The sequence below is a fragment of the Anser brachyrhynchus genome, assembly GCF_964034855.1.
Source record: "Anser brachyrhynchus genome assembly, chromosome: 9".
Lineage (NCBI taxonomy): Eukaryota > Metazoa > Chordata > Aves > Anseriformes > Anatidae > Anser > Anser brachyrhynchus.
Window position 1 is genome coordinate 9233741 of NC_137703.1, and position 280628 is coordinate 9514368.

A 280628-nucleotide genomic window follows, 5' to 3' on the forward strand; every position below is an offset into this window, starting at 1 on the left:
TGCTGAAGTCTCTGTCTCCTTCTGTAGCAGAGCATTTTAACCTCCAAAACGGAGTATTTTGCAGTCTGTAGAGCTTGTTACAACATGTAAGCGTTAACAACAAAGATAAATAGTCTGTCGTTAATAAAATGAGCTATGTAGTTAGAGGTAGGGCCTCAAGGCAAACCTTAATTTCTTCAAACTGATAGTTTTCTACAGAGCTTTAATGTTTTTTTAAGGAAATGGAACCTGTGCATTTCTGCAGGTAACTGTAGCTCAGATTCCCTGAGCTTTATTTCTGTCAGCAGTACTGGCTTAATATGAAATTGTAGATGAGTAGTTTCAGCTTTGTGCCCGTATTTCATCTGCCTGTAAAATGGGAATTATAATCTCCTGTTTTAGAAGTATCCCTTAGATTGTAAACTGTTTAAGGCTGAGGCTGATTGCTCTGTGTGCTGTGCTTCAGCCCTGCAGAGCAGTCATTCTGGGTGGGGAGCTGAGGTTCCACCTGGCTGAAAGTTTTAAAAATAAGTTAAACATTGATATTTGTTTATTCAGTTTTGTTTTGTTAGTCCTTCTGAGATTTTTTTGGATGACAAATGTAAATATTCCAAGGTCTTTAACAATATTACAGATGCATGCTGTTACCATAACTGCATCTGAAACGTGCGCCTAGGTTGCCAAGGGGGCTGCTACGGAACTAGCCAGTAACTTTTCCACTCTGTTCTTTGCGGTTTCTTTTTAGGGCTGTGAAACATCCGTAGGCCAGTCCTTAGTTCCAATTGTTTGTGCTGTAACCCATCCCGGAATGCTATAACATTTTATGTTGTGTGCTGATTGACTACCACCAGATACAGCAAAAATCAACATGTAAGGTGCAATTCATTCTTTTATTTTCAGGTTGTGCCCAAGAACAGCTGCCCAGATTCTCCCAGGATCCACTGATGCAAGCACAGACAGGATGCAGGTGATCACGTTATTTTAGCTCGGAATTACTGTGGTGTTTCTTGTACTAATCCAGGGCATGCAGTTCAGCATTTCTGTCACAGCCCTTGGCAGTGACCAGAAACCTTTGTTCTTTACACAGCAGGAGACAGAAAGGAGAGCTCATGTCGAATTACAGAAGTATATTGATTTCTTTATTTCATGCGTGTCTGACAAGTGATTAAGTTATGATTTACTGGCATTTCGCAATAAGAAAAGAAAATATAAGTGCTGCTATTCAAAGTCATTTTATCTTGTGCTAGATACTTTAAGAGCTTTTGGCAATAATTGTTTCTGAGTCTTATGCAGTTTTTTTTTCTAACATTCAGCCTTTATTTGTAGCACATTTTGCTGATTAATTTAAAAGTGGGAAGGTTAGGAAAATCCTAATTTCTAAGCAAGTGGATGTTATAGCTATTCAATAACCACTCAGTTACTGGTGCTTTTTCTTTGCTTGCTCGTTTATCTTCTGTAGCTTGTGTTAACCATTTCCAAATATATTCTCACATATACTTTTCCATGGATTGCAAGACTACAGGATCTTGCATAACATTATTCCTTTTGCTTTAGCAGGAATTTAACAAGCAAACCACTGATTTTCATTTATGTGTTAATAATAAATAAAGACTCAGTCAAACAATTACAAAATAGTTACAGCTTTCCGGACTTCATTTGGATGTAGTATTTTGTGCATTTTAAACTTAGATTTTTTTCTTTTTTTTTCCACATTTCTGTCCAAAAAAAGCTGAGTATCACAGAGATGAATTTACATAGCTTATCTTTATTACATAGAAGGAGTTGTCTGGTTTCCTTTACTATTATTCATTTGCATTGCATTCAGCTCTTTGGGGAATACAACTTTGTACCCTTGGGAGCATATTTTTTCTAAAATCAATCAGTTGTGTTTGTTAATTTATCTCACATTGGAATTGTCTTTGTTAATTTAGAGGGCAAAACAAGCTGCATATCTTTATGCAGAAGGAGGGAGAGAAAAGTGAGAAGCATCAAGGACTGCTGCCTTAGAGCTGCTGTTGCCATAGAGCTACTAACGAGAAAAAAACTGCAGCATGGATTTCTTCTGCTGCTGAAGGTAAGATGAGGGCACAGCAAAGGCTGTAGGAGGGAGGGGGAAGGGAGGCAGAGGGAGGGAGAAGAGGAAGAAAGTCTGCGTCCTTGCTGTCTAAAAAAGGAAATTCAGTTTCAGTGTACATGAGCAGAACTGCTGGTGCAGAAGAACAAAGCTATCTCAGTTGTTTAGGGTAGCAAGAGTGATGAGCAAGCAAGCGCATTCCCTTGCTTTCGGGAGGAAATGCTGCAAAGAAAAGAGAGACAAGAGTGATTAACAGTTAGAAAATACTGCTGCTTCAAGATACCTGCTTTTTGACACTGCTTTGGCATTAATATTGTTCCCCTGGGTAAAGACAGCTGTAAAAAAAAAAATAAAAATCAGGTAGATAAGGAAGAAGAAAAACTAGTGCTGAAAAATTTCAGCATACACTTAGGAATTCTGTCTGTATTAAAACGTGTCAGTTGTTACATTCAGATGTGCAGCACTGTGAAGCCTTTCAAAGTGCAAGTGCAATTATATTCTCTAAGAAGAGATTCTTATGATAAATTGATATTTTATCAATCTTTAGTTCTGAATGCAGAACTGATACCAGACCTGCTTTCTGTGGAATCTTTTGAACAGGGTGAGATTTGTAGGCCAAGACTCTCCATGCTTTCTGCAGAATTCTCTACTAAACACTCATCCCAAAAGCTGCTGCCGCTGTTTCTACATCTGTTTAGCCTGTCACATCGTGCAGCTTTTTGCTCTCATTCCCATGTTGATTCTCTCAGTCTCTTTTTGAGATAAATTAACCTGTGTGCCCTGCCCAGCAAACCCAGCACACCTGCCATGTTTGCATAGCAGGACCTCAGAGGGATACTGAAGGCAGTGATAACACTGAGTGTCTTAGTTACGTTGATAATAGTGTGTTGATATTGCTCAGCCAACTGATTGCTGTATTATTGAGTATGCTTGGATAGAACAGCCTTTCCTTTGCATTTTTTTATTTTGTATTTATTGCCATTTATCAAATGTTTGACCATTTCTTCTGGAATTTTGTTTGAAGGTTGAGTCAGAGTTAATTTCTCCAATAGCAGCCTTCTGGCTTGACCAAGATTCATCAGTTCAGGTTGTAAATAAATAAAAGTACAACTGGGATTCTGAATTTTGTTAGCAGTACAGTCTCTCACTGTGAAATTGTTATTCCTTGAGATTATAGCATTTATACATGCCATTTCTCAGCTGTGAATGACGCTGGGATAGCTATATTGATCGTGAATACATCAGTTGCCATTTCAAAGGTATGTCATGAGGAATTGGACGTGTAAGTGTGTTTTTTAGGAGTCAGACTCATTTTGTGAGTCACACTCATTTTGTCAGTGTCGTAAGCTGCAGACAGCTTATCTGCGGTCTTTGGAACCATTCTTTTTACCTCCTGTAGTCCCCACTGCAGTCAGTGGTTGATGACATCATGTTCAGTTTTGCATGGGTCCCTTGAGCCAGCACATAAAAGTCAAGGCTTAATCCATGATCGTGATAATCCAGGTGACAAGGGTGTAGTCATCTTCTGCTCCAAACAGTTGCTAATATCTTGCTGGAGTGAATAATTTTGTATGTGTCTGAGTTCCACAGAGCATTAGGCTCTGCATTTCACGAAAGTTCACTCACCCTGTGTATCAAATCAGTTTGGGTTCTTCAGAGATCTGAGATGATGCTTCAGTCAAGTATGACCCCGTATAATAAAACCCTGTGTGTTGGGTAACTATTCAAGAAGGAATGGATGATCCTTATGCAGATAAAATTTAGTTGTTGTAGATAAATATTTAGTGGAAAGTTATTGTTGCAGTCTTAGATGAACTTAATGTAGGTCTGCGTTGGCAAAAACAGGTAGCCAGAATCAGTCATGTTGCTAATTGATAGGTTATTCTCATATGTTGCAGGTAATTATCTCTTGCTTATAGTTCGTGTATTTATTGCCACCATCAAGTGGAACCAAAGTGCATATTTACACTGAAAAAGAGAAGAGCTACAGTAGCGCTACTACACACATGTTGTGGCTGATCAGCTGTGTCCAGTGTGCAAAACGAAGTGCAGATGCACTACAACTGTCTTGTTAAAGCTACTCTTGTGCTAGACTGTGTAAACTACAACTAACCGATCTATCAGCTTTAGAGGAAGTTCCAAAGTCGTCTTGGTTGTCTTTTGGTAGAAAAGGGCCTTTATCTAAAGGTAACCTAAACAAAGGGTTGTTTGTAAGTCTATTAATCTGTCTGCACATTTGTACGGAACTCTGAGGAAAAAGGAGATCTTGTACTTTGTGCTTGTTTTTCTGCTTCTTCAATTTGGTTTATTTTGTGGGAATGGTCAAGAGAAGAAGGAAGTATGACAAAACGTTGCCCAGAACACTCTAATCTCTGTATTTGAGCCAGGAAAAAAAAAGCAATTAAGCCACTAGTGCTGATGTGATTAGTGCCAGGACCTGCACCAGTTCCCAAAACACTTCTAAATGCATGAGCTATTTTTGAGGGTTAATGCTGCCCGTAATCACCTTTTTCTGTCTTGCAACTGTACTACTCAGTGTCCAGCTCTCTTTCAAGTAATAGTTTTTCTACACCAAAGGCACTAGCTGAGTGCTCCAAGGCTTGATTTTGAGACATGCTGAGCACTCACAAAGCTATTTAAAGTTAATGGGAGCACTGGTTTCTCAGCACAATTTAAAATTAGGCCTATGTGCTTAAATAAGATTTTTCAGTTTAGGTGAATTCAGACTGATTATTTAAACAGTCTTATGACAGCTAGACACCTTCTGGAACTGATTTTTCTTTTTCTTTATGAGGCATTTTGTCAATACTGGATTGATTCCTGGGAAGTTTTGTTATGTTGCATTATATCCCTTGATTATCGTTATTATTATTTTTGGTAATCATTACTACCATTTTAGTTAACACACAGCTAGTAGAACAGCTGGCACATAGGTAATGAAGTGAATTCAGCTATAGTAGATTTACTTTTCTGTGATGCTTTATGGGATTAATCTTTCTTCCTATTAAATTGAATGGAAAGGAATTCACTTCGGCTGAAATGCTTAAGGGTTAGAGAGAAATAATGTTCCTTTATCATTTAAATTTATTTACATGTGTCTGGTGGATTTTTCAAGGTACTGAACAGTAATGTTTTGGGCATGTAGGTAAAAATATTTCTTTAAATGTGCTATGGATCCCATGTTTTGTTGATGACCATGACATTTCAGTAGTACTCTGTTCTTATCTACCCCAACTGTTTTTTTCCTATAGTAATCTAAGTTTAATTAAAAAAATGCCCTCCCTGGGTAAAAGGTATACCCTCACTCATTCCCTGCCTGAATCAGTTTTGTTTGTTCACTCCCTTGTTTTGTTGTTCACACAACTATTTCATTTCAAGTAAAGTGGTGTACTAGGTCTCCTGTAATGAGTGCTTGCAGTGGAAGATGGAGGGGTCATGCACTGTATTTGTACAGTGACTTCTCACAAAAGATGTTTTGGGTTCAGGTGTATCAGTTTCACAGCAAATGTACTTTTGCATGAATCTGGATTCTGTCGAGAATTCTTTGTGACTCACTTTGAACTGAAACAGCAAGGTTGGTAGTTCACGGTGTGAAACCAGCAGTTTAATGCCTGGTCTTCAAATCACAGCTCAGCAATGTGCGATCTGGTATTCGTGGCAGAAGGGATCACAAGATCAGATTTCTGTGATCTGTTATTACGTACTGAGAGGAGTTACTCCTTTAGAGCTTACATTTGAGTTTTCACTGAGCAGCAGATTGAAACCAGTTCAGTAGCAGCAGTAATTTTAGTATTCATTGTAGCAAGATGCCTTACCCAATTAGGAAAACTTCCACTCTTTCCTCCTTAAAGCAGCCTTCCTCTTACTTTGGAATGCAGTAGAAACATTGCTATTAATTACATTTTACCAAAACAACTTTGCTTAAAGCATAATTAAAGCTGTGGAAGCTGAATTATACAAACCTGTTTTTTGTAAACACAGCAGAATCGAGAATCGTGTGTGAGTAGCTGGTTGTGGAACTGAAAATATCTATCTCCATATATATATATATATATATGTATATTTTAAGAATACTTGAGGAATCTGAGCTTCAGATTTGGTATGGCTCTGTCTATACATCAGTGACCATGCCGTGTTGCCATTTCTAATTTTCTAGCCATTTAGACCCATTTTATCCTCAGAGCTGTAATTTCTGAACTGGGAGCAATTATCTTGCTGGCTGGGAGACTTAAGAAAAAGAGGAAAGAAGTGGGTTCTTACATCTCATCAAATCCCAGTATTCACTGTTAGTTCCCCCCATTTTCTATTGTTAGGTGCCTGCACATCTCTCTCCCCCGGCTCGTTACACGATGGGAACATAGCATTAGAGGATGACTGGAATTGCAGAGTGTGATTAAAAGGTCACATCTGAATTGCAGCGGAAACCCAGCAGGCCATTCAAAGTAAAGCTGGGATTTTTTCATGTCGGTTAAAATACGTATTTTTGTCTCATTGCCACAGATGGAATGAACGAGAGAAGAGAGACAGTAGCAAAATGGCCATCAGGTGGCTCTGGTTCTCAGCAGTATCACGACCAGGCTTAATTCAGACATGTTTTCACACCCTAGACTCCCATGTCCAATTGTTTATATCAGGCACACTGCGTTTTTTCTGATGCAGGACTAGCTATTATTTTCTTTATGTTCACGAAATTACACTTACAGCATTATTTATACACCTTGCACGTAATAAGTGACTGGCAAGCTTTTTATGCGCATTTGATGGAGCTTAACGTTTAATCCTGGTCGCACAGACGTGGTGTGTGATTTGCAGTGTTACTAACACAGACGAGACGCTGAATGTTGAGCCTTTCCTGGCAAGCACAAAACCCTAATTTGGAGATCGCATTTGGGGATCAGGGATTTTACTGCAGCAGAAAATCTGCCATCTGCTGGCCGAGGAGAAAAATACTTGTTAAGCGTTGGGGTGCACTGGACGAAGAGAGCTCCAGTGACAGCAACAGTGGGAGAAACTGGTGGTTTTGCAGAGCTTTTCAGCAGCAGGTCTGAAACAAGCTGGGTCAGTAACTTTCTGACAGCGTATTTTTCCACCAGAAAGTACTGTTCTGTTACAATTAAAACCTTCTGTGGGAGCACGTCAGTGAGAAATTGGAGTGTTCCATCCTCAAACTGTCAGCACATACTGTTTCAAAATGTTTAGACTTGTGCACTGATTTCTAGTCCAGAGTGATTTTTTTTTTTCAAGTAATGATTTTTGAACATTATAAAAACAAGAAGTCAGAATTGAAATTGACTTATTTGCATTAAACATTAATGAAACCTTTCATTATCACTATGCTAAATTCAAGGCAGTGAAGAGTCCAGGTTTATATTATCCTGCTCTGGCCACTCAATCTCTGCTTCACGACTTCTGGCCATGTATCCATGCCTCTGTAGGGAGAATATGCCAAGGCTCTGACTGTCTTCTCATTCTTAAAGATAAACTGTTCAGAACTTATATTCTTTTTAATAGTATAGCATATGCAAAGAATTCTCAGTTATAGCCAGAATTATCCTAGTCAATATTCAGGAAAAAAAAAAAAAAGAATAAAATGACATAACTCTCAAGACTTTCCTTTGTATAACTCTATAAATTTAGTACTTGTCATGTGCCAAAAAGACAAGATAGACTTTGCATTTTATCCTGCAAGGAAAGGAATGAATGAAAAAATTACAGGAGCTGATTAGCAATAGATCTTGGAGTTCATAAGTGTTTCTGATCATATATCACCTGTCATGACAGATAATTATCTAATAGATACCTATATGGTGGCCAATTAAACTGAATTAAACAAAAGTTTAGATCTAACCAGACTGAATTTATATTCAGAATGACATTTTTTAATTATGGGTATCATGACTTCTTAAATACCATTTTTATGGGACTTTTAATACAATTAATTAGAAAGAAGAAAAAAAACGTGTATGCAAAATCGTACAGATTCTTCCTCAATGACTCTTCCTATCAGATAGGCAGAGTTCTTCTGATCACAGTGTGCATACCTACCATGTGAGCTAGGGAAATAACACCAGTTTGTTTACACCTGGAGGAACCAGGCCCAGGAGAGGGGAAGTGTGTTTACAATGTCAGGGAACGTTTGGTTTCAGAAAGTATGAGTTCAGTTCTGTGATTTGTAGGGGTCTGACCTGTCATGATTAGAAATACCCTCCTGCAGAAGACTTTTTGCCTTTTTTTTTTTTTCCCTTTTGCTCTTATCTCCTGTTTCCAGTTACCATTTGTAGCACCTGACCTTTTCGATAACTTTTTATGTGACTGCATAGTGGTTCTAACTGGTAAACTGATCTAGCATTAAATCATTTATTTGTCTATTTATTGTGGGGTGTTTTTTCAGCCGAGTGAGTTATTGGATTCATACACTGTGAAAATGCATTTTAATTTGCTGGAAATATTTGGTTTTTAGTTTATGTATTCCACCAAAATCTCAGACTTTGATAGGTATTCAGAGACTGGGCTGAATTTTCTATTCTAAATTAAGCACGCTCTTATAGTGGAAGAAGGTAGACAAATTTTAGATAACTTAAGTGTTTGCGGTTCTGTCATCTGATCTGTAATGTTTGTGCACCTCTGCCACCTGAAAATCTCACTCAGCAGGCCTCTGCTGTGCAGTTAACATACTATGCACAGAGAATAACAGAACGGCTTTATTGAGGATTCTCTCAGCTTTCCCCATTACCTTATTCAGCAGAACAGCCTGCTAGTGATGGACTGCTGGCAATATTGCTTCGAGTCAAGAAACTGACAGGTGAAACAGGTTCCTTTATTTTATTTTCTTTTTTAAAAGATACACTTCAGGAAATTAGAGAAATACTATTTCAGATATCTAAGAAAGGCATCCTGGCGTTACGTTGGCTTGCTTTTGTCTTACACATACTTTGTTGAGATTTTTCATGTAGTTTCCAAATTTTTTGTGTAATTGTTTTAAACCTAATACAGTGAGAAGTGATCCAGTGGTTGACTGTGTGCTTCCAGCAACGTGAGGCAGGCGAGATAGTCGTGATTGTAACTTCTACAGCAGAAGGCTGTTGACTTGCCAGGTCCCTTTGCTAGACTGGTTCTGAATCATTGGTGCCACACCTGATTTATGTTTTTGTCAAATATGCAAAAGATATGCAAACTCGAAGTATTTATATATGGTCTTAGGTCCCTAGAAGCGCTGGTGACCTACACGAGTATCTTAGCTAAAAGAACAGGAGCTTTTGCCTCTTAGATCTTATAAATCTCAAAAGGCAATAATTTTCTGTTTTTCTCTGTATCACTTCCAGAGAGGATCCAACAATACTTGAACTATGGTAAAGCGTCTGAAAGATCAAAGCTCCTCTCTTCATTTTGGGGAGGCGCTGAGGTTTCTGTTGTAGGATTGACGTTTTCTACAGCAGAAGGCAAGAGATCCTCAATTGTGAATTCTCTGGGAAAGCTAGAAGGAACTGGAGGGTCCACAATTGATTTCCAGGGTTTTCCAGGACATCTGGGGAGAGGAGATTCTGGGCGATCTGGCAACCCCTCAAATAAAAACATATAAGGAAGATCTACTGGTTCGGCAGGAGTACCAGTTTCCGTTCCTGCAACCCCTGAGTTAACTAACTCTGATGCTGTTTCAGCATTGGGTGGTGGGAAGGTTTCCTTTTGATTAAAAACCCTTTCACTGGATTCCTCAGAAGATTCAGATTTGGGATGTTTATGTTTACCATTTTTACTGTTTTTTCGATGCCTACACCCGTGGCTGGTTCTGTGCCCACAGTCAGTTTCCTGCCTGTGCCTTTTGGCAGACTCATCATCCTTTTTAAATCCATGCCCATGCTTATGACCGTGCTTATGCCCATGTTTATGCCCGTGTTTATGCTCAGGTTCACCTTCGCCTTCTTGCTGCTCTCCATCATCTTTTGTTTCTTTGCCAGGTGCTTGACTTTCTTCTTCATTTCTATCAGATGATGGAGTTTGATCCATGTGTTCTAGCGCAGCAAAGCTTCGGAAAGGAGTGAATCCTGGAGGCCTTCGTAGAAGTGTAGTCTAAAAAACATTGCAGTATTAGCTGTATTCGTTACACAAACAAGAGCAATAGCTTCAGATTTGGGGAATTCAGAGCCTAATTGCAATACACAAGTCAATTATCAAAAACATGTTATTAGATTTTTCCAGCAAACTTAATAATCTTTTCTATCTGTAATAAGCATGAAAATATGAATATCCTCCCCAGTAACTCCAGAGTATTTTAACAGCTCTATAATAAAAGTACAATTTATTTACCACTTAGCCCAGAGAAGCTGTGGATGCCCCATCCCTGGAGGTGTTCAAGACCAGGCTGGACGTGGCCCTGAGCAACCTAATCTAGCGGGTGGCGTCCCTGCCCATGGCAAGGGGGTTGGGACTGGGTGCTTTTTAAGGTCCTTTCCAACCCAAGCCATTCTATGATTCTATGAAATTCTGCCAACTTAACATGGGAATGATGCTACGGAGAGGAGCACACATAAGTATGTGTATTTGTTTTAATTTATGAATAATACAGTTGATTTCTAGGACTAAGTTTCCCTGCTGGTGTTAAAGTATAACATTTTAACATATAAAAACAATTTATTCTGAAGTTTGACACATCTCTGTATAGTTTAAGTGCAAGAATATACAAATGATCTGTGTCATTTTGTCATATGAAACGTAGCTATGCAGTTTTTCTTGATTTGACTTACGAATTTCATAGGATCGCTTAGAAATAATACATGCAGATTAACACTAAAAAACTTATTTGTTACTGAGTAATCTCTTTTCCTCCATCAGTGTTCCACTGAAAGGTGAAGACTGAATGCCTGGTGGAAACATGGGTTTTGTTTCTGACCGCCAAAGTGTCTGATCCTTACCTAACTGCAAATCAGGGTTGTTTAGGGTGGAGCTAAATTTCAAAGTTGTTATGGCTACAATATTTTAATGGAAACAAAAGAGATCCATTTATTAGTTGATATATAATGAATGAATAGATAGTTATGAAGGTTCTGAGCAGAGTGAAGTTGCTGAATACAAATGCAGGTTAATTAGTTTCACTTTATTCAGTATGTCTTCTCTTCTTGATCAGGGAGCATGAGGATCCCTGGATTTATTTAAAAACAAACAAAAACCTGCAATCAAATATGTTTTTGGCAATGCATTACAAATAATAATTCAAAGAAGTTGATGGGGCTCACTACTTCAGAACTTAAGTGATAACGCATAGGAGCAGTCAACAATGTTCTCACTGCCCTGTTGCCTTTTGTTTGTATTTCTGTAATCACTGTTGTCCAGTGTCTCATGTTGTGGCAAAACTGACTTTGATGTCACAAGTTGCTGAGGTTAGAGGGCGAGAGGGAAGAGAGTGGCATTGCTGAGGTCTTTAAAAGAACAATGTATTCCTTTATTTTTGGTACAAAATAGGGGATCATTTGGAATGGGGAAAGAATTTAATGTCTGTCTTTGTTCTATTCTCTTCATTACCAATTATCATAAGTAATCATACCATTGGCTGGCCTTCAGAGCAGTTAACCTTGGCAGAGGTTGTATTCTGCCATGGGACCACATAAATCTGTGCTTCACAGTACAATGGTGGCTGTTGACAAAACACAAAACAAAAAAGCATCTTAAGGCAACAACAGAAAAGAGGAGTGCACACAAAAATATTAATTTTTAATAATACTTTTAAATACTAGAAATTGTACTTGGATATCAGTGAAATCTGTCTTAGTGATGGAGAGGTCTGTATTGAGACAGATAACTGCTTAGCTTTTTGAGGTTATAGGATGCATTCAGCTTTGGATTGGAGATTGGATCTTAAAAGACTGGGTTGTTCATGCCCAGCACTTTTGGAGCATTATTTAATCTTCAAGATATTCCTAACAAATACTGTTTGATGATCGTATTACCTCTACTGAAATTTCAGGAAACTGGGGAGGAGGAGGGAGAAGCAATTTTTTTTCTAGGTAATGCCAGCTGTACTAACAGTTTTAACTCTCGGAGGTAAGCACTGTTCATATGGTGGGAAAAAGAAGTGGAAATAAGGCTTTTCTTTCCCAAATAGCTCCTTCAATAATGTTTTCTGGGCTTATCAACATTGCTTTCCAGTGTCTGGAACAGATTTTCAAATTATCAGCAGCACGTACTCCAGAAGCATAATTCCTTTGTGCACCAGTAACACTAAAATCTCCTGCTTTCCTCAGCTGAAAGTGCCACAGGTTCAGGAGCATTGCAGTCATTTTTTTATCGCAATAACCTCCTTTCTTTGATTCTTTAATATCATAATAAAGTCCCTTTTGCTTTACAGTGAGCACTACAATACTGCAGTTGGAGTGACTCAGTTTAAGCTTCATGTTTTACTGCCATTGTCACTGGTTTGGAGTTACAAACACTGGAAGGTATCCTTGTTGAAGCAAAAATTTATGGGGAGAGGTAACAGGAATCGGGATCAGATGTGAGTTTACTTCATGTGCTTACCAGTTCACGTGCAAATGAATTTGTCCATTAGGAACACTACAATTGGCAACATCCTCATTACTTACACTGTCTGTTGTGGCTTCACAGTTTTCATGAAGCTTTTCAAACTCTTTCTTTGAACAGTTTGTCTTCTGGGCTCCAAACGTTAGACGGTAGTTTTGTCCTGCAACCACCTGAAAAATCAGCAAGAAGGCTTTCTGTGGTAAAGGCATTTTTACTGAAAAGGGTTCAGAGAAAAGATGGCTTTCTACAAGCTTATACTACTTGTAGTCTATAAGACCTGACCCCTGGGACAACATATGTTAAGAACAATATTAAAATATTTGACAGCAAACCTGTCTGCTTCTAATCAACTCACGTATTTATTCCAGTTCCCATTCTCAGAAATTCCAGCATAGCAACTGTAGGAGGGAGAGAGAGGTCAGAATAACGGGCCCACAGTTTTGGCTTTGTTTTATTGGATGCCTGTCGTAATTTATTAATAACAAATGAAATCATTAGAGACACTATTGCAGGGAGCCAAATATGATGTAAGAAGAGTTGAATGTTAGTAAAATGAAGTGCATGGTGAACAGGCTCAGTTGAAAATAAATGCATTTGCCAAATGTATTAAGGAGAGAAACCTCATTGTTCGAAGAGTGTGCCTGGTACGAGCTGTCTTAGTATTTTTACACAGCCCGAGATAACGTATCTTGCTATAGAGACAGCAGGAAAAACATGAAATTGTCTTTTTAAGTCCCTTATTAAAAATTATGTGTGTTAATACTGATCATGATATGAAACATGAGAAGGAAAAAATGTTTAAATGATGAAAAAGCAGAATTGTTATTAGTAAGATAAGTTATTCAGGAAAACTTATGTATGCTTCTAGTGCATTCTCCGGTGGTACTGCTCATGCTCATGAGAAGTTCTCAAGAAAGTATTTTCTGAACTTCTCCACTGTTTTATCTTCAGTTCTTTCCTAAACCTCTGTTTTGATATGTTGGGACAGTAAAGTAGGCAAACAGAAATGCTGACCAGTATTATCCTCGTGGTTTCTTGTTCTTTAGCTGGATTTATCTGTGTATCTTGTTATTGCAGAGGTGTTTTCTTGTGAGCCTAGTTGGAGTATTATTAGCAGCAGAATTAGTGTATGAAATAGCAGATTTATGAGGGGAATTGGGAAGCCCCATTTCTTGGAGCTTACAGCTACTGTAGACGATGCCTAAAATAACATACAGAGTATTGGTGTTGTGGAGTAGTTTTTGCCTAATAAATCTTTTCTACTTTTAAAAAGTCTATGGAATGTCACAAAGGCTGATTAAAAGGGGTACTGATACAGAAATCCGATAGGCAACAATTATGTTTAAAGAAAAAAAAAATCAAGGACTGGAGATGTTTCAATCCAAGCCAAGGTCGATTAAATTTCACCAGAAAAAGTGTGTAGATCCCTCAGTTACCATGCATATCAAAATATAGAGATAAACATTATTTGAAGTTGAAATATTAATGTTAGCTAACACTTAGTTCAGACCAGTAACACTGCCATGTCTGTTCTTCATTTCTGTGGTATATGGAGAATCAGTTCTAACAGGAAGAGTGAGTCCCAACCTGCACTGTTGCTGATGCTATTGCTCCAGCTTTATAGTAGAAGTCATCATTGGTCTCTGAGTTATACTTCTTCATAGAAACCTCCAGCAGTTCCTTCAGTTCTGGACTGTCGTCGGGGATAGCCCTTGGACAACCAGGACAAATGAGAGTGGGAGGATTTACCACGTCTTCAGCTGCAAGAAACCAACAGATTTCAGATCTAAGGAACAGAAGTTTCAACATAAATAGATATAGGCTGGGAAAAACAGTTATTCTTAAACCCCTGCCTTCTGGCAAACTTCAGATTTGAGTCTATCAAATTAAGCCAAAACAGAGTTGTGTTTTATATGATCAACGTCATTATATATTGGTTATCTCAAAGAGCACTTAGTGTCACATTGGATACATAACAGAAAAACAAGAATTGTGTGTACTGACTGCAGATAGCTAGCAAATAAAGGCAGGGAACAGCTACATGTATGGAAGAACCTGAAGCAGGGAAAACAAGTGGTGCATGATATTGGCAATGAATGGGTGTGTTGAGGAATATCATTATAATTTATGGGAGAAAAGCAAACCAATGGGTAACAGGTGAGAATGCAGCACTTACTGCATAGAGTAATGCTGTACTCCCTGTTCTAAAGCTCTGAAGCTGTCACAATCTGTGTTCAAATAGATGGCTGCAGGAAAAAGTGACAGTAAGAAAACCATCTGGGGGTGTGATTGTAATGAACTTAAAATTCTAAGTAGCTTACTTACCGGAGGAAAAGAAGACAACCTCTAATGTATGAAATTTAAGTATAAGTATTCAGTAGGAAATAAATAATGGTATTATTGATAGCTGAATTACCAATTTTGGACAACATCTTAAAGTCCGCAGCTCCGTTGCCTTTCAAAAGAATACATTAGAGCTCTTCGGAAGGTTAGGTGGAGTTACTTATTTAATGTGATTTTAACTTGGTTGTATTTGTGATAGAGAAGGAAGTAATTTTTGTAGGAAGCAATACTCTGAGTTTATATCTGAAAGTCAGCAGGCAGCGCCATGTCATAGCAATAGGGCAGTACACAAATGATAAAATAAAACTTTCATTTGCATATGAAATACTTGTAGGAAGTCAAAAACATTCCATGGTAATACTTCATTAAGAGGCGATGCCGTTTTTATCTCAGAATAATTGCTTTTCTTGTTATTATCTGTTCTTATCACTTGCGTTTTTATCTCTTTTATGACTATGAAAAACAATAAAATTGTAGAATTTTCAGAACTGGTCACACCAGTTACATACCTGGGAACTTGCACTGGCTTGCAACATCTACAATCTCTGCCTGAATATTTTCATAAGCTTTGGCATCACATTTACCTATACGCTGGAATTGAAAAAAAAAAAAAGTCATTATTAGTTGGAAATAATGAATAAGCTCACATCCTAATAGCTTCTTGCTAACAGAGTAAGTCAAGCATACTGCTGATAAATCCTTCCTTCGATATACTGGGAGCAAGCAGCCTGACAGACAATTTGCACAGCCAATAAATGATCAGGGTTTAAAAGGACCACTCAGAGAAATTAAAACCATAAAGGAGAAGATGAAGGAACTATCCGTATGTATTCCAAAGAAGGGAAGAGGTTTACAAACGGAATCCTGTTTTATGGAGAACTCACTGGAATTTGTCTCGAACTGTAAAAACCAAAAGGAAGATTACACAACTAACAAATCAAACACTATTGAGTTTCTGGGCCTGCTTGTATTCATCCCAGTGCTCTAAGGGAATTGTGGTAGATGATGTGCTTAAGATTGCCGTGGTATTTTAGGGCTGGAAGGAAAAAAAAAAGTGATCCTGTTCTTTTTTACATGTCATAAACCCATAAAACTTATGTCTGTACCCTTCAAAATCTTAGAAATTAGAATAAGGAAAGAATTAAGGGGCATGAATACATCAAAGGGAGTCGGTTTTATTGTTGTAGACAAAGGTTGTATTTTGTAGATTTGTCCAAGTTCTTCAAAAGGATCGACAAAAGTGGGTAGAGACCTACCTTGTTGATAATGTGTGCTTATGGTTTCAGAGAAGTTTTAATGAAGTCACTTATCAAAGACTCTAAAGGAAACAAATTAACTGTAGAATAAGAAGAAAGGCCCTTGCATGGATAAATAACCAGTTAAAACACACAAAACAGCATAGGGCTAACGATCAGTCTCACAAAGGCAGGAATTCAAGAGCTGGGTGTCACAGAGTTTTGACCTGGCAGAAGGAAATTAATGTAGAGAAATGTAAAGTGGCGCACATGGAGAAACCCATCCTAACGCCATGCTAGGCACTGAGCTGGCTGTTGCGATTCAGGATCTTAGGGCTAAGATACTTGAAAATGTCATCCATGAAAATGTCTGCCTTGTAGTTTATAGACAGTTATCTATAAACCTGGATTTAAACTTCATTAGCTAAGTAAGACTTAAAAATACATATAAATAAAATATAAAAACGTATTTGAGTCAGGCCTCAACCATTATTTTTTAATATGATATTTTTGTGATAAACAGGTTTTGAAGATTACTTACGCCTCTAGAAATGGTTTTGCACTCTTTAGTTAACTCTTGAAATTGTGCTTTGGAGCAATTCGTCTCCTTGATTTCATACTTGATTATGTAATTCCATCCAGCTACCACCTGGAACAGATATTTAGGAGATATCTGTGTTATGTAAACTAATACAAACGTGGAAGTTAAACTATTAAATTCAATCAGCAAAGAAAGCAACACCACCCTTCCACCCATCATGGCAAAAACAAACCCAAAAAGTGTTGTCCTTGTGACACAGGAAGTAAACAAAGTCATGTAGTAATTAGAAATGCAGTTTGTATTCAGATCCTGCTTCTGGCAGGCCTGCAGCCTTGTAATGCATGGTTCCATGCACTTTCCTCCCAAGAATCTGTTCCTTATTACTCCCAGTGACGGGAAGTTGCTCTAGATGGATGACTGCACTAACGCAGCTTGGCAGTTCCCGTGTTCCTGAGTAGGTGACATAGTAAAATAGTATGTGAATAATGTAACTTTACACTGCTGGCATCGTTTGTTATTGAGTGTCCTGCATTTGTCATCTACTTGTAATTCTGTCTGCTTTGGGCTTTTTCCCCTTTTCCTTTTTTGTCCTGATTTTTGACCTCTTTTCATTTTCTCTTCAGGAAGCAGTTCTGTTTCCCTCACTGTGGCTATTGATCCTCACCCATGGAATGTCTCCATGTCAGAGTGTTGTGTCAGGTAGTATTGGATTAAAAAAAGGGAAATAAGAATCAAATGTAGATGCTTTCCATCACAGATCAGTTAAAGTAGAGGGCTCTGACTAGTCTCTCTTGGCCAGAAATGACATGATAGCTTAATTTCCAGCTGCTGAATTGCAGTCTCTGTGACATTTGGTCATATGGCTTAAGTCTTGTGTAAGCTTGTCTTTCAGCTAAGAGGATCATTGCCATCAGTAAATAAAGGAAGAACTGTGAATTAAATCATGGGTCAAATTGACATGAGACTAGAAGATGCTTTTTGACTAAGCAAATATGTACACCTTCAAAGAAAATGGTTTGTAGCTGGTGTCAGGTTATTATAAGCTAGTTAAAAAACAAATTAGAGGCTTTGCTTTCTAGCAACATCACACCAGGAGAGCCTTTCATGGGGAAATAACTGTTGCATGGAATACTAGATAACAAGGAATTTCTGCGACCTGAGCATTCATTTCTTGCAAAGCAGATATTCCTCTGTGCAGAAATCCTTCAGCCAGTGACATGCTGACTTCTTGTTTTTCATATACATTTTTTCCTTTATTTGGTTTAGCTATCCTATAGTGGATATCAGCTACTGACATACGGGTCCTATTGCATTGCCAAAATGTAGGTGCCTGCTACTGTTTGAGAGGCTGTGGAGCATACGAGACATCTGCACAGGCTGGCACAGACCCTAGGAGAGGCCTGTTCCTGCTGGAGCTTCAGGGAGAAGCCAAGAGGAATACTCGAGAACATCTGAGATGACACAAGATGCCTGTGTCAGCACTGAATAAAAACAAACTGGTGCTGAACATTGGTTAATTGCAGCTGCAGAGAAAGTGTTTAAAATCAGTTTGTAAAGTTGACAGCTCTGGAAATTCTGTAGGTAACAGTTTTTGATTTCTTACAAATGGAGTTATTTACACGGTCTACACTCTATATGCATTCCATTCACTTCTGTTATGAAATGTAAAACACCTTAAAATCAGAAATGAATACATAAAACAAACAAAATACCTTTTTTTTTTTTTTTGAACATGTAGAGAAAAGTCCCATACAGACCTGTCTTTTAGCTTCCTTTATTTCCACAAGTTTAAAGAGGTTGACTTCACCACTGTGCTTGTTGAACTTCTGAATGGCTCGCTTCAGAACTTCTGATACTTGTAAGCTGTCGCTTGATATATCATGAAAGCATCCAAGACATACAGCCTTAGAAAGCGTTATCTTGGGTGGAACTGGAAAAGAAAGAAACAAAAAACATGCAGGGCTTCGTGTAAAGAAGCTTGAAGTTTTGATTTTTCATGTCTGGGAATGAAAGAGAAGGTTCAATGAGCAAGAATCTTTCCTGCTTTTAATACGAGCGATCAGCAAAACCCAGATTTCAGTTTCACAGAATCATCTAGGATGTTTCAGGGCCTGCAAAGACATTCACTGTATTTAGATGCTTGCTTCTGTGTGTGGCGGTACGGGAAAATTTCATCCATGATATTTGGATCCATCAGTGAACTTAATTCAGAGGAGTAAATGAGTTCAGGAGCCATCAGATCTCTGAAAGACCTTCCAGGTAGTTTTGGCACCAACAAGGAGGGGTGTTAACCTCATCCACCTCATCTAGTTAGGGAAGAAATCAGTGGAGGTCAAAATTAAAAGAGATGTTCTTCAGATCTTTCAGAGCTCACCTACGGTGTGCAGCTGCTTCCTGTGCTCACCGTGTTTCAGGAGGGGGACTTGGACAGGAGAGTTTTGGCTCAGCCACGTGAACTGCCCTGACTTTGAGCTTCTTAGGGACTGTAGATGAGCTTTTCTACTGCTTTGCTGGCTGAACTCTCCCTGCTAGTCACTTTGGCTGCCAGTTACCACTTCGTGTTACCCTCAGGCTTAACCAACTTGGTTGTCGATAGGCAAGTGTGATGGGGATTCTGTTTCCTTCTACTAATCCTATTAACTCTCTTTCCTTTCTGGTAATCATGGATTGGATTTTCATAAATTAATTTTATAGTTCAGTACATAAATTAATTACATGATTCAGTGAGCTTGGGAATCAAAGTGGGACATTGCATGGTCTCTGTGGAATTGAAATAAAGTTTGTGTGCCTGATCCTCAGCTGGCAAAAACTGGCTTTAATGGAGTTATGCCAGCTTGTACCAGCCAGGGAACAAGTCCAGGGTCAATATATATATGTTACAGAAAAATGACACTGTTTTCAGGGAGTAATCACCAAGAAGATAATAAAACAGTACACCCAGTTCTAAAAGGACTGTGTTCTCAACATTTTTATACATTTTTGTAAAAGCTGAGCAAATGTATATGCTTTTTTCAGTTGCTATAATGTGGTAACGAGATGAGCTTCTTATGCTGGATATGACTTTTTTTTTTTAATTCATGTATGTTTTTTTAGCTTACTAAAATACCCAAATGCTAATTTCCCATGCACTCTCTGTGAGATTCATGCACCTTTTGTTGGCAACTAGATGTCACCATTGCCTTACAAATCTATTTGAAACCAAGTGGCCTTTATGCAGTAGTAGAGCATGGAGTTTGTGTGTACTGCAGTTCCTAGAAAGACACTGATTGTAGGTACAGACACGGTAGCTTTAAACAAGATAAAAAGGAACAAAAACCAGAGATAACCTGCCAAACATTTCAGAAGTCATGTTACCAGTTAGATGGATATTTTAAAACTAGCTTGGATTTGTCTTACATGAATGCTAGTTATAGATATGTAAAGATCTCAGTTGCAAAGCTTTCATACAATGCGACTTGATAAAGAAAAGTACTTCTTTTGATTAAGAAAATTATTATGTGAACATAATAGTCATATATGAATGTCTTATAGGCAAGAAATGTAGTACTCAATGTGAAGGTCTAAAAGGTAGTATACCTTCTCTCTTATTTGATTCTATCCCTACTGGATTGTATTATTTATTAGATGAAAATTTCAGTTGTGACTAGATTTTTCTTTAGGTAAAATTTAACAGAAATTATATTGTCACTTTTAGTTTGGAGAAAATTAAGATACAGTTTTGTCATAATTTTTTTCCCTATTCATTTCTGGTACAATTTCATACTTGAATAAGTAAGGACAGAAATTTGAAGTGTGATAAGGGGTATCTAATCTCTAGGTTACTGATGTGCTTTTTGGTCTAAAGCAAATTAATTTCAACCTGGTATAATTTTAATGTTTGAAGAAACTTGCTACACACCCAAGTGCCACTTTAGATCACCAGGTAACAAGGCTGTCTCCATAGACAGAAGTTACCACTGCTTCACTGGCTTAGTTTATATATGCATACAAGTGGAGTGAAAATTTTACCTTTAACATGTAGTTGCTTATGCAAGATGATTTATGAGTGTCTGAACAGAATGATGAGGAGCTCCTACCTTTAAAATTTCCTGAAAGCCTCAGTACGATGTTTTCCCCGTTCTTATTTGTCAATGTACTTTTTGAATGCTGTCCCCAAACAATTACATACCTGGAACAATTTTGCAATCTTGCGAAACATTACTTGTTCCTTCAACATTATTAATGTGAACTTGAGCTGTGCATTCTCCTGTTTTCTGCAAATACATATGACAACATTTGTCTTAAGATTGCTTGATGAAGAAAAATACTGTGCTATATATTCCTCTAGTTATTGAACAAAGCTGACAGTTGCAAGTTCAGTTTGGGAAACAAGTTGATATGTACATTTGTAGTTATGTCAAATTTGCTGTTTTGTTCCTGGAAAAGGATCTGTTTTGTTGTTTGTGAGGAGAGCAGGGGATGAACTGAGCATGTAATTTGGAAGTTAGCTTTGTATCATGGTTGATGCGTGTTAATTAATGAAGAATTTACAGTCAGAATAAAGGAAGTGAACACATCCTCATGAATAAATCTAGGTAAATACATAATTTAAGTAATTTCCTCTCTGCTGATACAATATATACAACAGTGATCATGACATTCCACATTGATTCACATGCTGTGGTCACTCTCAGCCCTTTCTTTGCATTGTGTACAGTGTGACATACGAGTGACCTGCTGGCTACGTGTAGCATTCCTGCATGCTACGTGGGCCTGATTGCACCTCCTCTCTAGGTGCTCTGTAGTGGCATGAGCCAGACAGGCTTTGTACTGCTAGCCACCCTCTGGTGAACGTTCTGCCACAGTGGCTTCCACATCAGTGGTTTTCTTGGTGCCAACCTGAAGACAGTTTGGTTACGCAAGTTTACATAAACACAAGTACCAGAGAGTCTGACAGCCCCCACACTCTCGTTGTGCAAGTATCTTCTCTTGGATTTATTGTGAACCTTCATACTGAACCTCTGAAGTGATCCTTTCTGCTGATATTTAGGATTTTAATGGTAAACTCACAAATATTAGTGGTTAACTTCAGGGTTGTAAACAGTTCTGTACTGTACTTTAGTCCTATAAGCTCCCAAAAGCCACAGAGCTAACAAAGTTAAATTCTGTATTGTTTCCCAGGATGCTGCGGTCCTGGCCATTATACTGATGCTTCTCTACAGAGAACCTTTAAAGAGGTTAGACACTTACTGCTTCTGCAGATGCTTTGTAATCACAGTCCTGCCAGAATTTGTTCTCCTCAGCGGCACAAGTGGTCTCTTGTATTCGATATTTCACGTGGAGTTGTTTGTCAGGACCTACCTGGATGAAAACAATATATGTCATCATTTGCACAGTGATAAATCTGGACATCAGTGAAAAGATAAGAGCTTTGAGGGGTAAATACTATCCTATCCTGGAAATGCCCAGCCTGCCTTCACATCACGGTAACAGGGTACTTATGCTGCCCTGCCTGCTTGGGGGAAAGGGGCAAGGGTGGGCTCTGGAGCCAGCCTTTGGCTGTACTTGCAGTTTTTCTATAGGCATTAAAGGCTGAGCCGCTCTTAGGGGTGGCCTCAGGATTTCCCTAAGATGAAATACAGACAAACTATTCAGCAAAGTTTAGCCTGACCACTGGAAGCATTTCTGATGTTGGTAAATAAGTAGGGGGCATTTTCTCCTCGCCATAAACAGAGCAGTAAGCCTCTGCCTACAGGGAACATTAACACACTGCAGTATTTGTGGTTCTTCCTTCAGAGGACATACAAAGCCAGAAGTTCCTAGTAATTTACTGCCACTAAAAATGCTCTGCTAGCGTACTATTTCAAACACAGGCAATTGCTGTACTTTAATATTAATTCTTCTAGCGATATCATTTAAGGATAATGAAGTAATCATTCTTGGTTTAGTGGTACCAAGAAAGAGAAGCTGAGTTGATATGGGTGGAGTATTTACACTGGTGTAGGTGAAGACAGAATTATATTCTGTGTTCTTTCAATTCCTGTTGTGCATTGCTACACCTCTGTAGTATACCTAAGTAGAGGTATGCGATGTAATGGCTGCAGGCTGTAAAACAGGATGAAAGGGTCTCTAGAAATATAATGGAGTTAATCCTCAGCAGGTGTAAACTGACATTTATGGAGCTGCATCAGATTATACTGTCTGGGATGTGGATTTAAAGAGCCAAATTGTGTTGTCTGTTACAGTTTTCTAAATCTGGAATAAATCAGTTCAGTGAGTAAATGAAACACGTGAGAAAAGATATTGTTTCTGCATGTTATTTGTTGTTGGTTTATTTCATTATTATTATGAACAGTTATGTCTTTAACTGGGGCAGGTTCAGTCTTCCACCAGTCAGCTTTTATGTTTTATTACCTTATCAATAATGAATGTACATGAATATGTAATAACCAGCTATTTAATTAATGCATTCAAGATTGCGAGACTAGCAATGAGTAAAATCTATGCCCTTTTTGGAAAAAAGAATGCACAATATGAAGAAAGCTCTTTTGTGGATTCCTTTTCTCTGTTTTTTCTTAACATCACAGTCTGACCAGTGATTCAAAGTAATAATTCATTTCCACCTCAGATCTTTTAAGAAAAGGCAGTATATCGAGAGAAGGGAAGAAGAATTGCAATAAATATGTATTCTTAAACATAGAATGTTATTTAAGGTAAAATACTGAAAATAACATCTGTCCTTTGGAGAAGGAAGCAGTGTTATAGCTCTAATAGAAGGAAGCAAAAAGGAAGTCGGTGTTATAGCTGCGGTATAAAGATGTTTGCATTTGGCTGTTGTTGAGGATGCATGTAGTTCTGTGAAAACAGTGGGATTATTCATTTGTTTAATATTAATTTTATAAAGGCCTTGACAGACTTTAGTCTTTGTCACTACAGGCTAAGATCGCCCCACTTTGAAAACAGTAAAACCAGAGGATAGATGCCAGGAGGTGTGGGTGGTTTCCTGTAAGGCATTTAGCAATTCATGTCCCCTTTTGAGCTCAATTTCTATCTGGGTAAAAAAAAAAAAAAAGTGTCTTGTGACTCTGGAGTGCAAAATATTCTTTCTGACACTGGGTTTCTTGTGTTTTGCATCTGAAAACCCAATTCAGTAGAAAAAAATGCTAATGTTGTTTTCAAGTAAAGTAATGCTTGTCATTATTATGGTAATACCATTTTTGTATGCCTCTCAGAGGTAAATACTCTTTGTTAGATTAACTTTGTACAGAAGGACTCCAGGCAAAAGATCATGTTTCATTCTTTTTTTCTTCTGTAATTTTAGCTGTCACCCTGTTTGACTAAAATATCACCTAGTGCCTTTAGATACATCTGTTACTCAGGACTAGCATCAATCAAATAATATTCACAAACAATTTATTCACAGTATTGCTGAGCTTTATTGGGTCATTCTTTCTTTTTTTTTATGCATGACACCAGCTCTTCCCAATTCAAGATAACATCCAGGTTTTTTTAATAACCATTGATCTCAAGAACCTTACTGATGATAGAGAGGGGTAGGATTCCCAAAGAAAGGAGAAAACTGAATGGACAAGTAAGACACATTTTATTAGTGATATAAGTTTCCTGTTCTCTACTCCTTGCATTAATAAGCAATTCACCAGCACCACAGCTCCATTGATAAGAACATCCCTGCTTGTCATGGTGACAAATATCTCACCGTGCAAGCCATTGCTTTTATTTTTTTAAACTTTTTTTGCAAGACACTTTGCTGTCACGCTTGCTATATTTTGTGAATGAGACGGAGCAAATCTGATTCAGAGCGCATAAACAATTCCAACATGCTTTTTTTGTGAAGTCTACTTACTGTTCTCTTGGCTTCCATCACCATGTACAGAGCAAACTGATTACCAGAAGTGCTGTCTCCATTATATTTCTTCAGTGCTGTGTCAACAGCTTCGAAGACATCAGGGTTATCACAGTCCAAAAACTCAAATGGAAGAGGGGTGGCTCTGCTAGAAAGAAAACTACAGCAGAGTGCTAGCACAATGAAAGGTTTCATAACTGGACAAAAAAAGGTGCCCTGAATGAGAAGGGTTGTTAAAAAGCAAATGGAAAAGGAATGCCTGACAAGGATTTAGTTACCTCTTCTGTTTTTCAGGACCAATAGCAAAGTAAACAGAATGAGCAGTTGCTGGGGTTGGTTAGTTCTCATCGTGCCCTGTTTATACTGCAAATAAACTTCTGAGTTTCTCTAAACAAACTTTGTGTGGTCACCAGAATGACACTAAGGTTATCCACCTGCCATCAAGATAACAGCTAACTGGCTGCAGCTGGACGTGGGTTTAGATGAAGCACAATGACCCCTGAGCAAAGGAGAAAGCAGTGTTTGTGGCTTTCTGGCCTTTATTTTAACACCAAAACTGCTACTCGCAAAGAATTTTAGGGGGTTTACATAAAACACCCAAGAAGGTCGCAAAGGTAATGAAGTTCTAGTTCTAGACAACAGCACTGTAAATTTTATAGGTGTTTAGTGCTCACACTGCAATAGTTCCAAGAAGTCAGAACATAAGTAAAATAAGTCTTTGGACAGATGCACATCATTAAAGGTCACATAACTCTTCAACAGCAGCTGATAACCCTCATCCTTCACCCTGCTTTTGGAAGTGACTGTCTTTGCCATCATGTGGAGGCTACCATTGGATCATGCTTTAGCCAGTCTTCATAATGTTTTGTTGTCATTACAGATGGGAAAATGATGCCTTAGAACAAGGGCTTCAGGAATGTTGCCTGTATTGGGCAGAGCCAGAATTAGAGCTGGCTGGGAACATCTGGCACTTGTTGGCAGTGAAGAGCCCAAATAGCTCTGCTTTGAATCTGTGCACACTTCAGGAATGCCTCGGATCCTGCATTCTACCTGGGTCTTGCTAGAATTTTGGGTTAAAGAAATTGTACTTCAGAGACCTTGTGGATGAGCTATGCCATAAATACGGTTGTTTGTACATTATAATGCGTTTATAAAAAAATAGATGGCCTTTACTCAGTTACACAAAATGCCGTCCCCATTTTGTTTCTTTTTCTTCAATGTACCTCTCACTCTTTATTTTACTTCATGCTATTAACAAGCTATTTTGAAGAGCAAAATTGTTTTTTTGTTTGTTTTAATTAGCCCCATGTTCTTGCTTGTGATATAGCAGATCTGAACTAACTCTTTGGGGTCCCAGGAACGTCTGAATTGTCTTTATCTTGTTGGGGGCTTCAGTGTAAAGAGACATCAGTACCCTTTCTTCCTGCTTCTCCCAACTCAGTTTCCAGTGGAAATGTTCAATGATAAAGAAGACATTCACCTGAAAGAGTTATTACCTGCTTCTGCTTTTCCCCTCCCCTGAGAGCAATTATGAACTGTTTGAAAAGGGCTGTCCTTGAATGCAGCATTTCTGATATCTCTACCAGTAACTGCAGTAACGAAAGCACCTGTGCAGGCCACTCTGCAGTGTTACAACACAAGTCATTAACTAGTCTCAACCCTTTTCTAGATAACCTGGTAACCCAGCTACCATTAGTCAATTTATGCTAGACTATGCCTCACGGGTGCTGACTGTGCAGCTAAACAGCCACAGTGACAAAAGAGACAATTGTCAAGAAAAAATGCTTATGTGATTTTATTTTCTTTAGATCTTTAGAAAGTGGGAATGAATGTAGTACCATGGATCTTTTTTATTTTTAATGGTAGGTGGTCAGATGTCCTCAGAGAAGTACATTATAATTAGGAACTATGAGGAAATGAAGATTGGTAGTTGTCAGCGTTAGGGAATTTTCTTTGTTAGAGCTAAAGGAGCATTGTTCACAGGTGAGATTGGAACCCAAGCATATTCTATTGAACCTTGCAGTTACAGGGGAGTCTGAGATATCTGGGATCAAGAAGCCGGTTGGAATGCTTATATTAATCATTATTTTCAGTGCGTCTCCTCCTTGCAAGTTGTATTCTTTTCCCCCTTCACCACATGCTATTTTCATTCATTGTACACCTGTCATTGGCCCTACAGCCCTCAGGTCAGGAACTTTCTCTGGGGTCACGGAGAAGAAGTTTGTGCTATGGAGCTATATGGAAACAAAGGCAAAAGTTGGGGAAGATCAAGTTTGGGTTTTCCTGGGCATGACTCTGATTGTGAATGGTGATCTGGAAAATCTACAGTTTTTGGCATCTCCTTTAGATTTGAGTCAGTGAAGGAAGTACCTTCTTCGGTGCTGGGGGATTGAGGGCTCAGGTGGGATAGCTCAGGAAATTTTGCACTGGGAGCTGTGAGAGAATCCTGCGTGTTTAGAACTGGAATGCGATAGATAGCTCCTGTTACCTGGAATGGAAAGTACTTTCCTGATGGGCCTGTCTTGTTGCAGTGATGTCTGTGGTAGTGATGATGGGGATGAGGATGGTGTCCTGGAGGAGGAGGACAGTGTGGTCCGTGATGGTGAGGAGGATGTGGGTGATGTGGCCCATGAGGAGGGGGAGGAGGACAATGTGGTCCATGGTGGTGAGGAGGATGTGGGTGATGTGGTCCGTGAGGAGGGGGAGGAGGACAGTGGGGTCCGTGATGGTGAGGAGGATGTGGGTGATCTGGCCCATGAGGAGGGGGAGGAGGAGGAGGAGGACAGTGTGGTCCATCATGGTGAGGAGGATGTGGGTGATGTGGTCCGTGAGGAGGGGGAGGAGGACAGTGGGGTCCGTGATGGTGAGGAGGATGTGGGTGATCTGGCCCATGAGGAGGGGGAGGAGGAGGAGGAGGACAGTGTGGTCCATCATGGTGAGGAGGATGTGGGTGATCTGGCCCATGAGGAGGGGGAGGAGGACAGTGTGGTCCATGGTGGTGAGGAGGATGTGGGTGATGTGGTCCATGAGGAGGGGGAGGAGGACAGTGGGGTCCGTGATGGGGAGGAAGAGGAGGACTATGTTGTTCATCATTGGGAGGAAGGGGAGAAGGGGACTGGTCTGTTTCATCCTGGGGAGGAGGAGGACTATGTTGTTCATCATAGGGAGGAGGGGGATGACCTAAGTCCTCTTGAGGCGGAGGTGGAGGACCATGGTGTGGTGGGCGAGGGCGGTTATGTCGTCTACCATGGTAGGGAGGAGATTCTTCATGGCTGTCTTCCTGTTCTTCGTTGAAACCATGGCTCTGCTCAGTGTCTTCAGGTTTGGATTGAAAATGTGGTGGGCGTCTGTCTCTGTGGTGATGTCGGTGACCAGAATGATGGTGGGAATGTCTGTGTGGCCAACCCGGACGTGAATGTCTGCATCTATGTCCATGGTGATGCTGCTGTTTATAAAAACACCAGGGCGAGAAGCATTAAGTGAGATGTTAAAAAAACAGAAGAAAGTGGTGACAGAGAGGTGGGAGTTAATAGGTTTACATTTACAGTTCCAGTGATTTGTAAGGAAAAGAAAAGCTGTATTTTTTTCAGGATATATGAGAAGGAGTAGATGATAAAATGCAGAATTACTGAAAAGCATCTGGAAATACTATGCCATAACAAAATGGAATGATCTAACCAACTGAGCAAAATCTGTAATGGATCAAAGCAAAATAAAAACCACACTGGATTAGCTGTTGTAATATACACTGGAATACCAAATATAGAATCACAGAATCATTTAGGTTGGAAAAGACCTGTAAGATCGAGTCCAACCGTTAACCTAGCACTGCCAAGCCCACCACTAAAGCATGTCCCCGAGTACCACAGCTACACGTCCTTTGAATACCTGCAGGGATGGTGACTCAACCACTTCCCTGGGCAGCCTGTTCCAATGCCTCACAACCCTTTCAGTGAACGAATTTTTCCTAATATCCAACCTAAACCTCCCCTGGCACACCTTGAGGCCATTTCCTCTTGTCTTATCACCTGGTGCTTGGGAGAAGGGACCAAACACAGAACACATATAATAAAGACCATTTCCCCTCCTCTTGCTTTCTAAAATTCCCTTTGAACTTGTAAATCTCTACTCACTTTAACTAAGAAGTATGATTAGTGCAAAGACACTTTCAGAGGAAGCAGTGGAGACAGCTCGATGCTAATTAATCCTCTGATTGACCTAGTAGTCAAAAGCCAGTCCGTCCTCGCATGCTGCATCACACCCGGGGAGTAATAACGGGGCATAAACAACCTTTGCAACCTTTCTTCTGTCAGGCTGGACTGAGGTTGCAACAGCCTGCATTAGGAAATAGCCAGAGACGTTTCAGTAATTCAGTACATACCCAGGGATGGTAGAGTTCACAGCTTATATCTGTTCCATCGGGAGCATCTGAATCACTGACGATTCGTGCCTTGCAGAATCCCTTGTGCTAAGCAAAACAAAAGAAAAAGCAATGCACATCTGGGTTCTGGTGATGGAGATAATAGAAGCCACTGAAAGGTCAACCTTTTAAAAGTTACGCTACTTCCTTTGATACCTAAGTATGTTTATATAACTTAGATCCTGAGCTTTCTGGCCAATGATACTTGCCCTATAAAAAATGAATAAAATATATTTAATTTTTGAGTGGTCTTGACTGTGAAGACCACTTCCTCATATGCATCTAGAGGGCTGTCACTCTCCAGCTTACTTCTCTTCTGATGTCTGTAAAAATTAGTCATCTACTAATATCTACACAGGCTGATTTTTATTCTTTTCTGTCAAACATCTGCTCAGATTGGGCTATTCAGAAATTTTGCTCAAAGTCCTCAAAACCAGACACTGCGTAGCTATGCTGTTTGAGATGAAGCTCAATGTTGAGCTTTTTTTGTGTATTTATTTTTGAGAAGTAATTTGCTGTAATCTTTTAGCATTACTTCCCTTAGCATCCCATTTGCAGTGACTTTCCCCTGCTGGCCAGTCATCGTGCATAGAACTGCTCAGGTGGAAAGAGCTCAGAACTCAGGAAATGATAACAAACATTGTCATTATAGAAATATCACAATCATTATTATCAATGTTAGAAAATAATCTGTGTATGCTTTCTCTAGCAGCTGCTTTATCTTAGTACATGCTAGGGCCATTAGTAGCCTATTATGACCAGTGATTACAAATGTTAATAACTTTTTACACACACAACAGTGGTGTCAGCACTGAGAACAGAATTTAAAACCTCTGGCTATATGGCTTATGCCTCATTCTTGTGAGCTTTTAGTTCTGCCACCAGTTTATTCACAATCTTTTCCAGTCTTCTGGAATATAAGGAGCCCGAGAAGGAAATGAATTTACGGGAAAAAAAACCATCAATTCTGCAGGTTTTATTTTTCCATATTTTTATTCCATTCCTTCCATTTCATTTCTGTGGAATAATTTATTTTGGTTTGTTGCTGCTGCCTAGTACTTTATTTGCTGTTGACTGTTATTGTAAAGGGAAGGTTGGGTGTTGAGAGTACTTTGATAATAATCTATAGATAGGCCTGAATTATTCCACCCTCTGTTCCCCTGCAGCAGAGGGGAAAAAAGTAAACCTGGGCTCACTGGGATGGCACAGTGCATATATTTCATTCAAAATCTATGAGTCATGTTAGTGTAAATGTTTTTATGAAGATAGCATGAATAATTTACTAGGGGAATGGCCACAATTTGAAGGTGAAAGCCAGATCCAAAGAGAAGATCTGGGCTCTAGATCTGAAATATGCAACTCCAGTTACTTTTAGATTTGAGATTAGCTCCTTATAGAAGAAGAAGGAGTAGCTGTGAAATTAAGATCTGGACTTTGATACGCTGGTTCTGAATTTTGAGTTTGGGTGCATGCTTATAGGAAACATTTGGAATCATCATGGGAAGATCTTCCTGGTGCCGCCCCTTCTATCATTTTTTATTCAAAGACTTTACTCACAGCATGCCAGTTATCCAGAAAGTCACATTCCAGTGGCTCCTCTGTCTGCTGCACACCTTTGGAACAGTTGGTCTCTTTTATAGAGAATCCTAAAATGTGAACTTCATTGGAGTCAGTCTGAAATAGAAGTCAAAGTGTGACAGGTGGTTTTTCTTTTTTTTTAAAAAAAAAAAGTCCTGTAATTTTAAAAGCAACTATACTCTATACTTGTATCAAAATCCTGTCTACATCATGCATTTATTACCTGTGCTGTTCAAAAGTTCGTACACATGCGTATTCAGTAAGGAAAATGGATTAGATTATTTATACCTCACTTTCCTCACTCCCTTATAGGAGTTCCAGGAGATGGTTGCTCTGTTTCTTTGTCTGGCATGTGTGTATTATAAAATCTCTCTGAAAACACAGCCTGTGTTTTTAGGAAGTAGAGCCCTTAGAGTCTTCTCCCTAAATTGAACAGCTGCTCCAACGAAAATGGCAACCACCCCCTTCCAGTGATGGAAGTGCATAGTACTACAGTGCTGATGTTAATTTGGGATGAAATTCTGCCAGTTTCTGTGAGGTTGTTGCTTTCTCTAATGTCAGCAGCATTATTCATAGAGAAGGCATCGCTCCATAAGAACAGAAGGCCTTTGTGATCCTGCTAGAATCCATAAAGAGATGCTTCACTTGAAGTTTCAACTGCAGTAGTAGTTTATTTCAAGTCTGTATTGAAGATGTCCATAGCATGCGTGCACACAAGTTTCACTGGTTTAACTGAGTGTTCAGAAGTAGTTGCCCATACTCTGTGGTATACTTTTTAATCAAACTTCATAGTGTCTAGGTGGTACACAGTCTGCTGGAATCTAGTGGTGCTGTCGGGATTCTCACTATAGCTATGGATGGAGAAGTGTGAAGACAAAGCAAAAAAAATGGTTTGGGAGAAATCCTTGAATCCAGGCAAATGGAAAACAGCCATGGGCTGAATGTGAGTAGAGATAAGTCCTGCATGGGAAGACAGTGCAGAACACTGTTAAGTTACTATGCAACATTGCGAGCTGCAGGGAGGTGGGGTTGGCATTCTCCAATTTGGGCAGGTTCTAGGAACAGCTTGTATTGTGGAAGGGGCCACGGGACCTCATTACAGAGGTGTCCTGGACTGATACGCTTTTACAGAACGATCCTGTGCTGTTTAAGTGAAGGTCTCCAGTACCTACCAGCAAAAAAATTGTGGTGGTGCAAGAGTTACACTTCTAAACACCCAAAGGGTAAGTCTCTGTGTCAACATCACTCAGAGATGGAGGAGTTATTTACCAGAGCCAGCAGTTCCTCAGGAGGTGCAGCACAGATACACATTTACCTCCAGTCCTTCAGAGCTCTGAGTGCTGCTTTGTTCTGCTGCAGCCAAAATTATTCTGAATGTGTTGCACTTAGTGTTGCACCCATGAGCTAAATATTCTAATAGTAAAAGGTTATCTGGCTTCGTCTGACAGGATTTATGACTGTGATAACGCACATGACTGTACATCTTGACGAACTATGGTTCGTAGTAAATAAACTCTTGTATGTTATAATATGTTAGTTAAATAGGCATGCAAAATAAAAAAAATGCACCCAAAGAAGGCAGGCATTTAGAATGCCATCCCACTGCCATGGTTTTCAGCAGATGAGAAATCCTTTTGCTTTCACATGCCTAAATTAAGTTGATAAGACTTTGCAGAAGTAGGACCTTCAATTTTAAGCAGATTACTTATGCTGAGAGGTTACATGCAATATTTCTGATCCTAAAAGGATTTGAGTTCTGGGCCCATGGTTTTGGATCTGCTCCCAAAATGTCATTTATAAGTAGTTCTGGGACAAAATGCCACTTACCGTCTTTAAAACCTTTTCAACTTTGATAACATTGAAGTAGTTTGTGTGGTTGCTCTCGCTGTTGAATTTTTTCAGGGCCTTTGCAGCAATATCTTTATGTTGCTCAGTGACTTCTAAGACTTCACCTTTTACAGGACAATCTTTGCACTCTATTAAATTGGGAGGAACTGTAAAAACAGAAAAGTTAGTAATATTGCAATAGATACTGTTGGGGGTAAAATATCTATACGTATCTTTAATGTGACCTCATAATAAGAAGCTGAAATACCAAGTGTTTCCTTGGAGGTGAAATACCTATCTCTCATGCTACAAATACAGGTTTCTCCTGTCGTGTGAAAAAAAGACAACTGTGAAAAAGAATATTCTTATACACCTTCTAGCTCGGCTTTAGAATTTAACCACCTCAAATGGGCATTCTTTCCAAGTTCAATTTTTTCTGATACTCATTACCAAGTTTTGGTGGACTGGAGTGATGTTATCATCTGACATCAATAAAGTCGGCTTTAGAAGAGTAGGGTACTCTTAATTCTGTTACACATTTTTAACATACCATTGAAATTATCTAAAATCTGAATTGTAAGCAGATGAGATTGGTTTGAGGTATGTGTTAGCTTCCAACAGTGGTTATTTTACCTGGACTTAGTGTACAATTAAATCCATGTAGTTGAGGTTTCTTCAACAGCTGGCTCGTATACATGATAATCTTACATTGCCCGAAGTCCTGAGGGGGAAAAAGGAATATATGACCGTGATGTTATTTTCATTGGATTTAATTGGATATAGTTGATTGTAGAAATGATGCCTCCTTCTAATGTTCAGCATTTCTAAGAATAACAGATGTGGTCGTTAATGGAATGTTTGATCTAGTACCATTCAAAGATTGTGTTTAGGTACAAGTCTCCAGCAAAAGACTTTATTTTAATTTTCAGTTTGCCTGACTGAGGAGACCAGGGAAAACTAATAGAGCCTTCTCAGTCATTCTAAGACTTATTTACAGTAAGATAATAGTAGCTAGCAGGGGAACTTAGGATACTCAAAGGTTATATAAATCTTTATCAAAGAGTGGATGAACCTTTTCTCCCATTCATTTTCCCTTAATAAAAAGAGTAAATGACTTCTTTTCTCTTCTCTCCTCATGGCCTTCCTGCTTTGTCCTGTGTGGTAGTATCACCACTCTCCTATTTAAATGAAGGTTGCACAGGTAGTTCCCATTCCAGGGTGCATCACTGTACTGCAACAAATAAGGACAAAGACTGCTACGTACCCGACGTATAGTGACGCTGCATGTGTTTTACATTGTCATACCACAAACTCTACAACATACAACGGACAAAGTATAACATAGGCATTTCTGGCTTCTATACTAGGAATATGAGTTTTAAAAAAATCATTTCTAGTGCCCTTTAATTGTTAACGATTTCTTCTCAAAACATCAGTTCTGCTACCAGCAGTGGAAGAATGGAGTATAGCTCTTCTAAGACAACTAATGAAACACAGTTGTGCTTATATGATGAGTCACCCCTTTTCTGAGCCTTTAGCTGATGTTTTACAACTAGAATCCAATAGATGTTATTTTACAGTGAGCCATATTAAAGCCTAGCCTTCATTTAGAGATTTAGTAGCACATGAATTTCTGGGCAGTTCAGGTGAAGATCAAATTAATGCAATATTGACGTATGAGTCTGCCTGGGTGCTGTTACTTGCCATGGAATAGACGTCACCGTATTCACAGGACTCCCAATGTCTTCCAGATAATACAGGGCATTCAGTTTCCAGCACATCCAAAGTTAAGAAAAGAACTGATGAATTTCCCTGGAAGAGAAGTGCAGATAAAAAAATACATATATATCTTATAATAGTTATATGTGTACACACAAGAAGCTTGGTCTGAAAGAAACTTTTTTATAAGTAGGTGAGTTTCATCTTTAATGTAGCTTCCCCAGTTCTGTATTGAAGTTTTTCTGAGCTGACAAGGATAGAATCATAGAACAGTTTAGGCTGGAAGGGATCTTTGGAGGTCATCTTGTGCAGCCATTCGTTCAAGGCAAAGCTAAGTTCAAAATTAGATGAAAGTTAGATCAGCCTTGTCCAGCTGAGTTCGATATATCATCAAGACAGATGTTCTACAGCCTCTCTGTTCAGTTCCAGTACTTAACTGCTTGCTCTCTGATTTTTTGTGTGGCCTTATATCAAGTCAGAATTTCCCCTTATGCAGCTCATGGCTGTTATCTCTTCACCTTCTGTAGAGAACCTATGAGAAGAGTCTGTTTTTAACCTGGCATCCATCACGTATGGAAAATGGTAACGTTGAAAAGTTGTCATTCCCTCCTGATTTTTACATTGAGCACATTGGTCTATTAGCAAACCTGCTGTCTAGGCAGCCTGTTTTACAACTACATCCACTTCAGATGACCTTAGTGACCAGATGCCATTTCAGAATTTTGTTTCCTGCCCTGTTTATTCAGGGAGTGATACAACAAAACTGAAGTATCTCTGTAAAGTCCTGAAGTATCTCAGGAACCTTAGCTCCGAAATTCTTCTAGTATGTTTTGTTTCTGGAGCAAGTAGGATGGGGAATAATGATTTGACTGCCAGTGTAATGGAATGTGATATTAAGAATTAACTGTGGTCCACAGAAACAGTATGGTATTTGTCTGCGGGGAAAGGAATCTCAATTCACATTTGGAATGAATTACGTAAACTTCAAGCAACCCCTGTATGGACATTCAGAATGAAAACAGACATATTTCATTTTATCATTTAGACAAAATGATGCAAAGCCCTTCACTGTGAATAAGCGTCCTCAGGTTTTATGAAATTTCATCCATTCAGGTTACTCTTTCAGAGTGTTTCTATATAGACAAGACCTTGGGAAAGAATTCCAGCAGTCTAGTGTAATATTTTTATTAGTAGGAATCCACCACTGTCATGTTAAACATTAGTTTTGCAGTATTCATATGGCTTAGCAACATCTCTATTTTAAAATTAAAGGCTAAGTGATTTGCACAAAGACACATGTGGCAGAACCAGGAAACCAGAACCATAGCTGTCCTGGCACCTGTCCTGCCTGCTAGCCACATGATTACTCTCTGATAAGGGAGAATATTTTATTTTATAAATTCCAATAATTTGGGATTTCTCTATGCTGAAGAAGGCTGTTTGCATCCTAGATGAGCTCTTCAATCATCTGGCTATTGCATAAAAATCAAAAAGTATCACTCCCCATATCCTTGTCTTTGAAAACCAGAATGTTCTATCTGTTTGGTTTTTTGTTTGTTTTTTTGAAAGTGTACCTGAAAACTTGTAGCAATCTGGGTCTTCAATCTCTTTTTGAGCTTCTCGTCTTAACAGGCAGTTAGTTTTAAACAGCTCCATCAAAACTAGCTTTTTTTTTTTTTTTGGTTGCCGTAGTGAGGTGTATAATATAGCTCATGAACGTTGCAGATGTGTAGATTGTTGTTGACAACCCAAGCAGTTAAAAGGTAGCCAAGTGTACCAGTAAATTTGCGTTTCCTCGATCTCTTTTATCTAATAGTTAAAGGAATTTTGTGTTCTGTTGCTTTTTTGGCTATTGATTTGCTTTGGCATTTAGGCAGGCAATGATTGAGAAAAGCTCATGTATACTCTCTAGGAAATAGAAATAGGAAAGAACCTATGAAGCGGGAAATGACTGATATAGGCTCTCTATCCAGCCCTTCCCCTTTTTGCAGAGTGGTATTTTCATCTCCTCTGTCTTCCTCAACTTTTCTCCATTCTCTCCAGTTACTCAGAAATCTCCAAAATTAAGATAAAAACAAAATACCTATCGTGAAGTATATATTGATCTAATTCATGGTAAACATTCGCAGATTAAAGAAACCCTCTGAGTATAAATTATGAACATAACATTTGAGACCTGACAACAGAGCAGACAGATTAATTTCAAGTATCATATAAAGCTGTTCAGAGCATCTCCTATGCTAACATCTGGTCAGCCAAGGAAATAGAGGGCAGTCAGCGTCCTTTGAAATCAAGCTTACATACAATAAATCATGCACAAATTCATACTGTGATAGCGTAAATCACAGCTGATTCATTGAATTACATCAGCATTGCTCTGTTAAAAACAATAATTATCAGCTTTTAATGATCTGTCTCATTATTTTAAAATCACCATCCTGTATAAATCAGCTTTTTAATTGATACTTACTATATGTAGTTCGTGTGCATCAGCAACACGGAACAAACCGAAAACGTAGCCTTCTCTGCGATGTCTGTTGACCAAATCCAGGGCCACTCCTGCATCTGTTTCGACGGTCTTACAGTCTGTAGGTGTAATGCTTGTTTTGGTTTGGGCATTATAGCAATGCAGTAGTGTTAGGAAAAAAAATGAAGCTAGATGCAGCATTTTGTTTGTGGTGTTAGGTCACCACTGCCCATGCCCTGGTAAAGCCAGTAGTCTGCTTTTGAATCAGAGTGGTCTGCAGAAGTTATAAATGAATGCTAAAAGGGCATGGTTTTATATAAATTTAAGTGTTGTGTCACAAGGCCATTACCTTGGCCCTGGATTAATGTTTACAAACAGTAAGTAAATGATTACTTAGTGATTGAGCAGATTTTGAGGAAAGTAGGCCTTACAGTGCTTTCTGGACCATCCATCAAAGGGAGTATGTTTGTGATTCTTTAAGCAGGCATTGTGCAATCGTGTTTTACTATGAAGAATATTTAGCTTCTAACATGCTGATGAGCCTGTAATTAAGGAGGTCCAGTTCATGTATGCAGGTATTTTGCAATCTTGGTTTTCTGTTTACTATGAAAATAGTTGAAATGAAAATACGCTGAGGTATTTGTGGTCATATTATGGCTATATCCATATCCTTGTTTTTGCAGATCCTTAATGAGAAGAGAACCAGTGAAAGGGAAACGAGAAGGTCACTCAGGTTTGGAGAAGGGTTGTAGCCCAATGTGCCCTTGCAAACAGGTAGTCTATAGCTTCTATGTAAGTACCTGCTACTCCTCCAGATTGGGAAAATTTTGAGCAGACTTCCATCAGCTTTACATCTTTTCAGAACAGTACACAGAATAGGATTGACTGGCTTAATACCAACACAATCGAGGCATGGCATGAAGTGATATAAATCTAACTTTGCACTCAATCTAAGTAGTTTTATGTGCTCTTTGGCTGTAGTAGCTTTCAAAAGACTTATTTAGGGAATTTCTGATATTTCTTAGTATTTATTAAAATAATTCAGTGCATAGTAGTATTCATACCTTTCGCAGGATATCTCAATATTCTCTATGAAGCAGAAAGGAGAAGATGTTGTCTTATTTTATTCAGAATGTTTTATTTAGGATAGCTCAAGACATTCTTAAACGGCAGTAATGACTTTGTCAGGGAGTGGCTGAGTTTTCAATGCAAAATTCAACCTCTGAATAAGAAAATACAAGAAGTCAACGTAAGCCCAAAATGACAAGGTCAGATTCAGATAAATTTTCCAAATACAAGTTGGTGTGAGAGATTGGATCAGCTTCTTCCAGAAAAAGGTGCTACCTGGATAATTGACTTGGGTTTACATGTTTAACTTTGAAGTTTTTCTTTAACATATTTTTGTGAAAAACACTAATCACACTTAACCCTCATTAAATTAATTCTTATTCAATGAAAGCCAACTTTTAGCATGTCTGTCATCTGAGAAATCACATTCAAAGATGCACAGAGCCAAAGTAGTGGCTTTCTTTTATAGTTAGTTCAGAATTCACTTAACAGTTCTCTGGTGGTATGTAAGCCAAACGTGGTATCTTATAATATCACGGTGATGGGCACTTAACACTGGCGTGAATCAGTTTAAACAGATAAAAATAGTATGTCTCTATGTAGTAGTAGTAAACTTCTGGAACTCTTTGCCACAGAAAGACGTGGAGACAAACAGTATCAGCAGGGTCAGAAATGGTTTAGAAAAGTTCATGGACACACTTCCCACGCATGGACAGCAGGTCCATGCTCCAACAGCATGGACCAAAAAAGTTCCAGAAGCTCTTGGAAAGCAGATACAAGTGGATACTAGGCCTAAGCAGAGAAATACTCTTTAAAATCCCTTGTACAATGATTCTGGATACTGGAAAAGTACAAGGGGAATGGATTGAAGAAAGGGGCAGGCTTATATGCTTCTCCTAACCACAATCATTTTGCCACAGTGAGAGAGGAATACTGGGTTGGATGAACCACTCTTCTGATGCAGTAGGGTATTTCTTTTGTTTACGTTTTTATAATGTTTCATTATAATAATTCAGAATTTCTTCTGGAAGGTTGAAATAAGAGGTGAACTAAATGCCATGTAAATGATCAAAGACATTTGAAATACATCTCATCAGTTAACAATAATATTCACATCATTGCTGTGTTCCAAATCCCACCCCCATTCATTACTTACAATGCTGTTTAATTTTTCAAATGGGCAGTCATATTGAAGAAAGGCATCAAATTAGGTAATTTATAACATAATTTCCTGAGTCATCTATTGTTTACAGATTGTTTGTTTGTTTTTTCCTCTTCTTGTTCTGTGGTGTTCATTGTGACACTGATCATTTTCTTGACAGGGGCTCATGTATTTTTTATGGATGAAATAGAAACACTATGAACAAACAGTAGAAAATGTACAATTCTTGCAAAATTAACTGCAGAAGTAAAAGTAAGGTTCTGTTCAAACAGAAGCTTCAAGAAGTTCAAACAGGAGCTTTGTCCTTGATTTCTTTAGGAAATAAATAGGATTAATTATAAGGTTATATAATAAAACACAATGTAATATGTATCATATAATAATATGCATTGTATAATAAGATGATGTGACATGTTATAATGTTATATATATTTATATAGGTATAATAAGAGTAATTATAAGAGATTGATCCATACGGTAATAAAAAAAAACACTAGCTTTTAATGCTAAACAGTGTGGAAGTCCTATTCCCTGTTTATACACTGTTATGCAGACTGTGACTGTGTAAGGGTCCTGAGAGCTTCCCTATCCCACAGGTTTGGCTGCTGGGGCTCAGGGTCAGTGCAGCGAGAGCACAGCCGGGGCTGTTCCAAAGGAAACTGAGAACTCCAAAGATGAAGATTGTGGTAAGCAATTTATTTATTTAAAGATGTTACATAAATGGGAAGACCACGAAGCCACTGTGCCTGTTATTTTGTGGCAGGTGGTTAAGGGGACTGGCTGCTGACTAGACCTTGGCAGGCTTTCTAGTCAGCAAAGGACGTAGGATGGAATTTATCTCCTTTGCTTCTCCTGGGCATGATTCTGAGAGAGAAAGTTCTTCAGGGAAGGGGAGAATAATCGGTGCAGTGACTGGTTTCGTCAAGTCTGGTTTGTCTCCTTGAGTCTTTTCTCCGTCAGGGGCTGGCGGACTGGATGTAGATCCTACAGCCATAGGTGGAACTGGCTTTCTATTTTCATGTTCATTTTGACTTTCAGGTAGGTTATGGGGAGAGATGTCCTCAGTTGAAGGAGGGAGAATTTTAACCCAGCCCACTGTTTTCTCTAGATGTAAAGAGAAAGGATTGGTTTCTGAAGGGGAAGCTAGTTGTTGATTCTGGCTGGATTCTCCAGGTTGCTGGTTAGTTTGTTGGTTTTCTTCTTCAGTGACAGGATCCTAAAAAACAGGCAATAAACATCACTTATATTGAAGCCGTTATAATTTTTTTTTCAGATATGAAGGTCACCCTTCATACTAAGGATCTGCCGCATTTCCAGTCTTCAGAGACCAGCTGCAGAACAGAAGCTCCAAGGATAGACAGATGGAAGTGTCTCTTATGAATCCTGGGTAACTACACAGTTATTACACTTTGGATTCCCTTTGCTATTTATTACTATTTCTTTGTTGAGCGTTCTGAACACAGTCTGTGTGATTGACTCTACACTTATTCTCTTACCTTTTTATCCACCTAGCAACAGTCTGCTTTATCACAAGAGAGATTTCTTCCTGATTTGGCCTTTTCACTTTCTTGAAGCCCATATCTTTGTGAATAAGAAAACTTACAAATGGCTGGGCTTTCAAGAGTTCGATTCTTGTTTTCCAAAGGAGTGTTAGTCTTAAAATATTAAGATTAGATTAAGAAATACCTGAGGACTGTAGATTTCACAAGATATTGTGACAGATTTTTTGTCTTCCAAGTCACTGTTTACTACAGAGCCTTTGCAGAAACCCATTTTCTGGAAGAAGAAAATGCAAGTATTATTTTCACATTGTAGCACTGATATTGAGCTCTTATCTTGTAAAATAGATGATTAAGAAAGGCTGAGTAGGTATAGCTTCTACATGTATTTGAAGGGATAAGCAGCTTGGGCAGTTTTATTTTGGGATTGGCAAGCTTACAAAGAAAGGCAGCATTTGAAAAAGGCTTTATGTTTGCAAAGGAGGGTTAGGTAGCACAATGGTAAAAATGAACTGGCTACTTAAGATCCAACTACAACAGCACGCTTAAGTTCTGCTCTAGCAGAATATCCCCATGCAGGCAAGGTGTAATAGGACATAATGATATTTCTGAGGCAAAAACAATTTCAAATCATACAAGTGGAAGAATCCATGACAAGATGTTTCTTCTAACAACTATATATTTGCTGGGCTGTAGTTAACATGGCTGGGATCTCAGTTGAGACGGGACTTGAAATAGAATCTCTTGTCGGCATGCCCATTTAGTTTTTCAGTTTCTCTTATGTGTTTTTTTTTTTCTGTAGTTCCTAAATGTTTTCCCTAGCTGACTCAATTGTAGTGTGAAGATACTCTTTATACATTGCTTGCAATATTTTGTCTGTATCTGTTTATTTGGAAGAAAGCCTTAAGAATGTTTCTTTTGTAAAGCAGTGGCTACCCACCTTTTTCTGGATAGTATTTTTTGTTTGTCTTTTTTTCTTTGTTCATGGACTTCTAGGTAAGAATTTGGAACTTTTACTGAAATGTTTTTTTCTATTCTAAAGTAATTTGTATACATGCAAGCTGAAGCTACAGCCCATAGAAAGACTTGTGGGTTTTGATTCTTGTCTGCAGAGAACCTAAGGAACAGGACAAGTGTTTGCAGAGGAACCATGTTATCTGAAAAATAGTTGTTTATACTTACAGCTAATTCAGATGAAAGAGGCTTGCACTTGGAGATGTCAGCAATCGAGTCACTTTTGGAGCAGGATGTCTCCTGAATTACAAACTCTACAAAATATGCTGGACCGATGACCCACTGTTAATAAGAAACCAGTGGGAATTAGCCCTTGTGCATGTGTCAAGAAGGAGAAAAAGTCCTACAGCCCTTGAAATGGATGTAAAACTCCTGCTAAGTGTGGAAGGAGCAGGTTATATTTGGGGTATTGCTGTTAGTTGTATTACAGGAGAATGATTTTTGCCAGTGCTGCTTTATTGCCTGATTATTTTTTACTTCTTACATATGCACAATCCTAATGACTCATGGACTTGCTATAGTTCAAACAAGTTTGGTTTTCATAATAAGTTAGCACCCACATAGAACTATATATCCAGAGACTGTTCAGTGTCTTGTTGATCATTTCAGGCTGCTTTAATGAAGAAGATCACTTTTTCCACATCTGAAATATAGGTACCCCTGGATTTGAAAATGGGAGCAATGAAATACTGCCCTGTAGTACTACCTAACTGTTTGAGACAGAGTGAAATCCACCTTGCTATCTATACGTAATGAGTTTTAGAAAGACTGAATATTACTGTCATAAACAGTATTTAGCCAGGTGATCACTAACTCTCTGTTAGCCTAAAATTAATTTTCAACCATGCTTAAACTCATTTAGTGTATCACAGGTATGTGTTAGAAGGAGTGACTCTGCTTTATTGAGTACTTTCTAATTGGGAGTCATTAATTCATGGTGGTGGTGGAAAAAAGAGCTCACAGTGAAGCTTTGCTAAACTTTGGAACGCAAATCTGTATCTTCAGCTTTGCAAAAAAGCTCTTCTTTTTGCAACAGATGGAGTCAGAGTCTTAGATTAATGCTGATTTCCCAGAATTCTCCATGGGAGTAATCTCTGTACTAAACATGTATAACTTCTACACAGTCTGTAAAACAGAACAAATCATAGGAAGTCTGACAGGTGGATCCACGCTTCCTGAAGGTTAAAGCAAGTCATATGAGCTTTGGCTTACCTGCATTGAAGCTCTTGTGACATTGAGGACAGAGAAATAATGAGTTTGTTCACTCTCTCCGTTGAACTTGCCAAGGCTTTGAACAGCAGCCTCCAAATATTTGGGCTCAGTTGGACAGTCATCAACTGGGCAGTCAGGACATACTGCCCAAATATATCTGGGTGGAACTTTTATTCAAACAAAACAATGTCATTAGGGAGAAGTTTTCAGAACCGTAGAGGATGTTGACAGTGTAGGTCACTCCAAACACATCTGTGCCCCCAACCAAGCCCACTTGCCCTCCTGGAGTAACAATATGGGGTTGGATTCATTCAATAGTTTTGAATCTTTATGAATGTGCAGACCCATAAAAATGTTGTAATGCAGGCAGAGACGCTGCATAAAAAACCTCAGCCTACTGACAGTAAGAACTGGCTTGCTGTTCTTGCCTGCCCTTCACGAACCCATAAAAATGCTTTTTGGACCAGAGGGTAAAAGCCCAAATAGAAGCTCTGCAGGGTTTCCCAGAGCTGAAAACAGTTATTCTCTGCACTGCTTTGTGCTGCGGGACTGCACTGGTCTTATGATCACTGACCTGAGAAAATTAGGTCGGTTGAAAGCTAATGGAAATGCTGTGCTGCCATAATCACAATTAAAATTTAAACTATTGCTATATGGCAAACTATTTTTCGAGTCCTTTTTTAAAGTGAGCATATTAAATAAAGACATACCTGGCTGAAGCACACACTCATAAGTATTCAGATGAGCAATTTTTCTTGACTGATTAATGTAGATAATTGCTTTACATTGACCATAAACCTAAAGCAATATAAACACGTAGAAACAATAAATATTGCAGCCCTTGCAATGATCATCTAGTACCCAGAGAGCAAGCAGTTAGTTTTCTTCTTACAGTCATGAAATTATTTTCAAAAAGAAAGCTGTGTTATTACTCAAATGGGAATGGAGCACATTTCTCTTCTGAATAACCCCGTTAGAAATAAAAGCCCAGGTCTTCCCCTGGTGTCAGCATAATTCTGAGTAATCCTGGTGCAGTGCTTGTCTGCAGGAGGGCAATGCAGAGCCACTCTTCTGGCAGCTGAGGGCTGCCCGAGTGTCACAGAGTGCTTTCCCCACCAGCCCCCACATCAGAAGCTGGGTCAATGTACAGAACTCAGACAGCCTAAAGGTGATCAACCCAGAGCGTCTGGAACCAGTCACCTGTCTTCCAGCTTTCCCCTTTTTCCTGTGAAGCAAGGAAGGAGAGTGAAGCTAAACCAGCTCGTGGCACAGTAATGCCACTCTTGCACACCAAACAACTCTGACTTTATGGCAGAAAAAAATGGTGGCCTATTAATATCCATTGTGTCTTTGTGTTTGAAAATGTACGTCCTCCAAGTGCTTCTTAAATATTGCCATATGTATAACCAAGGCCTCTCGGACATACGTTTCTAGGCTTCATAGAAGCCATTTTGACCATGTGTTCTTTGCACCCCTTTCCTGCTGAAAGTGCTGTAAGGAAGTGAACAGAATTATTTTGTTCTTCCATTTTATTTGTTTATAATTTAAAAATGGTAACTGACTTTAGAAACAGTCTAGGACAATTTCATTGGAGCAACTTTTTTTTTTTTAACTTCATATGCAAGGCTTCTTCTAGTCAACCTCCATTCTTTAAGTTTGTTTGTCACTTGTTCAGTATCATTTTGGTCACTGGTAGCAACAGTCTTATATCAGTTTCTGTCTTTGCAGCTTATTTTGCTGGGCTTTCTTCTTTCTCCCTTTTTCAGTACAATTTTTGCAAAGTTGTTGGAATAAAAGTAGAATTAAAGTAAACAAAAATCACGTTATATTAAATGAGTTTTTTTTATTCCCTTCTTGACAGTCTGTTATTAAAATAAGCTATTAACAGGTTTGCTATAAAAAGTAAACCATTTATTCTAAATAGTATCCTATCATAGGTATTTAGATATATCTGCTTATTAGCTCTGGTCAAAAAGTTACTTTCAATTCTTATTTTATAAAGTATATCTTACCATTCTAAAAATAGGTTAGATAGTACAAAGGAAAACTCTGAACCTTAAAAATGGGTTTTCTAACTAAGCTCTGCTGCCTACTGAAAATGCTTGTGCAGGGATTTTCTTGTCGTCAGTACTACCTGAGTAATTCTCATACCTGAGATTAAATATGAAATAAAATTCTTACAGTTGTATGAGCAGGTCTGGCTGTGCAGTTCTTCCACAACTTTTTGCTGAGTACGTGGCATTCGGTATCTACTACATCCAAGACGAGGTAGAAGACAGAACCAGTGATCTCCTGAGCACAAAAAAGAAAGGGTCATCTCCCAGTTTTGTACAGAATGAAGTAAGAACAAATCAAAGGGAGAGTTGGAGAAACACAAAACACACAGGTTAGGCACACAAATATCTTGAGAACTGAACATAGTGTGGGACAAATTCTCTATGGAGGCAAATCAGGAGAGTGTCAGGTCCTGTGAGAATGGGCTCGGTCATACCTGAAAGAACAAACAGCCTTTTAGAGTCAGTTTCTCTCTCTGATTCTCATACCAACCAGAACCCAAGAACAGGAATTAAACATGGTGATGTTTTCATTGTCAACTGCATTTTTATGATTAGATTTGAAAGGCAGGTTATTTTGCCTTCATTAGGAATAAGACAATAATTACTACAAATAATAATAAACTGCTGACATGGAACATTCCCAGTAGGCATTAGAAATAGAAAGCTCGTATTTCTTAGAGTAGTGTCTTCTTCAAGTATGAATGCTTTGCACTGCAAAGAGACAATGACTGTGATGATGCAGGTGATCTAAGTGTTCTCTCAGATACCAGAAAGTGCTATGAGGCACCTTGTATATATGCATGGACGTCCCAGACTCACTCAAATCTTCAGTCCAGTGATTGTGTTCTGAACCAGTGCTTAAGTCCACTGAAACCTTTATTTAGTTCACTGCAGCACAGGTGCAAAAAGCAATTAGGGCTTAAGATCTGGGCAAACATGTTTCCATGGGAAGGGGACAAGGAAAGATTAAAAGTACACCACAATATATATAGCAATTACATGATCTAGTACTGAGGGATAAAATGCTACATGGTGCAACTCCTGGTTCAGCTTATTAGGAGCATGTTTTATTTTCTGCAGTGGAAAGCTGGAAAGAGACCAGCGGTCATTTATACATCTAAAGAACTCACATGTGAGTGTTAGTTGCATGTTCGGACTGAGATTATCTCTTTGTTGAAAAGGGAGATAAAACAAAACTAAATGAGAGGAGTATTCATTCATTTGTAGTTGATTTCAGTAGTTTATGGAGAAAAGAAAACATTTGATGGGGCCTTGTAGAAGTCTGGGGCTAGCATCCATGCCATTTTGACTTCAGTTTTGATTTCTTTTTGACAGTCGAAAAGTCTTCAAAAGATCAAAAGCTATTTTGACAAAGAGTGAAGCTGAGGTGCAGCAGCACAGTGTACAGTTGCATGGCAGTATCCCCACACCTGGCTGCATAGGTCCTTCTCTGGAAGGAAGAAATTATAATTTTCTGTTTACATACAATGCACTTAAGTGCCATGATCTTGGTCTCCTTACCATGACCATGGTCTCCTTAATGTGATAGCTAATATAGGTTATATTGGTAAACAGAAAATAAGACTGTTCAAAAAGTCATTGCCATTTACTGAAAATGTAAATATTGTTGAGTACTGCAGCATTCATTTCAAGCTTGTAATTTTAAATATATCCTCTATGAGAGAAAACGTTATTAAGGCTAGCCTACGTGAGCAAGTAACAGCCAAGTAAAGTGGGTGTCTTTAAGGAGTCCCAAAGCTGGGATTGGTGACTTGAGCTTTCAGATTGGTCATTCGGGTATTCTGGAGGCAAAAGCACACAGGTCACATAAAAGAATGTTCTTACAATCAAATATGTTTGATGTTAGATGGATTTACTCAAGTGAATCATGAAGACTGATTGTAAAGCTTGGTGATCGTGGAAATATTAAATGCAGCCAGGGTGGACCAAACTGTATTTCCTGTTTCCTGTAGCTCTCTTGTTTAATACCAGTTCTAATATGCTGGTTATTATGAGGTTATTATAAAATCTACACATCTTTTTGTCTACCTGCTTCAGTACGTATCATTCTCTACCGGGGAAAGGATAATTTGGGGTTTATTCAGAGCTCAGCAGTTCTCTGAAGGTTTCATTATCCTTATTTTAATTTTCATAAAAAGACCGTTATGCAAGGGCCTTTTGATTTCTGCTTAGTATTGAATAAAAACTTAAGTCTTCTCTGCATTGACAAAAAGATCCCTTCCTCAGTGCTGCTGATGCTAGTATTGCCGCCGCCACGTGTGCTGGGAAGCCTTGGAGCCAGAAAAGATTTGGCAGCAGCGCCGCATTGCCTTTGTGGCGGGGAGTTCTGGGGCAAGGGAAAGAAATGGAGCATTTTGGCGTGATTTGTAATTTTGGTTAAGTGTCTGTCATTGAAGTTAATCATGGGTATCTTGTATGAAAGAAAAGCTCTGTCCTACTTACGTATAAGTTAATAGCAGATGGCTTATTAGTTTCAATTAGAGCAAAACTGAACCACAAGTTGCTTAAGGGCAGATTAGAATTTGAAGTCATTTTGAAAATGCTTTTATCCTAAGTAAAAAAAAAAAAAAAAGGAGGTAAAAAAAAATACTGCTAAAAAAAAGAAAAAAGATTTCTTGTTTTTTTTTGAGGGGCATAGAAGGTTGCATAAAGTTGTTACTCTCCGTAATTATCCCTGACATAGCTGACTGCTTATTATGTATTGTGTTTGGCTGCAGCAAAAATGTGACAAAGGGCTTAGACTGTCTAGTGTATTATTACACAGTGTCTCGAAACACCTTATTTGTAGGATAAGCATATTAGATGCAAAAAATAAGAATAAGAGCAAATTAAACTCAAATTAAAACCCATAGAAACAAAGAGCAACCTAGGCCCTAAAGAGGTAAGTTAAGACTCTAGGGAATTAAGTGACAGACCAAATGACAAATAAGGCCCAGAATTGTCTTGTGCTGAGATAGATTTGGCACAGGTGAAGGGAGAAGCAAGGAGACAAGTCAAGTGGTTTGCAGCGTGGCTGCACCCAGCATGCTGCAGCCTCGGTGGCCATAGGGTTGTTCTAATTGTCAGTACAAAATAGCCCCAATAGGCCATCTTTAGCTAGGGGCCGACATGGCAGACTGAGTTCTGGCCATGTGCTGGGCTCCCCCGTTGGTACACCCTCGGTGCTAGGGCCGGTGAGGTGCCCAGCTCCGTGGCTGGTGGTGTGGCTGCTGGGCCGACTCACGGGCAGTTGTCCTACGTGGCAAAAACTCTCCAGAGAACTGATCCAGTTGCTTTGTCCTGTCACCTGAGCAAAGCAAGGGAGAGAACATAGAGCAAGGTGTGTATCTTTAGCTGTGAGATCGCACATTGCTGGAGGCCACAGCATGTCTGCAGAAACCATGTCTTTGTGAGAGTAGCAGGATGTAGCGTCATGTCCTTACCAGTACAGATCTTTAAGCATCTGGCAATAAGCCTCAGTTTCTTTTAGGGTTCAGAACTCTTTGCCCTTCGGGTAAGTACCAGAAGAGAGCAAGCATGGCAGGGAATGTTATCGGTGTGCTTGCACAGTGCCTTACAAGTTTGTGCCCTCATCTCAGGTTGTCCCTTGCTAGTGCCGTTCAGCTTTTGTCACACCAAGTAGTAATAAACTAAGTGTGCATAGGGAAAGAAAATATTTGAGGCTATGAGAGTGATATTCCACATGTATTCCCTTTGTAATTTTTTCACTTGAGCTAGTTCTGAATTTCTTGTGTGGAGGGAGTCGTCATTTAGAAACCTGTGAAGGAATTCCCTGGTCCCAAGCTGGATGCGTTGTGGTGGAGTTCAGCTGCCTAGCGAGGTAAAATCACCACAACCTGTTAGTGCTCACATCCTTTGTGCAAAATGTACGGCGACTGGTTAACCTTTGCGCGCCAACTGCACAAGGCAGTGGGAGGAAGGTGTGGGAGGAAGGTGAATATGAAACTAAATCAGAGTAGTGGTGTTTCATACTGAATTTGAACCAATGCCTGGAGCTGTACCAGGGGCAGGCAGCAGAGAATCGTGCCTGAGCTTTGCTGTCTAATTGCCCACAGCAGTGATGAAATTGTTTCTAGTCATCTGTGCATAAAGTTGGCATCACCCCTGGAGTCCTGTGAAGGTAAATTTACATTTGCCTTTTGAAATATTTCCTAGTTCAGATAGCTATTGCTAGGGAATGGTGATAGACACAGGGCTCTTCATGGGAGAAACAGATAGAGAGCAAGGAGGTAACTCACCTGGGGATGTTCTCGGACACTGAAGACCCGATAGAGGCGGAGGATGTAGCCCTCTCTTCGGTCAGCATTGATCTGGCGAAGAGCCAGATCTGCAGCCTCCTCTACTGCGGTGTCATCACAGGTGGGGGACAGCAATGCACTTGGCACTTTTCTGGCAGGAGGAGAGGCAGCCCAGGAGCAAAGCCCCTGTATGCCAATGAGCACTGAAATAAGTAAAAGCATTCTGCTTGGGAAACCAGTGCAGCAGATCAGAATGGTAGGCTGGTATGGAGGAGCTGAGACCTGTGTGAAATAGCAGACTTTTGTAACGGAGCCCTGTCTCTTTATAAACTCGTGTCCCCTCTTTATTACATACTGACCATCACCTTTAAACCTGCAGATACAACTGCAAACACTAAGTCAATGATTACAAGGTTTTATGAAAATGCTGTAGCTCCCTCTGAGACCAGAGAGCACTTTCTCCTTTGGGCTTTACGTCTCTAATTTAGACTACGTTGGGCAGACCGTATAACTTTGACCTCATCACAAAGCACAAGAATATACACAAAAAGCTGCTTTCTTAAACAACCAGTATTGCTTAAATAAGCCTACATTGAGGACAGCTCTGGCTCAAGCTCTGTTATGTCAAAAATCTGGATTTTCTCCCAAGTAAGACGATGACAAAGGTCTTGCTGATTTGAATGGAAACAGGATAAGGGCATGGAACTGACTGATTTTACACCTTTAGTAGTTTAATTGCATATGGACTCCCCCACTAATTTTAGCATGCTGCTGCATTTTTGTGGCCTGAGAACCAAACTTAATGATGAAGAATTGTCTGAAGCTAAATGCGGAGAGAGGAGAGGAAGGTGGCTTGTAAAAAAGACCTGGGGCTGATTATACTAGTCTCAAAGCCAAAGGTCTAGGGGAAAATCTAACAGGAAAAAAAAATCTTAAAGAAGAGAGAGTGTGTGATGTAAACTAGAGGGAGAACTTCCTTCATTTGATTTCATGTAACCAGTGCCTTCCTTTTTATGTCATTTCTCCCTCTCTTTTTTTTTTTTTGCCTGTAAATTATTCTTTTTGTACCTTGAATCAAGAAAATGTACATCCAGTTGTTTGCAGTTCACATCACCCTGCAGAGCTCTGCCAGATTTCGTCCAGAGATTTCTCTGAGAACTGTAGCTACTTTTTCCTAACTGTGTCTTGGCCGGATGATTTAGGACCTTAGCTTTCTAGCTCAAGGAGAAGAGTCCTACCTACTTAATATTTAGCTCCCCGGCTTCTCTCCTCTGACCACCGCCACAGCCTACTCCAGTTTAAATCGTAGGAAGCCACAGGAGAACCATAAGCCTGTGGCTAGAGGCCTGAGGAGCAAAGAAAATTGGTCAGCAATGTCACCGTTTTAATTATTTGAATGCTCTTTAGAGCACTGCTCAGTGCTCTGCTTCCGTTCCTTTTCCGCAGCATTAAATAAAACCGTCCTGACGTGACTGAGGGCTGCGACTCGGGGGGACGCCGCTCCCTGGCTTAGCAGCTGCCCCCGTTGTGTCACACAGCGCCCGCTCAGCTCTGCAGCTCTATTGCTTCCTCGGACTTCTCCCCTCACTGCTGAATTTGGAGGTTGATTTGCTAGCTAAGAGACTGCACTGTGGCCACTCTCGGTTCTCAAGTGATTTGATGAGTACAGGTGAAAAAGGGTCACTTAAAATTCTGTCCGGAGAGAATTCGGTTTGAAATGCCGGTGGTGGGCCTCGTGGCCAACCTGCCAGGAGCTCCGTGTGTGAGAGGGGTGGGAATAGCTGTGCAACTCTCACCTCTTATCCTGAAGATCTGGAGAAATGACAGCTACCATTATTTGGGGATTATCCCAGTAAAAGTCGGTGGTGTTCTACTGAGGGACAGTCCTGCAGTATTTCACCTTGAAAAATCGTCAGAGGCTGGGAAGCCGTTTCCCTGGTCCTCGTTTTCAGTCACGTGAGGCTTTGTGATCACAGGGATTTCTTGGATAACACCACGAAGCTTTAGGTTTGAGGGTTGTACCCGCACTGAGTGAGGAAGGAGGCGTGCTAGCGAAGGACAATATTATCTCTGTTTAACACTATTGTGAAGATTTCTTATTAAATTTATATATTGTTGGTACTACAAAGAATTTCATGTCTTTAACCCAGCGATGCTCAAAGGACGTTCCTCTGTGAGACAGCAAAAGCTGTCACAGGGAGTGTCTATAGAAAGCTGAGTGGGGTTTTATATGCAGCCAGGAAGACCTGCAACAGCGCTGGGGCCGAAACTCTTCTAGGAAGGCCTTGGTTGGTGACAGACAGAGAAAACTCAGATAGGGACACAGGGCCGCTAGACTGAGCCACCGCAAGTGTCACCAGCTGCTTTTCAGACTGAGAGTGAGGGCTGATGTACGGACTGTATCCTGGAGGGAAGGGACACAGGAGATGAATGTTGAGAAACGCTGCTGTAGCCATAGTAGAGGAACAGCAGAAGCAGCAATGCAGACGCACTCACATTGTTCCTTGTGCCTGGGAATGCTTCCCCTGCGGCTACAGCATAATAACTCATTTTCTTTATCCTTACAGTACATGGCATTTCTATGGAGATGGGTGCCAGTTAGTACTGGCTGTGTCGGTGCCTCTTATAATGAGGAATTGTTATCCCTGACTCTGTTCTTTGTGCTCTTCCTCCCACTGGAAAGGAAAAAAATTCTCTGTTCAAGTAGCTGACCTCGAAACATGGACACAGCTGGGAAATCCGAGCATGTCCGGGCAAAGCAGCATATGAAGTACATATGCTTTAGCAAAACAGGGTTTGAAAAAGCTGAAAAGCATTGTCAGTCAGTGAAGCAGACCTGACAAAACTATTCATGCTGCATTTCAAGAAAGGAGTCATTCGAATTTTATGTATTGCCATTTAATAGCGCTCCCTGCCCAGTAAATCTATTACTAAATACCGAATCTGTTACTGAGGTCCAGGTGCATGAATACAGGGCTGTGCTCGGGGTACACAAACTGACTGCTTCCAAAGCAGTTATGGAAAATGTGTCTGTAAGAGGCAAGTGTTAAGGGGAAAAATGATGCACAGTTACTAACTGGAATCACAAGGAAGTACAGAGCAATTCTACTATTTTTTATTTTAGGAAAAAAACGAGTAGCTAGGCCAGGTGTAAGTGAGCATCTGTGAAGTGTGGGGTCTGCAGGTGCTCTGCTACATATCCTCGCTTTGTGTGGCTGGAAATTGCAAAAAGAAAATGCAGCGTTTCTTGAGTTCAGAGATCCCCGCAGGCCGGGATCCCTTTTGTAAACTTGCTGCTTCTGGTAACAGATAAAGAATTTACTAAGTCTGGAAAATGCTGTCTGGTATAACGTAGCGCTGACTCCATTATATATAAGACAATTTGTACGGTTTAGTTAAGGTGAATCCTAGCTTTAAAAATCCGAAAGCTAGGAAAACTCTTTGTTCCAGGGAAGTTAGAAACCCAGTCCTGTGTATCTGAAGCCACAGTAATTCAGATCTGAAGTTACAGTAACGCAGATAGTAGTAGCCATTTCGTTACATCCTGTACCGCCTCTCCTGCAGCGGGTATGCGGAGGCCACCCGCCTTCCCGCTGCAGAAATTTCATGCAGCTCAGTACTGGCACTTTCAAAATAAATGGCTGGGCGCTGAACAAACGGGAGTCACGGCTTTACAACGAAGCAAAAAGTCCCTGGGCACCTGCCTGGCATGTAACTTCTGTAATTGCCTGCAACACACGGCCTGCGAGAACTCAGCGTGTTCCTCAAACGGGAGAGCTGCTGCCCTACAGGGGGGAGCTTGTTGGCAGGATGCCGCCATCACGTTATGCTGGGGCTCAGAGTCGGGGCTGGTTTTCCCTTTTTTCCCCTCCACACACCCAGGCGAGCACTGATAAAAGTACATAAGGCTTTTTCTTTTCGCCATTGACACAGCAGAGCAGAAGCTTTCCGTATACCAACCTGTTGCACTGTCGCGAAGAACAAATGTTAGTTGTGTTGCTTACTGAACGCCGCAAGGTTGTAACTAAGAGAATAGACTAGGTTATTTGAAGCAGTTCAGAAATGACATGTGTTCTTCAGGTTTTGCTGCCTGCATGGTAATTATCTTGTAGCAAGTGCTGTTCCTGGTTAAAGATTCATGACCGTCTCTGAGACTGCTCCCCTGGGCCTGCACAATTCCAGTCTGGTAAAGATCTTTCTGGCCCCTGTGTCTTTTTACTTCTCTACCTAGAATAGATTTGGGCTGTAACACGTGAGAAATACAGGGAAGATCTGACTGCTAGGACAATGGTAAATTGCCATCACTGTCTGGGTCCTATTACATGAGTCGTGTGTCTGTAGTGTATTTTTATTCCTTTGAGCTGGTTTTCCCTCAGAGGCACACAAGGCGTACAGTACCCCAGGATCGTATTGTGCCTGTGTATCTGCTGGAGGACAGAGAAGACACATGTGCGTGGTTGGGAGTATCGATGCTTTCAGCCTGTGCAGCAATGTGTTCTGATTCTTTGTTCTTTTTGTAGGCATCGACGCTCTCATTATTCTTTATGTCATATCCAAAATTATTGAGGTTTTTCTGGTGGGTACTAAAAGGAGGTACATGCTAGGAAACACTACAGGTGGAAGGGAAAAATACATTTTTTTCCTGCCACTTCTTTAGTGCTGTTGGTGTGTGATCAAAAGAAAGGACTGACCTGATTTTCTGCAGCGCTCAGCACCCACACATCCCAGGGAAGCTGATGAGGAACGCAGGAGCTTACTGTTTTTGAAATCAGGCCCAGAATATGACTCATAATGCCATGAAGGAGATACTTGACAACTAAATGAAAAAATATACAGGGAGAAGGTACCAAAGCATTTTTGTTGAACATTTTATTGTGAAGTAATCTTTCGGCTGGTGTTTCTATCACAAAGCTACAACTGTTGTATAGCTCTTTCAACAGTTTCATTGAAACAATTTTTGCTGTATTTTAACTAGAGCATCCCTGTATGTAGAGAAAACAACTGCTGTAGGTTTCAGTCCCCTATATTTTGTAGCAGGCCTTTGCAAGATCCTGGCCTCAGCTCTGTTCTCTGGAGGGTGAAACTCAGTTGGGCCCAGAGTCAAGTTCTCAGCTATTTGCACCTGGTGTTGTGCTCCGTGTGTTGATGCTGCTGCTGCACGCCGATCCTTCAGTTAGCTGTCTTGCCATGGCTGTAACACAGCCTATATCTTGAAATAGCGAACCTTGCCAGGGCATGGAGGAGGAGGAAGCGCAAAGCCAACTGGGCGAGGGACTTTATCGTGCTGAGCAACCTCTGGAGCTGCTCTCTTTGCTACAGATTTTGCCAAAAGCACAGAAGAAGGAAACTCTGAAGAGCTGGATTCAGATGCAACAGGGCTGTTGTGGGAAAGTCTGAGGTTATGGTTAGTGAAGCCTTGTCCAGGGCTGGGTACCAGTCCTGCTGATGTGTCTTGGCCTGGGTGAGAGAAGGTAACTCCGGGCTGGAAAAGAAAAAGTTTGTGTGTGTGTTACAGTTATTGCATGTACAGTAACTGTGTAGGTTGCTTGGGATTTATCATATACAGGTCATCGATACCTTACTAGGTACCCTTCTCCTAACTAGGCACTGACTCCCAGCCCAGATACAAAATGTTTCTGACCAGCAGGAAAGTTTTGATTTGGATTTGAACACACATACACAGGAACCCAGAAACACATTTGTAGTATCCAGTGGATCATTATCATCAAATTCTGTGCTATGTGAACTTTCACTGCGATGTATGCGGCTAGTGAAACATCCAAACCGAGCTGCTCCTATAACCTGTATTCCTTCTTTCATATATCTTCTAGACAGTTAATTACTGTTGTGCTTCCAAGAGCTTTGGTCTGTAGGAAGTACTCGGTGACCAGTTAACTCTTCTCAAACCAATTGGAGGGTATAATACCTGGAGACCACTCAAGTCCTGTGCACACAGGTTTCTCACTTGCTATAGCAGTGCAGCTCAGGGTCCCTGAATTCAGTCAGGTCTAAGGACTGCCAGTAGCAAAAGCTCCCAGTTATTTGATCTACCACAGTTGCTCTTTTATTTTTTATACCTGGCTGCCCCTTCCCCTTAGCTGCGCAGAATTTGGTTCCCTTTGCCTTACTGGACACGTGAAGCTCCCAAATAGTTAGGAAAACAAACCACGTTAAGCATGAATGACAGAGGTGACACAATTCCTGGCACAGAAATCCATAGGACAACCAGGAGCCACCTTATCTTATTTTTTGGGATACAAAGTTAAACTGTTAAGTTATTGCAGATAGCTAATGCAGTCTACAGTGAAAGAGGTAAACTCAGGGCAATTGCTTCAAACAGTACTGGTAGGCTAGAATGCTTTGGAAAGGAAAGGAGTATCCACAGGTTTGGTACCTGGTGTCCGTACAGCTCGCAGTCTACTTGGAGATCCTCTTTGGGCCGTGTTACCATTGTTGCTCTGCAGAAACCGAAATTCTGGCAAAGCATAATAGAGTCAAGAGAAAATAGTGAGAAAATAGAGGAGACCTGCATTAGAGTTTTTAATTTCAGTACATTTAGGAATAGCTACATCTCATGCTTTATCTGAGCAGTAAAGTGCTTGCTTTTTAGCATGTTGGACACAAAAGCCAAACTGTTTAAATGTGTAACCACCAAATAAGGGGAACTCCAGTATTCTTTTAGAATAAGACTGTTTGTGTGTCTGGATATAAGGGAGGGAAGGAATATGTAGGAATCTAGGTAAACTGTTCCCATCCACTGAATCTGCCTAGGACACTTTTGTTTCATCAGAACAAAACAAACAAACAAAAAAAAACAAACACACGAATTTTAGCATGATGAAGTATATAGTATAGTTCTCAAGAACCTATGCATGAAAACAAAGCATACCGACAGCACTTTAATTGTAGGAAGATAAAACAGTCTACTTTTTTGTTTTGTGTTTGTGTACTGCCCGCTACAAAGGAGCTTGATTTCCTCAGGTGCACTTATTAAGAAAAGTAAATTATAATATATATTCTGTTTATTAAAAATATTTTGTGTTAAGGATGCTCTCGTCCTCAGCCCTTTTTGAAATATATTCAAATGCATTAGGATTCAACCCAGATACATCAGAGAGAAGAGAAAGGTGTGATATAGCTTTAGAAAGCATGCATTGAAAAGCGTATCATGGTGGTATACAACTCTTGCACTTTCTTTCATTCTCACAAAGATCTATTCCTGTACAAGTGCAAGTGCATCACAGCATGTCTCTTTTCTACCTCTGAGCTGGCGAGATCAGGATGGATGCGCTGGCGTACTTACAGACTGATCCTCAGGAAGCAGTTGACAAGCCTCCAGATTAGCTTTAGCCTCTTCTGCTGTGCAGTTTGTGGCAGCCACAGCAAACTCAACAGAGACCATGTGCACCGGGTGATACTGATAAAACAGGAAGAATGTTTAAATGACTTTGCAGTGTTTGCAACTGCAGAGCTGCTGGGGAAAGATAAAAGGCAAATGTTGTGACTTGTAGCTCTGCATCTCCCACAGAAGTCAAAGGGAATCCTGTGGCTAAGATGACACAAAATGCTTGGGAAATCAAGAGCAATTCAGTAGGGCAATTTAAAGCAAATTCAGATCTGTTTGCACGCATAACTAGTTACCACTGCTCAAGCGCCATGGAAGAAATGCTCTATTTACATGGAAGGGCAGACTTAGTTCTAGTAATTACCTGTATTTTGGCTCTTCCAATCTCAAGGAGTCTGAGGTAGGCATCAGGGGTTTTGCTGTTGTGGTCATTGAGGGCAGCAGTTACAGCTGCTAACACCTCAGTGTTGTTTAGACTCGCAAGGAGCAGGCAGTCAGGGCAGAGCTGGAGAACATCTTCACGTGAGTCTGCAGTAGGAACAGATTATGTTTCAATCTCATCAGAGGTTGCTTTGAAAGACGGTGCAGACCTATTCAGTGACGCAAAACGCTGTGTTTCACCATCTGTCCCAAATTATAGCGCAAGGATTTTTTTCAGCACGAACTATAGATGGCAGTATTTCACACGACTTTTGCTTTTCATGTCCTGAAGTCTTCATGCAAGCAAAAGTCTTGTGGGCTTCAATAGTGCATTTCAAATGCTCTTACTCAGGTGTTAATCATTTTTCTTTCTGGCAAACTATCCATGGCACCAATGAAAAGATGCCACAGGTCACACAAGAAATGGTGGAAAAATTAAAGTCTTTTAATTTATCGGAATTGTGTTTGCAAGAGTGTGTTTCATTCACTCACCAGTTTTAAAAACAGTCCTGAAAACAGTGCATACCCAGCAAAGAGCTCTCACGCAGAGCATGCAGAACAGATTCCACTTTCCCATGGCAATATCAAAAATGCCGGGTTTAGTAAATAAAGGGCACCTGGCAAAGGGGTTCTGAAGATCAACAAACTCTAGTAAATTCAGACCAGCAAGGAATCAAATTCTTCAGGAAAAGCCTCAGTGCTTCAGTGCCAGCCATCTCTAGGTCAAATCTGGGAAGTGCTCCTGAGGTAGGCTTAGCATATCTTAGCTGTTAGAGTAAAGAGGAGCTAAGAGAGGGGGCCAGGTTTGTAGGTGAGTGAAATCATAAAAGGGAAGAAGTGACTTCCAGAACAGCTGGTTTTAGAAAACCCATTTTTGTTTTTCTTTTATGCCATATTTATACACAGTACTTGCCAGTGTTTTAGAATTAGAGGGGCTAGTGAACTGTGGCAACTGCTATAGCAATGCTCCAGCCTTTAGATTCAAACACAAAGACCCAAATCTTTACCTGCATGTGAGTGGCATTTACTAGCAAGTACAGACAGCTTTCCATTCAAGTTCTGCAGTTTAACATCACAGTCACCCTCAACTGCCTAGAGAGAGACAAAAATCAAAGGGTTACATTGTACAGATAGATAGGAATTTCTGAAAAAGGCAATGATTGCTATATTCAAAAGAACAGATCCTGGCCGAGTGTTCCTGCAGAATCAGCCTGATTGCAAAGACCTTGGCAGGCCTGTCCTGATGTCTGTGATTTTGTAAAAGGCAGACCCGGACAGCAAAATTCAGATCCTAATCTGGATCTCAGAAGTATCAGAAATGCCGCGGTATCTAGGTTATAGACGTTTAGTTCAGGTTCCTCTCTCATAAAGAGCAGAGAATACGAATCCTTATGAATTAAGACCTTCTGCAGAGCTGTTTGATAACACTCGCGCTGTAATCTCGGCTGGTCAGTGGCCATGGTAACAGCACTGTGCTGCCTTGTGTGAGCTGGCTCGCATGCAGCATCCAACAGGGGAGGAGATGTCAAAGGCAAAGCTGAGAAGAGGGAACAGTTAGTTACCTCCCCCAGCATGGAAAATGGGATCCAAGCCCTGGTGAATACAGGGGTGCATTTAGTCATGAGCTCTGTGAATTGGGCCCCGATCTAGAAACAGGAGGCTTAAATTGTCAATTGCTCACTCTGCTTTCTGCTTAGGAAGCAAAGCTGCCTGTACTCAGACAACATTTCCAGTGCTTTGCTTAGGGGAAGCTTTTCACAGCTGGATCACACTTGCATAAGAACAAAATATCTGAGGCCAGTAAATTCCAGCGGAGCATTGCTGTGAGGGCAGAGCCCTGGCTGAAGGGAATAGCTCTGCTGCAGTCACTGGTGGCTAGACTTGACGTAATTTCCCTAGTTAACACCCCACATGCAGCCAAGGGAAGGTTGTGTTTGTACCTTATGATCTAACTGATCATAACTGGCCCCGAGCATCAACACACTGAGCTTGTACTTTTGCACCAAGGTAGTAATGCTTTGGATACTCACATGTTCTGTGAAGCTCCTTACTGTGCAATTTGCAAGAGGTGTAGGGCTAAGAATGGGACATGTGGTCTCCAACAAGTCAAGTTCAAGAAACAGTATCTCATTATTTGGCCCCTGGAAGAAAAAAGCAAGAAAAGTGGTATTTACTTCTCAAAACATCACCAGATTTCTTCCCTGGGGCTGAGCTGTGGTCTCTTGCTGACTGTTGTTGGGTAGCTCCAGGTATATGCTAGAGTGTCTGAATAGTTCCTTACTGTATAACTTCATAAGAAACAAGACCTGCTTTTTTAGCTGGAGTAAGTCTAGATTGTCCCACTGATGTCCCACTATTTTTTTTTTATCAGCTAAAGAGCTGGCCCATAATTTTTCAAAAGTCCAGTTTGCATATAGTGGGTCGGGTCTCTTAAGTTAACTTGATTTTATTTTGTTGGGTAGTTTTAAAAAATCAACAGCTGGTTTTGTTGATGAAAAAAATCTGTATCTATAACCAGATACCAGATAAACTCCGCATACTGGTGTACGTTGGGCTGTCCCATTTACTCCATTGGAATTACACTGAATTCCACCACATAAATTCCAGCCTCAATATTCATGTTCTTTATGGACTGACAGATCTTTTATGGTTGTTCCCAAACATTTTCAACTCTAATGTAAGACATGTGAATGGCAGGGCAGCAATGAGGCTCCCTAGCACTGAAATTAACTCTGAGGTTTGAGTCGTGAGTGATTCCTTTTAAACCAATGAAGTTATTTTAGAGTAAAAGTATTAAATGAGAGCAAAGCACTGTCACCAGTGTTTTTGTGTAAGTAACCTTGGGGACACTTCTAATCTCATTAATGATTGCTCCATTCTCTTGTAAATGACATCTTCTCTCTCTTGTCAAGTAGCAAACAGCCCTGGAGTTTCATTCTCGTTAATAATTGCAGCCCTTTCCAATGGTTTGAGAAAATCAAGGATTCTAAATGTGTGCATGCGTTGTATTCATGACCATTTCTACTGCCTTTCTAGATGGCTAGAATGATGTGAGTAGATCTTAGTGGAAATGAGACTGCAAAGCACAGTTACTTCCATTCAGCTTCCTTGTCAGCTCAATGGGATATTAGGTAAAATTCATACCTACTCCAAAATCACTAATAGCATGGAGTTACGGTAGGTATGCATTTAGCCAATAAATATTACCTGCGTCATGAGAATTATCCTCACAGTTTCTCTCCAGATTAGCTACCGGGCTCATGAATCAGCACTGTGAGTGATCTGCCCTAGCAGGCGTGCTGCGTTTCTGAACTGAGCTCTTTCTAGCATTGTACCAAAATAACTTAACGTTTCTCTCCCCCCCTCTGTTCTGCTCTTTGAGAGATGCATTCCAGTGACCTGGATTCTCAACCGCTAAAAGGTGGCATTGCACCATTTAAATCAATAGAGCCCTGCTGATTCCCCCCAGGTGAGGATCCAGCCCTTGGCAGGGCTCGTTGGTCATTTCCAAGCGTTCCCAGTTTAACGCAGGGCTCAGCGTGCAGTCTCCTCACTTACCTGCGGCAGCACGCGGACTTGCTCGATTCTGTTCAAGGCAAACTTGTATCCGTGGTGGCTGTGGTCATTAATGTAATTCACAGCTACCTCAGCTGCTGCTTCAGATTCTGGGTCATCGCAGCCCAAGGGAGGCGGGGGAGCTGTGGGTACAGCTCTGTGAATTGGAAGCTGAACAAGCAGTATTAAAGCTAGTAGTGCCTTCATGGCACCCAGAGAAAATCGATCCCTCTCAGAAGTAAAGGTCTAAGAATACTGTTCAGATGGTGGCTAGGTAGCTGGAACCGGGGACTCATTTATATAGTACATACCACAGACTTTGCATGAGTGCATGTCTGATATTTGTCCCGGTTCCAAGAATGCATTGCAAACAACAAAAGAGAAAAGTAAATGTTAGGACATCAGGCTGACTGATTAATATTGGCCAAAGTAAATTTTATCAGGTAGGACATTGCGAAGTCTGCTAAAAAGAAGAAAGCATCAGCAAAAAATTAAGATAATTTTTACATGCTCCTCTACCAACTAAGTACAGTACATGCAAGAGAAAGATGATCCCTACTGTTAAATGTGGAGAGATGCTAGGGCTGGTTAAGCTTTCTGGTAGACAGGACACATTCTGTTAGGGACCAAATCTCACCAGACACCCTTGTAAACTGGGAGAGCAGAACCATGATAAATTAGAAAACAGAATTTGAATCGGTTCTAAGGATCACATTCAGCAGCGAATTTAATTATATAGCAGCTTTTGTCACTGAATTCATTTGGAATAGGAAATGAGACGTAGTTTCTAAATCTTTTGCATCAGCTCTTTATTTCTCTGATTAATCTGAATATTTCCAGTAATTCCTGTTCCGATATTCAGATTTTATTCTGCAATGCAGGTGTTTTGGAGAAATTTTCATGGAATATGTTGTACAGATTTGAGGGTTTGATATAAGACCTGAAAAGGCACAAAATTGTTTTTAAGAACTTAGATCAAAATTAGCTGCTTAAATCTAGACTAGTGTGCCAAAAAAAATCCCCATCCAGTTAGGCACGTATTATTATGGTTTTGCATTGCTCAGCTGACCTAAACAAAACAAAGTTTGTTTTCCATCTAAGGTCATTTGAGTGCCATGAGCTGGGCACTGCAGTGCCTAAATCCCCAAGTTTTAGTGTGCCAGATGAACTCTGAGCATACCTAAGGCACCCCGATAGACGGTTCAAGCCAGAGAAGGCAATGGTGGCTCTCCATAACCGTTTAAGAGTTAAACCAGTTTCCTAGCAAGTAGGAAATGAGGTACAAATCTCCCACGTCTGAAGTTGTGCCTGGACTTCCAGAATGTGGATTAGCTTTACTCTGGAGCAGCCACCTCACCTGACTTTCAAATACCTGAATGAAAATGCCCGAATTATGTATAGAAAGAGAGCGAAAGGGAGAAGTGTCAGGCTGCTGGTAGCGATTGTGTGATTCAGCCAGAGAGCAGCTTAGCAGTGCTGGACCCCGCCTTTATATTTAGTTTCACAGTGTCTGTGTGTACAAAACAATGACTGGAAAACAACAATGTTCTGTGGAGCAGAATATAGCTTCTAGGATGTGTTCAGCATTTATGGTCTTTAATTAAGGCTTTGTATTTTTCTCCGGATAGACTCTAGCTAGAAAGACTGTAGCTCAATCAGGAGAAAAGTTTTTTTCCTGTGGGGATTTTGGCATGGGTTTCTACGATCCATTTTATGGTGGTGATCAGACTGAGAATTGTGAAGGTCCCCTCTGGCTTTAAAATGTCTGAACTTCTGTTGTCATTTTCAAGGAGTTCAGGAATTAGTTGCAAATTCGAGATGAATAGGAGGACTTCAGCATATTTAGAAGTTTTCACTTTCGATAAATATTTCTCAGCTTGTATGATAGTGTGACGGGGACTAAAAGACAAAAGGTGAAAAAAAAGTCGAGTCATGTCTCTACTAGAATTTGGAAACGTGGAAAACAGCATAAGTAGGAATGGTTCTGTTGGACAAATGAAGTGATGAAGGAGATCTGGAAGAGATTAAAAAGGTGAAATTATTTCCTTCGGCTACAAAGATGGAATGATTTCCTTCTTTTATGTGTAGGATGAGGTGAGCTCTAGATACTAGGATTTGCATATTGAAGAGATTCCTGGGGAAAAGAAAGGCTCTTTCTATCTCATGCAGGAAAAAAAATACTCTGAGCATGATTGATTTCTTCCCTTTGCTTGAAATCAGGTGTTGTTTGGCATTTGTTCTATTGTGTGGATGATCATTTGTCTTCTTGACTTTGACCTGGAACACTTAAACGATGAAGGTTTTGTGTCCCAAAATCACCCACCCTTTGAGTGTTTGTTGTGGGTATCTTTTAAATCATGATAAATGTATTTAGAAGTTAGCATTTGACTTTGTATTTTTAATCCATGCTTCAATTTCTAATCTGTGAATCCTTAAATTCTGTCTTTCCTTTTTTTTTTTCTGTGAAGCATTGAGGTAAATTTCCAACAGGTGCAGACTGAAATTGGTTTTCACCTAAGTGACATATAATTACAACTGTGAAGGACTTGGACCATGATTTATAAATTAAATGTTATCATTGCTCAGTTTCTTAGGTTACATCTGCTCCATTTCAGAGTTGCAAATACTGTAGGTTGTATTACATTTCTGTAATCAAGCTCTAGGTATTCCTAAACATATCATATAAATCAGCTCAGACAACTTCAGGGTCCGTTTTCAAAGAACAACTTTAAAACCTCAAATAGCAAACAGAATTTATTATCTTGTTTCTTCCCTCTCCCTTGTCACTCGCATTCCATATTCCATTTACCAAGCAGGATAAAAGGGAAATACTTCGGAGTCCACTGAACCTCATCGCAGTTTCTCTGGAGGCTTCCCCAAGACCTTCCCCTCTCGGTGACTGCCTGAACTTTCTTCTTTGGCATGCTGAGGACCAGAAATGTGCCTGCATGACTATCAATATTCAGTGCAATGCAGGGGGTTTGCAGCTAGCACTTTTTTGGGGTGACTTGTGATATGCGTGAGGAAGTGGGTATTTGTTTTTTATGCTTGGAAATGGCATTTGAAAATGCAGTCAGGTAGTTTGGCTACAGGTGTTACAACAAAAGAGCCTTTTGCTGTTTGGATACAGACGAGCACAGATCTGCCTGATTATTCCCTTGTGGAAGGGAGATTGCTGATGTCAGTTCCCTTGCAGGCCTGTGTCCCGTCACAGCTGGCCCTTTTTAGGCACCCTCCCTCAAGAGGCAATAATTGCAGAAGCAACTTCTCTTTGAATTCAGCACAGATCTATTCTTTCATGTCTGGGGCATAGTAAAAAGTTGGCCTTTTGTAGTGGCTACGAATAGTTCTTCCAGCCCAAGAAAGTGAGCCGACTTCCACAGGCTCCTGGACAGAAGGTCACATCTTGACCCTGCTGAGGTGAACAAGTCTTTCACGTCAGTAGTGTTAGACTTTGGCCCTAGTGAAATTAGGTTGCATGGAAGACTTGACAAGGCTTCACTGTGATGGAAATAGAACAAGCTGGCTTTACTGCCCTTGTTATATAAAATACAGTATTGATTCCACGCTCAAGAGTTGAGGCTCCACTGAATCTCAGTTCTTAATAATTCATATAAACTGCAATGGAAAGGTGAGTTGATGGTATTGTTTTTTTTTTTTCTCTCTCCCCTTTTTTTTGGTTGGATGCTTAGAACAACTAGTGATGATTGGAAGCTCGCTGCCCCTGCTCGGTGTCATCTGAAAAAAAGCAAAGAATTGCTTCCACGAGATGTCAAGTTGGAACCTTTCTGAGCACCAAATTCAAACAAATTAAACAAGCAAACAGATAAATATAATCTTTTTAAAGCTTCAGATTTAAGTTGAACACTTGTGGGGATTTCTGAGGCTCTTTTTTTTTTTTTTTCAAATTACTGAAACATCGTTTTTTTGGTACAGCAGACAGAACTGGTCCAGTTCTCTGCACCACATCAAAAGATGCATTTCTGAGCAGTCAGGCATTGTACAGTACTGCAAAACTTAATCACCTCTTGCTTTACACTTGATTAAGTACATTACTTTTGGATCATCGAGTTCACAAGATATTGGAACATTAGGGTTGTCTCCTGTATGGCCATCACCTACACAGAAACCTGCACATAAGGCAAGAAAACATCTGCAGGGAAGATGTTATAAAGTCACCGCTCTTGTCAAGGCAGCTTTTATTGTCTTTTTTAATGACAGTGTATTCAACATTTGAAAATAAAATGCATGAAAACCTACAGAAATTTCTTACTGTAAGAAATAAAATGTGCAGAAGTGGTATCTAATTTGGGAGCTCCTAGTTTTTGGTGCCTACCCAGAGATTCGTTTTCACTGAACTTTGCTGATCTTGATTTTTCTCTCTCTCCCTTAGCTATTATTTCCATTTTATAGTTATTTCCCACATTACTCCTGTGTTCTGAAATAACTCACTGGTTTTGGTAAAATGTTTCAATATTGTTGGGTAAAAAGATCTATTCTAAACATTAGAGGAATTTAAAAGTTGGGCTAACTAGATGCCATTCAGTAAAAGTTTAGGGATTCATGGAATACTGGAGATGTAGCAGGACTGAGAGGGTTGAAATTTGGGCTTCCAGAAATAGTACTGATTGTTTGAGATAAACGTTATTTGCTGGAGTTTCCTTTCAAAAACTGTATTGCTTTTTTGAAAGAGCATGAAAAGTTGTTGAGAATTCTGAAATTTTTACTGGAATTAAAGTTCTAATTTTTGACCATCTCTCCCAGACAAAGCCAACCAAATCTATTTCTGTTCTGTTCTGTCTTGTTCTATTTTGCTCTTCTATTGTCTGTGCCACTGAAATACTTGAGTGCCTTCCAGAAGTACATCAAGTGACATAACTAGCATTTGTTACATGAGAGTCTATTCTCCTTTTCTTCCCAGTGGGAAGCTTATATAAGATGTTTTGTCTTAGCGAAGTTTTTGATTGATTTAAATTTTCCTCTCCATTTCCGCATTTTCTCTGCTGTGTGTTTTGATGTTGCAGCCAGTAACAACAAGAGTTTTCTGAGATGAGGGTTTTCAAGCCTCTTGTATGACTCTTAGCCTATGTTATGCTACACTGATATGTAAGTCCGCCCTTAATTTTTATACTTTTTATCCTTTTATCAAGGTCAGAGTTACTTATGTTGCCATGCAACTCTTAACAACAGGGAATTTTTGCTTCAGTAGGGATGTCATGGTTCTCTCAGTTTCAGGCCTGTGCAATGTGACGGCTGTGGGAAAGTTTGCTGGAGATGGATAGGAGGCAACTGTGAAATCAGAGATTAGCAGTTACTGACGTTTTTCATTTGGCTTCATGTTCCTATGCTGGTTTGGGTTTCCAGCTTCTGTGGGTGCTCACCTTGATCAGTGCCTCATAGCAGAACCCAGAACAAATAAAGCAAGATACCTGGGAAGAGACTGTGGAGCTGAACAGCGGGAGCCAAGGGCGGATCTGGTGGCAGAAACAGAATATTTCTCTCTGAGTAAACAGACGCCCTATGGTCAGGCCGACCTCTTCTTGTCTCAGCGATAAGCACGTCAACCTAAGTGAATTTAAACTCCACTTACCATGAGAACCAGTGGCGGTCCTGGCGTTAGCAGGGTGTCCACAGACACACAGCCCAAGTTTAAAGAGGCAAATTGAAACATGCGACATTAATTCCTTCTACTTACAGGAACATTAGAAGAAGTAAATTCACAATTGGTCTGGAGACTGTCATGTCCTATGATGCTGCTAGTCTCTTTGATGGAAAACTCCATGTGATAACTCCACAGGTTACCTTCCCTTGCTGAGTTAAATCCTGAAATTTAGTAGCAAGTGTTAGGGAAACCTGCTGTGCTCTTGGATTCCCACATGCTCAGCTGCAATGACATATTTTTGATGTGAGAAACCAAGTTCACTCTTGGCATTGTAAGTGAGTGCTTTTTGCACTGAATATGGGAGGAAAAGCTGTACATTCATTCTTATGCTGTGGCAGTCTTTAGCTTGCTATTTGTTAGACAAAGGAGTGCTGCCTCTAAGAACGTGAAATTGGTACTTCCCTATACTGAGCTACTGGTTTGGAAACACTGCATGTGTCTCCTTGTGGGGGCTCGCTGGCATAAGTGAGAGGAGGGTCCATGCAGTTACAGGACTGGGGAGAGGCGGGTGGGAGGGTGGCAAATTGCTGTGTTTTCTCACCTTGGAACACTCCTTCGGGGGCATGACAAACACAATCAATATCTCAGTGAGATTTACATAATTCTGACAAGCAAAAGAGTTTTGTTTTTTTTTAAATTAAAGTTATTTATTTTTGGTGAGGCATATGATCAGGAAGGGTTTTTTTACTGCTATTTGTCCATGTCATCCATTTATTCACTCTTTCTGCAGCCTTTGAGCCACATAGCTAAAAAGCTAGAACTAGGAGAGGAAACATGATGTGGACATTCTAATTTAATAGCATGGAGGCAATACGTTACAACTTTTTTTGCAATAGGGGAAGTGGGTCTTTCCAAGTCAGTGCAATTTGAAATAAATTATATAGACATTTCTTCTTAAGGATGTGAAATTTTCCATGTTAGACATAAAGTACGGATAACTTTTGTGACAGCAAAGTAGTTAAACTTACAGCTTTCCTAGCTGAGTTTATACATCAGTTTTCACAGCAGACCTGGACTCCAAGCTGTCAAGAGCAATAAGCATGTGGTGCTCTGAACAGACACAGGTGCCCAGGTGACCTTCTCCTTAGTGTCTAGAAGAAAGGGAGATGTGAATGTAAGCATCACGGGCTGATTAAAAACAACATCCAGTGTCACGTTTGTATAAAGAGGTGAACATCAACACCTTTTCCTGATACACTTGTGAATTTGTTAAGTCGTGTAATGGCAAAGGAGAGCGAGCTGTAGCTTTGTTTACATTCAGCCGAGAGATTCTGAACCTAACGGTGGTGTTAAATTCTACCGGTTACAACGTGTGCTGTAACTGGCAGGTGCTGAACACTGCTTTTGTTCTTGCCCGCATGTAAAAATAACTCTCGGAGCCACACTGGTGAGGCTACACCATTTTTTGGTGGGCATCTCAGCCTTTTTCTCTGGCATATCCCCTCTGCTTGAAATTCCCAGCCATTGTCGGTGTTCATCTCTTGAACTGCCATATAGCCCTGCAAGGTCTTGAGAATCAGGTACTCAGGACAGGCTCAGGGAAATGCCAGCACAGACGGACAGATGCGTTACATGTGCTGTGGAGAGCTAAAGCACTGTTGCAAGGAACTACTAGAGACTTTGTACACAGAGAAGCAAATAAGTGGTATTCCCTGTTCTGTAATCAAAAGCCATTCTTGGCTGGGGGAGATCCCTACAACAACATTCTTGCCTCCCCCTGAGAGAAGGAAGCCAATGATTATTCCGTTACCCTTCATTATCATTCAGTGTGGTATAAACTGGCCAGGACTTGAACTCTCAAGTGCCCAGGAGGGCCAGTACATGAATATACCTTGTGTCAGCAGAGGCCATTTCAAATAATACAGATGATGACAGATTGATGTTGGTAGCTCATTAGGCAAAGCACTGACCGAGACATCAAATTCCTTTCAGCAAGAGTATGGCTAGACTGTTTGCTGTTGTGTATTAATGGAGAGACACATTTTTCTTCTTTGATTTCTCTTGCTTCCTTCTTCCCACGTTTGCGTCAGACAGTGCTGGCTATCAGATCTGTCATCATGCTTGACTTTCCTAATGCGAACAGCTGTGCCAGAAGAACCTAGGTGTAAAGCTAAACCAAATCTGTAGATACAGTATAGAGAGAACATTTCAACAAAAGACCTATGTTCACAAGCCTCCTGTGGCCTACAGATTTTAATGTAACACTTGGCTTCTAGCTAGTCCAGATCCGATAGTACAATCTTCCTACTGACGCCTGGAAAGATAGAGAACAGATTTGTGAAGCAGTGTAAGGTGTATTTAGGTTGCCACCTCCTTGATATGCTGCTGACTTCTGCACTTGTGGATTATGCTTTCACACTTTTGGAACATGCTTTATCCCTTGCGGTTAAGCTGGCATCCTGTGGGCCAGAGCTGGCTTTCTGCCTCTTCCTGAGGAAGATGAGGAGCAATTCTCTAAGCAGAAAACACTGTCACAGTCCTCTGCTTACCTGTCACAGTCCAGCAGAGCAAGCCAGCTGACTTCTGCCAGTACCTTCCTCCCCAGTGATCTGTCTGTCCGTGCACCCCAGCGGAGTGCAGTGGGCAACTTGTTGCAGAGAAGAGAGAGAGGTCCAAAACTTAGTGGAAGAAGGAAACCCTAGGCTATACTTGGCATTTGTGCCCTGCAAGGCTGAAATACTGTGTCGGCTGGGGGCCAAGTAAGGGCAAATGCGTCTGAGGCTTATTGGCCAAGTGACTACCCCCAAAGGGCTGGTGCTGATGCCAGAAGAGAGGAGTCCACAGCTGCACAAAACGGATCAGAAAGCTGAGATGGACACCCAAAGGAAGAAATCAAAGCAAGGAGAGAAAGAGGGGAATACTCGGCAACTGAAAAGATTCCAGGGTGAGAATGGATGCTAAAATATCTGGGACTCAGATAGCTGTCTGCTGCAAAGAGCTTATTAGCCCATGTGTATGCCAGACGGTTGATCCAGCCTCATTGTACAGCATCATCTCTGGAGGTTCTTTGCAGTCCTGCAGTTCTATGGCTTTGTGATTTGATAAGTAATCTTACAATACACTGGGTACTTTATCCTCACAGCTGGTATTATACTCAGTGCTTTTCATATCCAAAATGGTTTTACAAAGTGTATCTGAGTAACTGTCCCTTGGAGGCAGGAAGAGACAAACATTGCATTTATACAAAATATAATCTTGGAATAAACAGCATTACCATTTTAGTATGGTAAATGCTATAAATGGACCTGATTGCTGCAGTATAAAAATGATCTCTTAAAGTGAATATGCATTTTTCCCTCTTTGCTGTAGTTTGCAGTGATATCCTTGTCTTTCAGCTGTGGTCTATGGTATACCTGTACAGTAAACTGCAAGACCAGTGAGGAACCGCTTTTGATAGAACTAACTTTAAGTAACGTCAGTGAGGAATGACGCTATGGCACAGTAGTCAGACATTTCCCACGTTTGAGTGTTGTGCTAGGCATCTTAACTGAAAAGATTATTGTTAACATTATGTCTAATGTTGCTAATCTGATAGTTCACATACCTTTTATTGATTTTGTTTGAATTGAGTTTGTAACTGTTGATTTGGTCTTAATTTATTTAACCAGTGGCCAAATGCACTGTTTTCTCAGTAATTCTTGCGTTACAGAGAGCTAGATGCAATGACAGTAACTGAGTCTGGCAGTCTACCATCTGGGTACACACTAATAAAATAATCATCTGCATAATTTTGGAATTCATTGCAGATACTGGGAGAAAAATGTATTGGGTTTGATCTCAAATTGCAGACAGCCCATTAGAATAATAATGATACAAATAATTTCCCCTAAAATCCTGGAATGGTCTCTGGTGGGATTTGTTTTACATGCATCATGAAGCTGCCTATGTTAACTTTTCTTTGATATCAAAGGTAAATAGAGGGTGAATGATTAAATAATTTCTATTCAGTTTTGCTGAAAGTAAAGTTTCACTCAGTGTAAAATGAACAATTTTGGCTCTTTATTATAACAGTAATGTGGGAGGCAGGGTCCTTTTTCTTGCATCACTAAATGATAAACTAAATTAGGGCCTACAGACCTCAGCCACAATTGGGTCCCATTGTTAGGATCGATATACATTTGTAAGGAGAAGACAGCTCACTCTCCAAGGAGTATATGCTCTTTGGCCTTTTCTGCATTCTGAAATCAACTGTAACTCACCCCAAAGCTGCCCCAAATGAATCCAGGAAAAGTAATAATTGCTTAAGAAGCACGTCTCTGCCAGAAGGTATGTGTGGCTCCAACACACCGGCACCATACTTTATTTGGGAGTGACTTCCCCTATTCAAGTCCAAGGGCCCTTTCTGCAGCTGGAGCTGAACACAAAACAGCTCACCTGGGGGCAGGAGGGCCCCCCCATTAGGTTATTTCCTACGTAGTTACTTCCATTCTCAATTGCTGCTTTGTCTCCATCCGGTTTACCAAAAACACCGGAGGTGATGCAGCAGTGTTTGTAGAAGTGTTGGAGCAATGAGCCAGACTGCTTGGTATCTTCGGTAGAGTGAGACAGGGACTGGAGAACTGCATATATTTTTGATCTCGAACACCACACATTGAAACTTCCCATTAGCTGAAGTCTGTGAAAAGAGTTGTGGCAGGGGAAAGCAAGAAAGCCCATGAAATTCCACTAAAATTAAGTAAGTTGGAAGAGCTTTTAAGGAAGGCCAGCCCAGAAGTGATGTAGTTGTGTTTGTGGGTTTTTTTGGTTGGTTATTTTTTTTAATAAGATCAAAACAATTATTTCTTACTTACTGGCAGGGTTATTGAGCCTGTCCCCTCAGATTAAGGACAATGTGGGATAGTTATCCCTAAAGATTGTACTCAGGTTTTTGGTGCTTGGATATATGGAGAGGACTTGAGGTGGGAAACCAGTCTGACCATGTTGGAAGGGACAACTGAATGGAAAATTATCAAAGGCAAAACATACCAAGGCAGTGTTAAATAGACTTGCAGAATACAGGAAGCTTGTGGTAGGAGAGATGGAAGGGCATGCAGGTTTTCCCAGAGTAGATGTTCGAGTTTGCTGTGTAACAAAGGACAAAGAAATCTGACCTGAAATGGAAGGAGAATGGTGTCCATGGTGTTGAAGAGAAGCTACTAGGGCAGAAGAACCTGAGCCTACAAACAAAAATGCTTCTGGGTAGTTAGGAACTAGAGGAGGTGCTGTGTATGGGGTTAAGTACGTCGTACCTGCAGACAAACTCTATGCTTATAATTTTTAGCATTTAAAAAGCTGTGTGAAACCCATACCAGTCACGTGTCCCAGACAGGCATATTGTGAATTCAGGGGTTTGTACCATCCGTGAGGTGGTGAACGTGCTGAGAGAGAACTGAGGAGACGGGGCTGGTAGCAGGTATTTAGCAATGGGCTCCACAGCTGCCACTGGTAGGTGTTCTGCAGCCGCCGCTCCGTGCCTGCGGACCGATGCCAGGAACCATGCCTAACGCTTCCCACTAGCAGCAAGCTCAGGGCAGCCTGGCAGGTGTCCATCAGAGGTGCTCAACCACATCTGTGACGCTGTGACAGGTTGGGGAAAACAGGGCAGGCACGGAGGATGGAGCAGGCACAATTCCCACGTCTGCCCCTAAGGCATGGCTTGACGTTGCCGGTCGGCTGATGTAGGGGAGGTCCCATCCCCTGTTCCTAGCCACGGCCTCTCACCCTTCTCTGGCATTCCTCCGTCATTCGTCTTGCCATGTGGTGAAGTGATGCAGGGAGCGGTGCCAGCAGCACGTGAATCATTCATTATGGTAAGGTTAGTGCTTTGGCAGACCGACTCCATGAGTTGGGCTCACAGAGGTCCGGTGAGCAGCTCTGCTGGCATGAGGGAAACGACAGCGGCCAGCAGGAACCTGGATAATCTACCCACTGAGTCACCGAATCATAAAACTTCGTTTGGAAGGGATCTCCGGAGATCGTCAGGGCAAAGCGCAGACTCAAAGCGAGGATATCACCAGCGCTACAATGGTGGTTGGAAGCACCAGCTCTGTCAACTTGAGTGTCTTTGCGTGTGAAGCAGGGGAAGCTGAGGGACTGTTCGGTGATGTATCCGGAGACTTGAGGGTGAAAAGTACTGCCTTAGCGTGAAGGACTTCTACGACCATGCAATAATGTCGGGTGCTAAGCGTTGGAATTGTGTTTTTCCTGGCCTTCATATAAGTTTTGTGATATATGGACAAATGTTTTAAGTACAAGGCTGAATTTGTTTGCATATTGGGATTTCTAAGCAAGGCATGTGAAAAAAATACAGTGATGTGTCATTGAAGAAGGGGTGATACACAGCCCCATATATTCATCTGTTCCTCAGTAGGTTTAAAATTAGTGGTTGCCTGGAAGCTGTTCCTGTTGTGATAATGGCTGTCATATTTATCTACCTAAACATGGTGATGTCAGAAAAGAGGGACCTTCTTTGCTCCTTTATAGTAGCTGTTTCAGACTGGAGCAGTTATAACCAGTGCCTTTAAAAAAATATTTACTTTTCATCAGACGTTTACATAACATGTTCTCCAAGGGAACAAATACTGTGTTTCAACATAGTCTGAAACATGAGAGATGGAAAAGAAGTTAATGAACAACATTTAAGTCAACATCAAAGCGCTTTCTTTCTCTAGTAAATACCCAGACCATCATGTTATGATGCAATAAGAAGAAGTTCATGGTCAGCCTCTTTCAGCTCACTCTTTAGTACATTTTTGAGACCACGTGCAAAAATCCTGAACTGCCTGGGAAAGAGTTAACTGGAGTCAGGGAGCATTAATACATAGATACACCTTCAGCTGACCCCGATCTTCTTTGAGAGGTTCAGGGAAGAATTATATTAAGATATATATTAATTTTTATTTTATATTTTTATTTTTATTTATATTTTGTTGTCTTATTATTTTTGTTATCGTAAATAAATAAGAAGGGAGAGCCCTAGAAGCCCCTCCAGAGGAAGGAAGAACCTGGCGACAAATACTGTGGGGTTCTTGAAAAAACAGACTGCCAGGCTGGCAAGAAAACAGAAAGGGGTGGAAAGGAAGAAATACTGCAAGGCTGAGGACACTTCTGGTATCCTCAGCCCATGGCAGGGGTCTTGCCTTGGAGTGCTGGGGAAGCAACAAAGCTTGTTTTCCTGTCTGGGAATGAGGATCTGTCCCAAACAAATCTGCACTCTTTGGTCCCAACTGGCTGGTGTGAGGGCACTTCACTAGCTGAGCAGACCTGCGGGTGCGTTAACTAGATGAGTGAGTCCTGAGAAGAGCTAGATCTTTGTAGACGTGCACGTGGAGTTTGTGCTCCATGCATGGACAGTCCCAAGCCATGTAAGCCTGCCTTGAGTAGTACACAAACCTTTTGCTGCGGCTTTTCGTTTTATCAGAAGCTGTAGCCTTGCTCCGACTGCAGCAGGAATTAGCAGCAAACTGCCTGCATTCCCCTTCCCTGAAGAATATAAAAGCTATTGGCAGAGGCAGAAAAGAAATTACCACAGCAAAATCTGGAGAGCTCTGTGCACTTTCATGGGGGGAAGTGGGATTTGGGGGCAAGGTGCTTTTTGACCCAGAACTCCAAGAGACTGAACACGTGAAATTGTTTATCCCAGGCATATCTAACAAATGAACAAATGGGACATCAGGCTTGTGATTGAAGAACAGCAATTAAAAATTACCTATATTTAAAAGTACTAACTACAGGGCTGCTAAACTTGTACCAGTAGCATGTAAGGCTTATGATCAAATTTTGCAGGGAAGAGTAGCGTGAGAGAGGGAGGAAAGGGGAACGAGAGGAGAGTGAAATAAAATGCAAGTTTTTACCAGCGTTGGGTCATGTCACACTATTATTTTTAAGATACTCCATTTTGATAGCCAGAGAAAATGTGGTAGGTGTCCTAGGTTTTAATGAAGTGTTTGATAGCTGCCACATGGGGAATTACTGAAAATGTTACTTACACTTTACAATTCTGGCTAAATGGAGACAAAAATGTGCTTAACAGGAAGAATACCAGCTTGGAGGAAGGCTAATCATGAAGTTTCCAAAATATCTCAGGTTAGTCTTAAAACAGATTCTGCTTTAATATATTCATTAATGTCTTCAGCATGCAGGTAGGGATGCACTTATTCAAGTTGCTGGTAATATTTAGAGGGCACATGAATAAAGGAGGATCAGGATATTCTATGTGATGGGCCAGGTGACCTTGAGAACAGGAGAAACAGAAGTGGAATGAAATTTGACAAAGAAAAGAGGAAAGCTGAGCCGTGTGGTTGGAGAGTTAGTGCTGTAAGCTCATCAGAAGCATAAATAAAGGTACAGGAAAATGTGGGCATTTGGCCTGATTTCGGGATGATTGGACTGTCAGCAGGAGGCGTCAGAAATTCCCTGTCTGATGGTGTCTTGAGGAGCAGCAGACAGGGAAGTGTGAAGGCCACTGTTGAAGGAACTGGCATGACACCTGCAGCACCATATACTGTCTGCTCCTCCCGAGCTTCAGCTTAGGTGGGTGTAGGAAAAGGCTTCTAAGATGAACAGAGTCCCTTAGGTTCCCTTATGCACAAGCAGACTAGGGAAATACAGTTCTTTTATTCTTGTGAAGTGAAGAATAAGGGTGAACAAGAGCAAAGAAAACTTTTTTTTTTTTTGTGGCATGGTATAGCCTTTCAGACATTCTTAGTCACTAAAAGCTGGACAGATTGTACAGTGTGTCTGTCTGAAGCAGAGCAGTTCACCCATGCTTCCTCAGCCTGTGTTTGCACTGTGCAGTGATCTGGAAGCTCCAGGCACAGGCCCGTCCCTGCAGGCCCAGCAATAGCCCTCGTTAGAGCAAAGAGAGTCCTAATCAGACCCATCTTAAAAAAAAAAAAAAAAAAGAAAAGAAACTGTGGAGACAGGGAACGGCAATGTGGTGATAATTCCATTTCTCCTGTGTGGGAGGCCGGCATGCAGTGACTGCAGAGCTATTAGGTATTTGTCTGCGTATCCCTTAAAAAGGAGGGGTGGAGGATGCAGATAAAAAAATCTCGTCGAAGATCTGCCATCACAGATGGAAGAAACAAATGGATGTAAAGTCATGTGAATGTGTACCCCATGCAGATCCCGTGGCAAGGCAGATTTAAGTAACTGTGTCAGTAAGGATATGTACCTAAGTGGAATGGTTCCGAGTCGCAGCGGGAAGGCAGGCCTGCGGCCTCCATTTTACAGACGTGGGCCTGAAGCGACTGCCGGAGTCGGTGCCGTTGTACCAGTTGGCTTTCGGCCCAGTATTTTGGTTTGCTCGACCAGCTGTCTTTTCACCTTTGCTCACAAACAGCAGCAGATAAAAGTTGGCCGTCTCTGTGCTCTTGTTGGGGACTTAATCCCCAGCACAGGCTCACTTGTTGGACCTCTGTACCCAAGGCAGCATTAATTGGCTCGGATCCACCCAAGCGGAGGTCCCTGGAGCTATGCTGATTTCTACCAGAGAGTGTTCTGACCTAGCCACTCGATTTCTGTATGTAAAAGAGCTAATCAGATGTTTCAGCGAGCTTAAATTAGTGATAAAAGGTAACTCTTCGCTCTATTCATGAGCTGGAACCATATTTGTTGTGTGAGTATATGCTGGGGAAGTGAGAAAGTTGTTCCCAAGACACCGCGATGGATTTATTCCATCTCCCCGGGTCTCTCAGGCCAGGCCATGTTTTGTCTGCACGCTGTGTTCACGTGTGAGATCCTGAGTGTCAGTGTCACAACCCCTGCTTAAGTGGCCTCTATTTTTATTAACCTTACCTTACAAGATAAATAAATAATCTAGAAAGATAAATAAGCGATGGCACAAAAAGCACAAAAAACACAAATGGCTCAAGGTGCAGTACTGACTTACCAACAGTAGATGGTACTAACACATCTCCAGTAACAACATATTTCTGATGGATTTGAAAGGCCAAAAGAGGCTTAGATCTGAATCCGCTAAAAATCATACAAGCCAAAGGCTGTAGAATATCATCTCCTCAACATCAGAGGGTGTTTAGCAGCCCAGTCACGGCCATATGTCAGTCTGTTGAGCTTTGCTGAGTTCTCAGCTGAAAAACGACCATACAGGAGAGTGGCAGGAAGCAGAGCGGTTGTTATGAGACTTTGTGAATTTTAAATCTATTTTCAGGAGTTCATAAAAAATTCTCTCTAGCCTGCACTGGAGAAGCACTCTGAAAAATTATTGCAGAGATATGAAAGGCCAGGGTGGAAGACTTCTGAAATGCAGCAGCATAGGTTTTTACTCCTTGCTTTAACCTTTTTTTACCCTAATGATGTCTTCATTCTCTATCTTAATTATCTCTGAAGGAAGTCCTGGTCTTTCCTTCCTATGCATATAGGATCCTGCAAATGTCATTAAGTCACGTTGTTTCGCTGCGCTGGGGAGCCCAGGGAGCGTTTCTGCCATCCTTCTGCATGTGATTGACACAGATTTTTGTAACGGGTAGCAGTTCACCTGGACCGGTTTCCATGGTGCCGTTAAGCTGGAAGTGTGGGATCCGGCACTCGTTTGCTAAGAGGTGATGAGGAGTTGAAAGGGATTTTTCCCCTTGACCTCTTTGCTCAAGGTCATTAGTGCTAATCAATTTCCTTATTGGATTTCAAACATTCAGGTCCTCTTCTTAGCTGTACCCTCTGAAATTTGCAATAAGGATTGATTCAAGAGGGATGATCAGTTCTGCAATATGACAATTCCTTTCAGCAGCCACTGAAAGGTAAACCAGATACTTGCTGACCAGTAGACACCTCTGCTTCTCCAGAGATAAGGTGAACTATGTTCCATTGCAACCAGCTAGCGACATTCATGCACAGTATAAATAGAAAGGGATGAAAATACTAAAGAATAGCTTTGGTTTTGGCCAGGAATGGTTTCGGTATAGCTGGCCCAGCCTTTGGGCAGGGAGCTTATATCAGATTCTCTCTCATAGCCTGTTTTATAAGTTTAAAGTAACCTTCAACTATTCATTAAAATATGAGACGCATATTTTCTGTGGCAGTGATAGGAACAAAAAGCATATTTTGTTTGCCTGTCTATCACTGTAGGCTAATAAAGCTTTGCACTGTGAAGAGATGCACCGTTTATGTGCACAGTAATTGACAGAGATGTGGTAAAAGCCAGTTTGCCAGTGTCTGTTGACTGATGTTTTGAGCATGTTTTTGCATTGCCCTTGAAGTTAAGATTACTGAGCACTTACAGTATTGTTTGCTAGCCATTACATATATCCAGGTACGTGTGGCAAAAAAATTTAGTGCTTAAAATCAAAGCTAGCCATCAGTCCAGATCCCAATGAAACCAGTGAAAGGTTCCTGTAGATTGTGGGAGAGAACAGGTTGGGCTTGCAGAGTCTGACCAAATATACCATTGCAAATATACCATTGCAAATATATCATGCGAGGATGCTTATCCACTTCAGTGGGTGAACACAGTCAGGCTCTGTGCTTTCTCTGTATGTACGCACCCTCACTTCTGTACCCACACATGTGTGTGTGTGCACATATACAGCTACAGAAGACAGATCCCTGAAATCTATTCAAAAACATTTTTGAGGTTAGGACTCGTCTTCAAGGAGTTTTGCTTCCTCCTAGAACAGTCAAAATTAATAAACTTTTAGTCTAAGAACATACACCAGGTTTCAGTTTAGCAGTATCTGTCAGAAACAAATGCACTTCGTTGGATTTTTTTTTCCAGATAGCTGTGAAATAAATAATGTAAATATCCTTACTTCCAGACAGGCAAAACATATTAAAGAAATGGTTAAATATACCCGTGAGAGAGCTACCAATCAACACTTTTTTTACTAGTTTTGTTTTGCATTCTTTTCTGACTAGTATATTCATGACCAGCTGTTTTTAGAGCTAGTAAAAATTCTCAAGCTCACATTAGGAAGGGTTTCAGTTACATGATCTGTAGCTACAGTTGTTAGAACACTTGGCATGGCATTTAAAAATGAGAAAATTGTTTTTATTGAGTAAAGCACCAAAGCTCTGAAACAATATTTCACTGGACTTACAGAAAATGTTTTTGAACTTTGCCATTAATGACCAACTGACAGGCAATTTGGTAGGCAGGGAGTTTCCAAACGTGACTTAAAATAATGCCCATTTAATCTGTGCGAACGTTAGAAATTTCAGTGCACTTATATGGGAAGGACTTGTACCAAATTGCCCTTGACCAGTATTTCCTTATCCACACTTACGTGCTAGCTCTTCTGTCCCAAGAGTTGCCTTCATATGGTGGTGAAGTATACATGCAACAAAAGCCTCCCTTGTCTTTGTAGGTCACCTTAAATAGCGAGGCTAGCAAAGTTTAGTCAAATTCTAGCAATTTTTGGTCTTCAATGTGCACTGGCTAATAACATTTCTTGTTTTCTGGGCAGAAAGTACCTATCTTGTGTACCATCAGTCTGTCTCTGCCAGGCAGCTTGTGCAAGCCTCTGTCTCCATTACGGAGGAGAGCACAATAAGAAGCGTGTTTGGGCTGTGCTGATAGAGGAACTGGGGCCTATAACGGTGCAGAGGCTTGTTGCTCTCTCAGATTACTTCAGACTCCAGAGAGAAAATAAATACTGAGAGTTAAAAGAATGTATGAAATTCAGAAAGGCTACAGGAAAAACTAGCCTGCCATTCTCGGAGCAGCAAAACTAATGAAATAAGGATGGATGATTTTATCTACCACTGAGATTCATTAGGCAGGATCATTTCAGGATTCCTGAAACTGTGAGGAGGGCACAAATGTCGGTGTTGTGTACCACTGCTTCCCCTGGGAGGGGCTGGGGGCTGGAAAAAGGGGGAAGGAGAAGGCAGTAAGGATCCTGCCCAGCTGAGGATGTGTGGGAAGGGTCCCTTGCTCCACACGCACCCAGCCAAATCACTCTCCTTGTCTCCTCAGCCCTGGATTTCCATGCTGCCTGCAGCCCTCTAGCACTGAGCATCCCTTCAGTCCTGAGCATCTGCCCCTCAGCCTGCTGCCTGAAACGCTGGATGCTCCCAGCCGAGGCCACACCAGCCTCCAAGCACTTCTTGCTGGAGTCCCAAGCCCCATCTCCCATCCACAGTCCCAGCAGTCTGCAGGCAGTAGCAGGCTCTCGGGTGGTTCTTGCCCCTGGGTGGGCTGGCAGAGCTCCGACACCGTGCACCAAGGGGCTGGGGTGGAGAGGGGCAGCCCTGCAGAGCTCACAGCTCACTGGCAGAGAAAGGGACCTTACTGGCACATCTCAAATGCCCTGTGATCAAATCCCAGCCACAGTATTTCCTCCTTGAAAATCATTCCTGGTTTTATGTCATAGTCACCGCCTCCAAATGAAAATTAGGAAAATAACGCTACAGTCAAAACAGATCAGAGGAAGTAGTGTCAAAGAATCTGGGTGATAGTTTTATTTTTAGGGTGGAAGTGGCCGTGGCTTTGCGTGTGAGTGAGCAGAGGATGCAAGATCCATAAGGAAACCAAACACTTGGCCTCACATTCAGACATCACACTGTGTCTGCTCTTAACCAATATTGCAACTAAAGGGATTGAGGAAGTCAAATATTGGTGGGGCAGGGTGAGGTTTTTTGGTGGTTGTGTAATGAGAATTGTGGCATATTCCTGCCCCCCTTTTTTTTTTATACTCAGCTGGAATGTAACTAACGTCTGTCATGGTACCACTAGTCGAGTTAAATATGCTGGAGTGGAACTGGGGGTGGGGGTGGGGGTGGGTGGGGAATCGGGAGGAATAATTCGGTCCTACAACCATCACTTCCAGGCTGGAAGCAGGACAGTATGGAGATGTGACAGTTCCCTGACAGTTGCTTTTGTCCTGCCAGAGACAGTTGTAACAATTACACTTGCACTTAATTACTGCGCTTCGACTGTGGTAGGCTAAAGCATTCAGCAGGATAGGAGGTGTTAAGAAGCAGAATGCATTTTAAATTTAGAAAATCCCCTTGAGAAATATCCTTATTTCACACTTATTATTAGTAAAGCCAGCTTTGGAGAGAAAATCTTTGCTTCCGTGACTGGAACCAGTGTCTTCAGCAAGAAGCAGGTGTATAGAAATCTCTCGTGTGGGGACATCAATATTCCATCTGTTCTGCAAATCTAGGAGCTGCTGAGTCATCTCATGCCGTGTGTATTTGACATAATTTTTAAAGGTTATCAATACTGAGACACTGAGTGCTTAACCGATATACAAATACGGTTTTTTATCCTACTTCATTTTCCTGTGAGCCTGAATGTAAATACTTGTCTGATCCTGCCACTGTTAAATTCAATGACTAAACTCCTTGTTTGTTCCAATGGCGGGGGATTGAATGTTGCAGGCTTAAATAATTGAAATAAGTGACCCGTAGCGTTACAAGGCACAGATCCAACAGACAGAAGGTCATTTTCTTCTTAAGCTGTTTAAAGGTGTGAATTAAGATGCCTATGAAAAATGCTTAACCATTTCTTCCAGATTCACCCAGGTAGCAAAATACATGCAGAGCAAGCAGAGTTTGTAGCGGGAGGGTTGGAGCAAAAAATCACCAGTAACATATTGTGCAGCTCACAGGCTTGGCTGAAGCTGTCAGCACCCAGCAGTTTCTGTTGTGCTGCTCACGGGCTGGGTTTTTCTGTTTCCTGTGCTCGTTGTGCACCTTGTGTGTTAGGCTCCTTTGAAAATTTGGGTACTTGTTTTGCTGCCTAATTGGAAGCAGAAGTCGTTTGAAAAAGTATTTGCTTTCCCTCCAGGGATGGTACTACCCCAAAATACAGAGTATGCTTTGGCTTAATTTAATAAGTCATAATCTCTTCTCATATTTTATTGCATTTTAGTGCGAGGTGATTTTTTCCAGAGATGACTCAAAATAATACAAAAGAAACAACCTTGTCCTGTGAACAACACATGAATTATAGCTGATAAAATCAAGATAGTTTGAAGGCTTGCCAGCACAAGGAATGAACTCCCTCAGATTCCTAACTTACAGAGTAATGTTAGCAGCCCCAGATTTCCCTAGTAATTTTGAAGTTTAAAGGAACCTTAAGGACACTCCAAGGAAATCAGTCGAAAGAGAAGGTTTCCTATTAACACAGAAAAGAATCACTGTGAAATGAGGGAAGGAACAAAGTGATTTCTGCCGTTCTGATGAAGACTCGCAGCTTACGATGCTCTTGGACACACTTAACCTGTGCCTTTTGGATGTGGATGTTGTTATGCTCATTGGGAACTGCCATCTCAAGGAAGCGTGTAATGCTGTGTGTAGAACTGTCAGCATAGCAAAACGAGGTGCTCGCTTGGTTTTCTGAGTTTCTTGCACAGGGGATATTGTACTGAAGCACCATAGACTGCATTATCTCCCAGCTCCTTGCCAGGTGCTGTTCAAGATGTGAGCTCTGGCTTTTAAAGCCGTTTATGGGTGGAATACAGCATATTGTGCTGGCTCCAGTCTGTGAGCCTTCAGACGGGAGGTATAAATTCAGCATGTAGCTATAACTGAGCATTCAGAGATTTGCGTCGTGAATCTCATCTATTTGGTAGCCTGGTGGAGCTGCTGTTTATTTTTATGTTGGAGAGCATCCTTCAGTCAGGCTTTTCTACAAAGGGAAGTGGAACTGATTCAAAGAATGAATATATGGGGTTTTATAATATACTGAACTCATGTTTAAGGATCCCAATAAATTCATAAAAATTCCTCCTATAAAGATCTGTAGAAGAGTCCCTCTTTAACCTCATGAGTTTCTCTGTACCAGAATGCAAAAAAATGAACTGATTTCAGTGGAGAGTATCTTGTGTGCTGAAACCAGCCCCAGTTCAGTAAAAAAAAAAAAAAAAAAAGTCTGCAAACACTTTTACATTAAGGATGTGCTTCAAGGTTTTGGATGTAGATGGACTTGTGCATAAAGTAAAACTTGCATTTTGCTAAATAAGTTTAGGTATGAAAGAAAATGGCACAAAGCACGTTGGACTGCCTCAGCAAAACACTTCGGTATGGCTCCAGGAACTTTGTTTCACACTGGCATTTTTTTCACAGCACACGTGATGCACGGTCCTGGTATTTCTGGAATGACAAATAATGCTCAAAGCTGCTCTTAGGCCGTGGCAGATTATTCATTTCTCTTGATGCCTTGCACAAGAGTTTTCAGAAGCTGTCCACCAGCTCTGAACCTCAGAGCTGCGTTCACTGTTAGGATTTATAATCACAGTGCTCCTCTGCCTCGGACTTCAGAGTTATGTTCTTGAATGTTCCCTGCCCGTTTACTCTCTGCTGGTGATTTTTGGTGCTTTCTAGAGAAGGGCCTCTCCAAAACTGTAATTCTCAGAAATGAGACACCTTATGCCACTGGCAATATTTAAAAATGCCTGAAGATCCTATTCCAGATTTCCTTCATAGCCCTGGCACGTTACTTGACCTCTCAGCAGCTTCACTTTCTTCACTTGTAAAGGAGGCAGAATTACGTATAGTGCCATAGAAGCACAGTATCACAGAATGGTGTGGGTTGGAAGGGACTTTAAAACCACCTAGTCCAACCCCGTGCCATGGGCAGGGACACCTCCCACCAGCCCAGGCTGCCCAAAGCCCCATCCAGCCTGGCCTTGAGCACCTCCAGGGATGGGGCATCCACAGCTTCTCTGGGCAGCCTGTGCCAGGGCCTCACCACCCTCTGAGCGAAGAATTTCTTCCTTCGATCTAATGTAAATCTACACTCCTTCAGTTTAAAACCATTACCCCTTGCCCTATCACTACAAGCCCTTGTAAAATGTCTCTCTCCATCTTTCTTATAATCCCCTTTTAAGTATCAAAAGGCTGCAATAAGGCCTCCCTGGAGCTTTCCATGTTGTGCGCACGCTGTGCAGCTTAATTCAGAGACACGAGCAAGAGGTGCTCTGAACTCCTGGGGTGCGGAATGCAATTAAACCACACAATATTAGTAGTGCTGGAGTTTAAATAACAATAACGTTTATTGTAAATATCCTGATCCTTTACTTTATGCAGAACTATCTGAATGGCCATTCCTATTACAAAGAAATGTGCCCAGTGTGGTGTGAGTGAGAACTTAGCTTCACAAAAAACTTACATTTGGCTTGTGTGGGAACAGAATTCCACTTCATCGTTAATCTTCAACCTGTGTAAATCTGTGCAAGATCAAGGCTTCTGTATTATGAAAATATGAGTTGTCCTTGATTTTTATAAGCCCTACAGATCCATTTATTAGGCATAAGATATATTTAAAAGGAGAAAAAGCATAAATGTACATTTCAAAACAGTTAAATGTTGCTGGCATTAAATATACGTTAGTCTTATAAATAATTTGGAAAGATTATTTCAGAGGAAAGATTAATCAAAGTTCAGAAGTATCCCGGAGTTAATGATACTCATTACAACCACTGTCTGAAATCAGTATGTTCTTTCCAAACTCTTCAAAGGACTGCTCCCTACTCCGAAATACTCAAAGTCTAAGTCAAGGAGAGAGAAACCCCTGAAAAAAAAAAAAAGAAAAGAAAAAAAAGAAAAGCTTCTCGGTGTTTTTCAGCTGCTGAGATTGAAATTGGTTGAGGTTGATGGCAGTCTGCTAATGACTCTCTTATCCTTGAGGATTTTTTAAAAAATGAAGACTGCAACACAAATGAGATGGAGAGATTGCGAAATCTGCGTGGAGGAATCAGTTTCCCGCTGCCACATTTTTAGCCTGAGAAGTACATCGCTACAATTTGAGGCAGACTTTTCGGTTCTCCCCGTGTAAGCGTAATAGTGGTTATTTTAAATGCATGCATCATACTGAAAGGTTGGTGGAATGGATGCTTTCTAGTTCAAGGTCTGCTGCTGAAAACATTTTCTGCTTTATTAGCTTTATGTGTGCCGTGATGTCTCAGAGCGCTCAGGAGGACTACTCTTGGGTGCCAGGATTTGCAGGATTCAGGCCAGAACAGGAATGTGAGATTAGTCTCTGAACCAGCACTTGAGGACACGCTGCGGACGTGCAGAAGGCAGCAAAACTACACTAGGTGCTGTCTGTTTGCCCCCTCCCGATGTCACTCAGAGGTTTCCCCTTCGGTCTGTTGCTGCACCACCTAGCCCTAACAAATCACTTCTTTACATCATCTGCACCAACCAGAGCCGTGCTCTCTTAGCTCGCTACCAGTTAATATTTGTGAGTAATTTTCTCTAACAAAGAGAGCCGCTTTTTCGCGGAGAAACTCTTTATCAGCCTGGCAGCTTGTGAACTCCTTAGCATTTGATCTGCTGCAGCCAGTGCTCCTGCTGGAATCGATAGTCGTATTGATTGAGGAGCAACCCGAGGGCCGGGGCCTCAGGCTGGGCTAACGCAGCTGAGAGATGAAGTCGGTGATTGAATTGCTTTCAGCACAGTTAGGAGCCGTCCCCTAAGACAGGAGATTTTCTGCAGACTAGAGATTTTAGATGTCCTCGTATGAACTGCCATGTGTAGACGAGTGACCCCCAAATCAATCTTTTCATCCTAGGAGCGTGGCTCTCCAAGTTCTCGCTGCGACTCCGTTCCCAAGAGCAGCTCGGAGGTGCTGCCTCTCGTGCTTCCGCAGGCGTGTTCCCCATTAAGGCCGACTCCCCTCGGCGCAGAGCAGTGCGTTTCAGCTTGCTGTCTGCTCTGGCAGAGGGAGGCTGTGGAGTGACCGGGCACAGCAGGACCCCAGAGCTACCCCGGGTCGTGCTACCAGGGACGTTACAGCCCTTTGCTTCCTTGGCCATGAAGGAGCGCAGCTCTACTTGCTGCACGTCTCCACATCTTTTCAGTGCCTGTCTAGTGCTTTGGCCTTTTCGTCTTTCAGAAGTAGCCCAAAAAATGAGCACTGCCAAGCCAGGAGAAACAAAGCGTTAATCACCACGGTCATCTCAGGGTCAAACCAAGCCTGGAGCACTTCAGTAGCTGGGCTTCATAACCTCTCTGCTTGGTGCCAACGTGGCCAGCCTCTGGAGAGCTCACAGACTCATTCATCACCTTGGTTAACCAGCTTTATCTAGCAGCATGGCTGGGGCCAGTTACAATTACTAAAGCTCCTGGCTTTGGATGAAGCTTCCCTGACCTCCTCAGCAGGACAATATCCTTCTTCAGTACTGATAAAGGCCTTATTCTGCACGCAATTACGCAGTTTTCCTCTGGGTTGTTCTTGACTAACACCAGTGTTAGGAAGACACAGCAGATTTCTAATATGTTTACACGGGCTATTATTTTGTTTTGCTTTTTAAATTGATCCCGATTGATCGATACTTTTCCCATGGCACAGTGAGAATCAAAGCCAGAACTGTGTCTGTCTGCTTATCAGTGCTACTTTTGTAGAGGAAGACAGTATTGTTTGTTGCGAAGTACGTGGTATCTACAGGGTAACTGAGGTTTGTCTATGTGAGAATTAAACTGATGCAGAAATTTAAAGTCGGGTCAAAATTTACGTGAACATACTTATTCTGGTGTATGAGAGGTTTGTCAGAGTGTAGTTTAAAGGGAAACTCAGACTTAATCTCTGGGTATTTGTCTGCCCTGACTAGAAATACTAACTTAGTTAACTGCATTTTCTAACTTAGTTAACTGTGTTTTCTCTGCTCAGTGCTCCAAATTCTGACCTCGTGTGAGGTCCACAGGAAGTGTTCAGTTACCTAAGAACAAGTAAGTGCTCTTTTCCTCCATGAGACTTTTCTTGCCCAAGTCGTTCAGGTCAGCTACTGTGATAAGCTGTGATCAGATACCTGTTTCTGGGTGCAATTGTGCTTAAAAAAAAAGGGAGGTTATTGTCTCCCAGGCTTTCCTCCCATCCCCGACTCCTCCCAGCGGTTTGTCGCTGTCTCCCTGCAAGATGTTATCACATCCCCAGATTGTTTGCAGAGATGTTCAGAAGAGTGCCTTTAAGATGCTTCTGCCCAAATCCTCTGGGTTAGCAAAGAGCTCTTACTTAAGCCGTTTTAGGTAAACCTGTCTTGTTTTGATTAATGGGGATTGGGAATGCTCAAATGATCAGCTCTTGGGGGCTGTGTGTCCTGCCTGCCTGCTGTCTGGTGGCAGGGCAGTGGCAAGTAACTGGAGACAGTAAGCACTCAGAGGTCTGCAGAGACCACATCTGCCCAGCGTCCCGGAGTGACTCCTCAGCCTCGGTGACACCAGCGGTGGTGGGCTGGGACTCCCGGGCTCTGCTCCTGATGTAGCTGCTGGCCCACTCCGCAGTCTCCAGTGCACTGTCTATGCCTCAGTTTCTGCATCAAGGCACCATCATCTTCACAGCAGGAGGACAATGAGAGCTAAGTGTAAAGTGATTTGGTCTCCTTGGTGCTGAGTTACAGGTGATCGGTGCCACTTCAGCACTTCGTAAGAATTAATTTTTTCTTTTTTTTTTCCTGATGTCTTGAGTAAATGAAAAGCGAAATTTGTGTTCACAATGGGAAACTATACTTCGCTTTGAAGAATGGTGTTTATTCTGATGACTCTCTATCAGGATTGTTGCTCTGTGAAGTGGCCCAGCAAGGAATACTCCTTTTCAGCCCCCAACAGAACAAGCACACAATTCCCAGGAACGATGTGTCAAACTATTTAGCTGTCCATGCGGAGGGCTAAAATCTTTTGTCTAGGTGCCCCTGAAATTCCCTTCAACTTTGTATAGATGGGTACGGTTAACGAGTGCATTCTTGTGTGTATTCAGTTAAAACTCACATCAGCTTCTCAGAGACACCAACAAAAGTAACACTAGAGTAAGCAATAGCAGCCCGAGCTCTTTAGCTGAAATCATTCTGACTTCATTTTTAGCCTACAGGGTGATGTTAGTTGTTACTAAGAAAAAAAAAAAGGAAAAAAAAAAAAGGTTGTAATGTGCTAGCTAAGTTACTAAGGCTCTAATGTGTATGCAAGACAAATTGTTGATAAAAAACCCTACATGTTGGTGAGAACAGCAGAAAAGGAGTCCCTTTCCAACATTACTACAAGTTAGGAACACTTGTTTTTTGTGTTTTTTTTTTTTTTCCTGAAGACAGGCACATAAAGGCATGCTGCAGTATGAAATACCTGTCAGCAATGCCAGCAGGAGGAGTTCCCATCCCCGGGTGACTTGAGTGACAGAGCATCATCCCTCAAGTGGCCACCTCTGTCGGCAGCAGGCTGCGGGGCTGAGGTAGGAATGGGCAGTCAGGGGTCACTTCACTGCTGAAGGAGGCAGAGGAGGTAACTACCCAAAGGTGGCTGCTAAAGTGGCGCACGGCCATGCTGCTCCTCACTTTGACTGATGTGCCTCCTTACAGCGCTCTGGCTTTGTAGAGCAGTCCTGCATACACGTGGATGTCTGTAGTCTGTATGTGGTCCAAGTGTGTTCCAGTGGAACAGCTGGGAGTGCAACACTGCTTGTCTGGCTGGCAGAATCTAGAATTGAGCCCTTAAAACAAAAATTAACGACTATCCCTTGGCGATGGCAGAGGGTCAGTGTGCAAAGTGAGTGATTTGGTAAAACTGTTGTAGCCCAGGAATTAAAAATCTATTTTAAAGCAAGTATCCTTGCAGAAAATTCCCACTTCTCAAATTATTATAAGATGCTTTCAGCTCTCCCAGGATGATATGATGGATGGCAAGAAAAGCAAATTAAACATACTGAATTTAAGCTGGTTTACTGCTTAACTGTGTCCTTTACTGGGTTTACTGTTTTTTATTTTAAGCTGCAAAAAGGGTTATTACCGTCTTAAAGCTGTGAGCTCTAGGCTCCAAATCCGTATAACATCATGCACAAGTAAATGGGACAGTTAACTGACAGACACTAACTTACTGCTGGAAGCTCACACGAGCTTCTGGCATTAAAATCCTGCCTGGGAAGGCACGGGCCAAATCCTGCCATCACCCGAGGCAAGCACGGTTTGAGCACAGCCCCCTGGGTTACAGGACGTGGTTATAGGGCCACTGCTCTGCACCCAAAGGGCACCTTGGCCTCTGGTGCTCGTCCGAGCAGTCGCAGTGTGACAGCCCCTCATGGCTGAAAAGAGGAAAGATGGAGTAGGGGGGTTTTGGTGGGAGATGGGGTCTCCCAGAGCAGTCTGACCCAAGTCATTCCCCCAAGGGCAGGCTGGGGTTGTAGGACTCCCTCCCGGCAGCCTCCTGACAGTGGGGACCGTCCACTCTGGCCTCAGAGGCCGTCTCTCCCTCCCTCATCTCCCCCATGCCAGGGCTCCTTTGTAGAGCGCTGCCAGACGTCTGCTGGCAGCTGCTCCCTCTCTGATCACTGCTCCGCTTGCCGTGCAGCAGGAGCCAGCAGTAACCTCGCACCACCTCAAGTGACATTAGTTAACCGTCCTTTTTTCCTCTCCGTGGCCGTCTCCGTGGCCCCCTGTCACCGTTGCGTGGGTTTGCTGTGGCACCAGGCTTCCTCCTTCCCCAGCAGGATGGAGCCACGGGGCAGGACCTGGGGCGGGGAGGACAGCGCAAGAAGCCTTTCCCCTGCTCTGCTTTGCTGACACATTTCTCCTTGCTCCCTACAAAGGCTCATTTTCTCAGGCTGATTTCAGAAGCAGTGGGAGATGCCGATGTGAAGCCAGCACTGTGAAAGCACGCTGAAACCTAGCTTAGACTTGGAGCCTGGCCTAGCCAGATCAGCAATAAAATTTTCAAAAAGAAAGAGGAAAAAAGCTATTTCCCATCACAGGAGCAGTGGGGTGTTTTCCATGGGAACAATGATGTTCTGGTTAAGTTCTAAGAACTTTTCTAATTATTAGGCAAAACCAATGTGAAAGCTGATGTCAGCAGGAAGAGCTGATGGGAGGAATTATAATTGTGTCTGGGGCCATATGAAAGCATTATACCATGTCTTGCTCCAGACTTTGCATGACTCATTTTCCTCCTGGTCAGGATCTTGTATTGAAGTGCAGACTGGCAGTTGTCTGGATCTTTCCTAATGCCAAAACTGCTGTTAAGTTGGTTTTGTTAGTGTTTTTTATTTTTATTTTATTTTATTTTTTTCCAGTGCCACTGCGAGAAGTACCATCAATAGAATGTCTTTGCTGCGGAGGGAGCATCAAGCAAAGCACCACGCTGCATGGGGCAGTAATTGCAACACTTGCTGCTGATTTATTGTCAGCAAGTTCTTTTGTGGAAGGAATCCTTACTCAGTTCCAGCCATAAAACTCCGCTGGTTTCAGGAGGAATTGTGGCGGCTTGCCACTTCTGACTGTCTGCCTCTGAGCATTTAGATCTTCATTGTATGTAGATTTTCTCTAGAAACCCATTTGCTGCTGAGACCTACATTAGACACCACAGCTTACAACTGTTCAAAATTGAAGTGTAATTTCCATCTGCAAAGCTGAGGTAACAGTTGTACCCCTCCCTGGATTAGAAAGCATTTTTTAAAAAGCAGATCCACCGAGTGATCTACCTCTTTCCTCCCCTTTCAGCTCATCGTAGCTCCCCGTGGTGTCACTGGCAAAGCACCGACTCCTTTCAGGTGGAGCTGGACTGGACTCCAGGGTACCCTGAAGAGCCAGTCACCAATTTAAATTTATTGATGTCGTCAACAGGTGAAACAGGTTATAAGACTGTGCAAATCTAAATTTTGTAGGAAGCAACCAAGCAAGCAGTTATGTTACAGAAAATGGGCAAAACCTGAGAATAATCCGACAGTTGTGTCAAGCACTTCTCGCTACAGTCTTCAAATCAGAGAGAAAAACCTTCAGCTACCTTGTGATCCGTGTCGTTCATGTCCATCAGTTCAGTCACCGCATCAGCAGCAGCCACGTTCATTCACAGCTGCGTGGTGCTTGCTGAATCCTTGTGCTGTCTTTCTGGTGCATAATCTAGAAGGCTTTGTTATATGTCAAGCCTGCTTAAATGTTCGTGCGCTTCAAATATTCAAATGCTTCTGTCACACCCACAGAGCACTGGCAGAGCTTCTCTGCCTCAAACCTCTCCTAGGCTGCTGTGGGAGAGGCTTGACTTTTTGGCCGTTGTGGGTGTTAAGTGCCTGCTCTTGAAGCCTGGGCTCAGCCCTGCTATGAGGTCTCCGTTCACACTTGAGCACAAATTTTCCCAGCCTCAGACATGTGGGTACTCAGAACTTCTCAGTTTGTGCATTCAGGAATATGTAATTACACAAAATCCACCAGCTTTGCGCAGGGTTTTAAAACACGATTGCTTTTTAGTTAGTAGAACAAAAATACACAAATTTACAAACAAGAAAAAATAAACACCAACAGAATACCTATATTTCCTGCCTCTGTTTCTTTACCATCATGGATGTTACTCAGAGTCCCGTAAGGTGATCAGGTTTTCTTTGCAGTTCTTTGAACCTGCAGTCTCTTTCAGCTCTGCATTTTGGCTTGAACCTCAGCTAAACCAGAATATGTGCACTGCAAAACATTCCCTTCTTCCTTTCTTCTGCTCCAAATTGTGTGTGTGTTGCTGCAAGTCTGTTTCCATTTCCCAAAGACTGATATATCTTGATTTACGTGTTTGGTTTTGGTAAGTTTCTCTGCTGCAAACAGCACTCCTCTGCACAAGGGCTGGAAGAAGTGACTCTTCTTGCTCTGTCACATCTTCTGATGATACCTCCTCAAGCAGATAAGCCTCTTTCCACCAGTCCTTCCTTTTTTATTTCCGATGCAAATTCATAAAACTGGAATTAAAATTCATCCTGCTGCAGCATGTGGTGGTTTCCCTCTCGACAGTTTTCTGAGTGAGAGCAGCAAGTGTGAAGGTGTTGAAAAGCAGCCTGCGGCGCGCCATGTCAGCTGTACTTCTCTCGCAGGAAACACTGCCGTAGTGAGATCAAAAACTGATATTAGCATGGTGTCCGGGGCAATGCTGCCTGTTCTTTTTGTTCCATTGGAGAACATGCTATTTTCTTGCTTCGTCGCTTCATCTGTAGCACGCTGGCTGTGGCAACTGTCATCGTTAAGGGATAGTCTATCATGCTTTTCAGTGGAAAATTGGATTCTTGACAAAATCATTTTGGTGGGAAATCTTCACTTTTTATCAAAAGTCATTCAACGAAAGAGATTTTTTTGCCTGAAACTTTTAGTAATTGTTTCTTTAGTGCATCGTTGTTGATTTTTATGGGACATAAGGACGAATGTGTTAATATTTTCTGTCTGTTTTTACAGCACTGACTCTTGTGGTTCTTCAGAATGCCATTCAAGTGCCAAAGAATGAGCAGAGGGCCAGTATCTATTTCACACTTGTATCAGGATAAATCCGTACTAGCGCCACGGAAGTCAGGGGAGTTTCTTTGTATGTATGTCAGTCTGTCCACGGGGCTTCTTGACTGCGGGAGCAGCGGGGGCAGAGCTCCCTCGTGGAGACACGGCTTGTATTGGCAGAAGAGCAGTAAGCTTTTGCCAATATACTTCAAACTAGTTTCTCGTACTGCATAAACTATGTCTGGATGAAAACTGGTTTCTGCTGACACTGCTTTTCTCAGGAGAAGAAGAATATCCATCCTCTGCCTGGGACAGTTAAATGAACAGGCACGTTATGTGCGGGCAGGAGCTCAGATGCAGAACCTGCTCCTGAAGGCCACATGGCAGCCCTGTAAAGCCTTTTTTTCTCTTGTTGCTCACTTGTGGTAAAACCAGGTAGCACCACGGCCTCCCCGCTGTTCCCCCCAGTGGGTACTTGGGTCAGAGCTGTAAAGGTGCGAGCAGATTTGGGAGGTAAGGCAATCCCCCCTGTGCTTTCCCTGTGGCTAGCTGGGTTCATCGCCGCGGCCTGCCAGCAGAACAGCAGTCTGTCTGCTGGGGGATAAGCCACAAAGCCCTGGAGGTGCTCCTGGCACCTTCTGAAGTGCAATCTAAGGTGCATGTCAGCACTGATTAAATGGAAGCTTTATAGGAGGCCGTTTGGGCCTTGATTATTTCAGAAGCACCAGTAGGCAGGGAAGTGGATCGCTTGAGCTGTCAGCTGGGTGATTTACTGTGACTCCTATAGGGAATAATGAAGGTTGTGATAAACTGCAGTGTAAGAAGCCGGTAAATAACTTTTATGGTGAGACTGTATTTGGAAACACTGAATAACGGCAACTGGTGTCACAGATCTTATTGAAAGGCGCTTTTCAGAGTTAGGTATTTAAATGGACCTGGTGGGACTAAGCTATCCCCGAGAACTCTGCTGCCATCAACAGAATGACCTTAGGCTTGATTGAAAAAAAGGAAATGCCATCTGTAACATTACATTTTTATTGAGAATATGAAACAATTAACTCATTTGGAGAAGAGGAGAAGATGTGTTTATGTTAATGCTGATTTATTATTTTATTGCTTCTATAACAAAACAAGACCTCCAAACCATAGCATCCACTTGTTTTTTTTTTTAATCTTGGCCTATTTATCATCAGTTCTTTTTATCACGAAGCCCACACAAATGAAGAGAGACATTTATTATGTTCTTTTATTTCACAGTGTATAATTCAAATCTGGAAATGCTGTTTTCCAGAAGAAATACACATTTATTTTTAATACTTTTCTATAATTTTATTTTCAATGCTTTATTTTAAGAAGTCATCACATTTGGATGTTTATTTTTATTGTTTTTAAATTCAGCCAACTCTCTAATGTCTAGTGGAAAAATAAATCTTACGTTCTAGTATTAGGTAGAATTAGATTAATGGATTCTTACTAAAAATTATACATGAGATTCCTTTTACGATTTCACGTGGCTTTCAGCCAACTTTCTTTGCTACTCTAGCAAAGTTTTCAGAGTAACTAACTGAAGTCACGCTGAAATGCCATTTGCTTTTGGCATGTTAGACCATGGATGCTATACACTGGACAGGTGCTTTTATTGACTGCAATTAGAATTTGGTTTGATGACAAAGTGTCCATACAATGTTCTCAGAAATTTCTATGCACAGATCATAGGGATCTCTTCTCTGCTTCCCTGTGCTTTGGTCACTTAGGGAGTGTAGGAAGCTGACATTTTAGTTACTTGGTAGCTGTACTGACTGGGATGCATCACTGTGACATGCTGACAGATTAAAAATCAGGAAAAATACTAATTTGTCAAAATTGAAATGATTCATAAAGCAGGATCCTTTTCCACTGCTCTCCTAACTCAGCCAAAGCATGGAGCTGCTTTGTCAGAATGTGCATGACAGGGTGTTTTGGCATTTTTGAAACAGAAATCTTTGTATTTTTACATTAGTTGAAGCTACTTCCTACTGTGAGGTTTCAGAAAATGGAGAGCAGAAAATTAAAGGAAAAAATAAATAAATAAATAGGAACAAAATGTTTTAAAATAATGACAATAAAGTGCCCCGAGTGACCTAACCTGAATGTTTTGTTCGGCTTCCAGTTTGACAAATTTCCTTGTTTTCCTTACTTGACTGCAGCACAGAGTGCAAAGCAATGACAAGGCAGGATCCTTCGATTAGTGCAGAGGTTCCTCTTGCTGTGCAACAAGCATGTGGAATTGGGATGTAGCAACTCATCCCAGAGGACTAGGACTTAGATTGGGGCCTTAGATTGTATTCTGACATTTCCAACAATTTTGTGAAGGAGCAAGTTTTGCCTCTCTATTCCTGCCTCCCTCGAACTACTGCAAATAATATTTTTCAATCAAATTAGCAAAAGGTTTTTCATATGTGCGTGAAGGGATTCAGATAGTGGTAGTACCTATATAATGTATATAAAAATAGAATAATAGAAGGTTAGAAAATGGGCAATTGCGGGCCTATTGTTCCTCATCTGTTCGCTTTGCAGGAACTGCCTGGTTTTGGTCTCCTCTGCTGCGTCTCTCCGTGGTGCTGGTGCTGTCTGTGGAGCCAGCCCCGTGCCTGACCAGCCGTGAGTTTCTGAGCTCCCTTCTCACCGCTGAGCCGGGTGAGGCGGCAGGTTTTGCCTCTGCCTGGGCTCAGAGCTGCTAGGTGGATGTACAACGTCCTGCAGAAAGATATGCTGCTCCTGCAGGGTGAGTGTACTCGCCAGCCCCAGAAAACCTGTACACAGGTAAAGTGATGTAGTTATCCACTACTCTGGGTTACGCTGTCATTCTGTATTAAGACAAATTAGTGTACTCGGAAGCAATCAGAAGTAATTACTCTTTAAGAAACAATAGGCGTCACTCTGTGGCTTCTATGTGACAGCTAAAGAACTTGGCTTCCTGTGAAAAACCCATACAGCTTAATCTTCTCGTGTCAGATCATATTTCCCTGTCTTCTCTCAGTAAATGTTTACATTGCTGCGGTAAAAGGGGCACTGTGTGATCTTGGCTAACAGGGGACTTGTGTGTTTAGAGATAGTAATGGGATCCAGTATCTTTCAGCTATCACTCTCAAGATGAACGCGAAGAGGGTTTGTAGGTTCAGAATAGCTCCACTGCAGGGGCTCGAGTGGTCCCACTCTTAGGAGGAAATCCCAATTCCACAAACCCAGCTCCTGCTGTTACGTGAGCTGACACCGCGACAAAACAGTGACAGGAAACGAAATGATAGGAAATGAGCACAGAGCCCCGGCTGTTCTTTTGCTCTCCAGGTAAGACTATGAATGATGCCTCAGCTGGTTCACCTTAGGAGTGTAAATATTTGCACTGAATCCTACTTTTGCCACCCCTACTGCTGCATTTCCATCCCCATCACCTGCCTGTCATTTTCAGATGTTCCCTTAAAGATCAAACCCTTTCTGAGAGCTCCTGTGGGATCTTTGAACTGTCAGAGAAATTTGAAGTCAGTGTGTGAGTAAACCCCATTTTTCACATTCTCTGGGAGGAAACGTGGGATTCGTCTCAGTGAAGACAGTGCCAAATAGTGGTGGATTGAGATCCAGGTGAGCTCCACAATTGTAGTGGTTGTCAAGTGTGCTTCTTTCTTAGGTAGGTAAACTTCAGATCCTGGCAAATGCCATTATCTCTGTACTTCCTTTTTATTAAACTGTTTGCTCTCACCACTGATGCTGCCCACAGAGGGTTGTTTCAGCCTTTTGTAACTTATATTTGTGGTAGCTTGTGGAAAAGGAAGACTGAGTAACAACAGAGTGGTCCTGTGGTTAAAGCAGTTAGGTAGTGTGTAGGAAGTCTGGGTTCAGCTCCTGGCTTTGTTGTGGATGTGCTCTGTAATTGAATACACGGTTGCTGTTCACCTCAGTTCTCCTTCCATCAGATATAACCATCAGAAGGTGATTGTGAGGATGTATTAGCTGGTGAGAGATTGAAATATTGCGTGTTATTGGGAATGTGGAGGTAAAATAGCGATAAGCCAGTCGAATGCTGTTCCGTAATTGGGTTTTGCTGTATCTGTGAGAACTAGCAGTGAGACAAGACTTTTAGGGAGAGTATCTGTCATCAGACTAAACTTAGTTGACCTTTATTGGTCTCCAGTAGATAGTACAACTCTCAAGAAACTTTGTTTTCCTTGATTTCTTCATGATGAGGGTGGTGTAGCACTGGAACAGCCAAAGAGGCTGCGAAATCTCCATCTTTGGGCATTTTTAAGATGCAGCCAGCCCAAGCCATGGTTGACCCCGTCTGATGTTGGCAGTAGTCCTGCTTTGAACGGGTTGGTAGGCTGGGGATCTCCAGAGGTCTCCCTCCAACCACTGTTTCTGCGATTCTGTGATTCTAATGATCTTTGTCTTACATGGAAGTACCAGTTATTTTAGGAAATATCAGTATCTTTGAGCAGTCAAAGCAAACAAGATAACAGTTTATTATCATTTATTACTAGTACTAAGTGAGTATTCTAAAAAAGGCAAACACTTGTATAGCCTTGCTTTCTGTCTCTCTCAAAGCAAAATTAAGGGTAGACATTATATTTGATATAGTATTCACTATTCAAATTACTTTTTATATTTTATCTATTGGTTATATGTATTACCTAATGCTTAATTTGATAACTGCATACTTTTATCACTTCAGTATAGTAATACCGAGACAAAATATGTTCAAACATTAACTTTACAATCTTGTTGCAAAATACAGCTTACATGAGTGACTTACGAGGATACTTGAGGCTGAAATATCTTCTTTACCTACAGACATTTCAAAATAACACATATATGCTCTACAGAGTTAACAGCTGTTACTATTCCACTAATGGGAAGTATTTACTCTTTCTTATGTTGAAGATAAAGCGTTACGCACTTCTGTCTTAAGCTCAAGGTCCGTGTAGTCCAATCTCTATAACAGAAACCAGCAGAACTTAATTAGTCCTCGCAAAGCTCAGAGTGACTTGTGCGTATCCTCCTCTAGCTATTAGCACTAAAAGCTCTCCCATAAAGCACAAAAACTGTAGTGTAGTAATAACATGAGGTTCTCATTTTATATTTTTATGTTTACTACTTGTTACTATTTCATGTACATGAAATGATATAAAAAGATAGTGTGCATGCATATTTACAAGAGCGCACGATGTAATGAATTCTGCATGTTCTATTAATGAGCTCTTAAATCCGGGTTTTGTCTGTGGAGGAAAATCGATGCATTTGCATCCGTCATTTTGTCCTGATGCTTATATGAAAAGGGCATGAATGACAAGTGCCAGGAATTAGGGAAATGAACGACACTGAAAGTCAAGATGCTGAGTGGGTGTTTGGTTGTCTCAGCTTATTCTTCCTGTCATCTTACATCGTACATCCACATGAAATACCTGCATTCTCCACTACTACCGTTTTTGTCCTGAAAAGAAATGTAATAACTGTAATACAATGTGGTTTTTTTTTCCTTTGATGTTAATCTGATAATTTCTTTTGAAGCACAAAGACTGGCTTGTTACTCTGCAATGCGTGTGCTGGGAGAAAGTGGAAGGAACCTCACCTCGCCCAGCCGTCCCTGCTGGGTACTGACAGGGTGCCTCCAGTGGGTGCGAGAGAAGAGGAGCAATGACAGTGACATTTTGCCTGATATTTTGGGAGCTCCAGAGCTGACTGTGTGAGCTGCCATAGCACAAGCTCCAGCACCATGACTCCCAGGTGGATTTGTTTCATCTGCTTCAGGCTGGTAATGCACCACCCGTGGGACCCTGTCATCAGCTTTTCCCTCAGCTCCTAGAACTCATGCAGTGCACGCTGCTGGCCTGTGAAGTACCCAGCGGAGGGCATTTTCCTTGGGTATGTAGATCCCCAAGGAGGGATAGAGGGCTGTGACCAAGACCTATTACGGGGTTGAATTGAGATTCAGCCAAGGCCAGTCACCTGTGGGTTGCCTTACGTACTGTGGCTGGGTGCTGTGGCTGGGCTGCAGGAGGCAGCAGTGTCCTCCCTCATACAGCCTGCTGTCAGCATGGGGCAGGGGAGGACAATCTTTGGCAAAGAGGTGGAAGACCAAGCAGAGGTACCATGTCATAATAGTAATAGACTCCATTCTTTTACCATGGGTTCTCCCCCAACCACCTTTTTTTTTTTAACGGTGAATTCGGTAGACTGATCCCAGTTTCAAGAGGCAGGCAGCAGTGCAGGGTACTATGCCTGCTAGAGCAACTTGGGCTGGCTCTGGAAGGACTTCTGAACACAGAAACCCGAGTTACTCTGTTCTGTAGAGGTCCTTGCACCGTGCTTTCTGCCACGATATCCAAAGGCTGTGGTTTCAGCAGCAGAGCTAACAGCTGCCTCGTGTCATTTGCTGTCTTGTTCTCTGCCCAGGCAGGGAGTAGAGCAGCTTGTTTCAGCAGGGACTGTCTGTCTAAATGTGTACTCTGCTCTGTGTTTATGTTGGAAAAAGAAAGATCAAAGCGTGTGCTTTGAGCTAAAAATGGAGGCTGTGTGATTAGGGACCTCATCTCACTCCCGGTCACATACATATGTACATGTATGTCCACGTATGCGCCCATGCCCTTCATCGCCACTGGAACCCAGGGTGGGAGACATTGCTCTGAAATCAGGCTGTTCCTTTAGATGGAGACGTCTCTCCGAAAATGAGGCTGTTCCTTTAGGTGGCCATCAGAGGTCAGGGCTGCCTTTGCAGGGAAGTAGACTTAACCTTATCTGTGACTAATTAGTTTTCTGTTTGCAATGAGGAGAGACTCAAGATCAGCTGATGATAGTGAGCCTGTTGAGTCAGAACAAAGCCCTGTCCAGCCTGGTGTCCTGTCTCGGAGAGTGCTGGTACTGGAAGGGCAAGAAAAGAGCATAAAAGGGGACACAAAGACCGGAATACTTTTTCTGATGTGTCTTTCCAGCTTCTGGTGTACTGCATGGAGGCAATTCCTGAGCTCCAGGCTGCATCTGGACTGCCGTATTTAATGGCTGTCAGTGGATTCCTTGAATTTATCTAATTTTTTTAACCCATTTATTCCTTTGGACTCTGTAACACTGACCTCCACATTCCAGTACCCATTGTGTAAAAAGTGTTGCCTTTTTTTTAGGCACGCTTTCAGATAATTTTATTGGGTGTTATAAAGATCAAAGAGTAATTATTCCCTGTTTGCTTTCTCCATTCTGCTCCTTGTTAAATATCTCAATCACATCCAAGCTTAGCTGTCTGATAAGGGATCGAGTCCTTGCCTATGACACCCCTTCAGTTTTAGGAGCCATTTGGTACCTCTGATGCTCTTGCTGCCTCTCTTAACTCTACCTTTTTGAGATGGCATGACCAGAATCACATGCACTGCTCGAGACATGGGCACACCAGGGACTGACAAAATTGCAGAGTGATGTTTTCCATTTTGTTGTCTCTTCCTTTCCCATTTGTCCTTAGCATTGTGCGGGAGTTAACAAGCAGCTCTATTGTTAGAAGAGTCTACAGGGAGAGCCTCACAGGCTCCTCCTGGAGGAAGGATGCGGGTAACAGGACATGATTTATCTGTTTAATTTATGTTGGACTGTTTGATTTTGCAAAATTAACTTCCTCCCTGAAGAAGGATGTCAGATGAAATTTTCAGTTGAAAGGTGCAAGGGGAGAGCGAGAGATTAGCGTTCATAGCAGTGCAAAGCTGCGTGCTTTGATCCTTCTTCATACTTGCTGCTCAGCTCCACTGCGTATCTTGCCTACGGGACAAAGTTTGGGGGCAGGACTGGGGAGACTGCCTTATCCAGAAACTGCCAGCCAGATTGTTTCCCTTGGATCAGGCCCTATCTCGGCAGTTATGTCCTTGGCTTTTCACATGCAAAAGAAGCACTTTATTAAAAGAAACTGAATACTTCCCAGAGTCTGACGGCTTGCATTTTGAACTATCACCCCTAACAAGGGACCTTAAAACTGACCCCGAGACGTTAATTTAACCATTACAATTCCATTAGTCTAATTTGTCATGAAACATCTTTAACTAATTACCTGCATTTGTAAGTTAGTCCACATGTCATGAGATAAGAAGTCAAGTGTAGTCATAGGTCACTGCTCTCGGCTGCCATCACATAACACAGACCCTAGATGAAAGGGAATTTAGACTTGATAGGAGGAATCTAAATGACAGCTACTCAGTCAGTAAAGGCAGTCGTGGCTGTAACGTAAAAATTGGACCGCTGTTTTAGAAGGGGTGTTTTGGAACGGAGGGGGCATGCCCTCATTAGCAGAATTAGGGCTCGGCAGACAGAGAGCATAATGCGTTCCCTATGAGCGTTTGTCTTGAAGGTGGCAATTTGATAAATACAGGTCCCCACTAAAACCATTTGCTAAATGTGGTAGACAATAGTATCAAACATTTACGACTGAATTTAGAACCGTCCCTTTTCAAAGAGACCTGATTATGTCCTAACTGTTGCTTTAAAAAGCTCATTTGGGAGTTGCTGTTGGTTTCCTTACATGACAAATGCCGAAACAGAGGGAAAGACCAATTAGGAGTCTGATTAAAGGTTGCTCATGCCTTTCATTGAGTATTATGTTTGGATTCAGCTCCCTATTACTCGTTGGAAATCTGCCCGTGAGTTTATAGCGGGAGCTCCAGCGTGCTGCGTGCCACAAACACTTCTCTCACTCAGATTTAGGCAACCGTAAACTTCCCCTCATTTCTCTTGTTCCTGTGCCCGTAACGTTCCCCTAGAGACCCGATGAAGAGAAGGATATGGTATATGATTAAAGCAAGACAAAGCATTCGGAAAATTTCCTCGCTCTTGTTTCTGCTCCCTTTTACACCAAGAGAGGGGGTGCAGAGGGAGGTGGTTGAGAGAGGGTCCCCCCACTGGAGTGTTATCGTCACATCGCTGGCTGCCTGCGCTGGGCGTGAGGAGTAATTAAATCCCAGCCTTCCCCACCCCTCCATCCCTTAGCTGATCCTTACAGACAGCAAATGCAATTGAATTCCTCACTTCCATCACTCATTTGATCAATACAAAGGGCCAGGACGACACAGCTCTGCCGGTCCGGCCAGCCCTACCTTTGTAGTCCCTAAGTACAGGCTCTGTCCGAGCCATAAATCACAGCTCCTCTAAATTAGAGAGGCTGCCAACACATCAGAGGGCTGGAGCAGGAGCTCCCTGTGATCACAGCAGGGAGGGGAGGATAAGGAAGGCCCTGACCAAGCTGTCTTTGCTCTAGTCAGGAGCTTTATTCAAACAGCAAGGAACAGAGTGGGCCTGGGAGCCTCTGTGCTCCTCTCACGGGCATCAGCCTGCTGCCGTGGCTCAGCAGCGTTCTGGTGTTACCTGCCGGCCCCAGGAAAAGCTGAAATCCTCTTTGTGCAAGCTGTAAGGCAGTCTCTGAGATTAGAAGGAAACTTCTGGTGCTTTATTGCTGCAGACTTTATACCTTCCTCCAAATGCCTTTCTTGGCATCCCTGTGCAGAGGAGGGGGTGACTGGTTTGTGCCCCCCCCTTAGCACCAGCCAGCACTGGGTGTGCTCAGTCTGCAGAGAGGAAAAGCGACTGCCTCGCCGGGCTGCCCCCAGCCCCTGCCACATGGCAGCAACAGCCCTATGCTTTCATGCGATGTGGTATGAACACGGTGGCGTTCCTTCCTTTCCTATGTTCCTCTGTTACTCTTCCACCAATATTCCTCCAGGTCTTTAAACGTAAATGAATCTTCAGGTCTGCAGATCTTTAGCCTGTCGGTGATGGGCATAAGGTATCTCCCAGTCTGAAATGAAAAATCACAGACAATCCATCCTTTCGATCTCCTGCTTTTATCCTAAGCTGATAAGAGAGGCCCTCCTGTGCTTGTCAGCTTTGCATTCTTGGTGTGCGCTGCATAGCTGGGTATTGCAGATTAAAGGTGAAGAGTTGAACATGGAAAAAAAGCAGGAGTGAAGCAACTGTTTAATGGGATAGAGAGGCTTTCCTCTTGAAAACTGCTTATCCATATCCTGTCTGCTGGTAATTGCACAGAGTATTTTCTTTATGGAGCATGTTAGCACTGTTTTCACAATTTAATATATTTTACCCTCTTACAGGATCATCTTTTCACCTTGGTAACATTAAATCATTCTTTACACAGATTGTAAAAAAAAAAAAAAAAAAAAAGTCACCCACCACATTTTTTCAAGCTGTTTAGTTCTGCCCTGTGCATCTTTTGTCTTTTAATTACAAGTGTTCATGTATGCTGAGGAGTCAAAGCTGAGATGGTCTCAATCTGTCCCTAAGGTTAAGCCCATGCAGTTCCAGGTTTGGAAGCTCTTTTCCACCCAAGCCTGTCTCAAGCTGTAACACAACCTCTGAGGTTACAAATCCAGATATTGTGGAACTCACAATGCTAGGATGTGCTGTGCTGACACAATCAAACCTTGGAAATACGAGGTTTTGGCAGTTGTTTTGGCTTAGTCATGTCACTGTAGGTCTGTCTGTCTTTCTGCTAGAGTTATTTTCATTTTTTTTTGCAACCTCCTCCATGTGCCTTGCTCTGTTTTTCAGGTAGATCTTTGCCTCCTAGCGCCTTTAAGAGTCTCAGGTGCGACGGTGGCACCACCGGATCCCATGGCTCGCTGATGTTTTCATGTGCTGGGATTCACCTCCAGGAAGAGATCTAAGAAAGCATCGTTAAAAATCTGCATAAGCTTATGGGAGCCAGAACATATGGGAGCAGAAAGTTGACTGGAAAATGGCTCACGTATGTATGCTGCCACTGCCTATACCGCTGTCTTTGTTGGTCCCTGGAGAGGTGCTGGGAGAGTACAACAGTTGCTGACAGTGAAAAGCAAGAGAAGAGAAGGGATGCATTTATCAGGGAAAGATGCAGTCATGACTCTGGCTTGGCATGATAAACAGCATGCGCTGCTCAGAGATCTGATTGCAGACAGGTCAAATTCCCCTGCTCTCTCCCCTGCTTGCTCCTGGATTCCGCAGCGACTGATGCGAACCAGCCTGGTTCTGTGTCCCCTCCTCACAGCTGGGGTCTGCGGGGCTGCAGTGAGCTTGGGAGCAGGGACAGTTTGGGGTTGGGAAGAGACTGAACTGGGATTTTTCTGATGCCAAAAGTTCCTGATCTCATTGGTATAGATAATGTCAGTGTTTATAGATGTATAAATGATTATGGGGGTGGAGAAATGGGGGGATCCTTTATAGGGACTAGGAGGGGTCTGCGGTGAGGTGGGGGCTTCTGAAATGGTAGAGGCTTGGGAGTGTGCTCAGGAGAAGATGGCAGCACTGGCTTGAAACATGTCACAGTCTGGAGCAAGTAAGGTTGCTGGGTTTAAGGTCTAGGACAGAAGAGAGAGAATGTGTCTCACAAGGGATTGAAGGAGCGTATTTTGGGGATATTCGAGCAACTGTCCCTCCCCCGTCCTGTGCACTTGGTTGCACATGACAGTCAGTTTTCCTGATGGAAATGCGGTGGCTTTGTTTTCTGCCCCACCTTCACCTCCTTGCCTTTTTACTTGTCCGCACAGTATTATATATCCTGTGGCATCATACAATTAAAATAGATGATTATGCAGATGCAAATGAATCCCTGCGGAAACCTAGCACATGGACAAAACACCACGAGCAAGTTCTAACTGATTATGCAGCTACAGAGAAGATTCTTTTTAAAATTAAAAATACTTTTACATTTTTTTCATCTTTTTTAATGCTAACAACTGAACATTTTCCTCTCCAGGTAAAATCTGAAATAGATGAAAGAGAGAAAGGAGCACAGAGTTACTTAGGGAAGTACAGGCTGTAGCTTTCTGGGCTCCAAAGAGCACAAAATCTTTCCACCCATTTGCAACACCCCTCGCCACTGCATGCAGACTCCAAACCCGCTACGCACTTGGCTTCGCTATCTGTGACTCCCACTCCCTTTTTTAATATTGTGAATTTTCTCTCCAGACCCCCAAAATATTTTGGCCCTGCAAGTGCGCTGGATTTTTCATTAATGTGCAAATTCCTTCTTTTATTCCATTTCTGCACTGCTGCCTTCGGTTCGTGATTTCTGTTCCTCTGTGGCCTCAGCGAATGCATGCTGTGGCCTGAACGGGGGCGGTTTTCTCTGCAGTTTCAGTGAAACGCAGCTGTGTGTTGCAGGCACAGATAACGATGGTGGAGGGACTGCAGCCCTCTCACTAGCACCATTTCTTGTTATGTAGAGGAGAAGAGGTACTGCTTTTCCTTCTCCATCATCAATCTGTTTTTATTCAGCATTTGCAGTTGCCAGGATGTGATGCTAACACTACTGATGTTTCCTCATCCCAAGGCTTGATGGATACATTTGGTGCCCCCGTTAACCTCTCTCCATTCTCAGTAACACCTTTGTGATGATTTTTCCTTTCCAAGCCACAGTTACCTTACAAGCCTTTGCAGCAGTAAATCCAGCCTCTTTTGACTCCTTTCCCAAAGGTGTTGAGTTCTAAAAGGGGAAAACTTGTTGAGGATATTTTCCATTGATATCAGTGGATCCAGAATTTCTTGTTTCTTATCTACAGTGCTCTTCATTCCTTCTCCATTGCTTTCAGCAGGGAGGGCCAGATTCTGCTCACAGAATATAACCATCATTTCTAAGGGAAGTAAGAAAGAAAAGAAAGAATCTGAAGCAAAGCTATCAGTCTCAGGATACAAATCAGGTGGAGCTGCCTTGACACTTGTGCTGCCAATTAAAGGACAGCATGTTATGTAAAGAGCAATACAGAGGCTTCTCTAAGAGGGAGCTTGCAGCATAGCAGGAGATGCCGTGTGTATGGAAGAACCAAGGATCAGCTGCTGCCTGAAGCAGAGACTGTGCAGACAGCATCTTTGACAGCATTCCTCAGAGCAACATCCAGAACTCTGGCAGACCATAGCACAACTTTTCTACCTCATTATGTGCTGAGAAACAACTGGTTTCTACTCATTAGACACTAATCAAGGTCACCCCTTTGTTGCTGAATGCTCTCCATTCACTACACTGTTGGCAGGAGGGCTCGCTCTGCTCCTGTGTGCTCAGGAAAGAAAAAACCACACACACAAAAATAAAAGGACAAGAAATCCTTTGGTCAACCATCTGTTGGAGCACAGGCTGCGGACACAGTGCAGATACAAACGCCTGGATGCATTTTGCAGGTGTGCCCTGTGACCCATCTTTCCATGGAGGAATTCAGTGGGAAAACAGATTGCACTAGACTGTTCCTGCAACCGCAGTTAATCGCGCCTTTTCTATATTACTGCTACAGGATTAACACAAACATTGCTCCTATTTTCAGGCTTATCAAAGGCAGCAGCACATCTCTCTAATCTCCTATTTCCCTGCTCTCTTTAAAGTGTTGAAATGAATGGAGCGCTGATGAGCAGGGATGTGGTGCCAGCAGGGATGGTGTCATTTAATGCCTCGCTATTTATGCTATTTAATGCCTGTGTGGCTTTATGTGTCCTGAGTGACTTGCTAGCCATCTGGCACCCTCCACCCTTTCACAGGGCAGACGGAGGTGTAGACAGCATCTTCATTTGTCTCCGATCCAGAGTGACCAGCAGCAATGAAACAGCATAGTTCCGATGTGCCTGTTTCAGCATAGCCTGCACCTGCTGTCACTGAAGGATGAAGCTTGGAGGCCGTGATCTGGCGACCCTTGCTACCAGGCAGTTTGGATGCGGATGAGCTATAGGCACACACCTATATTTCTCCTGAATTGGTTGGCACGTGCAACCTGAATTTTATTTCTGGCTGTGAAAGGCCTAACAGTATCTGATCCACAGGAGCACCTGTTTGTACAGAGTTAACTTGTCAAAAGCTTTTAGGGAAGCTGGAATCAGCAGAATTGTATGTATCACATCAGCTTCTTGTCCTAAGAGCCCTACAGCTGGATTTACAGTGCCATTGAATCACAGCCTGAATCTTTAGCTTTAGTACTTTCACTAATCACAAATAGTTGGGTTGTGTCCTCCAATCTACTAGGAAGTGGGCTGAGATCCACCCTACTGTTTTCACACCACTGTCAGCTGGCGTTAACTTTCAGTCATTTCTCTTTTGATGCCAGACTGAAATCAGTGACCTAGAAGTAAAATACTCTGTATTTTGTTAGCAAGCAGTCCCTGGAGTTGTGCAGTCTATGGGCATGTTTTCTCAGCTAGCTCTTTTGTATATCTTGCAATTGTGGCAATTCTACTGTAATTACCACCAGGCCTCTTTGGTAGCAGAATTTATTATTTCCTTTCCGCTTTCTCCTATGTATTTCTGCTTGGATCACAGTGAATTAAGGACTTCCTTTAATTTTTGAGGGATCATGATATCCTACTCTAAAGCATTCATTTTCAACAATGACATCCTGAGAGGTTGTTTTACAGATTCACTGATATTTTTGCAAGGAGGGCAAACTGGATTCTGTCTGTTTGGCACTTACTGCGCTGTCTGTTAGCGGTACAGCTGTGGGATCTGACCCTGAAAGTGCTGAAGCCTGTGAGAGTATTTGCAGAAGTAAGGACTAGTCATGTGTGGGGCATTTTCACAATCAGCCTTCATGTTTATTCGGAGCACTTGCGGACAGTGCTGATAGTCTGTGGGGAGGTGCTGGCTGCCCTTTCCAGCGATATTGCTGAAGGTTCGCTTTACTCATTGTTTTATGGAAGTTTCCAGTTCACGTTGTGACTTTAATGCAGGCTGTTAATATGAGTAAGTTATATCACCATGTTTTTTTTTTTTTGGCATTCAGATTCAAGGTCAGATCCAGTGGGCCAATTTATGGGAGTATCTAATGAATTGCCAGCATCCCAGGAAGTACACAATTTGAAATTAGAAGCAGCACCACCTTATTACCGTGATAGTCAATTGCAAGGGAAAGTGCAGTGGAAGTAAGGACAGGGTAATGTAACATGTGAGTGGAATAGCACTCAATCCGTGTATTATGGAATTGTCATTCTCTGCCACGGTTCAGCATAAATGGACTAATCTTCAGTTTGAAAATGAGGAGAGCTTGACTGTTAAAGAATAGGTCATTTGGCTTCTGGCAACAGTCGAAGTTGCTGTAATATTAGCTGTAAGAACTTGTGCATTCTTAGTAGGGAGATAAAAATGATTAAATTGCACTACTTGCTTCTCTGTCTTCTGAAGTAATTCGTATTTGGATTTGTCTAAGCATTTGCATAATTCCTAAGGCCATTCCTATTCAGAAATGCATTTCAACTTGTGCTTAAACTTAAGCAAGCGCTGAAGTTCTGTTCAGTTCCTGGGGCTTAAACTTTGCTGAACAAGGTATTGGCCAGTAGCTTCCAACGTGTCAGGCACTTCTGAGATTGCTGTGATATAGCAAAGGAAAGTTTGCTGTGCTCGTTGTATTATGGGCTGAATATTCTTTCGTGACTCAGTAAGGTTACGGGTGAACATCTTGGAGCCCTAGAGAGGATCATTTTCAATAGAGTCCTCTGTTAGAAATCCAAGAGCCAGAGAGCTGGGGTCACGGCTCCCAAGAGTTTTATGGACTCTGCAAAACTGGCAGTCACACTGGCTGCCTTCCTTCCGCTGGGTCCTTCCTCAAAAGGAATGAGCGGAGCCAAGGGGAAGGTTTTGTTGGGCTCCTTGGGATGTGGAGTTCTGCAGGCCAAATTCTGTTCTGAATTATGTTTTATTATTGCAGAGTAACTTAACTTTGGTAGGGCCAAGCCAGGTGGTAGCCATTGTCGATGCAAATTGTAGTACAGTTAAAAAAATTTTGAAAAATTCCAGTATTTCCATATGTATTTCTGTCCAAGCTTGGGAGGAGGGTGGAGAAGAACCTCAATATGCTGAATTTCTTTCTTTTGTGGGTATGGGGAGCTCAAAACATATTGCTTGGCATTATCAAGCTATTATGTGTCAGTTGAGTTTAGCATCAGAACGTGTCAGCCACTGCAGTTCCACTGCTTCAGGAGGATGTGTGTGGGAACTGGAAATTTTAAACTAGGGTTGACCCCAATCAAAAATGAAATGTTCGGTTACAGCTTTTTAAAGAAAATACAATGAAACAATTGACTTTTTTTTTTTTTTCCGTTGGAGAAAATCATTTTCAAACATTTGGTAGAAAATCCTCCACAGAATAGACTTATGGCCTGAAGTCTTGTTCACAGTAAAACTGGTGGGAATTTTGCTGTTAACTTTCATGTAGCCTGAATTTCACTGAGGTTTCTGTTGCAGCAGGAGGGATAGCGTGGCCCTTTATCTGGAGGCATTAGTGTAGCTTCAAAGCCTCTTGGCCCACTTAAGAAATGAAAAGCATTCTTATATATCTCATTGATTTGTCAGAGGTCTTGGTCCACTGAAAGTAACGCAGTTTTTGTCTCTATCCCAGGGAGCCACAAGGAGCTTAATCTATATTTGTTAAAATGAAGACCTGTAGCATGTTCTTCTAACGCACCAGTAGCAGGAGAAAGGGCAAATGTCCAGGTTAGTGCTCTATTTCGCTGGGCTCTGTTCAGAACATTGCTGTAAAATGTTTGCTCTGCGAAGAGGAATCACCGCAGGTTCCAGATGTAGGTGTTTACAGTGGGACCGTATTTCTGTTTTAATGTAGTGCTGTGCATCATGCTGTCGCTGTTTGCCTGATCCCTGTGTATGAGATGATTCACCTGCTGCAGAATTTTTCTGTCTGTATAGCAGATTTTATTAACCCCCAGAGAGGCTTGTTTGGAAGCTGATTTTCCATCCCAGACTGGGGTCCCGCTATTAACAATCTTTCGTGAGTAAGGAGTGGTTCGTTTCATTGCTTTGTTACCTCTTAACCTGGGACAAGGGCATCAACAGTCATGAGAGTGGGAAGAGAAAGGGCTGGAAGAATCAGAGGAGAGGAGGAAATAAATGCTTCTAAGGGAAAAGGAGTTTTCAGTGAGCAATTATCATCTGGAAATTTGCTAAGAGGCTTTTGCAATGCTTTTTATAAGCAACATTAAATGTAATTTTAGTTAATTCTGGACTTAACCTGCCCACTCATCCTTGGATTTAGGGCTCACTCAAAGCAATTTACCAGTTTTGCACTTCAAGCCAATCTGTACCTGTTTTACCAGCAGGTTTCGCTGCACTGAGGACAGTGACACAAAAAAGCAGTACTTTTCAGGGAAGAAATGGTTCCTAGGAGGGGCCTAACAGCAGAGTTTGAAAAGCACCGTGTTCCCAAAGAAGGGCCAAGTTTTTCAGAAGGGCTGAACACCAAGCACTCCTGCTGTGACAGATGGCTGAGTATTTCAAAAGATCATGCCATTAAAGCTGGCTGGAAATTGTCTATTCTCTTGTTTTTGACAGGAACTTGGGTTTTGTATTAAAAATAATAATGGTGCAGAACGGGCAGATTTCCTTTCAGCATTCTATTTTTATGTGAGCGTTTTAATTGTTTTGGTCAGGGAAACTCTCCCTCCCGTGGTACATTCCTTTGCAGCTTGCTGTGCTTGGAGAGACATGTGGTAGCAGCCCTGCAGAGAGGGGCTTGGGGGTGCTGATGGATGAAAAGCTCAACATGAGCTGGCAACGTGCGCTTGCAGCCCAGAAAGCCAACCGTGTTCTGGGCTGCCTCAGAAGAAGTGTAGCTAGCAGATCGAGGGAAGTGATTCTCCTTCTCTGCTCCCGCGAGGCCCTACCTGGAGTGCTGCGTTCAGCTCTGGGGCCCCCAGCACGAGAAAGGCACAAACATGCTGGAAAGCTGGGGAGGGACTCTCTATCAGGGGGTGTTTGGTGAGAGAACAAGGGAGAATGGCTTTAAACTAAAGGAGGGTAGGTTTAGATTGGACATAAGGAAGAAATTCTTCACTCAGAGGGTGGTGAGGCACTGGAACAGGTTCCCCAAAGAAGCTGTGGATGCCCCATCCCTGAAATGTTTAAGGCCAGGCTGGACGGGGCTTTGAGCAAGCTGATCTGGTGGGAGGTGTCCCTGCCCATGGCAGGGGGTTGGAGCAAGTTGACCTTTAAGGTCCCTTCCAACCCAAACCATTCAGTGATAAATGCTTCTGAAAGTCTGATCACCTGTCCTGGCACCTCAATGGCAAGAAGCTTCTCTGAAGCTCTAGCCAAACACAAGTACACCGTGATGTGGTGGACAGAACACCGCAGTGTGCTACTTCCCATTCACGTTTTCTTGGGTAAGTTCCCATTTCAGTTTTCCAGAGTGGGGTAAGGTTTGAAATACTTGATTTGGAATCCCGAGCACGTGAACTTCAGTGGGTGAATGCCCGTACTTCTGGCTATTCTCATTCAGGATTGGGTGTGCTTGGCCCTCTGGAAGTGCGCCTGTGTTCGTATGTGTCTGCGTACTCAGAAAATGTGTCTGGGAACTTGAGACTGTTTCTCAAAATCTGTGCTTTAAGATTTCCTTGGTTTAACTTTCTGATCTGTAGACTGGAAGTAATTTTCTATCCTCAGCAAAGGACTTACAAATATCAGTGTTTATGCATGCAACTTTGGAGAAGCAGAAATACAAGAAATTCCTTCTTTTCCATTGAATGTCTTGGAGCTCTTTTAAACTGCTAATTAATTGAGCAATCATAATGATGCACCCGTGGGGATGAAGGGGGAGGAATAATTTACAGGTGGGAGAAATGAGGCATGAATGACTTCCTAGCCTTACCTGTGCCATGCCGTTAGTCTGTGTCAGATCCAGACAAATACCTTCTGTCCTGTCTCCTTTTTCATCTGTGATAAGTGGCTGGGAACATCAGCTTCCTCCCCTCTTCCTCTTCTTCTGCAGAGGACTCATTTCCTTATCACCAGTCTGCTGTTTCATTGTAAGCACGAGGAGTCCATGTGGCCCATCTCCTGGGGGGAGCAGGCTTAGAAGCTGGGACACTTGTTTAAATCCCAGGTGCCAACCACTGGGTGGGACACAGCTGAAGCTCCACAGCATGGGAGAAAGGGAGTCAAGAAATGAAACTCCTGGTGTTCTTAGCACAACCACACATCCTGCCTTGTCTCCCTCCTCCCGACTTTACGTGCAGCTGGATTACGATGTGCCATCCTCTGCACATCTCCTGTGGTAATTCAGGTTCTATCCGTGCTGCACTGAGCAGAGTGCCTGAGGAATATCTGACCTGACTCTGAAATACCAGCTTATCTCCAAGGAGAACCCAGCCCCTCCTTTGTTGCCCTCTCTTTCCTGTCTCTATCCTTGTGCCTGGGGGTTGGTAGACTTCTGTACAGAAAACAGTGTGAATCTTCCAGAATACGTAGAATAAATGAGCACAGGTATAAACATTTGTGGGAACCGAAGAGTAAAATACTGCTTAGGCAAAGACCCGTCACACAATTTCACTTACAGTTTGGCTGGGGATCCTGCTTAAATTTAGTTCTTAAACACAGCTGTGAAGCTCATGAAGGTGCCACATTGGTTGCTCACCCAGCAACCTTTATATCCTCCTGGGAAGGTAATAAAAACAGCAATAGTGAGCAGTAATTCTAACACAGGCTGGTTTGCCTCATTCTTCTGGCTGCTCCTTGTCATGCTCCTGCAACTCAAGTCATTAAGTTCTTCTTCTAGCCAACCTGGCTGCGGACTCCATCTACCCTGTCAGTTATTCTTATGTGTAGAGGAAGAGAAAAATACTGATATAATTTGCTGGTCTCTGGAACATGAGGGGTTTTTTTATTTAACTGACAGGGCTTATGGTTACCTTTAGCCATAGCTTTTTGAGTAGATTTTTGCTGGACAGCAGTGATAAGCCCTCCAGGAAAAAGCAGTGGTAAGTGGTGGCTCGTGATATACATTTTGTACTCTTTTCTGTAGCAGTGTTTGCTATTCTATTTCAGTTGATGTATTGTGTAAAAAAAAAAAATCTGGTAAAGCTGCTAACCCATATGTGGTGAATTTAAGTCTATTGATTTCTAGCTTTCCTATTTGCATTTTACAGACCCCTACCGCATCTGGGACCAGAGCTTGAAAAGCCCTCTTTAGTGAAAAGGATTGTCTTCCGCAGGTCATTGACACTCTATATTCTGCCTTATCTAAATTAGGCAGTCTCCAGTATTCTCTGATCTAATCCCAAAAGTAAAGGGTGTGTGTTTGGTGCAGATGTAATGCTTACACATAAATTTCCCATTGAGCAGTTATTGGAAAAGGAGATGAAAGCAGGTAGAGCTTGACCCTGCAGTTCGGTGCACATGCTGTCAGGGACGCAGTGTCTGCTAACAGCTGGCTTTTCTGCACCTCGGCAGGTGATGGAGTTCCCACTAGTTCAGAAGTCCACTGCCAATGGTTATCGCATGCTGTTCTGAGAATTCCCATCAGTCAAAAGAGTCTCATAAATAATTTAGAGGAAAGCAATTAGCACACACAGCTGTAGCTGTTTGCAAAGTCACAGTCATACCTGGCAGGGCAATCTGGAAATGGAAATTGCAAAACCATGTTTTAAAGTAGCCAGAATAGTCTAGCTAGGAGAGAGAGTTGGTGGGTAGTTGTTGATGAGTAAGGAGTAATTGCACTTCCATGTCTTTTCGTGAGTAACGAAATCCAGGATAGAGAACTTTAAATATTTTTTTTCATCCTGGGGAAGGGATCAAAGGGATGCATAGTTTGAAAAACTCCATCAGTCTCCTTATCTTTCCGGAGGCTCTGCAACTCAGTCAGCTTCAGAATGAAGGGGATAAGTTTTATTAGAGACTTGAACTTGCATTTTGAAGGCTTCAGCTAGTTAATGCTAGTTTATATGTACAGACTGTCCAGGAAGGATAGGCAGGAGGAAAAGGAAGGAGGAATAGCTTGAAATTTCTCATCTGAGTATGCTTGCCTTGACAGATTGATGGGAATAAATTGTTTGAGAACTTCTGAGGAATGATAAAAGGCAGAGGAACCTGCCCTTTAAGAATCCCAAGCAACTACAGGGAAGGTGTTAAGACAAAGGTTTGTTTGTGCAGGTGAGCCATGGGAAGAGGATATCCATATTTAATCTAAAGATGGCAACAGGCTGGGGAGGGCGTATGGAAATGCATTTTAGGATAGGGTTAGAAATCAAAATCATCATGATTCCTGAACACTTCGACATCCTTCCATGTGGTTAGGATGCTGTCTGCCTGGCTTTAAATAAATCAAAGACGTAGAATGAACTGATGTCTGGTCTTCTGCTGCATCTCCTGAAATATGCAGATCAAATGTTGCCCACCTCTATGAGATGATAGTTTCCAAGGTGGAGTGGCCTCTAGATTGGGTTGAAGCATTTCCCTTTTACTTGTGAGTTCAACTCAGAAAATGGAGAGATGTCTGAATAACAAATTTGTCATAACAAACATTTTCTGTAAGTGCCAAGTCTCCTACTAAATTGCCTGCATTTTCTTTCCATGGAGTAATTTTTGAATAGAGATAAGTCAGCTATTTTGTTTGTCAGTACTAATTTGAAAAAGCTACGTTCATTATGTTTCAAAAGCCTTAGATATAACAGACCAGCTCCAGATGATATTGCATCAGTGTCTTGATGGGACACTGGGAAAGATGGATATCCTTGTGGATTTCCATTTGAACTCCCCATTTCATCTTACTCTCTCCCAGTTGTTTAAAATTCTTTCAGGCTAAGAAAAATGCATAAACACAATTCCACTCCACTGATCTTAAAATATGTAGGAAGGTCCCTATAGCACTTTTCTTCCTCATTGGAGATGGTCTCAGCTTCTTCAGCCTCTCCTGATGATGAAGATTTTCACTGACCGTAACATCCTCATTTCTGTCCTACACTGCATGTTCTTCATCCTTCTTCATGGACAATTCCAGTGCTGCAATGACTGTAGCTATATACTGCTTTAGAAAGTGTTTAGCAATTACAGTAATGGTATCATTTGGGGAAGCTGGTAATCAAATTCCTGCTGCAGGAGGTTTTTGCCTCTTGTTCCTTCAAGTTCTAAGAAATTCAGTAACAGCTTTGTCCTGTTTCTAATTTATTCCTTATTCCATTTCACTCTTGTTTCTGATGAAACAACCCCTCACAATCTGATATGAGTGAAAGGCAACACAGCATCAAAAGAAATGTTCAGCTGCCAAGCAAAAGACAAAATGTACCAGTAGGGTGTTGTGCATCGGCACTGCTTCCAGGAGGCAGCCGTCTTCCAGATCTTGCCCTCAGAGAGAACACAACCAAAATGTTTTAACGAAGAATACTGGCAGTTGGCTACAAGAAACCACGCTTTCTCTTTGGAACACCATTTGGACTCGCATCACTTGTGCATGTTAAAGGGTGTTTGGATTCCTGCCCTGCCCTTCTAGCCTTGACTACTTCTGCCTGCCCTGGCCTCCCGTGGTCCCTGTGCAATTCCAGAGGAGAACCGTTGGGTATTGCTTCCCCCTGCCATGGATCAATTGAAGCATTCATTTTCCAGTGAGCTTCCCAGTTAGTTGTATTGGCACAACTTTGGGGCTGGTGAGAGGGGGCGGAGATACAGGAGTGAAAAAGAGTGACTGGAGGCAACAAACTTCCCAGCTGGTTTCGCTGCCTAACTAAACATGTAGAAGTGAACCTGGAACTAGCTTTGAATTAGCTAGCTGAGCAGCAGTCCTGGTGAGCTACAGCGCAGTGCAGTCACCTGCACAGCTTCTGTCTCACAAATGGGCTCTGCAGCCTGCGCTGGTTTGGTGCCATGACAACACTGCCTGTGGTACCTGAAAGAGTGAGTTTAAATATAGTTTATCCGCGGTCTCAGTGAGCTCTGGTCTGTGCAGCGCAGGCAAACAGCAAGATGTAATTACGGAGTATTCAAGTCGGAAGCTAAACACTGTGTTAAGGGCGCCTTTCTTTCACTTGCACAGTCCCTTTTACAGTTATCTCTAGGGCCTGTTGACTTCAATCCACTTGTTTTCAAAACATGCCTGCAGGGCAGGGAAGCAGCCCTGTCCGTGTGCTGTAGGGACAGATCTGAAAAGCACCAGGTGTGGAAACTCGTTCACTTTGCAAGCAGCAAGGAAGGTTTGGAACTTTACTGCTCCCATTTACAGCTCCCACCTGTTTGAGGGCACTCAGTGCCGCAGCTGAGCTGATGGGCTGTGGCTCTTCATTCTTCAGCACAAGGCTGGGCAGCTGATGGAGGTGGCCCAAGCTATTCTGACTTGCATGTAAGGTGGACTGGGAACAGAAGTTATTTTCTGCCCTACAGCCTGAACAACAGAAGCAACAGCCTCCGACTGACAAGTGCTGGTGGCCGTTGTGGGGTGAAGCACTGTCCTGAAAGGCCAGGTACGGCAGGTTCAGGCTAAGAGTTTGTTGTGGAGCAGTGTTAATGTGTGTCGTCCTCGATCACTAAGCTTCCTTTCTGCTTCAAGAAGATTATCCTTCCCTCTGGAATCCTTGTCAGTGTTGTAACTATGAAAGTACAGATATTTAAAATTTGAGTAAATGTACAAGTGAGAGTGGTTTTGTACTCTAACTGTATTTACATAATTGGGTTATGGTCACAGAAGAGGAACTGAAAAATTTACTCTGCAATGACAGAAATGTCAGAGATCCCCTCACCCACGCATCGGCCAGAAGTTCCCTTGAATTAATTGTGCAGGCACAGAGCACGCACTGAGATCAAAGCCAGCTATGAGGAATCTGCTCTGAAAAAGCGGTGGTGTTTTTTTGTTGCTGATGGTGGTTGGTTGGTTTTTGTTTGTTTGTTTTAAACCCAGTCACTCTGGAGATCCAAGTCAGAGTTTACTGCATACGTTAGGTTGCCAGCCTTTGCTTTGGGGTAACCGGGATGTAGGTGAGATGAGCTGCTGGAAGTTTCACAGCCTCTTAAGTAAAGTTTGCACCTATCAAACAGTGATGTGGGATCACAGCCAAAGCCCTCTTGGTGTTTCAAAAATGCCAGTCAGTGTAATACATGGATAGTGAAAGAGAACTTCAGCTTTATCAAGCCACTAATTTGAAGGAAAAGGAAATACTGCTTTTTGTTAACTGTGAGACAGAAGCCATTGTTTGAATTTTAGGAGATTTGCCTCTGAGATATGCTGAAGTGATCTTTTTTTTATCAGGAGCTGCTGTGCACTCGTCCTTGACAGGAAGGGCAAGCTGAGCAAACAGGGCAGAGGACGAGCATGTGAGGTGGCCGCGGGGGAGCCAGCAGCAGGGACAGGGCTGCTCCGACTGCTCGAGAATCTCTTCAGCAACCGGGAAGGGGCTGAAAGCACAAAGACAAGATTGTGTTGTGAAGGTGTTTCCTCACAGAGTCTGGGTTATTTCTGTTGCAGTATTGCTTCCTTCACACCCCTTGTATTACTATGCTATAGGATTAACATCAGGCAGTTAGGAGAAACTTCAGACTTCCCAGAGCATGGCCCAAGGAGTAGCCAATGCTCTGTTGTCCATAGCTGCATTCAGTTTAGAGTTTACTTGCTGTGAATGTACCTTTTGAAAAAGCTTTTTTGCTTTGTTGTAATTTAAGAACAGTCCTTCCAATGTCTCTATTGTCAAGTATGTGCTGAGATGTATGGGTACTTCTGCCGGTATAGTCTTTCCATTGCAACTTGAAGCTATGGAATGTGCAAGAGTGGTCCTTAATTTTATTCTTATTCAGAAGTGGAAAAGAAGGCAGTGATAACAGAGAAAATTTTCATTTTCCTTCTTAAACCCCACCAGTTTGAATAATCTTTTGCTGAGTTTCCTGATGTGGCTATTTGCATTCTTTTGTGAATTCAGACTGACTGTTAGCAGCCTCCAAATAAAACATGGTTATATGAAGATTTACCTTGGCTATATTCTTGCTTGGCTATACGACACACATGGCAGCTAACTGGTTCAGCTCATGCTACATGGCTTTTTCCAGCAGCTGCTTCCTATCCAAGCTCACTGCTGCCCAAATTAGCAGGATTGGTGCTTTAGCTCAAGAAGTAGGAGATTTAGTTCTGGTGTTTGTGTCAGTGATCAATGAAGCCAGGAAGCTGCATTTACAAAGTGTTCAAAGGCCCTTTTATTCTGAAAGAATCAAATCCAGGCTTCTGTTAAATGCAGTAAAGTCTCCCATCATTAAAACATTGAGGCTGCAAGTTTGGCCACAAAAATGTTGCAGTAATGCAGTTGGTATTCAGTCCTTTCTGTCAGCATTGCCAAGTCTGCCTTTTATTTATTTATTAATTTTCACAAGTCTCATGTCTTTCATGCATTCCTTAAAGCCTCAGCGTTTACAGCATGCAGTTTACAGTGTTTACTCATCTGAGAATCTCAGCTTCCAGTTTTTAAAGATCTGCTACTAGCCCTCGTGGACAGGGAGGAAGCAGAAACATGTGATAAGACTGATCCTCACAAGCAAAACCAGAAGGCTTGTAAAAGAAGAAAAAAATTAGAAAGTCAAATCATGATTTTTAAGAGGATCTCATGAACTTGGGCTCTCATTTATGTGCCTCAAGTGCCTGAAGTAGACGGTACTAATGATTGCCTGGGTCAGGCCATGACTCAAGTGCAGAGGTGCTGTTAGAGAGCCAGGGAACACAGCAGCACTGTGATGGGTTGGGGGAGGAATCCTCTTTCCATTTATTATATTCTGTTTTACCTTCACAGCCTGAGTCTTGCATTGTGCACCCTGTTTACTGTGTGTTTCATAAAGGCCAGAGGACTCATCCTGTTGCTCTGAAACTGCTTAGCCCATCTTTGGCTGGATTTACTGTACAGGAAGAGCAAATGGTTGCTTAGGAAAGCACTGTATTTAATGAGAGAGCTGGCCTGGACATTTTTTCAAACAAACAAATAAAAGCCAGCAACTCTCAGTCTGGCACTGACTGTTCTGTTCTGATGGTGCGTTACCGCATTGTCTTCCATATCCCTTTTTTTATTTCTTTGTTACAGAATTTCACAACCCATGGCCTGGATACTGCAATTCCTAGAGGAATGCACAGCATAATGGATACTGCATGATCACAAAATAGTTCACGTTCTAAAGACTTTTAGCAAAAATGATGCATTGTGCCTGTTTCCCAATCTTCCCTGCTTCAATGCCTTTATGCCTTTTTTTTATTTATTTATTTATTTTGAGAAATTCCTTCAGCTTCTCCTCACAGGGGCTACCCAGTGGTGAGAGGAAGTGCAACCTTTCTCCGCCCAGCAACAAAAATGGCTTTGGCGCACTTCCCACTTTCATGACATCTCCGTAACACAGCACACCAGCCAGAACAGACAGTATTTTCTTCCTCATTCTTCAGGAAGGGGAACCGGGATGCAGAGATGTGAAGTGCCCCACAGCAGGCACCACAGGGAGGGGACAAATCCCACTGCCCCCACCACAGCCAGGGGAAGGCGTGCCCGGATCTGTGGTTGCAGGCCGGGTGGTTTTGTCAGGCTGCTAGGGCTGGAGTAACTCCAAGAGAACTCCTGATGTTATGCTGTGGTGGGAGTAACTACGAGAGAGAGAACTCCTGAAGTTACGGTGTGGTGGGAGTAACTACAACGGAACTCAAGTTAACGGTGTGATGGGAGTAACTACAGAAGTCCTCAAGTTATGGTGTGATGGGAGTTAACTACAAGAGAACTCTAAGTTATGGTATTTTATTTTATTTATTTTTCACAAACACATCCACAGATTAAGACCTCAGTGATTTATTATTAAGAAAAAAAAAAAAGGCTACTAAGGGGTCCTGCTGAGGAGGGGGCACCCTGCAGGCCCCGTCCCCCGCCCTCCAGCAGCGTCTCCCTCAGCTGCGGGAGGGAGGCGGCCGCGGCCCCGCCGCCTGGGCCCGGGCCCTTCCCGAGGGGCCCTGCCCGGTCCTTCCCGGCCCCGGCCCCGGCCCCGGCCCCGCCGGCCGGGCGCAGGCGCGCTGCCTCCGCGGCCGCCCGTGCCCCCCGCCCCGTCGCAGGGCTGACGCGGCGGCGCCGGCGCAGGGCGCTCGGGCCCGGCGGGGCGGAGCGGAGCCGGAGCCGGAGCCGGAGCCGGAGCGGGGCCTTGGCGGAGGCCGGGATGCGGCGGGCGGCGCCGGCGGGCAGAGGTGAGGCGTAGGCCGGGCGGCTGCAGGGCACCTGAGAGCGGCTCTGCCCCGGTGCTGCCCGCCGTGGGGGCCGCCCCCCGCTCCCTGGGCAGCGCCGTCCCCGCGGTGCGGCGGGAGGGAGGCGGAGGCCCGGGAGAGCCCCGGGGCGCTGGAGGAGGTGGGCGGCTGCAGGACGGGGCTTGGGGGTCGGGGCAAGGTTATTTCAGCCGTTACCGGCCTGTCGGCCCCGAGCTAGCTGTTGCTCGCAGCCTCGCCTGGCTGTGCGGGCAGGGGGCCTGGCTGCCCCAGGGCGCTCTGCTCGCCCCTCGCCGAGCCCCTACGAGCCAGGGCACAGCCCCCTGCCCCGCGGCGCGGTGGTGGCACGGCCATGCTTCAGCGAGCCAGGGGTCAGCAACCCTGCCCTCCCTGCGGCCGTCGCCTGCGCAAACCCGCTCCAGCCCAGACTTTGAGCTCTGAGGAGGAGCTGGTTGCCTCTGGCAGAAGCCTCGCCTTCCCTTACCTGTACGTGCATCACTAACATCAGTAAAAAAAAGTCGTTTTTTCTCCAAGCCAAGCGAAGATGTTTTTAATACCGGCAAAAATATGCATGTGTTTTAAGGAAAGACTAAGAGAAAAAGTCAGGGAGACCCTCGATCCCAGACACGTGCCAGGACCTTGGCAGAAATTCCAGTTCCCATCCCCTTCACGAGGCTTGGATGAAAAAGTCTGTTAGCTTTATTTCAGCCACTTCTGTGCTTCTGCTTTGCAGGGGCGTTCAGGAAGGAGAGGACAAGGTTTGAATGATGTTTCATTAAAATCCACCTAAAAACTGAAGATTAAAAATGACTTATGTCCTTATGCCTTATTAGTACAAAAGTAACCTTGGACTCTTTAATCTAGAAGTTTTGCTCTTTCATCATCCTGGTTTTTGACGGTATTTCTCTTAAATGCTACTTTATCTGACATGCGTATCTCCGCTAATCTAGTTTTGCCTAAAGGAGGATGTTGCCATAAATAAATCTAAAAAATCTTGCCAGGAATAAATTTAGCAGGTGTGTAGCCAATTGGGTGAGATTGTGGGTTAGTTCCTGAAAGCTGAAATTCAGAGAAGGGAAGAGACCAAACTAACCGTGAGCACTGAAGCCTTGCGGTGGCTGCCTGTGATAACAGGTCACCAGCTCCGTCCACGCCCTGCCCTGTCCCGCCGTGAGCTGGTCAGCTTGGACTTTGGCAATTTCTGCGCGGCCTTGCGTTAATACGTTAGGTTTTGTCGAAGTGCGTTTCCCTAGAGCTCGTTTCACCTCTGGGACAAAACTTACTGTTTGGATAACAGTCACCGAAATGTGCTGAGCGGGTCAGAACAGAAAGCGGAGAGGGGATAGTTCCCGGTGCCGTGAACCTGCATTACTTCTGCGTGTGGTAACTGAACCAGTTCAGACTTCCTGACCGTTCCAGTTCACTTCTGGCCTCGCGGTGGTTTCGAGAGCCCAGCTTCCTCTCTCTCTTTCCAGTGCTGGATGCTGGTGGGGGGGGGAGGGCACCTTGCACAGCTCTCCAGCTCCGGCTGCTCTCCTTCCCGCTTATCGCCTGTCCTTGAGAGCCTGCCCCACATGTCTGCGGGGAAAAGCTGGGCTCGCTGAGTGCCTGCGAGAGCTGCAGCCTCCTGTGGCAGCAGGCGGTGCCTGAGTTACTCCTGCCCACGCAAAGCAGCGCGCCCAAGGCTGTTCGCTTTGTTTACCTTACTGATGCTCTTCAAAACAAGCGCTGTCTGTGCTTTGAATAGCAGTGCCAGGAGTTAGCGAGCCGGCTGCGACCAAGTTACCTGCTACATGTGCCTCGGTCTGGTGCTCGCTGCCACCTGCACCCCTTGTAGCTGTGCTGCTGCAGCCTCCAGCTGTGCCGGAGCTGTGCGTGCACAGACGGCAGGTTCCCCTGCTCTGCTGCTTCAGGTGGCAGCGAGAAGCCTTTGCGTAGAGGGCCGGTAGCAGCAGTGGCTGGGGCTGCCTTTCCTGTTTCTGTTTGTGCCTTTTAGGTAAAACCTGGACTTTCTAAAACTGCCAAGGATTAATTAGCAGTTAAACTGTAACAGGTTTAAAACTGCTGAAGGATGTGAACATGTAGAATCTTTCCCAGTATCTGATTTCACTTGGGGCTGCAACCATGTAAGCTCGCATGTAAGTTGCAAATGGAGCGTGCTGTTAATTGCTCTCATGAAAATATAACACGTATCTGTGTTACTGAGTGTAGGATCAAGGGCCTTTCATCCTTCTTTGTGCAGATGTTCAGGGAGCTTTAGGCCAGTTTTATGTCACGTTGACATAAAGTCATGCTCGCTTGTAGCTTACCAAGAGCTTTTGGGATAATTCTCTGTTCTGAAAGCTGAAGTACTGAGGGGCTCCCAAATCTGTTTTTAAAAGATGTGAGTGCAAGGCACGTGTGTAACCAGAGTCCACCATTGGTACAGAGCTGGAACTGTTCAGGATTGTGTTCATGTAGTGCAAAGGAGATTGTGCCTTTTAACAGTTAATCATTTGCAGATGGTATGCCAAACACAGCTGAAAGGGTGAGGACGAGTGACAGTAAATTTCTTACACTTACTGTCATTGGAAGATAGACATCTGGGGATTTTCTGGGCTTGAGACTGCTGGTATGGACTTGGCAGCATCCCTGTGTAGCGAAGGTGTGGCTTTTCCTAGCCAAATGACTCACCTGATGGTGAAAGGGTCCCGACTTCTGAGGTTTTTCACCTGTTCCAACGTATGAGGCGAAGAAGTGACTTCTTCAGGCCCTTAAACTTTGCTTTGCTTTATTTTGGGTCTTGCATTGCTCATTTCAGTTCCTTTCCTAGCAGTGCACTTTGAAGTGCACTTCGCTTTTGCCTTGCTGATTTACATTGCTAAGTAAAACCAGTAATACTCTCGTAGCACTGACGGAAAATAAGTTCTTCAAGCAGCACCTGTTAATGAAATATTTGCGGATGGATTATCTTTTGTCACTCTAAGTAATACAGCTATTAGCAAAGTGAACTGTTTCAGCTCCTAGGACTGGGATTAACTGCTCCTCGGAGGCCTTTGCTTTAAAGGAATCCAAACTCCACATTGATTATGTTTGAAAAAGGAGATGGGAAGGCAGGAAAGGTTTGCTTGGATGAAATGGCATAATCAGACTTTTTTCCCTGTTTTTAGGCAGAAACTTTTTCACACAGCAAATACCTTTAAATGCAGAGAAGTTGGTGTCTGCATCACAGACAAGCATGAAGCATTTTTAATCATCTGAGCTGTAATGTCAAGCATTTCTTTAATGATCTCAGTTATAATGCAAAGCAGAGGAACAGGTGGGTAGAGTAGCTTCCCTGACATCTTCCTTTGTTGCAGTTTAAAGCTCGATTTCATGACACTAATGCATAAATGAGCCATTTCGATTGCTTTTGCAATTGATTGCACAGAAACTGTGGCACCGCTCTTGCCTCACAATTCAAGTTTGCCTCAGGTTCTTTTTGTTGCCAGGGCTTATCTTTGCTAGGATCTAGCCGAGTATTTTTCCCACTGTGATCATCAGTTCTGTCTGCTGTGGGTAAAACAATGGCAGCTGCAGGCATTTCGGCCCCGTGTAATCCCCAAGCTGCCCAGAAAGCCAGCGGCTGCTCAGCCTGCCTCCGCACCTGAGGCGGTGTCCGTGGAGGGGGTGCTTCTCGTTGGACTCTGCTGTGAGAGACAAAAGGAGAGAAGCAGAGACCCCAAACTCTTCAAGAGTGTTCTTAAAAACCAGCAGGTAGGTTCCTGGGTGAATGCACGTGTTACTGAGACAGAGAAGCAGTGGCACTGGCACCTCGATGTGCTGGGCTCTTCCTGGAGTGCTCGAGACTCACAGAGCCAGCAGGAGCCCCTCGTATACGTGGCACTGTTGGGATCGTAGCGATCTCGCCGGGTTGGTTTGTTTCACCTGGGAAGTGTGGCTGGAATAAGCTGTCCTCGCAAGAACGTGGTTTGGCTGGTGCTCGCTGGGGCAACTCGAATGTTTTGTAGGTCACGTGCACAATACACAGACGTGTGGAGTTCGTGGTGTAAAAGCAGGCGTAAACTGGATCTGGTGTGGAGTAATAAGCAAGTGCTCGAAGACAAGTGTGAGAAAATGGGCTTGATGGAATGTTACGTCCTGATTCTTTTATGGTAACTAAGTTGTGTGGTGATGAGCGGTGTTACAAAAGAGCCAGGCACCATTGCAGCATTCGCACTGTGAAGCTGTACGGTCTTGCACATCGCTGTCAGCAGAGGTAGCCCAGTTCTTCCTGAAGTCGTAGGTAGCGACTCCTGACTGCTTTGTGTGGTGCGAATACCTTACCCAAGTCCTAAATGATGCTCTTTATCCCCACGGCATTTCTGTTACCCTCCCACCCCTCCACAAAAATAAACAAAGTAAAAAATTGTCACCTCCTGTTTACATATGAGATTAGTAGAGTAAAAATATGAAGAGCTTCTCAAGCTTGACTTTAAATACCTGTTTTTGCAGGTGCCTAGCATTCCTGTTCGCCTTTAAAGTCCAAGTGTTAATGCTTTATTTCCATGTCTAAGCTGCTTTATTCTCAGCTAGACAGTACATGCATGTCATGCTTGAGTTAGACGTGGCTATGGAAAAAACGTGTAATAATAGTCTGTAAATCAGCATCGGGGGTTAGAGGAGGGGGGAACAAAGTCCATTTCTGAACTTGAGACAAACACAAACTGTACTAAAATACAGTACAGGATGTACTTGGTTGGGCTGGAACAGCTCACGTGCACCATCCTATAGCGTGGCTGGCTGATGCCTTCCCCTTCGGGATACTTCCACCTTTGAGTTAATACTTTTAGCCTATTAACTGGGTGCAGTTAATGAACATATATTGCCTTGCAGGCTTTACACTCCCTTGTAGTGGGAGATATACCCCTACTGCACACGTTGAGATGCAGGTTTTTGTTGGGAAAGGTATTTTAACACGATTAACTGGAGTTCTGCTTTGGCACTGCTTTGTTAGTGCAGAGGTACACCCGGTTGTAGCAGCCGATGGCTCTGCTGTCTGCTGGAGCGTGCTGTTCCTGTAAACACAGAGGAACCACTTCAGAGAGGGAGCCGGGCCTTTCTTCGTGGAGTCAGAGCATGAGAATTTCTGGGGTGGCAGTACGGACACTGCTGGTCCCTTACGGGAAAGATTTGTGTGAGCGTGTGAAGTGTCCTCAGAGTGCCTGCAGGCTTTTGTTGCACAAGAGTCAGCGTTTGTGCAACGGGATGGAGTCGGGTACCTGCACACACTTGTTGGCTAACGTGGACTTCAAAGTTGTGTTTTGGAAAAGCCTTTTGGGGCAAGTTAGTTAACCGTGCATGCTCCACAACGTGGGTACTGAACAAGGTTTAACCTCAGGCCAGAGAGTCAGAAATTACATTTGGGAGCGTGGGCCGGGTGGGGATTACCTCTTTATTGCTTTACCTCAAGGGAAGGTAAATGAGGAGAGCCTGTTTACACACCGAGACATTGAAATTATTGCTTTTTTTTCCCTTTTGGTGTGAGTGAGAATGTCCCCGGGAACGTGGGATTGTGTTTGGAGGACGGGTGGAATTTCAGATAGGCTTGTTGACTGAGGAATGTGCCTGGGTGTTTTGCTATTATGTTACAGTCCAGATAACTCTGAATTCATTTCCCTTATTCTTTCAGCTGATTTTCAAGATCATAATGCAGCAGAAAAATGAAAAAACACAGAAGAAATTTGCTTCTGAAAAGAAGTCAGTTGCTGGCCCAGTCTAGAAGGTGGACCACTGGATTTGGGAAGCTTGGGAAATACTGCTTCCAAAGGCAATTTTTCCTAGCTAAGAAGAAAAGACAGAGTGCTCGGCTAATTGTGAGCTTAAATCACAACAAACTGTACAGAATTCTGCAGTGCAAAAGGAAGGCTCTTGAGCTCCCAAGCAGGTTGGCTCCTGATGTGCATCTAAATGCAGAAACTTATCAAAAACCTGCTGTAGACCTGTAGAGCTTTCCTTACAAAAAATACTGAGGGCAGAAAGATCCTGTCCCTATCAGAGAGCTGAAAGCCCGTCTGGAGAAGCAGTAAGAAAACTCAACAATGAATCCTTTCAGAGTGAAGATCCCTTGAACAAAGAATTAGAAACTGGCGCTACTCTTAATAGCATCTCTGGCAATATCCATTATGTCTCATGTGGTACACAGCATGGTGCTGAATTACCTGTAAAGAAAGGTGGCTCTGTATATAGTGTGGAAGAAAGCAATAATGGTGTGGGCAACACAGTCCTGGTAGTTTTCAACAACTATAAAAGGAAATGCTGTTGCAAAAGGAGTGGAATGGAACTTGTGGCCCCTTGACAACTAGAAAGAGGTCCAAATTTAGCCATAATACTGTAAAAAAGAGATCTTTATTTATGATGCATAAGAAACTTTCTATGGTTAAATTTCGGTATAGAATTAGAAAATCCCCAGAACTTCGAGCAAGAGGCAAAACCTGCAAACTGAGAAAAATCAAGCCAAGGTGGGTGGAGAAAGTTACAAGGGACCATCGAGAGACGTTCCAGCGGGATTTCGAAGGTGGATTGTGTAATTGGTTTTCCTACTGGAAATCGAAAAGTGACCGTCTTTGGAACCGGTACAGCTTATCAGATATGAACAATAATACACCCAAATCTGCAGGCGAGGAGAGGGAAGTACATGCATCTGAGACCTGCCGCGCGCAGGACGCGTTGCCGTGTGCCGAGCTGGGTTCTGAGGAGCCGGGATCCGGAGGGCAGGATGGCGCTGCTGGCGCTGTGCTGCCCGAACTGCGTGCCGGAGCCTCCCCGGAGGCAGGGACCTTGCCCGGTGTGGAGGCTGCCGAGGCTCTGGCAGAGGATCGTTCTTCTGACACTTCGATCTCTGTGACAGGAAAGGAAATGGCTGTTTCGGGTCAAGACGATGCGGAACCGAGTGAGCTTATGGGTGTAGACGGAATGATGCCGCTACAATCCTCCTTGCAGGATTCCGATGTCAGTGACAGTTTTGCAAATGGACCTTCATCCATGGAGCTGGCACAAAATGAGGACAACTCTAGCCAAATGGAAGTGGAGGGCACCTTAAACCTGGACGTTTTTAGTGCAAAGTTACTAGATCATCCGTATTGTAAAAGTCCTCTTGAGGAGCCTTCCCCGGAAAGCACGGGACTGAAATCAGGAACTCAGAAGGGAGGCAAAAGGAACAGTCAGAAAACTTCTGGGGTGGCCGATGAGCAGTTGGCAACGTGGCTTTGTGGTATACCTTTTACACATCTTTGGGCTCCCGGGAGTTCCTGAAAACTGCTGGATGCATCGTGGAGTTCACATGTTGCTTTAATTCCTTTATTGAAATAGATTCTCGTTTCGAATTGTAAAAGGCACTTAGCATAACACTCAATGAAATGAGGCTTTAGAGCGGAGAACTGCATGAAGGCCAAATTAATGCTTATCTGATAAGCTGTTTTTGAGGGATGGGTGGATAATGCCTCTGCTTTTTATTTAGAGAATGCAGTGTAATTTAATTGGAATCTTTGTGGAAGATTGTTGGTAGACGCTTTAAATGTCTTTTATCGCGTGATTTCAGAAGATGATATAGGGTTGAAACTTCCAATTTTTTTAAATGGTTGTTAATTATTATTCCTAACTTGGTGTATGAAAACCCTTAGTGTTCTAACACTTCCTTCTGGTGTTTTTCACTTACCTTTTGCTCTGTCTGAAACTAACCCATGTAATTTCATTAACCCAGGTTTTAAGAGCCAAGTATTGGTCATTGTCAACTGCTGTTCTCCATGATTGTTTGTGAAGTAGGTTTAATGCATCTTCTTAGACAATATTTTTCTAAAAAGGCAGAACTAGTCTCTCTGGAGCAGAGGCTTAGTAAAAAGGCTTTGGGATTTTTTTAGTCAGTGCTGAGCATGCAGTATTTGATAGTTTCTAACGTGGACCATGGTAAAAATAGTAATTGGTGTCTTAGTTATGTATACCAGCATAGTATGCACATAGTAAGGAGCAGCAAAGTAAGGTGTTGTGCCCCCTGCTACCTTTAATACAGTGTTCAAGTTCAGCAGTGTTCTGATGCCTGAAGTCTTCCTTTGGAGAAGCAGGCTTTGTAAATCCCCACAAACCTGCAGCTAGTGGCAGCTAGTGTTAAAGGGACTGCTTCAAGTTTGACGTGCTCTCATTTTTCTGCCCTCCTTTTTATCCTTGCCTAGCGCTCTGCCTTTCCCTCCCCTGCAAATGTGCGAGTGAATCCCTAAAGCACAATGTGAAGAAGGACAGTTTGGACCTCAGAATATGATTTAGCTTTCCGTATCTGCAAGTTAGTGTGGGATGTGTTTCTCTGTGACTGACTTCACGTGATCCAGCAAGGACCAGGCATTGTGTAAAAAAATGAGGAAAAACTATGGTACCACAGCGAGCAGACCACTTCTGCAAAGGAGTTTTGAAGTTTGTCCAGCAGAAAAAGGGATGCAGTCCTTCTGTAACAGTCAAGAGCCCAGCTTGTATCAGGGTAGTTCAAGGTTAAAGCTTTGGGGTCTGATAGGCCATCGTGTTCCTGTTTGTGGGAGGCCTGAATAGCTTCAGAAAAACAAAAAGAAGGAAACGAAAAGGCCAGCAAATGCACTAAACTTTCTCACGCTTTGGCAATTTTAAGAGAATTCTTACCTAGCTTCTCAATGAAAGTAGGTTCCCCTTTTCCTCACAGCTGGGGGCTCTTGTCTGAGGGCTGACACCAGGTCTACGTTATCTACACGTTCATACTTCTCTCAGCTGAAAACCTGCAAAACATTTTAGTTTTGGTATAACTGTACATAACTTCTTGTGTGTTTGGGAGTGTTTTTAAGAATTAACGGCACACCTGAAAGATACTGCCAGGCTGGCAACGGTTCTAGTGTAGATGCTCTTGAGTTTTGAATTCCTGTGTCGCAGCTGACCGTGGATGTTAATGGGCAGCAGCATTTAGTGTGTTCTGAGGTACTGTTAGGTATCAAACAGGACTCTGGTAAATCGTCTTTGTAACAATTGTATGGTCTTGTATCAGAGCTGAACTCCGTATTTTCCTCCAAAGTTACTCAGTTACACCAGCTCAAACGAGGTCGGAGTTAGAGGTCTCCTAGAGCTCTGCTACTGTGAGTTGTAACTCTGAGAACAATCCTTCTTTTTGTGAGCATGAACAAACAGCTTTTTAACATTTTATAGATTAAGAGAACGAGGTACACTTAAAAGTCCCATGCATCTTTTTATGTAGACTTCTAATCAGTGAGAAATACCCTTCCTGTCACAGTCTACTAAGATGTAGGGGATAACAGCTGTAGGCAAGTGTGTGACAGAGTTGCAGGGAAGGGTATCTCCTCGTGAAGGATGCTTGCTTGTCTGATCTCAGCCTTCGAGCCTCCCTTCCTTCTGTGACACCTCCAGGTGTAGTTCTTGCTGTATCTCCACTGCTTTCCCTGCCTCTCTGTGTTTTGTTCTTGGTCCCTCTCCTTTCTTTTTTGTTCTTCCCTTACTGCTGCTCTCCTGGCACTTCCTTCTGTCAGGATTTTCTTGTCTTGCTTCTTCCCATCCTGATCTTTGAAAGTTTCCAGGAAATATCCTTAGAGTCTTAGTAAGCAGAGAACTAGGCACATACTGCATCATCCAGGGATACCCTCTCCCCTCACACCCAGGCCTGAGAAGGGTACTGGAATTTGGGTTAGTGCGATTTCCCTGGGCTCTGTTCTCACATCCAGCTTTCCTTCTGTATATACAACACATGTTCTCTGCTGCATTTGGAAGCTCATTTTCAGAGAGCTGGAGAACTTAGTCTTTTATTCTCTTCTTCACTAGTAAGTGTTGAAATCCTGCTTTCTGTTCTCTTTCATTCTAAAATTAGTTTTGGATGTTTGGGTGGGATTTGTGTCTCCGCTGTTCTAGTATTGTGTCTGAGAAAAAAAGAAATCTATTTCCTCGTTGTTGGGTTTGGGGGCTTTTGAAAAAAAAAAATGTCCAGTATTCATCTCTTTGTTAATTTCCAGCTAATATCTTTTAGTTTTGGTGTTAGGGTTGTCCAGTGCTTTCCCAGACAAGGGCACTAGGACACTGGGGTGAATGAGTTAGCCTTGCTGGGATCTGTCTGGTGTCCCTTCTGTTTGTAATGCTGGCGATGGGGGGAGCTGAACACTGCAAACACTCCGCAGACCAGAGCTGTTAACGTCTGAGGAAAGTAATTCTGCATACCATAAGGAGAAGAGACTGGGTTTTCAATGAGAACTGTTGCAGAAACTGATAGCTCTTCATGTTGTGGTAACATTATTTAAGATGCTAATTGAAACAGGCAGTGGGCTGGATTCTCTTCGTAGTACTGGTATAATTAGTTTGATGTAGATATGTGTGTATGTGGCATGAATGGGGTCTGATCTTTTCCTCTAAAGCTGAATGATCAGATTTCTGCCTCTTTATTTTTGTCCTCCTCCCCCCAATCCCGCTGTTATTTGTGTTGCCAATTTAAGCTTGTTTTTTCTTTTTTTTTTTTTTTTTTAATATATACTTACCATGTGTGATGCTGGTTGGGTGCAGAATGATTGCTGCTCATACTAGGAAGAAGTGACTATCAGAGCTTGCAGGTTTTTTGTTTGGTTTGGTTTGTTTGTTTTTTCACATGTTTGTGCTTTCATTTTTCTGGTATATTTAAAGGATTCCTAGATGAAGTTATGAAGAAGTATGGCAGTTTAGTTCCACTCTGTGAAAAAGATGTCATGGGAAGATTAAAAGAAGTCTTTAATGAAGATTTCTCCCATAGGTGTGTAGCAGTATCATGTTCTTGACTTTATGAAGGACAAATTGCTTGCATTGCTACCGCGTGCTCCGTGTCTAACACCTTAAGGATTAGAAGTTTATTTGATATGACCTTGACATTGACTTACTTTTTTCTGCCTCTTCAATCCCGTTTTAGAAAACCTTTTATCACCAGGGAAATCATGAAGTACCGGGAAAAACATCCAAAAACCTCCACTTGCAATTTCCGGGTCTTCTATAATAAGCACATGCTAGATATGGATGATTTAGCTACACTGGAAGGCCAGAACTGGCTGAATGACCAGGTCAGAGATGCTCGGTGTTTGTGCGGTTCTTTACCCCTTTTTAGCCCTTTTTTGTTAGGGTGTCAGTTGCTCACCTTCTACACTATAGGTGGGCTCTCCTTACTTGAGAAGTAAGAGAATGTGGGGAGCAGCTTTTACAAGGGCAAGTGCAGTAATAGTGGTTACAAGCCTGGAAGACAGGAGGTGTCACAACTAAGCTGCTTCCTTTTGCAGAAATGATACTGCACTATTTTGAGAAAATAATGGCTGCCCACGTGTGTTTTAGGGTCTCCCCCTGGCCCCAAGCTCAATAGTAGAAAAGCAGAACAGCAGAGTGAAGCAGCAGACTGGCCCCCAGCCAAAAACCCAAGAAGGCTGTAGTTCCCAGGGCATGCACTGGTACACTTAAATTGAATTAAACTGCATTTCAGATTGAAGCAGACTTCAAGCAGCCAGTTACAGAGTCTCTCTCTGGGCAGACCACTATTAGTTCCAGAGCGCTTGTCCTTCAGACTGCAGCAGAATGTTACTGTAATTGCTCAGCTCCTTATTGCTGCTTTAAGTGGGAAAGGCCCTACTTGTTATGGGAACTTGTGAATTTGGGTTTTACAAAGTTGTTCTGTACATACTCAAATATTTACTAACTCTTGCAGATAATTAACATGTATGGTGAACTCATAATGGATGCAGTCCCTGAAAAGGTGAGGGTTTTTGTTTTTATGTGAATGTACCTAATGAGGGATTGAGAGGGAAGGGATGAATATTTCAGATACAGGATCGAGATTTAGCTCAGTGATGTTTTGAGTGGTTCCATTACAATTTGTTGCTGTCTGTTGCTCAAATTTTCTTCCTTTCCTGCACTAAAACAGTTTTCAGTGCTGCCACTCGTTTCAGGAATCTGTTGCATTAGTTCTGCAGGTGGTCTCCGTGCTAGCCTGATGTTACTGACCTACCTGTGGAGGATAGGTGCCCTGTTTGCTCCCATCCCACAGTCCCTTCTCCCCTGAAGGTTTCTGTCTCCATCCTGTCTGCTTCTAAAGCTCTTTATCCATGCCTTTGTTCACCAGTCTGGTGTTTTAGCTGAAATTTCCACTAAATACAGATTTCTGCTGAGATGACAGACCATGAATGGCGGAGTATGAGCCACGCACATGTGCTGCTTGTGCTCACCCACCCCGCAGCTGTGGGGACCACAGCAGCTCAAACTGCTTCTGCTGTCTGCCTGCTGAAGGGGAATGGACACAGAGTGGCTCTGTGCAGCACTTGCTGGTTTGTGCATCCTCAGCAGAGTATTTACTGCCATCCAACAGCAGTGTCTAACTGTTGGTGGCACTTAAAAAAAAATGGAAAAGAAAACAACAACCCCCTCTTCTGTCACTAAATTTGCAGCAGCGGCAATTATAAAAAGCCATCTGTTTACTGGTAGAGCTGAACAATTTTCAGGTGAGACCACAAAGGAAGAGCCAAACAAAGCCATTTTTAGATGAGCTCTGCAGAACCCAACGCTTAAAATCTTCAGGCTCAGAAGAAAGAGCGTTGTTGCTTTGATTGGTGGTGGTGGTGGTGATTCTTCATTAGTATTCTCTGTACTTCCTGAGCGTGTGCTAGGGTTGTGGTATTGGAGATTGTATCTGTTTGCTTGTGTCTGCTTTTTCTTCATAGTGCGTAATTGAAATCCTCATAGGAGATTTTGTGCTGGTACCTCAGAATGTGGTTTTGAAGTCTGCTGGCATAGCTAATGGCTGTTAGCCTGCATTTTCAGATGCTGAATTTTCTAACTTTTTTAAAGTAATAATTCAAGTCTTCTACCACCTCTACACTAGCAGAATTATCAAAAACAGATGTTGCAGTTTTGCATTTGTATTAATCCATTCCTGTAATTGCAAGAAGCTAAGCACAGGGGATAACAGTGTTAACCTGGAGCTAAATAATTGTTTTTAACATAAGTCTGCATTTTTTTTCCATAAACGTAGGTTTTTAGTTACTCAAAAAACAGATGTGGTTTAACTTAAAAATGCTTTTAAATAACACAATACAGTTTTTGTCTGAAGTCTGGAGCTGGTCATAGTAGTTGAATACAAATGACCATGTTGTTGGATTAAATCTCATAACTGTTTCGATGAAATTTTATTTGATTTCTTTTTTTTTTTGAGTCTCAGAGCTTCCAGCAACTAGAAGCCAAAGTTACTCCCTTTTTCACCACCCCCATTTTGTCAGCCCAATGATCTCTTCCTTAATCCCTGTAAAGAACAGCAAAAACTAACTCCTTGTCCCAGTGTTTTTCTCCCAGTCCCATCCCAAACAAAAAATTAAACATGATATGCCTGGAGATACCAAAGTGTAAATACAAATGCTGCAATGACTCACATCATATATTATGGGGAAATAAAGCTTGCTTTCTTTGTCCGCTGAAAACAGCGATAGTTTAGGCTTGGCAAAGCCTCTGTTTGTCCCTGCTGGGGTTCTGTTTCAAAAACCTGCATTAAATAATGCCTCAATGCAAGTTTTTTTATATAAATTCTCCTGGGGGAGGGGGAATGACTGTGCATGAAGATTTCTGTGCTCATTCCTCCTCTCTCTCTTTTTTAGGTTCATTTCTTTAACAGCTTTTTTCATAGACAGCTCGTTACCAAAGGATATAATGGGGTAAAACGATGGACTAAAAAGGTATCGTTTAACTCCACGTTGTCAGTGCTGTGGTTTTTGGGGGCTGGGTTGAATCACTAACTTGAAACTGGGTGCAATATGTTATCTGGAAAGGATGGATTTGGAAAGGAGCTGTACAGAGTGAGCTGTGGTCACTAGAATCAGTAGGGTGATACTATTGAAGTTGGCCTGCTTACGTTGTGAAACTGTACTTTGAATAGCTTCATCTTCAGTGGTAGGTTATCTCTTTGTGTATGTTCATGCAAGCTGTTAATTTAGCTGCAAGAAATATCTCTTACTGCTCCTGACAGTGCCAGGTACACTAATCTACTGGAGAGCAAACTTAATTTTGCTTCTTCCATTTATCTCAAACTCGGATTGTTTGATTAAAATAAAATTTTTGCTCCTGAGTAACATATGCAGGTATTAGCAGAAAATAGAGACCAGTAATTAATAATCCATACTGTTGTTTTCATGGCGAGGACAGCATTTGCCTTGCTTTCCAGAACCCACACCGTATCATGGGTTGTAATATTTTCTGGGGTAGCTAATAAAAGAGCAGCACTCTTTTCTGTGAACATTTGTCCTTTTTAATGTGGGAGATGAGGCAAGACTAATCAAGGACCACGCTTGAATGTATGATCTTTCTGCAGGAGCTCTTAAATAGCACACATCTGTGAAATGCTAGAGATGAACTCATTATCCAAATATAAAATCTATTCATATAATTTATTAAAACCTCTTTAAAGGGACACTGAATATTGGTACTTATTTCTGCTGGATTAAAAAAAAAAAAGTTCTCTTTAGCAGTCTAAAACCCAGGAAGTGAAGGTAGATAGCAGAACCAGAGCCTGTGTTCATGTTGCAGCTGAAGAGGGACCAGATGAGAGCAGGACAGTTACTTAAAGATGTTTATACTTGAATTTCTGAAGAATCTCTAAAGCAAGGACGAGAGCTAAAGAGTTTCCCTTGGAAGGATTCAAGTAGACTGCCTCATCCTGCAATATGCAATTAAGGGGAACTTGTTTCTGCTTTTCAAACACGCAAGAGTACTGTTCCGGGCTCTATAAACGTGCTCTTCTGGGACACAGGCAGCCAAAGCCCAGAAGGACGTGCTCTTCTGCCTGTGGCTGCTGTGGTTCCATAGCTCCTGCTCGTGTCTGTCCTTCTGGCTGCTGAGCACACTGGTGCTCCTGCTCTGATCCACTGTCATGTCAGCTACCTGGCTCTGCGCTGTCTCGCTGGCACAACGCCAGGTTGCCACCATCATTTCTGTATATCGGGTCTTCATTAAAGACTCTTCCAGCTCTTGGCTGCCTGTTTCCACTCTCCTGCTACAGGTTTGCATGCGTGCAGCCATCCTACAGCTAGGGCCACTTGAGGACTCTTGAGTTTAGCCGGGCTCTGCTGCTGCAGTACATCACAGAAGGTGTAGTTCATCTGTCTTCTTCCAGCTTTCCTTTGAGGGCCGGGCTTGCTGCTGGCTCACATCTCCTTCTCCTCTCTGAGGATGATGGATCGTTGTGTACCGAGTGTGCTGTAGTGTGGTCAGGAAGCAGTTGCTGCAGGTGGGAGCAGGGATGCTTGTGACAATCAGCACACTGTCGGGAGCAAGGCTCTGCTGGTAACTGCTGCGAGTGCTCAGACCTTTTTCTGCCTTCTGCTTCCTGCTGCTACTCAAAAAATACACTTTTCTTTCCTACAAATGACCTGCCTTGTACCAGTGTGCAGCAATTATGTACTGTTCAAATTGCACAGTGCTTAAAAAAAAAAGGCAGCACAGAAATCTTTCCACAGGATGAGTTAATTTAATTCACTATTCTATTTCTGCTTATTTTCTGTACTATACCACCAAAAACCCAGCAATTAGACAACCATTTAGAGAGGAGCTGGGAGAAGAAAGATCATGAAAGGCCCTGGCTTGACTGGCTTCCAAAAGCGTAAGGGCTCATCTGCCTCACAGACACTGGGGGTGTTGTATCTGATCTCCTTGTTCTGTACTTTAAGACCTTCTCCCTCATTTGCCCGCCTTTGGCCACGGTACATCTGCTACAGCATTAAGTTCAAGGAAGCATGAATCTACTTTGTCTTCTCCCCCTCCCTTCCTCTGCTCACCAGAGCACTCCTCTTCTGAGTTCCTCAGACCAGGCGCAGAGCCTGCCTTATGGCAGAGGGAGGCGAACTCCACCAGCCTGCTGGGTTTGTGGGGTGCTTGTCAGCACAGCTGCGTGATGTGTCACCTACCCGCGATGCAGATCTCGTAGAAGCCAGTGGTATTCATGCTGCAGGAATGCCATTACCGAAGATATGTGACCAACCCCTATCGAGTCTCAGTTGTATTCCCATTGTTACTCAAACTTCAGTGCAGTTGTTGAAGTGTAATGTGAGCAGACTTTTGCCACAAATACAGTGGTGACTAGCTCTGGTACTACACAATGCTCCTTAGCTACTTTCAGTGCTGTAACTGTGTTTTTGTGTCTGCTCCTAAGTTTGTGTATGAGAGAAACGTGAGGAGAGTATTGGAAGAGAACTGAAAAACTTCAGTTAGGGGGTGGTGGGTGGGTAGGAGACTTGGGTATGATTCATCGCATGCTTTGCTGTGTTGTGCCTGTGGAATCGTCTCTAATGTGTATTGTTCTTCTTGCCAGGTGGACTTGTTCAAAAAGACTCTCCTGTTAATTCCTATTCACCTGGAAGTCCACTGGTCCCTCATTACTGTGAACATCCCCAGTCGAATCATTTCATTTTATGATTCCCAAGGCATTCATTTTAAGTTTTGTGTAGAGGTAAGAGTGGCAGCTGTTTGCAAAGTTTGAACTGTTTTCTTAAACCAACAACCCCCCTTTTCCTTTTCTCTCTTAAACTCTAAATGCAATGTGTCTGTTGTCCTGCTGTCTGTGAAATGAGAATCAGCTTGCTCTGCTGAGGAGGAATCTGAAGCACAGACCTGTGGGGTCCTAGAGAGAATCCACGCCAGGGAGTTGAAGTCAGATTGCGTATTGCCTAAATAGCCTGACTGTGTAATCCACACACCTCTTACTGCTCTGTCTTGTCACTCCCACCAAAAGCAGGGGCTCGAAGCCGAGGGCCTTGGTTAAGCAGGTAGTCGGAAGGAGAGTAAGAGCAGTTCTTTAAACTGCAAAAGGGCTTGCCTTTAGGAAATGACAAACTGGGGTCCTTTTTTGGAGGAGGTTGCCTAGGTGAGAGAACAGGACTGAAGATGCTATAGTGCTGCCCAGTGGGGTTTATGTGTTACTGTGCTATTAACAGTGTGTTGCCTTTTTCCTCTGTCCGCACAAGTACGGGGTGAGTACCTCTGATTATAAACCAGCAACCTTTTGAAGCTACTACCTGAACGCTGGAGTTAAAATATCAGTCTTTCTTGTGAAGAACAGTCAGGAAGTTTTTGCTGGGACTAGCGAATTGTAATGACCCTCTTACAAAAGCTAATTTTGTCAACTTAATTGCTTGTTTGATGTAGCAGCCCTCTATTTTTAACTGTGTGTAGTTGTTGGCTTACAGCAGAGTAGTAATTATTGTACCCAGGAGAGTTCCCAGCTAGGACTTCTGAATGAAGATAGGAGCTTCCTTCTGGCATTTGCTGAAGGTGAAGCTAATGTTTGTTCGGGGAGCGAGAGACCTCCTGCTCTCTAGCTTCTGAACCTGCTGCGTAAACCAGAGGCCCTCTCAGCAGCCCTGCAGTCTCTCCCGTGGCCTTGCAATGTGGCCTCTCCCATCCCTCTCTGGGCAAGGCATTTGCACTGAATTGACTTAATTGTCTTACGAACATGAAACACTTTTCTTCTTGCCCTTTCTGGGGAGTAGGGGGTCAATACCCAAAATTCCTCTGTGGTCCACCCATTAAGGTGAACCTCAGTGTGCTGGAGTGTGTTTAAATTGTGCTATAAACCACCAGCCTGTTTACAGAGAAGGAGAAGGATTTGCTTAACCCAAGACCAGAGGCTCATTTATCTTGCTTCCTTCTCTTGTGTCAGACTATTTTTTCCTGTATGTCACTAAAACACTCCCTGGAGCTTTGCTGATTAGCTGCAGAACTCAAAGCTTTTTGTACCGAAATTTGGGCAGGAACAGGCTATCATCCTGAAAGTATAGGCGTTGGTGTCAGCTGAGTAAGTATGGAGAGAGCACGTGTGAGACTGCATGGTGTAGTTCTGCATGTCTGAGAGCGCTCTGACTTTGTGTACGAGTGCCACAGCTACCCCAGCATTAAGTATGCCAGCGTGCAGTGGGGCTGAGGGATGTTAAAGTCTCCCGTGATGGACCAGAATAAGCCTTGGTGTTAGAAGGTGCTGATCTCTTTACCTTCAGATCTGAGCTGAGCTCCTAATGCTTAATGATAACTGAAATTTGTCCTCATTGTCAAAAGGTTGCCAACAAAGATGTCAGTGTCTCCCTCCTGTTTTTTAGCTGGTGAATAATAGTGGGTTGTTGGTTTTTTTTTCCCCTTTCCTTTATAAAGAACATTCGAAAGTATTTGCTGACTGAAGCAAAAGAGAAGAATCGCCCCGAGTTTCTTCAGGGTTGGCAGACTGCTGTGACAAAGGTAAATGGCAGCCCCTCGAGTCCCGGAGTCTGACTTTCTGGCAGATTTTAGGAGATTGCTTCTAAACCCATATATTTTTTATAAGTAGTGAATTGTTTCATGCTGACTACAAGGAAGGTGGTAGGAGCTACACGGGTGGTTACACATGGGAATTAAAGCTCTGTCACTCATTCAACTCCCTCCAGGTCTTTAATACTTTCTGTAAGTGACTTGGTGATCTGAGCCTGATCTCTGGTCAGTTAAATATCTGTGCAGCAAAACCTGTAGCTGGTGCCGATGTTGGTGCAAGGTCAAGGACAGAGTGAGCTGGAGACTCAGCTTCCTAACTTCTCCCAAAAGGACTGTTCTGAACTATGCTAAATGGATGGGATTTGGTGAGGGAGGGAACAGGCAAATGCTGCTGCTGCCTATATTTTATATTTGTTATGGATAGAGAGCTTTGGTCTCCAGGGCTGTTTGTAGCACATTACATTTGATCACAAGTAAACAAAGTCTGGCAGCAATAAAAGAGAATAACGTGTGTAGTGTAAATGAGGGAATATGTGATTTGCGTAGCCATCCCATAATGGCTCTGAAGATATACAACAGGTCATTGCACACTAGACACTCCCAACAACTCCCTCTTTGCACAGGATTATTTTTAGATGCTGCTACGATGACAGAACGATTCCCTTCCACACTCAAGCGCACCCTGGGCAGCCAGGGTTTGTCCTCCTGCAGTCTGTAAGCCAGAAGATTTGGGAGTTGAGAAAAAATTATTTTTCCCCTTCAGGTTCCAGAGACATAGCAGCACTAACAAGTGGGACTTTTTAGCTCTGCATGTCAAAATTCAGCATGTCTGGCGAAGTAACAAAGGTTGAAAGTTGTCGTTTGAGACTGCCTCGCTGAGTCCTGTTGTCTGACAGCGTGCTGCCCTTTGTCTTCTTTGAGAACCTTTGGTGTGGCAGGGGGAGGAAAGCCGCTGTCGGTAGCATGGATGCTGAGAATAATCTTCCTCTAGACCTGTGTGACTTTGCTGCTATAGTTCGGTCCTGTGTGAAGCAGATAGCGCTGTACAAACATTTATTTAAACTAATTGAGAAGCTGTTCTGCATAGGTCACTAAAAGAAAATAAACTTGAAAGAAAGATTTGTGATTTGTTTTCAGGCCTATACAATATGTTTTTCTGAATGTTAGGTGTTGTTCTAACATGGTGTTGAGTGTCACCTTGCAAAAGTTGGGACTGGAATAAGTAATGACAACTCCAGTTCCTGCTGCTGCAAAACAGTTGGTTCTGGGAACAATGTACTTAATTGTTTCGCAGAATCTGCTTTTGGACTTGAAACAGGACTTTAATTCTTTAAGGACAGGTAAGGATCTAACACGTCTATTCTTGTTTGTTCTCCTTTAGTGCATTCCACAACAGAAAAATGACAGTGACTGTGGGGTTTTTGTGCTCCAGGTAAGAGGACTGCTTTTTAAAAAATAATCAGTGGCCTGTATTGTTCACATTGTAAATGTCCTTTTTTCAATCAAGCCTTTTCCTTTTCCTCAGTACTGCAAGTGCCTCGCCTTAGACCAGCCTTTTCAGTTCTCCCAGGAAGATATGCCCCGAGTGAGAAAAAGGATTTACAAGGAGCTGTGTGAACGCCAGCTAATAGACTAATAAAATGCAGCCAACCTAATTTCTCTGGCATTTCTGACAAGTTGCAGCTGGTGTTTGTGTACTTGAATTTCTGAAAACTTCCGTGAATTTTGAGCGATTCTCAGCTGAGTGGTGTGGCCACTGTTGTTACCTCAATTTTTTGACAAGCTCTTTAACTGGCAGAACATAACAGAGTTGCCGTATAATATTCCTTATGTCAGTTTGGTTCTCTTATGTTCTTTCCTGTATTTAATATTTATTATCTCAGCATGCGTATAGGCAAAGCATGCAACTAAACCATAAAACTGTAGATTTGGTGCACCTTTGAGATGTAGCTAGAAATGACAAATACAGGTGAATTTGTCTGGAAACATAAAGATGCATGATATGTTTTCTGATGCAATAATGCTTTGAATGTATCAAAAAAACTCAATGCCATAAAAAGAACAGCTGGAACCTATTTGAGTATTCTGTTGTCCCTGATGTGGCCGTATAGTACTGAATTACCACTTTTTAGGGTGGCTAAATAACTCATCTACAGATTTAATTTCTGGAGACCTGTTTTTTAAATAGCTAAAGTTGCTAATAAAGTTTGTTCTGTTAACACTTATCCAGCTGTCATTATCAGCCTGTCGCTATAGATAAAAAGCAGCCCTTGCACAAAAAGAAAGCTTCGGCCCTTGTCTGTATAATAAAAAGTGCAAAGGCGTTCAGTCAGATTGATAGTATGTTCCTATATGCTGCAGAAGTCTCCATGGTGTGTGTATTAAGGAGAATTATAAACCTGGCCCTGAAGAGTCACAGCTCAGATACTAAGATAAAATCTTTGGCTGTAACTGTTTAAATCTCAGATGGCTTTGAGTCATTTTTCAGTTCCGCAATATGAAATGAAATGTACCATTTTGCATCTCCCTTCAGCTCTGTCTTCAAATGAACTCCTTTCTAGCTTGTTGTCTTTAACCTCCCATTGGCTTTTTCCTTTATTCAAATATAAATTAATTCATTTCTCTTGCATCTGCTATTTGATTGTCTCAAGCATCCCTAGTTTCGTTTGCGTTCAGTAGCACTCATGGTTGGGAATAATAGCACTTGTGGTGGGTAGGAACACACAAAAACTGTTCTGCTCCAGAGGGATTGGAGGCTGTAAATCCAACACTGAACTTTGCCGTATTGTTACACTGAGCAGGGATAAGTGAGAACAGTGGATCTTGAGACTTTTGTTTTTTCGCCTTGATCTCTAAGCTGTGGTGTGCTTCTTGCTGAAGAAAGCCGGTTTTGTCTGAAGAGGCTGTTGTATGGGACTGCTACACCAGCAAATGCCTTCGCTGTGTTTTTGGGCCAGTTAAGGAAGTGAGCCCAGGGGAAAGCTGTTCTCAGTGCTCAACGTCATCTGTTGCACAGATTCACTTTGACTCGGTGTCTGTCCATAGCCCTGACTTCTGACAGAAGAAGACCACGTTGACTTCCCTGCCTTGCAGATTAATTCAGGCTTGAGCAAAGCCAGGTGCAAATCCCTCCTAGGTCATCAGAGGGAGCAGGGAGAAATGAGAGAGTGTCGAGAGCAGTCAGGCCAGGGGGTGGAAGCTTGTGCATGCTGAGTTGTGCTGGAGAAGGAGGTTTGGCAGTATCCTAGTGTGTTCCCACTTCCACATGTTGGCAGCTGGCAAGGACTGGCTTGGTTTAGCAAGATAAGGAAGGCCTTTAGTTCTTGGTTAGATAACTTAATCAGGGAATTTACTGAATCAAAAAAAATATATATAAGACCCAGACTGGCCAAGGATAGATTTGCCCATTGTATTGTGCAGAGGTCCCCACAGCACATGGTTTCTGTGTTTCTCCAAAGCGTTGCCTATACAAACAGCAGCTCCTTCTTGGGGTGAGTGACTGGGAGCAGTGGAGGGTGACTTCAATGAAAACTGAAGCTTGGGATGTAGTTTCTCGTGTGCTAGGCTACAGCATTTAGGCTAGTGCTGCCGTTCTCATCTTCTCTCCATGCTATCACGTGAATGGCACAAATGCTCATGCTGCAGTGTGGTGAGACCAGCTCAACTGATCTGGGTTAAAACTAACTCAGCCAAAAGGCCCAGAGGACAGGGGACGTCTTGCCCCAGTGAAACTTTTCACTGAATGTTTATACCAGATGAGCAAAGAGAGGATGGGTTGGCCAGGAAGAGGCACGAAAGCAGTGCCAACTTTGGATGCATGCAAGTGGAGCTATGTCCTCAAGCAAGACTCCCTGCAAAAGGGAACTGCAGAAGCGAGTTGTCTTTATATTCAGAACTTAAAATGTTGGTAAGGAAGTTTGAAAAATGTGCAGTGCCAGTGTACTGGCCTGGGAGTGGCAGTGCTTCCCATGAAGTCCCTTAGTTTTCGTGAAAGATGCTGTGTTCATGGACGTTTTTCATGGCATGGGAATACGTTGGAGCACTGGACCATATAGAGTCCTCTCCTGACACTTGGTGCCCACAACTAGTTGGTAGGAATCTGTCTTCTCAATGTGAGAGTCTTTAATCCTGATCCCTTTATCAGTGGCAGCAATAAAAGGATGGTATTTCTGTGAACTTTGTGTTTAGCAGGAATACGGATGCTTTGAAGCAAGTGCATATGTGCACCAGATCGTGTGAGGGGAGGGGGGCTTGCATTTGAATCTGCTGCCTTGTGAATCGGGGAACAGGGTGGGGAAAGACGCATGTTGGAAAGTACTTCTCATGTGCTTCCTTGTCATCTAGAGGTTTGCCGACAAGTGTTCCAGTTGGTTATGGGGCAGTACAGAGAAGTTGAACTCGAGTCTCCAACTGTGAATACACCAGTGAGAGGCCTCTGAAAAAAAGGAGGGGAAATTGAAAACAGAGCTAATGTAAGCAAAGTATGTTGGTGTAGGGTGGAAATTAATCACAGGCCGTCAGAATCTCAGACTCTGTAATGGTGTATCTTGTGAAACTGGACTAATTAACTCCTCCTTGAGAATGTCTTTGATGCCTTAGAGGAGATGGACTCCATAATCTGCAGTCATTTTACCATTTCTTAAAACATTCAGAACTATGTAGAGTGTTTTTATTATGAGAGGCATATTTGTGTGGATGTAGTTATGGCTGTTAGCTATTCCATTAATGTGATATTCAGAATTTCATAAATCACTCTGAACTGGTTTGGCTAATGCTTAAATTTCATGACTTGTTCGGAAGAGATTGTCTCGCTGTGCTGAATTATACAAATAGTCCCAGAACTGGTGAAGGCTCCATCTCATGCATGACAAATGCAAGCTACCTGAGTTGTAATAAACCTTAAACACAATTGGAAATAAATTATTAGTTTCCATTTTGTTTGCTTTAATCTATAGCTTAGAATGACTCTGCAGCTGATATAAATCAAACAAAAATTGAAAATGTGGCCTTGATTCTGCAGGGCAGAGAAATATCTATTGCTAAGCCTTTAGATATTGCAGAATGGAGGATGGACCTTTGTGCTGTTTAATGTGCTGTTGCTCCATTCTTACCTGGCCCTTTTGAGTGTGAAGGTGATAACTCGAACGTTTCACTTGCACTGATAGCTGAGCCAGACAGACTTGTGAAGAGTCGATGCCTTGGGTTGCATCTCTGGCATAATGTTCAACCTATCTTTATTTCCTCGGAGGTTTGATTGGCATTATCTCCTGTAGCGTTTATTCAAGTTAATGTGAAAATTTAAACCTTGGGAAGTGACGTAGACTGAACTCCATCGAGCAACATCTGTGTTTTGTGGGGGTGTTCTCGCGTCAAATGAAGCCCATGTTCCTGTGAAGTAATAAAATTGAGTTTTACCATAAACCCTATTTTCTTTCAGCAGTTTGGTTTCATTTTAATTTTAAAAGCAACTGATGTGATGGTTGAGGGAATGTTTGTAGCAGCTTGTTTTGGGATCTCTGTTGTATTAGGAGAAGCCTCTCCAGTTTATTAGTTCAATAACTCTGAACTGTACGCTAATGATGCTCTCTGCTCCGTAGCATCGCAGTGATATAGCTTACTGTGGTTTGAGCCGTGACAGCGTACAAGATTGGAGATGTCACATACTGCATAAATAAGGGTGGAAATCTTGCATTAGACACTTTCTACTAAGGTGGCATTTAAAAAAACACAGATCTGTCAACAGAACAGGTAGGACTTAAATTGCTTTTCTAGATCAAACTAAATTAATGCCCTTCTGGTATTGCTTGTTGATTTAGCTATGTAACTACGGAGTTAAATCTTGTCTTCGCTGAATTTTACAAAGCCATACAGCTTGTGAATTTGTGATAATGGGGGGAATGAAGGCTTAGTGAATGACTCTTTAAGCTATTAATCATGAGACTGGCAACATCATTGTCTTTATTACGTTCATAATTTTAAAATCCTATCATGGAGGAGGAAACATGGATGCTTGTTAAATATATCCTTTCATTGGAAAGTGCTAAGAAATCAGATCATTAAAGTACAAAATCATAAGAGACACTAGAGCCTTGCCAGGAACAATAATTACTATTTATATGTAATAGGCATTGGGAGGGAAAGAGATGAGTCTGGTTTGCTTGTGCCTGAACTTAATGGATTTTATGAGTAACCAACTAGAAGAATTTGGGGATTGAATTTACTTTTCAGAGCGTGTAATATTACAAACTGCAGAGCTAAAAGCTGTTGTAAACTGAATGAAATATCTTGAGAAATAAACTGACTTGTTTGCTCTGAACACATGTAAGCAGGACATGTGCAAAGCAGCTCCTACCCCTGCCTGAAACTCTGGCAAGTTTTTTTTTTTTTTTCTTAATTTCTGTGTTTGCCTTCAGCTTTGCTGGTATCTCATCTCCCCTGGCATGGGACTTTCTTGCAGTTGCAGACCTTACCTAATGCTTGGGTTACCTGAGCCTCCTTACAGGCAACTTGGAGAAGTGGCTGGGAGGAGAAGGGATCGAGAATCTGTTTGCACTGCGTTGCGTTAAATGTGTCAGGGGGTGAAAGGCAGGGGAGAAACTGAGCTTTAAATAAGATGTATTTAACTGGATAATGTAGGTCAGGTCATGTTTATGGTACATGAGCTTGATACAGACAAGGAGCTGCCTTGTTTATGGAAACCTTTGGGATTAGTGAGAGAGAAATGTGGGGAAGAGATGCCTTCTGCAGGGACAGTTACTCTGCTGTGCACATAGGAGGGTGTCTTGCTTCTAGCCCATGCATTTTAGATCAACTTAATGCAGGCAGCAACTGCAGCTAAAGAAGAAACTCCGTCTGCAGCATTCAGCTGAGCATCACGTTTGTTTAGGACTGTTATGGCTTGACAATTTATCTTCAGCTTCTCTGACAGCTCCAGCCTATTGGAAGGCAAAGAGGCGTGCTCCTGCTCCGCTGCAAGCAGCAGGGCTGCCCGAAGGCTCTTACAGATGAAGCTGATTCCAGCTCACCTTTCAGTTGCTGGCTTCTTTGGGTTTTCTGTTTTGTTTGTTTTAAAACAAAGGAGTCTGAGGTACAGAGAAGTTTTCGAGTGTGTACCTTCAATAAGTATGTTCTTTTCTCTTTCAGGAGCCCTGTCTTTGTAGATCTGCTTTCAGTGCTGTGTACTGAAATGCTTCTGTTTCTCACACAATCAGGATAAGGAGGCAACCTTTAAGTGCTGCTATTAAAGGGCAGAGAACAGACTTCAGGGCTTGATTTTTGGCAGAGTTTGTGGTTTTGTCCTCTGCTGGATCACAGTTCAGATGAACTTTTTTTTTTCCTTTAGAACCTAAATATAGCTTTAAAATGCCTAAAAGCTTTAGGCTAATGAAAAGCAATGCCTTAAATTTATGGCCACCTAGCATTCTTTTAGACACTTGCTTGTCTTTCTAAGGGACTGGGGGTGTAATTCGAGAGGATCGGTGCTCTTTAGAAACCAGGGAGCATACATGTTCAGTTCCCCCAAATCACTGCTTGAGTATTTTACCAGAGTATACATTAAGAAACTGAGCACTTGGGTGCCAGCAAAGTTCCTGGCAGGGCTGTTGGCCTTTCCTGTGGCTCTGCAGGGTACCTGGGCGTAGCGTGAGGCCCGTGGCTCCTCCTGGGGTACTTTTTGACCACCAGATGTCACGCAAGCACCGTCACAGCAGCGTGCGCTCTGCACGCCGGCTCCCTGCGAACGCCTTGACCGAGGCACGGTGTCTTCTGGTTGCGTGTCGCCTGCCACGTTGGTCGTTGTGTTCTTGCACGTTTCTCAGCAAAATCTGCACCACACTTGCAAAAAGAATGTGTACGTTAAAGCAAACACCGCCCTTCCTTCCACCCTCCATCAAATCCACTGAAAATCCCTCTGTATCAAACATGTAAGTGTTTGGCTCCGGCACGATTACTCCGGAGTCCCATCAATTTTACAAATTGACCGAAACATTTTTTGGTAGAGAAGTCTTGCATACCAGAAGTCTTTAGTCTGATCAAACTGCTGCCTTACTATAGATCATGACTGTTATTTTTATAGCTCTGTATTACCATGGCAAATGCTGGTGGTAGTGGGGGAGAAACCACATCAGTAGCTACTTCAGTCTGATTTGTGGTCATAGGCTCATAACTTGACATGGTTTTGCAAATAACTAAACAGAACCAGGAATTCGTTTAGGGGGGAAAAAAAAAAAAAGTCCCCAAAAACTGCTGCATCAAATATCTTGTGTGGAGAGTCTGACTTGCTCTCTGTTTGGATCTTTTAATGGAAAATGGTTCGGAGCAATGGGAACCAGTTGCCCTCTGCTAGGCAGTTGGGCTGTGCTGTGGCTGTCAGCCACTGCCGAGCGCTGTGACAGCCTCTGGGCCATGAATTTTTTGGAATTTTGATTTAATTGCTGGTGTCTGCTCAGGCTTTAGCCTAAATTTAGTAGCATTCAGGGCTGCTTTTTCTCTGCAATACCTTTATAAATTCCTGTATAATCTGATCTCTAATTTTAAAGCCATCTGTCATTTTTGAGCTGTATATTTTCTGGCTTTAAAAGGCCTCATTGAAGGAAAATTTAAATTCAAGGCCTACTGAAAACGCATTTTTCTTTAAATTATTCATCGGTTAAAATGTCTTTGAACTTCTGTTTGTGTAGCTGCCGGGCGTAGGGGTGCAGATGGTGGGGTGGGGTAGGATGCCTGGGTTAATACTGGCACCAGTGCCAGATGCCCATGCTGCTGGGCCTTGGTGCTGAGCCCAGGGGCACCAGTGAGAGCTTGCTGCCTCAGCACCCACCCCGTCACCAGCCCTTTGGGGTTGTCCCCTGTCTGTCACATGCCGTCCTGCTCCTCTTCACTAGGTGGCATTGCCTCCTAGTCTAAAAGTTTCTAAATACTTCATTAATTATGCTAATCCACGCAGTGGACAGAAAGTGAACTGCACTGCGATGGCTTTGCCCTTGTATCCTTTTTCCATCTACTTCACTGATGGGATTTCTCAGCGTCCTTGTCCCATCTGTGGCAGATCTGGGTCTGGGGAAGGCTTTGGCTTGGAGAATTTCAAGGAGCGCGTTGGGAAAATGCTGCACCTCCTGACCTTGCTGCTGATAGCCAGCTCTGCTCCGCGGTCCCTAATGCGTAAGTCAATGCCCTTCTCGAGTTACTGATCTGCTCCAGGTTTATCATCTTCACTAAAAAATGTTAATGTACTTGCTGTGTGGGGTAGCTGGAGGAGGCTTGCTTGTCCTCAAGCAGGAGCTAAGCGCGTTGACGCGAGGATCCTTTCCGGCATCTGACGCACCGCCGAGGCAGTAGGAGATGCAAGGCGGATGCAAGGCGGTTTTGATGGAAATTTGTTCGTTTGTTCCCAAGGTAGCCCTGTCATCTTGCATTCTTCAGCCCTTCCCTGCCTCTTTCCCTCCCTCCTCCTCCTCTTAGCCTTAATGATCAGACCTGTCAATTAAGGGCTGAAGCACGGTGAATTTAAGATGCCTGTCTGCTGCCAGTGAGAATTAATTGGAGCCTTCGGTAGGCATTAAAGAGGAATTTTGGCTTCAGGGGCCTGTTGAAGTATCAGGACTGTGTGGTTTGCCCATAGGACAGCAAGGTCTCTGCGAGGTGTAGGTGCCAGGTCCCGTCATGTGCGAAGCTGCAGGAACCTGCCAGGCTGCCAGGTGCCAAACCTGCTGGAGGCAACGGATAGCAGGGTGTGCTCCCCTCGAGGAGGGTGGTAGTGCCGCTTCCCAACGGCTGTGTGTAAGTACCTCCAGGCCCTAAATTCCAGAGGGTTTCGCAGCTTGCGATATTGGTGCTGTCTTCCCTTGGCAAACTGTGGAAGTGTAACATCTGAGTTTGGAGCTCCCGATGCAGCTCAGTCCTGAGCTGGGCCGAAAGTTGTGTGTCGCCTGGTGCTGGGGTGTCAGTAGAACCATGCCGAGCTCACACATAGCCCTGCTTTGCTCTGATGAAAAGACAAGGCAAAGTAGTTTTTGAACATGACTTTTCATGAACGAGCAAGATAAAAATAAATGTAAATTAAAGATCCTGTTTCTCATGTGCATTTTATTAAAAACTACAGAGTTGTTCATTCTTGCTGTGTAGTATAATTGCTAAAATATGATTTGTAACCAAATATAGCTGCTTGCATTAAATATGGCACTACTTCGTACTAGGGAGGATGATATGGTAAAGGAATGCTCATTTAAACAATTACATAGCTCAATTTTTGTATTCAAAACCTTAACTTTTTCAAAAAGTGAATGTTACATTTAGATGGTTTTTAAGCTGAATTTTATTGAACTGCACTCGGATGAAGATCGGCATACAATTAAAATATACAAAATACTTCTAAAACTAGTTAAATACAGAAACGAAGCTTGTCAAACCACATTTTGCATTTCTAAGTGATTGACTATAAGGCAATGAACGTGACAGATTCTGCTCACAACAGGACACATTTCATCAGGTATCTGGGGACTCCGTAGCTGTGAAGAGGATTTCCAAAAATCACTTACGTGAGAGACCAGAGGTCTGTGTTTACTGGTTGGGTGCCTACAGCTTTTTGAAATGGTTTGTGTGGCTTTTCTTTTCTTCCAAGAGTCTAGAAATCGTAGCTCTCATCCTTCCCCAGAGACTTGCATTTCCTGGGAGAGCAAGGGCAGGAAGACTCCCTGGTTCCCCAGTGCTGGGCTGGGTGAAAATCCCCTTGCCTTGCACTTAGTGGCTGGACTGGAAACTGGTAGTGGAGATGAACTTTCTGCGTGATAAAATTGTAAATACTTGCATTCAACTATAAAAATTCATGCCTTGTTCCAGTCTAAAGACTGACACTGACTGCTAGGTGTATCATAAAGCTAAGGATGCTTTCTTTCTGATTATACAACCCATTAAAAATCCCACGTCCCTGACACCCTGAAGACTGAGTGAAAGCAGCATATCTCCATTGATTTAGGTAATTCATTACACTTCATTTTTTGCTTTGATGCATGCTGTTGCATTCAAAATTAGAAACGGGATATTTTTTTTAAAGAGGGATGCAAATGTTTGATTCAAACCACTTTGTTAGACCTTTAAAAAAAAATCTAGTTGTCGGTGACCTGAGAGAAGACATTGGAGGCTGTGAGTTGGTTGCTGCTGTGCTATTCGTGGCACAGCTCCCAAGATCTCCTTGTTTCTCCCTTAAATATTTGCAGGCTGAAGCTCGATGTTGATTAGCAAGTCAGTGTGTTGTGGCAGTCCTCGAGTGCAGGAAAATGCCTTTTCAAACCTCCTCACTGGTGTTTCCCGGGGACTTCAAGAGCGAGTCTCATGTTCGTATCTTTAATTCCTAAGGACCCCTCTTGTGAGAGCTAGATATAAGCTGCTTCAGAGATGTGGCTAAAAATCAATAGTCCTGGAAAAGAGTAAACAAGTTCCCTCTGATCTGAGATGAATGTCTCCAAGAGCCTACGAGGGGCTCTGGGCAGGACCATCAAAACCATCCTCACCCCCACCCCTGTGCTGGAGTTTTCATCCAGGAAAGGGAACAATTGCATTTAATTGGGAAAGCTTTGAGGAAATGATCTCTTCCCTTAGAGTTTTTTGGGTCACTGGGAAGTCTTACGTAATTTCAACCTTATCTAGAAAAAAACTTGCCTTTCGTTAGGTGTCTCCAAAGCCCCGCTTCTGAAAGCTCATTCAACAAAATGTTCTAAGATTTTATTTCTGTCCCAAAGGTGAAAGAAAACAACTTCAAAATGTCAGAAATGCTGTTACCTGACAAGCTCTGTTTTTTGTAAGGTCAAGAATAAATGATGGATACCGTAACAAGTGTTCGCACTGTTAGCTTTTAAAATATATATATGCAATGCCCAGGTTCGTAAGTGGAGTGTGCCTTTTAGAAGCTGAAAAACAGCAGTGGAAAGCAGGAGTCCTTGGTCTGCTCCTCTTTGTTTCCTCTGAAATTGATTTTTGTTTTAAGTTCTTGTGGTGTAAATGATTTTAATGAAAAGGAGAAAATTACTAGGTAGAGTTTATCATCTGGAATATATAGGCTTAGATGGCTTCTTGAAATACAGAAGGCAGGTGAGCAGAGCTGCGAGTGCCCTAGGGAGATGGTACCAACCCTTTCAAAAATAATAATAATAATAATAATAAAGATCAGTCTTCATCCTGCAAGTTGGCTGGCCTGGTGCAGCCTCGAGGGTTGGGGCCGTTGTGGTTCGGCCATCCCACGGCCCCGCTGCGTGCGGTGGCTGCTAGGAGGTGCGGTGAGCTGAGGCTGCAGCCGTGGCCTCTGGCTGCGTTGGAGGCCGGGCCCCTTGCCCACAGCCCTCCGGAGAGGTGAGGAGACCCTTCCTGTGAGGGGCTCCTCCAGGCCTCCCTCTTGTCCCTGACGTGCTTTCTCCTCCCTGCCAGCAGTGGTTTGCCCTCCTGCTTTGTGAAGCTGAAAGCTGGGCAACCCGTCATTCCCCTACCAAAACTCATGTTTAGTCCTCCCCACCTCGTTTTCTCAAAAACGAGATAGGGGAAGCACGTGTTTGTGGAGGGAAGGGGAACTGGGGGGACTTGAGCAAGGTCACAATCCATCCCACAGAATACCCAGGCATTACAGGCCCAACTTGGCAGAGCGTTTGCATTTGGCCTTCAGTTCTGCCAGTTGCTTGCTTGGATCAGGAATTTCTTCCATAAAGCATCTTTCTAATGGTGATTTCAGAGGGACACGTCCAAACGCCTGCTGTAATCAGCAGGGACCGAGTCAGTACCCAAACACGGTGTCTATAGGAGAAAGCTGTGGGGAAGGCGAGGCTGGTGAGCCTCCAGCGCTGCTGCTGAGGCCTGCCCTCGTGGGCAGAGGGGGACAAGTTGTGACTCCCTTTCTCTGATCCCCCGCCTGGTCACCTCCCCGTGGATTTGACCCAGGGCTGCCCTGGTTGGTGAGCCCGTCCTCGGGGACACTTCTGCTGCTTCCTCCGCCATCAGCGCGGTACGAGGCACCTCCGCGGCCCCAGGCCTCGCTGCAGCCAGCAGGAACCTCCGCTGACTCCAGCGGGCGTTAGAGGGGGTCCGTAATGCTTTGCAGACCAATTTTCTCTCTGTTATTGTTTTAAACTCCCTGTTAGCCATTCCTGCTTCCCAGGTTTCCGTGTGTTTCAAATTATTTTCCCTAGAGGCATCGACGGCATTTTTCCAAATTGAATCTCATTTATTTTCTACCCAGGTTTCCAATCTCTCTGGGGCCCTTTGTATTATTTCTCAGTCCGCACTGCCGTGTACAATATATCCTAATTTAGTATCGTCTGTGAATTATATTAGCATGCCCTTTAGTTCCTCTTGTATTTAATGAAGATATTTCCAGGAAAAAAAAAATCTAAACTACATTTTATTAAAATAAGAAGGTAGAGTCTTAAAACTCCTTTGTGGGTTTCCAGTATGAATTCTAAATCTTTTTCAAAGAAATCTTCAACATTTTTAAGAGAAATTAAAACCTTCAAAATACGGAAGTTGGTAGGTATAAAAAATTAATCAATTTTTCAATTAGCTGAGACCTCTGTCCTTGCATAGTGAGCTCTGCATAGTGCAGTCTCCAAGGGTGATGGAGACACTATCTGTGGTTTTGCAGCTTTTTTTTTTTTTTAACCAGCACCAAACATATGTTTGAATATCTCAATAAATTTGTTCGCTTTCCCTTTGTGACCTTTTTGGGTTTGCTCTCTGTGGCTGTTCTAGCAAACATGTACACTGGCAGGAATGATGCTGAAGCAGCATATTTTAATGCAAACTGTGCAGGCTTATTCATAGGAAGTGATTTTCAAATTCATAATCATGAATATTTGCACTGTAAGGTTGATTCTGTTGTGAGCTTTTATTTATAAGCTAAGGAGCGCTGCCTGTCGGTGCCAGGATCGGAGAGCATCATACCTCTGTGACAGGGAATGAGCCATGCTATGGGAGCTGTATGTCCTAGCAAAACAGCTCAGATTTCTGGCTGTGAATAGGGAAATAGCACTGGCTGCAGGCAATTTGCTGGAGATACGTATACTGAAATATTTGCTGCATAATTTCTAGCAATGAGCAATTTCATGGAGACTATGATCTGCTTGTGAACAGAAATAAGGTGTAAATTGGATGAATAAATTGTTGTCTGCAAATGGTTTGCAAGCTCTGAAGCACTTTTTGAGAAGTGCTGCAGCTCGCTGGTGTCTTCAGTCCTCTGTGTACCGGTGGTTAAACCCTGCATGTGAACAGTTACTGGGGAGAGATGTCTCAGACGCCCCATACTCTGGCATGTGCTGACTGCTGGCCCCCCAGCAGTGTCTCTGCACCTCTCAGGTGGAGGAAGCCACGCTGAGCAGGGCTGTGGATGCTGCAGGCAGGCAGTCTGGTGGTCACTGGCTGCTCGGAAAATTCCTGCTCTGTTTTATCCTGAAGCACAGGGATAGGTGTGAGTTGGGAATGGCAGCGCCGTGCATCTTCCCTGCCCTTGGGGAGCAGGGACGGCTGGTATCAGAGCCTGTAGGCTGGCTGGGCTAGCGGGCTTCAACGCCTGGGTTTCTCTATCCCCTTTACATTGTTATTGCTATCTTTTGGCATCACAAAATGAGCCTTTTCCCTGCAGATATAAGAGTTTCCCCACCCCTCAGGCTGTGGCACTGGGGCTATACCAGGGACATCCCTGCTGCCTCTGAGGGCTGGGCTGGGGACGCTGCGGGTGCCGCCGCCGGCTGCTGCTGCGCTGGTGTGCAGCAGCTGTAGGAAATTAGAGGAGCCGTGGGGTTATTCTGGGAAACACCAAGGGAGATCCCCGAGGTTTCCGGAGAAGAAAACTGGCTCGGATCTGCCTCCTGCCACGCCACGCAGCTCCCTGCCTGGTTCCAGATCAGCCCTGCCTGGCGTGAGGCATCCCCCAGATAAAACCATGGGATCCTGCAGGAGCGATGCCATCAGGGACTGCTGGGACCAGCGAGGGGTCCGGCCCTGGTGCTCGGGGACTGCCAGGTAGGTCCTTGCTGGGATGTCCCTCACTTCTCACTGGTGTCCTGTGGCACATTGCTGGGTGTGCGGGGCCTGATGGCGGGTTTGGGGAAAGGGTGTAGGGTGTGTGTGCCTGCCTCCTGCCTCAGGAGATGTAACTGCTGCGTTGCCTCGCAGGGTTTCGAAGGCAGTAAAGGTAAAACCTTGCCCTCTTCACCATTACCTGGTGGAAACTTGAGGCCCTCAGGACTTTTTCCCATCTGTTTCTTGCTTGTGCCTGCAGAGAGAAGAGGCCTGGCTTTAAAAAGTAAAAAAAATAAACCAGCTCATCTTGTGAACAGGGGCACGGTTCCCTTTAATTTCACCTGAGCAGATGAGAGCCCAATTGCTTCTCCCCAGATGCTAATTCCTGTCTTTCATGCAGCTAAAACCTTCCAGAAAGAGTGTCTAAAAGCTACATAATGCGAAGTGGAAATGTTTGCACTGGGACTCATACATTAGTGCGTACAGGTGTGGAGGGAGCTGGGCCCAGCTATCTCCTTAGAAGCTTCAGGCCTGAGGAAGCTGCTCCTCATTTGTTCTCCCCGCAGGCTGGGACCACCTTTTGTCCCAAAACCACCTTTCCTGGGGGTCAGTGTGGTGACAGGAGCTCAGCCTGCAGGGTGGCGTTGCATCCGACACGCGGGCCTGCCTGTGGCCTAAACCCTCCGCGGGGCAGCTACTTGTAGGCAAAATGGGGTGAATTCCCAGCAGGCTGGTTCAGCTGACCTCGTCCCCCATTTTGAAGTGGTCCCAACCAGCAGGGAGATGTCTCCAGGGGCTCCCCACACCTGTCCCTGCCCAGTCGGGTGATTCCTCAGGTGCAGGGTGCTCTTGTCCCGGGGATGGAGCCAGGCCCGTCCCCCCCCTCCCGGTGCTATGGGCCAAATATCAAGTTCTCTGACCGAGCGTCCTTCCTCCCCTTTATCAATAATTTTAATCGTTTTAATAACGTCCCCTTGCACGGATAGGATTACAATTAGAAAATGTCAGAGCCTTGTTATCATCTAATTAGAGTCACATTTCAGCAGAAGAGAAAGGAAAATCTTCAAGCGCTGCCCTGCGCGGGGAAATGGGAAGAGCGCGATGATTTAAACCAGCTGCGGGCCGGGCCCTGCGCAGCCCTGCCTGGCCGAGACGCGGGGTGCGGAGCAGGACGGGGCCGTGGGCCCCGGTCGCAGCCCTCTGAAGCAATCAGCACAAACTGCTCCCAGACCACTCCTGCAAAGCTAAAAACTACGCCGCGGTCCAGTAAAAACAATCACGCTGTCAGGTTCGCCGTCTTAACAGCTCCAACAGCTGAGGGGGTCAGAGCAGCAACACAACACAAAACCAAAATAAACACCACCTCGCTCTGCCAAAAAGCCTTTATCACTCTTCTGGGAAAGAGGAAGGCGTTTTCAGGCGGCTTTAATTTTTTTCCTTTTTCTCTTTTTTTTTTTTTTCTGTTATTTGTTTTCGTATGCTTAAACGTGAGTGGGGAGCCTCGTCCCGCCTTCCCCCCCGAGCGGTGACAGCACGCAGCGGTGCGGGGTTTCCTTCGGGCAGGACGGCCTCTCCGAGCACCCGCTGCCAGGCTGGGACCGTGCCTGTTCTCCCCTCAAAGCCTCTGGCTCTGTTTGGCCTTGGCTCTCCCTCTGGTCTTTGCAGCACGTCCCGTCTGGGGAGGAGGGTGCATGGCCCCGTAGGACCTCTTTTCCCCTATGTGTTTGGGGACCTGAATGGTCTGGCCTTAAGCTCCCTCCCCAGGGATGAAACGTGTCCCCCCTCTTGTCTCTTGCCTTCAGAAGCCCATGGAAGGAGCAGGAGCACCGCAGCCACCTGCTTTCATGCCGCTCGTGCGAAGCTCGCCAGCATTACACCGGTGTTTCGTGATGGGAACACCTGCTGTGCAAAGGGGCCCGGACCCCGGCACCAGCCAGCCCCACGTAATAAATAACAACAGTAAAAATAGTTATCGCTTATATAGCGCTATACATCCTCAGGATGCCGTAAAACCCCAACGGCTTAATCGCAAGCCGCTCTCTTGATGTTTACAGCGAGCTGAAATTTTTGGTCTCTGAGCGAAGCGTATTTTCTGGTGCCAAGAGCTACGTGCGGCTCAGTTAGCAGCTCTGGCAGGGAGCAGGATAAGGCTGCATCGGAGGCACTTAAAGCTCCTATGTGACAGCGGCGAGTTAGAGGTGTCAGCCCATGGCCTGGCGCGAGGAAGCGGGGACGTTTGTGTGACAGCTCCTGGCGTGGGACCGGCTGCCTTTATACAGACGGGTGGGTCGGCAGGATGCGGCCCCGCGCCTGGCAGTGACAGTCATCGAGGGTGGCAGGGGGCTGCCAGCAGCAGCCGCGCCTGGGGCCAGCGGTGGTAATTCTGCCCCCTGGTAGGGGCTCCCCTCCGCCTCTGCTGCTAATTTTACACAAGCTGCTTGTTTTAGAGGAGCTCTTTAAGCCATCATCTGGACAGAGAGCCCTTGGTGAGAGCCCAGGCTTGAGCCCAGCCAGGGCCTAGGCACGAGTGGATCCAAATCTCAGGTCCCGAACATTTCAGGGCAGGGAGAACCACTCACCTCTGCAAGCTGCAATGAGCAGAAGTGGAATAGGAGGTTTGGATGTCAGGGATTTTCATTTGTTTTTTGTTGTGTTTTTTTTTTTCAAGATCTGTGTGATCCAAATGCTTTCCAGAGCCTGGGGAAGGAGAGGAGAGGGGGGTTTCTTTAATCGAAATGAAAACCATCTCTGATTTCCTTTTAAAGCGTGCTAAAACATTTCATTCGACCTGATGCAAAGCGTTGCATTTCATTTTGAGTTTTAATTAATTTTGTGATCCTTTAATTAAGCTAATTTCAAAGGAAAAATGTTTCTCTTAAAACTGAAAGTCAAAACATTTTGAAGATCATCTCTGCCTCTAAAACACCGCTTAAAAGCATCAGATGTTCTGCTCTCTTTCTAGAAACACGGGTTAATTCCTGCCTTTACAGAGTCTCCAAATGCTTTGGGAGTTAAAACTAAAAAGAGGGCCTTGTTCCTCTGCAAGTGAGCGCTGCTGCCTGTGATCCTGGGATGAAAGGGGAGACGGTCTCATCTCAGACCTTGCCTACTCCTGAAAACATTCAGGGCGCTGGAAGGCAGAAAGGGAGCCTGAGCCCTTCTGTGCTCGAGGGCCGGAGGACCTGAACCAGCTGGGGAGATTCCTCTGCTGGCCCCAGGAAGCCTCGCCAGCAGCACTGCCTCGCCGTGGAAAATACCAGTGGTGATGGCAAAGCACCTCGCGCTGCTCTGAGTCAGTGCTCAGACACGGGCACAGCACGGAAGGTGGGATGGAGCCGGTGGAGACGTTTCCTGCTGGAGAGCAGAATGCACAGTAAAAGGGGTTTTGTCTCCCTGTATTTCTTGGTTTCTGCTATGGGTGTTCGCACGAGCACAGGAAAAGAGCTTCAGCTCGGCTGTCAGAGGGCTGAGTCCCTGCCAGCTCTGGCATTAAGCACTGCTGGCACCGCAAGTACCTGAGATCGTCTGACGATTTCCCAGCTTTTAGTTTTGCTTTAATGCATTGCCTTTTTCAGTCAATTAAGAAAAAACAATCACAGACTTTAAGGTATGTAAATGTTTACATAATATTGTGGCCAGTAAATCTCACTCTGAGGTCCCATGTGTTTCACTGAGGCATCTGGGCACACCTGAGCTTGAGGCAATTCCTATGTGTAGAGGCCAAAAAAATAAAAGCATTAAAAACTTCAACAGTCTGCACCGTGGGCTCAGGAGACAGATGCTTGGCTGCTGCTCTTCTGCTGTCCCTCAGCACACAGAAATCGCTAACGCCAGCATGAAGGAGACCGTCAGACTCTGCTGAGCCTTAAATGAAGAAACCACTCGTCTGCTGGCCGCCGGCAGAGCTCGGGCACAGCAACCCCTCACCAGGAGTCCCCTGCCCTGTGCTGGTAGGCTCAACCAACCTCCAGCTCTGAGGTGCCCATAATTCCCAGTTAAAAGACCACAGGTGATGGGAAGAAGGTGCTGGGCTGGGGGGGAAGGAGACTTGGCTGGTGCTGAACCCATCACACGGAGCGAGGCTGCGTGGAGCTCAGAAATGATTTGGGAATTCAGCAGCAGCCATGCCCCTGGAGGGGTTGTCACAGGGCTGGCAAGGTAGGCTGTTGTTTTTTCTAGATCCCTTGTTGGGGTTTTGTGGTATGTGAAGTTCAGGCTAGAGCTGGACAGCCGGATGTCAGTCCACCTTTGTATCAGGCAAAAAGTCTCACTGGGACACTGGGAAGGTGGCGATGGAGCAGCCGACCGCTGTTGTACATCGCTGGTTGCATGTGGCATTGAGGGAAGAACGGGTACCAGGTACCCCACCTGCTTGGGGAAATTTGGCACCTCCTTAGCAGGAGGTAGCCTTTTGCCACATGCATTTCAGTGTGGCAGAGGCACGCGGATGCACGCGGTCCCTTGGCACGCACAAAGCAGCGTTTTGCCCAGTGCGTGCCGCTGCCTTAACTCAGCCGGTGGGAGCACATCTCCCCGTGCCATCGCTCTGCTCCGAGCCCGGCCCTCAGAGGCATTTCTCTGTGCCAGCACTCCTGGGTGCGTTTTCTCCGCTCAGATGATCAAAAGTCAGCACTCAGAGGCTGGCAGAGCAGAACACCTTCCTTGGGATGGCATTTGCATTTGAAAGGCAGGATGCCTGTTTCAGGGACCTTGCTATTTCACAACCTCCTTCTCTCAAGTCTGCTGGCTGCCTCCTCTCAGTGCTTAACTTGGGGCTCCGTCCTCTGCTCCCGGCAACCTGCATCTGGCTTGAAGCCAGCCCTAATCGTCCTCTCTTGGGGTGTTTTGGGGAGCCACCGAACTCTGGCACAAATTGCCGTGCTTGGAGGCCGCCTGTAATTTCTGTCCCGCTGCCCCCAGTTCCTGGGAACTCTCCTGGCAGTCAGCAAACGCTATGAGTCACGCTCGAGGAAGCCAGCTCCACTTCAGCCTAGCATGGTATTTTGGTTAGTAAGGGGCTGGCACGAGAGCTGAGAGGTTCCTGCGTCTGTGCCAGGCTGCATACTTTGTTTCCCCTCTGCACCGGGCTCTTGCTCGCTGCCGGAGCCTCGGGGGGACCGCAGGGTGCTGGGGGGCACACTCGCACCCCACCTGTGATGAAATGGGGTGGGGGGGGCTCCTGCCAAGCGGCTCAGCCCCCACAGGACAGCGGGGTGCTCGCAGCCCTGCTCCCCGTGCAGCGCTGGACCCGCAGCCGGTCCTTTATAGCCCAGCCCCGTCTGGCCCTCGTTCCAGCACACATGAATTTTACAGCCGAAAGTTTTGCTTTATTTGCTTAGAAACCTGGGCAGCTTTGCGGGAGTGTGACTTAGGTACCCAGACGTGTGGGCGAGATGGGAAATTGCATACGCTCACACCTACATACGTGTGTGCAAGCTGGTACGTGCTTAGAAATGCAGGCTTTTATCGGCTGCGCCTACTTCTGGAGATGCCTGGTTAATTTGTCAACCGAGGAGCTCCATCTCGCTACAAGTCTCATTTCCATATTCTTTCCAGATGGTCAAGATGCCACGGAGACAGTTTCTAAGCAAATAACTCGCTTCTTCACGCAGCCGACCATCAGCCTCGCCACTTGCTGCCCCAGATGGCTGGAGAGCCGGCGACGGTGCCTGGGCGGTGAAAGCGAGCGCGTCGCCGCGTCGATACCAGAACCGGGGCGGCACGGCGCGGTGGGACGAGACCTCCGCCTCGCCTCTCCTGCCTCAGGGTGAGCAGCGGCTGCCGCCGGGACCTGGAAGTGACGTGGGGTCTGTCCGTGGGTCCCTCGGAGGGAGGCCGGGCGCGAGGCCGGGCGAGGCGGCGGCGTTGGGGCGAGGCTGAGCGAGCTGCGGCAGGTCGGGGAGGCTCAGCTCCCGCCGAGCGCCGAGCTCCGCTGCCTCCCGATCGCGAGTTAAAAACCGAGAGGTTAAAAGCGTTTAATTATGCTGATGCTTTCCCCCCTGGATTAAACAAGAGGATAAATAGACTACAGCGTGTTTCCTTGGATTTGATTCTGTTTCTTAAACAAGCGAGGGGAGGCAGGAGGCTAAGGATCCTTGGCAGCTGTCACGTTTCGCTTTTGATGGTGTCAGTTCTGTCTGTTCGGAGGTGTTTCTCTTGCCACTGTCAGCATTTTCCGGAGGAGGATGAATTCATTGATACAGTCTGTTTGCTGTCCACATATTCACAGTTCATGTGTTACATTTTACATAAAGTAAACTTAGCAAGGGGAAAACTAATTCTGCAATTCTTCAAAGCTAATGTAGAGTAAATATATTCTGACACTGACAGGTATTTCTTATTAAATAGCTCTGAACTGCAGTACTAGGTTTTGCTTAAGTGGCATTATTCTCCCTGAGCAAAGACAGTTCATTTATTAGTCATTCCAAAAACCAAATAACAAATATTATTCTCTAAGCAAACTAAACAAACCATTTAAAAGGGGCCTGTCTGAAATGATTAAAGTACAGTGTCTGAAAAGCAGCTGACATTTTAGTGCCAAAATACCATATGGAGACTCAACTGCTTTATTAACATGCTTTGACCCAAGCTGCAAAATCTCCCAACACCTTTGAGCGGGGAGGAGCAGCCTTCCTGTGTGCACGGGAGAAGCAGAGGCGAAGCTTTCTGCCAGTTCTTAAGATGTCATTTTGGCACGGCGAAGAGCGAGGTGCAATAATTGAGGGGCTGGATGCGAGCAGATTTTTCGATTTCTGCCAGAGATACGCTGTAAAATAATTCAGCAAAGCTGAGAGCTTGGGCTTTCCATTTACGCCATAAAAAATAAATATACAGTGTTTGCCTTGCCTTCTTACAGCTCTCTCTTTCTCTTAACTAAATATTTCCTTTCTTCTGAGCATCTTCTAGCTTTCAGGCATACAAAATAAGAGTGCACGCGCTTGTAGGTGTTTATTTACGGTCTGCGGGGGGCTATGCTCCTGTGTTTGTGGATCCCCAGCTCAGCTCGGAAGATTTCCTTCACGAGATGGCCGGAATGGCAGCAGGTATCCACTGACCGAGGTGCACCCTGCGAGGGAAGGCTGCTCCCCTTCCCGGTCAGTCCTCCCCAGCCCGGCCTGCGCACACGTTGCTTGCGTCTGGCCCAGGTTTTCCTTTGGTTTTTAAACCAACGTTGTCTTTATTCGTAAGAATTCATCGGAGAGCGAGAGCAAGTGAGTTTTAGCCTGAGGTTTGTTCACAAAACGTCGCCTGCAGATGTGTCCTTTCTTGCTGGCTCTGAGCAGGGCAGCTTGAGTTGGCAAGGATTAAAATAATATAGGAGTTATGCAAGGAGTTTAATAAAAGTGAGCAGATACCGAGCTGCCGTGCGTTATTAACTTGCTTCTCTGGGATTAGGTAGTTCTGGGCAAACGAGGTATCGGTCCAGGTTTGCTTTCCTTCGGTGTTGTCCCAGTGACAGAAGATTACTCCACTTTGGGGATTAGCTGATGACATTACATCGCCAGGGTAACGATGTACGTGCTGATGTAATTCCAGACATTTGGTCGGGTCCGGCCCTCCTGGCGCGAGCCTCCCCCTCGCTGAGCACCCCCCAGCACGTTTCCAGGCTCGCTGCCGGCCGCGCTCCGTCTGCCCGGGCAAGGAGCACACACTGCCCACAGCCCCTCCTCTCCTCCTCACTGCGAGCCCCAGGAGGCACGGGAAGTGCTCGGAGCTCCTTGACGGACGGACGAAACGGTTCAATACGACACTTTGAAATAGTTCCTCTTTGGAAAGAGGGCAAGCGTGGGGGGGAGAAGGGCATGCTGGCCACGGTGGTAGCGCTGCGTGGTGGTCGCAGCGCGGCAATGCCAACAGCAGAAGCACTTCGTGCTTCCAGCGGCACTGATGTGGACAGCGTGCTGGAGGGAAAATGAAGGCCAATGCCTTCTCGAGCTCATGGAGGGATGCAAGGCACCGCTGTGGTACCAGGGAATGTCACTGGGGCCCAGGGAAGCAGCTGGCGGGGTGTGGGATGCGCTGCCATCCCACCACCCCGGGCACGGCTCTCCTCCCCCTGGCTGAGCAGGAGGCAGTGGGATGGGAACGGTGTCAGCAGCCCGCAGCACCGTGAAGGAACAACTTCTTTAATCTGACATCGAGACCAAGGGTTGCTAATGAGGAGCCCGGGCTTTGGTTCCTATGGCAACTTGTGTTCCTGAAAATGCAAAACAAAGTGTGAGAAGGCGCCGGTCCTGCTCCCCGCTCCGCTCGTGCCTGCTGCCCGGCGCTCGGTGCAGGCTCTGCGCGGTGCCGGCGTGGCTCCGGCTGCAGCCCCGTGCCAGCACAAGGATGGGGACATCCAGCCGCACCGCCGGCTCGAGAGACTGCGATTGCAAGCGGCAATTTGCTGCTCGCTCCTCGGATAGCGTCTCTGGGGCCAGCTGGGTTCCCTATAAACTTTTATAGAAAATATAAAATGACATCTGGAAACCTATGGCAGAGAGGTTTTCGTTCCTCCTGTAAGCAGGGAAGAGCTTTGCCCTCTCTTAATTTCTCACAAATGTTATTGTCAAGCTCGATGGAGAGAACAAAACCAGTAATTGGGTAGCCTAGCTGTTGGAAGCTCTCCCCGCTCCTGCTCCAGCCTCAGAGCCGTTCCTCGCTGTACGGCTTTTTGGAGAACAAATACAACCTCCAGCCATGCAGCAGCTTTGCAGCCTTTTGCAGCCCCCTTTGCAAGTACAAGAGCTCATTTTCGATGCACTGAGCCTAGAGCAAAGCCAGGGTCTGGGCCAGGAGCGCTGTTTCCCGTCCCTCGCTGCTCACTGGTGTGGGGACATCCTGCTCGGGTACCCAGCAGGAACCTTAAACCCAGGTTTTCCCCAAACGCGCCTGCTCCCAGCAGGAAGGCAGAGGAGGCGCGGGCGTGAAGAAGCATTCCAGCTGATTTGGCCTTAGGGAAATCCGTCGGTAAGTGAAAGCCTCTGCAGCAAGCAGGAGCTTGGCGTTAATTAAGCTGCAGCGGGGCTGCTGGCACAGAAACCTGTCGAGCTTTGGGGGGATTATTTCATCTGGGGGATGCTGAGAGATGCAGAGGAGCAGTGGGGTCAGCCTGAGGCATCCGCGAGCGCCGGTGCCGGCGTTCATCAGCCAAGGCATGGCCGTGTGCTGCCGGGGGGCGGGTGGGGGGCGAGGGTGTCAGACAAGGGATAAGAAGAACAGGCATACAGTAAAACATAGTAAAGCAACACAAACGAAAACCTACGCAGGTTTGTAGAAGGAGTGAAGCTTAGAAAGTAGATGCATTAGCAGCCAAAATAAAAAATATATATACATAAAAAAAGAAACCACCAAGACTTTGACGCAGCAGACGTTTCCGACAGATGCTGCAGGAAGGAGGATGAGCCGCCTGCTACGTCTGCGCATGGCTGGGAGAGGGGGAGATGCTTCAAAGGCACCGGGAGCAGGGAGGGGTTTGTAGTGTGCCTGGTGCCCACCTTGTGCCATTGAGAACGTGGGTGCCGTCCCCGTCCCCCCACTTTGCCTCGCTGCCTGTCCCCACCCCACTGCTCCCACGTTGCCTTGTAATTCGTGTGCCCGCCGGTCGCTTGCAGCCCTCCCCAAAGGGCTCAGACTCCCCTTTCCTCCCCAGACACCCCTTTCCTCCCCTGCCTGGCCGGAGATTTGCCTTCTCCCTGCTTGCCCTGCAGCAGCTCCCCCTGGTTCCTCCTGTCTTGCCCCTGGCAGGATCAGGCCCCGTTCCCCATCTCTCCTTCCCCTCTCCAACCTCGCTCGTGTTTATAAGCTTCAGGAGACCAACTCTGGTGGAACGGCTTAGGTTTTTAAATTTTCTCCTTTTTGATGAAGTCAGGGTCTGGGAAGTCCTTGAGGACCGCCTCAAAGGAAGTGTTAGTTTTACGTGCAGAATGAGGCAAAAAATAATCATCTCATTTTTCTCTCTTCGGAGCAAGAATTGTCCTCTCTCTGGCTTGCCTGCCCTCCACCCTCCGTGTCTGGGAGCAGAGGACAAGGTGTCCTGGCACCGCTCAGCATTTCCAGAGCCTGCGGCCGTTCGCTACAAGCCTGGCACATCCTTGGACCTGCAGCTCCTCCGGTGTTCCTCAGGACCTGGAACAATGGCCTCAGCCGTGGGGTTTGTAGGGGTGAAAGCTGCTGGGCTGGACACATGCTATCCTGGAGCTTGGCTAAGCAAGTGGTGATGCTTCAAAAACCACGCAGGCAGAGCCAGGGCATGGAGTGCTGCCCTCGCTGGCCACAGGTTGGGGCATCACCGACCCTCTCAGGCATTTCGTGGGGCATTTGCTGATGGGGACCCTGCGCTGTCTTCAGGAGCCAGCAGCTGAATCACGTCCCTGTGCTGCCTGAGCCCTCTTGGGATCCCCCCTTCCCGTGTGTGTGCGAGCAAGCTGCCCTTGCCGGGGAGAAATGTGTCCTGGCCTAGCACCGGGCTTGCGGCTCCCCCCGCCACTGACAGCATCCATCGCTCTCGTGCTGCCTGAGCACAGATTTCAGCCCAGCGCTCGCCTTCCCCGTGACTCAGGGAGCTGACAGCTCGCAAGTACATCCCAAGGAGGAATCAAAAGCGACGGAGCAGGTAGCGCTATCTGCAGTCAGCTGGAGTCTCGGCGAAGGCGGTCTCGAAACTGTCTTAGCGGCCAGCGGATGCCTGTCACGGCCACTTGACCTGGAGGCAGATGGTTACTGTCTCACTCGCGCGCTGTCTTTGGGGCTTGATAGGCACTTTTGAAGCACAGATAGACGGAGAGCCCTTGCTGGGGACGGGAGGGAGCCGGATGCCAAGGCAGCGCCGTAAAGACCCGCAAGCAGAGCCGATGGCAAGCAGGGAGCGCGGCGAGGATTTTTGGTGGGGGGCAATGTGGCAGCCCCCGTCTGTGCTGGGTGAGCACTGGTCAGATGAGGCCAGAGGGGGCTGCGGGAGGGCTTCGTGAGCTGGGGGAGAGCAGGAGCGTGTCATGGGGCCGATGTCATCCGGCCGTGATGTCACTTCTTCGGCAGAGCACTTCCAGCGATAGCAGAGCTTCTGCAGTCTGTCTGCCAGCCTGGCACTCTCTCTGTACAGCGTAATTAAGCAAATGTATTAATAGAATGGGAGCCTGGGCCTGGGTAATGTTCTTCCGTGACAGACAAATGCGGAGACAAAGCAGACACTTTCTTCAGAAGTACTGCAGGATGCTATTAGTGGGCACAAACTCGCATCCCGTTACTGCCGTTGCTGCTAGGCAGCGCAGAGCCATTTGCATTTTAAACGAAGCTCCCAGCCCGGGATCAGCTCCGGGAAGTGTGCGAGGCCGTCCCTGCACTGGGGGAGCCCGGGGGTCCGGGGACACCCTGAGCCACAACGGGCATCCTGTGTGCTCAGCTCCCACACCGACCATCAGAGCCAGCCCGCAGAGGTGACAGCAGCGTGCCACGCGGTGCCACGCGGTGCCCTGGCCCTGCCTACGGGGACAACTTCTGCACGTCAGCATCCCTCACGAGGACAATATGCTCCTGTACAGCCCATCTCTGGTAAAGCATCTCTGCAAGTCCTAAAACTGCCAGTTTTCCATTGCTGGCCTCTCTGATGGTCTTAACAAAGTATGACATAAATATGCCAGGAGAGGGAAGGTGGCTTTTGCAGGGAATCGGGAGTGTGGTTGAGCAGAGCTCGCAGAGAAGGGACCTTTAATAGAAAGGGATTCATTTCTGGGGATGGTGCCGCAGGAACCAGCCCTTTGGAGGGGTCGGGAGGGGAGAGGGACACGGCGGACGCAAACCGAAGGGCTAATTGTGTGAGTGGTGCGGGGACGCCGTGGTCAGGGCTCCCAGCACACTGGCAGGAGGTTGCTTGGCTACTGCGGCACCGCGGGCAGCGGGCAGGCAGGGAGAGCGAGCGTAAACAGCCGGGAGGAAGGAGGGTCATTAAAGTGTTCCCTACAGATGCTTAACTAGCAGCAGTGGGAGGAAACAAATAAGGAGGAAAAGTTGGTCCGAGTGCCAGGGAGGAAGCAAAGCTGTTAGGAAGATGGCTGATTTTCTGCTGGAAGCTGTCCCTTATTGCTAGTTTCAACCGGAGACGTTTTCCTTGCGCAGTTTCTCTCCAGCATCCCCACTTTCATCCTCTCTCTGCCGCTTTCGCATCTAATTCCTCCCCTAGTGGGAAGAGGCTGGGGAGCTCCCGCACGTGGGGCTGCCAAGCCCTGGTAGGCATTTGGTTGCCTGAGCATGGAAGTATCTGAGAGCAGCCGAGCTGCTTGGTGACCTTCCCCATGGCACAACCATCGCCCAGACCCACACGGAACCACAGCCTGGCTTTCACATTAACCCAAAATCCTTAACGAAGCCTTGCCTGGTCCTTCCAGCACTCGTAAGCACTCATAAGCACTCATAAGCCCTGGCCGGCGGTGGGCAGGGACAGGTCCATCGCGAGCTGCACTGACAGCACCGGCGCTGAACAACAGTTAGGAGGAGAATTGTTTTAATGAATACATTTCCTTTCAATTGTATGCGAGTAGCGAGATCCCATTAGATCGGGGAAGCAATTAGAGCTAATAAAGATGAACGCGCAGCGCTCGGTGCATGTGGAATAACAAACAGCGAACAAAGGATTCACGAGAGAGCTGCCTCTAATCCAAACAAACGAGGGGCGATGAAAGGCAGAGCGGCCGGGCTGCCCGACGGCACGGCACGCGTCCTCGCCACCACACCTGCTGGCAGCAGGGGAGCAGCACTCGGCGTCAACCTCGGCCACCGGGCCACCAGCGCTGCCAGCCCCATCACTCTCACAGCCCCCAAAACGCGTGTGCCACCAGGCAGGAGGTGGCTGTGGGTCCCCAGCTCAGGGCTGGGCTGGGGGGGGGCTGGGGGCCATCAGCTCTTTCCTGGTTGCGGCTGGGATGGCCGATCAGCAGCCAGCGCCTGCCAAAATTCACCGCCCCGATGGCAGGGAGCAGCCTGAAACCATCATCAGTGCCACGGCTAGGTGGAGCGGGGAGGAAATAATAGCCTCTTCACAATGAAGTATTTACACAGTAGGCTCGCAGGAAAATTGGGTAAACCGATAATTACCCAAGGATATTATTGGCTTTGGCAGAGTTAATAATAATTAGTGCTCTTCCTTTTCCAGACTCCTTACAGGAGAGACCTTTTATAATCCGCAGAACACAAAAGACCCAAACCACCAAGAACAGCTTCCATGTGTGCCTTGGAGGAAAAAAAAAAACAAAAACACTCCAGTCCTTCTGACAGGCTGCAAGGTGAAAATCACCCAAAGACACCAGGCAGCTGGACTGAAAAATGATAGTAATAGTGCAAGTAATAATAATAATAATGATAAACAATTTTGTGTGCTTGAAGAAAATCCCATGCCGGGACTGAGCTTGCCCCTGCCCTACCTAGCGCGGCGGATCAGAGATAAAGGATAAAGGCAGCGCTGACACTGGCAGCCCCGCGGGATGCCAGGCACTGCCCTGCTGCTCCTCATTTGCTCTCTTGCCCGAGCTGTGCACTTGCTTCCCAGAAAGCAGACATTTTCTGCTGGCTCTCAATGCATTCCTCATCCTCGCGGTGTCTCCGTGCCTCTTCACTCTCCCTGGTCCTTGCTAAGCCCTCAGCTCTGTGAAGTTCCCGAGCCTGCAGCCGCTGCTGGCACCTGAGCCCTCCCGATTAGCACAGGCTGAGCACGTATCCTGCCTGCCAGAGCTGTGCGGGACACAGCCTTCTGCCTGCTTTGCCTGCTGCTCCCCCCGGAGAACAGCCTTTGCTGGGTCATTGCGCCCGGCAGTTTGGGTTAAATGGGGTGAATTTGGTTTGAGATGTGCTGGAGGAGGAGCGTCCCCAGCCCCTGCCTGCCTGGCGGAGAAGGGGAGCGTGGGGCGAGCAGGATCAGCCCCGTGACATGCACTCAAAATTGAAATGTGTGATCAGCCGTGTGATGCCACGCCGACATCTGCACCGCATCCCCCATGCTCTGAGGGCTGGGTGCTGGAAGGGGTGGCTCTGAGGAGGGGGCTGACTTCTGTAAGAGCAAGGCACGGCTGGCCGGCCTCTGTCCACCGGAGACATCGCGCTCTGCCGCTTGTGCCGCTGCTGCGCCACCCTCCTGCCCCTGCGCTGGCACGGAGGATGCTGGCTGCTTGTCTCGCGATGGGTAGCCTTCAAACGATCCCAAATCACGAGGGAAATCCCCCCCGCCCCTGCCCCAAGCTGGCCCATAAATCACGGCGTTATAAAAATAAAACAGTTTTGTGCCTGCACGCACATTTCAGGTTGCCTTTTAAACCTGAACTTGTTTCTCACACGTTGGCAGAAGAACAGAGGGGAGCTGGAGTCAAAAGGCAAGCTCGAAAAATAAACGCATACTTCTCTCTTGCTGCTCGTGAAGGGCTCCCATAGGAAAACAGAGAAAACCAGGGCAGGAAGAGGCCCTGGAGGGGTCGTCGTGCCCTTTCCCCAAAGCAGGAGCCAGCTCCTCCCCGCAGGCGGCAGGCCAGATCGTGCCCAAGGCTGCGGTGATGGGGGGGTACAAGCAACTACCCCCCCCCGGTCCCTTGGTTCAATTGCCCCCCTGATTTTCCCCTTTCTCCCCTATTTCCCCTGCTTCCCCGTGGCCCCATGCTCATCCCCTGCGTCTCTCTGAAGGACGGGTGGCTGCCGAGGTGACGCGGGGATGTCCCTGCTCCTGCCGCGGCCGCGCAGCCCAGCCCCAGCTGCACCACGTGCACGCTGCTGCAGCGCCAGCCACCCAAGGAAGAGACTGAAAGTTGTGCTGTCTTAAGCCACAGTTTAACATAATTAGACATCCTGGCTTGAGGGCAGTAATTACTTTTATAATCCTTAAACATTTTTTTTTTTTAAATAATTGCCTCCCAATTCAATGCCTTTCAAAAATCCTTTTAAACGGCACTGCCTTCTTCAAACAAAACTCAGCCAACAGTAATTACAATAAATTATTCTCAGTTCTAAAAAAACATATAGAAATTAATCTATGTGCGCAAACTGCTAACCAGTTATTGTTTACCTCCCTCCCACCAGCCGGCTGCTTCCCCACTCAGCGCCGTGCACCGGCCTCAAGGGCCGGCACCGTGGCTGCCCCGGGGGAGCTGCGCCAAGCCCGGCACAATGGGCTCGGACCTTGGGCAGCCAGGATCGGGGCTCCCCTCCTGGCTCTGTCTGCCTTGCAGAGCACGGCCAGGGGCAGAGCACGGCCACACCGCCCAGCCCTCCCAGCAAAACAACGCTCCGACCCGCCAGGCAAAGGCGGTGCGCGGGCTGGCCGCCGCATTTCATCCTCAGCTGGGACAAATAAGGCGTAATTCTGCTCGAGTCAAAGGAGAGGCCGTGATTCACAGCAGCCGAGGATCTGGCCAAGAGTGTCAGCATCACGACAATAGCGTAATGTTTTCATTATGCATTGTTTTTTTCCAAATACTTAAAAAATTATCTAGGAATTACTCACACATCCCGTAATAGTTACCAGTCTTGGGTGTTTAAGGCAAAGGTTTCTTGAGACAGCGATGGGGCTGCAAAAGCTTTAGCCATCGCTGCTCCTGCTCTGTGCGCTTCTCCTATCACTTCTGCTCTCCTCCTCCTCCGTGTACACAGTCCAGTAACCTCTCCCTGACAATCTCCAGATCCTCAAAATTGCTCATTTGGAATTTTGCAGTAAATAGAAAATTGCTTTGCTCCTTTCTCTCAGGACAGCACAGAAAATGGATCCAAATGAAAAAAAGCGAGCAGCGTGTATCTGGTAGACATAAACAGTGAAAGAAAGGCAATTCTGCTTTTCAGCCCCGCTGCAGAGCGAATGACCTTGGAAACAATGAAAGGCCTGGGGCCGGAGCCCAGGCTGTACGTTCTGCAGCAGCGTGAGCTGTGTTTGGGGAAGGATTGGGGAAGACAACCTGGAGGAATGGGCTCGTGCAGGCGTGAGTCCCCACCGGCTGAAATAACCCAGCTAACAGTGGGGGGAAGGAGCTCACAGCCGCCAGACTGGTGCCGGCATGGCTCTGCCTCAGCCACCTTCCTCCCCTCTGCCCACTCCTTGTCGTGTGCTGTCCCGTGCTTAAAAAGCTGTCCCCCGTGTTTAAAATGCTGTCCCCGTTTGGCACGGCAAGGCAATGCCACGTGGCCAGGGGGAGCAGCCCGAAACCCGCTCACCCCCGCCAACATTTGCAAGCGATGGAAATGCGGAAAGGAAATCAGAGCTAATTCACACGTGGGGGAGGAAGAAGGGGCTAAATTTATAACTAATAATTCACCCCGTCCTAATTGCACATCAAACCGCCGCACCAAAAACTGGCCAAATGGAAAGCATGTGTCGGAGCTCAGCCCGCAGCCGGCGGCGTCGCCCGCGCCCCCCGAAAGCGCCCGCATCCCCTGGCTCCTCCGTGGAGGGGAGGCCGGGGGGAGATAACAAAGGTTTGGATTTGATCACGCTTTATGTCAGAGGGAAAAGCTGCTTTTCCTGCCGGAGCTGCCAAGGGGCTGATACCACCCAGCACACGTCTCGCAACACCAGGCAGCCCTCCTGAACGGCTGCCATCGGCGCAGCGCGGCGCAGCTTCCAGGGCAAGCTGCTGGGGCCCGCGTGCTCGCCAGTTCTTTGTGTGCTGTGAACAGGGAGAAAAAAAAAATCATCTTTTTTTCCTGCATTGCTTCTTAGAAATGTCAGAAAATTAAAAAGAAAGAATATATATGAATATATATGTATAAAATCCAGGGCAGACAGCCAGCAGCAAGGATATGTTTCAGAAACGCGGGATCCTGGACAGGATCCTGGAGCAGAGCAAAAGGGCAAGGCGTGCACGTCGGCCTCGGCGCAGTCTGCTTGGTGCTGGGCACACTGTGTCCAGCTGTGGGACAGCTTCGCAGTGCTGGACAATGGGAGAAGAGCTGGAGATGCTCCATCGCTCCCCTGCAGGCCAGGCTGGGGTTTGGGATTTGGGTGATGTTTTTAGGGCAGAGCTGGGGCAGGACGCAGCCCATTTGGGTTTCAGCCCCAGGCAGCTGGGCAATGCCCCGCTGGCCCACCCGCGCCCCTTCCTGACCCCCAGGGCTTGTGAACTCAGTTGTTTTTTTATTTCATTGCGAACTTTTCAAGCTGAGCTTTGGAGACACAGCTTTCCCCTGCAAGAAGCAGTGAAACAATGAGGGGAGAAAAAGGGAAAAGCAAACCCCACCTGCTTCCTGTTTTTATTTCCCCCATCCCCCTCCTTTCTTTATTTTTTTAGTGCTCCCTGGTTATTTGGTAGCTCCTGCAACTTGTCCAGAAATACCTCTGCTAGTTCAGGGGCGTTTTGGAGCCCAGAAATTTAAGGAGGGCCTAGAAATTCCTAACCCAGCTTTAAACTTGCTAAGGACGGGTGAAGCGGCTCCCTGCCTTTCCAGCCTGCATTTCTGCTCTCCTCAGAGTCCCCCTTCCCCTCTGCTCCCCAGGGGATGCTGCCCTGGGCTTTTCCTCTCCCACCGCTTCCACGCGGGCAGCGCAGACATTTGGTGCACATCTGCGGCAGCGGCCGCGGGGTCAGGCTGCCCTCCTGCAAACCGTCCTCGCGCCTGAGAAGTCCGTAGCTGGGAGCGTGCGGGCAAATTTCCATTATGCTTCACCGAAGAGGGCGAAATCCCTGGCTGGCTGTGGCTGCAGGACTGGTTTGAGATATCAGTCTGGAGATACAAATTCACTCTGATCTCTGTCGGGTGTTTTGGCGTAGGAGGGGTGGTGCCTTGCCGCCCACCGCGTGCTGTCAGCAGTACTCATTTTGGGACGCTCTGGGCGTCTCAGTAAGGAAGAGCCAAAGTTCCCCACTGGAAAGAGTCTCTGAGAAAATAGTCATGATGGAAACTCACCCTGCGAAAGCACACGTCACCTTCCCACCCAGCAAGCTCCGTGCCTGGAGGAGCCAGGGTGGCAGCGCAGCGGGAAGGATGCTTTGAGACGCCGCACCGCTACCTGGAAACCAGCACGCATCTCCCACATGATCTGTACCGCTCGCCTCACAATAAACCAATATATTTTAACTATGACCCGAAATGTTGCAGAGGAACCTTTTCAGCCAGTCTCTTTGGTGCAATACAGATGCGTCAAGCCTGATTGTTATTGTACATGTCAGGGCTGTCGAAGCGCGGGATAAAGAAGGCCATTGTGCGCCCACGGAGGGGACGGCTCGGATGATTAATGACTGCTCCCTCAATTCTCAGAAGAAGAGATGGAGGCAGGATAAGGCCTCTGCTCCGGTAGGGGCAGAGCCCCAGAAGACATCCGCTGAGCAAAAAAACAAGGAGGGCGCTCAGCACAGCAGGGCAGGGACCAGAGGCACCAGCCCCGAGGGCATGCAGCCCGTGCCGGGGCGCTGAGCAAGGCGGTGCCGGCGGTGCTGCCGCTGGTGCTCCTGGTTGTGCCACCAGCCCTGCTCTGACCGATCTCCCCGCTGCTCTGCTCTCTCTGCACGGAGGGCAGTGGGTCTCAGCAGCGCGGATCATTGCCCATTGAGTAAGACGGATGGCAAAAAATCAGGGAAATTGCAAATTGATCTTTGCCTAACACACACGGCGACTTTGTTACCTATTTTTTGAGCCTCTACGCAAATACCTCCCAGACTAATTCTAAGGCGTGCCAAAGTAAATTACATTTAGTTTGCCTTAAATAAACAATGACTCTTCCAGGAAAGGTTTGTCTCTTCTGGGCACTTGCATCATTTATCATTGCTCCACTGTTTTGAGTTGGCTGCCCTTTTAGGGTGAGATGTCTCTTGGTTTTAGTGTGCGCGCAACCATAGAAAGGACAAGGTCTTACCCCAAGAAAAATGTACTGAGAAGATGTCATTAAAGCTAATGAGAGTCCAGGCAGCTGCAGCTCATTAGAGATTGCCTGGGGCCAATTGTAACTGAGACCTTTAAATATACATCATAGTCAAATAAACAACATCATATTCGATCTGCAAAGTCTCTATCAGTTCCTGCATGGTCCTTATCGCTCAGCCTTACTTTTTGCTGAGAAAATGTTCCCTGTTCAATAACAAACTCGGAAGCAAAGGAGCCCATCGCACTTAGGAATGATGCACCGAGGAATGGGGGTGGGAGGAGGGACCTCTTTTTCTGAAAACACCATTTGAAATTAATTGATTGCAATGGTAGGAGACACACAGGGCTCGAGCTCTCCGCCCTGCCCCAAGGACTGTGGGAAAACAGGTCGAAGAACCTGCAAAGATGCTGAAGATTGGTGCTTTGAGCCGTGATTGAGCAATTTTGTTGTTGTTGTTCCTTTCTTTGGCCCCGGGACATGACTTTACTGTAAAAGAAAATGAGGGGTTTCTGACAGCACTTTCCATGTGTTGTTGTTACGAAGCGTTTAGCGAGGAATTAGGGATTTACAAGCACGGGGGGTTCCCCCTCCATCGGCAGAGCCCCCAGCCCGGCTTCCCGTTGTCGGGAACGCCGCTGCTGCTTCCTGCGGGGCTGCAGACGTGGGCAGGCTGCGTGTTTCCGTGCGTCCTCACCCCAAATAGCTCCACGTGTGATTATTAAGTCCTTATCTCCGCAAGGAGTCACTGACACCGGGCGGCTTTCCAGGGAATGTTGCTCCCTTAATAGGCCATTACATCTCGGTAATAAGGGCTAAACTCTTCTGGGGGCATTTAGTTATAAATTAAGTAAAATAACACCACCGATCCTGCCCTTCTCCCCGTGCTCGTGAGGGGGTTTCTGGTGCGTATGCCTCCAAAGCTGCCCGGCCAGGGACGGTGCTGGGATGTGCAGCTCTGCCTGGGTGGTGCAATGTCCCATCCCGGCGCCGCCTGGGCGGCTGTAAATAACACAGATAACAATAAAATGAACAGTGGAGAGGCCGTGGCTGGGTTCATTGACTCCCGGCCCAAGAGCTGCTTCCCAGCGGAGGTCTCTGCACGCTCCCCCGACACAGGGCATCTCCCCACTCCGTGCCCAGGACCCCCATGGGGTCCTGTTCAGCTGAGCGCCCCAGGGCAAAGCTGTGCCAGCGCACCCCAGCACCGCTCTGTGGAAGCACCAAACTGCCCAACGTTTTGGGGGCTTGTTTGGGTGCTCGTTTTGGGGGCTTGCAATGACCTTCTGCCATGGGGCTTGCAAGGAGCCTGCTGGGCTCTTGCCTTTCTCCTCTGTGCAGGAAAAAAAAAAAAAAAAAAAGTGAATTACAACCAAGCCTGTGAAGGACATGGGTGGCAGCAGAAGGAAGGAGCCAGGAGCAGGGGGCACGGGGCCGGCCGCAGCTTCCCACCCAAGCCTCACCTAAAGCTGGCCACCTGGACCAGCCTGGTCTTGAGCACAGAGCTGGGGCAGATCGGCCGCATCCTGCCCACATAAAGGAGCACTTTCCTGCTCCCTGGTGCCGCTGGGTCAGCTTTGCACTGGGGTGGGATCGCAGGTGCTGCGACCCGGACCAGATGGAGACCTCGTGTGCAGAGCTGGACGTGGGAGGCAGGGGACCCTGCGAGCTGCCGGTGCTTGGGACATGTCCCTGTCCCCCGGGGAGCCAGGCACCAAGTGCTCCCCTGCTGCACGCCGTGTCCTTGGCCCTCATTAAGAGGAGGCTGCAGCTGCGCTGGCCTGGGAAAGCCCCGCGGCCGCGTGGCGTGCTTGCAGCGGAAGTCGCAGCGCTCCGGCTTCGGCTGGCTTTAAAGCCCCAATCTGGTGAGAGCCGTGCAAACCCTTCCACAGAGACCCTCCCATCGACCGAGAGCCAGGTATATTGATTTAATTTGCACCTGTGCATTTCTTGGCACGGATCAGCCCGCTGCAAGCCAGGAGTAAATTCACTTAGGAGACTTCTGGCAGCAAGCTGCCCCGGCTGAGCTAAACCAGGGCGGAACAAAAAGAGTTCAACGCGCCTGGCTCCACGTGAGCCGTGCCTTCAGCCCTGCCCTGAGACGGGCAAAGAGAAAAGGAGGGGAAGGATTTGGGTGCAGGACGGTGCAGCATGCCACCTATGCCTCCTTACAGCAGCTCCTTGCTGCTCCCAAAAGCAGGGAGGATGCCCTGGAGGACCCCCTGGACCCCCCCTGCAGGGAGGGAGCCTCCCGCTTCCGACCTCCCCCCAGGGTCTGGGCAGCACCGCGGGGCTGCGGCAGGGTGCTGAGGCTCATACTTGAGGTTTCATGCTCTGTTCCTTTCTAATCCCAATTTTCAATTGCTCATAACTTATGTCATTTGGGCTAGAATTTTCCAGACATGAGCCCCCTGAAAAGGTGGCTCTTTCCTTTTCCCTCTTTTTTTTTTTTTTGTAACCAAATGAAAACATCCAGCCAAATGTTCTGGCCGTGTCCATTTTCTTTCTTCTGCATACATTTTTTTTTTTTTTAGTGAGTATACAGCGAACACAGATTTTTCCCATTATGCATTAAATACAGAGAGAGCGTCACCTTTCCTGCTGCGGTGTCAGCGAGGAGAGGGCCCCTGGCCGACCTCTGCGGAGCTGGCAGTGGCAGGGGATGCTGCACCCACACCGAGCTCGGCTTCTCCAGCTCACCCAAACGTTGACCCCCTGTGGGGTTCTTTGGGTGCCTGAGAAACCTGCCCAGAACCCGGGCTGCGACCCGTCACGGAAGGCACCTTTCAGAGCCATGAGTGCTTCTCCTTTATTAATTAATTCTTTGTGGAATTGGAGCGGCAGGGCGGGGGGCTGGCTGCTTTTTAGCTTCAGCCTGGTGTAGGAGCAAGTTCAAACCCCCCCAGATGTCTGAAGGCACTGGTTTCCAAGCAGGGCTGGCAGATAAGCATTTGCAGGGTTGTATTTATGCAGGATGTGTTCGTGCTGCTGCTGCTCATCCTCTCCCCGCCGCAGGGAGCTGGTCCCCCCGGTGAAGGCACCTCATGAGCATCCCTGCTTGGCTCACTGTGGCCAGCGGTGGGGCTGGGCAGCGCCCATCTCCAACCCCGCAGAGGACGGTTCTGCAGCTGCTCCCTGGCAGCAAAGGGGTTAAACCAGTGGGGTTGAACCGGGGGGCCGGGGGGTCCCGTCCGGGGGTGCGGAGCAGGACGGAAGCAGCCCCCCCGTCCCCGCCACCACTCTCCATGATGTCACCTCCCCGCTCTCCCCGCAGAGGCGTTAAACGAGCCCGCGTGCTAATTGGGGCCGCGCAGGTGGGCAGCACCTGGAGGGGCAGGGGGGGGTTACCCTGGGGTGCTGGGGGACCCCAGCCCACGGGGCAGCCCCGCTGCCCGCCCCACCGGCGCCACGTGCCGCCCCCCAGCCACCGCAATGCCCCGAGCAGGCGGCGGGCGAGGGGGATCGCTCTGCAGCTTGGTCTGCTTTGCTTCTCGCTTCCGACACCTGATGGGAATCTGGAGCAGGCGGCGGCTGCAGAAACTCCCCGTTACATTTTCCAGGCGTGAGCGGGTCGCCTGACGGCACAGGGGTCGCGCGGGGCAAGCCCCAGGTGGAGGAGGCATTACTTCCCTGTGCTTTTTTTTTTGTGGCGAGGACAAGCACGGGGCGTCACCGCTGTGCCTTCTCCATCCCCATGCCGGTCCCCATCTGACCTTAGCAGGCTGTCCCCACCCGATGCTGCTGGCGGGTGTGGGATGGCCCCCAAAAGCCCCTTTCCTGCAGCCTCCCCTCCTCCGCAGAGAAGAAACGCGCACAAAGGAGGATCCTGCGTTTCTCCAATTAATGTAATTAAGAGAATTAAACTTTTGGAGAGAGAGAGTTTTTCATTTTCTTTTTATTTGATTAGGGAAATTCCCACTGCGTGCTTTGTGCAAATGAAAGCCAGGCTCCTTTCCATTGTTCGGCGGCCCCGGGAGGACGCCTTACCTTTCAATCTCGCACGCTAATGTGTTTAGAGTTAAAATCCCCCCCGCCCCGGGCAGCCGAAGGAAGGATCCCGAAGCCTTGATTAAAGCACGGCTCCCCAAGCCAGGGTGTGCACGTGGAGCTGACGGCGAGTGCCCCAGTCCTGCGCCCTCACCTGCACAGCTGGCCGAGCCACAGCACCACAGCAGGGGATGTCCTTGAATCCTGGGGCCCCCAGCCTTCCCACCCATTTAATACAGGGAGGTGCCAATAAATGATGCCAAAAAGGAAAAGATTTGGGGTTGGGCACCGGTGGAGAGCTGTCCCGAGCAGCCTGCCCGCGCTGGCTCCGGCGACAGGGAGTTTTCTGTGGCCCCATCAGATGGTTTGCCCCATGATGCTGAAAAGTAATTATTTTTGTCAGCCTGAATATTAAAATCGCTTCTCCATGAGACTGGGTTTAGCTATCAAGGTTACTGAAAAATAAAACACGGGGAAAAGTCTTTGTACAATCCTACGGTGAGGCCACGGGAACTTACACTATCCCACAAGTGCTCAAAAATTACGAGCCAGGTCCCCAAAATGAGATAGGCTTAAAAATCAATAAGAATAAAAAATACATTATGGCTTTTAATTTTTCTTCTGCTTTCTGAGCTTTCTGGGCACACAGGGGATGTGTTACACATTAATGAAAGCTGCTATTCTCATCTAAACACAATTTCAGGTGGTCGTAACTTTGGAAACCACAGGAGACGTCACCAGGTCTGCAGTGCGTAGCGGGACCGGCGATACCCACCTCACCACTGACACGGATGGATGGCAACGGGAACCAGTGTGGAAAGGGAAGAGCCCTGGATGGAGAAGAGCAATCTGAAAATTGGTGCAGAACAGCTCCTCGAGCCCCACTGGGGTTTCTCGGAGTTTCTCGCAGCAGGAAGCACATCTAGAGCCAGCCAAACCATCTCTTTTTTATTTTTTTTTATTTTTTTATTTTTTTCCCAGCAAAAATCTGCTGACCCAGAGCCTGGGTTTTCCAGTTCCTCCCAATCAATGTACTGAGTGGGAGATCCGGGTGTGCTGCCTGGGATGGGGGAAACCGCAGGGTGGCCCCTGCAAACTGGGACCGTCTTCCTCCATCCGTACCCCAGCCAGGCTGGGGCTGGGTCCGGGGATGGCAGAGGGGGGATGCTGCAGAGATGTGAGGCTTGGGGTTCCTGGGGTTTCTTGGGCTTGTTGCCCATCCAGGAAAAACCACGCAGATCCCCCCAGCAGAGGAGCAGAGCTATCTCCATAGCAGAGTGGGAACTGATCCCCATGATCGGGAGCTAAACGTGAGGATTTAAAGCCCGTCAGGCTCCTGGGCTCACAGGGAGCATGCCTGATTATATCATTTTTTGATTAGGTGATGTATTTTTCTCCATTAATTCCTAATTCCCCCAGCTTCTTTGAGGGTCCCCCACAGGAGAGATGCGATGGGGAGGAGGGATGGGTTGGGCAGTGCCACGCTGGCTGGTGACAACAGCCATCAGGACCATGGCATGTAGAGCCAAAGATGCACCTGGAGGTTTCCTCCTGGCCCTCACCACGCTCTGTAATTCACCACCACGGCAGGGACACGCTGGGGACAGTCCCACGGTCCTACTGCTGCTGCACCGAGCATCTGCGGAGGGGAAAACTTCCCAGCATAACGCCCGCAGCCTCTCAAGTAAATAGTCTTTAATGTTTCACTCAAGGGTCGTAGCCTTAATACGTAAAATCTCTTTGGCTTTTTTAATTCCTGGATCGTGCTGTGGAAAGGCCTCCCCAGCTCACCTCCTGGCTTTCCTCCCCCAGCCCGTGCCCCGCGAGGGGCCGCGGCACCAGCTGGGAGGGCTTGGAGATGCCCTGAAGAGGGCAGCAAGGCCACGGCCGTGCACGGGACCACGAGTGGGGTGCCCAGAGGTCCCACAGAGTGGCCTTTGAAGCAAAATGTTGAGTTTTTTTTTTTGTTGGTGGTGGTGTGTGTTGTTTTTTTTTTTTTTTTAAGAGATCAGGAGGGAGAGAAGAGCTTTATAATAAACCCCAAAGCAATACCCATGGATCTTTCTGCTCTATCAGGATTTTGCTCACTGCAAACACCTGTGGTTAGAGGCAGCCCAGCTGCCCTGGTGCTCATCAGCCCCTCAGCCCCCAGCTGTGTCCCCCCCTCCCAGCCCCAGCTGAGCCTTTTTAAGGACCAGGCACGGCCAGCTCGGGTCTTTCCAGTGGCTCTGGGTGTGGGCAGCATCAGGTAAAGGAGTTATTTGGGGGTCTCAGTCTTTTTTTTTGTGCTTGTAGCCTTCAGCTAGGCAGTGTCAGTGCTACTCTGTGGCTGCTCAGCTGATTGCAGGGAGCAAATCCTGAGCTGGGGGCCTCCGAGGCTGGGTGCTCAGCTCCCCGCTCCTGGGGTGCGCACGCCCCGGCCGGGGCTGCCGTGTAAACGTGCAATTACAAGAGCAAGCAATTTTTTCCTTGGAGATCTCCTGGCCTCAAATTAGGGAGGCTGAAGCTCTGTCAGAAGATGACGGATGTCACCGGGAGAGGCACTGACGAGCAGCGGGGAGCGCGGGGTCAGGGCGCTGCAGGTGGGTGAGCAGCGGCGTGGCCACGCTCGCCTCCTGCCCCGGGGGAGGCAGGGAGGAGGTGGTCCTCCCTGGAGGATGGGGATGTGCAAGCTGCGTGCTGCAGCTGGGGTGGGTGAGGGTTTAGGCATGGGAACGGAAAGGCCCAGTAGGTTCCTTATAGCTCAAGCTGGGGAAACACAGCGGTTGCTTGATGTTTTTGGAGAGGAACAGGCCTGGGAGGGGGTGTTTATGAGCTCAAATGGGAGTGATCAGCAGCAATGATGTCCACCTCACAGCTGAGGGTCCTCAAGCATCAAGGTGAGGCTCCTGGTCGGTGTAAACAGCCCTAGAGCTGGTGGTTGGATAGAGGGAAAGGTCTTGCCCTGACCTGAGTGCCTTGGAGGATGTACAAAGGGAGCTCTGTGCGCTGGAGAGGCAGGACAGAGCCTGCAGACAAGCTGGGGGAGGACTAGGCTGAGATCATGTAAACTCTGCAAAGGTAAGGGATGTGAGAGCGAGGCATGAAACGCACGCAGGCAGGCGGCCAACAACAGCTCCACATGTCTGCCTGCAAACGCAGGGGGCTTCAAAGGAGGAGGGGGAGAAGCAGTGTGCCTGGTGGTGCGGCAGCAGTGCTGCGCGTAGCAGGATGCGGGGCTGCGAGGGAAATCCCGTGCTCTTGCTCAGACAAAGGTTTTCCATGCAACGAGGTGCTGGGCTGAGGGTGGCCGGAGCGGGCACTGTTGATATGTGTAATAACCTGCAGCGTCAGCATCTGTGGGGGCCCCAGGAGTCAGCGCCTGGTCCCCTCTTCCTGGAGCCCGGCCAGCCCCGAGCGATGCTTTCCAGTGCATGTGGTCAGGCCGTGTGTCAGGAGGATTAATGATAAAGGCTTCTTGGGGCTTTAAGAGATCTGGGTCTAATTTAAAACCAAAACAACACATAGAAATTTAGGAGGAGGGGAGTTGCTGTCCTGAGGCGAGCATGGGATGCAGCTCATCACGGATCCTATCTTGCAGTAACATGTGCCAGGACCTTCAGAGAAGGTACAAGCAAACACCTGGTACACAGGAAAAACCCAGCCTCCCAGGGGTGCTTTCTTCTTTGTCTTTTGCTATTAGTCATTAGCTCATGCTCCGAAGCACATGGCCTTATCTCCCCTCTAGGCATCTTCCTTTTATCTACCTTGACTCATGGAGCTGCAGAAACTTTTATTAGCCACATAAATGTCGGATCTTCTTTAAAATCTTACAAAACTCTCTGCCTCGCCGTATCTTACGGTGATGAGTTCCACACATTAATCACGGGTTGGTGTAAAAATGAGTTTCTCACCCGTTTTCTGCCTTCGGATTCAGCCGTGGCCACAAAGCATCCCCGCGTGCCGCTGCACCCGTGAGCATCCAGCCCTGATGCGGAGCCAGCTGGGTGCCGAGGGAAGCTTCAGCTTTGCCTGGTGTCTTCTAGTGATGAGCTTCAGTAGCTTGACAGTGAGCCTCCTTGTGCAAAAAGTCCTTGACTTCCTTGCTGGGAAGAGGGCTCGCAGGGCGGCGTGCAGCGGGGATGGGGAGCTGAGGCTGAAGGTGGCCCCCGGGGCAAGGGCTTGGGGCTGCGCCAGGCGGTGGGAGGTGGGCGTTTGGGAAAGGGCCGCAGGGCACAGCCGAGGGCTGGAGGAAGTGTGGAACAGGGGAGCGTTTGTCTTGATTTAATTTGACACTTAGACTGGAAGGAGTGATTTGTAACTGTGTACATTTAAAAAAAAAAAATCCTCCTCAAGACAGGGAAGTGGAGGCAATAGCAGGTTTTGGTGCCAGATCAGATAAAACCATGTGGGTAATGCCTCTGCCTTCCTCCTTTTTATCCAGCTTTGTCTCCAGGCTCCTAAAAAAAAAAAAAAATCCTGATGGCTCAAAATCTCTCCAGCACCTCTGTTGCAGTAAGGCGCCTGAACCCCACGGGACAGGAGCTGCTGCATTGACTCAGTCTGGCGCAGGGCTCCCTGGCCTCTCCATCGTGCACCCAAGGGCAGTTTGGTGGCCTGGCCACCTCTGAACACCGTGCTGTGTGTGGTGAGGCCGTGCAGTGCGGGGAAGGAGGCAGGAGGCACGTCCCAGCCACGTGGAGGTGGCACATGTCGTGGGTGTGGGGTGAGCCTGAGTCAGGCCCTTGGTGGGCACCAGGGTGGCCAGGGGAGAGCACAGGGGCTCAGGGAAGTGTTGGTTGGGATTAATGTGTTTTGGCACAGACCCCAAGCCTTTCCTGCCCATGCATGGATGGGAATTGAATTTCCAACAGGAACAATTGTGGGACCCCTATCTGCAAGCCAGAGAGGAGAGCTAGGGATTTTTACCACGTGATTCACAGTTGTTCCTTTCATTTAAACAATGAAAAGAAGGAAAAATCAACCGCTGACAACCCTCGGCTCTGCCACGTGGCTGAGCTCTCCTGGGTGCGATGGGCAGGGTGAGTGGGTGCTGATGTGACCGAAGCTTTGGGGATGGGCGAGGGGACGCTCCCCATCCCCTCCCCAGCTCTGCGCAGAGTGGCGGTGGCTCCTGGGGCTTCGGCCTGGTCCCAGCTGCCCCTGGTGGGTGTTTGCTGGAGCTTTCACAGCCCCCTGGGATGGAAACCAGGCTCCTCGACCAGGGATTTGTTATGCTGAGCCTTTCCTTGCACCAAAGCTGGGGTTTTGCTCAGCGCAGCTCCAGCCCGTTGTTTCCCGCTGGGAGCAGACGCCTCCCTCCTCCTGCTGCAGCTGAGTGCCCTCAGCCTCTCCCAACGGATCGGGTTTGCCAGACCTCTGGCACACCTCCCCATCCTTGGCCGTGCTCTCGTTGTTTATTTCCCACCTTCGCCACACGCCGGTGCCCAGAGCTGGGCATCTTCCACGCCGAGACCGCAGCGGGGCTGGGGAGGGCGCTGGAGGCGAGATGCTCTTTTTATCTCAGAACAATGCTCCTTTTTTAATCTTATTTTTTTCTGCTGCAGTGCAGCGCTCCTGCCTCGCATCCAGCCTGTGTTCATTACAACCCCAGGCCCTGCTCTGCGAGCAGCCACCTCGCCAGCTTTCCCCTGTATTTATTTAGGCATCCCCCCCGCCCGCGGTGTTTGCTGGTTTGAGGCGTGCTGGTGCTGTCGAACGCTCTCCTGTTTTTCCTGGCTCCATCACCGCTTTATCAAGACCACTTTGAGCTATGGCCCTGCCTCCCCGCATGCTGATGGAGCAGCCCTGGCTCTGACAAAAGCCGTGGCAGCTCTCCAGCAGGTGAGGGGGTGAGTTTTGGTCGTTCGGAGCCACGCACAGGTTAAGGACGGAGCCGGGGGCGCTCATCCTGCTGCCCCCGCGTCGCTTCCTCTTCCTCTGACCCTTTCCATCCTCATTTCTTTAACAAATGAGGCTGGTCCACGTGGGGCGAATACCCAGGGAATGCTGCTGCTGCTTGAGGATAAAAAACAAACAAAAAGATCGGCAGCATGCCCGGGGAAAAGAAAACATCCTAGAGACGTCGGGGAAGGGGCACAGCACGGCTTTGCCCTGGGAAAGCCTCCCCTCCGCCCGTGTTGTTATTGCTGTTCCCTCCTCTGACCTGAGCAGTTTGCAAATATTTTCAGTCCTGCAGGTTGTTTCCATTAGGAGGAAAAATCAATGATACAGCCAAGAATCTGTGGCAGAGCCTGCTCTTTGCTAAAAATGGCCTGAATCCTGCTTTCCTACGCACAGAGGGGTGGGCTCGTCTGCTCCCAGCCCCGATCCCATCGCTCCCCAAAAAATACCCCCAAAGCTGCCTCTCAAGATTGGGGCTTCCAGCCTGCCCCAAAGCTTCTGTGGCGTCTCTCCTTCACCCCTGCAGACCCCGGGGTGTTCCCGACACCGTGCCCAGCCCTGGTGCTCGGCGGTGCCTCGGCGGTTCCCGCTAATGGGGGAAGGCTGCTATCATTTCAGCCAGCCACCGGATAATTTGCCAGGAATGCCTATTGATTTCCTGCACTCCTCTGTGCAGGCAGGGGTAAATAAGAGTCATTCGTCATTGCATTATGTATCGGTAATTAAAAATTACTAGGTAACTTCAACCAAAAATTGAATAATTTGAAGTAAAATTAAATAATTCTAGGTAATCAGTACTAAATGAGACCATTATTTTACTTATCAGTGACTAAAAATTACCAGGCATTTTTCCTCGTTTGGATGCTCTCCCTCCCCCCCCAGTGTCAGTAGAGCCTTTCTAATTTGTTTTAATTGTTAATTTTAATGAGTAGTGTTTTTCTGATAACATTTTAGTATGCTTTTTGTTGTTGTTATTTTTTTTTTGAGATGGCTTTTATTGCATTGCGCAAAGCCTGAAGCACCTCAATGTGGGAGCAATTTGGAAGCTAAATTATTATTATTTATTTAAATCAAACCCTCCAGCCTCTTTAACCATTTGGCTGATTCTGTAATTGCCGTGCTGGCATGATGGAAATGCTCCATGCTTGCCTCTCCCTGCCACAGAGCTGATGCAGAAGGGCCTGGGTGCTCTTCTCATCTTGGTCACCCTCTGCATGCTGCGTCCCCTGCCACCACTTTTGGTTTTGGGGAGGTTTGGGGATCCAGGTTTTCTTCCACCCTGGCTTTGCACAGTCTTCCCCAGTCATCCTTGCTCGGGGGAACCTGGTGACGGCCCGTGGGGCTGAGCTTGTAGCAGTGTATCCTTGCCCAACCAGGGCAGAAACGAGCTTTGGGGCCAGACTGACCATTTCAGCCCCACCTAAAGCCACCTGAGCTACCCCGCTGCCCTGAGAGGCAGCCAGGGCAGACCCCAAATTACTCGAGGCAATGAGCAATGCCTCCTCCGCACCCAGCCCTCGCACCAGGCTGTGCCCACCAGCCCGGCAGGGACAGAGGGGTGGGATGGGGACAGCACTGATCTGTCCTGTCCCTCCCGAGCCCCCCTTCCCTGCAGGGAGGTGCCGAACCTCCGTGTCCCCCCCGCACAGAGAGGGTTTGTCACCTCCCTGCTCCGTGGCACGGCGCATTTGTGCGCTCAGCCAGGAGTGATGCTGGCTTGCTTTGCTGCTGCTGGATTGCATTACAGCCTCCTGTCTGCGGTAATTTGCTATGCACCATCACCCCGGGGGCATGGCAGGCTCTTCTGTTTGCCAGGTTTCTCCCCAGGAGCCGCGCAGATGCCTTCCACCCACGGACAAAGCATGGGGAGAACCTGGGGTACCTCACTGGGCACACCCAGGCGTGCCCTGGAGGTGCTGGCGGTGCTGGGGTCAGGAGCCTTCCAGAAGTGGATCTGGGAATGTGGTGCTTGCTGTTGTCCCTGTTGTGTTGTTTTTTTTTTCCTGTGCCTTGCTAGGAGCACAGCCCTGTCGCCCAAACATCTCTGCGGAGCGTGGATTTTATGCAATGCCCTTACAGCATCCGCTTAGCAGGGGGCAGCCCTCAGCCCGCGATAGCTCCCGCTGCATGAGCTGACCAAATAGGAGAGCAGATGGGAAGAGCAAATCATTGGAGGATTTTTTTTTTTTGCTTTTCCTCTTTTTTTTTTAATGAGACCCTCTTCCCTCGCCTTCCCCGGAGCGCTTAGCAAATAGCTGTTGGAGAGCTCAGCCTGCTGCCGGTGCCGCGGCGTGTCCCTGGTTAACCCGGGGCTCGGGCCCAGCCGGAGGGATTGGGGCAGGGGGAAACCACCGGGGTCATTTCATTGAGCTGAAATAAATAAGGATGGTGCATTCCTGCAAGCTCTGCTCCTCTCCATGTGAATGACACCCCCGGTGACACCCAAAAGCCGAGCAATGCAGCAAAATCTGGGACTGACGGGGCGATACCCAGCTAAGGCTGCTGTCGAGGGTCCCCCAGTTTCTCCTGCCCGCTTGCCCGGCCTGGTGGCCCCAGTCGCTGGCTCTGTGGCCAGCCCCTGCCCTCTGCTGCTGAGACCTGGAAGTGCCAAGCTGAGGCCCAGCAGCCCAAAATCCGTGGGGCGCACGGCAGGCCCATGTGCCGGGGGTCAGGGCGCAGCTTTTTGTTGGGGTCCGCACAGCCCCGGAGGGGCTGGTCCGCGCCTCCTACCTCACACCCAGAAATATTTGTGCGCTTGGCATTCGCTTCCCTTTGCTTAATTCCACCCCATTTAGAGCTAGTAAAACTATTCCCTGCAAGCAATTTACTCGACAAATGTAGCTGGCACTTTCTGTTACTGAGTTGTCCAGGAAGAGACCGCAATTTTTAATGATTTTTTTTCCATTCAGTGAATGCTCTTTATGACCGTATTTGAGCTCGGGGTTGTTCATGAATGGCAGCAGAATAAAAAAAAATATCCGGTGGCCTATCTGAGCTGCGGAGCTGCTATTCACACCGCGAGGCTGGGCACCTTATCGCACGGCGTATTGTTTCTCTCCCCCGAATAGGAGCCCTCAACTACCTCCACTTCCACCGAGAACAAAATTAATTTCATCATGCAACAAATCTGCCTGCTGGATTAAATGAATCTGTTGCCAGCCCCGAAAGGTCTCGCAGTGAGCAGCGTCTCGCTGCTGGCTGAAGCCTCACCGAGCAGCTTCATGCAGGTTGCACCCAGAGGTGCTCCAAGCTGCCCTCATGCTGCAAAACCCCAAAAGTGAGCTCCCGGAGGGGTGCGGGTCCCCGGTGCCCCCTACCCAGCTCCCTGAGCCCGATGCTCCCGGCTGCACCCAGCCAAGCTCAACAGAGTGAGCTCCTCGATTTTTTTCCTTGGAAATCAGTCCCCCAAGCCCTTTAATCTGTCACAGGGTGCTTTTTTTAAATATTATTTACTATTCTAATTGTGACACAACCGTACAGGAATACTCGCAGTTGCTCGCCTAGGGAAGGGTTTGCCAAAACCTTCCTATTCTGGAGTGGTTTTATGGGAACTGTGTGATGAGGAAAAGATGGTGAGGGCTCGCTATTCTAATTAGGATCGTTTCTGTCTTGCGAGAGGGATTGGAGGGTAGTATTTATGAATACGAGTAGGTTCAGAAAAATTCCTACCACCATCTGTTTGAGAGAGAACAGGAAGAATTTCAATATGCTTTAGACCTTGAAGAGTGATGTTTGTATAACAGGCTCATAAAATCAATTTCTAATAGTTACAGGTACCCCCTCAGGAATTTAAATAGTCTGTTAACAAAGTTATTCCATCTGCCAAGCAAATACATTAAATATGCACGCACCGTACTGTATATAGGGTTGCGTGCTCCTCTCTACTGTACGGCGTGCCCTCGGGTGCTGCGAGCGGGTTCGCTGCTGCGTTACACCCGGACTTTCCCTGGGGCACGGGCTGGATATCCCTATTTAAGCAGGAGCTCGCTTACCCGCCTGTGGCTTAGCAGATAAATCAAGTTTACAGCCACTTTGTCCGCTGGAAGCTGAGCGCTGGGCTGCTCCATCCATCCCTGTCCCCTTCCCTCGGCTGCCCAGCGGTGCCGGGGACGGGACCGGCCGTGAGGATCACAAAGCCTGCAGGCAGCGGAGGTGCCAGCTGAGGCTGCGGGGCTGTTTGGGGTCGGGCTGTTTGGGGTCGGGCTGACAACACGCGGCACGTGCAGCTGAGCTGCAAACACATCACCCCGCTAATTGCACAGTTTGCATTTAGCACTGCCCGCGGAGCTGCGCGACACCTTGCCGGTTCTGCGAGGATTGTGTTCTCCGCGTTATTGGGAGTGATTTATGGCGAGGGTTAGGTCGCGCATCCAGAATATCGATTGAGGAGTTTTGCTGCCTGTTGTGTTTAATAGCTGTCGGAGCCCCTGTTTGTGGCGCCGTGCTGTTTGCTGCCTGCCAGCCCACGCAGCTCCGCGAGCGGTCTCCAGCAGGACAGAGCTGATGATCCCAGTGCATTGGGGTGGCCACTGGGCAAGTGCTGTGCGTGCCCAGGTGGCCCCCTGCAGATGGGCAGCACGTGCCATGCTGCAGCCATGGGCACGGCCATGGACCCTGCCCAGGGCATCCCCTGCTCACTGCGCAGCTTTGCCCAGGGGAAACTTTCCTTTGCGCTCTTCCCGGCGATTATTCCTCTGCGCTGGGCGGTTTCTTCTTCTTTTTTAATTTAAAAATCCGCATTCCCACTTCCACATAGCTCGTTATCTCGGGGCGTGTGATGAGGTGTCCGGGCCCTGTCCCGGCAGAGATGATGCAGAACACATTCGCGCAGGCTGTGCGATTGGCCCCCCCCCTCCCGGGGGGAGCGGGTGGTTTTCATTTCAGCCTCTTCCATTAGAAGCTCTAAGGGGAGCTCCATCTATTAACTGAGAACTGCAGGCCTGTAAATTTTGGCAAGAAAAGGCCCTTGGAAGCAAATCATCTGTATTTTCTCAGGCCTGTTTGTCCTCCCTCCTCGCATGTGGAGCCCTGGCCGGCCGGGAGGCAGGTACCGCTGCCTCCTGCTCCGCGCGTGCAGATTGATGGTGTCTGCTCCGGAGCCCGCGCCGCCTTCCCCCTCTCTCTCTCTCTCCCCCTCGCTCTCTCTTTCTGTTTTTGTTCCTTTCCTTTTGAGCTGTTTCTGCTTCGTTTGGGAGACTCCTTCAGCTGCCAAGTCCTGATGTGTATCTGTTCATTTCCTAGGGCAAACGCATTGATCTGTGATTTCTGTTATGATACTGCAGATTTCTGCTGCCTTTTTTCTTTCTTATTTTTTTTTTCTTTAAACTTTATCCTGCCATCCAGGAGGCGGTTTCTGCTCTGAGAAGTGCAGTGTTTCTAGAAAATGTTCGTTTCCCTGACTCATAGCTGTGCCTAATTGCGTACAGAGCCAGCGTCCATCCCTCTTAGTTCCAGTGTAATTGTTTGCGGTGTGTTCCTTTGTGATTGCGTTATTCCAGTAATAACAGGCAGTCTCCTTCCAGATATTTATTCTTTTCATGAACATCAGCATACTGGCAAAGGGTTGGGCTTTTTTCCATCTCAACGCTCTACTTCATAGCTCAAATCTGGGATTAATGCTTCGGGGATCTCAGAGAAGACTTTCCTCTTTCCCGCTACCTCTTTCCAGAAGCGCCGTCTTTCTGCGCCGGGATTTGGAGATCTTGGACGCGTGTTGCTGCTGCCGGGGATGCTGCCCAGTGCTTTGCTATCTGTATTTACTGCAGCCTTTTGCTCTTTGGTTTTGTTGTTCTCCCTTTTCTGGCAAAAGGGCGAAGCGTCAGTGAAGCAAATGGAAGGTGGCAGAGGACCCAACCCCAGCCTCTCCCCCTGTGGCCAGGGCAGGATTTGGAAGCGCAGGCAGGGCAGGGAAGCCTCTCAGATATACTGCCTACCTGTAGTGCACCTCTGCCTGTGCGGGGCATAAGGCATTAGTCTTTCATCTTGGAAGACCTTATTTTTTATTCTGGGTTAGTTTTACAGCACCCTGATGTGTGCTCAGCACTTTAAAGTGCAGGAAGAAAGATGAGGTCCACGCAGCGAGGAGTACGCAGTCAGATTTACCCGGCATTAAATCCTGACCGAGTTACAAGCCAAACGAGCTGCGTCGCTGTGCCCTGGCCTTTCTTCTCCCTGCTCCCACTCGGAGCCACCTCATCCTTTTTTAGTGACGTGAGGGGTTTTCTTTGCCACGCAGCCTTGCCTCTGCTCCTCACATTTCCCCCAGCATCTGCGAACGGGACGGCAGGGACACAAGATGAGGCAAGGAGCAGGCACTTTTGCCTGTAAAATAAGTATTTTTCAGCTTGCTGGCCAGGTCAGCTCCACCCATGCACGCTGAGGCTCCTTGGCTGAGCCACTGTTTTTGGCGGGTGGGTGGCCCGTGAAAGCCGCAGCGAGGAGGGCAGATGGTGCACGGCTCCCAGATGGGGACCGCGAATCCACGCAGCACCGGGGCTGTTTCCCAGCCTGGCTCAGGCCTCCTGAGCCACCTGTGAGCGAGCTGAGACCTTTGGTGCTGGCTGCCCAGCGCACTGAACAAGCCCAGAGCCTCAGCTGCACCGCAGCCCGCTTCAGGGCACGGAGCTGTGCTGGAGGAGGGCAGGCGGCCCCGGAGCTGTGCTCCATCTCAGTCCCCTTCTCTGTGCCCTGCTGGGGAAGGCCAGCTCCTAGCAGCACCCTCACCCTGAAATCCATGCAGGGGAGACGCAGCCTGCCAGGCACGGCCACCGCATCCCTGCCCCGGGGGCTGCCCACCCTCGGCGCGGCGAGCAGGCGGCGGGCCCTCTGCCACGGCCCCGGGGCGCTGCCGTCGCCCTCCCTCGCTGCGTGGGAACCGCTCCTGGGGCCGGAGCATGCCGAATTTCACTTTTCAAACGGGGCTCCTGGCGCCCCGCCAAGCAGCGCTTCGTGTTGTCAAATATTTTGGCAAACGGCGTCTCTGCTTTAGTCTGAAAGCGTCTTTCGCTAGGGAAACGGCGTCGAGGCGAGCAGCGAGCCGAGCCCCAGCACACTGGGGTGGAGTGGGGTGGGATGGGATGGGATGGGATGGGATGGGATGGATGGAATGGGATGGGATGGGATGGGAGGTACTGGCACTGCTGCCCGGGTGCCATCGCATCCCGGCTGAGATGTGCTCAGGACCACAGCTGGGCAGGGCGGCTGCAGCCAGCAGAGAAGGGTCCAAAAAGTCTTCCAAGGTGACCGAAATGATTGGTGGAATCAGGCTGAGCGGGGCAAATCGTATTGACAAGAATAAGTAAACACTAAAAAGTGATTTTCAAGTTGCTATTTTGGCTTTTTGTTCTGAAATTGCTCTGTGTTAAAAAGGGAATAAAAGAAGGAGAAAAAAAAAAAAAACAAGCTCTAAGTAAACTAGAAATAAGGGGACTGTATTTTTTTACCAGCTCATTGGAAAAATGAAACATATTTGTTCTGGGTCAGACCAAAATGAGCAAAGCAATCAGTTATCCACAGAGCCACGGTGCAGGCTGCCTTCCCTTCTGCTCGCTCTCCTGGGCATCTTTGAAAGAATATCCAATACCTTTTTATGATGTTTGAAAGAAAATATCTCAGGGGAGGAAAAAGCGAGGTGTGATCCCAAAAACTCGTCTCTTGCAGCTTGGCCGGGCCCTTCTCCCCTTCCCTCCGGCCGTGGCTCCTTCCCCGTCACGTTGTGCGGTGAGCGCGCGCATACTCACGGCCCCGGCACCACGATAGGTTTTGAAAGCCTGAGAAATCCTCCCGAAAAGCCTGGTTTCCGGCCAAAAACCCGAGGTTACGCAAACATATGCAGAGCTTGCAAACAGCCTGCGTGTGTCGGATGGAGAGCAGCTTTGCGGAGCAGGTGTGAGATGATTCGGGAGGATCTGCCTTTCCCGACGTCTGTGCTGCGCAAGGAGCCCGCCTGGGGGGGGGGAAGCCGAAAATAAGTGTCAGCCTGCAGACCAAACCCAGGCCTCATCCCATGCACTGAAAAATAAAACAACCCTGACCCCCCTGGGGCCCCACTGAGCCGCGATGCTGCCGCCCACCCGCTTCCCGAGCCCCCTGGGAGTCGCTCGAGGGGAAAGGCAAGAAAAGCCCTTTCGCCCACGGAGGAAGAGGAGGAGGAGGAGGCGGAGGTTTGCAGCAGCCCCGGTTGCAGGAGGCAGGCGAGGGCTGAAACCAGAGCTGCCTTTTGCACGGCAGGAATTCGGTGCTGCGAGCCGGGCGGTGCCGTTGGGAGGCGTGTTGGGCAATAGATGAAGATTTCAGTCTGGGAAAATGGTGAAGCTCGGTCTCCTTTTCTCAGGCGACGTGCTCGTGCCTTTGAAGAGGTTTGGAGGCAGATGGCTCCGTGGCAAGCACAGCAAAGGCACCCCTGGAAGCCTTGCGAGCCGGCGAAACCTCCAAAAATCCCCGTCTCTGGCAGCTGCCAGGAAAGCTTGTTTGGGTTTTCAAATCTGTTCAGAAGAGTCCTTTTCTTCTGAAAAACTGTGGCTGTCAAAGCGCCATGCTAAGGTCTCATTTATTATGTATTAATGACTCCACATCAGATGGGCTTGTTTTACAGTATCAAAATATTGGAAATATCAAGGTATCAGCAGTTCTGAACGGGAGCTGTCAGAGGCTGAGCTGAACGGGGAGATGCCATCCGCTGTGCAGAGGGGCTTTGGGAGCACACACACCATTGTGCTCCCTGGAGCAGCTCCTCTGGGGACTGAATTTCATCCCCTGGGTTGCCCAGAAATGTCTGGAAGAGGGTTAGGGGAAACTGAGGCACGGAGGCACGGGGAGCTGGGGCTGAGTGCAGGCACGTGGAGGAGCTGGGACCAAAGCCCGGGGGATTTGGTGGCTTCGCTTTGTGCCTTTGCTGCAAATCCACCTTCCTGTGCCGCTGCTGCTGCTCAGCATTAGGATGATATTAGTTTGAGGGAGACTCTGACAGTCTGGTGGCTTTTTTTTTTTTTTTCAATTGTGTCATATGGGAGCTGTTAAAAAGAGTTGCCTACATTTCACAAATATTTCCAGGAACAAACTTGCCGGTGTCTGGGTCTGTGGAAGAGGGAGCGTGATGCTGACCGGCTGCCAGACCACGCTCTCCATCCATCAGTCCATCCCCAAAACCTCCTTTTCCCCTTAAATTGCTAACAGCGATGTGCCGGGTTGCCAAAGCATCTGCTTTACCTGCCTCGCCTCCGCCAAGGTGCCTGGCGCAGGTTAGAGCAGGATAAATCCCGAGCAAGTCGAGCTTTTGCATCCCCCACCCCCAGGAGGAGAAAAAGCAAGGATTTGCTCTGGAGAGAAGCGGGAGGTGAAGCTTTCTCTGAAGCCGAAGCAGGATCAGCCTGGGAAGTGAGGGAGGGAGGACGGGGAGGTGAGAAGGGATCTCCCTGAAGGACACTTCCAGGTACCCCGATGCGGAGAGCAGCGGCGTTTCTCCGTGCCTCCGTCCCCCTGCCCATCAATTCTGCCTCAGTGCCAAGTGCCTCCTGCACCTGCCTGCCTCCATAAAGGGCGAGCAGCAATAATAGTTTGCGGTTAAAATACTGCCCTCAGATGATAATCAGCGGGACGTGGTTTATTTAGAGCAGCTGTGCCGGGAGGGGGTAACCTCTCCGTCCTCGGCAAGAAGCTCAGTTGTGCTCGTGGCTGCCGGCTCCCCGGCACGGGGAGAGGGATGCTTTTGGATGCGGGGCTTCTCCAGCCCCAAGCTCCCCGAGGCTGGCGTGGGTGCAGGGAGAGCTGGGTCACCATTTGCAGTAAGAGCAGAGGAATGATGTCGGTGAAACCTTGGCCAACGTTTCCCCCAGGTGAGCGGGCTGTGCTACACTAAATCCACGCCATGCCATTGTCCCCAGGTTGTCACCTCCCTCCTCAAGCAGAGGCTCCGTGGGGATGGAGACAGGGAGGACAGCGAGGCCTGGATCTCGGCCTCGCTTTGGAGGCTCAGAGGCAGCTTCAGGCCAGCCGAGGGAAGCGTCCTGCACGTGGGTGGCGGTGGCGCGGGGCAGAGCGATGGTATTGCAGGTATGTCGAGCACCTTGTTTGTTATACCCGGAGCGTGTTGCAACAGCGCTGGGTTGTGCAACGGTTTCCAGGAGATTTCAGCGCTTTCAGCTCTCGGGGCTGTCGTTCTGTGGGGTTTGGTTTCTGCCCAAGTGGGATGCTGTGGGGAGAACGGGTTGAAATCATCCCCTCCTCGGGTGGGATTTTGCATGGAGATACCAAACGTGTGATGGAGCGAGGGAGAAGGAAGCTCCCACCTTCCTAAATCACTTCTGTGAGCACCTTTTGCAGGCACCGAGCAGGCTCAGGGTGAATGCCGGGTAGAGCTCCCGATCCTGCTATCTACCCACACTCCCTTTTGTGCAGGTTGCACAAGCTGCAGCCAGGCTTTTTGCCCCCGGGGACTTAAACATTTCCTTCTTCCACCAGCATGAGGTGTTGCTGGAGAACATCTCTACCCCACGGCGGGCTGAGGATGCCATGCTCCAGCCCTGGCGCTGAGCCCCATCCTTGGGGCAGCTGCTGGTGAGCCCTCACCCCTCCCCAGGCTCATTTCCATACTTTCTTCCCTTTCCCTGTGCTCCCGTATGGTTTTCCTCCTCCTTCGTGCCCTGCCCGGGATGGGAGGGTGCACGCCAGGCAGCGCGAGGTCCCCCCGCCTGAGCTTTGCCCACTGAAAGGTGTGAGAGCAGAGAGCCCAGCCCCTCCCTGCACCCCTAATTTCGGACATGGCCCGCTCAGGCAAACCCCCCGAGACCCCAGCGAACAAACACAGCCTCAGCACAGGCTTTTCAGAAGTTCAAAATATTGCACAACTCAGAAGAATTATCACTGGGAAAACTGCTGCGGCTCCCCAGGGAGGTGCAGCGCTCTGCCACGAACATGGAGGCAGTCGAGCTCCTCGTTGGAGCGGTCGCGGGAGTTTCTCAATTTGGCCATCTTCATTTTCCAGAACCTCAATCTGCAAGCTGGCGGAAACCTTCCCAGCCCGGGTTGTGCCCTCTGCTCCGGGGGATTTCTTTTTATTTTTGAAAATGCCAGCTGAACACTGGCGCGGTTATTAGGAACGGACGGGGGATCTTAGCACGGAAAATGTTGGGCAACCCCAAATACAGCGTGCAGCAGGGGGAGGACAGCCTCCCTCCTAGATGGGGACAGGGCTGCATGGGATGCTCCTGTGGTCTGGGCATGGCAAATAGTGGGGTGCAGACACCCCAAACCCGCTTCCCATCGGGTTCCTCTGCCAGGAGGCACCAGGCAGCAGCTCATGGGGACCATTTCGTCTCGCCACCACATCCAGGCTCCTTGCACGCCCTTCAGCCTTCAGAGAACGGGTTGTGCCATGTCCCCGAGCCCGCAGCAAGGTCCCCCTCTGCGCGTCTCTTGCAAGGAATGAAATAACCTGGAAGCTGTTGGTCTCTGGAAGCAATTTAGCATGGGACGTGGCTATTAATTTAAATAGATTACAGAAATTTGAACTAAGCTGCATATAAATCTTCTGACCAGCTCTTTGGGCTTCAGACTCTGTTGTTTACACTTTTTTTTTTTTTTTTTAAAAAAAAAGCATTTTATTGATTCCTGAAGCTCTGATGTTTTGGTTGGAGCTCGCGTCTCCCTTTCTGGGCGCGGATGGCAGGCGGCTTTGCTCCTCCACACGTATCACCTTTCAGAGCTACTGTGAGTAAGACGCAGATGTTGTTAGGTCTCAGGTAAAGCCATCAAAGGTGGACGTTCAATCAAGTTTGACATCATCTTCAACCTGAAGGCAAACGGGTTGGTTTTGATTAGCAGCCCGCGGGGCTGCGCCTAACCCGTATCAGAGCTGCTGCTGCTACTTTACCTGAATCGCAAAACCACAGATGGTAATTATAACGATAAGTGCTTACAGATTTCCTAACAACAAAGATAATTTGTTTGCTCCATGCCTTGTTAGAAGGGGAATTTTGTTCTGGTGGCTGGGTGGTTTGTGAATCAGCCATTGCCCTTTCACCCCTCTGTCCCCGGCTTGGCTGCTCCCCCCCGCGCGGCGATTAGATGCTGATCTGACACGACGGGTCCTGCCGAGCCCACTCGCCGCGGCTGCTGGCCCTGTTTGGAGGGGTTGCCCCATGCAGAGGGGGTGCCCCGTACAGAGGGGGGTGCCTCATGCAGAGGGGGTGCCCCACGTGGAAGGGGTGCTGCGCAGAGGGGGTGCTGCACGGAGGGAGATGTTGATGCCCGCTGGATCATCCCTCAGCTGCTCACCAAAACCAGCACCCACACGGTTCATGCAGCGGGGCTTGGGGGGGGATTTGTGGCTTTGCCTGCATCCCACAGGCTCGTCTGCTGGCAGCACACGAGTGCTGGGGAAGCCGGGGTGAAAGCTGGCTGCGAGTCTGCCCTGGGACCGCTGCTGAGGATGAACGGCCGTGCCGGGGGACAGGCAGCGTGCCAGCAGCAAAACTCGGGCCTCTTCTCCCTTTTTTTTCTGGGGACTGCTGCCAAAAATGCAGCTTTCCTCCTGACTGAAGGTGACCCGGCGTCGGAAGGCTGGGGAGGAGGAAGGGGGAGCTTGTTGCACGGCGGCTGCCGTCGGTCTGTGATGATCGGGGGTGTCTCTCTGCGGTTCCCCAGGGCTGGGGGCAGCTCACCCCTGAGCTAACGCGGCCGGGGACGGGGCAGGAGCCCACCGGCAGCCCCGGTGCCATCCACAGCCTCTGCCCGCCCTGGAGCCCCCAGCTCAGGGGCAGCGAGGGCAGCGTCTGGCCCGCTTTGCGGGCACGCGGAGAACAGCCTTGCTTTCTGGGTCTCGCTTTAATTATCCTGGAAGGACGCGGCTCGTTAAGTGCCCGCTTCGCTTTCCAGCGATCCCTTCCGGCTGCCAAGTGCGCTCGGCAAACAAAAGCATTCCTCTCCCTGCCGGGGCCGCGGCGGCAGCCCGTATGGCGAGCAGACGGAGGCGATTAATGCGCACGAGAGCAGGCTGCCCTTCTCCCCGTCCCTGCGCACGGCCCGAGACCCCTGAGCAGCCTCCCGGCGAGCAGAAACCACCGTTGGGTAGAGACCCCTCCAAAAATGCCCCTGCGCCTCTGCACAAGCTCACGTTTGCTCGGCACGGGCAGAATACCTGGGGGTCTTGCGCCAGAGCCCGTTTCCCCAGGGCTCCCCTCTTTCCCGGCCCGGATCAGATGATTTTTTGCAGGCCAATAGTGCTCGGAGTAGTTCAGGAGGGTGATATCGATCTTGTTCGTATTTGTTGCTTTAATAAGTCACAAGTTCTGTCTGCGAGCAGAGGTGCTTTGGAGGTGCCGGCCGGGCCGGGGCGGCTGCGGCTAACCTGCATTTCTGGAAGGGTAGGAATTTCAGCAGATTTGGGGAACCAGTGTTTTCTTAGATTCCTGAAGGAAATTACGCTAATTGCAGCGAGCCCCGTGTCCCTGCAGACTGCAGATGTGATAGGATCTCCCCAAATGCCTGCCCGCGATGACGGCATGTTTCCCACAGCGCTTCCCCTGCCCCTCAGCGCTGCGGGACCTGCTCTGAGCCGCAGGGGATCTGCCAGACCAAAGCCTCCCTCGCCGCTCCGAGACAAAATTGTTTCTGCGCTGGTTCATCTTTTGGCTGCGGAAGGTGAACGGGGTTGAGCGAAGACGTTAGCTCATCGTATGGCAGGGGATGTGCTCCCTCGGCCGCAGCAGCTGGGATCTTGGCTGCGGCCACCGCTCTGCCTGTTATTATTTTTAAATGGTTTTAATATTCAGGCTCTCCAAAGCGCCTGCACTAATATCCGCACGCGGGTGTGGCGTGCGGTGTCGCAGCGCAGTGCAGGAGTGGGATTAATATAAACGCTCCGTGGGGTATCCCTAAACAATGGCCCCATATTAATCAGCTTAATATTAATCAGCTTTCTGCTCCGCTCGGATGGAAGGAAGCCCCCGTTCCGGAGCAGGACACTCCTCCAGGCTGGCCGTGTAGCCCGGCTCCGCAGCCATGAGAGGGGAGCAGTCGCAGGAGCAGGGCAGCGCTCGGCTCGCGGCTTGCAGATGCTCCTCGATGGGCTTAATTTAAACATTAAATCCCAATTTGCCTCCGGGCTCAGAGCATGGAAAAAATTAGAGCAAAAGGAGATTTTTTTTAATTTTTTTTTTTTTTCAGGAAGCTCCGAGTGAGGAAAGCAGGGTTGTAATAGAAATACTTTTTGACCTTAATTATGGCTTCTAATGGAAATCATTGTGCAAACTCAGCAGTGGGGCCGAGTGAGCGCAGGCAGGCTCAGGGAGGGCAGCGGCCACTCCTGCCCCTCCGGGACAGCAGTGCTGGGGCACGAGATGCGAGGGATAAACTCCTCCAGGGCCAAGCAATGTGGCCGAGGGCTGCCGGCCTGCGGAGATGTTTGTTTAAACCGTGAGGATTGCGAAATCCTGACCCGGCGTTGGCCGGGGTGGGAGCGGGAGGGATGGATCAGCGGTTAGGAAGCGCGCTGCCTTTGGTGTCGGTTCAAACCTCCTTGCTCTGGGAACCTGCTCTTGTTATTCCTGCTGTAACCCAGCGATGGGTCACTTGGCACCGCCTGGGAGTGATCACACGCGGGGTTAATGCGGTCTGGGAAGCTCCGTTTGGGGCGATGGATGGATGCTGGCCCTTTGCAGGGCCGGGGATCGCCTGGCTCGTCCCCTCCCCTGCCACCAGGCAGCCGAGCTCCTCGGGCATCGCGTGCTGTGGGGCTGGCAGGAGGCTCACCCTCGTGCTTTCTGCTCTCCGTTCTTGGAAACACGCGGAAACCTGACCGTTTGTTTTGGTCCTCAAAAGGGTGCTGGAGAACCCCAGCCCCGCTGTGGGTGTTGAGCTGTTTGGAAAATTCTGGCTTTCCTGCTGAAGATGCAAACATGTTAGTTCCCCTCCATTGCCTGTGTCTCTGTGTAGGCTGCAGAAATAAAGCAAATGTTTAACATGCAGGCATTTAACCCTTTAGAGAATCCAGTTTATATACAGCATTAAATAATATAAAGAATCATTTGCTGCATTTCGACAGTTACTGTTTTAAAGTTCTTATCACATTTATTTCTTCTTATATCAAGGTTTTTGTATTGTGTGGTGAAGATTCGTCTCTTTCCTTGCCTAGTTTATCTATAATTCAGGACGCTTTTACACTTAGGTTATAATTGACTTTTCCACGCTGCAGCGACTCAAACAATAACTATTAATATTCAGCAGTCTATAGTGATAAAGATTTCCATTTACTCTCTTTTACTTAACCGTGTGAATATACGGCATACTATCTTGCACGGTTAATATTGAATTCATTCATATGTATTCTCCATTTTCCAGTATAACAATATCGAAACAGTGAGCAGCGTGTTCCCAGCTGGGCAGCCCTGGGTGTGCAGGAGGGAGCTGCCCTGCTCCCCTGACTGCCTGCATCCCCGGGGGGATGCTGGCCATGCCACGCAGCTGCGATGCTGCAGGTGTTTCTGAGGCTGTGGAAGAAGCTGGGGCACTAAGCACAGCTCCTCTCCATTCCTCATCTGCAGGAGCAGGGCTGACGTCTCCTGCCCAGCGCTGCATTCACCCCCTTCGGACTTTTCAGCCGTTGCTAGAACCAGTGGTCTCAAAAACCCAAAGGTGTTTCAGCTAGAATGAAAGAGGGCTGCAAGCTGAGCCTGGGAAGGCTGAAACTGGGTAAAATTTCTTGGTACCCCACCTTGGGGTTTGCAATAACCCCAAGGACGCCCCCCCTCTCCCCTCCATCCCTTTTCCTGCTGTAAAAGTGATGTAAATGGGATGTAAAAATGCAAAAGGGAAGTAAAATGGGATGGCTGGCACTGTCTGTGGGGGCTCCTGGCCCATATCTGGTGCCACGAGCATGGGGACACCGTGGGGAGATGCCATCACCTCCCTAATGGAAGGTGGAGCAGGGGCCAGCCGCGAGAGCCAGCAGCAGGCTGGGTATTAATTGCAGCTGTGCTGAGCCGTTGTGACTGAGCTCTTCCTTGTAATTATGAAAAATGTCCTGCACACGGGAAAAGTGGCAGATCTGCTGCCCCCTGCTCGGAAACAATGACTTTCCCAGGCAGCTTCTCTCCGAAGCAGAGGGGCTCTCCGCGCGCTCCGCGCCAGCCACCCACAGAGCGGGGCTGTTCCCACCGGTGCCGTTGAGAAGCTGTTCCTGCGCTTCACGGCTAGTTAGGGGCTAGTGGGGTTAAACGGATAGTCCATTAATCTCGGCCCCGCCGAGGTCAGAGCCCAGGGACACACACGCTGCGGATGATTTATGGGCAGCCTGGGCCGGTGCCCCGTTCCCGGGGCTGCTGCCAACGCTGCCCGGCGCAGCGGGCGCCTGCCAAGCGCCGGCTGGAGGGATGCTCTGCCAGCGTGGTGATGCTGCGGTGTTTCTGCATCCCTCCCCCCAAAAACAGCTCCCTGGGGCTGTGACCGGTGCACGGGGATGGAGCTGGAGGGTGCTCCCCGCTCGCTAAACCCACCGGCCTTCCCTCGTCAGCTGCAGCTCGGGGCTGCCCCTGCGGTGCGCGCGGCGATGGGCTTCCCTCCGCCGCCTGTTCCTCTTGGCCTCCGATCAGAAGCGTGTGCTATCTGCCTGCTATTAGCCTGCCTGCTGCTATCTGCCCCGGGAGCAATCTCGGGGTGAATGAATAAACACAACAGCATTTAGCAAGATCTGAAAGGAGATTTGATGATAATTTCTTCCCTGCAAATTGTACGTGCTCATGTTTTCAGTGCGCTGAAGGCAATTAGAGCAGAGCGGAGCTGGCAAGATGAGGGGCGACGCTGAAGAAGCTGCGACTGTGGAGCCATAATAATAATTTAGATTCTATTTAGATACAAGTGGCTACAAGTCGCGTCTCAATATTGAATCAATCGACACAGACAAATGCTTTAATACGGAGGCATTTGTTTGAGTAGAAGGAGGGGGACCAGCCTTTTAGAGACAGCCAGGTGGGATGGATGGATACACGACTGGGATGAGCTTGGAGCGCCCGGTGGGCTCCGCAGCCGGGAGGGGCGATCCTACGGGGAACAAATGGCTTTTCTTGCAGCTTTTGGCATTCTGGGATGGCTTACACTAGGCATCGATTGGGGAGGTATTTTTAGAGGCAGTCTGGTATTTGTTAACCTTCTCATGCAGAGTGGAGCTTTCTTCTCGAAAGCATGTGTGCGCGCACGCGTGTGGAAGGGAGGGCGAGATCCTTCCAGAGATAAAGAGCAAGTAGCCAGCCCCAGCCAAGCGCCTGGTGCAGCTGTATAAATACGCGGCAGCCCCCTCGCCCCCACCCCCTCTTGGCGAGTGGGATTGGTGACACTGGAGAATGCTTTGCTGTCATTAGCTAATTGAGCTGCTGATGTTAAGAAAAGGTTATGTATTTCTCCTGGTAGTTTTTCTTTGTAAAACTCTGACACGGATCTCTTGCAATAGTGGTAATAATGCCCCAGCTGGGGAATCGGAGCAAATCTTCCCTATGGTAGAGATTTGTTTTTCCCCCCTCTTTTCCTTCTTCCCTTCTGAGCGGCGCTGGCTCTGCGCAGGAGCGGGCGCCTGCCCCCTGTAAGTGATACCTCCCGCTGCCGCCCCGCGGGGGCTGCCCGCTGGGCTGGGGACCACCAGCAGCGTGGGCCCTCCGTGGCCATGAGCCCCCGAGAAAACAGGGCCAGGGGCTTGGCACCCAGTGGCGGGTGTCCCCTCGCAGCTGTGCATGGGGTCTCCTCTGGGTGCTCCCCCGGGGGATGAGGCTGTGCCCAGAGCACCCAGGGGACGGGCGGTCACCTGCACCATGAGCGAGGCGCTGCCCGCTGCTCCTGGAGACACCACGGCTGCAAATCCATCTGCCAGCAGCTCCCAGCTGTAGGGGGAGCATAAAGAGGGGTGCTGTCCTCCCGCTGAGGAGGCAGGGAAAGGCTGAGCACCAGATGGGTGCCAGCACAAACAGCATGGGGGCTTCACCTGCATTTCTCCCCTGTGGGCACTTAGGCCAGCGTAGCACATCTTGCTTGGAGTCTGGCATCCCTACTAATTCTGCCGAAATCTCGGCTTTTGTTCCCCAAACCTCTCTCATTGGCGTGGCTGTGGTGTGGCCAAACACAGCCACATCCCCATGGCACCACACGTGAGCCCGGGCAGCTGTGGGGTCAGAGCCCGGCCGGCGGTGGCCGTGGTCGCAGAGGTCGCCGACCCCAGCGTGCCACCGCAGGGAGGGGTCACCCCGGCCCCTCCGCCAGCGCCGCGCGCTCTGGCTGCTCCTTAATTAATCCCAGGCAAAATTAATCAGTGGACATCCGACAGCTGGAGAGCGGATGGCGGGCGCTGGGGCTGCGGCTCCCCTGGGCAGAGGCGCGGGGCTGGCGGGGAAGGTCTGGCCCCGGGGCTGGGGCCGGGCACCGAGCTGGCTCTGCCAGGGGCTGCCACCGGCGGGACACGGCTCTGCTGCTTGCTTCTCCTCCTTGGGTGGAAGTGACACTGCTGCAGGTGTCCCAGGCCCCTGCCCATGGCACAAAAGGATGCTTGAGCGGAAGGTGCTGTGAAGCGACGGGCACTATTGTCACGGGCTAAGTTCCTGAGGAAAATGACAGCAAAACGGCTCCAGAGCTCCGGGACAGCCTTAACTGATGCCACATGGCCCGGTTTGCTCACAGACAGGGCGGCGTGGGGCTGAGCCTGCCCTTTGCAGGACTCCTCACACCCTCGTTGTCTGATGGGGAAGAAGCCCGAGCTGGCAGCACTTTTTTTAGGCGGCACCCTGCACCTACCGACCCTCTCCTCGGGGAGCCCAGGAGGTGTGCTGGGCGCCGGGAGATGTTTCCACCAGTCCTGCCATCAGGGTCCTTCCTTGAACGTGGTTGTCCTGAGCGTGGCTGGGACACAGGCGATGTCTCCTTGGGCTGTCTTTGCTGGGCTTCCCTCCCGATGGGAGGATGCTTTCCCGCAGCCGCAGAGCGAATCCATGCTGGGACTGCGGCAGAGCACCTTTGGTGACCGCGTTGCGTTCCCCTCATCACAGTGACGACGGCTTCCCTAACCCTGTTCTCACTGCTTTTCCTCCCTGCCCGTGCCCTGCCACCTCCCGCTGCCTGCTCCCTGCCCCAGCTGAGCCTTTAATCTGTCCCTGGCAGCTCTGGATTGCTAATCACGGGTCGGGGTGCTGGAGCTAACGACCCGATCTGATCGACACCTATGAATCTGTAACGAGACTCCATTTTAGACTAATCAGTCATCAGGCCAAAATGCCAACACAGTGCCTGAAAACTATTTGTCTTTGTGGCTGCATTTTATTTATTTCATTCCATGTGACTCCGAGGGGCTCGGTCCTTCCCTTGCAGGGGGAGGTTTTGCCGCCGAGGGCTCCAGACCTGGTGCTGGTGACCTCGTTCCTGCAAGAGATATTGGAAAGCAGTAACAGGATCGGGAACAGGCTGAGGTACGTGGCAGGGCTGAGCTGCCAGACCTGCTTACCGTGAGAAATTTAAGGATCCCAATCAGTTGATCAAAGGGGAGGAGACCTGAGCTGCACCAGGGGAAGATATCTGATAGCAGAGGCTTCTCCAGCTAAGCAGGTAAAGCAGGATGCCACAGCTGGAGGTTTCAAAGGGGGGAAAAAAATTGAATTCAGACACAAATATTTATTTGGGAGCCGAATTAACCGCTGCAGCAAGGAGATGCTGTGGGTCCTTCGGGGACGGGGTCCTTAAACCTGTGGGTGTTGCTCAGATGCTGAGGTCTAATTCCCTGCGCCTGATCCAGGAGCCGAGGGGGAGCTTTCCCCACCACGTGCAAGGCAGTGCTAATGCCTGCGGCCTCCTCTGGCTTTGAGAGATGAATAAAACAAAAGCTGTTCCCGGCGCTCTCACACACGCTGCTCTTGGAGGTGGAGAGCTGGGCGTGCGGCGTGCCTGTGGCTGGGCTGCCTGTGCCTGCACCCCAGCTCCTCCTGCCAGAGCTGGGCACCCCTGGTGAGGCTCCTGGGGCTGAGCTGACCCCGGATGAGCAATTCTTGAAGCACGCAGGCCTGGGGAAGCTGTGCACACACCTGGGGAATAGCAGCCGGTCTGTACAAGGTGCTGTCGGCCGGGCAGAAGGGGCGAGCAGAGAGGCAGGGCTGTGCCACCGACCTCTCGGGAGCAGAGGGGCTGAAAAGCAGGCACCGAGGGATGGGGACACCCGGGGACAGAGGGGAAGGTTTGGGTGGCTCCGAGCCTGCAGCAGCCTGGTTTTAGGAGGGGAGGGCTCACCCGCAGCCCCTCACAAAGCACAAAGCAGAGCCGCCCGCCGTGCCAGCGCGCAGCCTCTGCCAGACCTGTGCCACCGGCTCAGCTGCCTTGCGCCGAGCCCTTCTCCTGGGCTGCTTTGAAGCAGGGAGTTTCCAGCTCGGCAGGGTGCTCGCGTCCTCCCCGAGCGGTGCCACAGGCGGGGCTGTGGCTTGGCGGGGGGCGCTCAGCTGGGCAGTGCCAGGGGAAAGCCTGTGCCCTGCAGCATCCCGCTAAAGGATTCCCTCTGCTCCACGGATCTCACCTCTCGTGCTGTGGCCAGGGCAGGGGACAGCAGGGGATGTCACCCAGATGTCACGGGGAGGGGGAGATGGGGACGGGGGATGAGCAGCCCCTTCTCTCCGGCCGCTCGATGGGGCCGAAAGGTGCGGGAGCTTGTTCGGGCTTCTCGCTGGAGGAGGGGAGTTTATTGGAAAACACCTGGAATCTATTAGGCCTGGAATATGGAGTCAAGGTTTTGCCGCCTGCAGGCAGCTAAAGTATAAATAGCGGCAAAGGGTTTGTTTTGACTACTTTAAATTGTGCAGGTTTCGTGCCCTGAGAATTGGGATTTTGAAGCTGCTCCTAACGTAATAATCCTCTCGCTTCCCCCTCCCACCCCGAACAGCCAGGAATCTGCACCTTGTTCTCTTCTCCTTCTCATTCCTCTCTTTGTTTGACTATTTTCCCCATTTCCCATCTGTTTATCACAAACCTCCCTCTTCCTGGAGCCTTTGGGAGTCTCCAAGGAGGGGAGGGTTGGAAATGTTGTTGCACGCAGGGAACTGGGAGGGAAAGTTTGGAGCTTTACAATAGAAGCCAGAGAGCTCCGAGTAAAAAAATAAAAATAATAAAAAAAAAAACTAAAAGGAAAACAAACCCAAACGCCAAAGACCCTTCCATGCGATGGAGTGACCTGGCTGTGATGGGGGACAGACCCCACACCCCCATGCCATGAGTGTCACCGCCACGTCCTGGGGACAACGTGGGGACAGTTTGTGGGGCTTCTCCCCGCCGCAGCCACGTCCTCTCCCGCTCCCATGGCTGCCGCTGCCACGGTGCTGCTGCTGCTAATGCCGTAGTAATAGAGCGGCGTGAGGCTCCTAATGGAAATGCTACATCACTGCCAGCACGGAGTCCCCTCGGTCCCAGCGCTAATGATTATTGCTACTCTCTCGTGCCGATGCCACTGCGCCGACGTGTCTGGCGGTTGCAGGCAAAGACAGATGCAGCCTCCGCTCCGAGGAGTTTCTGCTCCAAATTAGAACATATATCTGGGAGGAGAAGGAGGCAGCGAGCGTGAGCGATGTGGGTGAGCACCGGGTGCGTGTGGCTGCCAGCCACCCCCGGCCTGCCCTGTGCCCCCAGCCCGCTGTCCAGCGGGGTCAGTGCCGCTCGCCCTGCAGAGCGGCATGGCGCTGTGTCATGCCTCCCGTGCCCGTTGTCCTGCAGCAATCACTGCTGGCCCTTCGCTTAATTAATTAATTAATTGCAGGGTCTCCCACCTCGCCCTGCATGGGACCACAGCCGCAGCTCACAGCATAGCAAGGCAGCTGCTCCCCTGCTCAGTACGTCCTCAGAGGAGCCACCACCGCCAAATGCCACCTGTCCTGGAGGCAGCGTCCCAAGTCCCCGTGACACTGCATTCAGGTGGCACCGGCACCGCACGGGGACCACCGGCAGCCCAGAGCCTGGGCGCAGGTCCCCGTGTCCCCTGCCTGAGCCCAACCAGTGCATCTTTCCGCGGCCTGCTGCCTGGCTCAGCTGCATCTCATTTTTCAGCATCGCTGGGTACAAAATGAGCTGCCCAAGACGTAGCACACAGAAGCACGGGTGCGATGTTCAAGCCAACACGGCATCGAGGAGGAGCCTCTGCTGGCCGTGTCGCGATGGGAAACGCGAGCCCCTGGGGCTGCACCATGGCCCTGACCCCCGAGCAGCAGCACGGCGGGGGCTGGTGGGGGCCGGGGCTGCTGTCCACGGAGGGCAGCGGCTCTTCCCCCAGCCATCTGTGCTGGAGACCTGAAAGTCAAACCCCGCTGATAAGCCATCTGGGGTGTCCAAACGACTGCACATGGTGCGATTTATTTCCCTACTTTTTCTTTTAATCATTGCTTTATTTCATCTGCCCGGTGAGAAAACAGCCTTAAAAAACAAGGGTTTATGTCTTGGAAAGAGGCTGCCAGGGCCAGGAGCACCGTGAGCACAGGTGTTTGCTCCATGCCGTGCATGTCTGATGGCTGAGGTCGTGCCTGGAGGCTGGGGGACCAGGAGCCGAGTGTGGGGAGTGGGGTCAGGCAGCCTGGAGACAACAACCAGACACTAATCCGCAGAAATAATCCTGGTTGAAGCCACCCAGGAGCATTGCATGGTGGTGCAAGGGGGATGGAGCATGTGGTGGGATGAATGATGCTGCCATGGGAGCAGGAGTGGGGAACTGCCACTCCAAAACATCCTGTGATGAGACTGGGGCTCACAAGGGACATCCCGTGCTCTGTTACCCCTTGTTATCTCGCCCTTGCTGGGGTTATTGGTCATGGAGCAGCAATGTGATGCTCCAGCTCAGCTTGGTTGGACGCAGCTCGGGGGACGTGCAGCCAGAGCAGCAGCAGCACATTTTTGGTGTTGAAAGATGCTGCCCGAATTGCACGGCTCAGCTCAGGGGGCTGCATGCTGAGCCCCACAGCTCTGGCTGCACCCTCCACCAGGCTGCAGGGGAAGCAGCAAGTTCTCCGTTTCCCTGCTCACCCAGCTCTTCCGTGGAGCGAGGAAGCCTTGCCAGCTCCTCTGAGAGCCACTCGCAAGGACGTGTTTCTGTTCTTCATGCTCTTTTTCCTTTTAATCCAGTTTAAGAAACAGAAGCAGATGAAAGCAGCTTGGATATTAGCTGCTCAGGAAAACCTGTGAGGCGGGAGCCGGGGGATGCTCGTGGCTCCACTCAGCCTCGGGTTTGGGCTGGGGGCACCCTGCCCTCCCCAGGGACACGGCTGCGCCCCAGGCATTGCGCGTCCTGGTGCTGGACGTGGATGTCCCATGGGCTGGGCACTCAGGACTTCTCCACCACCTTCCCATGTGCACGCACACAGGAATGCACAGACGGCTCCACCACTTGCCCCTTATCTTCAGAGTGGCCTCAGCCGCACGCAGCCGGGCTGAAAAATCCTGCGGCAGCACGGTGGTGACCGGGCCACCGCGGTGCGGGGGACACGCCGCGGGCTGGGGTCCTGCACCCGCGGTGACTGCGCACGTGCTCAATCTTGTCTCCTTTCACGTGGAATTCGTGTGACACAATTAAACCCTCTCGTTAGACAGCATTATTTACTTTAAAGGAAAGCCGGGCCGGACGCAGGGCCCTGGCAGCCCGGCGTTTCGCACATCATTATGTTCCCTTCGCAGCTTTGAAGTGGCGGGGCCAAGGCAGCTCCGGCTCCCCGCGGGCTCGGCTCAGGCGGTGGCAGGAGGGCACCCGCCAGCTTGTGCCTGGCCCGGGCACCCAGACCCAGAGAGCCCTGACTGCTGTGCCACCGGCTCCAGCAGCAGCGAAGGAGCCTCCAAACCCCTGGTGCCCCCCATCCCACAGTGCCCTGTCCCTGGGATCTTCCCCCAGGGCCGCGGGATGGGACGGAGAGCGGGGCTGGAGGCGAGCGCTGCTTTGATGCCCCGGCTGCATTTACAAACGACGTGCAATATCCTGTTTCTCTTGGCACACAGAGGGGATGGAGCAGCGGACTGTGTCGGCTTGCTCACCGTGCCAGGCCTGCCCGGGCAGCACCAAACCCACGTGCTCCTTCACCTCTCCCTGCTCCCGGCGCGTATTCCACCTCTCCTTCCTCCCTGCTCTGCCCTCGCCGCTCTCCCTTTTCGGCTCACCGATCTCCACCCACGGCACGGACCCAGCCATCCCTCCCCTGGCTGGCAGGGCGCAGCCGGCGCCTCGTGCCCCCGGGTGCCCCCATGTCCCCGTCCCACCGCGGGGACCCTCAGCAGGTTCCTCGCGCCGGCTCCAGCCCCGGCGGACGCTCCCCGCCGCGCTGCGGGTTTCCGCCAGCCGCCGCGTCTCAGCCGCCGCTGCCAAATGTTTGGGGAGAGGAGCCAAGTCAGGCAGGCGGGAGATAAATCTGAGCTCTCCTTGGCTGCGCTGGGGCTTTGCTCTTGATTAATTGGAGGCAGAGGTTCTCCTCGTGCTCCGATCCCCCCGCCGAGGGACGGGGAGGCCGGGTTCGCCGCCCGAGGCCGGCGTTTGTCCCGGCGGGGAGCTGTGGCCGTGTTTGCAGCGAGGGAAGGTGCGGGTATTTGTGCTCAGGCATGACTGCCTGCGGAGGTGGGAGGAGGCGGGGAGCGGGGATGAGCCAAGGTCTGAGCCTCTGCCCTGCAAGCCGAGCAGCCTCGCGCCGTGAAATATTTAGAGGCTGTTGTGAGAGGCTGTTAGATCTGACTGCTCGTGGGATTGCTTTTTTCCTTGACAAAAGCCTGGCGTCCACCTAAAGTTAAAGCTAATCTAAACAGTAGGGAAAAATAAACACACAGGATGTGAAAGGGGAACGATAGCCCGAGCACTAAAAAGGCAGGGAAGCGGGAATTGGTGGCTGCTGTTTTATTAGCCGCAGAGCACTAAAAACATCCTGCAAGAGGCAAAATTTGGTCTCTGGGAAGTAGCAGGGCTGAGGGGAGATGGCACAGAGGGTGACAGCAATGCTCGTTGTCTCCAAGCGATGCAGCCCTGCTCCTCGCAGCCCAGTTCATGCAAAGCCTTCCAGGAGCTGCCTCCACCCGACCCCTGTTCGCCCAGGGACGGGGCGGCCAGGAAAGAAGAAAAAGAGAGAGTCAGAGTTACGGTTGTTGTTGGAGGGTTTTATTTTCATTTTCAGATATCTGGGGTTCTGTTGTAAAATGAATGAACTGCAAAGGAACTTAAATCTTTATGTTTGCAAGATTAACTTCTCATTTCTAGGCTGAAATACTTACGGCGCTTTCTAATACTCTTGGAAATATTCCGCATGTTTATTTTTCTCCCCCAGATGTTTATGTAACTTCCTCTGGAAGCCTCGCTTTTTTAGTTAATTAACTTTTTGTCCAGAAATTTCTGTGCTTGGTCCCTTTGTTAACGTACCCAGCACTCCTGGTTAGGACCGTGGCTGTGTCTGCACAGGATCGGCATCCCCCCCACCAAATGCACTCCGTGCCGGGGGCTGGAAGTGGTGGGTGGGAGAAGCAGGCACTTTTCTGCTGCCCATGCCTTGGGCAGCTTGGTTTTCCTGCTCCAGTGGGGACCTGGAGGCACAACAGCACGCATCGAGTCGATTTGGGGGTATGAAGTCTTCTACACATTGAGCGAGCCCACCACAAAAAGCCCTGCCCCAAGTCCCCCTCCTGAAGTGCCTGGCTCCCTCCCCGCTGCCTGGTACCTGTTCTCTGCAGTGTCACCTTAAGGCTTAATTAGGGTGCTGGTTGTTCCCTCGCCGAGATAATTAATTGGAGGTGTTAGATAAAGTCAGGCCCAATGCCGGTCCTTGCTGGGGCTGCGCGGCGCCTTCCAGCTCAGATGTTATTGTTCCCTTTTGTTCCCGACCCTTCAGCCTGTTCTCAGCCACCGTGAAAAGGCTCATATCCAAACCAAGCTGAATTAATTTTTCAAGCAAGATACCGCAAGACAGAGATACTATTAAAGGCTTTGCTAGGAATCAGGGTTCATTAGGATATATCCAGCTGCCGCTCCCTCCCTACAAATTCTGCCTCTCCGTGCAAAGACAGAAAGCCAGACCAGCTGGAACTGGCGGGGCCGTGGGTTTTAAGCCGAAGGAGGAGTGGGGCTGCAGGGAAGCTGTTCTTGGGGAGGGTTTTGGAAGTGGCCTTGTGCAGCAGCTCGCCGACAAAGCCCTGTGGTGCTGGTGTATGGGGCGGCTTCTCCTTCCACCAGGTTTTCATCCCGGGCTGTATTTCGGGGGTCTCACTGGTGCCGGCCTCACCGTGGCCTCCAGCACGTCCTCCGAGGGGCAGAGCTAACGTCTGCCCGAGCTGGTGTCTCACTCTCTCCCTCACTGGAAGGGACACTTAGAGATGATCAAAGCAACCGACGAGCTTTTGTAATTTCTCTTTTAAAAGGAATTTTATAAAGCCAGAAGAATCTGAAGCTTGTTATTTAAAAAGGGACCCTATCAGCAGCGGCGTTTTTTGCAATGAGTCAAGCTGGGAGCGTCCCCACAGGCAGTCCCTGTGCCTTTATCATCACCCTAACATGAGGTTTTTCATGCAATTAGCGGGGGCAGTGGGACAGATGCACTCCAGCACGCAGCATCCTGCTGGCCCAAACCAATGGCCCTTTGTAGCCTGCAGGGGAAGATGGACAGAGCCTGAGCAAGTCCGGGGCCCATCACTTGCCTCTCCCTCCCCAGCAAGACAATTTCCAGGGCTGAGTGAGGACACCCGGCCCGTCCTGATAGCTGGGGTGGGGAGAAAGAAGGGTATTGCAGCCGTGTGCCCAGCCTGCCTCTGTTGTCAGAGAAAACGTGAGCCCTGCGCCACGCGGGGACACTCGGGATGCTCCCCGCAGCACGCCAGCCCGGCTGGTGTTGCCCTGCACGCTGCATCTAAATGGAGCCCTTTCTGTCTCCTTAACAAGACTGACACCGCTCTGCTTATTGTCTATTAACTCGAGAGGTGAGCACATCAGCCGGCAGAATCAGAAACATTTACCATGGAAAGGAAAAGCTGAAATCCCATTTTCTATCCACAGCTCGATGGGAAGCGCTCGTCAGGGCCAGGCAGGAGCATGCGCGGCTGTGCTCATGACACACTGTCCTGCATGAGCAGCACTGTCCTGGAGCCCTCGGGGTGGAAAAGCACCTCAGCAGTGCTGGTGCTGAATGCCAAACACCCATTTTTCCCCACTTTTTGTCCCCAGAGCTCCTGCTCGTCCACGGGCACCCATACACCCGCTCTCCCCCAGGGAGGAGATGGGCGCTGGGCAGTGGAAGCAGGAGAAGGTCCCAGCACGGCCCGGGGTGATGGCACAGGAGGGCCCTGCCCCTGACATTCTCCTCCGAGCATTGCCCGTTAGTTCTGGGGATTTGGGTTTCCATTAGTGCCCATTTTGTGGCCTTTCTCCTTTACACTGGCATTTCCACGGCTGCTTAACTTCAGTGCATTTCATTAGCACAGAGGTTTCTGTTGATATTAGAAAGTCACTGTAATCATCAGAGGGATTTCCACGGCTGTTAGGCCAGGAGCTTCGCTACTCGTCTGCTTTTTTGGAAGCGTTTTTGTAGAAGTGCCTTCGACGTGCACCTTGTTGGCAGGGACTTCAGAGCCCTGTGTCCCCAAGGGTGCTGCAACACCACTCTGGCAGAGCAGAGGCAACAGTGGAGATGCCAGCCCCAGCTAGGAGCTGCCAGTGCCCGTCAGGATGCCCATGCCCATCGGGATGCCCATGCCCACTGGGATCCCCATGCCCACCATCTCCCCAACACCCCTTCGGCAAGCACTGTTGCCACATCCCTTCCACGGGGCACGCAGCGTGCAGACCCATCGCTGTCACCCATCTCCTCCTCTCAGCATCCATTTATTCCTCATCCCTGCTGGCCCTTCTCTGGTGTTTCAGAAGCAGCAGGGACAGCGGAGGCAGCTGCTGGAGATGGCCGCCCGCCTCTTCCCACTTCCCCGGTGCTCTTCAGGGCCGGCGAGCCTTCCGCGGACAGTGCAGCTCTGTTTTGCATCACCGCTTTGAAAAGCCCTTGGAGAGAGCAGTGATTTATGAGAGGTTTCTTGTACGAGGGGAAATAAACCTCTGACCAGACCCGACTGAAATCCACACTGCTTAATTTTCTGTGGAATCAGGATTTTACCCCTATCTGAGGATTTTGCTTCATTCCAAGAAAAACAAGCGGTGCCGCTCTCACAGGCAGCCACTTTCTCTCCCGGTCCAGCAGCGGGGCTGGCCGGGCACGGCTTCCTCCCGCAGCCCCATGCTCTGCTCCCCACTCCTTCACCGCCCCTGATCCCAGCCCTGCGGGTCACAAATCACCACGTTTCCTACCGGCGCTGAAGCGAGAACATCTGCTGGGAAAGTCAACAGTAATTAATTAGCTTTTAACTTGGAGATAGAGGAGTGGGAAAGAGGCACGGACCCCTTTAATGAGAATAAAAGGTGTTTAAGCTTGGAGGAGTGCAGAAGCACCCTGGTTACTTTGTAATATGATAAGGGGCTGGGAATTTAAACCAGCAATGGAGGGGTTTGGGAGGGCATTTCGGACACTGGAGCAATGCGCCGTGGTCGTGGTGAAGCCTAGGAGGGAGCCGGAGCTGCAAAGCTGTGGTTCCTGCAGTTCCCCTGACAGCTGCAGAGGGGCTCAAGGTGGGAGCAAGAACAAACGAGCCCCCCTCTTGCCCCCAGGTGTGCCCAGGCAGGGTGCTGAGCCAGGTGGTGCTGGGGTGGGGTGGGAGGTGATAAAAAGCAGGGAGTGAGAGCTGCCAGAGGAGAAGGTGGTGGCACCAGGGTTGATATCCTAGCAGGCGTGGGACATCTGGGACAGCCAGTCTCCACCAGAGCAGGTTGGCTGTGAAGGTGCCGCACTGTGGGCTGGGGGGGCTGCTGGTGGCTCAGCAGGAGCCCCCACACCAGGTTGGGGTGCTGAGCGTGGGGGCGAGGATGGGGACGCACATTGGGCATGGTTGAAAGGGAGAAGAGGCTTTGGGAGTTGCTGGAGGGTGAGGCCTTGGGACCCTGTTAAAAATAGCAGAGGGAGAAAATGAGGAGCAGAGAGTAAAGGAAAGGAGCCTGGAAGCTGTGATGCTGGGGGTGAGGGGGCTTCGGAGTGGGGGTGAAGGGTGCTGGGTGGGGAGATGGGGGTGCTGGCCTTGCGCTCGCTCTGCTCTCCCTCCCCAGGCTCGGCTGCAGGTAAAGCAATGCCATACAGTGTAAGAGCAGCACTCACAGCCCTAGAGAAAAGAGGGAGGGCTGCTTATGGGAGGGAAAAAAAAATTACTGATGGCAGCTGTAGGTGTATAATTACAATTATGATATGTTAAGTGTTAGTGCATGTACCCTCTGCAAATGGATGGCACCAAAGCTGTGAGGGAAAGGCTGGTGCAGGAAGAAACTCAGTTAATTAGTTAATCAGGGCTCTTTAGGAAATGTTTCCTCAACTCGCTGTTTCTCTCCCCCTCTATTTCTGTAACTAACAATTTGGCTGTTGCTCCTCCTTCAAGTGAAATCCCGCCCCGAGCCTGTGCATGGGCTGCCTCTGAGCAGGGGGCTCAAGTACAAGGGGGGCGAAAAAAACCTCTGCTGTGGAGAGGAGCTCACCTGGCAGACAGTGACTTCTTCAAACAACCCGATCTTTCTGAGACACGTGTGAAAATGAACTGTGGGAGTCCCCTCTGTGTGTTTAAACCCTCACCCCACGTGCTAGGGTCTGTGCCTGGGGGGGATGCGAGCTCCTGAGCCCCCCGTGCTGCCCGCTGCACCAGCCCTGCCAGGGAAGCGGAGGGAGAGCATTACCCGGCTTTGCACAGGGGAAATGATATAATTGGAGCTGTTTGGATTTAGAAATTAAAATAATTTGGGTTTGCTCGGGAAGGTTCACACAACGTCAGCTTCCATCAGGCGGATGAGAAGCAGCAGTGCCCCGGCGGTGCGGGCTCTGACAGCTCTCCCAAATAACACCCGCCCCACGGGGCTCCCCGCTTGCCTTTCTGTCTCTGTGCTGCTTGGGGGCTGGCAGCTCCTTCCCACGCAGTACAAATGTGTGTGCCCTTTCCCAGAGCATCCCCACAGCACGGGGTGACTGAGGTGTAAAGCATTGCCCTGGCTGGCCCCTGCTGCCCCGGGGCAGGCAGCTTTCTCCTGGTCCCCAGAACCACCCTTTCTGCCCCAAAACCTCTGGGTGGGACAGCAAGCGGTGTCCTCCTCGTGCCTGCAAAGTGCCCAGCAAACACCACATCCTGGTGTGGCTGCGGGCCCTGATGTCTCTTGGGGTGCTGGGAGCACAAGGCAGGCGCACAGAAATCCCATCCAAACCGTGGCTTGTGGCTGCCCCTGGGCTCTCCTGAGCCTCTGCTCCCCCCCCATTACCTGCTGCTGCTTAGGGCACCTCCCTCAAGCCCCCCCGTTCAGCTGTTTGCCTGCTTCCCCTCCATGTTTCAGAACTTCCTGGCTCCTTTTGCATCACTTCTGGTCTCAGCGTGACCTAAATTCAGCATCATTTATAAATGCAATTACTTTGCCATTTATCTTTGTGGTCATTAATGCTCATCAGGACCAGGCCTAGCGCAGGTTCCCGAGACTGCCGGGCGGGCTCCATGGCAATTTAATTCCTCCAGGAAAGATCCCTGAGGCACAGGGTGAAACGCTGCGTGGTTTTGCCTGTCCCTCCTGCTGCGGTGCCCTCCAAGTACCCATCGGTCTGACCGCTGTGGTTCACCCTTAGCAAATTCTTTTTCTTCATCACTTGTGGCTCTGCTCTCCTCCAGGAGTGAGCAAATGCCCTTTCCTTAATCCCCAATTTTTGTGTCGTTCCTTGCCTGGTGGATGAAATTAATTTCCTGGCTACTAATTGTCATTCTCCGTTTTCAGTCTCACCTTTTTTCCTTCTAATTCTGCTTTGTATTTATTTCCTTCCCCGCCAGTCCCCCGTGAGCCCTCTATTGATTTGTTACGCCAGCTCTGAATCTGGCCGACTGCGATTTTATTTTGTTGATGGTGGTGGGTTTTTAAGTGGCGGAGGCTCACCAAGTTTGTTAGTGAATTCCCTTAATAATTCAAAACGCATGTTGCTCGCCCCGGCTGATTTGTGTATGTTTGGTTTGTCAAGCGTTCCCCTACGTGCTTTTTATCAGTAAGTGTATTTACAAGGTCTTCATTACTTCCTAATTGACCGTGCCTCTTCTCTTTAGTTATCGCCTTAAAGAGTAATTTAAAAAAGCAATTCAGCAACAGCCATTTTAAAGCTCTTCATTCCTCCCAGCCCCTTTCTCATTTATTATCATCCTTCTGTCTCGCTAGCACTCCTTTTCCCTGACGTCTTTGAAAGCCCTTCGTATTCCCCGTAACGTTTTATTACTCCTTTTCCACCCTTCGGCTGCCGCCAGCCCCAGCCTGCCCGAGGATGCTCTATTTGGTAGCGGGGCTTCTTTCTCTGGGGGTGGGAAATAATGCTGTGCCGTGCCCCCTTTTGGAGCCCTGTCCCAAGGGGGATGCTCCCCCAAAAACAGCTGCTCCGTCCCTTTCATCCATTCCTCCTGCAAAGTGCTTGGCTCCAGCAATTCTTCCCCTCTGCCTGCTCCGAGGTCAATCGCACCCTGTGCAAAAATCACAGTATTTTCATCGGTGGCTTTGGGGTTTTAATTCCCTGTCTGTGCATGGGTGTGCAGGACGGCAGAGCCTTCTCTCTCCCATCTTCCATGCCCCTCTTGCAGCCCAGCCCCATCTCCGGCTGCGTCGCGTCTTGGTTCCAGGCTGGGCACTGGAGCTAAGCAAGCATTCCCGTGATTTATTCATATGTCCGCAGGCTTTAAGGCCAGAAGAAATGAGGAGATCACTTAGCCTGACCTCCTGCGCATTACAGGCCATTAAACTTCATCCGGTTATCCCTGCATTGAGCTCCGTAATTTGTTTGGCTGAAGCCTATCTTTGGGAGAGGCTCCCGGCCCCGATGTGAGGACAGGTTTATACCACAGCACTTTCTGTCCTGCCCTTTGTGTAGTCTGTGGTGTTTGGGTTGGGTTTTGAAAGCTGCTGCACAGTGTACAGATACATCTGCGGGTATACCTGCAGTGATGCTCAGGGATTTTCCTCCTTACCTCATTTTTTGCTTCATTCAAGCCATTTCTTGTGCATGAATAGTCCAAAATGTCCCCAGGACGGGCCACGGTTAACCAGTGCTTGCACCACACCGTGACTTGGCCAGGCGAGAGCTTGCTGTCCTGTGTCAGCCACCAAGAACAGCTTTGAAAACTTTTATCACTTTGCTCAGAAGAAAGGGAAACAGCTCTGGTTTTGGTGGAGATCTTGGGGCGCCCCATGGTTTAATGTTTTCCTTCTCCTTCCTCTTTGAAAACCGGTCTTTTTTCCCTGTGTTTTGTCTTCTGTGGCTTATGTTGCTTGACATGTCGGCTGGTTTTGATCTTTTTCTCTTTCTGCATTACAAAATTGTCAGCTGTGTAACCTAGAAACGGAGCTGGCTGAATGATATGTTTGCAAATAATATTTGTTAGAAGTTTTTTTTCTCTCTCTTTCATTAATCATGCCTGCCCCAAACCTGATTTGGGGGGGATGTGCTCGTAAGGAGGAGCATGTCCCATGCCACGCAGCAGGCGAGCTGGGGAAACCAGGCTTTGCTCCCGGCTCTGATTTCTCTGGGACCTCGCGTGAGTCTCATCGTTATCCTCCGTGGCACCCCTGCTTTGAGAAGCCATGTGCAAGGGCCTCTCCCTTTTTCTCGGGGTTTAACTCAGAGGGCTGTGGGCTTGCAGGGCTGTGGACGCACAGCACCTCACCTCTGGGGCATAGAGGTGCTGCTCCCGCAGGAAGGATGCGTGGCAATGTCCTTCTGTGGGTCGTTAATGACAATTATGGCTTGTGTGAGCAGAGCTCATCCCTTAAAATGATGTTTGGGAGCTTGTATTGTTCCATGAACGGCCAGGCACTTTCTGCACTCCTGCTGGTGCCGCTTCACGGAGTAGGTACTCCCTGCAGCTTTTCCTTTGGGTTTTCCTTCCTCATCCCTGCTTTTCCCCAGACACCTTTGCCGGTTTTGCTGTTTTGAGGCCAGTGTATGCTCTGCAACCTGCCCCGTGCTCCCAGGCTGCTCGTGTCTACCTCCCCTCTCCTTGCAGCAGCATCTTGTTGCAGATCTGCCTCCTGGCTCGGGGTGCGACCCTGGCTATCAGCTACACAGGCAATGGCAGCACTTTTTTCCTTCACCCTTAGGCAGTTCCTCTCCTCTTGCAGCTCACAGCCATCCTCTGCCTTGTGCTAGGTATACAGTCCCAGGTGTTTCTGCCAAAGCTGGAGTACCTCCATGTCCATCCTCATTTAATTTAAACACTGACAAATTCTCCCAGCCACGGTGTTCATCCATCTCTTAAGCTGTCTGATTCATGCAGCCACTTCACAACTCTCCTGGCTGTGCAGTTAATGTGTCCCTGGGCTGGCTGAGCTTCAGAGCTGGCTGGTTTTATTTATTTTTCTTGCAGCTGGCCCTAGTTTTCCAGGCAGGCATCCACCTGCACCCTGCTGTCTGCTCCCTCCTGCTGGCTCGGGCCAGCCCATGCCTGCCCCACCAGTTAGGTGGCCAGTCCCTAACCTTGAGTAGCACTTCTAGGACTTGGACACACCATGGGCAACATGTGCTGGGGACCAGCCAGGCTGAGCTATGGCATGGCACAGGGCATGGCTCCTTGCTGGAGCTTCTCCATCAGGGTCTCATCTTGTGTGTCCCGGACCCGCCGTGAGGAAATCAGTGCTGTGCAGGGCCGTGTGGTTCCCTTCTTCGTCTCCGTGCTCCCTCGAGTCCGCCCACGTGGATGCAAAGCAGCTCAGCCGTGCTCCCCGGGGCGCTTCAGAGGAAAAAAGCTCCCAAAGAGCTCTGCCCTGCTCTGTGTCCGCCTGTCCTGGCTGCGTGGGCTCACGTCTCTGTCGACACTTCATGCTTCAAGTGCTCACCCTTCGCTTGTTGGAGCCTGTTAATCTTGGCAATTAGCTCTTGCTCTGCTGCAATTTTCAGGCACGCTCTCCCTTTCCCAAATCCCTCTAAGACCCCCTTGGAGCGTGTTCCTGTGCTGCTACAGCTGCTTGGCTCCGTACCACCCGCCCCGCCAGAGCCGAGGCACTTCAGGGAAGCCAGGCATTTATCGAGGTGTTACATGCACTCGGATGCCTACCCCCAACACCTCTTTCTGCAAGCCTGACGGGAGCAGGACGTCGCCCTTCTACCCCCGCTCTCGTGTCCTGCTGGGAAAATGAGAGAAGCAAATGTCTCCTTTATGTCTGCGAACCCCGGAGGCCTGATAAAGATTCAGGGTGAGCTACCACCGGAATGAGGAGCAGGGAGAAATCTGAGCTGCATAATTAGGTACTTTGGGGACTGTATCAAAATGCAGCTGACTATAGATTTCTGCATGGTACGTGCTCTTCTGCATCGACTTTCCTGTTACTCCTCTCACTAATGCACGGGAGGTGATGGGAAGCCCCTTCCCCGGCCCCTGGGGATGTGGTCCAGGATGATCCAAGGGAAGCTGAGCACGCCTGTGGATGGTGTTTGGAGAGCTGGTGGGATGGGGCTTGGAGCTGGGGGCGTGGATGCTCCAGCAGCTTGCTTTTTGGCATGCTGGGGGACATGGGGCTCTGGGCTGCTCCGTGAAGAGAGGGGTTGGTGGAAGGGCTGCATGGTGCCACCATCAGTATCTCCTCCTGGCAGGAACAGCTCCCAGGGCCTGGCTACTGGCTTAGGTTAAAGATATGTAATTCCTCAAACTGGTCAAAAATTGCGATGTGTTTTCCCTCTCAGATCAAGACAGGAAGCTGAAATATCAAAAATGTTCACAGAAGGGGAACAAAAAAAAAAGATTAAGAAATGTCAGGCTTTGCTGTCGACATTTTTGATGGAAATACTTTGACATTTGCAAACTCAAACATTTAGTTTGTCAAACCGAATGAAAATGTCACACTGAGCCCGGTTGAAACGTTAATCTGCCGGCTCCGGAGAGGCCACGGTTTCCCACGGGAGCCCCTTCCCCGCCGGGGCATGTCCTGCCCTGTGCCTCTGGAGCCCTGCTGATGGGGCTGGGCAGGCAAAAAAAATGCCGAAATCTCTGCAGATGAAGGCTGTTCATGGGAACTGGGAGGGGAGGGCAGACTCGGTATTAGGATGCTAATCCAAGAGACAAGAAACCACCTCCCGGTGCCTGCTGTGCTGCAGACTGCGCTGCGAATTTGGGTGAGCCGGTCAGCCCGCCTGTAAACAGGAGTAATAACTCTCCCCTGCCTCATCCAGCGTTTGTAGGCTTAAATCCATTAATGTTTGTGGAGTGCTTGGATATCAGAGTAATGGGGGTTCTGTAAGCACTAGCGAGAGCCTCTCTGGCTGTTTGTAGATGGCATCGCGCGATACGCGATGGAGGGCTGACTGCAAGCCCAGCAGCAGTAAATCCTCGCTGTGGGAACAGCAGCTGAGTGCAGATGTGAAATATGAAGTGAAAACGTGCAGTGTGACGGGGCTGCAGGGCAGCACCCAGCTGAGTTTGTTGGGGACCCCCAGGGCTATGCATGGCCATCGCTGTGCCTGTGTGCCTGCGCCTTGCAGGGAAGAGCATCTGGGGCCTGTGAAACTGCGAGTAATTGGCAGTGTTTGCCTTGGGTTTGGTGGTGGAGTTGAAGATTACAGCACACATCGTTCTCTGAAGGGCTGGGGTTAGTAATAGAAGCAGGCAGTGTGAAGGTCTTGGTCTGGAGCACGGTGACTGCGTGAGCTGCGGCAGGAGCTGGGGCTTGCCACCATCTGAACAGTTTTTAACCTTCTGTTATGCTGGTTGCTGGAAGAGTTGGAGGGGAAAAAAGCAAAAAGCTTTTTGGAGAAGCAGTCTCCAGAAGTACTTTTTTATGGTGCTTTGTTATTAAAAAAAAAAAGCCTGTTTTTATCTGCCATATGCTGGACTGAAACCTGGAGGTGAGACACTGTTTTCTTATGAACAAACCTCTCCCTCTGTCTTTACGGACTAAAACTACGGGCCCAGCCTCCAGCAAAGCTTTTGTTTCTCTTCTGCCCATACAGAGGAGTACCTCAAGGGTTTCCATGAGCAATGGCTTTCTGCTGCCAAGTTTTTCTCGGCTATAATTACCAAAAAATTTGGACCAGTTGAGCCTCTGGTCACTATTTTGGCAAGAGCAGGCCAGTGACCTCCCCGGCAGCCCCTCTCTGTGCCAGGCCACGGAGCAAAGGCGGCCTGGGATGCTCGGTCCTGCTGCGGCTTGTGGTGACTCGTGGCTGTTATTAATGCCTCCGCTTTGCTTACCCAAGTGCTTAGCTGGTTCAATACATTTTCAGACCTGTCCTTACACTATTGTTGGGAAAGATTCATTAGGACTCTGGCTGGAAATTATAGTGACAGATAGAGCAGGGTAATTTATGGCTTTTCTTGAGGGTTGCACAATTATTCAATAAGTGTCTTTCCTTCCTCTACCTCCCGCCAGCCACTTGTTGGAAATAAATATTGGATTTATTTGTGGAAAAGTAGCTATCGGCGAAGCTAAGAATGGCCGGGAGAAGCCCAGCGGGGCCCTTTGGGCATCTCCGCTTGTGTTTGCGTGCGGAGATGCTCTCCACACGTGCTGCCGCCTCAGCATTGCTTCCACTGCCTTTGTGCCACGGCTCTTCACGAGGCCTCTGTTCTCCCCAAGCTCCTCTGCTTGGCGTTACGGCCCCTGTCCCCTGCGTGTGCTGCAGAGCAAACCTCCTGTGGCTCTCAAAGCCCAGCAGCCCGGTGTCGTTCAAGTGTTGAAGCCGAAGGAGGCCCCACAAGACTGCTGGCATCTGCCTCGGGGCACCCCTTGCATGCTGCTGACCCACAATATCTGCGTCTGCTCGCAAGGCACCGGGCCTGCTGATCGCTTTGAAGGGACCTCTTAATGCTGACCAAGTCCAGCCCCAGCTCCTCCTTCCCTCCTCTGCTTTTAGCTGTGCTGGGGAGGAGCCCGAGGAGATGGCACCAGGGCCGGGCACGGCTCCGACCTCACCAGACCGGTGTGTCCCGTTGGGCCTGGCCCGCGCTGGGCCCTGCCTGGGACTTCCCACCAGCGGGAGCCAGTGGCCTCGGGGACGGTGGATCCCGGGGGAGGGAGGCGTGGGGATTGCCTCTCAGGGTGGTGTTGGGCTGGGTGAATGCCTGGCCAGGCTCTTCCTGTGGGTTACAGCGAGGGCTTCTCTCCAAGGGCGATCCCAGCCCTCAAAATCGTGCTTTTGCTCTGCAATTCCTGCTGGAGGAGCTGCTCGGTCTCAAACCTTCTCAGTCTTGTTTTTCCATACCTGATGAGGGGCAGGGTCTTCCCCACCCACGTGTCGGTACCGGGGGGATCACAAGCGGTGTGGTCAGAGCAGAGGCTCAAGGCGAAGGAACTGGGGCTGGGCGCGATGTTCACTGCGTCGAGGTATCGGCACTGCAGTATTTCCACTGCTTATCTATCCCACTCCTTATGCGTTTCCACATTTTGTTTGAATTAGTTGGGATTGTTCCTTGCAGCGTGCATGGCTCTGCATTTGTCTACTTTGGATTTCATCTGCCATTGACTGGCCCATTCATCAAGCTCCCTTCGGTCCTTTTGAAGTTCCCTGTAGTCTTCTCTTGTTCTGAATACTCTATGTAATTTGGGTCCTCTGCCAGATTTTCTCATGACATTTTTCATTCTCCTTTTCCAGATCATTAATGCATTTCTTTAACCACCGGTATGAACACAGAAATTTGGGGAGCCTCCCCATTAATACTGTACCCTTCTGCAAGGTAGCCGTTATTAATACACATTGATTTGCCTCTTTGTTTCCGACCTTTAGAATTACTTTTTCCATTTGCTCTACAAACGTTTAATTTCTTTAATAGCCTCTCGTAAGGGACCTTGTCAAAGGGCTTTGAAACCCCAAACACATTATGTCAAGTAGTTCTCCTTACTTCACTCTTCTGACGACGGGAGAAAGCATCCTAGTAGATTAGAGGCATGAACTTCCTTTCAGGAAGCCGGGATGGATCGCCCCCCTCTTACTTAGTTAATTTACGTGTTTTAAAATTCAGCTTCTTACGAGCACCTTCATCTATAACCGCCGATTCAATTCTAGCAGCCTTAAAAAGAGACGCGTCTGTACGTCTGCTGTTGAGCAGGCAATTTCCATCGCGGGCTCTTTTGTTGGCAGCTGGGTCATTCCTCGAGTAAGAGCCGCCGGAGCCTTTGGGTGTTTCCCTTTGAACTCCAGCAGCTTTGTGCTGGACGGCCTGGTGCAATCTCCACTCTTTTTTATTTTTTTTGGCATTTCTCTTTGTAGAAATCCTTCATTGTTATCACCTGGAAATAATAGGTCTCTCCCTGCTGTCCCTGCTAGCTGCAGCGGGTTGAAAAGAAACCTTCATCCGTGCTTCCGCAGCGCCTGCCCTAGCCGTTCCCATCGTGCCGGCGATGCGGGCAGGTCGAGTCACGCCACGGCGCGAGGAGGAGGAGGATGGGGCCGATAAGATCCCGTCCGCAGCTGCTCTGGCTCTGTTAAGGTACGGGGCAGGAACCTGTTCCACCCGCCGCAGCGTGATTAATGCTGCTTCGCGCCCATGAATCATTTTCGCTGTTGTGTAAGGTTTACGCCGCCGGAGCGGCAGGGCTGTATTTCTGCGGCTTTTATAAAGTCCTGCACAATTTATACGTGCTGCTCCTGCGCCGAACCATTTACACTCTTTATTCAGGGCGTTAGGATTTACACTCCCTTTACTGAGACCTGTGGAAATTGTGCTGCTGATGGAATGATCCCGGGGCCGTGGCACTATTTATTGTTATCAGAAACAATTCCACCCCGCAGTGATTTCTGACCACGAGAAAGGGGAAAACGCTGTTTTCTCTCCAACACCAATATCCATGAATCTTTAAACAGGAGGAATTATTTCCCCGAACAGCGAGCACTTGTGAAGACATTTAACTTTAAGAATATGTGACAGCTCATCAGAGGAGGAAGTGAAATGCTTTTGGGGAGGCGGGGGAGCACCGAGGGCGGCGGGAGCTCGGGGGAGCCCTGGGCAGCTGCCAAGTGGGGCGATCGGCCCCGGGGCTCCAGCCCCTGCCGTGGGGGGAGCTCCCAGCACCGCACCCCTCCGGGGCACCAGCCCTTTAAACAGCGAGCGGCGACTTCTGCCTGGGCTTCTCCAGACAAACCTCTTGCACCAAATTACCTGTCTAGCTGGGATCTTATCTTGGTGTTTATCACTGCCGCCTCTCGCTGTCAGCACTGTTTATAGGCAGGGGAACCGAAACCCTATGCTAAGAAATTTCCTCCTCCTCCTCCTCTTTTCTTTCAAATCTGCATCTGTTCCAGACTCCCTTTCATTAGAGACCACATGAAAGCCAAAATAATCCCAGGCTATCAGGCACAGAAACCTTTGCAAGGTAACCTCCCCTGTGCTGCACACTCTGGGGTAAATATGGCACGCCCTGGCCGGGGAGATTTGTTGGGGTCCAGCCCATGTCCTGCCCCACCTGCATCCCTGCTGGGGGTGCCTGCAAGACCCCCAGCACCCAAGGGCTCTTTGTAGGGCTGTGGTGAAGATCTGGGCTGCAAAGGAGCACTAGACCCTGAGGGTATCATCCTGCTTCCCAGTTGTTGTAGGGATGGTGCCCAGCCAAGCCCTTGGGGCAGCTTAGGGCACAGGGTATGTGTTTGATGCATTTTTTACTTTTTTTTACCTGTTGTAAAACATTTGCAGAGTTACAGCGGGCTGTTAAGAGCAGTGTTGGGGAGGGAGGAGCGGGCCTGATACCGATTAGGCAGGAAATGGCTCGGCGTGGATGGCATCCATATGGGAGAGCTGATAGATTTGGCGTCTTGCAGGCATCGCTTGATGGATCCACTGATAACCTGGCAGCAGAACAGACCTGGGCTCTCTGATTCCCTGCCAGCAGCTCAGCCGAAGCCTGCTCGGTCGGCCTTCGTTAACACCTTTGTGGGCTGGGAACGTGCCGCCCTGCCCCGGGGGCCGGTGGCCCGATGGTCCCCGGGGACCCAGGGGCTCAGCCGGTCCCCACGGTGCTGCCTGCCAGGGATGCTGCTCAGGCTCCTTCCCTTTGAAGGCTGGGCGTGAAATCTGGTAGGAGTTTAGGGAGGCAGGAGGGCAGCGTGCAGAGCAGCCTGCGTCCTTGGGATGAAAAAAGCCACGTTTTGCAGCTCTGGAAAGAATCAGCGGGTTTCCATGCTGGGCTCCTGCCTTGCATTGGAGACAGATGGGGAGCGCAAACACAGGGAAGGCGGCCGGTTTCTCCCGCCGTGCCAGGGCTGGCTCACTCCTGGGTGCTGCTCTGCGTCTTCCTCGTGTGGTTTAATTTCATGGCAGCCTCTTGTGCAGCTCCGTGCTGCCTGGAGGTGGGGGACAGCTGGGGGTCTGGGTGGCCAGGAGCCCATTGCGTCCTGCTCCACTCTGCCTCTGCCTCCTGGAGGCAGATGGAGCCTCCGTGGAGGCTGGCAGCAAGAACAAGGGGCGTTCAGGGGAAAGCAGAGATGGAGCAGGGTGCTCTCACTTGCTGGAAGTGAAGCAAGATGGAGAAAATGGTGGTGTGCTGGAGGCGGTGGCGCATCACAGAGAGAAATTGGAGGGGACACTGGAGGTAGCAGCCACCCTGTCTGTTGGCTGGTGTTTTGTGCTGCTGAGGGTCCACAGCCTCCTTCACCAATCCTTGTCTGTGCTAATAAAATGCAAAGTATGAGACCGAGCCCTGGTGTGGCTCTGCAGGAGGCAGAAAAGGCTTGCACAGGCAGGATCCCCTGTTGCGTGGCTAGATCTGGGTAGCAGTTTTGGGGAAAACCCCCGTCAGGACAAGCTGTGCTTCCTTCTCTGCTCCTGGGCAGGTCCAGGGGCAGCAGGGAACCTGGTCCATGCCATGCCCTTCATCCCTTGCTTCTGTACCACCCGGTACCCGTGGGGTCCCTGCTGCAGCAGGGTGCAGGGTGACCGTGCTGTGGGTGACAAGTGTGCGCTCAGTGCAAAACCAAGCTCTGGTGGCGGGAGGTGGTGTACATAATGACTGCTGTAAAGCTCTCTGGGGTTATGGCCTGTTTGATGGCTAAAATCCCATCCCTGAAAGCCCCGGCAGCCCTGTCGGTTACTGGTTGTGGTGGTTGCAGGGCAAGTTCAGTGCTACAGCGGGGTCACGGCTCCTCAGCTGCGTGTCGGGCCTGTAATTTCCCTGTGGTTATTTCCAAGATAACTTATTTCAGGTTTTTATGATGCTTACAAATTGGACAACATCTTAAAGCATATTTCAGGCCCAAACTGGTTTTAAATGTGTGTGATTTTACAGGGAGGTGTAAAATATTTTTAAGCGTTGGTAAATTTGGGGGGATGGGAGATTTGGGGGGATGGGAGCTGTGGGTGGGTGAGGAGGGAGGGATGGTCCCCAACCCCCAAAAGGTTTTTGGAGAGACAGCACTGGGAGCCTGCCCTTGGTGAGAGCTGTGTGGGGGCACCCGGTGCATGTCCCAGCTGTGTCCCCAGGGGCTGCACTCATCCCACGGGGTGCTGGGGCAGAGATGAGGCAACCCCATGAGACTCCTCCGCTGGGTCCTCATCCTGTCCTGTGACACCGGTGGCTTGGGGAGGGTGCAGGCTGGACGGGCAGGGGTGGGAGAGGGCTGTGAGGTCCCTCCTGCTGCCTGGGGCAGGTGCGTGGTCTGGCAGGAGCAGAGCAGCTTCGAAACCCGAGGTGGAGGAGCAGTCCTGGGCTCGGGGTGGTGACGTCTGGATGAGCAGAGATCTCGGGATGGGTGGGAGACGCACAGACACGGCACCAGCCTGCCCACATCCTCCGCGGTGCCTGGAGCAGGCGGGGCTTTCTGCAGGTATTTGCATTTGCAGAAATAACACTGGCTTCTCGCCCTGCCCTTTCGTCAGGGTGCCGGGAGTTCGCTGAAACGCAACACCAGGAAAGGCCTGGGATTTTGGCTGGCTGTTCCAGGCACATAAGGAAGGTGTTATTGTCAAGTGCTCCCTCTGTCCTGGTGGAGGGGTGCTGTGGGCAGGGAGGCCAGAGGAGCCCCCAGGCCAGGCAGGATGGCAGCAGAGGCCAGGGGAGGCCAGGGGAGCTCTTTGGCGCACGCTCCGCAATCACAGCGGCGTCGGCGGCCGCCACCGGTCTCATCACCGCAGCCCACGTGAGCTCTTCTGCTTGCCTCCCTTCCAAAAAAAGCAACCTCCAGCCCACGGGGAGAGCAGAGCCGTGGTGATGAGGCATCGTCTCCTCGACACCCACCCGCCCAGGCAGCCAGCCCAGCCGCCAGTGCCAGCCCCTGGGGTGGGGTGCACGGGGCGGGGAGGGGGGACCCAACCACGGCCCCCAGCTTCCTCATGGGGAGGCCACAAAGCACAGCCAAAAAACTGCTTTTCCTCCCAGATATTTACCCCCAGCTCCTCTCCAGGCCGGGGGGCCACCCCATTTCTTGGGTCAGGGACCCCGGCATCCGCGCACTGGGGTGAGCACTGGACCCGGTGGTGGGAGGGGGGAGAGCGTGGGGCTGGGGATGCTGGCTGTTGGTGCGCCATAAGGAAGTGATTGAAGCTTTCACGATCTGTTTAACTGGTGACATATGTTTCCTGCAGGCGAGGCGGTGCGCTGCATGCCGAGGTACGGCCGCTCTCGCCCATCCCGGCCCATCCCCGCCGGCACACGGGGAAGGGATGGCCCCAGCCCCTCCGGTACGGCCACGGGGCCGCTGCTGCCTGTGTGGGAAGGGGAAATTGCCCGCACTGCAGAGGGAAATACACATGAGGAGAGCAGCCCCGACACACACGGAAAGGCGTTTCTCTGGTTTGAGGCGCCGTGGCCAGGAGGCCCCGCTGCATGCGCGGTGCTGGGGACGGGGGGAGGCGGAGATGCGGCGATGGCTGCGCTCCCCCTGCTTGCAGGGGGGTCCTCCCCTCCGGGTCTCATCTCGGCTTTCATCACTGTAACATCAGAAAAACCAGCAAGGGCAGAGCCATACGCGGCGGAAAAGGCCTGATTGCTCAAACAATCAAGCCCAGGCGAGGTGTTCCTCTCGATTCGGCGGCAGACGCAAGGGGCCGAGAGCTTTCCTGGGGTGGCTGGGCATGAGACTCAGCACCCTGCTGCTGGAGGGGTGGCCAGGGGGGCTGCACGGGGACAGGGAACACCAGAAAAGCCTCCAGAGGGGAAAATCTTTGTCTCAGACCAGCTTTGGATCCTTGTGGGTATGGGGCAGCTGGAGGCAGGACCGGGAGTGCTGGGGATGCTGCAAGGCGGGCAGGCTGGGGAAAGCCCTGAGGCCAGGAGCAGGAGGGGTCGGATGTTGGGGATTTGGAAGCAGCTGGTGGCTGGAGCAGATCCTCGGGGATCAGCAGGGTGCTGCGAGGGGCGATTCGCCCTGTCGGGTTGCTGTCGGAGGCGGCAGGAGGGCAGTGCTGCCGCATCTCCCTCTGCAGCGGTAATTGGAGCCACGTGGAGGCCGGGCTGGGGCGAAGGCACGGAGGCAGCGAGACCCAGGGCGAGCGGCGTGGGGGCCCCAGGGGGGCCGTGGTGGCCAGCGAGGCTGCCCCTGCCCCGTGCAGCCTGGAGCCTGGCCAGGATGAGCCTGGAGCCGCATTTGAGGCGGAGGTTGTAAACTCGGCGTGAGAGCAGAGGGAGGAGGAGGGAGGGGAGGCTTTACGGATGAGCTGAAAGCCCCAGGGCCTCCTCTGTCATTCTGTGGGGCCAGGATTTTCCCCTCCGCGCCAGCAACCTGCAAAGCCAACAGGAAAGGGAGAGATTGGAATGGGGCTTCCCGGCCCTTAACGGGGATTTGGGCTTTAAAACGCAGTCATCTTTAGCTCGCAGACAGCTTCCTGGCACAAGCGGGGTAACGCCGGGTCACCAATTATGCCGTCGCCATTCCCATATGCTCTAAACTTGGGGTGTTGTGTCCACCTCTGCAGAGGGAGTGTTTCTTGCTCGTCGTGTGCTTTTCCAGCACGGAAGGGTGGTTTTAGAGAGGGACTCTCGTGTTCCTCTGAAGTTCTCTTAGTGCTTTCATCCCCGTGTGCATATCTGTAGGTTTAAAATCCCTCCTTGTACTAGGAAGAAGGACTCGTTGCCTGCCCAGCACCCAGGCTCAGGAGCAGGTTTGTGCCCAGAGCTCTGGGAGGGCTGCATCGACGTGCACGTTAGCTATAGCACGGGGTGCCGTGGGGCCTCGGTGCAGGTGTTTGGGCTGCTGGGAAGCCGGTCGGAGTCGATAAGGCACCTCGAGCCCGGCTGTCTGCTGGCGGGTTGCTTTGTTTGGGGTTGGCGCTCCCCCAGCGAACCTCCACAGCCAACATCAGCAGCGAGCAGAGGTCCCGTGCGCCGGGGCTGCTGCACCCCACTCGCCGCAGCCGAGGCTTTCTCCAAAGCCAAGCGCGGCCCCAGACACCCCAGCCCTGTGTTCGTTAGCAGATAGCCAAGGCTCGCCCGTGCCTTGCCCTGCAGTTTTTTTCCCTGCCGCGGATTACCTTCCCTCGCTACAAATCAGCACTGACTGTCTCCGTGGTTTTGGCATCAGCCAGGTGCCTGGAGCACGTCGAGCTGGGGCTGCGGGGGGAGGAAAGCACCAGGGGAGGCGGCGGGGATGGAGCAGGTGAACGCCGCTCCTCCAGCTCTGGAAAAAAAGCTCCCACTTCTGACCAGGGCAGCCCACGCAGGGAGAGGCAGCATTATTTTTCCCAGCGGCGCGGCGGCGAGCCCTGTGGTGCCGCGGCCGTGCTCGGGTGCAGAGCACCGGGGTGCCCTCCCAAAATCTGCTTCCCGCTCCCCAGCACGCGCCGAGGCTGCCCGCGCCGCCAGCCTCGCTGCGACCGCTGGAGATGCCTAAATAATTCATTAATGGTTTGGGGAAACGAAAATATTGTGCAGTGAGTAATTGCTTGCGAGTGACGTTTGGCATTGCTCAAGCAGGTCCCGGGCGGCCTCGGCGGAGCGGTGCTGGTAGTGCTGAGCCCTGAGTGCTGCGGAGGGGAGCGGCCAAGAACAGAGGACGTTGGCACGGTGCCACCAGGGCCCCTCGGTAAATCTGTCCCCAGCTCCACCTTTCCCTGTGCAGAGCCACACCGGTGCCACCTGGAAGGGGCGCAGGGGCTGGGAGAGGAAGCTCCCCCAGGTTGGTTTTGCAGCGAGCTATGCAGATCGTTCCCTCTGATTTTTTTTTTCTTCTTCTTTATTTTTTCTTTTTCCCTTCTATATGAACTTTCCTGCCTCCGGCTCCGTGCAAATGCGAAGGCCTCCTGTTACCGGGGAAACTGGTGCGGGATGGCAGCGTGGGCTGGCGGCACGGGATGGAGAGCGGCTGGACGCTGCGGGGGCTCTCGGGGCTCGCCCCCACGATTTGCTCTGTGCTTGTGTGAGAGCGGGCAGGGGGAGCAGCCCAGCAGGAGGGGGTCCTCACCTGGAAGCCAGGGGGGTCTGCAAGCGGGCAGCAGCGTGGTGGCCCCTTTTCTTCCTGCAGTTCTCAGAGGCAGGGAGAGCCCAGCAGCGCCGGGGAAAGGCTGGGTACAGGCTCAGAGCATCCTGTCCCTGACCCTGCAGGAGCCCCGTGCTGATAGCAGTAACAAGGGACTTTTGTTTTGCTGAAGGGGTCTGGGAAACGTCCTCGGCTGCCTGTCCATCCCTGGCGTATCGCAGCTCTGGGGGCAGCAGGATGAAGCCAGGGCTCTGGCTCCGTGTGGGCGCCCAGAGCAGGGGGAAGCCCCCGTGCCACCCTGAGCGCTGGGTGTGATGGGGACGGGAGCTCGTGCCCCAGCGCTCAGCTGCGGCTCGTGTGTGCTCCTGCAGGCAGCACGTGCTGCATCCCCAGCAACCCCCGCTTGTTACTCTATTAAATTTCCATTTTAACATGAAAACAGCTGGTTTCATGGTACCTCTAACTGTGTTATTTACACAGTCATGCACACAATCCCTGCTGAAAATCGCATTACTCACTGCATCGGCAGCCCTTTGTCTGGCAGGTACCGAGCCGGCGGCTGTGGCAGTGACACCGGCAGCTCCAGGCAAGGAGCAACCCACGGAGCCGCTTGTCCTGGGCACTTCTGGTCAAACCTGGGCGATTCGGGGGAGGCAAATCCATCCCAAAGTGCTCCAGCTCCGTGTGAACCTGCCTCCATCCGCACCACCTTGCAGTGCCCTGCAGACCCAGCTCTCCGTGCTGCCGCTGAGCCCCGGGGTCGGGGTAGCTGATGCACATCAAGGGGCAGAGACGATGACTGCTGGCCGTGCTCAATGGTGCTTTGTTCTTGGCCCAGGAAGCAGTGAAAATCCTCCCGCTTTGAAGCCCAAGGAGGCCTTTTTATTGTATCCAGGACTCCTGGAAAAAGGGAACTGCAGGCGCTTTCCCATAAGGCAATGAAAAGCTCTCCTGCCTGAGACCGCAGCAGCTCGTCACATGTGCGAGCAGTGTCTGCCTGGCCACTGGAAAACACTGGTTATAGTGGTGCACATAGCTTGGAGTTGGCAGAGCCGGGGTGTTATCCCATTGACCTTGCACCCCCTGCAGAAAACCATCCTATTTTTTGGGAGGTAGGGTCCTCATCCTGCGCCTCCTGGGTAAAGCACGTGGCAGCATCCCGATGGTGAGCACGTGCCCAAAACCTTGAGGAGATGAGGATGGTTTTTGGGGCAGGAGCTGCCCGGGGACTGGCCGCCCTCCTGCGTCGGCTGCATGGGCACGGGACGTCCTCCCTCGCGCAGCCCCGGCCGGGCTGGGAAGCTCCTCAGCGGTGAGGCTGCCCTAATTAGTCCGCTTAATCTTCCCCCATAAATCACTCCTCCCCATCCCCTGCAGACTATCGGCATCATCTGAAGCCATTAGTTAATTTAAACCCGGGAGTTCACACGTTCGCTTATCGGCAGCCATCTCCCCTCCCGCTACGCCCTGCTCCCCTCTGCCTGCTGGGTCTCCCCGCTTTGAAGCGGGGCCGTGCTGCGGGCAGGTGGGAGCGCGGCGGCTCCCTGCCTGCCGGCGGCTGCGAGCTGGGAGCCCGCTCCCTGCGCTCCCCCTTTTTTTTTTTTTTTTTGAACTTCTCCTCTGACTCACCCTTTCCATTTGGTGTCTCCACCTTTGTTTTACAAACAGCGGCTTGCCCGGCTGCTGGAAGGAGCAGGCGGATCCCAGGCTGCCAGCAGAAGCGGCTGCGGCTTCCCCGGCTGCGAGCGGAGACCCCCGCATGGCTGCAGCCAGGTGAGAGGGGCTGGCGAGGGCAGGGAGGGGGACAGGGGCTGGGGAGAAGCCTTAGGAATGGGGGCTCACACCAGGGATCCCTGCTAACACCTTGTATTTCCCATTGTGGGTTGTATGGCCTCACTGCTGTCCTGCTCCAGCGCAGGGTTTGGGTGGGGAGGAGGGAGGGAGCCCCACTCACCCTGGGACCTGTCCTGGGGCTGCTCACGAGGATGCTCTGCACATCCCTCCTCCGGTGACCCAAAATAGCTCTCTGGGGCCGCATTTGTGTCCAGAGCACCCTGATAGTGCCGCTTTAAAGCCTCCCAGCTGCTAACCAGGCAGTCCCACAGCCAGGAGGGGATGGTGCCTGTGTCCCCTGGCTGGCTTTGTGGCCATCATCTTCTTCTCTCTTGCAGTAGGGAGGGAGAGGTTTGAAGGGGGAGCTGCCGCCGTGTTTGGTTTTGTAGTCCAGGCTCTGGATTTATTGCTTCCAGGTCCTGGTGTGTTTGTTTGTTAAACGAAAGGCGGCTGGGTGATCCTGGGTTCCTCCCCTCCACCCCCCTGTGCAGCCCAGAGGGGGTCCCTCTGCCCTGGGACCGTGCTTCCCATCACAGCTCAGACGCCTGGTGGGGCTGTGCAAGCAGGGGACACGTAGGTGTGGGGCGATGCCCCTGTTCAGCCACTAAAGCTGTGCCCAGGGCAATGGGGCGGCTTGGGGCAGGTGCTGGCTCCACCCTGTCCTCCTCCAGATGCGCTCCTGGAGGAAGGCTGCCTGCAGTCATCCTCCTCTGGTGCGCTCCGCAGCCGTGGGGAAGAGAGGAGCCCCTGAAAAAAAGGGTATTTCGGCCAGATGCAGGCGACAGGAGGTGTGAGAGATGGGAGGAGAAGCCAGCGGCGCCCTTTCCTCGGGTTTACAGCGCAGAGCAACAGCTCCAGTTAGACGGGAACTTCTCAGCAGGATTAACTCTGAAACCTAATGACAACGGTCAAGTGTCTGTGGTGTCTGTGTCCCCGCCGCTCGCTCTAGGAGCTCGCTTGTGCTAATGAGCTTTAGCAACAGCGCTAGATTTGTCTGTTAGAGCAGTCTTTGGGGATCGAGAAGTAAGTGTTTAAAGATGCAAATACCCTGTGAGACATCCAGATTCAAATGTCTTTTTTTGTTCTTTAGCCTGGAGTCCAGGGATAAATAAAGGAAGTGAAGAGAGCCTCCAGAATGCTGGACAGAAAACCTTTTAAAACGAAAAGACCAAATAAAGTGAAACCACAAATATTTTAATATTTTTTTTAAGCTTAAAGCTGCTGGGCGATCGGGACAATTACAGAAACTTAGCGTCCTCGCAGGTGTTCTGGGTGCTCTGCTCAGAAACACCAGCACCCACCAGCCAGCAAAAGCTACGAGTGGCAACAAAAACCTCAAACACATCCCGAAATCGTGGGAGCAGCCGGGCTGGCAGCAGGATCCTCTCCAGCCCCCGATCCTGGTGCAAGGACAGGGAGTTGCAGCTCGGACGCAGAGATGCTGAGAGAATTCACACCCCGAGGCAGGTTGGGTTTTACCTTTCACAGGTCTCCTCTTTTTTTTTTCCTTCCTTTTTTTTTTTATTTTTTATCATTTTAAAGCAGGAGTAATAAATGCTAAAGATGCATATGGAATTTGAATATGAATGATAAGAACAGCTGTGTATATCTATTATGAATGAACATAAACAGAAATGTATAAACTGAGATTTTGGGGCTTTTGGAAGAATTAGTGCCTTTGTTCCTGGATTTTTTTCCTATCAAAGTTTGAACCAAAGCCCATTAGCCTGGACTTTCCCGCAGCCGACCAAGCCAGGAGCTTCATTTTGTGCTGGCTCCGAGCCACACCGAATTCTCCTCAACAGCTCAGTGAGCCCTAATCCTAACAAATTTACCCAGAGAAGTGGTTCTCTTATTACACAGCCTAATTTGAACGCTTTCCAAGGTTAATTTCTGTTCCCTCTCCCTCCAAACGCGCCTGCCCCTCCAGAGTCGGCTCCCCCCATCCCAGCCCCCCCGGCTCCCTGTTAGTGCCAGCCCGGGGGGAGCAGCCCCAGCCCTTCCCTTCCCTGCTTGCCCGCGATCGTTTTTAAATGAGAAAATAATGCACTGTGCGTCCCCGGGTGCGGGGTCTGCCCGCGGGGTTTCCTAATGCTAAGCCACTTCCTTCACAAATTAATTGCAACTTTCGCTGGGTGAAAATAGCCCTGGAAGCCCGCTCCCCACGGGCTCTTCCTCGTGTAGTATTACTCTGTTCATAATCTGATTCCTGCGACTCTTGTTTCTTCCTTCCACCCCCTCTGCGGCCGCCCCCTGGTGCGATGGAGCCCGCAAGGGCTTTGTGGTGCCCACGGAGCACCCCTGCGGTACCCAAATCGCACCCCTGCGGTGCCCAAAGTGCATCCCTGGGGTACCCACGGAGCATCCCTGTACCAGGGGACTGCTGCTGCCACCATGGTGTCCTCCCCGTAGGTCCCATCCTGCTGCCACGCTGCTGGGTCACTTGCTGCTCGCTGTCCCCAGTGCTGATGGCCTCTGCTTCCTCTCGCCGAGCGAATACCCGTGTTTGATTATTTTGCTCCAGGCGCATCGGCTGCAGGTATCAAAGCGGCACTGCGTCTTGTCTCCTGGCCGTGAGAGGGGCTTCACGGTGCTGATTTTGGGCTGGGAGACAGGGGTGGGCTGCTCGTCGTGGGGGATGGAGGGGCTGGCACAGCAGAGGCCTCCTGGTCAGCACTGTGATATCAGCCTTAAGTAATGGGAATAATAAAAATAATGTGGTCTGGAGGGAAGGAGAGACCAGGCTGCATCCCAGTGAGGTCGCACGGATGCATCAGCGTGTTTGTTTGCTGGAAATTATTTTGAGGGGAAAAAAAAAAAAGTATAAAGTTGAGGTTGAGAGTGAGTAGAGACAGCGATGTGGGACAGCAGCAGACCCCCAAAGCCACGGAGATGCCCTGTGCCATGGCCACCACCGAGGTTCTGCAGCATGGAAGGCGAAGCTGCTCGGTGTGGGACGGGGCCGGTGCCTTGCCACGAGGTTTCCTGCAGCCGAGCACGCTGCCTGGCTCCAAGGGGCGGGACGCTTCTTTTGGGGATGGCCGGGATTTACCCAGAGCCTCGATGGCAAACGCTGGAACAGGAAGTTTCGGGAGGGAAATAAAACATGCATACCTCGGGGCTTGAGGCAGTGCTCCGTGCCAAGGCAGGAAAGAAATTTGTGCTGCCGATAGAGAAATAACCAGCGCTACACCAAGGCAGGGCCAGGACAGGTTGGTGGGGCCGGGAACTGCTTGGGAGTGAGGGCAGGAGGGGAAGGGGCTCTCAGGGGGCCAGGAGCCGGGCTGCAAGCCTGGGGCCCCCCAGGTCCCCGAGCAGCGGCCGTGCTGCGCGTCCCCGCGCCCGGAGCTGTGCGTTGCTGCTGGCCCAGGGCCAGGCACGGGGCTCCTGAGAGAGCGGTGGGGACGGCTCAGACCCTGCGCAGCTCCCAGCCATCCCAGGCTGGAGCCCCTCCAGCAGTCCCATTCCCGCTCTTCCCCGACCCTGCCTCCCCTCTCAAAGCAATTTGACTTTTATAGTAATAACTTCTGAACCCTGGATTGGGGCCGTGCCAAGGAAAGCAGCAGAAAACAATGTGATGGGCCTCGGCAGGCGCGGAAACTCCGATGACTGAGACCAGCCCTAAAATAACTTTCATGCGATTGTTATTTATTCTGGGAGAAAGTTCGTTCATTCAGAATTCAGGAGGGAGATAAAGCGGCGCAGGCTCCAGCTGCACGGAGGCAGCACGGGCGCCTGCAGCCTCTGGTGCCGCGCGCTCGCCGTGTGCCTGTGCCCTGGTGCCAAACCAGGCTCTGTTTTTTGGGGGGTTTGTTTAAGGGTATTTGGGGTGTGGCCGGTTGACCGAAAGTTCAGGAGCTGGGGGCTGTGCTGCCTGTGACCCCCTCTGTGTGTGCTGGTGGTTTGGGCTGGTGGGCACGTTGGGCTCAGCACCATCGCCTTGCGCACGCGCCCTTGTGTTGGTGCACTTGAGCCGCTAGCAGCAAGTGTGAGCAAACAGGGCAGGGAACACAAAGAGCATCCAGCAGCCGGTCCTGCTTAATCTCACCATCCCTCAGCTTTTCTTCATGTTTCTTTGCAACAGATGGCTGGAGAACTGCCCTGGGAGCAGCGCACGATGGAGGTGCGCCGGAGCCGCGTGCATCGTTCCCACCTGCTGAGGCTGGGCACGCGTCACCCCGGTTCCTCTCCCGGCCACCAGCTGCCGTGGCTCGGGGCAGCATCGCCACCCGCCCTGCACACCGGTGGATTTCGGAGGCTGCTGTGCTTTGGAGAGGGAAGAGCCTTGTGCATGAGGACAGCACAGCTTGCCCAGGTTGCCTCCCTCCTCGTGCTCCCTGCAGCCCGAGGGACCTTGCGGAGCGTCACGTAAGGATTTTGCTTTGGGGTTTGTCTCTCGGATGTGCCGAGGAGGCGAAGCTGGGGCCCTGGAGCTGCAGAGCCCCAGCCGGTGGTGCCAAGGGGAGAGATTCAGTCCTGTCCTTGTTCCTGCCTGCACGAGGGGAGCACCAGTCTACATTTAGCAACGCCAACAGGCCGGAACTATACAAACTGCCCCTCTCCTGTGGCCACTGAACACCAAAAGGAAAGCCCCCATCCTGTCGGGCAGGGAATACAGCATGCTGGCCCTGGTCCCTGCTGCTCCTCGCCTCCCACGGCTGCAGCTTTCCTGGGGCTCCTGGGCTCCGAGCACCTCATGCCATTGGCAAGCAGTGCCAGGTGCCACCAGCCATTATTACAGTGATTGCGTTTGTTTTCCTTGCACAGAGCAAGCCTGGCTCCTGCTCACTTGGCTCCCGACTGGCCAGGGATGGAGAGGGGAGCGGGATGGGGGACAAGGAGGTGCCTTCCCCTGTCCTGGAGTTCAGATTGCAAACCCAAACCCTCCTGGGCAATCCCGCAGCTCCCATCAGAGGTGGCTGTGCCCCGTGGCCCTTTCTGCAGCAGGAGGCTCGCCGGCCTTGGGGCTTCTCCGTGAGGCCAGGCTGGGCTCTGGTGCCAGGTCTCCCCGCTCGTCCCCTGCATGGGTGGCATCTCCCTCTGGTTCCTCCACGGCCTGGCTGTGGCTGTTGATTGAGTCGGCCCAGAAGTAACGTGTTTGTGATGATGATGTGATGCAGTGACCCTTAGCTTCTTCATTAAAACGTGTACGTGTAGATGTGGGTTTTGCAGTTATGAATGTAATTCCACAATCCACTTAGGAGCCAGTAATTTTCTGGCTGAGGTGGGAAGCTGCTGACATCGTGTGATACATGACTAGATTGATTGTATTTACTTACCCTTTAACCTAATAAAGAAAAATAATGTTCCTTCATCTCACTAATTCTCTATAAACTCGAGCGTTGCTTTAAATCAGCTGGAAGCGCAGGCGCTGAACCTTAGCATCGCTGGGGCAGAAGAACGGGGAATCCCCTGCCTTGAAAACCAGCAGGCAGACCCAACCCCCAAGCCATTTTCCTGTTTGTTTGGTTTGTTTTCTTTTTAAAAAAATAAAAAAATAAAAACAGGGAGTGTGCCTGCTCCCTGCTCGGCTTTGTCACCCCAAAGCCCTGCTTGGTGCCCACTGCTCCGTGTCCCCCCCCAGGCCCTCTGCAGCCCCCCAGGTGACCTGAGCGCGGGGTGACTGTGCGTGCTGCTCTCGGGGAAGGCATTAACCAATTTGCTGCTAATCGCCTTATCGGCAGCAAAGCCAAGCAGCTGCTGGCACAGCGCAGGGCAGCGGCTGGCCAAAGCAAACACCACCCGGCGCCCTAGGACACGGAGCACTTCAGAGGCAGCTGTGCCTGCTCTTGGCTTTCCAGGTCGCTGGTTTCCAACCGTAGCCGTCCAGTTTGCCTCTAGAAAGAAGGACGAGCACTGTGGTGCCAAGAGGGGGTGGGCAGAAGAGAAGCACAGGGCAAGCACAGGGCAGGGAGGGATGCAGCGAGGAGAGGGATGCTGTGGCTAAGGAGGGCTGCTGCATTGGCCCAAACCTGGGCCCACGCGGTGCCTGGGTGACCTTGAGCTTCTGCTATGGGGAACCAACAAAAAAATGGGGGTCCAGGCTTACCCAGCATCTGCTCTCCTCCACAGGGAGATCACACACAGGTGCTGAAGGACTGGGCTGGCTGCATGCTGCAGGCGGGCTGGCAGCGTGGCAGAGAGCTGGTGCTGCGGAGAGGGGCTGTGCATCCTTCCTGCCACCTCCTCCAGCCTCCTTTCCCAGCCAGCTCCAGGCACGGGGACAGCCCTCCTGGGGGGAAGGGATTAAGCAGAGAGAGCAATGTCACTAAAACACGGTTCCCCTCAATTACTCGCCCGCCCTCGGGGGAAGCATCGTGCCTTACTCACTTAGCGCGCTGTACGCTTGCAGATTTTTCAGCCCGGCTCAGCTGCTCTGACCTTCCCTGTAAGAAAAAGCAAGGCAAACAGGGTGAGAGCACGCACCCAGGGCAATAGCATCAGCATGTCACATTGCCCCGTGGCACTTGGCCGTGCACACGGTGGCGAGACCTGACCCAGGGCTGCACAAGCTGTCCTGGATGGGTTTGAGCAGCTCCAGCAGCCTCCAGCATCCACCGCCCCGCGCCTCCTCCCTGCTCCCACCACCCTACAGCCCCCGGGATTTCCCTGCTGACTCCTCCAGGACACAATCCGACCTCGCTGCCTGCCCTCGGCCCCAGGATGCTTGCAGAAGTGGCTGGAGCTCGGGGTGGCAGGACAGGCAGTCGAAGAGGGATTTGGGGCAGTGGCAGCTTACCTGCTCGGCGGTGGTTTGTGCGCGGCCAGCGAGGGGCCGGGAATTGCCTTTGGAGGAGGGAGGGCTTGCTGCTGTGCTTAAAAATAACCCGCTTGCTTGTCAAGGTTATAAACAGGGAGAGAACAAATTGCCTTCCAAGTTGATTAAACCGCTCGGTGTAGCTGTGCACGCGGCGCTCTCCCGTATGACTGGGACGAGCCGGAGTCTATCGCATTAATTTGCGCTCTGCAGTTCCTGTGCTAATAAGGCCTTGATGAGCTGCCTCCTCTTACCCTTAATGCTGGCTCCGCCAAGCTCTGCTTGGCTGGCCCCGAGGCCTTCAGGGCTTTTTGTCTTTTAGAAACGTTGTGAGGGTTTTTTTATTGTTGTTTTTTGGTTTTTTTTTCACCATTGTGTTGCTTTCGAGCAATGCCGTGTGCTGCGCTGCCCCAGTGCCGCCGGACCAAATCTCCAGGTTTCATGGGGTTCCTTTCCCCCAGTTTTTTTCCCCCATAAAAATAGGTGTGGGGAGCAAAACCCACCTGTGGCAAGAACTGCTCCCGGGCACAAATCTCCATCTATCCTCGGCGCCGGGCCGCAGAGCTCAGCATCTCCCTACGAGGCTGAGCCACGACGGGGTCTCCGTGCTTAAAAGAGGTTTCCAAATATAGGCAGCCCCTCTCCTCCCCTGCCCTCCCCCTCCAACTTTCTGGGAAAATCCCTTTCTGCCTAAAATTATCCAGATGTGCTTTACAGCTCGAGGGGAGTTTGTGGGAAAAATATGAGGTTAGTTGGATGAGACATTTCCTGAAATGTGGGGCTACGAGCTGGTTCCATTTTGCAGCAGCCCCACACCGCTCGCGCACCCGGCGCTGCGAGAGCTTGGCGTAGATAGTCCAGATCAGTTTTATCCTTTAATGAGAACTGGGGAGCGAGGGATTTTTTTTATTTTTGTTTTTAATTCGTACATTGTGTTTGGGAAAGGAAGAAAAGGATTTGCTAACCAGCACGCTGCGACCCGTGGCCCCGTGGGCATCCCGAGGAGCTGGCACAGCCCGGGCTCCACGTTGCCACGTGCACACTTGGGAACCAAACCTGGGGCCGAGCGGTGCAAAGTCCCCCCGACCTCACCCGGGAGCATCGTGGCCCAACGGACTGAGCCCTGGGTAGCCTCCAAGCCATTAATTAATTTTTAGTGGCGACGAACCAGTGGTTGGTGCAGGATTCTGGGTAGAGGCTTCATGTAAATTGTAGCAATTTGCTGGCTCTGCCACTCTAAATCCCGTCTAATTATACCGAGGGTAGCATCTGACATTAATTTGTTACAGTATTTGTGTACTGAGCGCTAGACATTTTGGGGACGAATTTAAGAGCAGCCTTCAGATCTTTGCCCTTGCAATCCGCTGTGAGTCGCAAACGACAGAATTTAGCCGTCTGGTTACCTGACTACGTTGGGAAATCAGGGATTTTGAAGTCCTAAATACTATTATTTTTATCCGCAATCGTTTCGCAGCTGCAGAATTAGAGGCTGCATTCAGGCGACTTCAGGGGAAAAAAAAAAAAAAAGGCAAAATTAGCCCTCTTTGCTCCTAGCTGCCCTTTTCAGCCTCTGATCTGTAAAATAAGACTGACAGCAACTTCCAGACCCTGGCAGCAAGGCACAGCCCGGGCCACGTGCCCACGGAGCGCTGGGGCGGGGAGGATGCCCAGGACCAGGCTGAGGACGGGGCCGAGCAGTGCCAGGTGTTCAGCCAGAGCTCTTTGAGGATATTACTGCTCTGCTAGATAAGAGAGATTCGAGGGATGCGCTATACTTAGGGTTTCAAAACACTCTCGGCATCATTGCAGATCAAAGAGGAACGGTGCAGGCAGGATCCCGGAATAGAAGGCAAAAGAGGGAAAAGATTTGGAATTTACTGGGGAAAAAAAAAATAACGCTGAAACCAGCGGCACGGTGCTGACGGACTAAAAATAGCAAAGAAGGTATTAGCAGCGGCTGCGAGCTCACGTTGGCGCTCAGCTCCATGCCGGGTTTGGGGAGCAGCCACCAGCGAGGCAGGGAGATGCCCGAGGGATCGCCGCGTAGGGACGGGGCCTCTGCTGCCCCAGGCGAGCCCCAGCAGCAAGGGGCAGCCACCAGCGGGTTTTAGGGCATGCCCTGTGCCCGCCGTGCCCCCGAGCAGCCTGTCCTGCCCCTGTGCACCATGGCGGGCTGTCCGTGTCCCATGGGCGGTTGTTTCCCGTCCCATAAAGCAGAACGTTGCTGCTCTGGCAGGATCCTATGCCAGCTGCCAGCAGCATCGGGGGCTCTGTGTGACCCCCTCCAGCCTGCTGTCCCCGGGGCAGCCTTGTACTTGTGGTGCTGGGGACAGGTTTGCCCCTTGCCACCCAGGCCAGCAGTCTGGCAGTGCCAGAGGCACCCGAAATGCAGCCCCCTCCCCAAATCAGGGCGAACCAGGCAGGGCTGGGGCAGCCCCTGTGGGACATCAGCCCCAGCTGGGTGATGCTGGGGCAGAGACCAGAGCCACACCAGCAGCCACCTGCAAGCGATTGGGGGCTGGGGGCCCTTATAAGCAGCAGGGGAACTGCCCCCAGCTGGGTGCTTTGGCATTTTCCGGCCCCAAGGGATGGCAGCTTATGTTTGGGGGTGCCAAGGAGCCGGCCTGGCCACGCCACGCGCCGCCTGGTTTCCTCCTTGGCTGTGCCAGACCCTTCCCCGCCAGCTGAGCTTGAGGTGAGGCATTAGCGCTGGTATCTCTGTTAATATTAGCATGAAGCAATAAAGGTAACCTGATTGCGGGAAGGCAGGGAGACCAGAGGGTTTGGAGCCGTTCCGCAGCGCTGCTATTAGAGAGCTCCAAATAGGAGTTATTAAATTACTGCAAGGTACTGCAGGCTTCTCCTAACGGGGAGACTCCGGCTTGGCTCAGAAACTTAAGCTCTGGCTTGTTCAGGTTAATTAAAAGAGGGCTGGACACCTTCCAGGGCCTCGCTTCTCCTTTCTGATGGCTGCCCCCTCCTCGCCAAGGCTGCGCTGTGCCGTGGCACCGGGCAGGGTGCGAGCCCTGCTGCGGGGTGCTCCGAGCACCTCGGGCACCGGCACCAAGTGGGGGTGGCAGAGCAGGGGGGCCAGGGCTCATCCATAGCCTCCTGTGCTGCTCACCATGCAGGCAGCTGCTCTGCCTCCACCCCGCTGTGCCATCACCCCTTTCCCCAGCAAATTCCTGGCCCCTTCATAGGGGAAACTGGCCGCAAGCATCAGCACAGCTGAAGCTCTGGGTGAGCCACGGGGTGGGAGGGCAGCCGGGGTCCTCTGCTCCTCCTCCTGCTGCTTTGGGCTTGATGTGTTTCCCCACACCGCGCTCAGCTGCCCCTGCTGCTGTTTTGACTCCCCCCTTGGCCTCTGTGGGGATTTTTCGGCTGTTTTTTGGCCACCCCTCGCCCTGCAGCACATCACCTGCGAGGTGGCTGGGCTCTGCGCCTCCCATGCTGGCAGGGACTTGCAGAAGGGCTGGGGGCTGCGCTGACCTTCCTCCTCTTCTTCTTCCTCCCCGCATGGCTCGGCTTTCCCAGCCGCGGGGCGAGGAGAGGCTTATCCAGCAGCTCCTGCCCCCAAATCTCACCCTGACTTCAAAGCAAAGACCCCTCCTGGCCCACCCAGGAAACCCCCAGCCCCAAATTTCCACTCGGCCGGGGGGTGCCTGGGTTCGGGGTCAGCACCCGGGGGGATGGAGGGGTCTGTCCCACGTCTCGCTCTCAAGGGACGTGGCAGGTGAGGTGGGGTCCCCGGGGCCACTGCATGCCACCGTCCCCACGCCTGCCCCAGCTGGGTCTGGGGCTGGGCTGTCGGAGGCGCGGGCCCCACGTGTATAAATACCTCTCACAGCTCTGTCAGTGACTCAACCCCCCGAAACGCTTTTTTGGACTCATTTTCCCAGAGAGAGTTTAATGGGGTTTGTCGTGCCAAAACCCCAAGCTATGCCTCACTTTCATCCCCTAATGCAAGCCATATATCAAGAGACACTAACGGAGCAGGGAGGGTTTCTGACAAGGGGATCCTGGGAACAATCAGCCAATACCCCCCCTCCCCAGCCTCCCCCCTCCCCGTTTTATGCATTCCTGGTAATGTAAATAGAAAGGAGAGCGTTCGCAGCCCTCCTCGGACCCGCGCAGCCGAGGAGCCCGTCTGGGGACGGCGCCAGCAGCCTCGCAGGCAGTCTGCTCTCGGGGGCTTTGGCCGGTTCCTTTTGAAGTGTCTCGAGTGTCAGTGCAGGCGCTGGGTCCCTGGGGAGAGGGTCCCCAGGGCCACCCGTGCCCCAGAGCATCCCTGTTCCGTGCCCATGGGGACGCGGGGACGGGGAGCAGCAGGTGAGGGGGGGCTGCGGCTCAGCTGGGGTTGTCCCGGAGAGGCTTTGGGTGTGTTTAAATATCTGTGCTTGCTCGCTGTGCCTGGTAGAAAGGTGGGTTTTGGCTTTCCTGGAGGATGCAGGACGTGTATGGCACCGTGTCACCTGGCAGGGGACCTGCAAGCCAGCCTGGGCACAGGGTTTTGTGCCCATGAGCTTCCCTCACTGCCCTGGGAGCAAACCGAGCCCTCCCCAGCCAGGGTGAGGGAGCCCCAGTGAGCACACCTGAGCCTTCAAAGGGGGGGGAAGCCAAAAAAACCTCCTTAGGGCTTCTTTCGGAAAGGTTCCCGAGCTTCAGCTCACCTCAGAGCAACGGGAAGGCTCCCCGAGGCTCACCTGCAGGAGGCCCCCAGTGGCTCTGCAGCTGGGACGAGGGACGTCGGGAGCCGAGGTGCCACCAGCGCCGGTCCTGAGGCCACATCTGGGTGTGGAGGAGGAGGTGGTGCTGGCGGCCGCGATGCCGACGAGGCTCGTGCTCTGGGAGCGGGGCAGGTGCCGGCTGCGGTGTCCTCGGGGAAGTCCCAGGCGAGCAGGAGCCGCCCGCGCTTCCCCCAGCCCCGCCGTCCTCCCGGTTCCCTGGCTGCAGAACAGAACAAAACAAAACAAAACAACCCCCCCCGGGGAGGGTTCGGCTCACCGAGCCAAGCGGCCCCCAGGAAAGGCTGCAGAGCAGGAGGGTGGGAGCAGCGCCGGGGCTGTGCGCGCCCCCCGAGAGAGCAGGGGATGGGATGGGGGCGAGTGGGCTTGGGATGAGGATGGGTCCCGGTGGAGACGGGGATCCCCTGGGGATGCTCTGCTTGTCCCCAGCCCACCAGGCAGCAGGGAGGGAGCTGTGGGGTGATGGGGCTGCTCCCCTCCGTTGCCCCTGCAAGTAGGGCCAGCTGTGGGATGCCCAGAGCGGGGAAGGGGCTTGCCCACCCTCAGGTTATCTCCCCCCCGCTCTCCTCTAGGTGTTGGTAATTTGGCAAAACACGAGGAGGAGGAGGGCGGCAGCCTCCCCAGCAGCGAGCTTCCTCGTGGCCGCAATTAAGGCACGTATGGAGTTGGGAACAGCACCAAACCGACGCGTGGCTGAACCGAACCCACCGTGAGAAGTGTCACCCTGCTCCCACACAGGTGAGGGGTGTCCCCACGGGGGCAGGGGGGTCACTTTGTCCCCACCCTGCTCCCGATGGTTGTGTGAGCCTTGCCTCGTGGCTCCCTGGGCACCGTGCCGTCGGGTGGCACTGCTCTGGGTGCCCACGGGAGGTCCTGCGAGGGGCAGGTGACACTGGGTGGCCCTGGGGGACCCCAGGGAGCGCACAGGGGGCTGAGGGCATCTGCAGGGGTTTTATTTGCTGGGACCAGCCCTCTGTGTCCCTGAGGTTTATGAGGCCGCCGATGCGGCTGCTTCCTTGTGGGCTGCAGCAATAAACCTTGCCGGGGGGTCAGAGGTGACCGTGAGTGCTCTTAAGCGGGCAAAAACGGTGGTCTGGGATGGAAACTGAACTTGTCGAGCCATAATCAGAACCAGCGGGGTTAAATTCCTACGGCTGAATGCCGAGGACTTAGCCTAAACATCTCCCCGGCATTGCTTGGGCTGTCCCAAACAGGATCCGACCGCGTGTGGTTGTTTGGGCAAGGTCAGGGCTCGTGTGCCACGCGTCTCCTCTGCACGGACGGGCAGGGAAGTGGCGCTGGGGCCGCTTGCGCTTCTCCATCTCGGAGCTTATTGCACTGGGTGAATGCCTCTGCACCGCCTGGGAGATCCAAAGCGACCCGCGGATGGATGCAGCCTTAACCAGCTCCCAGCTTCAGGTGTCTGCAAAGCGCGAGGGTGAGGTTGATCCTGGAAACCTGAGCCCTGTAATTGTATTTTTATTTTTTTTTTCTGCCTCGGTGATATCTGACGGGTTGGTTTGTTTGTTTGTGTGCGTGTTTGTAGTGCAGCTATCAAAGGAGGCCTCGGCGGCGATCTGCACAGCCTCTTATAAAAAAAAAAAAAAAAAGGGGCTTGCCCTGGAGCCAGCACCAGCTCCTCCACGTCGAGCTGCTGCACGCCTGGTGTGTGCAGCCCGCCCGGTGGCGGATCCGTGGCCCGTGCTACTGGGGACTGGGCAGGAGGCTCGGCCTCAGCCCTCCGAGCACCCACCTGGAAACAGCTCGGCCACCTCCTAGCGCTGCCAGGGCATCCCGGTCTGGAGCAGACCCCCCAGTGCCTTTCCTCGGTTGTGGAAACACCCCACAAGGACACTGGTGAGAGATGTGGAGGTGTGGCCACGCAGCCAAAGGTCCACGTGCTGCCCCCCGGGGCTGTCTTCTCCACGGACCGACCCCCATAGCAAGGTGGGGAGGCCTCGGCAGCATCCACCACGCGGAGCTGCCCCCCTCCCAGCACCTGCCCCAGCATCGCCCAGCGTGGTCCCACCTCGCCAGGTCCCGATTTCCACCTCCTGCCTGCAGGAGCAGCGTCGGTGCTCGCTGTGGTGAGAGGTTATCACGGGGCCAAGCCGGCGGCTGAGGGTTAGCGTCGGCGTGGTTTATTACGCTCATTAATGATGTGGAGAAGGCAGCGTGTTAGCAAAAAACGTGACATATTTAGGTTAGTTAAGGCTGGAGGACTCCGCCGTGGCAGGAATGGATTGCACAAAGATATATGACATTCACCATGGGCCCGTGCAAGATGATGCATTTGGATAGACTAATCAAGATAATTCACATATATTGTCCTAAATTAATTATAGCCACTAAGTACAAGCCCAACATGTCAATGCAGACAGCTCAATTAAGAGCTCTTATTCAATATATGCTGATGGTCAAAAGAGCAAAGAAAAGATTACAATGGGCAGAGAGCATGGAGCGAGGCGGTGGGAACGTTGCGGTACCGCTGCGTAAAGCAGCACAGCTCCGGCGGCGGAGGGGAGGGCGAGGATGGGCTCAGGGCAGCGTGGTCAGAGGATAAAAAGTCACAAATAGGACCTGCTTCTGCCCTGCCTTCCTGATAGGCTCTTAAAAATGGAAGACAGGGAGCAGCTGTTAAAATACCAAGGTACAGGGGGAAAGAACAGGGCTATCTTAAAAAGCAAGCACTGTGCGGGGCTGTAGCACCGGAGCTGGTGGGGATGCGTGCCCCAGGGGAGGAGGTGGGAAAGAGGATGGGGATGTGCCTCGGGGGTGTGGGAAACAGGGAGAATGCTCAGGAAGGAGCTGCAGGAATTCAGGAAACCGCCCCGAGGGGCTCAGGAGCCTCCCTTGAGTTGGGGTCTCATTCTCGGGGGCACCCTGACACCGGGTGCCCTGTGGCCAGGTGCCACGTCTCGCTCCGAGCCCAGGGGCTGTTTTGGGAAATCCTCGGGCTGCTTTCCTTCCTCCAAGAATGCGGCCGGCATCATGCAATCTGTTTTCATTCCTATTTCATGAGATGTGAATAATTGATGAGAAACACAATGCAGGGGGGAGAAAATGAATACATATCTGTGTATACACACACGCACGCATACGTGGTGTGAGAGAGAGCTGAGGCTCAGACGTAGGGAGAGCGCTGCCCTACGGTGGCACGGGGCAGGGGCACGGGGTCACCTGTGGCAGGGAAGGTGGACGGAGGGGCTTGGGGGCTGTCGGTGCTGGGATGGGGGTGCTCGCTCCTATGGAGGGGAGGGCACAAGCAGGCTGCCCTGAGGGACCCCAGCATGGGGTACCTGCACCCGCCGGGTCGGGCAGGGGCACCCATGGGTGCGGCAGAGCCTGGCCCAGCACATCCTGCCTGCCAGCCGCAGGGTCAGCGGCTCCGGGTTCCCAGGTCTGATTTATCACCTTGCCTTTTTTTTTTTTTTTTTTATTATAAATGGGTCATTTCCCATCCCGATCCCACAGACAATTGCAGAAGGCCCTGGCTCCGCGCCACGAGCTCCTTTCAACTTCATAGCAAGTTCATCAAAGGCCCGAGACGCCATTTCCCCAAATAGTAAAAGTGTCAGAGAGACGGGCGTGTTGGGAAGCCGCCGTGACAGCCAAGTGCTTAATTAGCGGTAATGCAGGGTTTACAGCCCCCCTCGCTGCCTCTCCCCCCTCCCCTCATTTCTGGGAAGGGCACGAGGGGTGAGGCAGGTCCCGCTGCTGCTCGGTGACCCGTGACGTCCCATGGCAATGCGGCGGTGGGGACGGGGACGTCCCGTGCTGGCTGCTGCAGGAAGCCCAGCAGAGGTTTCCCTGTGTGGCAGCATCCTCGTCCCCACGTCCTGCTCGTGCCCCAACACCCAAGGGTGCCCCTACAACCGCAGCACCCTCTGGTCCCCGGGTGATGGACCCGAGGCTGGGGATGTGCTGGAAAGCCCCAGTGCGGGGTCAGCAACAGAAATGCCACAATTCCCATGGCTTTCTCTGTGCAGAGATCTCGTGACGCTCCAGGATGCCCCGTGGTGGGGAGCCAGGCCTGCTCGGGGGGCCCTACACCTACATGCCACTGTCATTTCCCCTCTCTTTCTTTGCCTCTCTGTGCTAATCCTCTCCTTTTCCCACAGAAAACACACTTCCCTGCCAGGCACGCTCGCCGCCTGTCTCTGGGCTATTTTTGCCGCATCCTTTTGGAGGCACAGCAGCCAGAACCGAGCACGGCGACTTCAGCATTCAAAGGCAGACCGTAAGCTTTAATGGAGCTGGTGGCATTATAATATTTGCACTCGCCTTCCCCACCGCTTTCCTAATATAGCCCGACACCGGCCGGGATTTTCAACTGTGGCGGCGCGCGGAGCAGCTCCCTGCTGTCCTGTCACCCCCGACCTGGCAGGTGGGTACAATTTTCCATCAAAACTACTATATCTGGCAAAGCCTGAAATTAAAAAAATAATAATAGAGTGATTCAGAGGCTGTTGGCTCCCAGGGCAGCGAGGTGCCATGGGCAGCGTTCCCACCAGAGGTACCAGCGCGCTGGGCGGGCAGGTCTCGTGCTGCGGGATGCTGCGTGGGGGCGCAGGCAGTGAGCTCTTCCATCACTTGGCCGGAAAAATACGATGTCCCACGCTAGGATGGAGTCGGTCCCAGCAGGACCACCGCCGTGCCCTGTTCTGCCACCTGGCAAGCACCTCCTCACCCCTCCAGGGACGTGCACGCGAGAGACGGGAGCGGAGCGAGGTGATGCGCGGTGCCGTGGCACGGCTTGCCCTCGACGTTCTTCAACCCCCCGGGCGCTGGAGCAGCGTGGAGCTGATAGAAAGCAGATAGCAAGCTGACTTTCATTAGGGAGCAGTCTCGCAGGAGCGCCGGCTCCCACCACGGGGCCCCGCTCGCACCCAGCGGGCTGCGACGCCGGCGGCTGTGCCGCGCTCCCCAGGCAGGCACCGGGCGGCATTCCCCGGCACAACCCGCGGCACCTTCGTGGCGCTGGCCGCATCCTGCCAGGGACAGGGTGACAGCGGTGACAGACTGAGGTCCTGCCCAGAGGTCAGCGCCACCTGGAGAAGCCCACAAGGGACCCGGTGCTGGTGGCTGAGTGTGCCGGGGCCGTCCCACCTGGCCGCAGCTCCGCGGCCTCCCGCTTCCTGCGCTCCCCCCGCCACCCTCCTCGGCACGGCTGGGGCCTCGCAGCTACAACCAGGAAACTATAAAACTTTACAGAGTGCGGCTGGAGAGAAACAGGAATTGCTGCAGCAACTGCCAGAAGGGCCAGCGTTAGATTCACAAGATTTTCCAGGGCTTGGACTCGCCAGGAAGGGATTTATCCACCTAGGAGGAGCTGTAAAAACTAAAATTAAATTCTTCATCTCGGAGAGGGAGGGGGGAGAGGGAAGAAAATGCTTGACCTCCCTCCCGAATGCTCTGCTGGAGGCTAAGGGGCTGAGGGGGACGTGGGGCATCTATGGCTGCACCTGCGGCACCCCGGGGGTCCTGCCCCAAATCCTGCACGGGGGTGCTGTGCGTCCTGGACCCTCTGGTCCTTTGCCTTCTGGACACCGTCCGGGGTGGGGGCTCTGCGGGTGCCAAGGTGAGTGTCCCCTCCCCGGTCCCTGCTCCCATTCTGCATGGGTCCATCCCACGTGGTAACACCCTCACCAGCAGGCGAGGATGATGCTGGGCACAGCGTGGGAGTGATTTGGGACCCCCACAGGGGGCGAGCAGGGGCATTCCTCCAGCCACCCTCCGGGATCCAGTACCAGGGCCACTGGCTCTCAGCCTGGGGACATTTCAGGGCCCGGGCCATGCAGACACAGGCTGCAGATGCAGGATGTATGCCTCTGCCCGCCTGCCTTCCCTGATGCCTCTCCCTTGGCGGGCAGGCAAGGGGCAGGCGCATCCTCCTGTGCCCCATCCCCTCCCTGTCCCGCCACGCTCCCACAGGAGCGGCAGCCCGGCGGTCACTCGGCCACGGGCTATGGAAGGAAAGCCTCCTGCATTCCTCACAGACGCTTTTTTTTTTTTTTTTACCCAATATAAAGGTGCAGGGAAGCGCAAAGAGCCAGCCCTGGTAGCTTTTGGTTTAGCAAAGGTGCTCGCTGCAGCCAGCGACGGGGATGGCTCCGCGGTGGGAGAGGCAGGCAGGCAAGCACGTGGTGGAGAGAGCAGCGCTGTGCCCGGCTCTTTGTAGGAATCTGGTGCTCACAAGGCTGATGTTGCTGGTCTCTCTGCAGCAAGCCCCGGCCCCAAAGCCTCCACTTGGGGAAGTGGCTGGGAGAAGCCGGGCTGCTGCTCCCAACGTGCGGAGGCAAAGATCAAACGGCGCTCGCTTGGCAACCTCACAGCCCTGTGCCAGAGGACAGGGGGGTGTCCGGTGCTCGTCTTCCAGGCTGGGGAACCAAACTGATGTGCTGTGTGCTGGGAAGCCCACATCCAACACGTTTAGGTGCAGAACCACCTTGTCCGAGAGCCCGGCCGCTCCATGCGGACACCCCGGTGCCGCGCTGCTGGCCGTCCCTCCCCAGGACTGATGTGCTGGGTTTGATTTGCATCATTTTCCTTTTATCTGAGTTTTTTTTTTTTTCCCCCACTGCCTGCCACAGATTTTACACTGAACGCATCAGAGCACCGCTGTGAATGTATGTATGGGGAGCGCTCTTTTGTCGCTTATTCTGGTTTTCTTTCTTTTTTTTTCTTTTTTTTTTTTTTTGCCCATTACTGCCAGTGCAGGCTCTTAAAATAACTAGCTACTTTAACCCGCGTCCCTTTGTTCCCTGCCCGAGCACGGCTGGGTGCCATCTTGCGAGGGAGGGAGGTGAAGTGTCAGGGCCCCGCGGAGAGCTTGAAAGGAGCTTTGTGGTGGCGGGGACAGGGCGCTGCGCCCCGAGCCCCTCCGTCCCCTGGTGCGCCTGGCAGCGTGGGAGCTCCCCGATCCCTCTGGCCCAGGCTGTGGGTTTCCCTGGGGAGAACTGGGACGGTGGCCACGTGGCTGCCTTGACCCCAGTGTGGGAAAGGGCAATGGCAAAGCAGGTCAGGGGCTGGATCAGGCCCCATGGGGAAGCGATGGCAAATCCTGGGCTTACCCCTGCCCAGCCAAGTGCTGGGGCAGCCGACAAACCCGTCAGGGTAGGCTCCCCGGCACCTCTCCAAGCAATGTGGGGAGCCCGGTCCCTGCATTTCCCAGGGCCCCCAGGGAGGCAGCAGCAGGGGGATCCCTTTGGCCAGAGGGGGACCGGGGTGCGCCCGGCGGGGCGCTGCCAGCGGGCTGGGCTCCACCGCCCGCGGGGCGCTGGGGCTGGGCTGGAGCTCGGCTTGGAAGCGTTAAAGTCGGAGGCTCGCGCCGTGCCTGGGCACGTCCTGGCTTTGTTTATTCCTTCGGCTTATTATTTTGTTCAACTATTTATTCCTGGCTGCCTTTTTCTCACGGTTGCTGTGTTTATTTAGCGCAGCTCGCCTGGAGCCCTCCGGCTTCTCGCGCTGCTGCTGAGCGCAGCCGCAACCCCGGTGCAGCAAGTGCAGCCCCGGGAGCCCCGCGCTGAGGTTTCCCCGAACAGTGAGTCTGCACTGCACGCAGGGGCGAGACGTTTTATCAAGGGGACAGCGGGCAGGGGGGCAGCAGCATGCAGGGCAGGGGTTGTGCCTGCTCAGTGCCGTCAACGCAAGGTGCGCCTGCCCACCGCCGCGACCTGCGGGGCCAGGGAGGCTGCACGGAGCGGAGGAACCCTGGGCAGCAAGGAGACAAGTTTGGGAAGTGGCCCACAAAGTGATGCCACCACCCTGCCATGGGTGATGCTGCCAGGGGACGCCATCCCCATCAGCCCCCCGAGCTGCTGGGTGGTCACGGAGCCCGTCCCCCCCCATGGCACCAAGGAGCAGGGAGGTGCCAGCACGCCCACAGCCCTCGGCCTGGCCCTGGCTTATCCCGGTGGTCCCAGGCCCCGCAGAGCATCCCTCTGCCGTGGCAGCCCCTGGGGACCCGAAACGCCGGGTCCTCTCGCGCTGCGGCTGCGGCTGGGGGCCGGGGAGCCATGGCAACCCGGCGAGGATGGGGGTTGCCATGGCGACGGGAGGCGCAGCATCCGGAGCGGCTTTTGGGCGAGGGATGCTCCAGGTGGGATGCGAGGCAGGGCCGGGGTACCCCCGGGGCTGGCGTGGGGAGGGAGGGGGGCGGCACCTTGGGTGTGGGGCCCAGAAAGCCCCCACCCCGCCCCACGGGCTGCCCCTGGCCCCGCATCGCCTTGGGACCAGGGGGCTGAGGGGGTCCTGGGGCAGGTCTGGGGGGCTGCATGGGCGCCGCCGGCAGCAGGGAAGGGGCGAGGGGAGAGCAGGAGGGAAGCGGCTTCCCAGCCGGGAGTGACATTTGCCAGACGCCGATGCTGCTTTTGATAAAGAGCGGGGGCATTCTGCTGCCCGCAGGCGCCCACGTTTCGCACACCTCCCGGCAGCTGGGGCCGGGCCCCCACCCTGCAGCCTTCTCCTCCGGGTCCCCCCGGTGCTGCCTTGGCAAAGCAGGAGCCACGCGAGGCCTGGCGGCTCCTTTCCCTTTCATACCCAACGTGTGCAGAGCAGCAGGAAGGGGGCGAAGGGAACCAACACAATTTTTTTTTTATTTTTGCTGTAGCATTTGTCAGCATCCTGATACAGAAGCGGACAGCGTCACCGGTAACACCGCCGCGTGCGCCCCACGGCTCTGCGCGGCCCCAGCACGCACCAACCCCGCTGGGTTTTTCCCAAGGGCTCGTCCTCCGCACGACAACCAGCCCAGGAGCCAGGTTGGCAGCCACCCTTCCTCCCCGCGATGCTCCCAGCACCTCGCGGGCCGGGCCCTTTCCCCCGTGCAGGAAACGTGGCGGGGCTGCGCCGCCAGCGTGTGCCGGCAAAGCGGGCTCGCGAGCGCTCGCAGCAATTCCAGCCCCGGAGCTTGCGGCTGGGCTTCGCCTCCTAAGCCTGCTTCCAACTTTTTTGCGCTGGGAGAAGAGATTTGTCTGCAAATGTATGTGGTTAAAATAAACGCCGAGAATTTTAATCCTGGGAATTTGGAAAGTAGGAGATTTAAAATAACAAAACCCTTTCATATGGCGCTTAATCCGAAATTAGGTGGGATTTTAAGTTTTGTTACGGTGGTGGCTGATCGTTCCTCGGCCACCTCCTGCTTGCTGCGGGCTGGGGACTGCTTGGAGTGCCCGGGCGGGGGCTGCTGGGGACCGGTGGCTGCCCCCCGGTGCTGGGGGCGGTGAGGGAGAGCGAGCGCTCTTCTTTGTTGACGTGGAATGGATCTCCCACAGCTACTTAAGGTTTTAATTGCCCTGTGATTAAAGTTTTCATTACTAAGCAATTAGCACCTGAAATTTTAAGTGCTGAAGTGTTTAACTGCATCCTGAAGCTTGCCAGAGGTGCGGGGTGGTGGATGTGGGTGGGACGCGAGAGGGTTTTGAAGTGGGGATGGGGAGCGGCGGGAGACGGCCTCCTCGCTGGGCTGCCACCAGCAGTGCCGGCTGCCCCATCCCACCCCACTGCCCCCCATCCCACCCTATAGCACCCCATCCCATCCCACAGCACCCATCCCGCCCCATCCATCCCGCGGGCAGCGCCGCACGGCACAGGGAGGAACGCCCGGAGGGGCGAGCGCCCAGGCAGCCTGGGAAGGAGACAGGCTGGAGCCGGCCCTGACCCGGCGGGAGACGCCGGCTGGGCGAGCTGGCACGGGGCGGCCCTCCCCGCCCTGGGAACGGGGCCCCCCCGGGGTGCCGGGGGTGGCAGCGGGAACCCCGGGGCAGCCACACGGAGGTGCCACCTGCGATGGGAACAGCGCGCAGGGGGCCCCAGTGCAGCTCGCGTCACCCCGCTGTGTGCGTCACCTGGCCCCAAAACGGGGATGATGCACCCAGCCCGGCTTCCCACAGCCCCCCCGTTCCCAGTTACGGGGGGCTCGGGCAGGGTTTTCTCCCCCCCACTGCCTCCCCTTCAAGCACGCGCTCGCTCTCGGCGGCCACGCTATCTCCTGGCGGTGCCCTGCCGGGGCTGGCCGCGTGGCGAGGAATGTACGCCCGTCTGTTTGTTTTAAAACTTCTGCCGGGCGCTTTTCATTTGGTGCCCCTTAGATCTTCTGAGAAAGCAGGAATAATTGTTCCCTAATCGCCTTCTCCTTATTAACTCGGAGCTGAGGTTGCTCCATGCAAATGAAGCGAGTGCCGGCGGTTGGGCGCACCGGGGCAGGGTGTGCAGCTACAGCCCGCGTGCACCTCCAGGGCCTCATTCAGCCCACGCTGTGCCCACGCCAGTAGGGACAGCAGGGGCAGCGACACGGGCACGGGGACGACACGGGGCCGGCAGATGCCTGTGTTTCTCCACGCACCCATGGGTGCACCCCTGCTGGCGGTGACGGCGCGCCCGGCACACGGGGACCGCGGCAGCGCCGTCCTCGGCGCGGTGTCGTTGCACCACTCGGCCGGCTGGCACACCAGAGCCAGCCTCCGCCAGCAAATTCCACGCAGCCACCACAGTTATTTCCTATTGTGCAGGCAGAGGAGCCCTGCCAGCGCTGTTCCCGAGGCCGGCACCCTCCGGCTGCCACGCAGAGGCGGCGAGCGGGGACCCTCGGCTCGTCCAGCTGCCAGCCCCACTGCGGGCCATGCCCCGAAATCCTCAGCCCCCACCCGGGACCACGGCACCCTCCTGCACCCTGGGGAGAGGCCGCTCGGAGGCACCGGCCCCGTGGGAGCTCGTTAATTACAGCGGGGAGAGGGGATTACGGCCAGCATCCTCCCTGCGCCCGTGCTCCCCCCCCCCCCGCTCCAGTTCCTTGTCCTTTTCTGAAATAAATTCCTTTAGGGCTGAAATTTTCCAGGCACGGCTTGTCTCCGAAGGGGAATTCTCGGGGAAAGTTTAAGCAAAATTTCCTCAGCCATTTTTAAGTTATTCAAGTGTGAATAAGCAATTTCCCCGTGTGCTCCGTTCAGAAATTTCGTGCTTGGGTAACTCGGCCCTCTGAAATCGTGGAATAAACGAGGCTGCTGCGTCTCGCGGCACGCCTTGGTGCCGACGGGGAGGATCTCCCAGGAGCAGCTTCGTGGGGAGAGGTGAGTCGCCCCACGCCACGTCTGGGCCATCTTTAAGTCTCGTGGCATCTCCATCTGGCCCCTCGGTAGCCCCTCAGTGGCCCCCTGGTACCCCCCCTTCCCTGCCAACACAGCACCACTCCCAGCGCGCCAGGGAACGGTGCCGGCTTGGCCACTTCTCCCTCGCTCACCTCCTCGAGTGACACCATGTCCAAAGCTGCAACTTCTGCTTCTTGGCTCTAACTTTGCCATTTTCCTCTCTTTTTCACCTTAAGCGAGCCGCCTGGCTCTCCAGGGCACAGCCGGTCCCGTTGGGCCCCGTGCCCGGGATGTCAGGGTGCTGCAGCAGCCCCGGGACTCACCGCCCTGCCGAGCCCCGTGGGGATGCCAGCCCGGGTCCTGCAACCCCCGGGCAATGGTGACCGGTCAGCCACCCCCAAATTGGCTGCAGCTCGGTCTCTGCACATGGCCAGGGCTTGGGAAGCCAAATCCTTCTGCGCCAAGGGAGGAGGAGGTGGTACGGACATGGGACGTGCTCGGGGCTGTGCACAGGGCTGAGGCCGGCCGTGGCTGACCCCGATAACCCCCCCGAGTTCCCCTTCCCACTGGAAGTTGCAGGGAAGGTGGCCAGGAGCTGCAGCGGGTTTCTGGGGCAGGTTTCTGGGGCAGGGAGCGCCGCGGCGGGGCGGCAAGCAGCGAGGTGCTGCCTGCAGATGGTGCCGGGGGCTGCCCAGATGGCGGTGCCGCGGGGGCACGGCTGCCCGGGGCGGGGATGAACCCGGCTGCGTGCTGCCCTACAGCAGCCTGACAGAGCTCCCAGCCGCCCTGGGGACTGGCAGCACCACAATGCTCCAAAATCAGGGACTTGAGCACTGCTCAGCATCCGAGGAGGGGGCTTGCAGGTGGTGGAGGGGCTCCCTCCTGCCCTACGCAAGCAGCCCCAGCAGTACTGGGGTGGCTGCTGCATATCCGAAGAGGTCCAGCCCCACACCCTTGTGGTCCCCCAACCCCAAGCAGCCCCTCGTGGTAAATTCTCCCTCTCTGCAATGCGGCACGGAGGGCCAGGACAGGTCGCAACCCCGCACAGGGCCCCAAAACCTCCCCGTGGCAGTGGGGGGAGAGGGGAGGAGGATGGCCGCAGGCTGGGGAGCTGTGGCCGTCTGCAGGGGAACCGTTACCCATGGGAGGTGGGGAAGGTGGAAAACGGGTGGAAAATGGGGGATCCGCGCAGGGTCCTGTGTGTGTGCGTTGTCACCCTGGCCAGGACCCCAGCAGTGAGACGTGTCACCGCGGTGGGGGTCACGGTGTGATGGGGATGGGATGAGGTGGGGTCAGAAGGGACAGGAGAGGATTGTAGGGTGGAATGGGATGGGATGGGATGGGAAGCAATGGGATGAGATGGGATGGGATGTGTGATTGGGATGGGATGGGATGGGATGGATGGGATGGGTTGGGATGGATGGGATGGGATGGGATGGGATGGGATGGGATGGGGGATGTGGGATGGGATGGGATGGGGATTGGGATAGGGATTGGGATGGGGATAGGATTGGAATAGGATGGGGATGGGATGGAAATAGGATGGGATAGGGATGGGATGGGATGGATGGCATGGATGGGATGGGATGGGGATGGGATGGGATGGGATGGGATGGGATGGATGGGATGGGATGGGATGGGATGGGACGGGACGGGACGGGATGGGATGGGATGGGACGGGACGGGACGGGATGGGATGGGATGGGATGGGATGGGATGGGACGGGATGGGACAGGATGGGACGGGATGGGACGGGACGGGATGGATGGGTTGGGTTGGGATGGATGGGATGCAGCAGCATGGGATGGATGTGATGGGGTGTGATGGGACAGGACCGTAGAGAGACGGACGGGGTGGGATGGCGGTACAGGCCACCGGGGGTGCCTGGGGACCCGCGGTGCCGCCACCCCGCGCCCTGCCCCGCACTGGGGGGCGAGGGGCAGGACCCCGCGTGCCGGGCGCGCGGCCCCTTTAAGAGCCCAGTTCCGCGCGCGACCGCTGGGTGGGGCGCGCTCCCCGCCCTGCGCCTCCCGCGCCGGGGGGGCGTGGCCGCGGGAGGGGGATGGGGGCGTGGCTCCGCGCCGCGCCCGCCCCCTTCCAATTCATCTTTCCGCGAGGCCCCGCCCACTCTCCCGCCTCCGCCCAATGGGCGCCGCGCTCGGCGTCGCCAGGGGCGCCGGGTTGCTAGGGGCGGGCGCTGATTGGCGGGCGGGCCCCGCCCCTCGCGGCTGAGCGGCGGCGGCGGCGGCGGCGGCGCCAGAGCGCGATCGTGGCGCGGCGGCGAGAGGAGCCGCGCGTGGCGCCGAGCTCGGGACTGCCCGGCGGGGCCGCCCGCACCGCCCCCCGCCATGGCCGCCGCCGCCGCCCGCCCGGGGGCCCCCCCGCCGCCGCCGCCGCTGCTCCCCCTCCTGCTGCTGCTCCTGCTGCTCCCCGGCGGCCGCCGCGCCCTCGAGGGTGAGTACCGGGACACCGCGCGCGGAGCCCTCCGGGGCAACCCCCGGGCCCGCGGGGCGGCTCGTTTGGCTTCCCCGAGCCGCCGTCGGCCGCCGGGTCCCCGCCGGCAGCTCGCTGCCGCCGCCGCAGCCCCGCTCCCAGCCCCCCCCCCCCGCCTTCCCCGCCGCCCTCGGTAGGTTCCAGAGTGAACGCCCCGCGGAGCCCGGCCCGGGCGGCCGCTCGCTTCGCCTTCCGAGGCTCCTCGCCGCGAGCCGGAGGGCTGGGAGGTTCGTCCTTCTGACGGTGGAAAGCTCGCGGCGGGCCAAAAGCGCTGGGGCCGCCGCAGGAGTGGCCGTGCGCCGCCGTGTCCGGCTCCATCCCTTCCCCCGGCAGCCGGCTTAACCCCGCGGGCTCCGGCGTGGGGCTGCCGGGGGGGAGCGGCCACGCGTGTCGCATCCTTACCGGGGCCGTGGGGGGGGTGGGGGGGGCACGCAGGAGGAGGAGGAGGAACCGCTCCGCTCGGTTTCAAGACGGTTCCTTGGCCCCCACCCGGGGGCTGCGATCCCGGCCGGCCCCCGGGGCCCTGCGGCTGGCCCCGCTCCGGGGTCCCGGGGCGGAGGAAGGGGCCCGGGGGGGGGGGGTTGTCTGGGCACAAAGTCTGCGCGGTGTCCGGTAACCGAAGCCTCTCCCGGAGCTCCGGAGGTTGGGTGGGGGCTAAGGGAGGCCCCGGGCCGGGAAGGGAAAGGAGAGGGGGGGGAGAAAAAAATAAAAATCCCCCGATAAGGAGAATTCCCCGGTTCGGCGGCGAGCCCCGGAGCTGCCCGGCCGGCCCGGCGGCGGGGGCCCCGCTTTTGTCTGCTCGGAGGCGGGTTGGGGCTGCGCCTTCGCCGCTGCGATCCTTGGGCTGCGGCCCCGGGGGGCTCGGGGGGCTGCTGCGAGCGGGAGCCCTGCCCCGCTGCCATTTCGGGGGAGCGATCCCCCCAGGGCTGGGCTTCCTACAAAGTTTGGGGGTGGCTCCGACGGGTGTTGCTTTTCCTCCCCCCTCCCTCTCTACCCAGTGGATTTTATTTTTTTTTTCTCTCTTTATTTTGGCAGAGGGGTGGGGAAAAAAAAAAAAAGGAAAAAAAAAAAAAACATCCTCCTTTGTACGCTGTAGGAAAACGAGCTGGGATTCGTGGCCTGCTCGGTCCGGGAGCGCAGGGGAGGGAGAAGCCAGCTTGGCACGGACGCTGCCAACGCCAGCCCGGGCACCGCCGTGCTGGGAGGCAGGAGGACAGGAGGATGGAGGTGTGGGCAAGGAGCACATCCTGGCGTACCCCCAGCCCGCAGGCAGCCCCTCGCCCACCCGCTTGCCGCCACCGCTTTGGGAACGGGGAAGGAAGCCGGCGGTGGCGGCGTGGCAGGGCACCGCGAGCATCGGCCAGGGCTGTCCCGCTGCTCCCTGGGGAGGCTGGGGCCCGGCCTCTCCCCCGCCGCCCGGGCGTGAACTGGCGCGAAGAGCCGGATGGAGAGAAAACAAACAGCTCGTGCCGAGGAGCCGCCGGGTTTTCTTGGCTTCCCGAGCGTGCGAAGGGGTCAGGGAACAAACGCGGTGCCTGAGGAGGTCGGGGCCCAGCGCCGTGCCAGCACGGGGGACCGCTTCAGGGCCTGGCTGGCACCGCACGGTGTTTTGGGGGCCGGCCCTGATTCCCATGGGACTTTTTTTTGTTTTCTTTTTTCCTTTTTTTTTTTCCTCCTCTTTTCCCTTTGCTCTCGTCCGAGCTGGAGGGAAAGTTGCTGAGGTTCCCGTCCCCGCCGCTTTTAGGAAGCCACTGTTGGCGTCGGGGTCAGCGAGCTCCCGCGCTTCTGCTGCGCTGGGCGTTCCTGCCCGCTCGCACCGCTGCTTCCCGACGGGCACCGGAGCGCTCGAGCAGTTGCTGTAAATCCAGCGTGCACGTTCGGCCGGGTATTTTAGTGCTGATCATAAATCTGGCGCGGCCATAAATCTGCGCTCACGTCCTCCAGGCAACGGCAGCCGGTGGCCCCCGGATCCAGCCGCTTCGCCGTCCCCTCCGAGGGGGTGACGGGCCGGGCGTGCGGCCGGTGCCCGGCTGGGAGGGCAGGGTCCTGGCGGCTCCGGGGCTGGATCGGCTCCCGTCCTCGGGGGCACGGCGCGGCGTTGGGTTTCTTTACAAGGCCCCACGGGGGTGGGGGGGAGCCGCGCTCGGCAGCGGCTCAGTGAGGGCTTTGTGCTGCCGAGGAGAAAATGGTTTCTCTCCAGATCCTGTAAGTGCGCTGGGTTTGTTTGAAGTCACAATGTGTTTTTCTTCTCCGGTTCAGCAGTCCCCGGGCTGGCTGCAGAAGGAATGCTCTGTCCGGGGGCAACAGCGGATCCTTTCTCCGGTGCAGGGACTGGAGCCGAGGAGCAGAGTTTGTCCTGGCGGGGCTGCGGGAGCCGAGGCCCCGTGGGGAGCCGCAGCGCGGGGCGAGTGCTGTGTTTGAGGCTCTTGCCATCCATCCGGCTTAAGACCTTGGGCCTTGAAAAGCCTTGGCAAGAGGGAGCTGGGCACCACCGGGTAGCTCTGCCTGTCCTCCTCATGGGGGGTTTGGGTGGGCTGGGACCGGCACTCGGAGGAACAAACTCTATGCCCCTCTGCTGCCTGAGCAGCCTCTCTGGGCACGAGGCTCCATTTAACTGGGGTTTGTCCACGCGCTTCTCCATCAGCCCCAGAGCAGAGGCAGCATCTTGCTGCGTGCAGCCCTGATCTAACTCAGGCTTTAGCAAAATACCCGGACCAGGAGGATTTATAGAGGTTTTCCTCATCTGGCGCCGTCCCTTCCCTGCTCCCAGGCTCCCGCCAAGTGTTACGCAGGCGGACCACGCACCGGGTGCTGTGCTGCTCGCCGCACCGCAAACCCCGCTCAGCTGCCCCCCGTGCTGGAACCGCCAGGTATTTCCTTGGCGGGGAGATTCGCTTTTTGTTTAACTACTTTTCACTGAAACAGCTTGTTTCTCGGTGGGGTGATTCAGGGAAGCTAGCTAGCCCTGCTGTTTTATTGATGCTCAGGGTAGGGCTGCGAGGGAAAGCAGGTTGCGGGGCTCCGTTGCGCTCGCCGGATTCATTAAATCTCCCGTTCCTCGCAAAAAGCTCCGTCCGTGGGAGCCCGCCCCGGCCGTGCTCCAGGCGGGGAGGAGAAGGGCTTTCCTTTGTGTCACGCAGAGCATGCGGCCGGTCGGGGAGAGGGGGAACTTGCAGCCGGGGCTCTGCAGCCGTGCATTGTCCGTGCCTCTCCTCGGCACGCAGCTCTGCCGTGGGCTGGAGGCGGCGAGTGCCTGGCCACAGCTCCGGGGCCGCGTCTGCCTGGGCTCCGCGATTGGGAATAGCGGCCTCTGGTTTTTAAGGAATGAACCGAAACTCCCTGTTTTGTTGTGATGACTTACTGCAAGAGATATTCGGGGAAACCAGTTTGTTGCATTTTCTTTCCGTGAGCCGTTTGCTGCTGCTACTGGAGTAGGGGAGCTTGGCGTTTAATTAAAACAGCCAGAGCAATCTGAATCACAGACTTGCATGTTTTTAAAATTGTAGCTGTTCCTGTTGTGCTGAGTCAAACTGGTTTGTCGGGATCCAGCGTCTCCGCCTGGGAGCCGCACTGGGGGAAGGGTGCTGGGGCCGCCCCGGCCGGGGTCCCCCCTTTGCTGGCCGGGGGAAGCAGCGGGTTGGGTGCTGGTCCCCGTCCTTGTCCCCATGGGTCTTGGTAGAGCCGGTGGCTGCCATCACCTTGTGCTTCCCCAAGATCAAAGGCAAAAGGAGCTGGCATCGCTCGCGGAGCGGGCGCGTTCCCAAGCAGTGTTTTGGGGAGGAGGGAGCCGCCGCGCAGGGACCCCGCCGCAGCCACCAAACCCCATGCAGGAGCGGTCATGGCCCCTGGGGACAGGCTGCTATCTTGAAGGCCAGGAGACTTTCTGTAGTGACGTTCCCACCCTGGCGGGACAGCCTCATTTGGGTTTTGTTTTTTGTTGTTGTTGTTGTTTTATGTATATCATCGTCATTATTGTTGCTCAAAATCCAGTCCCGGGCTCGGGCTGGGCTTGCCCCGTGGCGGTGCCAGCCGAGGCCGTCGGGGCTGGTGGCAGGCGTGGACCATCCTCCCTCATGAGCAGAGCCCCACAGACCCCGCCAGCAGCCCCAGGGCAAGGCAGGAGCCATTTTGTAGGGCGGCTGGGCCTTCTCAAGGCCTCGTCCTGCCTCCCTTGGCTCCCAGCATTGCCCACCCTTGTTGAAGCCTTGTGGGGACACCAATGCGTTACAGGGCTGAGCTCGGGGGCTTCGTCCCCTTCCTATCCGCAGAGGTCCCAGCTTGAGGGGCCGCGGCCCACCCCCGGAGCCTGCTTTCCCCCTCAGCGAGGCAGGAGGGAGCGAGCCCGCCGCGGCTCCGCATGGCCGCCCCTCTGAGGAGGAAGGGGAGCCATCTTGGGAAGAGGCAGGAGCTCTGCAGCACGGCCGAGCGCCGGCCCTGCTCTCTGCACGCGTGCCAGCACGTGGCGGCCGGGGGGGTCCGGGGAGGGGGTTGCTGCGGGGACTTTTTTTTTTTTAATTTTATTTTTTGCGTGTTGCTAAGCTCCGGGCTGATGAGGCCTGGTGTTTCTCACGCATGTGGCGGGAGCTGTTGACAAACACCTGTTTCCCAGCCCCCTCCCCAGGAATGCCCTGGGCGCGGGGGCCCAGCAGGGGCTGCGATGCTGGGGGGGGGAAAAAGGGGGGCAGCAGGATCCCCCCCCCCTCAATCCCTGGTCCCTTGCCTGCCCCAGGGGAGCCATCCCCAAGGGCTTTCCTGCCTGGCAGCAGCTGCAAAACAATTTGGGCCTCCCGGTTCCTCTCTGAGGTGGGGCCATCACGCAGGCCCCTCTGCAGAGCTGCCGAAAACCCGTCCCGGGGAGGGGACACCGGCCGCCCCCGTGCCGGCCTGCTTGTCCCCGGGGTGCCTTGCAGCTTGCCCAGCGAGGGCTGGGGCGCAGGAGGGACCCCGCGGGCTGGGCGAGCGGGGAGGGGGCGCGCGGCATGCACGCACACACGGCGTGCGATCCAAGGCCTTTTTTATTAATGAGAAAAATGTGCAGGGCTTGAACGATCGCCAGGAACAGATTTATTCTAGTTCCCCAGAAATTAAACTGAAATGAAGGAGCGAGTCAGCCCGGCCCGGCACCCCCTCCTGACTCTGTGCTTGTTTTAACTCTGGAAGAATCTGACTTTGGGGGTGGGGGAGGCGGGGGGGAGGATATTTGGGTTTAAGCAGTTCCAGATGGGCTCTGTGCTCGAGGAAGCGAGCGGAGAGCAGCGTGGAGATTTGGGTAACTGCCCCAGGCAGGAGAGAGGAGGGAAATCTTGGCAGAAACCCCTGCTCCGCGCTGCCTGGATGGGATGCAGCTTGGCAGCCAAGCCGCCCCGTCTGTGGGGCGAACCTTTGTATGTGCAACGAGTAACCTTTTTTGGGGAGGGGGTGTTTTTTAAATATCATTACTCCTTCCCTGGCCTCCTTCCAAAAGTACAACCTGGAAAAAACAGAGCTGGGGGGAAAAAGAGAGGCGTTTCGGATCGCAGCCTGCTGCACGCGGTTGCCTCGTGGAGGCAGACCCACGTCAGGACTCGTGCCCGCCTTCCCCGGGGATTTTGGGGCTCTGCATCCGTCTGTACCGGCCCGCTGGCCCCGTGGGGGTGGACACCTGCCCTGTGAAGCCATGGCGACACTTCCCTCTCTTTGCATGGCCTGGAAACGCGGGTGGCTTTGTGGGCCGGTTTGCTGCCTACATCCTGGTTAATAGCATTCGCGGCTCGAACAGGTCTGGCGTCTCCGGATCCGATGAGTTATTTCTGTGGCAGTGGAGGGCGGCTGCATGGCTGCTCCTGCTGGGGACACCGACCTATAAACCTCCCCTGCCTCCTGGCCCACACGGCTCCTGCTGACCTGGCACGGCTGATGCCGCACTGGTTGTCCCACGGGAGCTGGTGGCAGGGCACTGTGGAGGGCGTCCCATCCCGAGCGGGTGGCAGTCATCGCAAGGCTAGCAGGGTCTCTGGGGGCTTATCATTGGGGTCTGTTTTTCCCGTGGCTCAGCAGAGCGAATTCGGCTTTTCCTGAAGGAGAGGAAAAGCAGCGAGCGCTGGGGCACACGCACCACGTGGGCAGGGATGGCAGCTCGCCCCGGCGAAGCTGACCCCGGCACGGCGCACCGGGCTCTGACATCCGAAATCCCCGCGGTATTAATAGAACAGTAATTGCAGCGCAGGGCTGGACTCGGGCAGCTGGCTCGCGTCCTCTCCCGGCGTCAGCGCGGCCGTTCGGAGGGACTGGGGGCTGGCAGCAGGACCTGGCAGGGCTCGGGCTGCACGCGTCCAGGGCGCAGCTGAGTCCTCGGCATGCGGCTGCAGGGCAGGGACCCGCCGTCCTGCTGCAAAAAAAATCCCCGTGCTGCAGCCACCGTGATTTGTAGGGGGTGCGCACTGCGCGCCAGCCCGTGTCGCAGCCCAGCTTGGCACGGCCGTGCTCCTGCAGTGGCAGAAATCTGCCCTGCCCGGCTCGACCCGGTGCGTGGACGCCTGTCCCTCCCCGCGTCCCGGGCGCTGCCACTTGATCTGCTTTTCGCAGTTGCAGAGCTGGCACCTGTCCTCTCTCACATGCTTCAGTCTGTCTCACGGCCATCAGGAAACAGCTCCTGGCGAGGAGCACGCGGCCGGAAAACCCTCTTCAGCCAGTCAGCGGGTGGGTGACGGGGCAGGGCTGGATGGAGGCAGCGCTCCCGTCCCCCTCTGTCCCTTGTGCTCGCAGTCATCCTGGGGCTGGCTCTGCCCGTCCAGTAGGTGTGGGGCATCGGGGTCAGGGAACGAGGGGGAAACGAGGAAGATGCAGCCGGGCGATGGCTCAGAGCCACGGGGCCATCTTCCCTGGTGAGGTTGTTACATCCCGGTGCAGGCTGCCCTCGCAGGTGCGGGGTTGGGAAATGGAGGGGGAGGACGCAGCCTCGGTGCATCCTTGGGCTCTGCAGGGAGCTCAGGACCCGGGACCAGCGGTGCTGCCCGTCCTCAGCCGGGCTCGGCTGGGGCAGGGGCTGCCTGCCCTTGTGCGTGTGTGTGTGGTGTGTACAAAGGGGCCTTAATCTCAGTTGGGGCCTCTGGGCCCTGCCATAATGCAGAAATAATGAGTCTATTATTAAGTGCCCACAGTACTTCTTCACTCCGGTGGCTCGCCTCCAGCAGCAGGCAGAACCTGCCCCGCTTGAAGTGGATGTGTCATCATTTGCCTCAGCAAATCCGATCCCCTTTGATGATGGGCCAAACGCCCTTGGCACGAAGGGCCACAGCTGTGATACAGGCCCCACTTTTTTTTTTTTTTTCCTCCTCTCTTCCCTTTGTTCCCAGCTCGTTGGCTCGCCCCGGACCTGGGGCGAGCGCGCGTTGGTGGGTGCGGGCAGCCGGAGCCCTGCGTCCCCCAGGAGAGGGGCTGGGGGGGACGTCCCCACAGCATCCCCACGTCCCCCTGCTCCAAGCAGCCTCAGCACCGGGGAGCAGGCGCCCTGCTCTGCGAGGACGGGTTCCCAGCGTGGGCGGCGATAGGGAGCGCTCCTGCCCTTCCCTTGGGCTGAGCCGCGCCACCCCAGCCCGAGAGCCGAGGGTGGGGACCCTGCGTGGCCCCCGGCCCCGCGCTGGACGCCGGGCTGTGCAGGGCGCCGGGAGCCTGGGGGTCCCCAGGGGAGCTGGGGTTTCCCTCGTGGGCTGTGCTGTGTGCCGGCGGTGCTGCAGAGGGAGCTGGCAGACAGCGTCTGCAGGCTTCTTCGCTGGGCTCCTCAAGCCTGCGCCCAAAGCTTCTGCTGTGGGTGTCCCCAGGGCTGTCCCCTGCCTGGGAGGAAGAGGAGGAAGGAGGGCTGCGGGGTCTGGCTGGGGCCAGGGAGAAGCCGGGACCCTCCTCAAGGAGGGGAGAGCAGCGCGCTCTGGGAAAGGTGTCGCGGGGTCTCCCCACGTGGGCTGACCCAACGCCCAGCGCTCTGTGTGGCTCCGCTTTTGTGTACGTGAAGCACTCGTCAGCGGGAAAAGTGCAACCTCAGGTTCTCTCCCACAGGCAGCTCTTTGTTCCCAGATAAAGGGCCCTGCACCAAAGGCCCTTTGTGCCGCTGCTTAGAACGGTGCCGGGATTAATTGTGCCGATAGGTGCTTGAATGGCGAGTGCGCAAGGCCGCCCGCTCCCGCCGTAATCATCTCAAAACTGAGGAGGAAATTAAAACGTACGGGAGATGCCCCTTTTGGTGGCTGCTTGACTAGCAGGCACCGAGCGAGGCTGCGAGCGGATCCTGCTGTCCCGAAGCAGCCACCTCTCCTCCCGGCGCGGCCAGAGGTGACGGCGAGGGAGAGGCAGGCGCTGCCCCAGCGCCCCGACAGAGCCGCCGTGGCGCTGGGTTATGGGACGGGATGGGATGGGATGGGACGGGATGGGACAGGACAGGGTGGCCCAGCCCGGCTGCCGGGGCTCGGCTCCCGCGGGCCGGGCGCGATGGTGCGCGTGGCTCCCAGGGAGCGCAGCGGCGTTGCAGAACAGGTTCCTCTGTTTGCAGCAGGGCCGCGTGGGCGTCTTTACTAACTTTCCTCCCTTGCCTTCTTTCAGGATGCTCGGGACTGCGCTGGCTGCCTTCTCCCCCCGTTGGGGCGAGGAGCTGGCGTCGTACCCTGCCAGCGCATCCTGATAAAGCCGGCAGTCCCCACGTTCAAAGGGAAGAGCGCTTAAATCGGAGCCGGTCGGTGGAGACGCTCGAGTCTTCCCCAGCGGCTTCATCTTGAAAGAATTTTCCCTCCTGGCTCAGCCAGCGCTGAGCGCAGACCCCGCCACGGCCGCCGCGCGCGTCTGCCGCCGAGCAGCGCGGGACGGGCTCCCTGGGCCTCTGCTTAGGGGGGGGAGCTGAAGCGTTTGGCTGGCCGCGGGGCGTGCACGCAGCATTCCTGGGCCCCAGCGTGGGAAGAGGTCCCGGTCTTCTCCAGATGGGCCCACGCCGGGGCTCTGAGCGCCCCGCGAGCTGCCGGGGACCCCGCAAAGGGGATGGCAGAGCAGGGGCTGGGACCCCTGCTCTTCGCAGCTCGAGGTGTGCGTAGGAGGAAGCTTTGCAGGGCAGGGAGGAGGCAGCCAGAGCCGTGCTCGTGGCCCCGTCTGAGAAGTGAGGCTCTTTCCCGGCTCCTGGATCCGTCCCTGCCATGGAAACCCTGCTTTTGTGTGGGGGCGGCTGCGGATTGCTGTGCTTGCCAAAACAGAGCAGGGCTCGTTCTCCATCCGAGCTCCCTTGCCTCGGCCTGGCTGGAGGTAAGGAGAGGACACCTTCCCAGCACTGCAGACAGGAGTGATAAAGCAGGCCTTAGGGTGACTTCCCAAAGCTGGTGAAATTGGGAGCCAATTTCCCGTTGACTAATGAAACCAGGCTCTCTCCTCGGTGTGCGGGATTTGGGAGGCTTTGACTCACAGCTCCGCTGGCCATGACGCTGTTCACGTCTCTCCAAAGCACCTGCAAACCGAGACTGAGCCGGGAACCACCTCCGATCCCACCTCTGGTGCTGAGCACGGGTGGGAGCGAGCCGCCAGCGCTCCCGAATTTACCCGTCACCCCAGCCCTGGGTGCTGACGTGTGCCCTTTAGCAGGGTGCCAGCGCACAGCACGGCCCGGTGCTTGCTGGAAAAAGGACAGGAGCCCCGTGCCGGTCTGTCGAGAAATCCTTGTGGCAGCTCCGAGGGCACCGCGCGGTCTCTGCAGCTCCGCTGCGGCCGGCTGGGCTCAGCGGGTGGCCGCCGGCCCCGGGCAGTGCCGCAGCCCTCGGGGCCGTCCGTCTGCGACCTTCACGCACGGCAGGCTGCGAGGGGAGGCTGGGGACGACCGCTGACCCCGTCCGGCCCCGTGCGCTCCTGCAGCTGCAGGAAAGCCCCGCCGCCCTCCGCGCCGGGTCCCGTTTCCTTTCGCTGCGTTGCCCGGTGATTTTATTTTTATTATTTTCCCTCCCTGCTCTCTCTCTGTGTGGTTTACGCAGCTCTCGCGCCAGCGGGGCCGGCTCAGCTCTGTTGTTTTCTTTCCCCTCCTCGTTGGTCAGCGGGTAGAAGCTGCCAAATTAGGGTGCAGTGCGTCCAAGCCCTGCGTCTACCCCGGGCCGGTGCTCGCGGGGAAGGGCGCTGCCGGAGGGGACTGCCGGCCGGCGCGCCCTGTCCTTCGGTGCCGCGGGGCGCTGCCTTCGGCATGGATCCTGCAGGGCACGCGGGGCTTTCCCACGCACCGGGGGGCAGATTTAAGGCCGCTGCTGTGGGACCAGGCTGCCCGCAGGACCCCCGCACCACCCCATCCTGGCGAGCGGCCCGTGGCCGGCCGTACCCCGTGCCCCGTTACAGCCCTGGGTCTCCGCTCCGGGACTTGGCAGCCCCGTGCTGTCAACGCCGAGCGCACGCTTGGCTCCGCTCCGCCGTCGGCGCTGCGTGCCTGGCCCCCGCGCAGCACCGCTGTGCCCTTATTAGGGCAGCTGGCGCGCGGGGCCGTGCCTCGGAGAGGTGCGGGTGGCCCCGCTCCGCAGCCCCCTCTCCCGTCCCCCGCGCGGGCTGCCCTCGCTAGGAGCCACCGTGGCCACCCCGGCACGGCACGGGGGCTCAGGGGAGCGTGGCAGCTTGCCCAGGTCTGCGTCTGCCGCGGTTCTCCCTGCTGGGGATGCTGCCCCCGTGATCCAGGCAAACGGCGGGGCGGAGAGCCCGTGACCCTGAGGGTCCTTGTTTATCCGTGCCGCGGTGGCACTCGTGTCCCCTGCCCCGCTGCTTCAGGGCTGCGTGCCAGCGCCGGCTCCTGGCGCGTCCGTGGGTGCCAGGCCAGGCGGTGCTGGCTGGTGTCCCCGGGGTGGGACTCGGAAGGAAGGTGTTTACCTCCAGCAGGGCTTCATCTGAAACCCTGTAATGTGCGAACGTTTCCTTCCTCCTCCACGCTTCCTCCTTGGCTGGGTCAGCCGGTGCTTTTCCTGAGGTGGAAGGAAAGAGGCTGAAATTGCCCCTTTGCTCCCGGGGCTGAGCCGCGGCGCCCGGGATGAGTGTGCCCGGCTGCCGGGAGCGAGCCGTGCTCGGGGAGCTGTGGCTCCGTGCCCTTCATCTCCGGGGCAGAAGGAGTGAGGGACGGACAGACGGACAGCCCTCAGGGTTAGGGTGGGAAGGGAGGGGAAAGGTTTTGGAGCTGGTCCTGCCGGGGACCCTCTGAGCACGCCAGCTCTGCAGGGGGCTGTTACCCACCTTGGGGCTTTGCCTGGTGTTTGCAGCTCCTTCACCCCAGGCTCCCCATGGGCAGGAGAGGACCAGGAGGACCCCAAGGGTGCCGAACAACCCACGGGGCTGTCCTGGACGTAGGGTAGCAGAGCCAGCGTCCCACGGCAGGGCAGGCCCCCATCCCGCCCTGGATGCAGCGGGGCGGTGAGCCGGGGAGGGAACCATCCGCAGTGGCCCCCGGCACGGTGTCGTTCCCTGTCACTGCGTTTTTTTCTCCCGTTTTTTTGTGCCCGGTGCTCAGCTCGGAGCCGCGCGGCTCTGCCTGGGATTAGCGACAGCTGCCTGCAATTGCAGCTCTTCCCAGACAAGCGTCTCGCTCCCCCAAGGCTGGGGCTGGGGCTGTTTGGGGAATGCTGTCGGGGTGGTTTGTCTTGTAGTCTGCTCCAGGAATGTTGGCCAGACGGTCAAATTCTTCTCCCCTCTTGTAAAATGAGTGATGTGGGGCGTCTCTGGGAGAGCAGCCTGCCAGTCCCTCCTCCTCTGGATAAACCTGCCTGGCCCGCACCGCCCTGTCATGGGAACGGGCCCTTTCAACCCCAGCCACAGTAAATACGCGCCCTGCCAAAGCGCGGGGGGGGAGGGCGCGGACGGGGGGCCGGGGAGGTGGGGGGCTCGGCGGCCGTGGCGGGGCCGGGGATGGCAGCCTGTCCCCGTGCCACCTGGCCGCCCCTCGTCCTGCACCTCCGCGGGGACGCCTCGCTCTTCCTGTTCTCCTGACAGCAGAGCAGAAATCTGGAGTCTGTCTGTGCCGCTCCCCCTCCTCCCACCACGTCTCACCCCCCAAGTCGCTGTTTTCCGCAGAAATGTCAGCTCCTTTCTTCCCCCACTCCTCCTGTTTTTTTTTTCCCCTCGAATCTTGGCCCTTCAGCTCCAATTACTTCTCTCCTTCCTCCCTCTCCCTCCAGAGACCCTGATGGACACGAAGTGGGTGACCTCGGAGTTGGCATGGACAACCCATCCGGAGACGGGGGTAAGTCTGGAGCTGGACCTGGTCCCCAGTGCCGAAGGGCACGGCCCTGGGGGGTCGGGGTCGCTGCCCCGTGCCTTCACCCTCCCCTCCCGCGCATCCTCTGCCTTGTGAGATTACACACTCGTAGCCCCACGCTGACCCCGTGCCGGTGACGCACGGGTACGCCGTGGTCCCTCAGCACCCCGGTGGCCCCGGAGGGCTGGGACGGGCGGCGGTGCTGCCGCTGCCCCCCGTTAGCTGCTGCCCTGCCCCGTGCCGTTCGCCTGGTGTCCCCAGCTGGCGGTCTGACGCGCTGCCTCCCTCTTGCAGTGGGAAGAGGTCAGCGGCTACGACGAGGCCATGAACCCCATCCGCACGTACCAGGTGTGCAACGTGCGGGAGGCCAACCAGAACAACTGGCTGCGCACCAAGTTCATCCAGCGCCAGGACGTCCAGCGCGTCTACGTGGAGCTGAAATTCACCGTGCGGGACTGCAACAGCATCCCCAACATCCCCGGTTCCTGCAAAGAGACCTTCAACCTCTTCTATTACGAGTCGGATACGGATTCTGCCTCGGCGAGTAGCCCTTTCTGGATGGAGAACCCCTATATCAAAGTGGATACAATTGCCCCGGACGAGAGCTTCTCCAAGCTGGAGTCCGGCCGCGTGAACACCAAGGTGCGCAGCTTTGGGCCCCTCTCCAAGAACGGCTTTTACCTGGCCTTCCAGGACCTGGGGGCCTGCATGTCCCTCATCTCTGTCCGGGCTTTCTACAAGAAATGCTCCAACACCATCGCTGGCTTTGCTATCTTCCCGGAGACTTTAACGGGGGCTGAGCCCACGTCTCTGGTCATCGCTCCGGGCACCTGCATCCCCAACGCGGTGGAGGTGTCCGTCCCCCTCAAGCTCTACTGCAACGGCGACGGCGAGTGGATGGTGCCCGTGGGAGCCTGTACGTGTGCCGCCGGGTACGAGCCGACCATGAAGGACACCCAGTGCCAAGGTGAGTGCGTGGCGGGGGAATCGCTCTGCCTTGGCCCTTCCGTTGTGTTTGCGCACGCGCTGGTGGAGGAGGCAGATCTGCATTGCGCGAGGTCTGGTTTTGGGGGCTCGGGAGCTCGGCTGGCTCGCTGAGCACGGAGCGAGGGTTACTGCAGCGATGGGGCGGTATCTCCGAGGGCTGCTCTGCACTTTGACTTGCTGGTGTCTGCCGTGCCACAACCGGTCAGCACCCGCTATGCTGCGGAGACCTGTGCGCGGCGGGACGTGCCCGCTGGCGAGGGGCCGTGACTCAGGGGCACGGCTGTCAGCAGGGACCCGGCACGTCGAAGCCCCCACGCATCATTAACAGCCTCTTTCACCCCTGCTGTCGTGACCGAGGGCTCCGTTCCCTCCCTCCCGCGGCACACCAAGGTGCTGATGGCCGGGCTGTTCCCGGCAGGCGTGATTTCACGCTGCCGGTGCGGAGGCATTCAGAAACCCCGGCGGCGAGCGGGGCCCCGCTGTGCGAGCTGCGGGAGAGGCGCGCGCCCTGCCAGCGCTGCAGGCTTCCAGCAGGCTGCGTAGGGAAACAGGCAGGGGAACGTGAGCTCCTGCAGCCCCTCGGAGGGAAGGGGAGAGCAGCCTGCCCGCGGAGGGGTGGCGCTGGAGGTTTGGGGGCTGGCGTTGCTGTTTCACCCCGCGTGGGGGATGCTGCAAAGGAAAAAATCCGCCTGGGTGGATGTTGGGCTCGCTCGGGGTGATTTTGCCCTCGGGAGCTGCCTGGAGCACGCGGGACGCTGCCCGAGGGTGGCTCGGGCAGCGGGAGGGATGCTCGCTGCTCCCCAAGGCTGGAGGCATTGCGCGGGGGAGCGCTGGGCCCCCGGGGCTGGATGCCTCGTGCTCGCTGATGACGGGATCCTTGGCGCCAGCCCTCTGCTCTTGGCAGGGGCGATGGGATCTGGGATGTATACATGACCGGAGCGGCTGGCCGTGCCGCTGCTGGAGACCAGAGCCTCCGTTGGTCCCGACGCAGCTCCTGCCCCGCCAGCTCCAGGCAGCCGTGGCTGGGCGAGAGCCCGCGCTTGGTGTGCGCTGGGGTCCCCGCTCCGGGGGAGCTGCTTTCCGTGTTGCTTGGGCTGGGAGATCTTGCAGACCAAGGGCTGATGGCTGTTTCCCTGCATCGAGAGGGGCTTGGGCTCGAGGTGACACCTTTTCATGCCGGCGTCTGTGGTTCCCTGCTTGGAGGATGCAGCAGAGGCTCCACAGGGGCAATACTCTAGCCCGGGCCATGCCTGCAACCACCGCACTCACCAGCGAGGCGTCCAGAAGAGCAGCTCGGGGCAGCAGCTTGGCTCCCATCCCAAGGCAGGGCCGGAGGGCTCCCCAGGTGACATTCAGGGCATCACTGCAGAGCCCGGGGCCGTGTCCCCTCCCTGCTCCCCCCAGGAGGAGCAGAGACCGGCGCAGCGCCTTTCCCAGCACCGCGAGCACGCCTCCTCCTTTCTCCATCCTCCAGCACACGGGCAGCACCTTTGTTTTCTCCCCCGAGCCTCAGCTTCTCTCCCCGCGTGGGGAAGGCGCGCTGAGCCGTACAGGCACGTCCCCATCCACCAGCCTGCCCTTCGCCGGGTAGAAGAAATGGTGTCTCCACGTTTCTCTGGGAAAGTCGCGCCGCGCTCGTACAATCAGATTTTCCGCCATATGATCGTGTGCTCTAAGTGGAAACAGCTGAGGAAGGGCTCAGAGAACCCAGCTCCATTTTCTGCTCTTTGTTGGCTGCCTCGTTGCCGCGTTTCTGCTCTTGCCCCCTCCCCACGCTTCTGCAGCTCGCCCTGCAGAAATGCCCCCGCCAGTGGCTGGTGCACGGGGGGGAGCGGGACGGAGCCCGACCCCGTAACCCCAGCAGGCAGGGGCCGTGTCACGGCACCGGGGGGCCACGGTCCCCATCCTGCCCGGGGACACCGGGGCGCTGCCGCCCGGCTTTGTGGAGCTCTCCCAGGCGTCCGGGTGAAGAGTGCCGCGAGGTGCCAGATGGCATTTTAATAAATAACAATACTGCGTTACCGCTTAGATGGGATAAGCCCTGTTGTAAATCTCCCCCTTTCCCCAGACTTTTCCGTGGCCTTTGAAGATCTCCTCCTCCTCCTATTTATCTCCATCCAGCGCCAGGATTAGACTTCGCATTCAGACCTGTTACAATGCAGCTTGTATCCCGGTCCCTCGGGAGCCGAGGGCTCATCCCGCCCGGCTGAAGGCAGTTTCTTTGGCATGCTTTGTAATGCGATATGCAAGGCTGGTATCTGGCGCTCCGCTCAGAAGTTGCCACAGCATTGATTTGGCATCTCATTCTCAGCCTCATTATCTTTATTTAATTAGCACACGGCCCTTCTGGGGGTTGTGCTGCTTCCCACACGCTCCCCGCCACGGAGATGCGCGGAGGCAGCGCTCGCGGCAGGGAGACGAGCTCCCGGCCAGGGGCTCGGTCCGTGACGACCCAAATCACGCCGGCTTTTTGCTGATGAGGAGCTCCCCGCCTCGCGCGGGCAGGCGTCGGGATTCCCCCGCGAGCGGCGAGCTCGGTGCCCGTCGTGGGAGCACAGAACAGGTCGGCCGCCGGCACCTCCCCGAAAACGCTGCCGGGCGCGCACGCCCCGCACCTCCTTCGGGAGCTGCGCCCCAAATCGGGGCCGTGCCGGGGTGCACGGCCTTGCAGCGCCGCCTTCACCCGGACACAGAAGGGTTTGGGAGCCGGCTGCTGCCTTCCCACCACGCTGTGCCAGCAGCGAGCCCCCTGCATGGCCACCCCGCAGGGCTCCTGGCACTGCCCGCTGCCTCGTGGCTGCTGAAAACCCAGACCACGACTGCAAACCCAGTCCCACAGAGCTGGTGCGCGGCGCCGGGCTCCTCTCAGAGCCGTTCCCTTTGGGTTCCCCCCAGCGGAGGCGCTGGGGGCCGGCGCTGCGTGTTTGGGTGCCGTCAGCGGGCGATAGCAGGTCAGGCTGGGGCCAAAGCGTGGCTTTTGTAAAAATGCATTTTCCTTGCAATCAGTGACTAATGGAAACATCACCGTGAATTAAAAAAAAAAACGCCAAGCAAGCAGTCCCCTTGCCAACTGTTTGCAGCTTTGCATTGCAACACGGGGTTGCTGCATGAAAACCAGGAAGTGAAACTGCCTTCTATTAATTGTCCGGGATTACAGATCAAAGGCAGCTCGGCAGCGCGGAGCTGGCGCTTCAGAGCCAGGCAGCTCCACAATGGCTCGCTTGTAACACGGTCGAGGAAATCTGCCTCTGCCGTCCTGCGTGTTGACCCGCTGCGGCTCGAGGGGGCAGCGTCGCTTATTGGAATTTTTTTCCTTTTAAAAAAAAAAAAATTTTTTTTTTTTTTTGGTTTCCTGCCTGTTACTCGGATGCCACCGTCCAAACCCCCAAGGGCTCTTCCCTTCCTCTCCCCTTCGACTTCGCTCCGTTCGCGTTTGGACTGCGCTCGTGTAAAATATTTCCACCCAAAGGGTGGTTTGAAAAAAAAATCAAGTGCCTTTTAAAAGAGGCTCGAAACGAGAGTTACCGCCTCGGCTGTAGCTGGGCTGTTGCTCGCATGGCTCTAATCCATCTGCAGCCACTTACGAAAGCGCGAAGGGAGTGAGCAGTGTAGGTTCATAAAGCACAGATCATCCCAGGCAAACCTGATTGCTGCCTTTAAAGAAATTACAGGGTTGCCGGACAAAGGGATGTGATCAGTTTAATTTATCTCGACTCGAGTGAGGCGTTCTGCCTCGGTCCTACGGGGAGAGAAACGGCCGGAAAGATGCTGCCCGGGCTGGAACAGCATCGCAGGGGTAGAAAAGCAGCCGAGTCCTCAAACGGGGTAACTCGGAGGAGTTTTCCCCCGCTGCTGGGAGCTGCAGCGAAGCAGGGCTGGTGCCCCGCGTCCCGCCGGGGAGGGGGCCGCCAGGTTTCGGGGGTGCTCGGCGTGCCGGGTTCGGTGCCGCTTGCCCACGTCCCGCGCCGTAATCGCCGGCTGCGCGCGGGGTGAGTCACGGCGCCCTGATGCTGCGCCGGTGGCTTGATTTCGGTGTTTTTCAGCTCCCTCCCTTGGGCTTCGTTCACAGGGGTGGGGACCGCGCCGGGGAGGCGTGGAAGGGTGCCCTCCCCTGCCCGACCGCCCCCTGCTGCAGCTCGGCACCAGCGGGGCAGGATCAGGCCCCAGGGGGTCGGAGGCTGCCGCACGCCCAGCGGCGCTGCCGGGAGAAGCAGCTTCCCCTTCTGTTTCCCCCCCGTGTCCCCCTAAATACCCGCTGCAGCCCTTCGTCCCCGGCCGTCACACCGCGCTGCGTCCCCCTCCCCGCAGCTCCGGGGCCCTCCGCCTCGGTTCCCTGACCTGTTGTCCTGCGCCTGTCAGCCCCTGTCATGTTCTCCCCGGAGGTGACCGCAGCCCGGAGCCGGGCGATGTGATCTGTGTGCAGAGGTTGGGGATTGTTATTTTATTTTTTATTTTTTTTTCAGCAGGAAAAGCGCTTATGCAGAGCTCGGGGAGGGGGAGAGGGGAGCCTGGCTGCCCGGCCGGGGCTGCGGTCGCGCTCCTGCTCTGGTGATGCCGGGTTCCCTCGGCGGCGTGCCGGCCGCGGCAGCGCTGGTTGTGCGGGCAGCTTCTTGCAGAGAAGAGATGACACAGCGGCTTATCCGCCGGGGACCTGGGATCAGCTTTCAGCTCGGTTACAGCCTTCAAATGTGGCTGAGAGCTGTCACGCTGCCACCGAGGTCTTTACGCTCTGATTTATTAAACGGAGCTGGATGCTGAAGCGCCGCGGCGCAGCTGGGCCTCGGTGCCTCTCCTGCTCTTCCTCGCCCTAAATCGGGCTCTGCCCCCTCCTTGGCTGGGGCGGCAGCGAGGGAGAAGTGCAGCCGCCTTCAGCTCTTGCTCCGTGTCGTCTCCGAGTTGCCCTGTGCTCCCACGGTGGCTTTTGGTCCCCACGCTTACCTGGGCGCAGGAGCCGTGAGGCTGCCCGGGGCGAGGGGAGGAGGAGGAGGAGGCAGAGAGGAAGGCGTCTGTGCTGGGAGGAAGCTCTGGGGTGGCTGCGTGTTGGGGTGGGGGTGGGGGACAGGGGTGGGTTTGGGCTCGCCGGGGCAGCCCCTGCTCCGTCCTGAGGGCGCAGGAGGCAGAGCACGGCGGGGTGTCCTGGCGCCTCCCCAGGGCACCTCGCCGTCCCCGTCTGAGGCGCGGGCTTCTCGGCTTCACGCAAGCGCTGGTTGCTCCAGTTTCATCCCCCGCAACAAGCCTATTATTTCAGGGGGGGTTTGTCCCTGATGGATCTGGGCTCCTGTCCATAACCAAAGCATGTTTGGCAGCTCTCGGAGCCCAGAGTGTTCCTGTCCAAGAGGTTTCAGTCATCTCTCATTCCTCAGCAATCTGGTTCCTTATGTGTGAATCTGCATCCACCCAGTTTTAACTGCCTGGGACTGCGGCTGGGGTGGGTCTGTGCGTGCTGAGGCTGCTCCGGCACCTTTGGGCAGCTGCCCTCCGCGTCCCAGCGTGTCGGGATGGGGGGGACGCGAACCCTGGCTCCTTTTCCATCGCTGGCAGACGAGCACCGCGGCGTTATCTGCGCGCTCAGGACGGGCTAAACTTTAATTCCCAAAGGCCGGGTGAGCTCAGGTCAGGGAGCTGCAGGAGCTGAGCCGTGCGGGCAGTCCCGGTTTCACCCAGCAGGAGCCCTCCTGGGGGCTCCAGCCCCTGTCCCCACGGTGTCTGGCAGCAGGAGAGCGGGGTGAGCCCCGCACCGTGTGGGGCTGCCAGGAAACTTCCACGCGGGGTGTCGGGAGAGGCCTCGCAGTGAAGCAACTCCTCTTGTTTACGGCTGATGTCACCTGGCAGGCACGGGACAGGAGTTGCTGCTTTGGGGACAGGACTGCCAGGAGGGCTACGTGGCCCCGGTGCCGTGCCGGCCAAACGGGGGCGATGCCGGAGCAGAGCCGGTGCTGGTGGGGGTCTCGGTGCAGAGCAGCCCCCGTGGCTGGAGGCAGGCCCCGTGCTGGCCTGGTTTCAGGCCACATCGTTGCAGGGCTGCGATAAAACGAGGCGACGTGGAGGCGTGGGGCGGTTTCCCGACGCTGCTGGGCTCGGCTCGAGAGCCGTTAATCCCTTCACGTGCCCCTTGTTAGGGCCGAGTGGCCGTGGAGTGAGCGGGGGCCGGATCCGGGCTCCTGGCTCCTTTACGGGGCCGCTCGGAAGCGGGGGCAGGAGGCTGGCGGCGCCGGCCCGCAGGAATGCTGGCATCTGGCTCGGCACACGCCGCTGGAGCCGGCCTCGGGGCTGCCACCGCCGCGGGCCGAGAAGTGGCTGAAAAGTGGCCGAGGCAGAGGCTTGGGGTGGAAGGGCCGTGTTGGGGCTTGGGGGGGCTCCGGGGGGGGCTGCCCAGGCGGGGCTGAGTCCTTGTGTCCCCGGGAGAAGGAGCGAGTGTCCTGCTGCAGTGCTGGGCACGGCGTCAGTGCGTGGCAGGAGCCCCTCCTCGGGAAATGGGGAGAGGAAGCAAAATGGGGATGGATGCGTGTTCCTGCACGGGGCTGCCCTGATGGGCCGGGCCGGGCCCATTGCTGCTGCCTGGGTCTGCTGCAGGAGCAGGAGCAGCGCCCAGGAAAGCTGTGCCTGTGCCCGGGGGTCCCTGGGCACTGCTCGTGACCTGGGTGAGCTCGGCTGTGCTGGCACCAGATGGTATCAGCTCCCCATAGCAGCCCTGTTCATCCTGACGGGCTGGGACACAGCTCCCTGCCCTCCAGCTGGGCTCAGGACCTGCAGTGAGCTCGGAGAAGGGGCCTGCAGTGAGCCTGGGCTTGCCGAGATCACTGTGAGCCTGGGAAAGCATCCCCCGGACACGGTCCCTGTGCGAGGAGGGATGAGCAGGAGAGGCGTGCAGGAAGCGGCAGGATTTGCCTCCAGGTTGTAGCAGCGTAGGAAAGGCTGGAAAGGCTCGTAGGTGGCCAGCGGTCCTCCTGCCACCACCCAGAGACCACGCAGTGAGGGAGGGTCCTGCCCGGCCTTGGGGACAGCACTGGGTGCCCTTTATTAACGCAGCTTTGCTTTCCCTTCCTGCAGCCTGCGGCCCAGGAACCTTCAAGTCCAAGCAGGGCGAGGGGCCCTGCTCCCCCTGCCCTCCCAACAGCCGGACGACCTCGGGAGCGGCGACGGTCTGCACGTGTCGCAACGGTTTCTTCCGCGCCGACACGGACCCCGCAGACAGCGCCTGCACCAGTGAGTCCCGCCGGAGGGACGGGGGAGGCGAGCTGGGTGTGGGGTGGGGGGGGCACGTGGCAGCCGTCCCTGACCCCCCTCCGTGTGTCCCCCCCCGCCAGGCGTGCCGTCGGCTCCCCGCAGCGTCATCTCCAACGTGAACGAGACGTCGCTGGTGCTGGAGTGGAGCGAGCCGCAGGACGCGGGCGGGCGGGACGACCTGCTCTACAACGTCATCTGCAAGAAGTGCAGCGTGGAGCGGCGCCTGTGCACGCGCTGCGACGACAACGTGGAGTTCGTGCCGCGCCAGCTGGGCCTCACCGAGCGGCGCATCTACATCAGCAACCTGATGGCCCACACCCAGTACACCTTCGAGGTCCAGGCGGTGAACGGCATCTCCAGCAAGAGCCCCTTCCCTCCCCACTTCGCCTCCGTCAACATCACCACCAACCAGGCAGGTCAGTGTCGCCGCCGGAGAGCAGGGGCTGGGCTCCCCGCCGCGCGGCGGAGCGGGGATTCCTTGCTGACGGCCTCGTGGGCTGCAGTCCTTCGTGCTGCCGTGCTACTGGCTCTCCGTCCCTGCATCTAATCCCCTGGGTGAATTCTCCTCTCCGCCGGAACGTGTGTCCCTGGAGGGGATGAGATCAGAACGCGTGCAAGCGGGGAAGGGCAGGCTTGGCAGATGCTCCGGAGAGCTCTGGATCTCCTAGACCCACCCCAGAGATGTTGCGCCTGCTGCGAAGGGAGGAGGAAGGAAATGAGATTTCTCCCCTGTGGGCCTGGGAAGGCTCAGCACCAGCCCAAACCTTTGCAGGCAGCCGGCTGCTCTGCCATTCCTCCTTCCTCCCGCCCTGGCCCGGCTCCAGCGTGCTGGTAATCTCCAGCCGCCGCGCTCTGATCTGATTTCACGGGTCTCACCGGTGGGGTGGGGCGGGCAGCTCCTGGCAAGGGGAAGAGGGGAAGGAGCCTTGGTTTGGGCTGCCAGGGCCCTTCCCCGGACCAGTTTGCAGCGAGGCATGGGGTGAAGTGTCACCTCAGTGCGATTTCTGAGCGTCCCTCGGTCCCTTATCGCCTTGGCTGCAAGATGCTGAGACCACATCTCCTTCCAGAGACGGTCCCGAAGCTTTTCTGTGCCTTTTGGCTGGGGTTATCAGAGCAGGACCCGAGCTGTTGAGGGATGGTGGAGGATGTAGCTGGGCGCAGGAGGGCTCACCAGAGCTGCAGAAATGCTGAGGGCAGACAGGGTGGGCCTGGGGAGAAGCAGGAGTGCTGGCTGCCCGTCCCGTGCAGGACCTCCGGAGACGAGCTGTGCACAGCCGTGCCTCCAGCCGGGCTGGCTGCAGCGCTGCCGAGCGGGTGCCGGTGCCGGCACAGCCTCATTTCTCTCTTCCTCTTTCCCAGCCCCATCTGCCGTGCCCACCATGCACCTGCACAGCAGCACGGGGAACAGCATGACGCTGTCGTGGACTCCCCCGGAGAGACCCAACGGCATCATTCTCGACTACGAGATCAAGTACTCCGAGAAGGTAAAGCAAAGCAGCCGCTCCCCCGCCCTGGCCCTTCTGGCTGGCCACCAGCCCCGCAGCGAAGGGGGTCCCTGCAGAGTGTCTGGGGAAGGGGAGCAGCAACGGGGGGACCACAACACAGCAGTGACACCCCCGTGTCTCCCCTGCAGCAAGGCCAGAGCGATGGCATTGCCAACACCGTCACCAGCCAGAAGAACTCGGTGCGGCTGGACGGGCTGAAGGCCAACGCTCGGTACATGGTGCAGGTGCGGGCACGCACGGTGGCTGGGTACGGCCGCTACAGCCTCCCCACGGAGTTCCAGACAACTGCAGAGGACGGTAGGTACCAGGACAGGGCTGCCTCCGTCCCCCAGTTCTCCAAACATGCTCCACCCCAAAGCCTGACTTTGATTTCTGCCTCTCCCTCCACCAGGCTCCACCGGGAAGACTTTCCAGGAGCTGCCTCTGATCGTGGGCTCGGCCACTGCGGGGCTGCTCTTCGTCATCGTTGTGGTCGTCATCGCTATCGTCTGCTTCAGGTACTGCCTTCGCAGGGAGCAGGGCTGCAGAGCCGGGTTTGGGGGTTGCTTACGCCCGCAGGCAGAGCTCCAGCAGCTCCAGTCTGAGAGCGAAGGGCTGGACCTGCTGCACGTGGGTCCCGCAGGAGGACCGTGTGTCTCTGCTTCCCAGCACCAGCCCTGGGCTCTGCCCGGGCTCCTGCCGTCCTCTCTCAGCACAGCTGGGCTCTCTTCTCCCACTGCACCTCAGGCAGAGATCGCTCTGCTCGCAGGCTGCTGGAGGGGAAGCTCTCTGGCTTAGGTTGTCTGTGCTGGGATTTGGAAGCTGGCAGCACATGTCTTTGCCCCATCAGGAAAGGGATGGTTACTGAACACCTCCTCTCGTCTCCTTTGGGCAGGAAGCAGCGCAACAGCACAGATCCCGAGTACACGGAGAAGCTGCAGCAGTACGGTGAGTGGGAGCCCAGCACGTGGGCTCCGCCTGCCCTCTCCCAAGTCCTGTGCCGTGCCAGGCTGGCGTGGCATGTCACCCGGGTTGTGTCCCTCCCTGTGACGAGCCCTCTGTCCTTGCAGTCACCCCGGGGATGAAGGTCTACATTGACCCCTTCACTTACGAGGATCCCAACGAAGCTGTCCGGGAATTTGCCAAAGAGATCGACATCTCCTGCGTCAAAATCGAGGAGGTCATCGGAGCAGGCAAGTCCCGGGGCTGGCCACAGCGGCTGCTGAGACCACCGCCTGTCCCCCAGCCGCCCGGCTCACCCTGCTGCCCCCTTGTCCCCTTCCCCACCCGCAGGGGAGTTCGGCGAGGTGTGCCGCGGGCGCCTGAAGCTGCCCGGCCGCCGCGAGATCTTCGTGGCCATCAAGACGCTGAAGGTGGGCTACACGGAGCGGCAGCGGCGGGACTTCCTCAGCGAGGCCAGCATCATGGGCCAGTTCGACCACCCCAACATCATCCACCTGGAGGGCGTGGTGACCAAGAGCCGCCCCGTCATGATCATCACCGAGTTCATGGAGAACTGCGCGCTCGACTCCTTCCTCCGGGTGAGCATCCCCTCCTGCCCTGGGCTGGGGGCTGCCAGCTCCGAGCTCCCCTTCTCCATCCCTCTGCGTTGTCGTGCTGACACCCCCGGGGTTACTTAACCTGTGCATCGTGGGGTGGGGGAAGATGGATGGCCCTAGGCAGGAGGTGGTAGCGTACGGGGATCCATCCCCAGTCCATCTGGGGTGTTGAAAACCCCTCTGATCTCTCCCCTGGCAGCTGAACGACGGGCAGTTCACGGTCATCCAGCTGGTGGGGATGCTGCGAGGCATCGCTGCTGGCATGAAGTACCTCTCGGAGATGAACTACGTGCACCGGGACCTGGCTGCCCGCAACATCCTGGTCAACAGCAACTTGGTCTGCAAAGTGTCCGACTTCGGGCTCTCCCGCTTCCTGGAGGATGACCCGGCCGACCCCACCTACACCAGCTCCCTGGTACGGGATGCTCGTGGGAGACCCGCAGAGCTGGGGGTGTGGGGACGGACCAGGTGCGCGCTAACTAATAGCGTTGTCTGCCCGTGCAGGGGGGCAAGATCCCGATCAGATGGACGGCTCCTGAGGCCATCGCCTACCGCAAATTCACGTCGGCCAGCGATGTGTGGAGCTACGGCATCGTCATGTGGGAAGTGATGTCCTACGGGGAGCGACCCTACTGGGACATGTCCAACCAGGACGTAAGTGCCCACCGGAGAGCGGGGAGCTGCTGGTCACCGGCAGGGACCCGGGGGGCTCACAGCCTGCCTCCGTGCACGTCTCCCCGCAGGTGATCAACGCGGTGGAGCAGGATTACCGCCTGCCTCCCCCCATGGACTGCCCCACGGCGCTGCACCAGCTGATGCTGGACTGCTGGGTGCGGGACCGCAACCTGCGGCCCAAGTTTGCACAGATCGTCAACACGCTGGACAAGCTGATCCGCAACGCTGCCAGCCTGAAGGTCATCGCCAGCGTCCAGTCTGGGTCAGTGGGGTCCCAGATCCCGGGGAACACAGGTGTCTGGGACTGGAGACGTGGGAGGGCAGGGATGAGAAACGTCCCTGCTTCCAGGTACAACTCCGCATCCCTCTTCTCCCTGTAACCTGTGGCTCTCTTGCCCTGCAGCGTCTCCCAGCCGCTCCTGGACCGCACTGTGCCGGATTACACCACCTTCACCACCGTGGGAGACTGGCTGGACGCCATCAAAATGGGACGGTACAAGGAGAACTTCGTCAATGCCGGCTTTGCCTCCTTCGACCTGGTGGCACAGATGACCGCGGAGTAAGTCACTGCTCGTGGGGCTGGGTGGTCCCTCGCCTCTCCGGCAGCCAGCTACCTGAGCACGCAGAGGGCAGATTTGTCAGGGGGGGGTTAAGGTCTGGGAGTCGGCATCCAGACCTGCCAGGTCACTAAATCTTCACCTTCTCTTTGCAGAGACCTGCTGAGGATAGGGGTGACGCTAGCAGGGCACCAGAAGAAGATCCTGAGCAGCATTCAGGACATGAGGCTGCAGATGAACCAGACGCTCCCGGTTCAGGTTTGACCGCAGGGGACTCTGCATTGGAACGGACCGAGGGAACCTGCCAACCAGGTTCAGTTTGCGGTGCAGCCCGGCTTCCCGTTTCCCCCTTCCCGCGGCGCTCCTCTGCCTCGGACGCTCGCCTGGGACAGGCCGGGCCGGGCCGCCCTTCCCCGGATCGGAGGCACTCGTGCCGAGAGGGAGCCCGGCTTTTCGTCCCGTGTCCTGGAGCGGCGAGGCAGCGACGCAGTCTTCATATTGAAGATGGATTATGGGACGGAGATGGCACATCCCGCTTCCCGCCCTGTCTCGGTGCTCATCGGTTTGAAGAGTTGTTCTGCTTCTTGGATTTCTTTTCACCCTGTTTTCCCCGCCCCGAGTCCTCACTTTCCCCCCGTCCCCGAGGCCACAGACTGTTGACCCGTCCGCTGAGTCCGTCAGACACGTCCGAAGCCTTCCCTGACCCGGGTCCCCGCATGGAGGCAGCCGGGGGAGGCCGAGCCCCCACGGGGGCTGCCCACGGCATGGAGACGACGCCAGGGACGGGGCTGCCCGGCCCCAGACAATCACTTCTCTCCTCCCCCCTCGCGGCCCCTCCGCACGAGGGTCTGCACTGGAACGTGTCCGAAGGGAAGGCTTCGCTCCCTTTCTTCTTGGCTTTGCACGCCAGAACCCGAACCCCGTGAGATTTTACTATGCAGGGAGTTAGGCAAAAAAAAAAAAAAAAATAGAGAGATATATTAAAAAAAAAAAAAAAAGAGGGAGCAGAAAGGGGAGGGAGGGGGACCAGGTGCCCAGCTCCGCATCTCTTACCCTCTTGGTTCTCGTGGCCGGCTCTGGACTGCAGAGTGAGGCCGTCAGCACGTTTGCACAGGGACCCTCGGCCCCCGGCCCCACGGCAGCCGCGCTCCCGCGAGAGGGGGACGGGGAGCGGGGCCGGGGCCGGGGGGCTGCGCCGCGCGGAGGCCTGGCCTCCCCCAGCCTCCTGTTTTATGCAGAAGGAGCGGGTGCCGCCGGCGCGGCCGCCCCGCTCCTGACACACGCTGTGATTGCTGCCAAAAGACTCACTCACCTTCCTCTGACTCTTCACTGCAGCCCGGTTCCTCCAAGCTGAGGGAGAGACTCCCAGCGTGCGTGAGTGTGCGTGAGTGTGTGCGTGCGTGCGTGTGTGCTGGCCGGCAGGACTGTGTGAGGCAATGGGCAGAATAAAGGCAATAAGAATTTTAACGGAGTTTCCTTTGCTCGATCGCTCTCGCTGCACCAGCACGGGGTGCTGTGCCCCTCCGGGGGCTGGGGGCTGGCTCTGTGCCCCCCCCCCCGCTCCCCCATTTCTCTCGCCGCGGGTGCTCCTGCAGGGTCCCCGTAGGCAGCGGTGCCGCGGGGAGGTGCCGGGCACAGGCCTGGTGCCAGCCCTGCAGTGCCCAAGGACTCGGCGTGGGGCGCAACGGGTTGGAGGTAACGAGTCCCGGGGCAGAGCCGGACCCTGAAACCCCATCTGGTGCCGCAGGAGATGCCGGTAATGGTTTTTCCCATCCCCTCCTCGCATCCAGCCCGCCCTGCGGGAACCAAACCCGGTGAGTGAAAACAGAGCAGGGCCAGCCTCCGCCCCAAAGTGAGCGGGGAGCAGCCGGGCTCGCCGCCACCCCACCGCCGGCGGCCCCACACAGCCCCCAGGACTCGTCCCTGGGGCTTGTCCCCGGACCCACGGCCCTCCCAGGGCGGCCCAGCCGGCTTTTCCCAGGCGGGAGCGGCGCGATGGCCTCCGTGAGTCACCTCGCACCTGCCTGCCGTGAGGTGGCAGCTGCCCGGCCAGGTGCGAGCGCCGCCACTTCAAAGGCACCCGGCGAGGAAAAGACCTGGGGGTGCTCCCACCGGGACCGCGGCGATGGGGGCCCCAAACCCTCGGCCGCTCGCTGCCGAGAGCGGGGCTCCCCGTCCCCAGGGGGCTCGCACGTGCCGGGGGGGGCTTCTGGCCGCGGCCCCTCGGTGGCCACGCGCCTCCGGCGGCGTGCTCCCCGAAACCCGCGGGGTCCTCCCCTGCCCGGCTGGCGGTGGCAGAGCCAGGTGCTGTTTTTCCCCTTTCCCTGGAACTCGCCCGCCCTTGGGTTTCTCATTAACCCCGTCCCCCAGCGCTGGAACAGCAAACAAGGCCGGGGGGGGGGGCGGCTGGCGGGGCCCTGCACAGCGCAGCACCAGGGAAGGGGCTCCCCGCGCCCCACCGCCCCTCTCTGCGGGGGGGCCGGGGTCTCCAACACCGTCCCCTTTCCTCTGGGGCTTCCAGCGCCCAGTTTGGGCCCCTGCTGCCGGGACCCTCCCCGGGGTGCCCGGCTCCACGGGGGTCCTGGTGCTGCAGGGCTGGGGTCCCCACAGCATCCCCGCAATGCTCGATCCTGGCTTGGCTTTGCTTTTTTCGGGGGGGAGCCTGCTCATTTTAAACAGCAAACCCGCAACAAACCACTTCTGCCTTCTCATTTCCCCAGCTCCGGGTCTCCCTCGGCCCCCACACCTTGGGGTTTGCTCCTCGGGCAGCCCCATACCCTCCTCTTCCTTTTTGTACCGGCATGTACACGGAGAGATGCGTGAAACGGGGAAAGGAAAACAAAAGCAACAGCAGCGGAAATCAATGCGAGCGTGCGTTTGTAAAAATATTTTTTAACAAAAAAAAAAAAAGACTTTTTTTTTTTTCAATTAAATTATTTAAGGAATTTTATGGAGGTCTGCGGTGCCCGCGTGGTTCTTGCGGGGTCGGGGCGGCGGGGAGCTCTGCGCCGGGTGGGCACGGGGTGGGTGTGAGTGTGCACACGTGTGAGTGTGTAACAGCGGGGTGCAAGCCCAGCCCCAGCATCCCCCCAGTTTGCTCCCCACCACCCCCATGGGCAGACCTCGGGGGGGATTTGGGGGGGCTGTGGGGACGGGGAGAGCCTGGGGTGGTCCTGGGGGAGTGGGGCGGGGGGGGAGGCGAGCCCTGCCTGCGCCCTGCGCTTCCCCCCTCCCAGCCCGCGCAAAAGAGCCTTTTGTGCTGCTGGGATTTTTTTTCCCCCCCCCCTTTTAATTCCTAACCAGGAGATTAAGGGAAGACAAAGGCTCCGATTGTTCCCGCTCTGCCGAGATCTGGAAAGTTCGGGGAGGGGGGAACCGTCTCTTTCCAGACGGCTCGGCGGAGGGGGACGCGCGGCCCAGGTGGAGGGGCCTGGGCCGGGGGAGACACCCGGGGGGACATCGGGGGGGACGCCCAGGCCGTGCCCCACCACCAGCAGGCGCTGAGGGCTGGGGCCACCACGGTTTGGGTGCTGGTGGCCCCGGGAGCGGGGCCCTTCCCCTGGCCGTGGGGAGCGGGCTGCCGGGGCCACCCGGCCGGGGCTGGGCCCGGAGCTCCCGAGCCTCTCCCCTGCAAAGGAGGAGGAAGATTTAGGATGGATTGGCCGGCTCGCCCGGCTTCTTGGCGTTTTCGCTGCTAACTCTTGGCTGACACCTCCGTGACTTGGCAGGGAGACGCTCCAGCAGCCCCGTCAGCTGCCTGGGGCCGGCGCAGCTGGAAGGGATCACGGCTCGGCACGGCTCGGCCCATGGCGGCCGACATCCAGGGGGCCCGCGGGTGC

At 50.2% G+C, this 280628-nt stretch overlaps 7 protein-coding genes across 14 annotated transcripts; 3 read left to right on the forward strand and 4 right to left on the reverse strand.

Annotated features, from left to right (window-relative positions):
• The first annotated feature begins 881 nt into the window (after positions 1–881).
• On the forward strand, positions 882–175783 carry SENP5 (SUMO specific peptidase 5). 6 transcript variants are annotated; one of them, XM_080604317.1, is made up of 15 exons: positions 882–946; positions 1911–2053; positions 39365–39454; positions 40042–40155; positions 101456–101651; positions 107251–107345; positions 123479–125059; positions 128476–128581; positions 128735–128882; positions 129515–129562; positions 131451–131528; positions 134156–134293; positions 135988–136071; positions 137462–137512; positions 137606–150230. In XM_080604317.1, exons 7-15 carry the CDS (start codon positions 124102–124104, stop codon positions 137714–137716), a joined length of 1722 nt encoding a protein of 573 aa, XP_080460443.1. In that variant the 5' UTR covers positions 882–946; positions 1911–2053; positions 39365–39454; positions 40042–40155; positions 101456–101651; positions 107251–107345; positions 123479–124101; the 3' UTR covers positions 137717–150230. The 6 variants fall into 6 exon arrangements, 5 of the variants coding, with proteins under 5 accessions (XP_080460443.1, XP_080460440.1, XP_080460441.1 ...); XM_080604314.1 differs by lacking the exons at positions 882–946; positions 1911–2053; positions 39365–39454; ... (1 more) ...; positions 101456–101651; positions 107251–107345 and adding an exon at positions 117697–117813 and having other exon boundaries at positions 137588–150230; XM_080604316.1 differs by lacking the exons at positions 882–946; positions 1911–2053; positions 39365–39454; ... (1 more) ...; positions 101456–101651; positions 107251–107345 and adding an exon at positions 117713–117813.
• Positions 8858–24855, reverse strand: KNG1 (kininogen 1). The gene is made up of 10 exons (XM_080604313.1): positions 24528–24855; positions 21914–22024; positions 20853–20937; positions 18442–18614; positions 16685–16792; positions 15418–15499; positions 14153–14325; positions 12628–12735; positions 11592–11681; positions 8858–10120 (listed from the first exon to the last, which is right to left on the reverse strand). The coding sequence occupies exons 1-10, from the start codon at positions 24720–24722 to the stop codon at positions 9398–9400; spliced, it is 1848 nt and encodes a 615-aa protein (XP_080460439.1). The 5' UTR covers positions 24723–24855; the 3' UTR covers positions 8858–9397.
• HRG (histidine rich glycoprotein) lies at positions 26308–36831 on the reverse strand. Of its 2 annotated transcripts, none has more exons than XM_080604312.1 (7): positions 36542–36831; positions 34057–34164; positions 32986–33073; positions 32353–32519; positions 30505–30621; positions 28909–28995; positions 26308–27969 (listed from the first exon to the last, which is right to left on the reverse strand). In XM_080604312.1, exons 1-7 carry the CDS (start codon positions 36737–36739, stop codon positions 26734–26736), a joined length of 2001 nt encoding a protein of 666 aa, XP_080460438.1. In that variant the 5' UTR covers positions 36740–36831; the 3' UTR covers positions 26308–26733. The 2 variants fall into 2 exon arrangements, with proteins under 2 accessions (XP_080460438.1, XP_080460437.1); XM_080604311.1 differs by having other exon boundaries at positions 26308–27972.
• On the reverse strand, positions 39444–49145 carry FETUB (fetuin B). Its single transcript, XM_080604319.1, has 7 exons — positions 48810–49145; positions 44675–44785; positions 43204–43291; positions 42494–42660; positions 41450–41563; positions 40455–40544; positions 39444–39984 (listed from the first exon to the last, which is right to left on the reverse strand). Exons 1-7 carry the CDS (start codon positions 49029–49031, stop codon positions 39556–39558), a joined length of 1221 nt encoding a protein of 406 aa, XP_080460445.1. The 5' UTR covers positions 49032–49145; the 3' UTR covers positions 39444–39555.
• On the reverse strand, positions 53664–60411 carry AHSG (alpha 2-HS glycoprotein). The gene is made up of 7 exons (XM_080604320.1): positions 60133–60411; positions 58605–58715; positions 57582–57666; positions 56519–56682; positions 56113–56226; positions 55204–55284; positions 53664–54291 (listed from the first exon to the last, which is right to left on the reverse strand). Exons 1-7 carry the CDS (start codon positions 60334–60336, stop codon positions 54013–54015), a joined length of 1038 nt encoding a protein of 345 aa, XP_080460446.1. The 5' UTR covers positions 60337–60411; the 3' UTR covers positions 53664–54012.
• Positions 175784–243125: 67342 nt separating the features above from the next.
• On the forward strand, positions 243126–247996 carry LOC308200181 (uncharacterized protein; the record flags this gene model as incomplete). Its single annotated transcript, XM_080605441.1, has 3 exons — positions 243126–243231; positions 243347–244081; positions 247112–247996. 3 exons carry the CDS (start codon positions 243126–243128, stop codon positions 247498–247500), a joined length of 1230 nt encoding a protein of 409 aa, XP_080461567.1. The 3' UTR covers positions 247501–247996.
• Positions 247997–251848: 3852 nt separating this feature from the next.
• EPHB3 (EPH receptor B3) lies at positions 251849–278256 on the forward strand. 2 transcript variants are annotated; one of them, XM_080604335.1, is made up of 16 exons: positions 251849–252041; positions 264221–264285; positions 264595–265267; positions 272338–272493; positions 272595–272930; positions 273874–273998; positions 274148–274316; positions 274411–274516; positions 274894–274946; positions 275069–275191; positions 275292–275539; positions 275757–275972; positions 276062–276211; positions 276301–276494; positions 276636–276791; positions 276945–278256. In XM_080604335.1, the coding sequence occupies exons 1-16, from the start codon at positions 251936–251938 to the stop codon at positions 277051–277053; spliced, it is 2985 nt and encodes a 994-aa protein (XP_080460461.1). In that variant the 5' UTR covers positions 251849–251935; the 3' UTR covers positions 277054–278256. The 2 variants fall into 2 exon arrangements, with proteins under 2 accessions (XP_080460461.1, XP_080460460.1); XM_080604334.1 differs by having other exon boundaries at positions 251851–252041; positions 274849–274946.
• The last annotated feature ends 2372 nt before the right edge of the window (positions 278257–280628 follow it).

Coding starts and splice junctions, on each gene's coding strand:
- KNG1 (XM_080604313.1), bottom strand. CDS start 24,722: ATGAAACCTTTCATTGTGCTAGCACTCTGCTGTAGTTTTCTTTCTAGC. Junction 18,615..20,852: donor AGATTGCAAAATTGTTCCAG/GTATGTAATTGT, acceptor TTTCTTTTCCAG/TTCCACCCAAGATAACGCTT. Junction 16,793..18,441: donor TAAAGGAAGCTAAAAGACAG/GTCTGTATGGGA, acceptor TATCTGTTCCAG/GTGGTAGCTGGATGGAATTA.
- HRG (XM_080604311.1), bottom strand. CDS start 36,739: ATGCTGCATCTAGCTTCATTTTTTTTCCTAACACTACTGCATTGCTAT. Junction 34,165..36,541: donor ATGCACACGAACTACATATA/GTAAGTATCAAT, acceptor CTTCTCTTCCAG/GGAAATTCATCAGTTCTTTT. Junction 30,622..32,352: donor TTGAAAAGGTTTTAAAGACG/GTAAGTGGCATT, acceptor CTTCTATTTCAG/ACTGACTCCAATGAAGTTCA.
- FETUB (XM_080604319.1), bottom strand. CDS start 49,031: ATGCTTTTACTTATTTCAGTGCTCATTGGCATACAGGGGCTTTGCTCC. Junction 42,661..43,203: donor TGAGTGTGTGCTTCAGCCAG/GTATGTCTTTAT, acceptor TTTGAATAAAAG/TTCCACCCAGATATATTTGG. Junction 41,564..42,493: donor TCACAAGAGCTTCAATGCAG/GTAAGCCAAAGC, acceptor TCTTATTAACAG/TGGGTCATCGGTCCAGCATA.
- AHSG (XM_080604320.1), bottom strand. CDS start 60,336: ATGAAGGCACTACTAGCTTTAATACTGCTTGTTCAGCTTCCAATTCAC. Junction 57,667..58,604: donor TAAGGAGCTTCACAGAACAT/GTGAGTATCCAA, acceptor GTCTCTCTCTAG/GCAGTTGAGGGTGACTGTGA. Junction 54,292..55,203: donor GCGAGCTGTACGGACACCAG/GTACCAAACCTG, acceptor TTTCTTTTCCAG/CCCGGAGTTACCTTCTCTCA.
- SENP5 (XM_080604314.1), top strand. CDS start 124,102: ATGCTGTTGCAAAAGGAGTGGAATGGAACTTGTGGCCCCTTGACAACT. Junction 129,563..131,450: donor TGGATGCAGTCCCTGAAAAG/GTGAGGGTTTTT, acceptor TCTCTTTTTTAG/GTTCATTTCTTTAACAGCTT. Junction 137,513..137,587: donor GTGGGGTTTTTGTGCTCCAG/GTAAGAGGACTG, acceptor TTTTCAATCAAG/CCTTTTCCTTTTCCTCAGTA.
- EPHB3 (XM_080604334.1), top strand. CDS start 251,936: ATGGCCGCCGCCGCCGCCCGCCCGGGGGCCCCCCCGCCGCCGCCGCCG. Junction 275,192..275,291: donor CGAGGAGGTCATCGGAGCAG/GCAAGTCCCGGG, acceptor CCCCACCCGCAG/GGGAGTTCGGCGAGGTGTGC. Junction 276,792..276,944: donor GTGGCACAGATGACCGCGGA/GTAAGTCACTGC, acceptor TTCTCTTTGCAG/AGACCTGCTGAGGATAGGGG.